This window comes from Haliotis asinina, chromosome 15 (assembly GCF_037392515.1).
Source record: "Haliotis asinina isolate JCU_RB_2024 chromosome 15, JCU_Hal_asi_v2, whole genome shotgun sequence".
NCBI classification, from domain to species: Eukaryota; Metazoa; Mollusca; class Gastropoda; order Lepetellida; family Haliotidae; genus Haliotis; species Haliotis asinina.
In genome coordinates this window covers 15,184,966-15,473,323 of record NC_090294.1, presented here as the reverse complement: position 1 = coordinate 15,473,323, position 288,358 = coordinate 15,184,966, and the positions used below count along the sequence as shown (strand labels likewise).

The following is a 288,358-nucleotide window of genomic DNA, read 5'->3' as shown; positions in this document are numbered from 1 at the left end:
TTATCAGGGTTTGATTTAAGAGATAATGACATTCTTGCACCTTGATGCACCAGCCAAAGTCCTGTTGCATTATTTTTATTGCAACATGTATAAGCAGTTATTTAGAGGTTTTATTCAGAAGTTTACCTACTCAAAAACTGAGTTGCACCCAATGCAAATGAGAATAATAACTATGTTGCACTTTATACTATTGGATTGCACCAGTGCAAGTAACAAAGCACTTAATTGAGCCCTGATTATGTATTCATTGTTATTAAATCACCATTCTTACACTATAATACCTTGACCTGTTTTCCTCAATGCAGGGATGGAAATTTTCGACTGATCCACAAATTTCCGATGGTATTATTTAATACTGATCAATTGTGAACCCCCATTTGATGACAAAATATAAAGCTTTTCAGCTGAAAGTAGATTTTCCAGTTGCCATCCCTGTCAGTAATTTTGTTTCAGAAGTGACATCATTGTCTATATAAGTTTTCAGTGTAGATTCTCTCTTGCGGATATTTTCTACACAGGCTAAAACCCTAAAATTCCAGAGCAGAATTGTTCGTCTATAACAGGAATTACTGGTCTGACTCCATAACTTGGTTGACACATATCATGGTATCACATTTGAGTAGATTGAAGCTCGTGCTGTTCATCACTGGATTGTCTGGGCCAGACTTGATTATTTAGCGACCATCACTATATAGCTGGAATATTGCTGAGTGTGGCGTAAAATTAAACTCACTCACTCACCCATTGAGGCTAAAATTAAATGGGCAAGGGCCGTTCTCCAAATAGAGTGGACATTTAATACACTAATGCTGAAGTGTATGAAATGAATGTGTTGTTTATTTTTCTCATGCATAATTTCATACAGAATTGCAAAAATAAGCAATGAAATGAGAAAATCTTCTCTTTACAATGTACCCCTATTAACTTTACTAGAATCCCAATTTATCATGTAGCTTTCTGTGTTATGAACATATTGTCAGAATATTTCAAATATTGTACCACTTTATTGATGTGATATTTTTATAAGTAGAAATTATTTTGTAGACTGCTGTTGACTATAACTGAATGTTGTTATGTTTATGATGATGTTAAACCACACCCTGGATACATGAGGACTTTGCTGGGTCACATAGCAACTGCAACCATGGCAACCACCGTGTTATAAAACTGACAGTATTTGTATGAATATATTTGAAAGTATCACTAGAACACTAACTTGGCATATGCTATTTCAAAACTAGCTTTGTTTTTTGTGAACCAAGTTTATGGCAATTTTCCATAATTATTAGGCTAAAGAGTGCAGTTCAAAACTTTTTGTTAAATACAGAATGTTCTACATAGGAGTTCAACAGGGGGCATTATTTCTGTTATTTCATGGGATTAATAGTTCACAACATCACACTTCTTTTAGTAATGCTCATAATAATTATCAGTAGTAATGGTAAAATTTGTATAGATTTGTGTTTTCAAATATTCATGTATTCGGGTCACATAACAGACGACCTGCTTTGGCAAAACCTCTGTTGCCATTACTCACTGTGCGGGTAGAGGGAACTTCTTCTTTTGCAGAAGCTGATTAGCTTATGTTTGCGCTAAAATTGTCCTACTATCTTTGGCATATGCATGATTTGAGTGAAAATCAGAAAAAAATTCTCTTCAGTGTTAATATTTTCTTGATTTCAAATTTTTGAAGGTTTTCTCTGTAATGAGGTGGGGAGGGCATCCAAAGGTAGCTGATGTTGTAAAGTCCTGCATGGGTCAGATGGACAAAGATTTCACTGATTGCTGTCCATGCTGTCAGCTCTAGGATTGTCTTTCATGTACAGATGGCCTTGACATAGCCGAATATTGTTGACTTGGGTATTGTGCAACTTTCACTCTCTTGAATGTTCTCTGTATATAATGTAGTAGAGATACTGTACAGATGAATTGAGGGAAGCTGTCTAGGTTGCTGGTGTTCTGGTGACCCACTTCAGTTCTCATATCCAGATTTTGTTAATGAGGCCCTCCTGCAAGCTGGTGGCACACCCCTCAGTGGCATAAATATATCTTTAATTATGATGATATCAGTATGCTGAAGATTACATGTCAGAACAAGCTATGTTCGTTTGTGTTCAAATTATAGTCCAAATATCAGTGAATTGCTGTTGATGAGTCCTTTTGTTTTTCAAAAGGAAAGAAGAATCTGATCTGATAACAAACACCATCCTGCCCACCCAAAACTGTTCAGCCCATCCCACCACCATCAAACCCACCTACCACCATCCGGTCCACCACTATCCATCCCACCTTGTCACCATTCAGGTCAACCCAACACCACCCGGCCCAGACAACACCATACAGCCCACCCCAACACCATAAAGCCCATCCCAACACTATCCACCCCAATGCAACACCATCAAGCCCATCCCAACATCATACAGCCCATCCCAACACCATCCACCTCACTTCAACTCCATACAGCCCACCGCATCACCATCAAGCCCACCCCGACACCATACAGCCCACCGAACACCATCCAGCCCACCCTGGCACCTTGCAGACTGTCTTCACTCTTTTGTACAAATGTCTCCAGTTCTCCAGTTCCACAGCACTGTCACACATGAATTTCAGCTTCACAGATACCTTTTAAAGTATTCCTCCATATAAACACAAGATGTTTCCAGCTTCCCAATATATCAACACAGACATGAACACCTGCAGCCGTATACCTTCCAAATTGTCATCACTCAGCTGTGTGACATGTCATCAGTTTTCCTACCCTACAACACTCCATCTTCACGCATCTCCTTCCCTCTACCTACCTTTGAAACTTTAGTAGACTTCCAAGATGTCTCTGGTTTTCCTGTCACACAACACAGGTACCTAGAGCAAGTACTGTCTTTACACACACTTTCAAAATTTTCCATCAGTTGTGCAAGATGTCCCCATTTTCCCTCCTGCCCCCAAACCTCCATCTGCTGAATGAGGTGTGCCTCCAGCAGCTGTGAGGAGCTGGCTGAATGATGAACCACAACCTTCTAGTCAATGTTGTTAGTCTTCACTCAATCCGTGCCATACCAACACAGTACCCTCCATGTTCCATTGCCAACACAACAGTTGATCATCGTGTGAATGTGGCAGATACGTGGCTACTTTGTGATACTTGTAGTGCTTTATCTTGTAGGGCAGTTGTAATATCCTCTCTGTAGACTGACCTTGTTGTCTAGGTTTTATACAATGTATATATACTTCTATTCACAGTGGGATTGTTAACATTCACCATCTTCATTCTTGGACATTTATTGTTTGTATCTTGTTCATGAATTTAAACAAAAAATCATTTTGTCTCCTACACTTGATTTTGTTTTGATGCTTGGATTTCAGCAATTCTGTGAAGAGATGAAGATAGTTATTGTGGAGGGTCACACTGTCTTCAGTTACTGAATCACAGACCTCATCTTTTTTATCAGTTTTCACGTTTTTAACAGCATTCTCAGTTGACGGGTGACTGACATCTTGAGCATGTGACTTCACAGTACAGATGAGATGCATCTACCAAGTCAGTTAACCTGACCACCCCACCCCGTAGGTCACCTCTTACACGACGCAGATTAAGATCAGTTCCCGGTTCTTATACAGCCCCACAGATGCCTTGGTGATTGTGATTTGAGTGAGTGAGTGAGTGAGTGAGTGAGCGAGTGAGCTTTTATGGTGCTTAGCAATTTTGCACTGGAGGGGTTTGCTAACAGTTATTTGCAGAATTGATGCTTGGTGGCAGAAAAGCTAATAATTTGAACATAGATGGCCTATAGTAGTCTAAACATAAAGTGATCAGGAGGCAGGCCATATTTACTCTAGAAATGTGCAAACTGAGACCAGGTCTTTGACGTGATGAGCAAACTCCTCAATCACTAGACTACTCCTCTGCCCTAACTGGACATGGAATGTTCTATGTATGTGTCCTGAGTCTGTCCTGCCATATAACTACACCAAACTGACATCTTATCTGTAGTGGGGCGGTGGGGGAGCCTAATGATTAAAGCGTCCAATCATCACAACCAAAATTGGGTTTGATTCCTCACATGAGTGAAATATGTTGTGCTCCCCCCAACTTGATATTGCTGGAATATTACCAAAGGCTGCGTAAAACTACACTTACTCACTCCTAGTTTGACTAAATACATTACCTGTTGCCAAGAAAAACCTGCAGTCCTGAAAGAGCAATACTCAAAGTTCCCTTACTAACAAGGGACACACGACTCCAGACAGACGTTCCATAAGCACTTCACTTTACTAGGATTCAGCACAATAGAAAATGGCAGTCAAAACATCATTCTGATTACTACCCAAAAGCACAAACAAAGACAATGTCATAAGAACTACTGTTTATTCATAAAGCACTGAAATTTTCAACCCAAGATGTTTCCGTGCTCCTGTGTCCTCTCCCCATGTATGATGTTTGGGTACTGGCATCTGATGAGTGGACAGCATGCTCCGATCTTCACCACGAAGTAGCAGTGTTTAGGGATATCGCGGACACACCTGCAGATGAAACGAGATGGAGGTGCTCAGATAAGGTGAAAAGATGTGTCTGGCTTCATGAACTAGTTGTGATTACTGACGACAGGTGAGGTACCATGTATATGTTACAGTCAGTGTCTGCAATCAGGCAATGTGTAAAATGACTGAAACAATCAATGCGTACATTGCCAGATTCACTCAACCAGTGTATACATCGTCTAAAATTTCCAGACATTGTGTATATTGCCTGATAATCAATCCAGTCATTGTCCAGATTGAATATAAGCACAAAGTTCCTTTTTGTATAGGCATGTGTGGTACCCTTGTGGTTCTGAAGACATGGTTCGATTCCCCACATGACCACCTTGTGTGAGTCCCATTTTAGGTGTCCCCAGCGGTGATATTGCTGGAATATTGCTACAAGTGGCATGAAACACAATTCACTTGCTCACTATTACATGGGTTAATGCATAAAGGGCTATTTCTGGTGTCCTCGGGGTGAGTGAGTTTAGTTTTACGCCGCACTCAGCAATATTACAGCTAAATGGCGGCGGTCTGTAAATAATCGAGTCTGGACCAGACAATCCAGTGATCAACAACATCCGCATCGATCTGCGCAATTGGGAACCGATGACATGTGTCAACCAAGTCAGCGAGCCTGACCACCCGATCCCGTTAGTCGCCTCTTACAACAAGCTGAGTCGCCTTTTATGGCAAGCATGGGTTGCTAAAGGCCTACTCTACCCCGGGACCTTCACGGGTCTCTGGTGTCCTCGCCGTGATATTGCTGGAATATTGCTATAAGCGGCATGAAACATCATTCACTCACTGCAGACCAATTCTTCTGCAGATTTTCCACAAGTAAATGTAAACTCTCTATGGTACATACCGCAATGGCTGGGATGTGATGTTATTAGACGCTGCATCCACACACTGGTAGGTGTTTGCACAGTCCAGGGAGTCCCATCTGTCACCTTCATGGTGATACACCCCGTCCTGGATGCAACCTGAGACCAGTGAAGTTAAAGATTGTCTGAGTTAAAGATCCTATCTGAAGAATACGAGCTTGAGCACGGTCTTGAACAACTGGTTATCATCCCGAATGGTGTGACAACAATGGTTGTTGAAGTAGTAGTAATGGTCAAGAAGAACAGAAGTCCATTTGTTTTTAGTGAATTCAAAGACAAAGTATGTGTAAATTAAGCAAAGACTGTTTTCAAGCATGCAATGACAGCACTCACTGTACTTAAAGTAACACTGCGAAATTTCTACATGGAATGTTGTATCATGTACTGAAATGTCAGACTCGCATTCAAGGACAAGGGCCAGAAGACTTAATTCAGTAACTATAGTGGTCTTGATTTGAAAAAAAACCCTTGATTTGAAAAACCGAAAAACTACCTCACAATCGTGTGAAACCTACAAGAGTTATCAATTTGTCACCAGGCTGAAAACAATCGTTGCAACAGGGCAAATTGAAGGACAACACAAGAAAAACTCCAGTGTAATATTCTAAACCAATTACACATGGTCACAGATACGAGGTTTATTGCATGGGTTCATATAAAAGTGCATGGGCTAATCACTTAAAGGTAATTGATATTTTTCTATAGAAGAATGTTCTACCCACCTTTCTCCATGGCCGCCGATGCGCTCACAGAGGCTGTGGAGTAAAAAGGAATATATTCCCTATGATATTAGAGCATTACAACAAATAATGCTGTAAGCTGCTGGGGGAATCAACCTTTACGAAGGTTAACCTTGACTCCCATTCTTTTACTTTGCACTAAGGTTATCGTAGTGACTTACGATCACCCCGATGCTTTGTGAAAGGAGGCACTGGACTAAATCAGCCTCCATTTCAATAACTGAACATGTCTGTACCCTTTGTCTGCCTCATCTTGAACTTTGTTATAATATACTCTTGTAAATTAGATGTGCAGAGGGCTTGTTTAACTGGGATAACTTGCGCTCAATCCGGTCCTGAATTGAATACAATATGTTTCAATCAATCCATTTCATTATATTGAGTGGGATAGATTGGTAAGGGTTTGTTATTGTGTTCAGTAATATACATGTACCATCAAGCCCTGGGTCTTGGATGTGACATATGACTGCTTTAACAACCAGGCTACCTCCTCATTGTAATATAATAAACAATAAAACAAAAGGAAGCAGCAATGTTTTATCCACGGATGAGGTGAATATGAAAAGTTTTGGTGATTTAAATAGGAAGAGAGACTGATCCCACTCAGTATGTTTTACCTACCGGGAGTTGTGGTTGTGTTTGCGTCAGCGGCACATGGTGGCTTATACTCGGGCACTGGAAACAGATCAGAAGGTAACAAGTAAAGTAGAGCTCATATGTTAGAATGACATTTTGAAAAACGTTTACCAAAAATATATATCTACCAAAGAATATAATAAACAAGCAACATCAAAAAGCTCCGAACATTATTGATTTCAACCTATCCAATCTAGACTTGGGCCCATTGTTTAAGGGGGCATCTACCACGGTGACATATACCGAGGAAACATCTACTGGTGGGTTACATGTACAAGGGAGGCATCTACCGGTGGGGTACATCTATAGTGGAGGCATCTACCGGTGGAGTACCTCAACAAGGGAGGCATCTACCGGTGGGGTACATCTACAGGGGAGGCATCTACCGGTGGGGTACATCTATAGTGGAGGCATTTACCGGTGGAGTACCTCAACAAGGGAGTCATCTACCGGTGGGGTACCTCTACAAGGGAGGCATCTACCGATAGGGCATATTTACAAGGGAGGCATCTGCCGGTGGGGTAAACCTACAAGGGAGGCATCTAGCGGTTTGGTACATCTACAAGGGAGGCATCTACCGATTGGGAACGTTTACAAGGGAGGCATCTCCGGTTGGAAACATCTACAAGGAAGGCATCTACCGATTGGGAACGTCTACAAGGGAGGCATCTCCGGTTGGGAACATCTACAAGGGAGGCATCTACCGGTGGGGAACATCTACAAGGGAGGTAGCTACCGGTGGGGAACATCTACAAGGGAGGCATCTACCGGTGGGGAACATCTACAAGGGAGGTAGCTACCGGTGGGGAACATCTACAAGGGAGGTAGCTACCGGTGGGGAACATCTACAAGGGAGGTAGCTAACGGTGGGGAACATCTACAAGGGAGGTGTCTACTGGTGGCGAACATCAACATGGTCGGCTTCTACCGCGGTGGCATCAAATATGCACGTCTACAAAGGGAACGCCTGCCAAGAAACCAAGTGAGTTTGACCCGTGAAGGCCCCGGGGTAGAATAGGCCTTCAGCAACCCATGCTTGCCATAAAAGGCGACTATGCTTGTCGAAAGAGGCGAGTAACTGGACCGGGTGGTCAGGCTCGCTGACTTGGTTGACACATGTCATCGGTTCCCATTGCGCAGATCGATGCTCATGCTGTCGATCACTGGATTGTCTGGTCCAGACTCAATTATTTACAGACCACCGCCATAAAGCGGGAATATTGCTGAGTGCGGCGTAAAACTAAACTCACTCACTCACTTAAATCATGCCAGAACTCTTCTCACTGTCATGCTACTACTTCAAAAGGAAGACTGTTGAAAGTGTGGTACAACTCCACTATTTCACTTGTTTTATGTGTAGACTACAAGGTACTATACGAACCAAGACAGATTTTACAGAAACCAGCACACTCGGTGGCGGCGAAATGGGAGTAGGTGGGGTTGGTGCAGAGGTCGCTGTTGTACTGACTGCAGATAGGGCTGTTGTCGGTGCACACACGTGGTGTGGTGTCCTTCCGTTCTGGAAATCATAGTGATCACTATATTAAGTCACTTTACACAAGACCTTATCCCAAAACCCAGTGTCTTAGCGTAGCACTGTGTTCGGTTCTTGAAATTACAAACATTGTCATACTATGTCCTGATCCCAAACCCACTGTCTTGGCGTACCACTGTGTTCTGTTCCGTAAATTACATACATTGTCATACTATGTCCTGATCCCAAACCCAGTGTCTTGGCGTACCACTGTGTTCTGTTCCGTAAATTACATACATTACTATACCCAGGCCTAATACCAAACCCAGTGTCTTAGCGTACCACTGTGTTCTGTTCCGTAAATTACATACATTACTATACCCAGGCCTAATACCAAACCCAGTGTCTTGGCGTACCACTGTGTTCTGTTCCGTAAATTACATACATTACTATACCCAGACCTAATACCAAACCCAGTGTCTTGGCGTACCACTGTGTTCTGTTCCGTAAATTACATACATTACTATACCCAGGCCTAATACCAAACCCAGTGTCTTGGCGTACCACTGTGTTCTGTTCCGTAAATTACATACATTACTATACCCAGGCCTAATAGCAAGCCCAGTGTCTTAGCGTACCACTGTGTTCTGTTCCGTAAATTACATACATTACTATACCCAGGCCTAATACCAAACCCAGTGTCTTGGCGTACCACTGTGTTCTGTTCCGTAAATTACATACATTACTATACCCAGACCTAATAGCAAACCCAGTGTCTTAGCGTACCACTGTGTTCTGTTCCGTAAATTACATACATTACTATACCCAGGCCTAATACCAAACCCAGTGTCTTGGCGTACCACTGTGTTCTGTTCCGTAAATTACATACATTACTATACCTAGGCCTAATACCAAACCCAGTGTCTTGGCGTACCACTGTGTTCTGTTCCGTAAATTACATACATTACTATACCCAGGCCTAATACCAAACCCAGTGTCTTGGCGTACCACTGTGTTCTGTTCCGTAAATTACATACATTACTATACCCAGGCCTAATACCAAACCCAGTGTCTTGGCGTACCACTGTGTTCTGTTCCGTAAATTACATACATTACTATACCCAGGCCTAATACCAAACCCAGTGTCTTGGCGTACCACTGTGTTCTGTTCCGTAAATTACATACATTACTATACCCAGGCCTAATACCAAACCCAGTGTCTTGGCGTACCACTGTGTTCTGTTCCGTAAATTACATACATTACTATACCCAGGCCTAATACCAAACCCAGTGTCTTGGCGTACCACTGTGTTCTGTTCCGTAAATTACATACATTACTATACCCAGGCCTAATACCAAACCCAGTGTCTTAGCGTACCACTGTGTTCTGTTCCGTAAATTACATACATTACTATACCCAGGCCTAATACCAAACCCAGTGTCTTGGCGTACCACTGTGTTCTGCTCCGTAAATTACATACATTACTATACCCAGACCTAATACCAAACCCAGTGTCTTGGCGTACCACTGTGTTCTGTTCCGTAAATTACATACATTACTATACCCAGGCCTAATACCAAACCCAGTGTCTTGGCGTACCACTGTGTTCTGTTCCGTAAATTACATACATTACTATACCCAGGCCTAATACCAAACCCAGTGTCTTGGCGTACCACTGTGTTCTGTTCCGTAAATTACATACATTACTATACCCAGGCCTAATACCAAACCCAGTGTCTTGGCGTACCACTGTGTTCTGCTCCGTAAATTACATACATTACTATACCCAGACCTAATACCAAACCCAGTGTCTTGGCGTACCACTGTGTTCTGTTCCGTAAATTACATACATTACTATACCCAGGCCTAATACCAAACCCAGTGTCTTGGCGTACCACTGTGTTCTGTTCCGTAAATTACATACATTACTATACCCAGACCTAATGCCAAACCCAGTGTCTTGGCGTACCACTGTGTTCTGTTCCGTAAATTACATACATTACTATACCCAGGCCTAATACCAAACCCAGTGTCTTAGCGTACCACTGTGTTCTGTTCCGTAAATTACATACATTACTATACCCAGGCCTAATACCAAACCCAGTGTCTTAGCGTACCACTGTGTTCTGTTCCGTAAATTACATACATTACTATACCCAGGCCTAATACCAAACCCAGTGTCTTGGCGTACCACTGTGTTCTGTTCCGTAAATTACATACATTACTATACCCAGACCTAATACCAAACCCAGTGTCTTGGCGTACCACTGTGTTCTGTTCCGTAAATTACATACATTACTATACCCAGGCCTAATACCAAACCCAGTGTCTTAGCGTACCACTGTGTTCTGTTCCGTAAATTACATACATTACTATACCCAGGCCTAATACCAAACCCAGTGTCTTGGCGTACCACTGTGTTCTGTTCCGTAAATTACATACTTTACTATACCCAGGCCTAGTACGAAACCCAGTGTCTTGGCGTACCACTGTGTTCTGTTCCGTAAATTACATACATTACTATACCCAGGCCTAATACCAAACCCAGTGTCTTGGCGTACCACTGTGTTCTGTTCCGTAAATTACATACATTACTATACCCAGGCCTAATACCAAACCCAGTGTCTTGGCGTACCACTGTGTTCTGTTCCGTAAATTACATACATTACTATACCCAGGCCTAATACCAAACCCAGTGTCTTGGCGTACCACTGTGTTCTGTTCCGTAAATTACAAACATTACTATACCCAGACCTAATACCAAACCCAGTGTCTTGGCGTACCACTGTGTTCTGTTCCGTAAATTACATACATTACTATACCCAGGCCTAATACCAAACCCAGTGTCTTGGCGTACCACTGTGTTCTGTTCCGTAAATTACATACATTACTATACCCAGGCCTAATACCAAACCCAGTGTCTTGGCGTACCACTGTGTTCTGTTCCGTAAATTACATACATTACTATACCCAGGCCTAATACCAAACCCAGTGTCTTGGCGTACCACTGTGTTCTGTTCCGTAAATTACATACATTACTATACCCAGGCCTAATACCAAACCCAGTGTCTTGGCGTACCACTGTGTTCTGTTCCGTAAATTACATACATTACTATACCCAGGCCTAATACCAAACCCAGTGTCTTGGCGTACCACTGTGTTCTGTTCCGTAAATTACATACATTACTATACCCAGGCCTAATACCAAACCCAGTGTCTTGGCGTACCACTGTGTTCTGTTCCGTAAATTACATACATTACTATACCCAGACCTAATACCAAACCCAGTGTCTTGGCGTACCACTGTGTTCTGTTCCGTAAATTACATACATTACTATACCCAGGCCTGATCCCAAACCCAGTGTCTTAGCGTACCACTGTGTTCTGTTCCGTAAATTACATACATTACTATACCCAGGCCTAATACCAAACCCAGTGTCTTGGCGTACCACTGTGTTCTGTTCCGTAAATTACATACATTACTATACCCAGGCCTAATACCAAACCCAGTGTCTTGGCGTACCACTGTGTTCTGTTCCGTAAATTACATACATTACTATACCCAGGCCTGATCCCAAACCCAGTGTCTTGGCGTATCACTGTGTTCTGTTCCGTAAATTACATACATTACTATACCCAGGCCTAATACCAAACCCAGTGTCTTGGCGTACCACTGTGTTCTGTTCCGTAAATTACATACATTACTATACCCAGGCCTAGTACGAAACCCAGTGTCTTAGCGTACCACTGTGTTCTGTTCCGTAAATTACATACATTACTATACCCAGACCTAATACCAAACCCAGTGTCTTGGCGTACCACTGTGTTCTGTTCCGTAAATTACATACATTACTATACCCAGGCCTAATACCAAACCCAGTGTCTTGGCGTACCACTGTGTTCTGTTCCGTAAATTACATACATTACTATACCCAGGCCTAATACCAAACCCAGTGTCTTGGCGTACCACTGTGTTCTGTTCCGTAAATTACATACATTACTATACCCAGGCCTAATACCAAACCCAGTGTCTTGGCGTACCACTGTGTTCTGTTCCGTAAATTACAAACATTACTATACCCAGGCCTAATACCAAACCCAGTGTCTTGGCGTACCACTGTGTTCTGTTCCGTAAATTACATACATTACTATACCCAGGCCTAATACCAAAGCCAGTGTCTTAGCGTACCACTGTGTTCTGTTCCGTAAATTACATACATTACTATACCCAGGCCTAATACCAAACCCAGTGTCTTGGCGTACCACTGTGTTCTGTTCCGTAAATTACATACATTACTATACCCAGGCCTAATACCAAACCCAGTGTCTTGGCGTACCACTGTGTTCTGTTCCGTAAATTACATACATTACTATACCCAGACCTAATACCAAACCCAGTGTCTTGGCGTACCACTGTGTTCTGTTCCGTAAATTACATACATTACTATACCCAGGCCTGATCCCAAACCCAGTGTCTTGGCGTATCACTGTGTTCTGTTCCGTAAATTACATACATTACTATACCCAGGCCTAGTACGAAACCCAGTGTCTTGGCGTACCACTGTGTTCTGTTCCGTAAATTACATACATTACTATACCCAGACCTAATACCAAACCCAGTGTCTTGGCGTACCACTGTGTTCTGTTCCGTAAATTACAAACATTACTATACCCAGGCCTAATACCAAACCCAGTGTCTTGGCGTACCACTGTGTTCTGTTCCGTAAATTACATACATTACTATACCCAGGCCTAATACCAAACCCAGTGTCTTGGCTTACCACTGTGTTCTGTTCCGTAAATTACATACATTACTATACCCAGGCCTAATACCAAACCCAGTGTCTTAGCGTACTTGTGTGTATCTGTCTTGTCATATATACTGCAAGGTCTAATTAATACAAGCCCGGATCATCAATATCATCAGTACTTCATCTATCTATCCATCATTACATGTTTTATTAACCAACATACATGCATATGTGGGTTCTCATCCATATGCTATGCATCTGATATACTCGTCAATCATTGTGTACCTGATATACATGAGCTTATTCATTAATTCATGACCTATGCGATAACCATCTTGTACTTGCCATTTTCTGAGGAAAACCTTACAAAGATGCAAACATCCTGGAAGCTCTCCCAACAGTTGCACGTAGTCCCATAACCACACACTTCACCTGTCTACTCACTGCAAAACTTGCACGTTGCGGCGCAGTTCCAGCGAGCCCAGCTCTCGTACGACCCACAGCAGCTTTTGTGGATATCGTAACCGCTGCAGTCGAGCCGATCGTAACAGTCACCTGAATAAGGAACGCTCCCTTTCTTTCATATCTGACAGTTACAAGAAGACTATACTGGAAACCTCACACGGTATGAAACATGTAGAGAATGAATACAATAAACAGTGAAAGCTGTCAAAACCGGTAACTGTCCAATCCGGCAAGTTATCACCACCGGCATTAAATTCAGCCCCGTCCGTGGATTGTATATTTACCATCAGCTCTATAATCCGTCACATTGTCTAAACCGGAATATTTCTTCAGTCCTGATGAAACGGCTTCCACTGTATCTGAATATCTTTAAGGGACATTTGATAGGATAAAAAGACATTGCGCAAATATATAATTACATAATGCGACAATACTCATGCAGTACAAGATTTAGCTACGTATATATACCATGCCTCCAAATTTCGACACTGTAATGCTGCTACGAGAAGTATAAACGACAAATTGTCATCCGTCGTCGATATTGAAAAACTGTGATCAAACTGTCCGTTTTTCCGATGGAACTACAAAAAAAAAATTCCTTCCACGGATGGCATTTCCATTAAGTTTGTGTTCACCGATCTCAGCTACTGGAACACCAACAGCTCCTACCTGGGGCGTGCGACGGAGTTGGAGCAGGTGTAGTCGTGGTCGACATCGGGTTTGTCTCTGGGAACAGACACACATAATTTGAAATGAACGCATCTCTTTGGGCTGTGAACTGAACTGAACATGTTTGAACTTAACTGTGTAGCTTCCGTGATGTATATCGTATAACTGGTCTTAGTTCGCACATGCTTGTCTTAAGAGGCGGCAAACGGGTCAGACTCGCTTATTTAGTTGATGCATGTCATTGTATCTCAGATCGATGCTCATGATATAAATCACTGGATTGTCAGGTCCTCAGTGGATTAGTTATAAACCGCCGTCATATTCATGGAGTGAGTGAGTTGAGTTTTCGGCCGCTATAATCCAGCTATATGGCGGCGGTCTGTAAAAATTCGAGTCTGGACCAGACAATCCAGTGATCAGCAGCAAGAACATCGATCTAAGCTATGGGGATACAATGACGTTTAAAACAAGTCAGCGAGTCTGACCTCCCCTTCCCGTTATAGCTGGAATATTGCTGAATGACGCGTTAAAGAAAATTAACTCTGACATTGCTGAAAGTTTTGGTGTTGACAACATAACTGATGCACGTGTATTGTTTCCAGATGACCAGTGTTTTGAACGGGGAGACTGTTCAGGATACAACAAACAAACGAACAAAGCATACCTTCTGTAGCGTTTGACGTGCAGAACTCGCAGTACTTCTGGCAGTAGATGTTTGACCATTCCGGGTAGTCAACACACGTTTTTCGCCCGAACTCACCACAGTTTTCAAAATCGTCATAGCAACCTACATCGGCAGAGAGAGCGAGTTAGTGACAAAGTGAGTCAGGAAAAGAGAATGAGTGAGGATTTCCCTGACTTTGATTCAACAAACAAAATTGTTTAATGCCAAGACGGGCAGAATCTTCCAGCTATGCTAACAGTTGGTCAACGCGAAACTGGGCCCATATTTTCGAAGCTCTCTTAGCACTAAGATAATCGTACGTCAGTGTTAATGTACGGCATTACGACTATCTTAGCGCTAAAGCATCATCGAAAATCTAGGTCCTGAATCTTATTTTGCCATGATACAATGCATATTTACTCTGTAGTCCGGGTGGTAAAAAATGATAATAATAATAATAATAAACCGGTATTGGAAACTGTTTCCCTGTGTCCAAGCACCATTACTTCACTGTTTCAATTCTCTTGTGGACACAGGTGATGTTCCTCCGTGGTTCTGCAAAGGTCGCACAATACTCCTCCCCAAAAAGGGAGACTTGACTGATCCCAAAAACTTCCGCCCCATCACGTGTTTGAATACTCAATATAAATTATTCACAGGGTGTTTGACAAACCTCGTGTCATCTTACTGCTCGTCCAATGAGATAATTTACAGAGAGCAGAAGGGGGCGAGAAAGGGATGTTGGGGGTGCAAGGATCAACTTCTTGTACAGAAAATGATTCTGGAAGAGGCTAAAACATACCACCGCAACCTCTCCATGTGCTGGATAAACTACAAAAAGGCATACGACTCTGTCCCTCACGAATGGATTCTGAAGTCTCTTCAGTGTATTGACCTCCCTGAGCGACTACTTGATTTACTCAAGTCTTTAATGAGTTGCTGGTCGACTCAACTTGAGATGTACTCGCAAGGAGAGGTGCAGACTTTGGAATCTATTCCAATCAAAAGGGGGTATTTCAGGGGGAGTCCTTCAGTCTCTTGCTTTTTTGTCTGTCTCTAAATCCTTTGAGTTTCCTGTTCAACGGGAAGGAAGGTTACCATCCCGGACCTCCTCAGCACAGATCCCCAACACCTCTTACTCATCTCCTCTATATGGATGACATCGAACTCCTTGCCAAAGGAGAGACCAATTTGAAAGAGCAGGTTCTCCTTGTCGAGTCCTTCTCTAATGATATTGGCACGACATTTGGACTCGACAAATGTAATACTCTTCATCTGAAACGTGGCAAGGTAACTAATGATGGATCGGTCAAGTTACAAGGGGGAGGAGTTATTGAGCATCTTGTGGAAGATCAGGCCTACACCTATCTCGGAATGCAAGTTCGAGACAAGCTCCAGAATGCCCTGATTCAAGATAAACTTCGGGCCGAGTATAAATCTCGTTTAAAGAAAATCTGGAGTTCAGAGCTAAATGCTCGAAACAAAGTCAAAGCCACCAATACTTTTGCTGTGCCAGTCCTCTCCTACTCCTTTGGAGTAGTTGATTGGACAAAACAAGACATCCAGAGTCTTGACCGCCTGACCAGAAGGATCATGTCTGATGACAGAGCCCACCACCCTCGTTCCTCTCTTAATCGTTTATATATGCCAATCAATTCTGGAGGTTGGGGTTTGATTAATGTGGAAGCTCTTCATGACAGAATTTTATTGTGTACTTTTGCACATATTTATATGTCAGATGATCCTCTGGTGATACACGTCAAGATTCATGATGAAAGCAAGGAATTCCACAGCTATTTTAAGCGTGCCAAGGTTGTTGGACACAATCTGAAATTTGACGTTGATTTTGTTGATGGCGATGTACTGCTGAACGGTACAGTGATGGGAGTAAACCAGGTGAAGTCCTTCACCAAGTCTGCCCAGAGTCGGTCCTTCGTGGAGAAGCTGTCTGAGAAGCCACTGCATCGTGTGTATATGCAGTGTGTGGAACAGAACAGCAATCCAACCGACTCCTTCGCCTGGATGAAGTCGGCTGGTCTCAAATGTGAAACTGAGGGCTTCCTTTTTGCTGCTCAGGACCAGTCACTTCCCATTCGCAATCACCAGAATGTGATTCTTAAAGAAAATATCAATATGAAATGTCGTCTTTGCAATCAATTTACAGAGACTGTCCAACACCGTGTCAGTGGATGCCCTTCCTTGGCACAAACAGCATATCTTAAAAGACATGATGGCATGGCTCGCTGCTTTTATTATCGTCTCCACCATGCCTGTGGCTTTGACTCCGAGGTCCATCCATGGTACGACCCTGAGCATGTCCAGGGCGTCCTGGAAAATGACAGCTATAAACTTCTCTGGAATAGGACAATATACATCCTGAGACGAATTCCAGCCAACAAACCTGATCTTGTCCTTTTTGATAAAACCAATGAAATTATTTATATCATAGAATTTTCTGTCCCTTTTGACAGCAACGTGATTGGCAAGATTCAGGAAAAGCATGATAAATATGCAGACCTCGCCTTTGAAATGTCTCACTTGCATCCCAAGTACACTTTCGTCAGGCTCCCCATTGTTCTCGGTGCCCTTGGTTTGGTACCTCCTGATCTCTTGGCGCAGATGAGGAGAGCACAGCCCTTCTGACAATCTGGGTAATGCAGAAGGCTGCAGTGTTGGGGAGCCTCCATATTCTCCGGAAAGTTCTTGGTGGGTTCGACTAGGCAGTGTTTCCTGGGAGAAGTCCCATTCGCTGTCTGGGCTGCGTGTAGAGGGGGCGAGGGCCCTGAGCTGATGATGAGCTTGACCAGCCTGACTGTGCCAGGATCACCCAAACCCTCTCTGCTGCATTTCTATCTCAATCTGTAAATAATAAAAAACAAAAAACAAAACCTTGAACAACGGATGTTCACTTAAGAATAACATTGGACAAAGACGTTAAGGAACAGTCGAATATTTCCCCATGACTATAGTTAAATATGTCATGACATGAGGAAATAAGCAGGCCATCTTTGTCTTCTGTTTAGCCGCGTCACAGTTTGTAATTTGGACACAAGCTACGCCCATCGAAGTTGGAACTGAAGCTTGGTTGTTCATGTCTGAACCGATTATTGTGTTATATACCCAAGTTCTTTGTGGCACACGATATATTGTTTTATTGTGTGTAATTAAGGATTTAAGGATTAAGAAATTGAGTAAGTGAGTATAAGGGGATAGGTGTAATATGACGGGGTTAATGGTACATTCCAAAGGATAAGTTTATACTCACCTGTTTTGGGTATCTTTGTCGTTGTAACACCACCTGAACAGAAAGTATTTCATGTCAAGTCAGCGAGACAGTATGTAAGTTCTCAGTTTCGCTGGACCACCCTCCCTCTCTCCCCAGGTACAGAAAATAACGCCCCCTTGTGTCCTAACATGTGCAGTGAGTGTGGTTAGTTATTACTGACTATACATAGAATCACGTGTCTAATTTCATTCCTCCATGTACAAAGTTAACCGACCTACATACAGCTTTAAAGATACGTGTACAACATTAATTTACCTCTGCCTATGCGATTATTGTTTTTGAACAGTGTGTATAATACTCGCCCCCTCACTGTTTCTCTCTGTTTCTCTCTCTCTCTCTCTCTGTCTCTGTCTCTCTCTCTCTCTCTCTCTCTCTCTCTCTCTCTCTCTCTCTCTCATTTGCTTCAGTTTGAGTTTGCAACTACCTGGGCACCAGTTGCAGAACTTCAGGCAGTTGTTTCTCACGAAACCTGTATAGATGGGATTGGTGCAGAGATCTGAGTTCATGCTGCTACAGAGAGGGCTTACGTCGACGCAATCAAACGGCGAGGTGATGGCTGTTAATATGATAAACATAATAAAAATTGTATTCTGCAAATACAACTGAATGCAGATACAAACTATACACACAGACCTCACTTAAACGCCCCCTGATATATCTAACGATTGAATGAGCCCCAACCGTAACCCTTTGGAAAGTTTGGAGCGTATATGGTACATTGGTCGTCGTGTGCAACAAAGGAATCTAGAATCTGGAAAACTTGGAAACTGCTGTACATTAGGAATGGCGTAGACTGGCCCTTCAGTGGGATCAGGAGGCTGACAGGGGTATGAGGAGGAGAGTGCTGGCTGTCATACAGCCACATGGAGGTTACACTCGGTATTGACATTTAATCGTGTTAGAGACGTACCATATCATTTTGAATGTTAGCATTCACCAATGAATTCAACATTAAGCATCACAGAGCCGTCTTGTACAGACATGATTTTGCATGAAGGTCAGTGGGTTTGTTTCTTTTTACAATAAACAATTATCACCATAAATCAACATGGATTCCAATCATTTTGTCGTTTTTTACTCCATCGTTCCATCATGGTTATCACGTGTTTTACGTACGTGATGAAAAGCTATCATTGCAAAAATAAACGGGGTACTTAAATAGGTTCTTTGGATATTCTTACACAAATGTGATAAAAATATAATTAATTTCAAAACATTATTGACAAGTAGCTAAAATAATTTGTTTGTAAACACACTGAGGAAAACCAAGAACCTACGTATGCAGAAGCCACATGATGCAGCACAGTGGACTCTCGCCCAGTCTTCGTACGGCCCCGTACAGGATGCATGCTCGTAGCTGGTGCAGGTTGTCAGGTTGTCCATGCAGTCTACAAGGGATGGTGGAGGTGGGTGGAGTAAGGGTCATGTAAGGTGGCGTTCGTGGATTAGGAGGTTGAAGTTTATGATGATTGTGGAGGTGAGATTGTAGCGTAGAGGGAAGTACGTTGCGGGTGAAGTGGTAGGAGAGAATATTCATTAGTGTTTCCATTTGTTAATATTTCTATAGCATGCATATAACATATTGTATGTGGCACTTATCCAACGTTACGTGAAAAAGTGTTCTAGTTCTTTCGTACGGATGACGTGTAAAACTGTTTCAACATACTTCAGTTTTACTACTGGTTCCAATGACAATTTGGCAAATGTTTCAATTTTCAGAAGTACCAAATCATAGTAACATGCATCTGTTTGAATAATAACGCAATCGTTGATGTCGGACCACACAAACCTCTAAGCCTATCGAACACACCATGCCCAAACCATGAAATCGCATATTTGACACTGAGCACTGAGCTTTTAAAACACAATACACCTGAAAGACGTAAGTGTTGATGGGTGTTAAAGCTCTCTGTGGCAATACTGCACGGTTGCCTCACGGAGTACACCCAGATGTACTCTTCTAAAAGAATCGAAACCGACTATCGTGCACATACTGACGGACTGTTTTAATACTTCAGGCATTTAGAATATACATATATATATTTCTGTAGTGCACTGCAGTAAGATATATAAATAGAGTATATTACTTACTAGGATCTCCGACCATTACTGATGTGGCAGGCATCGTTGCATCTAAAAACAAACATTGTCAGGGTTACATGACCACGTGACCAAGTTAAAACTAGCCAACACATCGCGTGACCCCCGCATTAATCACTCATATCATTTGTGTTCCAAAGTCAGGACAACTGAGTTCGTGTGAGTGGTTTTCTTCTGTCTTAAGAAAACACAAAAGGCAAATCTGAATCATCTGTCCTCAATTTTACGTTTGGGAAATGATTTAGAATAACAAGAACAACTGGTAAGAGTGAGCAAGTTTAGTTTTGAGCTGCTTTTTTTAGCAATATTCCATCAAAATCACAGCGTGGGACACCAGGCGTGGGCTTCACACGTTTTATCCATGTGGAGAGTCGAACCGGGGATTCGGTGTGACGAGCGAACGCTTTAACCACATGAGAGAAAAAGAGAGAAAATGTTTACATGGCTACCCCACCGCCTGTCAGTTGGTAAGAATAATACGCTGTGGTGACGAGAGGTTTAGGTTAAACATTGCTCCGTAAAGAACAATACGCTGAGGTGACGAGAGGTTTGCGTTAAACATTGCTCCGTAAAAGAAGAAGTTGCGGCATAAAACTTCAACAGAATTTAACCTACCACTGAGTCGTTTAATGATGTAACGCTTACCCAACGAGCTACGAGTCACGTGATGAGAACGTCGTTAAGTTGAGCTAAATTAACTGCTTAAATGTCCATCAAGAATCCACACAGGTCTAACCTGGACACCCCATTGATGTGTTTACATTTTAAAACTTACATGTTTCAGGACTCATGGATGCGGCATCGCCTAAAGAGAAAATAGATAATACGTGTGCAAATAAATAAACACATTCTTAAAACTGTGTCTCTATGCTTTTCTTTTTCTTTACTTTCTCGTTTCTCTTTGTTACTTCTTAACAGTTTCTCTTTGCTTACTTTCGTCTTCTTACTTGGCATCTCTTGTCTCCTTACTTTCATCCCTTACATTTCGTCTCTCCTTGTCACTTCTTGTTACTTTCATCCCTTACATTTCGTCTCTCCTTGTCACTTCTTGTTACTTTCATCCCTTATATTTCGTCTTTCCTTGTCACTTCTTGTTACTTTCATCCCTTACATTTCGTCTCTCCTTGTCACTTCTTGTTACTTTCATCCCTTATATTTCGTCTCTCCTTGTCACTTCTTGTTACTTTCATCCTCCCTACTGTCTGTATCTCCTTACTTGTCACCTCTTGTTACTTTCATCCTTCCTACTTTCTCTCTCTCCTTCTCTCTTTACTTGTCACTTCATGTTACTTTCATCTGTCCCTACTTTTTGTCTCTCTTTACTTGTCACTTCATGGTACTTACATCTATATCTACTGTCTGTCTCTCCTTACTTGTCACTTCTTGTTACTTTCATCCTCCCTACTTTCTGTCTCTCTTTACTGGTCACTTCTTGTTACTTTCATCTGTACCTACTTTTTGTCTCTCTTTACTGGTCACTTCTTGTTACTTTCATCTGTCCCTACATTTTGTCTCTCTTTACTTGTCACTTCATGTTACTTACATCTATATCTACTGTCTGTCTCTCCTTACTTGTCACTTCTTGTTACTTTCATCTCTCCTTACTTTCTGCCTCTCCTTGTCACTTCTTGTTACTTTTATCTCTCCCTACTTTCTGTCTCTCCTTACATGTCAACATGTTTCTTTACCTTAGTGCATTTGGTGGTTGACATAGACAAAAGGCATTTTAAAAAATGGAAGTTATTGTACTTACTTGTCGTTGGTGTTGTCGATGAAATAGCCAATCCTAGAAGAAGGAACCACAAATACACAGAAGGGAAAAAATCGGACTCGAGACCTTAGTTGATCACTAGTCGGTGAAATCGATTACAATATATACAATTTGATATGACAGCCTATGATGACTGATTCACTGGTGTAATATCATGTAATAACATGCTACCTGTGTAATGTCATGGGATGGCAGATTAACTGAGGTCATGACATAACAGGTTAACTGCAGTAAGATCATGACATGGCAGGTTAACTGCAGTAAGATCATGACATGACAAGTTAACTGCAGTAAGATCATGACATGACAAGTTAACTGCAGTAAGATCGTGAAATGGAGCACTGATTACTGTAAAATGAAAACAAAATAACTGTAAAACTATGAAAGAATCGGTTAATCCCAAGCGTGTACTACACAGAAGATGTCGTGATGTGGCGTAGGAGAAATCATAGTGCAGTGTAAACGCCCAGGTACAATGTACAGGTGTCAGTGCCCTGAATAAAACAAGCAGCCTAACACATCCGTGAACGTGATCTTTCATCTCATTTGACCTCACCCAAGCTGATATTTTGACAAAAGGAATTGGAGGTTTGTTCGTAGCTGGGAAAAAAAAGAAAAAAAAGAAAAACAAACCAAAAACAAAATAATAATAATAATAATAACCTGACTGTGCCAGGATAACCCGAACCCTCTCTGCTGCATTTCAATTTTTAATCTGTATGAAATAATAATAATAACTTTGGATATCAAACTGTCAGACAAAAGGCAATTTTCAGGAAAAATGCGAATGGGAATTTAAGCAAAAAATTAGAAATGATTCAAAACGTCACTAGGTTGAAAAACCCCGGAAGCGCAGCAAACGTAGGTATATATATATATACAACTGCGAGTTTCTTCTAGGTGCATCACTATCATATAATCATTTTTTGCTTGTCTCAAATTTAACCAATAATCAACACTGCTTTTATTTTTTTTTCAAACATCATATACCGTCTATCCCCAATGAAGGTAAAAGATCCACTTTGTTATTACAATCAGTAAATAAAAGCTACCTATACCCAACTGGCATTCACACTTTGTCTAACACCACCACCACCAGTAGCAGCAGCAGCAGCAGCAGCACCAACGATTATTGTAATAGCAGCAGCAAGAGGAGGAGGAGGTGGAGCAATAGCGACACTAATAGCAGCAACAACAACTATTCATTGATTGTATATGTTTTCACTTTAGATTTATACATACCTTCTGTTGGAGCATTTACGGTTTATAATTCCAATGCACTGTCTGCATGACACAGCCACACCTACATGCAGACTCACACATATTGCGAAGCCTCTACTGACATGACCCAGACTCGGGATGTGTGTCTACCTACCCACAATACCAAATAGGAGCAGGGTAGCCGTCAACATAGTTCTTGATGACAGGGGGGTTAAACAGCTTGTTGTCAGTGCTGGAGGACAAAGACGGCGCCTGTTAGTACAATATATATAGTAACAAAGAACAAAGGTTATCTGTCTGCTGTGATAGAGACTTTTGAAGACTTACCTAATATAAGTTAAATAATTCTCCGAGGTGAATCAGTAAGAAGGGATCGTAACATTTAAAAGATCTCATTCGTAGAATGGGTTGGGTTGTCGGAGGGGAATTTAGTGATACGAACGCGGAGAAGTGATACCAGAATGTGGGTCATGCATTGTACCTGTGCTGGGAATGGAACCGAGTCATCCGTTTGACCCTGTAAGCAAAAACGGACAACAATAGGTTACCTTAAACCAGCATAAATTTTCGTCCCTTAGCTCTGACAGGGTCCACTGATTTCGTGTTTTCATTCCACGAATGCTCGCCGTATACTGTAACACCCGCTGTAAGTGGTTTCTGCCTTGGTAGTGACAGGCTCAAAACAAAACGCAAAATATAACATACATATATTCTGAAAATCAGTGATGCTACCCCGTAGTCGAGAAAAGAGAAAGTACACCCTGTCCGAAGCCACAGTAGCTTAGTAACCGAGTGGTTAAAGTGTTTGCTTGTCACGTAAAACATCCGGGTTCGATACTCCACATGTTCACCGCCCTGATATTTCTGGAATATTCCTGAAAGCGGAGTAAGATCCAACTCACTCTTTCTGTCATCACCAATTTCCAGTGATCCCTTTTCATCCTACTTTTCATCACTATATTGCCTTCTCCGATAGATGATTCCCTCGCGGTTGTTTATGACAACAAGAGAGACGTATCGTCCGGTCCACAAATTGACCATATGCAAACTCATGCCCAAAGGTAAACCACAATCAGTAAAACAACCATGGCTGTCTTTATGCTTATCGGGGATTGGTCCAAGTATAATACATACTCATGGTGTCCAAAAAGATAGAACATTTGCTTGAATTATTGTAATCACCTTCGAAGAAGCAAGCTGATTAGAGAAATATAATAATAGTACTTAAACTCTGTACACAACTGCGACAGAATGTGTAGACAGGCCATTAGCCCGGGGCTGATAAAAAAATCATTAGGGCCCGAATTGTGAATCACTCTCTCCGACTTATTAAGTTAGGATACTTTTTTTAAATCATGCAAGTTTATGGCCTGATAATATGGGAGGGGGAAGGGGGAGGGGGTTACTGATACATGCTGATAACTGACTTCCCTGTTGATGACATCAAATGTGAGGATAATACAAACAAACCCATTTGTACATATCCCTGAACTCCTACTGGATTCGAAATGTAAGGAAACCTTCACAATATACCACAATGAGAGGATAGAATTCAACATACCATTAGTCACTACCTTTTCCTGGAAGTCAAGCAACACAGCAGAAGCTGTAGACTCGGATTTCGGCATTTGACATGCATGCTCGCTCTTCTAAAACGTTTTTGAAGACTTAAAATTACTCACGCCTAAAGTTTGTGGTTGATATGCGATGCTTATCGTAAGAGGCGACTAACGAGATGGAGTAGTCAGGCTCGTTGACTTTGTTATCACGAGGCGTCGTATCCCAATTGCGTAGATCGATTCTCATGCTGTTGATCACTGGATTGTCTGGTCCAGATTCGATTAATCACAGACCGCCCCCATACAGCTGGGAATTGTGCCAAGGATGGCGTAACTACTATCTGTCCTGATCTTTGGTGGTACTGACTTTAGAGTTGAGATTATCAGTGGTTTAATGCATGTACATTATGTCAGCTCATGCCTGTGTGCTGTGTTGTGTTGTGTTGTGTTGTGTTGTGTTGTGTTGTGTTGTGTTGTGTGATGCATGTACAATGTTATGCTATTGTCACTGTGTTAAGTTTACGCGGGCATGAGACACACACACTGTCTGCACTTCCTCCCCCACCTCTCTCTCTCTCTCCCTCGCTTTTTATCAAGTACAAGGCGTGAAATCAGTGAAACAATTTCTCAACATACTGTATATTGTGGAAACTTAAAGTTAACTTAGATAAAATCGAAATTGTAATTGTAATCCAAAGACTATGTAAAGAACAAATACAGGTTTAAACGTTTTGGTGAGGAAATAGAAGTTGTTTGAGAACATCTATACCTGGGGATTCTATTTAACGGCAATGGTAACAGAAACATGCAGGGCAAGCAACAAGGGCGATGTTTCTGTCTTTAAGAGCATTAGGGAACTTCAAATCCCAATTGACTGGTTTATGGGGAACTTTGTAGATACCCAATTGAAGTTATGATTAAAACAAGAATCATAAGCTACTGGTGAAAAGTCAGTACATCATCACATAAGGTACCCCGTAAAGTATATAATGTAATGGCTAATGTGTCCATCTGTATGGACATTCAATTCGATCTTTTAAATATGGTAAAAATATACTTCAAAATGTTGGATTGTCATGTATATGGCAGTCCCAAAGTTTTCCTTCCGCAGCCTAGCTGAAAAACTCTTCTAAATACACACTTATAGATCGGTTTAAGCAATCGCGGAATGCTGACCTTCAAAACTCATCCAAAGGTAAATATTACTCCTTATATAAGAATACCCTCCACCTAGAACCTTATTTAACGAGCCTCCCAATGAAACAACGTGTTTGGATAACAAAACTGAGAACGTGTAATCACAGATTACCGATTGAAACCGGCAGATGGTGTAATATCAACACAGAAAATAGGTCATGTACAATTGGTAACAACAACGCAATATGTGACGAATTTCATATTATCCTATCATGAAGAGTTGATGTAAGAAAACGTTTTTTGCAATAATCCCAATATCGATAAATTTATTTTTATTATGAAATCTGACTATTATCTTTTGGTAAAAATGTTGTCTTATTTAACGAAAATTGCATTTTCCCTGTTTTAGTTGAACATCTATATTATACTCATATGCATAGTAGCCATAATTGTACATTGTATCCATTCAAAACATGTATGTCTCTTTCTGTCTCTGTTTCGTTCTCTAGCGCAAGTGCAAGGCGTGAAATTAGTGAATACAAGGCAAACAGAAGGTGCAATATGAATGAGAAGGTGTTTATTGAGAACCGAGTGGGGTTTTTACTTCCTGCCAAGGAACGACCCGGGTCCGTGTATGGTCTGGAAGTAGTTGCACTTGAGGATAGGGCAACATGCCCCTTCCGGTAGAATCAGATCGCAGTTGTGGATCCACTTGGGACAACTGGAGACAGACGTTATTTAGGATCAAGCTTGTGATACAAATCATGATATGTGGTGGATCATTCCCATAAATTCCCATAGAGATCCATAAGTCAAGAGACTTCACAATAATAAGTGGATGGTGCAGCAGTGTCTCATAGAATGCCAAGTTGACTGTCATAAGGGCTGTTTCTCGTTTATTCTCAGATAAAATCATGCACCTATATCTTGACGTCCATTCTTTTATACGATGCCCCCAATAGACGATCTGCCCTATAATCTGAAACAAGCTGTTACTTTGCATTTAAGTGCAAATCTTAGCCATCAGGGACCCTGGGGTAGCCTGGAGTAGCCTGAGGCTCGATTTCCTACAAGAGTACTATGTGTGAAGTCAGTTTCTGCTGTTCCGCGCGCGTTACTGCTGTAATATTGGTAAAAGCGGCGTAAAACAATACTAACTCACTCTTAATCATTGTTCTGCTTCTGCTCCACGTACACAACTGAAACAATAAGGACCAAACTATCATACTGACTTCGGGGGGCCGCAGTCGTGGACGTCATTCACAGCATCCCTGCAAGTGCACTTTTGGCTGCAGTCCCTGCTGAACCAGGTCTCCCCTTCAGAGTAGTATTTATCTTCAAAGAAGCATTCTGCAAAGAAGACACACGGACAAACATGTACATCTTTTGTAAACATAGAGTGGCTCACATTTAATACATTACGTAGATTACGCCGATTTTACGTCGATTTTACGTTGATTTTACGTACTGTCTTCGGGAGGAGTTGTTGGAGCTGGTGTTGTAGTCGGTGTCGATTGTGGTGTTCTCTGGGGAGTCGTTTGACCTGCAAGATTAAACAATGTACTTCAGTAACGACGCTGATTTCAGGGCGTGTTACATTTATGCTGAGTGCTGTAACAACACATTTGCTGGTTCTCCCCACGCTCTCTTCAACAGACCACAAGCCCCCAAATAGATTATTTAGCCTTATCTTCAGAGAGAATCTTGAATTGAACCTTGAGGTTTTTTTTATCCCGACATCAAGAGGACAAGATTCGTGTCACACAATTTTTAAACATATACATTCGTTCCCGGTTTTTATCTGCACCTCAGACATCCGGAAAACTATCTTTCCGAACGAAAATTCTTAAAACGAATTCTACATGATTTGATATATTTTGATATTTAATTATATATGATGAAAAGCATATCACTGAGACTGTCCCGAATATTAATTTACAAAGAGTTTAATACTAACAAGAGCTGCGCGGGGAAATGAGGGTGCGCCCCCCTGCACCTCTCCTCTGGGTCCGTCCATATAATGACCAGGAATTCTGTTTTGTTCAATGGAGAACCACTTACCTGAGATATCCATATTGTTTGAGAGCTCGAATGATGCAGTTCTCATGATTTTTAAAACATAAGAATATAAATTATAAAAAATGTTTGTCAGTAACTGTATAACTTTGTTTTGGAAATTTCAAAATCATTGGGTAATTGTCGTATCAATTAATCTTGACGAAGAGCAAGTAGCTTGGTCTCTGGTGTAATTTTTAAAGAAAGAGTATTTTTAACCACAGTGTCCACAGTGGTAAGGAAAATTAAGAAAAGCAAACTTTTGTGATTTCAGGTGAAGGGAAACACAGAGCTGATACGAACCAGTTTATCACTGGTTGTCATCGTGGCATAATTACACTTCACCATGTTTTCAACTGTACATCTCACTGACACTTCATGATATAGATCAAATAAAACAAAACACCTTCACTTACTCAAGTTTTTTACTCACCGGGTTGGTCTGTGGAAGATCCGTTTGAAGATCCACGGGCGCAGTCAGGATAGTAGACGGGTCCTGTAGATAAAGATACGAATATTAGATGTGGAATAGTAGACGAGTCCTGTAGATAAAAATACGACTATAAGACAGTAACCTTCGAATTCATGTCAGGGAAAGAATATGCAAACTGAACTAATGACGATATCGCTGAAATGAACGAAACAATATTTTAATTCCATTGAGGCGTTAAAATCTTATCATCACATCCTACCGGGTACCCATGACTGCTAACTGAACAGAGGTAGATTTCAAACAAAGTCAGTTTCTTGAAAAGATGTCAATGCATGACATGTGATCCATATCGGCCAAACATGGTCACCCATCAACCTACTTTCTGTCATTCGTGATTTGTGTGTACACAGGTCTCCATGAAACCACAGAATTTTAGAATCGGACCGACCCGCTTACAAAATACAATAAATTGTGGGATTTTTACATCTTAAAATACGTCGAGGTCATTGCTTGAGAATAAAATACATTCTCTTACACAAACACAGTCACAAGACTCTGTAAAAATATAAAAACGTCGATGAAAGAGACAACCGGTCTTCAGACATATTCCATTTAACGTAAAGAACATGAATAACTGTAATGTAGTATGAATAGACATACAAAGCAGATCTAAGCAATGGCACCCGATGTTCGCCAAAAGTGTTAGCAAGGCTTGCACTATCGTTAGCACTCACTAATATATAATTTGCATAAAAAAGTAAGTAACTATTCATTTCCTAATGTAATGCGGATGCATGTAAGTCAGAAATGTTCCTTTGTTTGCTCAGCATAGTTGATTGGCACTGGTCTATGAAAAATATACAAATAGACCGGTGGTTTGTTTAGCGCCACACTCAGCAACATACTAAAGAGAATCTGGTTTTGCAACCGTACCTGATAAAATATCTAGTCTCAATATATAGCACTTACTGTCGCATATTCTGCAGAAGCCCGCACATTTGCTCTTCACAAAGCCGTCATACGATGGGTTTTGGCAAAGGTCTGAGTTATACTGTTTGCAGTTGGGAATGGTGTCGGTACATAGCGGTGCTGCAGTCACCTTGGGATCTGAAGGCACAAACTATTTCCATCTTCACTTCAACAGGAAGCGCACACCAAAATACAAGAAGCGGTGGGGTAGCCTAGCGGTTAAAGTGTTCGCTCGTCACGCCGAAGAACTGGATTCGATTGTAAATTGGAACATTGTGTGGTTCCAAATTCTGGTGTCCCCTGCCATGACATTGCTTGTAAAAGCATTGTAAACCCATACTCATTCCCTCAGTCACTCACCAATGTGAAAATGATCAGTGCTAACTTCATAATAGCGTTACTCGCATACTGTGACATAAAGCTACCCAAACAACAGTCACCTGCCCGTATTCCCGTAGTTTAAAAGAAACGTACATGTATATACGTGGCTAGGCGAAAAAACAAGCATATTTGTCATTTCGGCAGCAGAAATATGGTGAGGCGTTAGCTCAGAATCTGTCGTGACTAGAGTAGCGAGTGTGTGATTATAGTTTTACGCCGCTTTTAACAATATTCCAGCAACATCACGGCGGTATCATATGGGGAATCGAACCCGGTCCTTCTGCGGAGAGAACGTTTTACCAACACGGCTACCCCGTCGCCAAGAGCAGTTTTATGTAAACTTGTATTTAGATCCTAAGATTGTTTTTGTTTAGGTGGTTCATTGTTGTCAAACGCCGAAATCAGTTATGGCGGCGGTGTGTAAATAATCATGTCTCAAACAGACAATCTAGTGATTAACGACATGAGCATCAATCTACACAAATGGGACGCGGTGACAGACATCTGTCTACCAAAGCAGCAAGCCTGACCACCCGATCCCGTTAGCTGCTTCTTACAACAAGGACTGATTGCTGAAGAACATTTTTAACTCGGATCTTCAAGGGTCTTAAGATTCTGTTGATAATACATGACACTGTGGTCAAAGATTTGTCTGGCACAGTTACACAGTGCACTTGCTTATGGATCCCAGGACTGTGTTAAATATGTATGACAATAGTTTCACAGGTGAGGTGAGGTGAGGTGAGGTGAGGTGAGGTGAGGTGAGGTGAGGTGAGGTGAGGTGAGGTGAGGTGAGGTGAGGTGAGGTGAGGTGAGGTGAGGTGAGGTGAGGTGAGGTGAGGTGAGGTGAGGTGAGGTGAGGTGAGGTGAGGTGAGGTGAGGTGAGGTGAGGTTTTAGCGTCGCACTTGAGAATATTTCACTCATATGATGACGTGCATGAGTGTGTATGTGTGGCTGCTTGTACTAGCCAAGTCTTGCTGGTTTTATAGTGCTAGCTCACTGAGATACCATGCTGCAGGTCATCATGAATACCCCACACAGGCATATATACGACTCTGAGCTGACCAGTCCTTGCTGTACCCATTACTGCCGAGCGCCAGGCAGGGACCAACAAGTAACATATTTTAACGTGTTTTGGTATGAAGGGACCGGGGATCGAACCCGAGACTTTTCGCTCTCTGTGCGGACGCTCAAACCACTACACAACGGAGATGGTCTCACAGATCAAGGTCCACATGAATACGTTACCACAGAATCGGCAGTGTCTGGCGCAGTTGTATCTGGAGAAAGCCTCGTAAGAGCCACAACAAGATGTCTTGATGTCGTAGCCGGAACAGTCCCTCCGGTCAAAACACTGGTCATCTGGAAACACCAATGATGATGAAGAAAATGATGATGATGATGATGATGAAAGGATATTTATACCGCACATATCCTAGAAGTAGTACATGCTCGAGGCGCTTGTGTGTTCCCTTGATCAACAGATGCCTTTTTACTGGCATTTTTGTTAACAAACTCAACTCCCTTTGGAGTATTCAACCCGTGCACCCTGTCAGGCGCATCTCCAGTAGTTAGTAACACCAAAATCTCCTGTTATGTCAAAGATTTGTTTTGTCTCTTGTTTAAATATATCGCCACAATATTCCAGCTATATTGCGATGGTCTATATGCAGTTCAGTCTGGATCAGAGAATCCAGTGCTTATCATCATCAGCATCGACCTATGCAAATGAGATACGGTGTCAAGTGCTTATATCAAAGGTCCATGACATGCACAGGTCACGTGACACTGGTTTGTCTGACATGGCGGAGATTACGTAAAGTTTAATCACAGTTACAAAATCGTTTTAATACAACATCCGGGTAATTGTGATAGAGTACTCCGACACGTGACACTCTGCATGTGTAGTTTCGGAAAAATGTTAATTCAGATGATTTCAGTCGATAAAAATCTGCTTTGTTATAGCTTCTAACATTAAGTGACTATTTTTGTGCAATCGTGCAATCGTCTCTAAGATGTAAGTCATTGACGAACACATCAAGCAGTTTCTGTCCTTAAGACTCATATGTGTTTTCATGTTTTTAAATCATGAGAAAGATGTTGTTATTCAAGGCAAACGATTATGATTGCGATAGAGATAAACTATACTATCCAAAAATGAAACACATAGATGCATTTTTAAAAATCTGTTAATTATCTGTTGTGTTCAAACAATCGTCAAAATGCTTATCAAAAGTGTTGATAACATGATTTTAAACAACTGCACAAGTAAAAAAATCGATTTAACCTGAATATGTTGATTTTGATAAGATTTCGTACAAGGATTAGAAAGGCATCTCCTCAACGCAACATAAATCACTTTCCAGCTGAAACTGTACAATAAAGAGCATTCTCTGTCTGGTATCAATTATCCAGATTACGTTCAGAAATTGGCACTCGCTTTGAAGAAGTTTCAAGGTCAAAATCACCACGTAACGTCTTGACTCTGCGACAGGGAAGATCGCCGCTGAAAGAATGCATGCTGGAGATTACCTGTTGCCAGGCGTCTGAATATTTTAGTATTAGTCTGAGCCCGATATCTTTCCTTGCAGCTCGTTGCAACCAAACAGGTATAACAAATGACCGTTCCCATACAGGCAGACCCCGAGTTACCACTGGAGCCCAAGATCGGTACATCAGGGTACTACAGTTACACGATCGTGCCTGGACTATCCAGGATATCCGGTCAAACTGTACGGAACAAGTTAAAAGAAAGAAAGAAAGCAAGGAAACCCGACGTCGAGGTCTTGCTACGTCGTCACCATCGCGCTCAGCGTCTCTGTGATCTAAAAGTATCCACGTGGTTGTATAGACATTACCTTTTCTAAACTATTTGTGGAGTCTATTATGTTTGACAATGCAACATTTTCGCATCAAATTTCTCGTCTATGCGTTTCTTTTTTGGATAGTATATAAAGATTGCCATAGTAACAAACTAATGCCACATTAGAAATCTCCCGCAGTGATATAGAGTCACTTATCTAATGCATGCAAAGCATGATAAATGTTCTTAAACAAGGGTATGCGATGTATACATATTCTACATACCATGGGGAGTTGGTGCTGCCCAGATCGGGGATCCTGAAACAAGGGTGTAAGGAACCGTTGATAAACACAACTGGACTATGATCAATGACCGGTTACAAAACTACAGGGAGAGGGTACGCCCCTTTTAGCAATACTCCGGCAACATCACGCTGGGGGACACTATAAATGGGCTTCGCAAAATTGTACCCATACGGAGACTCGAACCCGGAGCTATGATGCGACGAGCGGACGTTGTAAGTATTAGGGTAGCTGAATATAATACAACCAAGATGATACGAAAGGTGATACGTTTGATTAGCGTTGTGCTTCTCGTGTTTTCAAATGTTTTTAGCTGAGTACAATCTGATAATATGCTCTACTTACTATGAGGAATATTATTCTCATGTGCATAGTTAAACATGATACTTTTTGCATAAATGCTTCTTTTTCTTTTAATTAGAATTAGCTCTGGAACATCGCGATAAGAATACTTCTTATTCGTCCAAGTTCTAATTGCCTTTCAAGAACTACATGCCAACATGTCGATTGGCTGGACCCATACCTGGCAAGCAGCACTGACATCACTTCGAACAGCCACAAGTGGTATATTACACATAGATGATATATTACCATAGAAAATATGAAGTAAGACTCACCGAAAACGACAACAAAGGCCAGGATTGAGCGTACAGGACCCATGGTATTTCAGTTTTCTTCTACAATGTAGTGGTATTCCTTCTGTTGGCGAAAGATAACGCCTACAACTATCTAGCCACGTCTATATGTCGTCATAAAAGACAGAACTAGCATAGCTGACTTTCTGTGTACTTAAACCAGATTCTCGTTCTATCGGCCATACGTTATTCTGATGACAATGGTATTTCGTGCCGCTGACACTCGGTTACAGAAATGTTTCATATAGTATTATTCTGTACATGTATTCATACACTTTGAAAGCTTTAGATCTGAGTTTGGGATTGTTTTTGGTGCAACCAGAGACCATGTAATAAATTTATTAGATGGTCTCTGGTGCAGCTGCACACGTGCATTTCCAAATGCATCATTGTCATAAATGATGTCTGATTCTTGATTTTCCGTTCTACTCTATGTTTAGGCATTTGTCAGACAAATAATTGAGTTGCCTTTGTACGTGGTGGATGTCTGTAAAGTGGCAAGACACGCTCACATGTGTATCACCTGGACCCCGTTTCACAAGACTCTCGTAAGCCTAAGATCTCGTAAGTTTTCTCGTAGCCATTGTGCCTCCTATACTGTAGCATAGGAGATGCGAATGCTACGAGAAAAGTTACGAGATCTTAGGCTTACGAGAGTTTTGTGAAACGGGGCCCTGGTATCATTTCTAGTTCATGGTGGTTCATAAACGTAATATAGTCGGATTCATGCAACAGAATGTTCAAAATGGTTTTCCCATGACCAAGGAAAGGGTTTCCCGCCTAAGTAAAGCTTTTATTAACAAATCGAAATTGTTAACATGTGTATACCAATTGAAGCGGTTTTTCATTATCGTTTCTACCTTGAAATCTGATGAATGAGAAATGTGTGAGCGTTATGCATATGCGTTGTACTTTTCAAGAGATTAGATAAAATAATCTATTTCATCCCGGACGTAGAGCTGGCTCTAGGCGAGACAGCTATAGATGAATTAACCGGTTCACGTTATGTCGAAGCTGACGTGGAAAAAATCCACCTGAATATCTGAGTGTTAAATGCCATTCCTTAAACTTTCGTAAGCAATTCTTGAATTAACGATAACATACCAGTTTGGAACATAACGGTTTGTCCGGATCTTTGGTAGTACTGACTTTGGAGTTTGGGATATCAGTGGTTTAATACACGTACATAATGTTAGCGCATGCCTATGTGTTGTGTTGTGTGATGCATGTGCAATTTATGTAACTATCACTGTGTTATTCTTACACGAGCATGAGGGCAAAACCCACACACACTGTCTGCAGCCCCCCCCCTCCCAAGACACACACACACCTCCCCCCCTCTCTCTCTGAAAAACTATAATCATCATAAGGTTTGTTCAATAATTCGTCACGATATGGCTGAGATATTGTCGATGTGACCTTATTTATACTAACTCGTTCAATAATCTTTACAGTTTTTAATTTATTCAACATGTTCACTGCGGTAGCCTAGTGGTTAAATCATTTGGTCGTCACACCGATGATTCGCCATATGGTACAATGTGTGAAGTCTATTTCATGTGACTTCCGCCAATATTGCTGGAATATTGCCAAACGCTCAACTCCTCTCTTTTTCTCTCTCACTCTCTCTCTGTGTGTATGTGTGTGTGTGTGCGAGCGTGCGCGTACATAGCTGGAGTTGCAGTCTATAAGCACCAGACAGCATCGTTGACTGTATCAGTTTATTACTGGTGTGACTAACTATTTCCCTATCACAGTTTGACCATCTTGAGTTCTCTCCCCGTGTACTGTATTGAAGTAGTTACACTTGAGCATAGGACAGCAGGCGCCGGGGACCAACACAACCTCGCAGTTCGACTCCCACTTAGGGCACCTGCAATAAAACAACTTGTTGTACAAGTGTGTGTTAGTCTGAACTTATGGATATAACGCTGGCCCAATGAGATACCATGCCTTAGTTTTACAAGTCTCCCTCACTTGGATACTTAACATTGCGAGTCAGTCACTTCTTGTTTTATATCTCATCGCCAAGCAGGTAAACAACGACTAGTCACATTGTGCAAATGCACCATCTATATGCAAAGAGTTCAAGCATGCCATATTTTACCAAATTTTAACAATAGAAATAAGATAACAATATTCTATGTATCAATGCAGTGGGGATTTGGGGTTTAATCGGGAAGAGGAAACGGAACGAAGAACTGGTCACCCAGCGGTAGATGGGTACCCGTTAGTATCGGATTGTAACAGATCCGTCAGGCGACACCACTTTCTCGCTTTCAGTGTCGCGTGTTATCACGTTCTTGCTTTCTCAAGACCGTAACTGAAAATTGAATGTAACAAGATAAAGTGATGTCCCTATCTGCTACCACACTTAAAACGACTTCATTTTAAAGTTGGTTAGAAACTTCGCAGAACATCATACAAGCGGGCGACTGGACGTCTCCTGGACACACGACAGCTGTGGGGCGGACGAGTCATGGAAGTAAAATACCGTAGCGTTAAGACACCAGCGTACCCTCCTCCTCACCTGAGGGGTCCACACTGAATGTCGTTGGTTTTCGGGTCGACGCAGGAGCAGCTCTTGTAGCAGTCTTCAGTGTACCAACTCTCACCCTGACTGTAGTACTTTCCGTCCAGGGTGCATCCTGATACATACAACAGAAGTACAGTTACAACCTGTACACAGGTGTTTTCACCAGTAATAGTAATAATGCGCCAAACCAAACACCAGGTGTACCCATGACGCTAACTATGGGTAGAGCATTAATATAGCCCACTGATATGGAACCTTTTGTAGAGAAAGGTTTTGAGATGACGCTTAAAGTTTTCAAATTTTCTACTTAAAGACAGCTGAAGTTCATTGGGGAGGGAATTCCATGTGACAAATATATGCGCACTCCCACATACCCAAACTTACCCAGTCGCGCCCACAGACAAGTCTGGCCATGTTGCCTGATTCCTACATTTTTGAGTAGGGTTCTTAACAACACTGTTTAAACACGCCATTAGACAAGTATTCTTTGCATTCTTTTGGCGTCATCCCCTTGTGAATAATTGGTCCATACAACGAACTGTCTTCACGACACAGGGCAAGGTAACGTGGTTTTGTGTACGTACTCGTTCCGGGCGCTGGGGTCGTCGTTGGTGTCGACTGTGGCGACGTCGGAGGCTCTGTGTGACCGGAAACTGACATACAAAGACAGGTGAGGCCAGTCAGAGACACCCAGGAGTATGTGACGAGTTTTCTACTGTACGGAATGCTAGAAATGACATTGTCGCTTTGTTGTATTGTCGCCCTTACCAAAACAAGCACATAGGGTCAAAATCGACCAAAGCACGACAACGCGACAGTGTAGCCATTCGTCGCGGTTCCAGCAATATCTTAAAGGTTACAAAAAGGTGACAATACCCAATGTGACAAAGTAACAATGTCCCATCTTGGATTCCATGAAAGAAGATCCACCCTACAGTTTTGGTTTCTGTATGGGCTGCTGACAGTTAATACTCTCACATACAGATACATGAATATTTGTTTTCAAGTATGTTTGGTCCTTTGTTGACTGTTGATCTGCACTTATCATATTTGGGACAACTTTATTATTTCACAATTATGCAAAAAGTATCATTCCGCTTCTGTGAATGGGAAATATAGTGGAGGTTAGGTATGTTCTCTACTCGAGTGTCTTGTACAAGCCTAATGTGTGATTGTCACAGTGTTCGAATTACTGGTGATTACCTATAACTGCACATAATCCATTCATATTATATCAACGACCAACAAAACAAAGTATGCTTCATTGTGTGATTGCGTTTAAGAATTAAACATTGCAGAAGATAAATGATTATTTGGCCGTGATTTATTTGACACGGGTAGCATGGTCGTGTTTTGGAATTTCTGTTTGTTTCGAAGGCTGATTTCAGCCTAGTAACGTTTTGAATGATCGTTTGTAATTTCTTAATCAAATCAAATTTTCAGGTGTATACTTTCTAGTGGTTTGCACCTCGTCATACCTGAGTTTGTGGTGGTGTTCCCCCTGGCGCATTCAGGTAGATACACCGGGCCTGCAAACAGTAAAATGGGGCTTCAGTTGTTTGCTAATATTTCATATATTCAACTTTATGTATATTTCAATCAATAAACTATAATGATGTTAATATCAGTATTTGAATGGGCAACCCGGGGATCAGTCCAAGGTGACCTGCTGCAGCCTGATATGCCAAGGTCATTTCATCGCCACTCAAAAAATGATTTGAGAAAACAAACACCCCCAACGCATGATTATGTCCCCTTGTTCATTATTCAATACAGTTTTAGATAAAGACCGCTTGTCACGTTGATGTCGTGAGTTCGATTTCCCTCACGGAAACAATTTGTGAAGTCCATTTCTGATGTTTCCCGCCGTGATATTGCTTGAATATTGCCATAAGCGGCGTAAAAATGTACCCATTCAGTCATATTTGCTGCAAATCTGTAGTGTTTGTACTAAGTTGGCGTCCCAAAGTACTCACGCTCGCAAATCTTGCAAAATCCTGCACAGTGTTGACGGGCGAAGCCGTCGTACTCGGGGTTGGTGCACATGTCGGAGTTATAGCTGCTGCATATAGGGTCAGTGTCCGTGCAGAGGGGCGCGGGGGTTACCTTGGGGGCTGATATCACAAAACATATGATTGATCTGGGTATGGAAAACGGAAATATGTGAATAGTATAGTTTACCTCTTGCTAAAGTAGCTATCAGAGTCCTTCAGAAGTGTTTTATATGCCAGAAAAAAACAAGAGATGGCTTAGCGCAGAAAATATCAGTGTAAATCGCACCATAGTGTGGAAGACTTAGCCATGATATACATTATATGAAATAGTACATATACAAATTCCCTGTACTGAAACATGTATTGTTCTGTTATAGGTACATGTGAACTTACAGGAATTATATGTGGCGATATCTGATACAATTGTAAGTAACATGAAAAAAACAGCAGTGTTTCCAAGTTACTGATGATGTCAGATATTGCTGTCGTACACAAGGATCTGTAACACTATGTATAACATTAACGTGACCATTACCTCACTATCTGGAACTACATGAACTGTCAGGTTGAGTCTGAAACTGAGGCACTACACTAAGTATCTGTCGTGCGAACGTTTGCATGTTGTTCAACATCCCTCTTAGCAGTTTTCCAGCTATATGGCAGCAGTGCGTAACTGAGTCCAGAAAATGGAAAATCCAGTGATCGATAATATGAGCACGCATCAGCGAAGTCAGCGAGCCTGAACACCCGTTAGTCTTCCCTTCCTGAAGGGTTTGCTGAAGGCTACGTCTAACTCAATCTAACTATTTAAATCCTGTTTCCGCTAATTTCATATAATTAGTGTGACACTAATTAGACATTAGAGATACATTACTACAGAATCGGCAGTGTCTGGCGCAGTTGTATCTGGAGAAAGCCTCGTAAGAGCCACAACAAGATGTCTTGATGTCGTAGCCGGAGCAGTCCCTCCGGTCAAAACACTGGTCATCTGGAAACACCAGTGATGATGATGATGATGATGATGATGATGATGAAACAATTATATTTATATACCGAACATATCCACGCAGCGAGTACATGCTCGAGGCGCTTGTGTGTTCCCTTGATCAACAGATGCTTTTTTTCTGGCATTTGTTGTAACCGACTCAACTCCCTGGGGAGTATTCAAGTGCACTTGTTACATAACAATTATTAATTGTCTCACACCTTTCCAGGATCGGCTAATGGTGGTTTGGAATCACAAACTATACAAGACTATGATCCTTGGAATGTCAATATTTTCTGTGCCTTTGGGTTTCATCAGTAAAAGAACATCTTTGACCCATGTTTGTCGATCTACAACTCACTCACTCACTCACTCACAAAGACTTATACCTGGAACTGTAGTTGAGGCCGGCGCAGTAGTCACGGCATCTGTCACACCTGAAGCCGACATCGCTGCATGATTACTCTATTAATATGATTTGTGTGGCGACTTTAACAGACATCTTTCACATAACTTAGTCTTAGCAAAGGGAGAACGGATATTCAGTATAATGTTATAATTAAGTAGTTATGTCTTACATAGATTCCGGGGTTAGTATCGTCATGGCTAATCAGAGGATTTAATAGTGTTTTAGTTCGAAGACTTTTTATAAATGAACACCTTCAAAGCTCAAACAATTTGGTGCTATTGTAATGGCAAATGTACATAAATTGTACACTTCACTAGGCCCTTTTGTGCGCTTATGTTTTATTTTTAAGTATTAGGCAATGGAGCCTTTCAGACCCCACAGCGAACTAAATTAACCAACCATCTGTCTCTCCCGTGGTCTTGCAGATGCCACAGTATTTGGAGCAGTATAATTTCGACCAGTTGGGGTACTTTGTACAGGTGCCCTTTCCAAACTCGTCACACCGCTCAAAGTCGTCAAAACACCCTGTGAGGAGTACATACACAGAGCCTTGACTACGGGTTGCCATTTATATCCTGATCAAATGAACACGTGTTATATTTGGGATTACATTTTCACAGTAAAGCTCAGATTCTAGTACTTTTGTAAGGTTGTGTCCCATCCGGGATTCGAACCCGCACCCTCAGAGTCAGGTCCCTAATCGCCAGCGCACAGAGCCTAACCCACTCAGCCACCGCGACTTAAGCAAACTGAAAGTCGGACAAAGGTGTATGAATGAAGCAATGAAAACACGCTGTCACAAGGTGTTCGTCAAGCACGAGTAGGTCTTCCCTGCCGACATCACCCACTATCTAGAAAATTTGCTGAAATAGAAGTTCTTTTCGCCTGACGCAACCTAGCAGCACTCCTGACATGCGACGGCGGCCAGACAATCAAGTGATGGTACAAAAACAAACAAACAAAAACAAAACCCCAAACAAATAAAGCAGATAAGATCAATAGTATAACTGTATGGTATACATTGAATATATAACTACCTTTGTGGTCTGCATATATTTGTTATAGTCGGTATTTTCCATTAAAAATGACGTTAGAATGCACTGTTTGAGAATAACTGTAATTCGGAACATCCAGCCTCCCTGACGTAGTTCTGATGTGTCGAAGTCCATCAGAAGTGTGCTCACCTGTTTTAGGAATCGGCGTCGTGGTGACATCCCCTGCAACATGGAACACGTGAGTGAGTTTAGATTTACACCGCCTTGAGCATTATTCCAGCAACATCACGACAGGAGACACCTAAAATGGACTTCATGCACAACACTGTATTCATAAGGGGAATCGAGCCCGGGCCTTCGGCGTGACTACGTAACACTTCAACTAGCCTACCCAACCGCCCTTCATGGCATACGACCTGGCTGTAATTAATGATATACTGGTACTTCTCAGACTTTGGAAAGGATATTTGATTGTTCCTAAATTCTTGTGCATGTTGCCATTCCACTGACACTGGAATTCATTTCGTAAAAACATACACGGGTCAAAATTCTTCTGCACATTATGCAACATTCATATACGAAAATACCATTGTTCACTTTTATTCATATAATTGAACTAATTCACGTACTGGTATCGAGTCTATCGACCACTTCGATGTCCTTTGATCTCACGACAGTTAGATGAATCTTACGTGCTTCAGTGTATTAGATCTAGATATGATGTAAAGTTTGTATTTATCATGTAGTGTGTTTGCTGATCTCACGAAAGGAATACACACGAAGATGAAGACAATGAGGAACGTGTGTTGGAACGTATCTGCGGAAGGTATTAATACTCAAAATCTCTAAGCTTGCTTTTACTATTTGTCTGGTGATGTGAATGCCTATTCAGACTAGCGTTAAACTCGCGGTACTAATTGAGCTTTACCTGGACACAGGTGGCAGTACTTGACGCAGTTCTTCTCCACGAAGCCGGTGTAGTCGGGGTTGGAACAGAGGTCAGCTCCATACTCTTTGCAGCGCACCTTGTCGGCACACACAAACGGAGAGGTGATGGCTGCAGATATTATAGAGACGACAGACACGTAAAGTCGTCAGTGAATCTCAGTGTGTTTTTTTCACAATGTTAACAGAATTTTTTAAAAGGTCGACATATGGTTTCAATTTAGGTAGCGTGTTACAGCGTTTGTTCTGAAGTGATGCGTAATACTAGATAGCATTAGAAACAGTGCTGTCACACATACAGAAATAATGCGAGGCACGTTGCTTGTGGACATACTGCACAAGGGCATCAATATTATTGTCATCGGCACTACAAGCTTGTAGAAAGAGTGCACTCACGTATGCAGAAGCCACAGAAGGCTTGACAGTGTGACTTAGCCCACGACTCGTAGGGACCAGTACAAGACGCATGGCCATATGAGTCACAGTTGGGGATACTGTCCTTGCAGTCTGTAAACACAACGAAAAGGAAGTGAGTCGGCAGCAGCGTTTATTCCAAGAGCCTGTATAAGACAAATAAAAGTAAACTCACATCTGAATATTGAAACAGATCCGTGGCAGTATTTTTATTACAAGGTAATTCATTAACTTTTTATTAATAATATCCCTATTACGATATGATTCATCCACTGTATCCCTGTCATAAAATGCTTTATTAATAATATCCCAATGACAATGTAATTCATCCGCAGTATCCCTATCAAGAAACATTTGTCAGTAGTATCCCTATAACAATGTCATCAATAGTGTCCTTATTACAACATAATTCATCCGCAGTATCCCTATCAAGAAACATTTGTCAGTAGTATCCCTATAACAATGTCATCAATAGTGTCCTTATTACAACATAATTCATCAGCAGTATCCCTATCAAGAAACATTTGTCAGTAGTATCCCTATAACAATGTCATCAATAGTATCCTTATTACAACATAATTCATCAGCAGTATCCCTATCAAGAAACATTTGTCAGTAGTATCCCTATAACAATGTCATCAATAGTGTCCTTATTACAACATAATTCATCAGCAGTATCCCTATCAAGAAACATTTGTCAGTAGTATCCCTATAACAATGTCATCAATAGTATCCTTATTACAACATAATTCATCAGCAGTATCCCTATCAAGAAACATTTGTCAGTATTATCCCTATAACAACGTCATTCATCAATAGTATCTGTATTACAATGTCATTCATTAACAGTATCCCTATCACGAAACATTTATCAAAAGTATCCTTATTACAATGTAATTCATCAACTGTATCCCTATCAAGAAACATTTATCAGTAGTATCCCTATAACAACGTCATTCATCAACAGTATCCTTATTACAATGTCATTCATTAACTGTATCCCTATCACGAAACATTTATCAATAGTATCCTTATTACAATGTAATTCATCAACTGTATCCCTATCAAGAAACATTTATCAGTAGTATCCCTATAACAACGTCATTCATCAACAGTATCCTTATTACAATGTCATTCATCAATAGTATCTGTATTACAATGTCATTCATCAATAGTATCTGTATTACAATGTCATTCATCAATAGTATCTGTATTACAATGTCCTTCATCAATAGCATCCTTATTACAACGTCATTCATCAATAGTATCTGTATTACAAGGTGTTTCATCTAGTCCCTTTATTCCCAGGTACTTCCCCTATAGTATTATTATTACATGGTACTTTATCTCACTGCTCCTCTAAACATAGTGTCCGCACGAGGAGATAATAAGTGGTTAGTGAACACATAAAACGGCTACACAACCTTGATTTAAATACATGTCATAAACCAAATACCATCGTGTATCCTTAACAACGATTACAGTAATGTTAATGTTCATCAACTCACTTGGGTCCCCGACTGCTACTGAAGATGCCGCGACAGTGGAATCTGGAGCAGATATGAGATAGGAGAACACAAATGTGAAGTTGAGTGTAACTTGCTAGATGAAAATATCTCAAAATGCCAGTTAGGTGTTTACTGGCTATGACCCGTTATCAAGAATGATGTACCAAAGCAGAGAAATGAAACCGATCTTTGCACCAGGTTACTCGTAGCGCCCATGGTGGAGAATAAACCGTACACTCTCCTGGATTTCCAAGCGGGTAATTGGTGCAGAGACAGTTGGACCTAGTGACAAGGACAGATTACATAAGCATGATAAAGTGTATGCTCACCTGTGTTTCCAGCGGCAACCGTTGGTGCAGGGGCAGTTGGACCTAGTGACAAGGACAGATTACATAAGCATGATCAACTGTATGTTTACTTGTGTTTCCAGCGGCAACCGTTGGTGCAGGGGGCAGTTGGACCTAGTGACAAGGACAGATTACACAAGCATGATCAACTGTATGTTTACTTGTGTTTCCAGCGGCAACCGTTGGGACATGGAGAGTAGGACCTAGTGACAAGGACAGATTACATAAGCATGATCAACTGTATGTTTACTTGTGTTTCCAGCGGCAACCGTTGGGACATGGAGAGTAGGACCTAGTGACAAGGACAGATTACATAAGCATGATAAAGTGTATGCTCACCTGTGTTTCCAGCGGCAACCGTTGGTGCAGGGGCAGTTGGACCTAGTGACAAGGACAGATTACATAAGCATGATCAACTGTATGTTTACTTGTGTTTCCAGCGGCAACCGTTGGTGCAGGGGCAGTTGGACCTAGTGACAAGGACAGATTACATAAGCATGATAAAGTGTATGCTCACCTGTGTTTCCAGCGGCAACCGTTGGTGCAGGGGCAGTTGGACCTAGTGACAAGGACAGATTACATAAGCATGATCAACTGTATGTTTACTTGTGTTTCCAGCGGCAACCGTTGGTGCAGGGGCAGTTGGACCTAGTGACAAGGACAGATTACATAAGCATGATAAAGTGTATGCTCACCTGTGTTTCCAGCGGCAACCGTTGGTGCAGGGGCAGTTGGACCTAGTGACAAGGACAGATTACATAAGCATGATCAACTGTATGTTTACTTGTGTTTCCAGCGGCAACCGTTGGTGCAGGGGGCAGTTGGACCTAGTGACAAGGACAGATTACATAAGCATGATCAACTGTATGTTTACTTGTGTTTCCAGCGGCAACCGTTGGTGCAGGGGGCAGTTGGACCTAGTGACAAGGACAGATTACACAAGCATGATCAACTGTATGTTTACTTGTGTTTCCAGCGGCAACCGTTGGGACATGGAGAGTAGGACCTAGTGACAAGGACAGATTACATAAGCATGATCAACTGTATGTTTACTTGTGTTTCCAGCGGCAACCGTTGGGACATGGAGAGTAGGACCTAGTGACAAGGATAGATAATAAAACAGAAATAAAGATATATGAACAATTTTGTTTTTCCATGATAACACGTTTTTCACATTTGTCTTTTTTAAATTGCTATGATGTTTCTTCACATCGTTGTTTATCTACTTCTTGTGGTTTCCCCTCCCTTGTTTACCTACTTCTTGTGGTTTCCCCTCCCTTGTTTACCTACTTCTTGTGGTTTCCCCTCCCTTGTTTACCTACTTCTTGTGGTTTCCCCTCCCTTGTTTACCTACTTCTTGTGGTTTCCCCTCCCTTGTTTACCTACTTCTTGTGGTTTCCCCTCCCTTGTTTACCTACTTCTTGTGGTTTCCCCTCCCTTGTTTACCTACTTCTTGTGGTTTCCCCTCCCTTGTTTACCTACTTCTTGTGGTTTCCCCTCCCTTGTTTACCTACTTCTTGTGGTTTCCCCTCCCTTGTTTACCTACTTCTTGTGGTTTCCCCTCCCTTGTTTACCTACTTCTTGTGGTTTCCCCTCCCTTGTTTACCTACTTCTTGTGGTTTCCCCTCCCTTGTTTACCTACACCCGATCGGTAGATGAATGAACATGCCAGTATGTGAATCAACAGCAGGCATTTGCATCAAGCGTTAATGTGCATTAGTAGAACTACCGTGTGTGAACCGTATGAAAACAAAGCAAACAAGCAAACACACTAACAAAAAGCCAATCCCGCCCATCGCCTTATTTTGCTGGAACACTTCTAACAAGCTAAACCCACTCACTCACCTCAAAACGATTACAGGTCTCCCATTTTCCATTTATTCTAGTGTTGTTCAACACAGATAAATGGCTAATGAAGGTGTATTTGGCCAAAAGAGGTCGCAGGGCTACATGCCATTCGGTGAAAGAAATTTGCCTTTTGCGCTAAGAATAGTTTCATTGATATTAATGTTGCGTTTAAATTCAAAATACATTTGTAACCACCGATATTCATTTTTCTTTACATGGTAAGGGATGTTCGAGATTTACTCCTTAACCAGATACCAAGAAGTCGTCTTCATTGAAATACCGTGCATGTATTTATGTAACATTCTTACCACTGCAAATATAATATATTAGTTGAACACTGTGTGGACATATAACCAGGAGTCTTTGGTTTTTCACAATCTGGGATTTAAAATCTGAAACGGTCATTGTGTATAAGGATATTTTCCATTGCTGTATTATTGCGGCAATGCCAAGCCGGTGGTCATTTACAAGGCGCCTATGATAACAATTTCTGGACCAGACAAACAAGTGATCATCATCATGAACATCGTTCTACGCAGTTGGGAGACGATGACATGGGCCAACCAAATCACCGAGCCTGACCACCCGGTCTCTTAATACAAGCATTGGTTACTGAAGACCAGTTCTAACCCGAATCTTCACGGGCCTTCTACGGGGTAGTAGACGAAGGACGAATTTTTATCACACACATACCTTGTTTCGTTGGAACACTCGCAGCGTGGATGGTATCTGGGTATAAAAATATGGCTGAAATATATTGCTCTAAAACAAACTAAAGTGTTTATGTATTGTTTTGACCAATGAAATAAAACTGTGACATGTTGATATGAACATTTTGCTGATCATAATGATCACAATTGTTTATCTTATTCAGGTGAAAATGACATGAAAATATAAAAAAGTCAAATGTCATCATGAACACTCTATTAAAAAAGTCGCTAAACCACTTACGTAACAATGCCGTGATAATTAAGAGCAGATTTCGAGTCATTTTAAGCCTTCACACCAGCTGATGTCCTACACAGAGATAAGTTCCACACGTGGAGGGTAAAAGCCTCGCAGGTTTGTCCAAACCCTAGAAAGATAAGATAGGACCATTTAATGGTGTCAAAGTTTACATGTCTACAGCCAAAAGGTCAACACCAGCAGTGGATCCGGAATTAAGCAAAAACTTTGTCACTTATGATATTCACGCAAGCGTTCACACGAGAGGCCGTGGTAGCCCACTGCTTAATGCATTCAAGCCAATGGCTGGTTCGATTCACAAAATGAGTACCTCATGTGAAGCTCATGTTTATCATGCCTGTAGTGGCATTACTGGAAAGTGTCTAAAACAAGCGCTCACATGTCGCTAGAAGGTTTTGTCTGAGTTAATTTGATCTGAGTAACTCTGATTGAAACACTGTCCCGGTCTTTATTTAATCGGCGCTGGGAGGATGCGGCCGCACTGTTTTCAGCGACTGTTAGCATTTTAGAATATTTGTTTACTGTTTGTGGTAATACTTTTGTCGTAACGCCATATTTTTGTTTTGCTTATGTTTAACGCCGAACTCAGCCACATTCTAGCTATATTACAGCAGTCAGTTATTGAGTCTGGACCAGATAATCCAGTGACAGCCATCATGAGTTTCGACGCACACAAATATGTACTGTGCTACTATGACATCCATTAATACGACCGCCCAAACCCGCGTATTGGTGTTGTAGACAGTTATCACCACGGCTCCTGTTATCGTAGAACATGATATATATTTTTCTGGTTACTACATGGCTCCTGTTTATTGCAGAACATGATATATACGTTTCTAGTTACTCCACGGCTCCTGTTATCGTAGAACATGATATATACTTTTCTGGTTACTCCATGGCTCCTGTTTATTGCAGAACATGATATATACGTTTCTAGTTACTCCACGGCTCCTGTTATCGTAGAACATGATATATACTTTTCTGGTTACGCCATGGCTCCTGTTTATTGCAGAACATGATATATAATTTTCTGGTTACCTGAAAATAACTATTTTACGACTACGGGTGGTGTTTTTTAGCTAAAGGGAGATGGGATAGCCTAGGGGCTCAATCGGTAGCTCGTCATGTCACGTCACGTGATGGACACAGCTGTTTCACTGGACGTTACATGAAATATTTACTGCTTGTTTTTTTCAAGTGTAATATCCTATAATTAGTAAGATTATTTCGTTATTTCATCAAAAATTAATCACCCACACAGCTATGGATAACTACATGATATGTCACAAAATATGATAGAATTTTCCAGTTTCCGCTTTTATATATTAATCCGGCATTTGTTTAAAAATAACTATAATCATTATAGCGCCACCAGGAAGACGGGTACACAGGCTTTAATTGTTGATAAATGCTCCTGTCTACGGATCAGTCCACTGCTGTTTAGAACTGATAAGGACATGATGGCGTCCAGACTTGTTATACAGGCGCTGCTAGGGGTCGGTATGTATTTGTCTAATTTCATCATTCTCAGTTGCTAGGAAACTATCATCATATCAATACCACGAAAGCGTCATCTCAACCTCATCAACTATGTGATATTAACGTGTCGTCCGAGTTAAGAGGAATCGGAAAAGGGCTAGACAGACAACTAATTCTGTACTCCGGATTATACAATGTTTGTTTTGGTCAGCAAAATAGGAACTGCTGATAGTTTATTCGATTGGGTAAGAACGGATTAAGAGGAAAATAAAACCAAGCTTAATTGATACGCAGTTTGTTACAAAACTGGAAAGATATTTTTTATAAATATTGAAACTTACCATCACGACTTGAATACATAAGACTCCTCCACACAATCGTGGATAAGGGCTCAGTCGTGCTTTAAGCTGATTTGCACACAGGGACTTTGGAGAAACATGATGCATTGTCAGCATCACACTGTTCTACTAGCAACTTTAACAGCGGTAAACTGATTTGGAATCGAAAGTACACCTCCCCAGCCTAGGTAATGTTCATAACACCCATTTTGTTCTGGGGTTGTAGGTGTGTGTGTGTGTTGAGGGGTGGGGTGGGGGATGGGGGCAATATCAATTTTGTACACTTGAAGGATGTGAGGGGAGGAGGGTGTCACACATTTTATACTTAGTACTATAAAATAAAATATCCTTAAAATTTATGGGAGTTGGGGGTAAGGTACATACCATCTAGAGGGTCACTTACCTTGATCTTAAACTTTAGATGTAGGGGTAGTCATTCACATTACATACTTCTCCATAAAAATCATTATCATCCCGTTTCGAGCTTAAGTCTATTAGTTCGAGTACACCTTGTGATGATCCGGGGTAGAAGTTAGGTATAGCCTGCTAGTGGTTAAGGTGTTCACTCGTCACACCGAAGATCCGGGTTCGATTCCACACATAGGGGCAATATTTGAAACCCATTTTCGGTGTCCCTTGTCGTGATATTAGTGGAATATTGCTATAGGCGGGATAAGACTAAACTCACAGACGCGTTTCTGCTGCCAGTGTGCCTTGCTGTCGTCCACTGTGTCAAGCAGGAACGGCCGATTCCCTTGAAGAAAAGATATGGTAAGTAAGTACACAAAGTAAACATTAGTTTATTTGATATATTTATAAAAAAGTTCACAAAGGTGGTTACTGCGTTTAAGGGTTTTCAAGGTGTAATGCAAGTTGTGGTGTAGGGATGCTTTGAGGTCTGTGGAGGATGCGCTAGATAACTACCCAACGTATCATTAGTATTTTATTATTGTCAAAGGTTAACACTCGTAGAGCATCTTGATTCGAACCTATGATCAGTGACAAAGCGACGCACTCATTTCATCTGATCCCAGTTGCGTAGATTGTTGCTCATGCTGTTGATCACTGGATTGTATGTCGTGACTCGATTAATTACAGAATTCCACCATATAACGGTAATATTGCTGACTGCGGCGTTAAATAACAAACAACGACAACGACAAAGCAATGCAACGATCATGTATCCGAGTGGAAATCAAGCGTGCTTTTGTTCTGTTTTTTTTTCAATATTTCAGTCGTATTGTGCATGCTATGGATTTCAGTGCCAACAGAAACGCCGCAGGTATGCGGTGACAATGCCCCAAACTGCCACGAATACGGCCTCGAAGACGTCTGCCACAACCCCATCTACGCCGACTGGGTCTACAAAAACTGCCGCCAGTCATGTGGAATGTGCGATCGTGAGTGTGTATGGCTGTCCGTTATTCACCTTACTATTCTGTCTCACAGTTCCTGAACCGCATTATCTTAAAGTATGGGAGTTACGACAGTCGTAGGTCTATCTTAAGCTATTGGAGGTACGACAGTCGTAAGTCTATCTTAAACTATGGGAGTTACGACAGTCGTAAGTCTATCTTAAACTATGGGAGTTACGACAGTCGTAGCGCAACGATCGCCTCGAGGAACGGGCTCAGACCGGGCGTTTGTCCAAAGCAGATTGTGTGAAGGTCCAGCGTGTGCCAACATTGCCAACATTGCCAACATCACGGGATCATCATTGGTCTTTTCATGACTAATCTGTGGCAGCCGTTCTCTCGAAAACGATCCATGAAGATCGGTTAGAATTGTTCCTTAGCAACTCATGCTTGCCCTAAAAAGCGACTAACGGGATCGAGAGGTCAGGCCCGCTTACTTGGTTGACACGTCATCGTTTTCCATTTGCGCAGATATATGCTCGCGATGTTGATAACTGGACGCAGCCATATAGCTGGAATACTGCTGAGTGCGGCATTAAACAAGAACCAACCAGAGAGTTCTTGAAGACGATAGTGAGATGACAGGTTCTCCAGCCGTCTGGCTATGTCAAGAGGTCTTCATTTTTATGAAGAGGTCTTCATTTTTATGAAGACCACTTGACCATCTCGCTATAGCAAATTGAACAGCCGCTGCGTATTTCATCTGTTTGTATTTCTTCCAGAAACACCTGGACTTAGAACGACCACGACAGCTGCACCAACGATCCAAACAAGTATGATAAATGTCCTTATTATTTAAGTCCTTCCTTTTCATATCCTCTTTGTCCACTTCTTACTCACTGACCTCTTCTATATTCACTTCTAGTGTATGCTGTGTTAACATCCCCATCTGACCCATAGTCACCACCGCAATATTCCTCTGTAACTCCTCTGTGATTCACATATGTTTCACTGACCTCCTCTATATTCAATTCTGGTGTCTTTCATAGTCACTTCCTCTTGTGCAGCGTCTTGTTCCTTCTTCATATTCAACTCATCTGTATTTCCTCCCCCATACGTTATCTCATATTTAATTATTTCCTCTTCGTTGACCTCATTTGCATTCATTCATCTTCTTTTGATCTTTTGCTCACATCTTACATTTTCTAATCGTTCCCAGTTAGGGTCGGTGGGATAGCCTAGAGGCTCGTCACGCCGAAAACCCGGGTTCGACTCCCCACCTGGGCACAATGTGTGAAGCCAAGTTCTGGTGTTCCGAGCTGTGCAATTGCCGGGATATTGCTAAAAGCGGCATAAACCTAACTCTCTCGGTTGCAATTACCTCATCTATGTTCATCCCCTATCCCCCTTGTTTACCTCCTTTCATCGCCTCTTTACAAATAGCATCTTCAACATCTACCTCCTATACGGACCCGTGAATAGAAAAGGCCTTCAACAAGCCATGCTGGCCATAAAAGGCGACTATGCTTGACTATGACTATTATAGTAGACGGTGGTCAGACTCGCTGACTTGGTTGACACATGTCATCGGTTCCGAATTGCGCATGTTGTTGATCAGTGGATTGTCTGGTCCAGACTCGACTATTTACAGATCCCCGCCATATAGCTGGGATATTCTTGAGTGCTTTATATAACGAAACTCACACACCTCCTATACATCCCACAGCGACAGCGGTGGACGATTGCAAGGACAAGATATCGAACTGTGACGAGTACCAGGACGACATGTGCACCAATCCAAGCTATCACAGTTGGGCTCATGAGAACTGTCGACACTTCTGTGGATTCTGTGAAGGTAGCTCGCCATTTGTTTGAACAATCATTATCTCCGCTTGCTGTGGTCACGACATGACGTCTTTACTGTTACAGGGGCCTATTCTAATCCAGAATTAGGAAATCGACGTAGGTCTTAGATTTGAAAAGTGATTTATCACCTAATTTCAGACTCACACTGAATCTAATAAAATACCTGCACATGATACACCTTTGCTCATTTCCATACGTGTTCAGCGTGAGTGCGGAGAAACAATACAGTGCACTCTAACCTTTGAATGTTGTCTGCACTATAATTGTGTGAACCCTTCCTAATATCATTCACATCCGATCCCAGTTTCCATTTACTTATGAACACTGCCGTCAAACAATTATCGTTTTGAGCGATGGAGGTCACTGTAAAGCAGGTACCCGGATGAAATTTGTCTCAGACGTTCACACTTCCTGTTTGAGAGATGGAGGTAAAGGAAGAGCAGCTATGAAGGAAGGATAATTGTAAAGGACGTTGCGAATTTTTACTAGATCCATTTCACTGCTGGTGTGAATACAGAGGATGATGGGAAATCTTTATTTACGTTTCCCTCGCAGAGACGCAAGTATTTGCACAGGGGTGTTTAGAACACCTTCAGCAATGGAAAACGATTCAGCAAATGAGGACTGCAAACATATCCATTTGCATTTGAGCGATGAAGGTCAGTTGTAAGAAGAGTTCAGACCTTTAAACTAAACAGAGACCCTTAGCGTTGATATTGATTGATGAAGATCAAGAAAAAGAAACTTCACCCTTTCATCACTGGACAGTGGCTTACCATGTATAGAAGTGCTGCAAACCATTAATTATCGAACTTCCATCTACATCTATTTTTGCAGCAGGTTCAGTGACATCACAAACACCACCGCTGACGAATACATCAACAACGCAAGGTCCCACCGAGAGTATGTACAAACTGTAAACCCCCTCAACCCACCCCCACCCCAACTTAACACTCTCTCTCTTGCCCCGCCCCACACCACCTCCTCTATCAGATGACACTGAGCTCCTCCAGTTCAGTGCCTGTTTCGAAGAGATAGTCCCTACCTCATTTGCTCCCTCCTATCCCTAGTGCTGGCCCTGGGGTAGTCTGTGACAGATGAGTAGGCTCCTCTCACCCCACCCCATCCCCTCCACCCCATGCCCCCACCCCCTGTCTATTCCTCGAACCTCATCCCCACCCCGCCAGCCCCAGATGAAAAGCCCACGGAAAGTATTACCCACCGTAACATTAACACCACCACACACGTTGCCACCCCTTCCACCTCTCTGTTTCTCCCTCCCACCTCATCCCACCCCATCCACCCCCGATGAAGATCCCACTGAAAGTATGTACCCACTGTAACATTAACACCACCACCACACAACTCCCCACCCCCCGTCTATTCCTCCCACCTCACCCCCACCCCACCAGCACCCGATGAAGATCCCACTGAAAGTATGTACCCACTGTAACATTAACACCACCACCACAAAACTCCCCACCCCCGTCTATTCCTCCCACCTCACCCCCACCCCACCAGCACCCGATGGAGATCCCACTGAAAGTATGTACCCACTGTAACATTAACACCACCACCACACAACTCCCCACCCCCCGTCTATTCCTCCCACCTCACCCCACCCCACCAGCACCCGATGAAGATCCCACAGAAAGTATGTACCCTCTGTAATATTAACACCACCACCACACAACTCCCCACCCCCCGTCTATTCCTCCCACCTCACCCCACCCCACCAGCACCCGATGAAGATCCCACAGAAAGTATGTACCCACTGTAACATTAACACCACCACCACAAAACTCCCCACCCCCCGTCTATTCCTCCCACCTCACCCCACCCCACCAGCACCCGATGAAGATCCCACAGAAAGTATGTACCCACTGTAACATTAACACCACCACCGCACAACTCCCCACCCCCCGTCTATTCCTCCCACCTCACCCCACCCCACCAGCACCCGATGAAGATCCCACAGAAAGTATGTACCCACTGTAACATTAACACCACTATACCTTCAACCTCTCTGTCTCTTCCCTCACCCTTCTAGCAGCTAACACTGTAATCCTCCAGTTCAGAACATGTTTATAATTGATATTCATCATTGATATTCCCTCCTACCCTATCACGTTTTGTAGGACCTGGGCAATTCTGTATGAGAAAACAAACCTGTGAACCCTTATTCTTATCGTTCACATCCCATCACTGTTTTCATTTGTTCTTCTAAACACTGCTGTCGTGTTATGGTGTCAAAGCAGATAACCAGACATGTGCTTTTGCCATTGAGTAATTTAAAGTAGCGTTGCGGGCTTCACTATTAGCATTGGAAGTCATGGATGTGTGTAAAAAAGCATGATAAAGCTTTGCGCTTATCAGTGAAAGATGAATATGCCCGTAAAGCTGTGCCGAGAAGATTAATATTACTATTGGTTGTGATTTTACATGCTTTAGTGATTTAGTGATGAACTTTGGAAGAGGTTGAAGTATTCTATCCTGTTCTTGAGAACAATGATGTACAGACAAGTTGAGGGATGAAAGTAAATGTGAAGCAAGACTGGTGGAATTTCGCCATTGAAAATGGGAGGCCCAAGCACAACTGCCTGCAAAATCTGTAATCACTTTCCAGCCTGAACTAAGGAGTATCAGATAATGGTAAAAGGGTTGACTGTCGCCGTGTTCGTCTACTATTAAAGTTCACTATCAATGTCAAATGCGCATGGTGCCTTTACTCTTATGAATCAGCGATCGACGAAAAGAACCTTCACCCTTTCGTCACTGAACAGTGGCTGCCAATGTAAGGAGTGTTGGAAACAATTGATCGTCCAAACTTCCTTCTACATCTATCTTGCAGCAGGTTCAGTGACATCACAAACACCACCGCTGACGAATACAGCATCAACAACGCAAGGTTCCACCGAGAGTATGTACACACTGTAACAACCCCCAACCCCCCAACTCCCCCAACCCCCCTCTCTCACTCACTCTCCTGTCAGGCCACACCGAGGTCTTCCACTTCAATGCCTGTTATAAAACAATATTCACCCCATGATACACTTCCTCCCTTCCCCATCACCTACTGTTGGCTCTGGGCAATTTTCTGATAGATGAGTAGGCTCAAATTTGTAAGAGAAATTTGTGAACCCTTCCTCTTATTCGCATCTGATTAGAGTTTTCATTTTTCGCTTCTTAACGCTGCTGCCGTGTCATTGTCAAACAGATAACTGTTTTTACACTTGCCATTGAGTGACGACCAATTTAAAGTAGCCTCACAGGCTTCACTATTAGCATTGGAAGTCATTGATAATACAGATTGACGTATATCACTGAAAGTTATGGCGACAACATAAATGTTAATACTTGTAGTGACCTTACATGCGTTTGTCATGTAAATCAGTGTAGTGAAGTTAGGAAGAGGATGAGGTATTTTATTTTGTTCTTGAGAACACTGATGTACAAGCACGTGCACGTTGAGGGATAAAGGTAGAAGCAAAGCAAGACTTGTGGAATTTCAACCTTGAAAAAGGGAGCTATCTGCATGCAAACCTTTCAATCACTTTCCAACATGAGTAATGTAGTATCTAAAAATGGTAGAAGGGTTGACTGACAACGTTTTCTTATACTATTAAAGTTAACTACCAAAATGAAATGCGCATCAATTATCCGAAAAAATCCGAAATATTTGGTCTTTCTAGAGAAGATGTGCAGCAAAAGAAAATGTTGATACTGTCAAGAATAAAAGGAGCATTACACTCCATCCACCAATGGAGGGAATTAAATATATATTTGTACCCTTGGCAGAGTGTAGTGTAACCTTTACTCGTCACTTTTGGTTATAGAAGTGGATTGACAGAACCTTTACTCCTGCAATTTAACAATTGGGATCAAAATCAGATTTGTCTCAAACATTCGCCCTTCCTTGTAGAGAGATGGAGTTAAAGACATATGAGCTATGAAAGAAAGATAAATAAATACAATTGAGGAGTGAAGATAAATGCTGAGGATGATAGGCCTTCTTTACAATTCCCACTCGTAGAGATTCTGTGCATGGAAGCGTTGAGAACGCCTTAAGGAATGGAGGCCAATGTAAAGATGGCTGTGAATATATCCTCTTGCATTTAAGTGATGAAGGTCTGTGATAAGAAGAGTGCAAACCTTTACTCGTAAAACAAGATAGTTGGGCAAAACTTATCTTTTGATTGATGAAGATCAACGAAAAGGACCTTCACCTCATCGTCACTGGACAGTGGCTGCAAATGTATTGCACACCTTTATTCATCCACACTTCCATTTATATCTGTCTTGCAGCAGGTTCAGTGACATCAAAAACACCGCCACGGATGAATACAACATCAACAACGCGAGATCCCAATGAGAGTATGTACCCACTATAACATTACTCCCCCTTTTCTCTCCCCTCCACCCCTCCACCCCCTTCCCCGCGTGAGTATGTACCCAATGTAACATTACCCACCCTTATCAGATGGCACCATGCTCTTCCAGTTCAAAACCTGTTCCGAAGTGACATTCATTACTTCATTCACTTCCTTCCCGATCACTTGTCGCAGGTCGTGAGCAGTTTTCGTTTTGTTCTTCTGAACACTACTGCCAGATCACTCTTTTGGAGCAATGGTATATTCTTGTCATTGAGTTACTTCAATCAGTGGTATGTAGTGTCCCAACCGTTCCTACATTGAAAGCCGCGGACGAATGAAAGAAGACTTTGATATAGATTGATTTAGATGGAAGAAGTTAACCTTCACCTATTTGCACTGAGAAGTTTCTGCCAATGTATAAGAGTGTTCCACACCATTACCCATCCAAATCCTCGCTCCAAGATCCCACCGAATGTACCCAGAAATGTCTTGGCGAGTGTTGACAAGGAATATAAAGACTCTGTGTTCTATGTATACATTCTCAGAATGTGAATTCAAGACTTTTTAGTATTAGAGACGAAACAGTGATACTGAAAGACCAAGAACTTGAATGCACCGCATCCAGAGCGCAGCGTCATCTCAAGAGGCATTGACATTACACCAAGTAGGTACTTAGGAAACATCCTCAGAAATCACTGCGGTAAAGTGTCTCAAAATGTTCTAATACGATACCTTAACTTCTTGCCATGGCAATCCTTTCAAACCAGGGTTAGAAAGTCAAGGCAGTTGACTAGCTCGTGTCTAGGAACACAACACTACATATTTATATTTGTACAGACGGGTTGTTTCATGCATTACATGAGAACTTATTTACCAAACCCTGGTCAACCCCAATGCAGATACACAGCAAACCTCACCCTTGCATTTATGTGGCAATGTTCATTTTGACATCAGTCGTGCATTTGTTTCTTACAGTGTGTTTTTTCTGGTGAAATGTGTTTTAATTTTTCAGGAATAATTTCCAGGAATCACAGAAATGGCTGGTCCCTAGGCAGGACATTGTTTAGTACGTGTACAAGGGGAGTTTTTTATATATCATGTTTTGGTTTTCTGCAGTGTGTTTCGACCGCGTAGAATGTGATAAATACGACATCCGTGAATCATGTTGTGGGGTGTACGAGCCGTGGGCAAGAGAAAACTGTGCCAGATACTGCAAGTTCTGTAGTAAGTACAAGACAAGCAAACAAACAAACAAATAAGACTCAACCAGTCATATCCTCTGAAGACACGAACCTTTTAGTGATATAAATAACTTTATTGCTTTATTCATGGGTACTTATTAACCCTTCATCAAGTAAGTAATGGTAAGGTTTAATTCCCAAGTCGTGACAGCAACAAACAAAGGCCTTATGTCACGAATAGCCAGCGTTTGTCCCACATGAGTGATCCGTTCTTGAATCAAGAAGACTGTGTTGGAGGCAGGCAAGGCGTTGATGTTAGGGGCTGTACACCGTCCACTCAGGCGAGTAGATCTCGCTTCTATGAAGATAGGTACACTGACTGAGCATGGTTTTGTGGGGCTTTTAGTAATATTCCAGCAATATCATGGCGAGTGTTTAAGAGAAAGGAGATAGGCTGTAGATAGAGCTTACTTTCTGGAAACTACCAAGCACCTGTTGAAATTACCAAGCACCATGAATCAACAACTGCTCCTAATGGAGAAACTCTCAATACAGGGAAGGTAACAAAAATACGTGTTCGTGCTGTAAGTATTTAAGGGGGTTATCGTGTCATGCCAAAAACTAAGGACAAAACAAACAACCGCTTGCCAAGTTCAGTGAGTTTATAATTTGCCATAACTGACACCAGTCAGATATGAGTGACTGAGTAAGTTTAGTTTTTACGAAGAACTCAGCAGTATTCCTGCTATATGGCGGCGGTCTGTAAATAATCGAATCTGGACCAGACAATCCAGTGACCAACAACATGAGCATCGATCTGCGTCCAAGTGGGAACCGATGACATGTGTCAACCAAGTCAACGAGCATGACCACTCGATCCCGTTAGTCGCCTCTTGCGCAGTCAGATATGACCTCACGATGTTGTCTTCATGGCATGGCAAAACACGGTGTTTCGACAATCTCCATTGAAGAGACGGGATTATGACGTTATTCAAAGCAGCAACATTCGACTCATCTGGACAATTTACCACCTGTTGATTATGTGTCTATATTTTATTTAAAGATGGCGGTGTTACTGCTTTGTAATTCTGCTTCTTCAGCTCCTTTGGTAACGCCGGCTCCAGTTTGCCATGACAACGACGCCAACTGTCTCAGCTACGGCGATGACCTCTGCACCAACCCTCTCTATGATAAATTCGTCAAGGAAAACTGTGCGGGTACCTGCAAAGTTTGCGATGGTAAGAATATTATACATGGAAAGGCGCAGGGATCAAACAGGTCAAATATAACTATATGTGTAATAGTATTTGTTGGGCTTCAGCACAGAGATCGATAATCTTTCAACAAATTATCGATCGATTACGGATAAACATCAGAAACCTTACTTTCAGCCAAAATGCAAAAACTGTCTGCAAGAAATAAATATATTTGACATCAGTGGTCAGTTGTGACGTTTCCACATGAAGTATTAACAAAACAGCGTCCTGAAATTAGTTTAGAATCAGGCCATGAATAAAGTCCTAAATGTATATAATCCGTAAAATACCCTTTTTCTATCACTAAAGTTAATGTACGACATTCGATAACACAATTTTCATAACAATAATCATAAGTATGTTTTTCTGTCGGTGATATTTCCTATTATCGATCATTTTAGGGAGACCTTGTAATTTGTATAATGGTTAATGCCCATGTCTTCCAGTGCCCGAATATATTCCAAGCTGTGCTCTGGGATCGACAGCGGGTGAGTCAAATCCAGTGATATACGCAACGCAGATAGTCAAGCGTGAAAGAACATGTTTACATAATCAGTATAAATAACTTGATTACACAGATTCCACTGGTGTAAAATGTTAATTTGTGGTGAAAAGTATAATATATATTTATGAATGAATGAAAATCAACGATGAGGCAAGGTACGGTATCACCCACCACGCACATAAATTGCATGAGTGACTGAGTTTAGTTTTACACCGCACTCAGAAATATCTATATGGCAGCGGTCCATACGCAATCGAGTCTGGACCAAGCAATCCAGTGATCAGCATCATGAGCATCGATCTACGCAATCAGGATGCGATGACATGTGTGAACCAAGACCGCAAGCGTAATCATCCAATCCCGTTAGTCTCCTCTTACGGCAAGCATGGGTTAATGAAGATCAATTCCAACTCGGACCTTCACGGGCGTAACCTGCATGAGAAGTTATTTGCTCCCTCATGTTTTCATTCCCAAAATGAATCTGTCCTGTTTCAGCAACGGCTCAGCCAACAACAGCACCAATCACCACAGCGGCACCAGGCATGTATACTAATTACAACCAAGTTTGCCAACTGTCACCTAAATCGATTTATTTATCACCTGTTTTATATTCAGTCTTAACATTTTAAGGTATCATAAATCCCAAAACGTAAATTCAAGGGTGTTTATTCAATACTCACATAATGTGAGTGTTAACATGGATAAATTTGTTTAACATAAAATACTTAGAAAATAAAAGAGCAAATTCGTTTAAGACACAACTGGAATTTTAGATAATTATATTAGATATCAATAAATATTACATAACTCCTAAAGCCATTGCAATATGCATATGAGGTCTTCAGGTTGCATACTAATTTCCTTCTCCAGTGTTAAATAATTTCTCTCAGTTTCAGTTTCAAGAAAAAAAACAACAGAAATTACATTTTGAAACTCTTGTAGAAATTTGTAATGGTGAAGTAGACATGCTAAAATTCAACAACTTTTCTTTTGGTTCTCAGTCACTGAAAAAAACCTCCACGTTTCAAGTATCCTAACAAACCAGCGGGAACAATCGTTCATGAATGTGTATAGTGTATATTTGACTGACAAGACTTCCTTCACATATTCGATGTTTTATTAACTAAAACCTGTTTCAGGTGTCTCCTCCAAGACTTTTAATTACATTATTTAATTATTACTCAACCATACAGAGAATGTGGGTCTGTTGGGGATATGTGGTCAGTGTGAAGGGCACATGCGCAGTGTATACTTCCTGCTCATGGTTACTGAATGTTTCCAAACATATTCAGGTGTTTGCGCGGACCTCATCGACTGTGGCGGATATGACGTCATGACAGCCTGCTGTAGCCCGTACGAAGCCTGGGCTCGAAGACACTGCCCAAAAACTTGCAAATTTTGTGGTAGGCAACATCCCGTTTTCTTGATCAGATTAAGAACTGTGATTTTACGCTGTAATGCCACAGACAATGTGTATTCTTTCGGTGGTTTGACACCTTTTGCATCTGAGACACTAGTCGCATGTTGGGGTGACGACTGACTTTGACAACCCCCACCCCTTGCCTCCCCCATGAGTGTCAAACCTGATTTTCTTTTTTTGTCAATGAACAGAATTAATGACCCCCATTGTTCACGTGCACAAAACTGATGAATCACCACCTACCCACTCAAATTCATCGTGTCACACACACACTCACTCTCTCTCACACACACACACACACACCAAAACCCTGCACACGCGCACGCACCCATTTACTCTCTCACTCTCTCTCCCTCGCACACACACGCTCACTCACGCACACACCACTCACGCGCGCACAGACACACACAGACACACACACACGCCATCAGTATGATGAATGTTCGTCGGTTTCGGCATGTTGGTTAAGTCTAAGACATGTATTAGCCTGCTTCGGCTGGGATAGTGTAACTGAGCTCAGCGTGAACAGCCACTTATCTTTATTTCATCAAAATATATATGAATGTATCAGTGTACGTTATCATATGCATATTGGCATCATTCGCAGTTCCTGCAGTACCCGACGTCCCCACATGTCACGACACTGACCCCTTCTGTAGCCAGTACGGACACGACCTCTGCACCAACCCCGCCTACGACCGCTTCATCCGCGAAAACTGTGCAGGCACCTGCAGCGTCTGTGACAGTGGGTACACCGATAGAAACGCAATGTGAAATTCATGTTGTTCACTCGGGACATATATATAACCAAGCTGGTCAAATTATCCAAATGGGAGACTACTCGTGCAATAGACTTTAAACTAAGACAGATATCATTCGGAAATGTATGTAAAATGATATCTATACAATGTGCAATTGTCCTGACTTTAAACTTTCCTTAACCATAGAAAAATTGTTAAATTGGAAGATATAACAATTCTTTCTTTCACCGGAAGTGTCAAAGGAAGACCTTTTTCGACTAACGGCGTGAAACACATTTCTAGTGCCACCAGCTGTGATATTATTGTCATCTTGGTCGCGTAAACAGATACTAACCTATACACTATTGCATCTTTTGGTCATCAGGGCCCGAGACCATCCCTTCATGTGTCAACAACACAGTGCCTACAGGGGATACTGGAAGTAAGCATTTCTTAATTTCTTAAGTGTGTGTGTGGGGGGGTGGGGGGTGGGGGGTGGGGGTGGGGGTGGGGTGGGGTGTCACTCACTCTCACTTGTGTTGTTTACCATTGCGCATGCTTATCGTTCGTTTCATGATATGGCAGCCTTATGCTTAATTGTTCGCTCATCTCGCCGAAGACCTGGGGTCGATTCCCAACATGGATATAACGATATGAATCCGATTTCTGGTGTCCGACGATATTATATCACTCTTGTGATGAAGATATTGTCTTTGACACACTCAGAAGGTATTGTCTTTGACACACTCATCTTGTGATGAAAGTATTATCTTTGACACACTCATCTTGTGATGAAAGTATTGTCTTTGACACACTCATCTTGTGATGAAGGTATTGTGTTTGACACACTCATCTTGTGATGAAGGTATTGTCTCTGACACACTCATCTTGTGATGAAAGTATTATCTTTGACACACTCACCTTGTGATGATAATGTTGTCGTTGACACATTCATCCTGTGATGAAAGAATTGTTGACACACTCATCTTGTGATGAAAATGTCGTTGACACACTCATCTTGTGATGAAAGTATTATCTTTGACACACTCATCTTGTGATGAATGTATTATCTTTGACACACTCACCTTGTGATGAAAATGTTGTCGTTGACACATTCATCCTGTGATGAAAGAATTGTTGACACAGTCATATTGTGATGAAAGAATTGTTGACACACTCATTTCTGGTATCCCCCTCCGTGACATGGCTGGAATATCGCTAAAAGCAGCGTTAAACGCTCAAGAACAGCTTCGGGCTTCCTTTCTACACTATCTGACAGGCCGTAAAATAACTGTTCTACAATATACTGGTCAAACCGACGTTGAACTTTATGGACAACATTGTAAAATTGATGTAACAGCGTAAGAAACTACACCGAAAACATCGCTCTAGGCAATTAACAAGAAATTGTTGTCCATACGGTTGTATGTTTCATGATTGACGCAAGAATTTCTATAATGCTGAACAAGCATTTAACAATCTGTGTTAAACTCAATTCACTCACTTACTAACTCATTTAGTTATGATATAATTTTGATAATTTATGAATACGATAGCATTGTGTTAACAATCGAATAGTGTTTTAAAAACATAATTCACGTCAAATTTCATGCATATTTGTTTCAAAAGATATTCAGTAACATATTACTCACTAAGTGATCGTGGAACATCTAAAGTGTACAAAGGGTATTTGAATCCCACCCACCAGTCCTCTTATATATGCGATGACTGATCTCTCTGTGGCAGCGTGCGTCATGGACGGCAAACACTACCCCCAAGGAAGCTCGTGGGACACCGCCGACTGCAAGAATCACTGTCGCTGTGTCAACAGCCTCACCAACAACATCCAGTGTGACCTCATCGTGTTTGTATACAGCTCCTGTGTCTTATTCTACTTCTGTACGACTGGAGGTGGAGCTGAAGCCGGCTCATTGACTGAATGCGGAGTTACTCCCCTTACAGAAACCTATAATAATGTTTTCGAAACCCAGACATAGTCTCATTATGTTTCTATGTTAAAAGCACATTGACAGAGCTTATTGGTTTCACTGATACGAAAGGGGTGGTGGCGTAGCCTAGTGGGTGCAGCCTTCTCTGGTTACGCCGAAAACCTGGGTTCGATTCTTCACTTTGAAGCAGCCCATTTCTAGCCTCCCGCCATGATATGGCTGGAATAAGCGGCCTAAAACAAAACTCACTTATTCGCTCTAATATGGTACACGTCTAAGGTCTGCTTCAGTTCGGACTTTCCCCCGACATTAGGCAGACACGCTCTGATGTAACAGGACCACTGTTGAAACGGCGTTCAAATAAAAATAACAACACAGAATCGTACGAATCGTCATTGTGTGAGCGACATCGGGTGAACTATATTTTCCCCGAGTGATTATTCGTGCCCCTGAACCTTCCCCCCTTGTGTTGCAGGTGCCCCTCGCCGGTTCCAAACTGTGACCTAGTGCACATTCCCGGTCATTGCTGCCCGCTACTCCACAACTGTAAACCCGCCCCGGGAGGATTTAAAATGGTGGGATAACTTGGAGACATGACGAGGAAGGTCCTTGACGGAATAAACATGTACAGAGAATGACTCGAGAGATGTTTTCCTTATTTTGCCTTTTGTTTGTTGTTGAACGCGACACTCGCTCACATCCCAGCTATACAGCAGTTGTCTGTAAATAATCGCGTCTTCACCGAACAACCCAGTTATCAACAGCATGACCATCGATATACACATTTTGAATACGATGACAACCAAATCAGCAAGCCTAACCACCCGGTCCGGTTAGTCGCCTCTCACGACAAGCATGGGTTGTTGAAGACCAGTGCTAACCGGCTCTATCTCCAGTGCTACTGACAACTCTTAAAATAGATACATCCCGAGTACTTCAACTCACGATATTGATTCAATAGTAATTCAAATGCTGGTTTTGAAACGCCTCATCAAACTCTGGCACTGATTCATCTCATCGACAAAACAGAAAAACAACAACACACAAATGCTCGGAGGTTTAATTCATACTTGAATCAAGAAGGTAACAATCTGTCATCCAATCCATCTTTGTATCCACCCTGAAAATAGATACATGTTTAATCATATACAAACCATGTGAGGAAAGTCCAAACTTCATATTATGTGATTACCATCTACGAATAAACATGATTTACCCTCAATGAAATTTTGAACAAGACTTACTTATAACTGCCTATTGTCATGTACAACTGGGCAACACTTACTAAGGGCTGTATGTTGCACTTTATCGTTGGGCAACAGTACTAGTTATCCAGGACTGCATGTTGCAGTGTTTAGTTGGGCAACAGTTACCCAGGACTGCATGTTACAGTGTTTAGTTGGGCAACAGTTACCCAGGACTGCATGTTACAGTGTATAGTTGGGCAACAGTTACCCAGGACTGCATGTTGCAGTGTATAGTTGGGCAACAGTTACCCAAGACTGCATGTTGCAGTGTATAGTTTGGCAACAGTTACCCAAGACTGCATGTTGCAGTGTATAGTTGGGCATCAGTTACCCAGGACTGCATGTTGCAGTGTACAGTTGAGCAACAGTTACCTAGCACTGCATATTTTGCAACACTTACGTAGAACTGCATGTTGCAGTGTATAGTCTGGGGAGCAGTTACCCTACGACTGTATGTTGAAATATGTAGTTGGGCAAGAGTTATCAGGACTGCATGTTACAGTGTATGGTTGGGCAACAGTTACTTTGGACTGCATGTTGAAGTGTATAGTTGGACAACAGATACTTTGGACTGCATGTTGAAGTGTATAGTTGGGGAGCAGTTACCTAGGAGTGCAGGCTGCAGTGTATAGATGGGCAACAGTTACTTTGGACTGCATGTTGAAGTGTATAGTTTGGCAACACTTATCCAGGAGTAAAGGTTGCAGTGTATAGGTGGGCAGCACTTACATAGGACTGCATGTTGCAGCGTATTGTTGGGCAACACGTATCTAGGACTGCATGTTGCAATGAATAGTTGGGCAACACTTGCCGGGAACTGTTATTTCCTGACAAGTGGGAGGCAGATTCCAGTGAGGACATCTGAAAAAATCGACAAGAACTGGCATGTTGGACAAATGACATGTTGTGGTTATAGCTGCCCCCGTTCCCCCGTGTCTCAATGTTTATTGGAGCTTCAAAAAATGCTTCAAATATACTACAAGTGCTTGTACAATGTGTTAAAAAAGTATAAGATTTCCCTGTTCCTCGTAGTATGTTTCCTTGAAGAATATTCGTAATAAAGATAAAAAACACTTACTTGTCAGCACAGCTGACATCGTTGAACTCTGCGTCCTCACAGGAGCACTCCAGCTGACAGCCATCGTCCCACGTCTCCCCTTCCTTGTATTGCTTGCCATTGTACACGCAAACTGGGGATGTCGTACAACATTGTATACCAGAGTGATCTTGTACACGCAAACTGGGGATGTCGTACAACATTGTATACCAGAGTGATCTTGTACACGAAAACTGGGGATGTCGTACACCATTGTATACCAGAGTGCCATGACACATGTACAGTGAAGATATTGTACATCATGTATACCAGAGTGCCATGACACATGTACAATGAAGATATTGTACAGCATTGTATACCAGAGTGATATTGTACACTCAAACTGGAGCTGTAGTACAACATTGTATACCAGAGTGATATTGTACACGCAAAGTGGAGCTGTAGTACAACACTATATACCAGAGTGATAATGTACACTCAAACTGGGGATGTAATGCAACACTGTAAGCAAGACTGATATTGTAGTCGTAAACTAGGGATACAGCGCAAGACGGGAAAACAGACTGATATTGCAGTCGTAAACTAGGGATATAGTGCAAGGCTGGAAAACAGACTGATATTGCAGTCGTAAACTAGGGATATAGTGCACGACTGGAAAACAGACTGATATTGCAGTCGTAAACTAATGATATAATGCACGACTGGAAAACAGACTGATACTGTAGTCGTAAACTAGGGATATAGTGGAAGACTGGAAAACAGACTGATACTGTAGTCGTAAACTAGGGATATAGTGCAAGACTGGAAAACAGACTGATATTGCAGTCGTAAACTAGGGATATAGTGCACGACTGGAAAACAGACTGATATTGTAGTCGTAAACTAGGGATATAGTGGAAGACTGGAAAACAGACTGATATTGTAGTCGTAAACTAGGGATATAGTGCACGACTGGAAAACAGACTGATATTGCAGTCGTAAACTAGGGATATAGTGCAAGGCTGGAAAACAGACTGATATTGCAGTCGTAAACTAGGGATATAGTGCACGACTGGAAAACAGACTGATACTGTAGTCGTAAACTAGGGATATAGTGGAAGACTGGAAAACAGACTGATATTGTAGTCGTAAACTAGGGATATAGTGGAAGACTGGAAAACAGATTGATATTGCAGTCGTAAACTAGGGATATAGTGCACGACTGGAAAACAGACTGATATTGCAGTCGTAAACTAGGGATATAGTGGAAGACTGGAAAACAGACTGATATTGCAGTCGTAAACTAGGGATATAGTGCAAGGCTGGAAAACAGACTGATATTGCAGTCGTAAACTAGGGATATAGTGCACGACTGGAAAACAGACTGATATTGCAGTCGTAAACTAGGGATATAGTGGAAGACTGGAAAACAGACTGATATTGCAGTCGTAAACTAGGGATATAGTGCAAGACTGGAAAACAGACTGATATTGCAGTCGTAAACTAGGGATATAGTGCACGACTGGAAAACAGACTGATATTGTAGTCGTAAACTAGGGATATAGTGCAAGGCTGGAAAACAGACTGATATTGTAGTCGTAAACTAGGGATATAGTGCAAGGCTGGAAAACAGACTGATATTGTAGTCGTAAACTAGGGATACAGCGCAAGACTGGAAAACAGACTGATATTGCAGTCGTAAACTAGGGATACAGCGCAAGACTGGAAAACAGACTGATATTGTAGTCGTAAACTAGGGATACAGCGCAAGACTGGAAAACAGACTGATATTGCAGTCGTAAACTAGGGATATAGTGCAAGACTGGAAAACAGACTGATGTTGCAGTCGTAAACTAGGGATATAGTGCAAGACTGGAAAACAGACTGATATTGTAGTAGTAAACTAGGGATACAGCGCAAGACGGGAAAACAGACTGATATTGCAGTCGTAAACTAGGGATATAGTGCAAGACTGGAAAACAGACTGATATTGTAGTCGTAAACTAGGGATATAGTGCAAGACTGGAAAACAGACTGATATTGCAGTCGTAAACTAGGGATATAGTGGAAGACTGGAAAACAGACTGATATTGTAGTCGTAAACTAGGGATACAGCGCAAGACTGGAAAACAGACTGATATTGTAGTCGTAAACTAGGGATATAGTGCAAGACTGGAAAACAGACTGATTTTGCAGTCGTAAACTAGGGATACAGCGCAAGACTGGAAAACAGACTGATATTGCAGTCGTAAACTAGGGATACAGCGCAAGACTGGAAAACAGACTGATATTGCAGTCGTAAACTAGGGATACAGCGCAAGACTGGAAAACAGACTGATATTGCAGTCGTAAAATAGGGATATAGTACAGCATAGTATGCCACAATGATGTTGTTGTACAAGTAGAAAAGGGATATAGTGCAAAATTGTTTAACAAACTGATTTTGTACACTGTCAGGTAAAATGAGGATATAGCGCAAGATTACATATCAGAGTGGTATTGCACAAGTAAAATAGGGACACAACACATCATTATATAACAGAGGCCTATTGTACCTGTAAACAAAGTGAAACACTATGTAACAGAGTGCCAATGTGCACTCTCACTGAGGTATAGTACAACATAGTACTGACTGCCTGCAATGTGAATCATAGGCCCAGTAGGCTGTACTAGAATGTGGTACAGTGTATCGAAACAGTGTGACATGTACTATGCATACTACTGTATCACACACACGCTGAACAAATATACCCAGTTCTGCCCAGTCTAGTCTCGTCTCCATGTATGACAAGTCGAGATTTCCCATGTTCAGAAATGAAGGAAGCGTTTCAGGTCCTTGTTTCATACTTTATGGAGATAATGTAGAACATGCTATTGTTCCTGTTAAATGCAAGTGTATGCCCATTTCAGAGACCAAATTCCAGGCAATATGCATACACGCACTTACGTACATTTCTTACCATAGAACCAAGGAAAAGCTAGTGCTAACGTGAAGATAAAGAACAAGAATGAGTGACTTTAGTGTCACGCCGCTCATTAGCAATAATCCAGCAATATGATAGCGGGGGACACAAAAAATGGACATTGCACCTTGTACCTATGTAAGGAATCGAACCCAAGGCTTTCGAGTGTCGAGGGAACCCATTAACCTCTAGGCTACCCCGCAGCAGTGCATAAAGTCTAACAATATAGGTGCACAAAAACATTTTCAGAAAACAAATAGGGTATAGTTTCCGACAATGTTGGTGATTACTTATGACTTCATACTTACAGAACTCCCCGAATGTTCCGGTAGCCCCGTGGCCTTCATAGGGGGACAAGGTCTTTCGCTCAGTCGTGGTGGGTGTGGCTGTCTCGAGCGTTGTGCCTGTCTCCAGAGTTGTGCCTGTCTCCAGAGTTGTGCCCTTCTCGACAGTCGTGGCAGTCTCGAGAGCTGTGGTTAGTGTAGTGCTGATAGTGGTTGTTGTTGACGCTGGTGTTGTTGCTGTGGTCACTAGATGGTAAAAAGGTCAAGGTGTGACATCGTTGTTTCTGAAAACCTTATTTCCTGACACGAGGATAATAACGTCTATAACGTAGAACGTTTCTAACACATTGACGTAAATAACGAACTGTTGCTGGGGTTTTGTTGCTCCTCCCACGTGTTGTATATGTTTAACCAGTGAAGATTCGAACTGGCCTTTCCTATGAACTGTGGCAAGCTTAAATTGTACACAACTGACCATAACACATCGTCAAGAACGTTTTGATGAGAGGCATCGACAAAGTGTCGACCTTTCGAATCCATGAAAATATGTGTTAACCAACTAAACGCCAGAAACTAATATTCGCTCATTCATTCAGAGCATGTTCTACTCCTACCCTATTCAAAACACCCAACAACCAGTATGATTTTCCTATATTCTTGCCAGTAGAACATAACATTTTTTTTTTTTAGAACAGCTTTTTCGGAACTTGAAAGCTAACGCTCCCCCTCCCCCTCCCCGAACTTGAAAGCTATCCTGCTACATGCCGACCTGCTATATCCCGAAAGTGCCTTCTGTGTGCAGTTCTTTCTGTTTTTAACTGTATATTTCGAACAGTAAAATGGCATCAGTCATCAGCTTTTTCTGGACTTGACGTTAAAGTAATCGAACCCTTTCAACCTTCCAAAATAATCCGTTCATGCTAATGTTCATGTAATCTTTAACTGATTTTTCTTTCAGATGTATCTTTATCTGTTCCTGAAAACCCAACAATTCTGATTTTTATGTTTGTTTACCAACAGGACATAACCTTTCGGAACTCAAAGTAAGTTAACACTCACAGCTTCCCCAAATCACCCCTTCATGTTATTGGTAGTGCAATCCCAACTGTACATACTGTACTACCGACATGGGTGCTGTTGTACAGAACAACCTTGGCGCTAAGGCTACCTTAAGTCTATGTTAAGCTGTGGAAGTTACGGTCACCTTAGTGTTAAGGTCGCTTTGTACAACGGCACCTTGGGCCCAGATTTTCGAAGCTTTCTTAGCGCTAAGATTGCCGTGAGTAAATGTGAATGTATGGCACTTAACGCTGTCTTAACGCTCAAAGAGCTTCGAAAATCTAGGCCCTGGGTGACCCGTTGTACAAAACAAACCTTCACGCTAAGACTGCCTTAAGTCTATGTTAGGTGCGGGAGCTAAGATGACCTCAGCGCTTAGGTTGCTGTTTTGTAACGGCACCCTGCTGCATCCCCACAGTGCCTGGTGTGCGCAGTTCCCTCCATTTCTTGCTCAATGTTTTCTATTAGTAAGCATACCGTTGCAGAACTTGCAGAAGGCTCTGCAGTTTTTCTCCGCCCACGACCTAAAGAAAGGATCAGTGCAGGTGGTTTTCTCATACTGGAAGCAGTTCTTCACGACATCCACACATGGGGCGGCAGTGGTCGGTGGTGGACCTGGACACAGACAGAAATATAAATTATTGATAGTAGTAGTAGTAGCAGCAACAGTAGCAGCAGTAGTATTAGTAGTATTTGTGGTAGTCGTCGTGGGGCTGTGGGGTAGCCTGTTGGTTAAAGCGTTCGCTCGTCACTCCGAAGACCCAGGTTCAATTCCCCACTTGGGCACAAGTGTGAATCCTATGTGCGGTGTCCCTCTCCGTGATATTGCTGGAATAATGACAAATGCGGCGTAAAACCAAGCTCATTCAGTCACTCAACATCATCATCGCCGTCGTCGCCAGCCGTTGCCGTCAAAATCGGCGTTGATAAAATTGTATGGTTTAATTGTCAGTTCTACGCAAAATGTTCACCTGCAACTACTTCGTACAAGGTCTAAACTGAATACTGGGTAGGTAAGGTTGTTTTATTACAGGAAACTGCTTGTTTCAGAACATTAAGCGTGGTATATTTGCATTTTATAACTTAACTCAAACTGAATTCTTCAAGAATTTATGGTCGATTGTTGTAGGCAGAAACAAGATACCTACATGAGATCACAATGGGATGATTCAGGTACCACATGAAGATGCACGTATATACCCGTTGAGTTGTCGGCAGTTATAATACTAGGTGAAGTTAAAAGCTAACCGTTTGATCCTGTCTAACTCAAGAAGTTGGAAACCAATTAGAATACTCCCCTTATCTTTGAGAAGACATATTGAGTTTTGAAGGTGGTGGCTGTATAGAAGGTAGTAGTTCCTTACTTGTACCACAGAAACTGCAGAAGGCCCTGCACCTGACACCGGCCCAGTCTTTGTAGCTGCCGGTACACACGCCTCTGCCGTAGCTGGCGCAGTTTGAGATGAGGTCGTGGCACGCTGTGGTGGGAGGGAACTGTCTGTAAACACTTCAGGCTGTCTGTTTAAAACTCGTTCATACAACCTGATTGGTCATCCTCAACTGGTAAGAAGTTTTAAGTTAGCTGCTGTTGAAAAGCGTAACTGTACCACTACACAGAAATGAGATCAGCAAACAAGACGGAGCCAAAGGCTACCGGGTTTTAACTAATATAATCACTTAATGACTATTATTTTTCGCTGTACGGTTATGAATAACGAATGAAATGGATGTCAGTTATTTACAAAGGATGCATTCAGTAGAATCCGTATGGTATATTTTAATGTCTACCTATATATTCATTGAGTATACCAATGTCATCAATAATACAGGCCGATATGTTCCACTTGTCATCAGTCATCATGAACATATAAACTGTATTCAAAGATATGTATCACCATAAGGAGTAATATGTCCACTGTGTACGAATGATTGTTAAAACATTACATATTGATATTAAATGAATTCCTACTTTAACAGACTTTGGGCTTTCTGGTTTTGATGCAAGTAATGTTTAAGGAAATAGTCTGTAATGACTCACCGGCGTCAGTGGTCGTTTTCACCGTCGTTGTGGGCGTGGTCGTTTTGTAGTGTGGGTGGTGTGTTTCTGGAGATACAGGTAGGCATTATACATGTTTTGTCAACAGGGTGATACTGTAGATAAATAAACAATACTTGCAACACTCTGGCTAAGATTTCTGCGAACCTGTTACGATCCTGGTGAGAATTCTTGCCGTGTGAGGCGTCCAACGGTATCTGGTGGTCAGACTTGCTGACTTGGTTGACACATATCATCACAAAGGACGATGGTCGTGATGTAAATCACTGGATTGTCTGGTCCAGATTCCATTATTTACAGACGGCTGCCATGTAGCTGGTATATTGCTGGAGTACGGACAACCAACCAGGCAACCAACCAACCATCATACTCATCCTTTCCATCCGGACAGGTCCATACCTTCATCCCGCTCACTAAGCCCTCTCCATCACCTCCCAGTCCGGCCTCCTAAACCCCATCCACCTTCTTATATCACCATTACATCACCTCAGCCATTCTGTCATACCTCCATTACCAGTCAAGGTCCTTGATAGAATATTGGCCTTCAGTAACCCATGCTTGTCGTAAGAGGCGACTAACAGGATCGGGTGGTCAGGCTCGCTGACTTGGGTGACATGTCATCGGTTCCCATTGCGCAGATCGAGGCTCATGCTGTTGATCACTGGATTGTCTGGTCCAGACTCAATTATTTACAGACCGCCGCCACATAGCTGGAATATTGCTGACTGTAGCGTAAAACTAAACTAACTCACTCACTTATACCTCCATTGTGTCTGCTCCCGTCTCACCATGACAGAAGTTGCAGTAGCTTCTGCAGTGCTTGTGAGCCCATTCGCTGTAGTTGGGGTTGGTGCAAGTGTCTTTGTTGAACTCATCACAGTTGGGGAGGGTGTCGTTGCACGGTGGAGCCGGCGTTGTGAATTTAGCTACAGTGCAGAACAATACATAGACATAGCAGCTTTACAACCTGTATTCAGGACAGATTTGGGACATCGGCCATTGTTGCATCTAGTACTGCAACTCAGTGCCATTTCATAATAGCCGTATGAAAAGACGTGTTTCCTTTGCAGCACAACCAGCTCTAGATACTAAGTGTCAATAAACACTCATCGGGTAAACCTTGTTGGAACTGATGTTCAGTAAACCATGCTTGTCGAAAGAGAAGACTAAAGGGATCGGGTGGTCAGGCTCGATGACTTGGTTGACACATGTCATCGGTTCCCAATTGGGTAGATCGATTGTCATAATGTTGATCACTGGATTGGATGGTGAAGACTCGATGCTTTGTAGCCCACCGCCATAACTACAGTATTGCTGAGTGCGGTGTAAAACTCAGTCATTCATCGAACATAGATCACGGGTAAATGCACTAGCACTAGACTATAGTGACTACTGACGGTCAATGGTACAGAATTCACAGTAGGCAGCACAACGTTGAAGCGCCCAGGGTTGGTAGTCGTAACACACTTGGTAGTCGTATTTGTGGCAGTCAGTGTCGTTATCGTCCCGGCATTCCGTGACTAGAAACAAAACAGGATTTTAAAAGACATGACACAGGAATTACGACACACAAAGTCGTATCATGCACAGGTTCAAAAGAGATTATCATATGGATTTGTGTGTGAGTATGTCATGCTGAGCTCTCGCTAGGAAAATGCAAAAATTCTAAAACTCTATCAAATAATAGCCATTTATGGTACCCGTGAAGGTCAGGACTAGAATTTGTCTTCAGCAACTCATGATTGTTGCAAGAGGCTACTAAAGGGATCAGATGGTCAGACTCATTGACTTGTATGTCATCGTTTCCAAACTGCGTAGATCGATGGTCATGGTGTCAATCACTTAATTGTCAATCACTCACTGGTCCAGACCAGATTATTTACAGAAAACCGTTGATGGCAGGGATGTTGTTGAGTGGGGCATCAATAAATCCCAGAAACTGTACCAGATTTAAAGTATTTTAGGAGAGGACACCATCACATGCTTAGAGAATTATCTTAAAACAGACAAGACTTGAACCTCACAGTCTCATTAAAGATGGCGATGCAGGAATATGTCGTCGTTTACGGTAGACGTTTATACCTTGACTCTTACGTCTTAAACATATTCCATTTGTAATTATGTATTACTGTTCATATCAGTATTTTAAGATCTTGATAATATTGTGCTAAACGTGAGAGATGTTTTGTGAGGTTTTACACACCAGGTTATATTCGTACCATAATTGTATCAACATCTTAACATCTTGATAATGTTGCTCCTCAACTTATGAGAGGTTTGGTGAGGTTTTACACACCAGGTTTTGTTCGTACCGTGATTGTATCAACATCTTAACATCTTGATAATGTTGCTCCTCAACTTATGAGAAGTTCGTTGAGGTTTTGATATGTCAAGCCTTCGTCGTAACATTATTATGTCAGCATGTTAACATATTGAGAATATTGTTCCTAAACTTGTCATGTTCTTTGTGGTTGTGAGATGTCAGGCTTGGTCAGAATTATGGCCCACTGAGGTGCAGATGTATCTGTGAAGATAAACTGTTGTTCTGAGACAACCTTCGTTGGTGTTCTAAGACAACCTTCGTTGGTGGTCTGAGACAGCCTTCGTTAAACATCCATGTATGGAATCCCAGAGGGGACGTTGTTGCGTTGTCGAGGTTTGCTCGACTCTTGTTCCCATTGCGAACCACTGCATTTTGGACCAAAAACGAACGAACGAACGAACAAACAAACAAATAATAAAAAACAATAAAAAAAAACATGCATTTGGCATGCGTTGTATATAGGACCAGGAGCCCTTAGCTGTAAAGTGGTTTTCTTTACTGTTAGATTGTGAGTGAGTGAGTGACTTTCGTTTTACGCCGCTTGATCAGTATTCTTGCAATATCACACCAGGAGATACCAGAAATAGGCTTCACGCATTGTACCCATGAGTGAAATCGAACTCGGGTCTCCGGCGAGACGAGCGAACGCTTTAACCACTAAGTTACCCCACCGCCCCACTTCCTGTGATATAGCTGAAATGCTATTCAAAGCGTCGTTAAAGCAAACTCACTCACTGACTTCCCGACCAAGAGGACTACTCACTGTTGAAGATCTTGTCAATATGGTGGGTAGGGCCATTGTCTGACGGGTTACTGAGAAGAAATCGTCGACCAAGTTCTGGAGACCGATGTAGCTAATATTATACATGGAATTCGGCTGTATTAAACGTAACATACAAATTGCTATATACGGTAACAAGATCAGTGTTGTATGGTGGATACGTCAGCCTAAACCTATATAGTATATAGTATTGTTTCTCTGCTGTATAGTTAGCATGGGGAAACCACATTTAAGATAAATAGAGTTAACATTATTGTGGCACAACGTGGAACTGGCATGGTCGAGTAAAGTCTGAATGTGTAAAGTCTGAAACTGTCACATGTGACGTCCAGCTCTTTTACTTGACGCTGTTTGTAAGCAAAATTTATATCTAGGTTTTCCCAAATCAGTATTTTTGCCCCCGTTGCCGTAATGACATTTTGATCAAAACGTCACGATACAAGCATACAAATAAAATAAAATAACAATAAAATATAAATAAGATTCATACGAATAAAAATTTCATACGAAATAGAAGAAGCTGTCACCTATAAAAAGATTAGATAGCCTGTCCTTTGTTACCATTGATAGTAACTATATATAACCTGTTAAGTTTTTATTTAGACACATGTGACTGTCATAGAAGATAAAGACTACAATAAACGAGGCAGTACAAAGAGATTTATATTGTTCCACATGTACTTATACTGACTCTCTCTCTCACTCCCTCACTCTCTCTTTCTCTCTCTCTCTCTCTCTCTCTCTCTCTCTCTCACATACACACACACACACGCATATATAAATATGTGAGACAAGATTGTTGTCTTATAATATATAATATTTTTATTGCAAATAAGTGTTAAGATACGTCAATATATGACATTTAGTAACTGACATTACCTCTCAGAGATTGTAGCATGTGGGTCGGCCACAAGCTGAAGCCGGATGCTGCTTGCACCAGCGTTACTGAAACGTACAGAACGTCGATATACCTTGCATTTTCTAAAGGTTTTGTTGCGACCAGACTTCAGTGGTGTGTAGTTTCATTTTATTTGTTTGTTGTTTTACGCCGCACGCGGCAATATTCCAGCCATATGGCGGCGGTTTGTAAATAATCGGATCAGGACCAGACAATCCAGTGATCAACAGCATGAGCAAATGTCGCCAGAAAGAGCATCGACCCACGCCGTCGGGCACGGAGACATGCAGCCATTCAAGTCACATAGGCACATTGTCGATACATTTGGCCTCCTCTGAAGGCGAGCAAAATGACACGTCTAGTGTATCTTGGAAACTCACAGGGACCTTTAGATAAGACAGCAGGTGACAGGGGTTCCAGCGTATGACACATCGAAGTGAGCGTCTGAGGACTGTAAGCAGGCGTGTTCTGATAGCCATAAAAATGCAATTCATTCTTCTGTTGTATATTCACCGACCATGGCAATAGATATCCAATGAAAAACACGACAGTTGATTACTGTTCAGCACATGTATGTGGTCTCTTTAAATCACACGTATGCATATCACATTCCTTGACATAACAAGTCATGCTTTTTGTAAAGTGTCCCCTTTAAACACGATCCTGTACAGAGCGATCGGTGTGCAGAGCGAGACTCGCTTACCCTCGAAAACGCTTGGTGCCATTTGTGTATTGATATGATTTTCACAGCTATTTTGCCTATCTATAAATATGCTCAAGCCTGGATATCGTTTTCTACTGACCTTTCATCAATTTATATCATGACATGCACGATGTCCAACATATTCACTGGCAACTACAATTGACAAATCTGCCCTTTTTGACATAGACAAAAGGAATTGTGTTTGACATGAATACTTTATAATGACAATAATAGATAAAACAAGATTTAGGACATAATCCTGGATTTAAAAAAACGGTTTTACTTACCTGCAATAAAACACAAACACAACGTCCCTCTCATATTTGCCCAATAATTTCTACTCCTATGACATAACAATGTGTCTATTCCGTTTTATCTTATCTCAGTCAATTGCGACATACTGCTGTAAATTTTTATAAAAATGAGCTTGAATTTCTTGAACAATTTTGAAGCTTAGAAGAGTATTTCAAGATCACGAAATACCGGATCAACTATACCACATTCTCTTTCAACCTGGTGTGCCTCTTAAGGGGCTGCTGAAAGACCTCGTTAACGGCTTCTCTGAGCTGAATTGTGAGCTGATCTTTGAACAGTATTTACATACATGCATGGATTCGAACCTCGGTTTTCGGCGTGACGAGCAAACGCGTTAACCACTAGCCTATCACGAACAGCTATATATTCTGGAAGAAACATACACTTAGAATATGGTTATGATGTTTAACATACCCCTTTTCTTTGGAAATGTTTCCTCTGTGTGGATTTATGTTACTTTTTTCTCATATGCATTGGCAATGGCTAGTAGTACGCTCGCAAAATGGACTATCCCCTACCATTTTAATGGTACATATATAATTGTTTCACGCAAACAGTCCACAAACCTGTATGGCAAGAGGGATGGCATCAACATTAATATAGTCAGTTTCAAAGTTGCTCTGTTACAAAATTATTGGAACCCTACTTCCGATTGTCTGGTAACGTATTCTAAATATCATATGCAGGAAACATTTCAGGAAATTAACTAAACATGACAATCTGCTTGTCAGCATGCTGCGCCGGTGCTTTTTCATGCGTGTCCCAGATTGTTCACATTCAGTATGGGGCGGTGGGTCAGCCCAATAGTTAAGTGTTCGCTCGTCACGCCGAAGACCCGAGTTCGATTCCGATGCCGACATCTGGTGTCTCTCACTGAGATATTGAGGGAATATTGCTGAAAGTAGCGTAAAACCAACACGCTCACTCACATACATATCATATGGTAGTAGATGTGCAACAATAAGACAATTTTCTTATGCATGCTGTGTAGGTGTGTGACTGTATTCGTAATATCCTTCAAAGAGGTGAACTTGAACATGGAGATAGGTATGACCCCCCGATCGTCTGATGGTTTCTTCTTATAACCCACTTCACTGATGACAAACATTAATTGCTGAAGGGCGAAATAATGAAGATCTTCACTGAAGAATACAATGGGGTGATGAAGATCAGTTCTGCACCAGATCTTTCTGAAGATCAATTCTAAGACTGAAGATAAGTGTGGCTGAAGACCAGTTCTAACCCCGGATCTTCACTGAGGCCAAACATGGTTTGCTGAAGACCAATTCTATGGTAGCTTCTCTGGGGACAAGCATGTGGTTTGCTGAAGACCAATTCTATGGTAGTTTCTCTGGGCACAAGCATATGGTTTGCTGAAGACCAATTCGATGGTACCTTTCCTGGGGGCAAGCATATGGTTTGCGGAGGAGCAGTCAGATGGTAGCTTCTCTGGGGACAAGCATGGGTTGCTGAAGCTCAGCTCCAACCCGGATGTTCATAGAAACAAGAAGACACAGTAGTAGTGTGAATGTTTGTTTTATCTATGTATGCTACAATGTACTAATGGCCCTGGCAGTCATGATGTGCACCACAATATAAGAACACCTTGGACACGTGGAACACCTTGGACATGTGGAACGCCTGGGACATCGATATCTTGCAACAATGGGAAGTCACGGACACACTGAGACAGGGCTTGGCAATACCTACATACCATATAGCTTCATATTCCTTATCTTACCAGTTGCTGTATCAAGGTAGCTTCAAATTAATCCAATATAATAACATAATGGCAAATATCCCAACTGTACATGTAAGAATGAAAGCATATCTACCAATTACAGGATAACATGCCCAGATGAGTTAATATAAGGGGTCACATCTGGTTCAAGTTATCAAAGTCTGCTTTATAAATAATTGATCATGTGTACCATTAAATGTCTATGATCTGCGTAAAAAAGGTTACAGTTCGTTTCTCATACACACTGAGCTACAATTGTGAAATATCAGACCATAACATAAGGTATGAAGATCCATACCTTTTATCAAGAGGAACATCACATTCTTATATCGTAGCTCCATCATTGTGTTTAAAAGTATCCTCAGATAAATTGTAGCGTAGGACAGGTAGGTTCCATAATAATCTATCTAGTTGTAAGAAAGCTAAAATTCTGGACTGATATTTATCAATGTAACTACAAACTGAAAATATCTTAAGTAGAGCAATGAAAGATGAAATCAATAAAACCTATTATTTTAGAACTTATTAACAGCATAATATACCAAATAAAGTACTTTTAGTGTTTGATTCCAAAATCATGTTTTCTTAACTGGCATAATCAAAATACAAGAGTGCTGTTGCTGTTATTCCACTAAACTATGTATATAAACATGAATGACTGCAGAATATAGAGACAACAAAGCTATACAATTGAATAAAAAACACTTAACTGAATATATAAGTTCTTCCTGTGTGCTTTGCAATGAGAAACTCAAAGGTGATTTTTCTGTCTAAGTTTCTGACCTAGCATTCTTAAAATGCTTGATTGGTATTTTTCAAAGAAAATCTTTGCAAAAATGAGAACAGGCTAATGTATCAAGGATGGGGGCATGGCTGAAGAATGGTTGCCTAAAAATAATTATCTGAAAGGTGTTGATGAAATATTCCTTTAGCATGTACGTGAAGCATATCAAAGATGAAGCTATGGCAAAGGAAAGTCACCCAAACAAAAAATCTCATTAAATAATTCCTTTGTAATATACTCTGCTTTTCATATATTCAGTTCTTTTTCAAATAAACATCTGGAATGTTATTTGCCATGGAAATACACAAATACGTGACAGAAAGCACCCCAGCATGTCAATCACGTAGTCACCCAAATAAAATAATTAGTTTTTAGTTTTAGGATCCTATATGTTATAACACTCTTAATATAAACTTACTGCATACAAATTACATAAAAATGTTACACTGAAAAATACTTATATCTGAATTGTACATCATAAAGGCAAAACCTTACATTAAATAAATGAATATGTTACTATTTCTTATCATTGTCAATGACGATTTATTGTCAACAATTTATTTTTCAATGTTGTAATATTTCTCTACTTTCACTTTTTAACTTTTTCTTTAACACAAACACTAATGCAAGACCCTCTTATGGTAGCTTCCTCATACGCCCAGGGCAAGGTCCTGTTCATTTCAGGCTATAGGGTCTCAACAAACTACTTCATTTACCTATAAACATCCATCATACTCTTTACAACTTCTGTCAAGAAGTGCTTACATCATACGAAATAATAGTAATGATAATATTTTGGAACATTAGTAATTTTGGACTGTTACGAAATGCACTTTTTTCTGTAAATGTCATGCAGAGAATTGCCAAGTCCTGCCTATGGGAATATATTCAAGGTTTTTGAGGGGACACATGTATATAATTTGGGGAGAGGCATAATACTTATAGTAGACGTATCTACCAAATACATTACTGTGGTCATCATAGGCCAGCTGTGTTTTAACAACAAATAAATCAGATCACCACCGTTCTAATAATAATACAACAATGTATTACGTTAAAAGCTAAATTTAAAACAGATACATAGTAACTGGTGTTTTAAACTGGTTCAGATGCATTTTTCTGGTGACAATGGTTTGTAAATACATATTTGTATATTGCAAATAAGATTGTAAACAATTATGACAGTCACTATAGTAATTAGTTTAAAGTGGACAAATTACTGAGGTCGTAGTATTAATATTATACACACATTGATAATGAATTTTCATAAAACAAATATTGTTACCTAAAACTATATAAGGGCACTGTAACCTAGAAGTATCAATTAGAACAAAATAGAATTTAAATAAATAAGAGATAAAAAATGAAATATTAAGCTTTTGGTTTCTCTGCCAAAATGTTTTCATTTACGGAATAACTAACTGACCATATGGAATAATGAAGTAGGTGTAATGTATGAATTCATGCTAAAATTCCCGTGTTTTGGTTAGAGAAGGAAATTAGAACATTAATTCATAGGGAGAGAACAGTTAATCCATAATTCAAGTTATCAGTTAATTATTCTAATATATAAAAATATCATGAATCGCTAACAAAATAAAATAATTTTTCACATATTTTGTTTCCTTTGTTATATATGGAAAAATATTATTATTTTCATTGAGACCAAAATCATATGTCCTTATGGAATTAGACAAAAATTGTTTGGAGAATTTGTCAGATCAGAGTCCATTAAAACTATAGAGCTCAGAATATATATAGCCTTTGTTATCTCCTATGTGCAATTAATATTTCATGCTTGTCAATATTGCTTTAATCTGAATGAAACTACAATTACTTACTCTCCTTTTCTATTGTTGAGACTGTCAGTTAGCCAGCTGTAGAATCTAGGCATGAACACTTTAAGAGTAACAGTGTCAAACTACAAACCAATGTTTGTAAAGTAGAGGTTTACACTGCAGAACACAGCACAGAACTTATAAACAGGGATGTTAACCTTGTGTCCAATAAGACACATTGTAATAATCTATTATGATGTATACACTAACAATGTTAATAATCATCATACATAGTGTATATGATCATGAACAATGAACATACAACAAATATAACTTGTAAACATGAACGATGCTTAAACACTAAAGAAATTTAACAAGCAACACATTGTAAATGCATGAACACTGCATGAAGTCGAGAAACATAAGTGCAAAATTATATTATGTGAAAAGATACATTATTTTGACATGTTAAAATTGTGTAAATTTGAAATTCGGTTGTCATGGCAGATATACATTTCATAATGACATTGTCAAAGAAATAACATATAACAAATACACATTTTATAAATACATTTCAAAAGACATTTTTTTAAATCACAAGCATCAGATTTTCAGCAAAGTGTGTGCAACACAGGTCATACAAAATATTCAACAAACATTTACCAAAACACCAACAACAGATATGTTTTTGTTTTTTTCAATATTTTTTCATGATTCTTCAAAACCAGATATAATGTCACATATCAAATTATTTGTTGAGTGAGTCAGTATTGAAGCAGTCAAACACTTTGGTACCAGTGTAGTAATTAAAGACTTCTTTAATCGCAATCGGTACAACCTTTCAAGAAAAACATGTCAGATATCATGTGACATCCCTTCAAGAACTGATGAAGATGGCAAGGATTTCCCACACTGGGTGTCAGTGTTCGTCATCTCACAGTGCCACATACATCTCCAATGTGACCTCCTGGTTCTGAGGTCATCAATGTTCGTCATCTCACAGTACCACACACATCTCCATTGTGACCTCCTGGTTCTGAGGTCATCAATATTGATGTCCAACATCTCAAACCACACACATCTTCATCATGACCTCCTGGTTCTGAGGTCATCTATGTCCATCATTTTACAGTACCTACACATATCTTCATCATGACCTCCTGGTTCTGAGGTCATCAATGTCCATCATCTCACAGTACCTACACACATCTTCATTATGACCTCCTGGTTCTGAGGTCATCAATGTCCATCATCTCACAGTACCTCCACACATCTCCATTGTGACCTCCTGGTTCTGAGGTCATCAATATCAATGTCCATCATCTCAAACCACACACATCTTCATTGTGACCTCCTGGTCATTAATATCAATGTTCATATAGGTTACACAAATACACCAACACACTAAAACCTCTTGTGAGATTCATTTTATCATCCAAGAATACATAGATCATAGAGATGCACATCATTTCATCAGAAACATGTATCATCATAAATATACAATGCAGGTACAGGACAATTTTTTTGCTTTTTTTATGTTTTCACAGGAAAAGAAACATTTGATAAATAGCATCAATGCAAGAGAAAGAAAACATTTTCCTCTAGATGAGAGGTAAAAATAAATAGAACATTTCATTTGGTCATGTTTCATTCTGCGTCCTACTTCATCTAGGTTCATGGACAAAAACTGTAATACCTGCCCAAATTGTCCATAGCCTTGTCATTGATATCAGTCAGTAAATACATCATTGTAAGTACAATGTGTCAAGTGCATGTCTATGTGTGTGTCTACTTTTGTGCCATGATATCGCATAGGGCAATGGTCATGTGCCAGACAACCAGTTCTGGGGAAATATGTTAAGTAAGAACAATCAAGCTATTGTCAGATCAGTACCCTATCATTCTTCTCCTCCATCTATCAGCCCCTTAACTTCTCTTCAAAAGCAAGTCCTCCAAAAATGCTCAAATTCGTTAGCCTATCGATAAGTCTGTATATGAGGTCAATGGTTGTGTGATACAAATCTGACCATCTTCTTCAGGATGCTTACGTCTCACCAGTTTGGTTCACTGCATCTGTGTTGGTCAATGTCCAGAGACAGGTCAAGAATCATTGCTTACTTAGTGAATACTGAGGAGGTCAAAGTTGAAACTGAACTTGATTGCCTCAAGACAAAAACCAAGTAACCAAACCAAAAGGAACTGAATCAAATAGAGAAGAAGAAAACCAGACCCGGTTGAGCACAATCCCAAAAGGATCCCATGTTAGAATCCTTCCTATGCATGCAGATATCATGTTGGTTCTTCATGCTATCCTGTGCTATCATGCAAAATTTGTGTGGTGCTGATGGGTGCAAGTGCCAAAGTGCAGACTATATGAACATGGTACTGTTTTATCATGAAAGTTATGAAAAAAGTGAATCTGATCAAATCCAATGCAGACTAACATAATACAAATACCTTTTCGAGATCAAAATCAAACACGCTATAATTTTTTACAACAGGGTCCCCAAATCCCAATTTCATTGAATTGAATGTCATGCTGAAATATTCAAGCAACAAATCAGATAGCTTGACATTTTAATAGACTATTTATTTCCATATAAAATATTTTTGTCATTTGCTTCACATGTATTTTTTGCCAAAATTTGTGTTAAAATGTGAAACATAATCAGAGCTGTAGCCAACATTATTTTCATGGTAAGGGAGGTTACTCCATGACAGAATGATAAGAAATCGGTCATAGTGACACTCCGAAAGAGCAAGTGTAGTCCCCATGTTAGCTACAGCCATGAGAATAGCGGTCAGGTCACAACTTCACACTATGGATATCTCCACCTGACAAGCAGTGTTCATGCATATACTCATATATTTAAAACATTTCACAGGAACAATGACAATATACTGTTTAACATGAACAATGTGAAACAATCAGGATTATGACTTACAGGTAAATACAAAAACACCATGGGAAGTGATACAGTTGCCTTAAAATATATTCTATGGGTTTGCTCCACATTCACATGCAGGAGATAAAAAATTCAAAAACAATATTTCGACCAAGTCAGAAACCTTATTCACGGGATTGGACTGTGATTAAATCTGGACAAAAGGTATTTTAGTTCTCAGCAATGGTCTCAGTATTTGCTGATTTCATTCCCATGAAAATTAAGCACATTTTATGAAGCCAAAAAGCAAACCAGATCCGACAATCACACAAAATTACTTAAGTATTAGGAAAGATTCCATTCAATAACAAGAATTTATCTTTATTATGGTCTTTAAGAATCTCAAGTTCTGATATTCGTGATGCTGATACAGAACCGAAGTCTTTAATTCCTTTCAGATGTCATGAAAATTACCTGATCTGGTGTCCTGATCTAGGTGTCCAGAAGTTTTTAAAAACAGGAGCCTACAGCCCTGATATTATGAATCATGCACTCGGTGTGTAGAGAACTCCATCCTTAAAGAGGAGGCTAAGATAGGGTGGCCTTGGACAGTAAGAATAATAAGTAAGTAATAAAAATAATGATACCTAGGAGCCTTCTTATATTCTTCCTGGATGAGGGTGTGCTATATTTGATCCGAAACATTATCACACCCAATCACAGGTTGCATCTTTCTGAGATGCTCACACACCTTCAGCTTATACCCTTGATGATCATGTTGGACATTCTCTGTTTGATCATATTTGGACATTATTCCTTTGACCATGTTTGGACATTCTTCATTTGACCATATCCTACTGGGCATGAGAACCAGCTTCCATCTTTGGACTGTACTACAAGTAATCCTCATAGCAGAGTAATCCTTCGCAGATCTTCCACCTGTGTCATGTGTGATAACTTCCTTTATCAGCTGTCAGACCTCCCACTTGTGTCACATGTGTGATCCCTTCCCTTGTCAAAGCATACACACCTTCCACCTGTGTCACATAAGTTATCAAATCTGATATCAGAACATAGACCTTTCATCTGCAGCACATGTGTGATCCCTTCCTTTATCAGCACAAATACTTTCCACCTGTGTCACATGTGTGATCCAATCCTATATGAGCATATAGCCCTTTCAGCTGCCACACATGTGATCTCTTCCTTTACTGACACACACACCTTCAAATTATATCAAATGTGTGATCCCTTCCTTTATGAGCAAACAGATCTCTCACCTGTGTCACATGTGTGATCCGTTCCTTTTCAACACATAAACCTTCTACTTGTATCACACTTGTGATCCGTTCCTTTATCAACACATAGACCTTCCATCCACGTCACATGTCATACCTTCCTTTATCAACACACAGACCTTCCATCCGTGTCACATGTCATCCCTTCCTTTATCAGCACAAAGATCTTCTACCAGTCAAATGTGTGACCTCTTCCTCTTCAGCAAAAGTACCGTCCACCTGTCACCTTATCAACACAAATACCTTCCACCCACATCACATATGTGATCCCTCTATTCATAAGCAAACAGACCGTTCACCTGTGTCACATGTGTGATCTCTTCCTCAATCAGCACAAATACCTTCCACCCACATCACATATGTGATCCCTTTATAAGCGAACAGACCTTTTACCTGTGTCACATGTGTGATCCCTTCCTTTATCAGCATAAGAACATTCTTTGTTCACTGTGACATTCATCATTCACCATATCCTGTGACTTAGATTTCATAAAGACAGACATCAGCCAATGACATTCTCCTCAGTTGCAATCGGCATTGGTTTGAAGTCATTATGTCCAGCTGGTCAATCACTTGCTTGCTCAGAACTTCTTATCATGACAGAGCAACAAAGTTGGGGACATGAATACATTTGTGGCTGTTTTCCTCTTTACGTCCTCCAGAACACTTCACTACGTCTGTCAACCTGTCTATGTTCCACACAATACACCTTTTCCATGACTCTTGACGTCTTTGGAGCCATAAGCATGGTTCAGGTTCCTGAAAATCCATATTTCCATCATCTCTTGACCATCATCAATGTTGGTTTATAAACATTGACTCATGGTATATCATATTCAATCCATTCTTCTATAAAGTTAAAAACTGTACCTCTGCTCCAAGAGCCAGTTAGTCATGATTCATGCCAATCCTAATCATGATTCATGATACTGCAATTCAAAATTTCACACCATCATATCCTTCACATCAAACTACAATAGCACTTGGCCTTCTTGTTAACCTTCTGTAAAGTCAGTTTCTGTCAGTCCAACACCATTCCTCCTGCAATTTCTGACAATAACAATGTCACACGTGCATCATCTCACACTGATACCTTCATAGATTATTTCAGTTCCCTCTGGTCCAAATCCATAACAGGTCTCATGGTTCTTCAACACCATTCTTCATATCAGTCCCAAGCCAAGAACTGTGCCCCCTTGGAGGTATATTTCATGGTACTTGTAGTTCTTATTTCATTCAAGGTGGGATCGATGTGTTTCATGTTTCAAACATTTCTTGTCAGAGCCAATTTCACATCAGTTGAAGATCATCACATCACTTTTACATTGCCTCATGAACCTTACACATTTCATGGTACCAAAAGTCCTTTAATCTGGTCATTTCTAAACCATATTCTTCCTCATTTCATCTCACTACCTGTGCCAGTTCGCAATCTTCATCACACCATAATCACCAGTCATTTCAATATGAGAATGCCGTCTGAAAACATTTTCATATCACTTCTAAACCATGTGGTGGCCTTCTCCTCAGCAATTCATTACAATGTCATACATAAATGACAGCTCTAGCCCGTTTAGCTCCATTCTTGAGTCCCATGGCCTCCCTTACTCAAATACTCATCGTCAAGGTTTCACACTTTGCCACAAAAAAAACTTTTAAATGTTATTCATCGGAAAAGAGCTCTTATCTAATATTCCCTTGGATAATGAAATCATGCCTGTTCAGAAACATCGGATTAATTCCAGTGAAGTGTTTCACCTTTCCCTGTTTCTGACTTTTGTGTAGGATTTTAAACAACAAAATTGCACCATGGCAGGGTTAACAGTAACATGTGAAACGTACTAACAATATTCAAGTGTCATATGGGTGAATTGCGCCATCTAGGTTTTGCAGTGAAACACTTCATATTTCTTTCCTTTTAAACAATACTTACTGACACAAGGGAGGAGCTGTCTCAGATTTGATGTACAAATGGTTGACATCTAAAAGCTAAAACGGGTTAAGATACTAAAGGTGTTTGAAAGCTAGCTGTAAGTTTTTTGATGAGAACCAAAAAATTAAGAAACAGGTCCTTCTGACTGAATTAAATTAACAGAAACCATTTTATATTGGAATAAACCTCTGCCTTCTTTTGTGATGGTGAAATTAGAATCCACATCTCTGCATAACAATCTCATTTCATTTTATCTCTAATGACGTAATATCCATTGAGATAATGACAGACATCCTCTCCATCAATCAAAAGTTGCCAGCTTTGCGGAGGTTGAGCTCAACGATGATATCTACGACATTGGAGAGGATGTCCTTCATCATCTGGACGTCAATGGCACAGGAGACGTGGATGTAGACTTGCTTGTGTCCAGGCTTGTGCTGCAGGAACTGCTCCCTGATGTACTTGAGGCAGGTATCTGGCTCGTTATCACCTGCGGATAGCAATATTAACCAGTCAATGCTGAGAATCACTAAATTGCACACTGTGCAAATATCAGAAAGATATTACATGGGATCTCTTCGCCCGCATAGGTAATAACAAATATTGAAGCATTCTGTCTCTAACTGATCTGGAGCTGATACTCCATTATTGTAATCAAACTGTCTCTATTTTTCTTCCACAATCCCACCCACTCAATGCCACTAACTAAACATGGCCCTATAATTACTGAAGCACTCGTAAAATCTCACTCCTTGTACCAGACGTGAGTGACATTATTCACTGAACACTGCTGCTTTTGTTTTCATTTCAGATGCCTGTGTTCTAAGTGATGAGGGGCAGTCAGGTAGCCAGTATCCAATATGGTCTTCCAAAAACTGTAAATACAATGTCGAAGGTCCTGAAATTGTATACTTTCCACATTGGATAGGAAATTTTATTGTGTACATCTGCTTGATGTTGTTTTGGTAAATATGTATGTAAAATATCTCTAATCGACATTAGAAGGTATCTAAGACAAAACTGCGATTTCATTCACATCCTCTTAATGTCCATTAATGCCACATAAACAAACGGCAGAAAGAAAGATCGCACCTATGTATAATGGGTGCTATATATGAAACAGACAAAACCTTATGGTTAGACAGTAATGATGTACTTGATAATGGTACGACAGCTGTGGTAGACTCTGCAGTGATTAGGGGACTATTTTGCCTCAGATAATGTCAGCTAACTTTTCGGGTCAAATCCAGATCCAGTATATCTCAGTGGTCTGTGTTAGAATTGGTCTTCAGCAACCAATGCTTGTCATAAGAAGCAATTAATATGATCACATGGTCAGACATGCTGACCTGGTGAACACATGTCATCGTATCACAGCTGCATCTACAGATGTCATGCTGTTGATCACAGGATTGTCTGGTCCAGTTTCAATCATTTACATCGCCGGAATATTGCTCAGTGCAGCACTAAGTGCACTAATTCTAAGTGTGACTTCTGTACCTCTGCCATTAAGATATCATCACTGTACCAACTTTCTGAAGATGCGACCCGTGAATGTCCCGGGGTAGAATAGGCCTCCAGCAACCCATTCTTGCCATGAAAGGTGACTATGGATGTCATAAGAGGCGACTAATGGGATCAGGTAGTCGGTTGGTTGACACATGTCATCAGTTCCCAATTGCGCACATCGATGCTCATGTTGTTGATCACTGGATTGTCTGGTCCAGGCTCGATTTTGTACAGACTGCTGCCATATAGCTGAAACATTGCTGAGTGTGGCGTAAAACTAAACTCACTCACTCACTCTCTGAAGATGACCTACACCTAAACAACATCAATCCCCCTACTTGATCCAGTCACCCCCCCCCACCCATCTCCAACCACCACACATACTACTGACCATCAAATGTGGGGAAACACTTCCTGATGCTGGCCTTGCGGACTTTCTCCATAAACAGGTCTCGCTTGTTGAGGAACAAGATGAAGTCGGTCTTCTCCAGGAAGTGGTTGTGGGACACCTCATGGAAGGCCTGGAGGCTGTCCTGGAGATTGTTCTGGAACAGTGTTGATACAGAGGGCTCAAACACTGTTCATACAGCATCCATACATTGCTTGGATATATGGTTTAATCTGGACCTTGCAATATAATGGGTAAGAGTTGGTCTACATCAACCCACGTTGTCAGACGAGGCAGTTAACTGGATTACCAAGGCTGGTCACTTTTGCTGACCTGTTAAATACATGTCATACACAAATTATGTATATCGATGTTCCCAATCATTGAACTAGGTTAATTATGAGATTGCTATGTATCTTCGTGCAGCTGGAATATCGTTTGGTGTGAAGAAAGACACCAACATGTAGCCACCCCTGTATTAATGATAGCAAAGTGACATAAGGTGTTAAAATAATGTAATTAATGAATTTACTTGTAGTGAGGAAAACATAAACATCTGCAAACGCAAAATGAAAAAATAACAACCAAAAACATACAATTTGGAGATCACTGTTGATACATTTTAGTGTCACTGTCACTGCCTTTTCCTAGATGATGCGTGATTTATACATACTATTAGAAAATAGCAACATTATTCATTGGCTGTATTAGCATTGTCTAGACCAATCACATTTAGCGTTAGATAAATGGGTAGGCTGATCTGGTATGGTTTGGTTGGTCATGACTGTTGTCTAGCTACCACAATTGTAAATCTGTTTCACAATATTTCCGATACTGCATAGTGATGGTGAAATATATACCCCTGGGAGATGTTTTGGCCCACTGGGCTGGCTATAAAATAAAGTTGTAAGCCTGCCATGTAAGTAGCAAGCAGCGGGCCACAGGGCAGATCATCACTCACAATGCTGGTGTCTTCCTCAAGGACCTCATCATACCCACTAAGGGATGCAAAGAAAATAACCGCAGTCACACCCTCGAAGAAGTGTATCCATTTCTTACGTAGACTCTTCTGTCCCGCCACATCTATCACCCTGGAAGATAGGACATGGGCAACACATAAGCAACATATGGAAACAAATATCTAACAGGCAGGATATTTTTCATATCTTAGTTGAAAGATTACTATAGATTAAAGGATCACTGTATATCCAATATCACACTGTTTGTCTGCCTTACTCTTCAATGGGTACTGGATCAGTATTGCCGTGATGCTCTACTGCTTGATCTTCACTATTATCATACACAGCTGGTTTCTGTGGTGTATTACAGTTTTAACTAGCTGTCTCACCCACCTGTAGGTCAAGTTGTCTATGTTGAAAACATGTTCCTGCACGCCTAGGGTTGGGTTCCGGATGTACATGATGTCCTGTATGTTGGGGATAAAGTTCTTTCGACATATCCTGTCCATATTTTCCAGAAAACTGAAAAAGGAATGAGAGTGTGATTTTAGTGCATGCTGCACTATGCATTATTCCAGCTATATGGCGGCCATTTATATATAATCAAGTCTGGACCAGACAATCCAATGATCAACAACATGCGCAATTGGGAACCGATGACATGTATCAACCAAGTCAGTGAAACTAACCACCTGATCCTGTCAGTCGCCTCTTACCACAAGCATAGTGGCCTTTTATGGCAAGCATGGGTTCCTGTTGTTGATCACTGGATTGTCTGGTCCAGACTGAATCATTTACAGACCGCAACCATATAGTTGGAATATTGCTGAGCATGGTGTTAAAAATTTAAACACCAATCAACAAAACAATAAAAAATATTTTTGAAAAGTTATCAAAATTATACAAAGTTTGTGATTTGACAAAAAAATATTAATTCAAACAATAAAATAACAATACATACTATTCTTCTCCATTTGAGAGGCTGTCGGAGAACTTTTTCCTCTGAGCATAACAGCACTGTACACCACCATCACTCCACACAGCTTGCAGGAGGTTGACGTCTGGTTTATCAGGGTTCAGGATGTTCAGCGTGGACAGCCTCTTTGTGATCTCGATGTGAGATCTCAGCGTGGCTGACTCCTCATTGGCTGCATCTTCCTGATCCTCGGTAAACTTCTTCAGAATCACCTGCAGGGATATCCGTGGGTATTTCTTCCGGAAATCAGCCGAGGTTCTCTGAAACCACAACACTGGGAAATTAGGACTGGTACAGGTTCAAATTTTCTAACCCACACCTTATTACCTTACCCTACCTGGATAGCTATTGCATTAATTCCTGGCATCAAATTTGCGAGGGATGGCAATATATTCATAAAGTGGGAGGCTAAATTTTCAAGTTTTCAGTATCTTAACCATGCATTATATTTAAAAGAAACGATTGTAAATGATGTCTAGATCTTCATAAACAATACAACGCTGTAATCATAAAAGAGTCACATATTACATTGTTTAATGTAATAGTGACATGATGATAATGTGTATTGAGACGGGTACCCGGCATCCAACTTAATACCCACCTGTCCCAGGTATCTGGGTTACCCATCCCAGCCCTATGGGAAATCTTAAGAAAACGTGCTGCTACCCCTCAAGTACCTCTTGACACATATTATAACTACATTAGTAATATCTTGACAAATATGCTTGACAAATATGCTTGACAAATATGCTTGACAAAATAGTGAGGGATATATGTTAATTTTGAGTGAGTGAGTGTGTTTAGTTTTACGCCGCACTCAGCAATATACCAGCTATATGGCGGCGGTCTGTAAATAATTGAGTCGGGACCAGACAATCCAGTGATCAACAACATGAGCATCGATGTGCGCAATTGAGAACCGATGACATGTGTCAACCAAGTCAGCGAGCCTGACCACCCAATCCCATTAGTTGCCTCTTACGACAAGCATAGTCGACCTTCACGGGTATGTTAATTTTGAAATTAAGAATAATGATCTAATGATCAAATGTAAAACTGAACTGTAAAAAGTCTTCATGTTTATGATCCTAAAAGCTATCACATTTTGTTAATACTATAAAACAAAACTTTTCATGTTTCATCAGAATGACTGTGAATTGCTTCAGACTGTGGCCTGTGTTTCAGGGTTTCAGTCACCAAGATAAATCCCAGTTCAGATAAAATCACCACTGTTGACATTCAAAGATCTCTTATGTATGTGTAAACTATCTGGGAGATGGTTATTGCTGACTGTCATCTTAAAAAATGTTTACCCACTAGCTCCAAATATGGTCTCTTTTATACTTCAAAACTCCATATCACTATGTGCTCAAGTGAGTGAGTTTAGTTTAATGCTGCACTCAGCAATATTCCAGCTATATGGCAGTGGTGCGTAAATAAACAAGTCAGTCCAGTGATCAACAGCATGAACATCAATCTGGGCAATTGGGAACTGATGAATTGTCAACCCAGTCTGTGAGCCTGACTACCTGACCACCTGACCCCATTAGTCACCTCTTACGACATGCTCAGTTATATTTTGAGGAAAGCATAGGTTGGTGAAGATCTATTCTACCCTGGATCTTCACGTGTCTCTGTGTGCTCAAAGCATGCAACCATTATTAATGGATTAGTGAAGCAGTGGACCAATGTATCAGTGTCCACTGTATGTATCAATGTAAAATTTTTCTTCTCAGCTCCTTAGGAAGTATACAACCTCAGCGGTCTGTGAGAAGCAAGGAAGGTCCCAGCCTTATCCCTATCTCATAACACAGAGTGTCCATTCATCGCTGAGTGAAGACAGGCATCTCCTGAACCAAGTCACTTGTTGAAGGAAGCACCACGTTTAATGTGTTTCCTTGTGAGGCAGGACTGAAGCCCTATAAACACTCAGAAGTCAAGTGGACATTTATGGCCAGCTGTCCCCTACTCTCACTGACCAATGATGTTTAGGCAATTAATGTTTGGCGGGTCATCTATGGATTCACCAACACAGAAAATAGAAACATAATTACAATGAGTTCTCTGACATTTGTCAAATCATGCTTCAACTGATATAAACTTTACATGTAAAATAGCTGAAATAAGTGTGTTGAAAAATTTATTTACTGACAGATATGAAATACATTGCAAAGAGCATACCATGTCTCAAGTGATGCTGTCTGATTAGAGTTATGGCTCTTTAAATAACATTTTTTTTTACATATCTGGTAGTGAACAAGAATTACATTCTAGGATTTTATTTCTTTTACCACTGATTATGTCCCCACAAAATAAAATTTCATATATCATTAACAATAATCAATAAATTATAATTCATAGCCGTAGTGATAGCCAAATGACCAGCATTTGTGACTTGTACACTGTTTAAAGATTCAAGTCCAACCCAAAATATACTGAACGGCAAAGGAAACACAACTCTGTTTTTTTGGCAAGATTTTAAACAGATTTTTAAGAGATTTCATTTTCTTAAAACTTGCATTTCTTTTGCTGTACAGTATACTACTGTTGAGCTAAACTGTATAGTAACATTATTACGCCAAATTTTTTTCAAATCATGTATTTTTTACAGCCCTCCCTTGACTCCACCGTGCTTCTTATGGACATCTTCAGGCATCCCTAATTCTTCTCAGGAGTGCACCCTACAATAAACAACATGTTCCTAATGACTTCTCAGAGACGGTGCCATTGGCCTTGACGTTGGCTCACTGTGCTGTGATAGCCAGCTAGTCAACAAAGGAATTACAATGAAGCCTTGTAGCAATCTCAAGTCTCCGCGCCGACACATGCTTCCTCAAAACAGGTTTCTTGGTCAGACATTTTTACACAGTTTGATTAACTGGTGCTCTTAGCTACACAGGAAAAAAATTTAAAAAATTAATAGTAATTTTCGTATGGTGCTTGTTTCTTCATGAAATATTTCATTTGATGTTTAGACCAGGCCAATTTTATATCTTGTTTTACAGATCTGCCGGTCATATTTTTCCAAGAATAAGAAAAATATAACAATTCATTTTCCCTGCTCCAAATATAAAACCCTTATGTTTTCTCAAGGCCAAAAATGAAAACCTTACAAGAAATATTTTTTTTGGTTTTTTCTCCATGTACACTTCATGAAATGCCAGGATTAAAATACTGTCAGTATTTAGAAAGAATATTACTTTGACTGCTCATTTTATGTTTATTTTTTCCCTTCTGCCCATAGATTTTCTGAGGAGAAAAATCCATAAAACAATCCATGCTCCAACATATCTGAAATTCAAAAGTTGACACTGTCAAATCTCTTGGTATTGGTGCATGATGCAAAATCGAAATGCACCTGCATTTCTTTCAGATGTTGATGGTGATCATGAGAAAAGCATTTTTCCTGTGTCACACAGAACAAAACCATCCAATGGTCGAAGCTTTAATGCACACACCTTAATTCATTCACCAGAACATCAAAAACGTTTACACATTTGAAGCATTCAGCATGGGCTGTAGAAGAGGCATGCCTGAAAATCAGCAACACGAAGCCATTGGGAGACTGCAGGCTGGTCAAACCTTTCAGGAAGTAATGTGTCATTTCAATGTGCACAAGACCACGATTTCATGTTTCTGGTCACGTGTGCAAGAAACTGGCCAGGTCATAAATCGTCCACACTCAGGTAGGTCCCATAAAACAATGCCCAGAGAAGATCGATATTTAGTGACGTCACCAGTGCACCACAGTTGGCCCGCAAATTGCAACATGCTACAGGCACTATTGTTCACCCTCAAACTGTCATGAATTGCCTACATGCCGCCAGACAGCGTTCCCGACATCCAGTGGTTGGGGTATCCTTGACTCAAGGTCACAGACAGGCACGTTACAATGGGCACACATTCATCAGTGATGGCGTCGTGCACAGTGGAACAGGACATTATGCACGGACGAATCACCATTCTGCCTCGATTTTGCTGACAGGAGACGTCGGGTATGGCATTGAGCAGGTGAACGTTATGATGTGAATAACGTCATTGAACATGACCAGTATGGTGGAGGGAGCATTATGGTTTGGGCTGGGATCCATGGCATGGGTAAAACAGACTTGATTGCTGTCCGGGGAAACCTCAATGAACAACGATATTGTGATGAAATCATCAGACCAGTTGTTATCCCGTTTTTGCACCAAAATCATGGCTTTACGTTTCAGCAGGATAACGCTAGGCCACACACTGCCTTGCTAACCAGGAACCTTCTTCAACAGCACAATGTTCAACCTCTGCAGTGGCCAGCAAGATCTCCAGACCTCTCTCATAGAGCATGTTTGGGATATTCTTGGCACAAGAGTCCAAGAATTTCGCCCCCATATTGATAACCTCCGTGACCTTGAACTTGCACTCAAACAGGAATGGGGTAACATTAACGTTGGTGAGCTCAGAGCAGTTGTTGACAGCATGCGACGTTGATGCACATCTGTGATTCAGGCCAATGGAGGTCACACACGATACTGACATTTGTGGCCTCAGACCCCTTCTCGAGTTTGAGAGTGTGGAGACATTGGGAACACTGAACACAGCTTTTGGTGATTTTCTAGCCAATAAATGAAATGCGACAATAGTATGATTTGCAAATACACACTATTTTTGGTAAAATATGATTTATGCCATCTTGCATACGAACGAGCATGCTAAACTTTTTTGGTTGGGTAAAGTAACACTTCATTTTGTAATTGGTAATTAGCAGATGCATTGTTTGTGGTGGCTACAGATAACATCATTATAAGGAAACAGTCTTTGAGAGGTAAATATGCAGAAAACAAAACAAGGGATCATTAATATTCTTAGTGATAATCTTTTTTAAAATAGTGTTTTTTTGTTAAAATTGTTGAGTCTTTAATACAAAAAATTGGCTTAAAACTTTATTTATAACAGTTGAAATTCTCATACATCCTGCACTATCAATAGATTTCACTTCCTTTCTTAAATCTCAACAATTAACCAACCCACACCACTTCACACCAGGTAAGACAATGAGCTTTACAAACATAAAACATATTCTCATTTGTCTCCCTACTGATCTAGCTTATTGGTAACACATGACAAAGGATCTGGATCAATTGTGTAACTGCTCTTTGATAGTGCTTATGACAAAGTCACAGAATTTTACAGAGCTTCCCTTAAATTGTTTTTAGATCTTACATTTTTGTATAAATGTTTTTAAATCAATAATCAAATTATAGGTATTTTGAAACTATTACAAAATCAACTGTGACCCTAGTTTTTATTTTGCCTACTTTTTGTCCAGCCAGCACAACTAGAAAGACACCTGCAACACCAGCAATAATAAACAGTCAGTGGAGATCATCGAGGTTTGCCAATAAGGTCAAACAAACATTTTGTCAGAACAACCTGGTGCCTATCTGTGCTCCCTGATTACCATAAGTCTTGAGTGCTAAACTTGAACCAGTGACGACAACTCAAGTACCGGTACCAGCTCCTTGTACACCCTTGAGCCTCATGTGCAACACATTTCCAGAAAGGTTTTCATGTGTGTGGAATGTGTCTTGGAGCATATAAGACATGTCCTTGCCCACCTTTAGCTTCATCTGAAGGAGGTATTAAGGAGAAAGACTAATGAGAGAAATGAACTGCAGGGAGCCTCTTGGGAGCGAAGGCTGAAGTCAACTCCATACCTCATGCTTTGCAGGAAATTACAACTCTCTTCGCAATCTATATTGCGGTTTGTTAATGGACTATACATTCTAGCATACCTCAAGTGTTCTCATGAATATTCTCATGTGAATATAGACATAATTTCAAAACATAAAGGCCTGCCAAATACGAGGCAGATTACTGCCACACACTTTAGAAGCATGCTGTAATACTGAAGGTTCAATGGTAAGTATCCAAAGAGGCCAAGCCTCATTTAGTTTTTAATAAACCCTTTCAGGTGTAGATTAAGCGAGTTAGTTTACACTCCCTCTCGACGGATTTTGAACACAGTTCAGGTCATGCTCTGACTCTTTAGTCTTGGCAGATCGTGGAACGTCTACTCAAAATTATTCGGAAAAGTTTCATGGAAAAAATGCAGAGATCTAAGCACAGTTTGCAGACAAAATGCAGAATGTCTTCTCATGTCACCACCTTACCCCTTACATCCTTGATGTGGCCTACAGTGGAGTACCCACTGTTTTTTTGTTGTTTTTTGTAAAGGCTTACATGAATGAATGTGCAGAAACTTGAAAACATTTTGCAGAAGAACTGCAGAGTATGCCTATTTATGATGTCCCCACATTTTCCAAATTCTTTCCTAATGTCACTCTCTTTCTCCTGTGTTGCTAAATTGGTGGCATGACTACTTATAAACTCCCTGATTATTAATGCTCCTGTGATGTACTCTGGGCCATGAGGCCATAAATCCTTATTACATTAAATGCACCACCAGTTCCCTCTATTACCACCCCTAAACACAACGCATGATATGCACAGGCACAATGAAGTAGCCACATACACATGCATGGGGTCCCATTCTTGATTTTCACAATTTTTCAAGAATGTCGAGAAATCACTTAGAACATTATTTTTGACACTCATCTTGCATCACACATTTGTTAGTGTTTGTTTCTAGTCGCTTCTTTTAAAATGAAAATTGTACACATGCAAATTACACACCATACACCAGTCATCTTTCAAAAGCAACTACATACCAAATAGCTATGGTTGTAAGGAAGTACAAATGGTGATGCACTCTCAAACATTCAATATTATCACATCAACACTGATTGACTCTTATAAATCTCCTAAATATGTTTTAATCGTAAATAAAAAAACTGAAGTCCCCTTCTTTTTTTTGAAGAGTATATATTGTTTGAATCATGCATAAATTTGGAAGAATATTCAGAAAAAAATGAGGAAATAAATTGCCCCTGAATGCTTTAGGGACAGATTAATGAGCAAATATATAAAACAAAACAAACATGGCTTGAAAATTTTCACCTCAGTCTTGTCATCCAATGGAGTCATGTGAGTCACATAATGTACAATGGTGATAATTTGCAACAGCAGCACATATCCCTTTCCTGCCTGTATCTACTGACTTACCTTGGTGTCCTCTTTCTCAAAGACCACGTTCATCTCATTCATCATGTCAAGGATGACATTGAGGGCGTTGCAGCAGTTCTGGAGGATGCTAGACACGAACTGACCTCTGTCACTCTCTGGGAAGCCGTCGCCGTAGTGGAGTCGAAGCTGCTTGATGAACGTGCTCTTCCCAGACCCTGCCCCACCTGCACAGAAACAAGCACCTGTTGGACAATGGTGGACATCCTCAGTCTTAACATTTAGAGAATCATCGGAGCTGTCACGTTACTTCTGATCAAGGGGGACTCCAGTTCAGTCAGGGTGCCGAAAGACACACATCTTTTTGAAAGGATTCACAAAACTGAGAAAATCCATGATGATCTTTGGGTCTTCAGAAACGGCAGTGGGCGGTCAGGATGACTGACTTGGTTGACTTTGTATCCCTGTTGGACAGATTAATGTTCATGATGTTTATCGCTGGATTGTCTGGTCTAGCCCACACACCCCTCTTCTCTTCCTATTCAACCCCTCATCAATCATTCTCTTCCAATTCAACCCCTCATCAATCATTCTCTTTCCACTCAACTCAACCTCCCTCATCCCTAATGTTTAACTCACCCAGAATGAGAAGTTCCTTACTGGAAGAAAAGCTTCCTACTCTTCCTCTTCACAGCCATCACCTTATCCCTATTCCTGTTGGCTGCCCAAACTCACCTGTAACTCATTCAGGATAAGAAGCTCTGCCTCCAGTCCACCCATCTGAGATGAAAAACTCCTCCAGCCTCAGCTTGACTTCTTGGATCAGATGCTACCACACACTCACCTTCAACTCATTAACTTTAAGAAACTTACATTCCCATTCCCTTCCTTCCACCCAGAATGAAAAGCACACCAAACCTCAACTAGTCCACGTCTCACACTTACTCCCAACTAATTCAGGATAAAAAGTTCTGCCACCCCTCCACCTCCACTTACCCATGAAAAAGCTCCCCAACCTCAACTTGTCCACGTCTCACACTTACTCCCAACTAATTCAGGATGAGAAGCTCCCCAACCTCAACTTGTCCATGCCTCACACTTACTCCCAACTAATTCAGGATAAGAAGCTCTGCCATCCCTCCACCTCCACTTACCCATGACAAAGCTCCCCAACCTCAACTTGTCCACGTCTCACACTTACTCCCAACTAATTCAAGATGAGAAGCTCTGCCACCCCTCCCCTTCTACCCACCCATGATAAAGCTCCCCAACCTCAACTTGTCCACGTCTCACACTTACTCCCAACTAATTCAGGATAAGAAGCTCTGCCACCCCTCCACCTCCACTTACCCATGATAAAGCTCCCCAACCTCAACTTGTCCATGTCTCACACTTACTCCCAACTAATTCAGGATGAGAAGCTCTGCCATCCCTCCCCTTCTACTTACCCATGATAAAGCTCCCCAACCTCAACTTGTCCACGTCTCACACTTACTCCCAACTAATTCGGGATAAGAAGCTCTGCTACCCCTCCCCCCTTCTACCCACCCATGATAAAGCTCCTCAACCTCAACTTGTCCACGTCTCACACTTACTCCCAACTAATTCGGGATAAGAATCTCTGCCACCCCTCCTCTTCTACTTACCCATGATAAAGCTCCCCAACCTCAACTTATCCACGTCTCACACTCCCACCTAATTCAGGATAAGAAGCTCTGCCCCCTCCCCTTCTACTTACCCAGGATGAGAAGCTGCACCTCCTTCTGCCTCCGCTCCCTCTCCTCATCAATCTGGTGGTCGATACTCCGACTCCTCGCCAGCGCGGCCCTCCCACTCTTTTGCATGTTGGACAGGGAAAAGGTCTGCAAAGTCAAGCAATAATATACAGAACACACTCACACAAACATAATCCGCTGTTCGACCTGCCATATTCACAGAAATGACCACGAAGTGTGCCTAATCAACCAAGCAACTCAGACATGTCTGTGCAATGAATACCAACAGGGTCTTGTCAAAGATCACAGACACCGACATTCATGAATTCTACAGTTATGGATGCTTTCGAAAATACACCTCAGTGTACAAGAGGTGATCATGTCTGCTTCAGCTGCAGAGCCTTTTCCTGATTCAATAACATCACAGGGCAAGTGTTATGTAAGGAAAGACATTAATAAATTCATTGATCCAAACTTGCTTCTCTCACAAGTTTTGAAGATGTCTTGAGAAAATTTACCTAGAAGGATTTCACAGAAAGCAGAAATGTGCACCCAGCTTCCTCAAATGTAACAGATCAATGCAATTCTGACGATACACAGGAATGTTCACTTATCTAAAGTATTGACAAGAAATATACACCATTCAAAATGGTAGGGGATATTCCATTTTGTGAGCATACAATTAACTAATGCCAGGAAAATGTAATCTATATCCATATAGATGCAACATTTTCAAAGGAATGGAATAAATTGTCACATTTTCCCATAATTTTTCTTCAGCGTCTCCTTCCTCCTTGGCTTCCTCATTTGCCTTTACCTTGTAAATCCAATATCCTGTACTATATTTTAATGGCATATATGCTCTGTTATTGAATTCATTATCAAATCTAATCCGTTCATTGCAGTGATCACTAATTCATTTCTCAAAATATTGCTTGTTTTTTTTTGTTGTTTAATGCTGCATTCAGCAATATTCTAGCCTTATGGGGTCTATTTCTCTCAAGAACCCTCCCCGCACCCTCGAAATATATTTTGGAGTTTCCAAGTTTTGAGGGTCAAGCTACAGATCTGACACATCTGAAAAAGAGTAGACATATTTTAAGGACAGACAATTTCTCAAGTCACTTAAGATAAAGATGATAGCATCTACGCCGAAATATCACATCCACTGCTAAAAAATGTTGTCTGTCCATTAAAAATTTATTCCTGTTAATCATGTAAGGAGTGTCTGAATACCACTCAGAGAAGATGTACATCTGTTTTGCTTTTGAGAGAGGGTAGGTGAAAGGCATATCACTCAAACGCCTCACGTAGTATTGGTGAGTGAGTGAGTTTAGTTTTACGCTGCACTCAGCAATATTTTCGCTATATGGCAGCGGTCTGTAAATAATCAAGCCTGGACCAGACAATCCAGTGATCAACAACATGAGCACTGATCAACACAAATGGGAACCAATGACATGTGCAAACCAAGTCAGCGAGTCTGACCATCCAATCCCATTAGTCGTCTCTTACCACAAGGCCTATTCTACCCTGTACCTTCACGGGTTCATATTATTGGGAACCATATCTCTGCAGTTCTCCCCATAAACATTTTTGATTTTGCACAGCTACAGGCTGTTCCACTGTATCTACTAGTATACTAAGATATCTAGTCATGTAGTAATGTCATGCCTTCTCTGCAGCGCTAAAGCCTTAAGTGACGCAAGTCTAGATTTCCTTGGGTTCAGGTTCTGGTCTCCCTGCATCTACTTTTCAATTAAAATGGGTTTGTTTGTTTGTTACTATCAAAATTATATACATTCAGAGACCAAGCCTCAGTCTATAAGATATCATTTCGATGTCAGGTGTGCCCAAGTAAACTGCATCTTGTCTGCTGTCAAAGTTTGGCATAATTTCATATTTTTGACATATAATTGTCATGGTGAAAGGACAGGGCTAGGACAAGGATGTGTCTGGGTTGTATTGCTACTTGAAGTAGAACATGAACAAAGGTTTGAACTCTACAGTGAAAGCTTCTACAACCATGACCATGTTAATTTGTAAACCGATTTTCTGGACAATTACCGGTGCACAAAGTCACTTGCCTCCATTTGCATGGTGTGTTCGCCTAGACATTTGTAAATCTGAGTAATTAATTTCAGTGAGGAGGTTGAAATCAAGTTTCCATGTATTTGAACATTTTCCCATGACAAGAAATGAAAGCTGAAAGGCTTGTCCTTCTTTATGAGAACAGAAAAACTATTAATGGCATTGTCGAATATCTTTTGACATGATACAACAAAATGGACAAACAATGTTGTTTTCACCTCCTTATCTACTCCATCTTGACTATAGATAATAAAAATGAAAAAAAAAAAGAAATTACTGAGCGTAGTAGGAATTTATATCTTTGTCCCTTAAATTAAAAGGTACATTTCTCTGTATTACAGTTTTAACAAACAGTTGTTTAGGTGGGTATGCATGTAATGCAGTGTGTTTTATTTAATTGTTCCTAAAGCAAAGACATTTACTCAACTCAGGATATAGTACGACAACAAACCCATAGTAAAGTGTACAAGCACAGGGGTACAATGTTTGAAGCCCATTTCTGATGTACCATATATTACCATGTATAACCCAGCCCTATAGATAAGCCGACCCCCTAACTTAACCCCTAAAATCAGTGTCAAAATGTTTCGTACACTAAGTACGTGATATAGAATTCCATTTATGTGGAAGCTCTGGTGGCTGAGTGGGTTAGATGGCTGACTTTGAGAGTGAGAGTTTTAATCCCAGATACGCTTATTTACCTACAAAAGTACTAGGTTCTATACTTTCCTGGGAAAGTGTTTGAAACAATAAAACATTTGTCACAGAGCTATATTTAACACTGAGCTGATTATATCAGACTTTCCTTTAAAAAATGGGAACCATAATTACAAATGCTTCATTCCAACATAAATAAAATATTTGTTCTGTTAAAATTCAATCCAATATAATAAAGCAAAGTTTATTTATGATCCTCTGTTAATACTTCTGTCTGCGTTTAAAGTGTATTACATAAACAATTGTCAAGCAATTCAACATAAATTCAGAGGAAATTAAAACGGATACATTTTGAAAATTATATTCATACAAATATTATAAACAGACACGATTTCATTTCAAACTGTGTTAATATCCAAGGTCACAAGTCATTGTGTCCCAAATGTATAGTCAATGCTCATGCTGTTGATCACTGGATTGGCTGGTCCAGGATGGATTTTTTTTTCATACCACTGCCATAGCTGGAATATTGCTGAGGGTAATGTTAAAGAAACAAACAAACAAACACATTGCATTGTCACTTACTGCTACACAGAGAGTTTAAATGAGATACCTACAGACTTCAAAAGAGTTTCCCTAATTCTGCACATTCAGTGAAAACATGGTTAGTAATTTAAGGCCTTTCATGATTTTACAAGTAATCATTGCAAATGTAGATATATGCTGTATTGATTCACATAAACAATGCTTTAAACAATGTCAAATTCTTTCTGCTGCTTTTTAGATAATAGTCACCATGTACAATAATAAAAAAAATACTCATGACGGAGAGCAATTTTTAAATTGAACAGCATCTTTTTGGTTTGTCCCTTTAAAATTCATATTTTAGATTTGGGTGGGAGTTTGTAAAATGAAAAGATAAATCAAAATAAGCACTGCATCACAGCACTGGTGGGAAAGTTTTCTAGAATGTTGTTCTTGGTGTTTTTGGTCTGTTAGAACCACAATTCATAGCTGTATAAGTTGATCTGTATATGTTAAGAGTTGGTCAGACTGTACATTTGCTGCAAATTTCTGATTGTTTTGAGATAATACAAGTTGTATATAGAAATGAAGTGAGTCAGTGTGAGAGAGTTGAAAGGGTGCACTCTTTTTTGTCCAAAAATACAGCTGTGGAGAACACAGTTACCCATCTTACACACATTCAATGAATTTTGCTATTTCCTCAAAGCTATCCATTACCTTGTACAGTAAGAAAAGCTTGTCAGTTAATATGCATTCATTCAAACATGCTTTTAACTCAATCATTACACTATGTTGACAAAAAGTAAACATCTTTCAAATTTGAAATTTCATTCAGTATAATAATTTCAGTGAAATGAGTTTAGTTTTTGAAGGTGCACAATACATGAAATAGTAAGTTTAAAAATATTGTACCCATGAAGAAAAATAAAAAAATATTTTAAACATTAAATATGGAAGATATGTTTCTCATATACTTCTAAATACACACTGTGGCCTACCTGTTGCAGGTAACGCTGCAAGTTCATGCATAATCACAAGTCCTTAAAGATTGAGTGAATGGGTGAGTTTAGTTTTATGTTGTTTTTACTAAATATTCGAGCAATATCACAATGGAGGACACAAAAAATGGGCCTCATACACTGTACCCATATGGGAAATCGAACCAGGCATCTTCGACATGATGAGTGAATTCTAAAACAACAAGGACACCTCACCGCCCTGACTTCATGACAAACAAAACAATCCAAATCTTTTTTCCTTCCCTTTAAAGATTAGCAGGTGAAGCACAAAAAGACTGACATGAGAAGAACATGTTAATTATTATCTGGAAACAAATCCCTTGTCAATGAGTGCTTTTTTTAAAAAAACCATAGCAACACTTTTGTAGAAAATTGCAGACATCATTGTTAACATGTGATATCAGTGCCTGAGAATCAGCTGATGTCGAATACCTGAAGAAGACGATTCCATTCATTAAAAACCAAAATAGTTATGAATTTTTGTGAATTATTCATTCAGCAAAGCAATGACTGTAGCCTTAAAATGTTGTTCTGTTATAATGTGCATGAACAATGCTGCTTTTCATGACATATAAGAGAGTGAGTATACTTATACATTGCTTTTAGCAATATTCCAGCAATATCATGATGGTGGACATCAGAAAATACACATCAAACATTGTACCAATTAGGGAAATCAATCCCTGGACATTGGGTTTGAGAGGACACATTAACCATTAGGCTACCCTGCCACGTTAATAAATTATTAAACTTGCATCTACAAAAGGCAACAAGTTGAACAGAAATTTGTCACAGAAAGCGCTGTTCCATGTAACAGGGACTCATCCAGGTATAGCAATGATATATGGAGGGAGGGAGGGAGTTTGGTTTTACGCCGCTTTTAGCAATATTCCAGCTATATCACGGCAGGGGACACCAGAAAATGGGCCTTACACATTGTACCCACGTGGGGAATCGAACTCGGGTCTTCGGCGTGATGAGCGAACGCTTTAACCACTAGGCTACCCCACCACCCCCAATGATATATGGAGATATGGAACAAACACCAAATTTAGAAGAAGCTATTAAAGAATCACTCATAGCAGAATTAGAAATTCAATTTTACTGATATCAAGAGAACACTCTGGTTGTAAAAATAGCACGTTGTTGATGAAAGCTTGCTACTCAAGAGCAGTATAGCCTATATATATCCAAACTCAAGAAGTTCCGTCAATGCCAAGTTTGGAATCCATGGAATAGTCTACAAGTATAGTGCTATAGGGTTGAGAATAAATATCTGCCTCAGACTTAAAGTCTTTACTCTAGTCCTTCCAAACCACAGATCTGTCAATATCTATTGACTTTCTTTTCATGTAGTCTTTTAAGATTTTCAGGGATTTTGTGTGAAACTTTTTTCTTCGCAAAGATTAATATGTGCATATGTCTGTGTGACAGTTTCTATAAGTGTCTTCTTTTCAGTGGCTGCCCAGTCTCCCCACTCCCTATGGGATTATGCAAAGAAGGAAGACTCAGCTGAGTTCATAGAATATGGATTAAAGGCTTTCCAAAATGTGGGGATAACTTTGCATATTTGTTGGCAATGACAGCCTTGATGCGTGATAAATGAGATGGTTATCACCCTAAATTTCTGAAAATATTACAAATTTGTTTCAGGAAAAAACAGGTAAGAGTGTTAAAAATTTAATTGCTTTATCAGAAACATACTGCATAGAGAAAATACTACTTTTCGTTCTTGCCATCATCATCATCATCATCATCATCATCATCATCATCATCATCAACAACTGTCTGTATTGTAATAATCCTCTTCACCTGGGCTTATCATTATGTTCACACGCTTGGTGTATGTTGCAGTATATTCCATGATTTGAAATCCTTTGCCAGGATATATCTCATAAGTGATTCAATCATCCAGACAGTACTAATTCCCCAGGAAAGTAACAAGTACTTGGACTTGGAACATTGTAGAGCTCAGACACAGAGAATACACTTGTACTGCACCAGATCAACAGGACAAGATTACATACAATTCTCTAATTAAAAAATAAAAAACAAAGAAATCTCCTTACATGCTGCTATGGCTACCAGGAAACAGGATATTCTAAAGGCAAAGAAACCACATAAAATAAATTTTATAAGCATTTTTCCTAATCTTACTCTATGAAAAGTCAAACTGTTATTACAATATCTATATATACTCCTGCCAAGAAATAAGGGAACACATGAAACTACCAGTGTTCCCATATTTATTCCAAGAATTTCATCCACAGTGCAATACAGACCTTGTGAAGAAACCTGGAAAAGAATAAAGGAACACATGCACTTTTGTGTGTTCCCTTATTTGTTTCCATGAGTATATATGGCATAGCTCTAATGACACTAGGCTTGCAAATTCATATAACAAAAATATCACAAAGAACAGAAAGCTGAAAATATTCACAACAAAATAAACATGTTTAAGTTCATAATGTCACATTACCTTACTTGTCTGTTAATGCCTGAACAGAAATATCAATTTAGACCAGGTGGCTTCAACAATAAACATTTAAATACATTACTCAGTCCCTGAAGATATTCTCATTTCCAACAATCTCTTTCGTAATAGCCCGATTAACCTGTTAGCATCACCCCCCCTCATATTATTACCCAAGAAATAAATCCATTCCTCCTATATCAAACTGAATAAAATATCCATTGAAAGTTTTAGAGATATTGTCAAGAATGAATTTCAGTTGCAAAAACCATTGTACGTAAGAATAACACACTGCCTTTATCTAAACTGAAATGAATAGACTGGAAAAAACAGAAAATACACATACTCACCATCATCAACTGACATATACAACTGGATAGTCAACGGCAAAATGTTTGTGACACAGTGTATACTAAGACAACTGGATAGTTGGTATACTGACAAAACGTAACAGTATAACAGATATTCACAAGACAGTAGGCATAGTTTTATGAGTGTGTATCCCTCTCCCCTGTCCAACTGGCCAACACAGCAACTCCTGTCTTCACATCAGATAGTCTGATGGTCAGTAAGATTCTATACCCCTAAACTATACCATATTATACAGAAAAACAGTGTATCTTAGAAATATTGCTATTATTTTTATGAATTATATGTGGATCAATTTTAGTTGTTTTGGTACAGACTTTTTTGGTACTTTTTGTTTTTGTTTCCTTTGGTACTGAACAACACACTCAGCCACATTTCAGCTGTATGGTGGTGGTCTGTAAATTATCAAGTCTGGATCAAACAATCCAGTCATCAGGTCTAAGTTTAAGTAAGCTGGTAGTTTGTGGTTGGTTTGTTTAATGCCTCACTTAGCAACATTCCCGCTGCATGGCAATGGTCTGTTTATTATCAAGCCTGGACCAGACAATCCACTGATCAGAAGAGGCATTGGCTGAGAAGACATATTACTGAGACACAGGGACACTGTAGCTCACCTACGTTATCAACTGTATAAAAATCAAAAGCAACTTAGTATAAGCATTTTCTGCAAACATTGGAATGACTGATTGATAACTAAAACAATTTTGGTTTACTTGTATTCTTCAATGCTGTAAGTAGAACTCTATGAAAGAGGTGAACCCTATCAGTGTTTAGAAGGATATCTGAACAAAACATCTTCCAGTACATTGACTGTAATATGCACTATTGAACATCATGAAGCAATATTCATCATTCTACTCTGAGTTGTATATGCAATTCAAGGGTTCTTGCTAGATTCACCTTTCCAAGGCATGCACAGGCTAGATAAGAGGGCGATGACAGCATAAACATCTAGCCTCATATTATCAATCACAGCTGAAGAGTATTCAGTTAGTGGGTGTGGCTTAATTTTTTTCAATTGATCGAAACCTAGCTTCTTTATTGCAATGAGTGTGATGTTTTGGTGTAGGTGTTAATAGTATTATCATACAAGTGAAACCAAAACAAAAATAAATAAAAAACAATGAAGCTTTATTGAATCAAGTGCTACAGAATCACTTGTATATATTGGAAAAGGTGGTATAAAACCATTTTCACACAAATTAAGTAAGATAAGACCTGATCACTTTAAATCTTTATAACAACACCCAATTAGTACATATAGAATACACACAATACGCTAAATAATACAGACACCTGTTTGAATTGGATGCCTTGCACTACTGCTAAAGGTCCAAACTTGCAACAGAGTGACTACGGTAAATGTAGGATAACCATACAATATGCAGGAAATGTTGACAGCAAGGAGGACAGAGATGTGAAGGAGGTCGCAGTAACATTGAAATAGGTTTGTCTGCTGACAGCTCGTACTTCCTGACAGCTCACACAGGCAGAATACACTTGCTTGTTTCAACTGTTTATGATAAAGTGCACGAATTCAAATGTGATGCTATCCTTTCATCATACACAAGGTACAGGAAAATACTGAATGCACATCATAGTTTTATAAAGAATCGATGAAGTTACATGGGTGTTTTATGCAGTTAGAGCTAATTGGATATTTTCTGTATCTATTTGATGTGTCTAGTTTGTTTGTAGTCAGAATGTTTGTGGTTACCTTTGTGAATCACCCTTTTCAAACCTTGTACATTGGAACACAGTTTACAGGCACAGTGACTATACACTGGTGGGTGAGACTGGAGGTGAATGAGTGGGTGAGTTTGCAGTTGAAAGAGTGGGTTGGATTAGCGAAGAGAGTGAGTGGGTTGAGTTTGGAGGTGAGTGAGTGGGTTGAGTTTGGAGGTGGATGAGTGGGTGAGTTTGAAGGTGAATGAGTGGGTGAGTTTGGAGGTGAGTGAGTGGTGGGGTGAGTTTGGAGGTGAGTGAGTGGGTTGAGTTTGGAGGTGGATGAGTGGGTGAGTTTGGAGGTGGATGAGTGGGTGAGTTTGAAGGTGAATGAGTGGGTGAGTTTGGAGGTGAGTGAGTGGGTGGAGTTTGGAGGTGAGTGAGTGGGTTGAGTTTGGAGGTGAGTGAGTGGGTGAGTTTGGAGGTGAGTGGATGAGTTTGGAGGTGAGTGAGTGGGTGAGTTTGGAAGTGAGTGAGTGGGTGAGTTTGGAGGTGAGTGAGTGGGGTGAGTTTGGAAGAGAGTGAGTGGGTTGAGTTTGGAGGTGAGTGAGTGGGTGAGTTTGGAAGTGAGTGAGTGGGGTGAGTTTGGAAGAGAGTGAGTGGGTTGAGTTTGGAGGTGAGTGGGTGGGTTGAGTTTGGAGGTGAGTGAGTGGGTTGAGTTTGGAGGTGAGTGAGTGGGTGAGTTTGGAGGTGAGTGAGTGGGTGAGTTTGAAGGTGAATGAGTGGGTGAGATTAAAGATGAGTTTGGAGGAGGTCGAGTGGGTCAGATTGGAAGTGTATGAGGGGGTGAAATTGTAGGTGTACGAGAGGATGAGTTTGCAGTGAATATGTGGGTGAGTTTGGACGTAAATGAGTGTGGTGAGTGAGTGAGTAAGTGGGTTAGTTTGCAGGTGAGTGTGTGTTGTGAGATGGCTGGTGAATGAGTGGGTTGGATTGGAGTAAGTTGATAAATGAGTGGGTAAGTGAGTGAGTCAGCTCACAGCACATTTCAATAACAGGTGCGGAGTGTGACTGACATGCACATTTACACCCAAATGGATTAAACAGACTAACTAGGATCCCGTCAAAATAGCTGCAATACAGGCCATAAATCAAATGAAGTATGTACTTAAGATTTCAAAATTTCACCTTAAGAACATCATCAAGCATCAGTATTAATGGTATCACACCCAGGTACATTTCATACGCAATTAACTTCCGAACAGAACTAAAACATATCTCAAAACTTTCTAAGGTCTTTTTTCAAGTCACCTGGTTTAAAGATATTTTGAAAAATGCCTAAGGTTTAAATACTAAGACTGAACACCATGACATAAGATGAAACATACCTGACACTCGCAAGAGGGTCTTAAAAACATGAGTGAAGCATCCCATAGAAAACTGATTACGAGCTAAGCAGAAATTGCTCTGTAGAGATGGGGAACTATAGAGCCAAGGCAACATGAGTCAGATAAGCTGATGTGTTTTACACATGTTCTGTATCTCTTCACCTGTAACCTCCCAGGGGATAAATACAATATACTGCTTGTATTTCACTCGGTATAACACTGTATGTAGTACTGTGAGGTGTGATTTCTTACTTGCAGTTTAAAATGAGCCTCCATAACAGTGTGCTCAATCCAGACCCTAAACCATGCTCAATGGTCCATTATTACTTAAGGTCAATTGATTAGCATGCACTCAATTTTCATTGTCAACTCCTTGGGGAGAGTCCAATCTATGATGCCTGTGAAGTGATACAAGGTTAAAAGTTATATTGTGATCTCATCAGAAATTTGAAACTCTATCCAATAACAATATCAACTACTATAACTGTATAATAATACAGAAAAATCTATTTATTGCTTATGGTGATTGTTCTTACAGAAATATTGAACAATATGGGATATATATCCCGGAAATGCATCCTCTTATAAATACAGGGAAAGAAAGAATATTGTGTGAATAGCTACTTTTCCATGTTAGACAAATCTACACAACTCAAAAGAAGTTAAGGAAAATCCAGAATTGGAGAGATGTATGCTAAAATACCAGCACGATCATCTAAACAAATTATGTTCTTTAATTATTTTTTTAAAAAATGATGGACACAATTGGTGGTCTTCCACTTTCAACAATGGAAGCAAGTCCATCTTCTCGACTTTGATATAATAGAATGTATCAGCATAACATGCTTCTAACACACAGATGAATGTTTTTGTTAGATTTAAACAAGAGTCATCAGAAGATGACATATCCGCCAGGCGCAGACATAATTGAAAGAACATATCATCTGACAGTTATTTACAGTTGAACCCTGTTTATCCAGACGTTTTGGTTTCACTCTAAAATCGTCCGGATAGCGAGACATCCGGGTAACTGGATCAAACAAGCAAAATGTGAATATTTTAATGAAAGCAAAAAATTTTCATGCATGTATATCAATAAATGAACAGTCAATAGTAATAACAGCGAATCATCATAACATTTGTTAGATGAAAAACGTAAATCGATGAAAAAAGTCTCTATTTTTTTTATTTTAAATGCCCTAAACACATATGACATGGCGTCAAACTTACGCTGTTTGCAGAAATTAAAATTCCAGGCAGGATTACATGACTTAGATCATGTGGCAGGCTATTTTTAACTTGTATCGCGACAGATGCGGGGTCGATTTATAAGTGTTATATACACTACAATTACGGTGTAGTTTACCTTAATTCTACTTAACATGTGTTTTCGCTACTAATGAGATGTTCCCACACCCGCCAAATCCTAATGAACAACCCGAGTGACATGTGTCCCTAGTGTTTTGATGGCTAATTAATCAATTCACACCACATGCCTTCCGATGCAATAGATTAAGAGTGAAATTGTGCGGTACACGATGGTGATGTTACACATACACATGCACCTTGCACATATCTGGAGTGTGCCACACATATCTATCAAGTTGTTCATTATTGCCTTATCATACAAACTGCTGATGCTGGCTTACATACAACTAATCAACTACAAAACCAACTGAACATATATACTCTTAAAAAAAAATAAGGGAACATGAACTTTGAAGTCCGGCAGAAAAAGAAAACCCATTAAGGAATGTTACAATGACATTCATCTTGTGTATACAGCACCATTTCACATTATCACCACAAGCACACAATGTATGGGAAGCACGTGCACAACGTGGGAGCCTCCTACACCTGCATGGGGTGTCATTATGCATCTTGACGTTTTTCAGGCAGGTCGATAAATCACTGTAGACCATTTTTTTCCGAGATATAATTTTCTTGAAATGTGCATGGTCAGGGTTTTCAGGGTCAAATCACACACTACTGACTGAAAATTGTAAACCTGAAATTTTCATTTTCTAGTCACCTAACAAGGGTGATAACTGTCAAGGAACAGCTTTGCTTTGAATGAAATCCATGTGGAGATGGATTCTATAAACATCCATTATTACTGTATCAGCATTGATTCAATCCCATATATCTCCAAATTTCGACAATGGTACATTGAAAGTACAGTTCCCCAACTTTTTTTAAGAGTATAAATGAAACCATCAAATTTATCCATTTATATTAACTCTCTATCTCCCCGCTATCCTAACATTTTATGACTTGAAAAATGGCTTTCATGCGACGTTCAGAGACCATTTGGATGCTTTCACAGTCTTAGATTTTGTTAATAAAGGTTGGCATTTCAAATTTTTAAACTTGAGTGGTTTGATTGCAAAAATATAAAAAACCCAAACCATCTTGCAATATATTTGTGATGCCTACCTTCCTCAAAGTTGGTTAAGTAGGAAACAGTTGAAACACCTCTGAAGGGGGATAAAAATAATCAGTGCAAAAACCAATGACCTGTCATTGACTCTGGACACATGATAGAGTGCACTGTTAAGGAAATAATTACACTCATCCATTTTAACATTATCTTCCATGCGACGCTAGCAACAGCATCACATTCTTGAAGCTTGATGGTGTGGACAAGTCAGAGTGGAATTGAGTGGTTTTGTGAGTGGTTGAATGGCGGAGTTGATGATTGGTTCAGTGAGTGAGTGAGTGCTTTAGTGAGTGGTTGAGTTGTTCAGAGGTGTAGTGAGTGGTTGAGTGAGTGGTTGAATGGTTGAGTGAGTGGTTGAATGGTTGAGAGGTGGAGTGAGTGGTTGAGTAGTTGGTTGAATGTGTGAGTGAGCAGTTGAGTGAATGGTTGAGTGAGTGAGTTTAGTTTTACGCAACACTCAGCAATACTCCAGCTATAAGGCGGCGGTCTGTAAATAATAGAGTTTGGACCAGACAATCCAGCGACCAACAACATGAACATTGATCTGCGCAATTGGGAACCCATGACATGTGTCAAACAAGTCAGCGAGCCTGACCACCCGAACCTGTTAGTCGCCTCTTACGACAAGCATAGTCGCCTTTTATGGCAAGCATGGGTAGCTGAATGCCTATTCTACCCCGGGACCTTCACAGATCTGAATGGTTGAGTCAGTGGTTGAATGGTTGAGTGAGTAAGCAAGCGAAAGTGATTTGAGAGGGTGACAAGTATATGAGTGAAGGAGAGAGAGAAGGTATGAGCTTCTGGGTGGGTGGATGAGTAGTTGAGTGAGTGAGCGAAAGTGATTTGAGTGAGTGAGTGAGTGAGAAAGTGAAGGTATGAGTGGCTGGTTGCGTTCAGAAGGATTCTTGCAATTTGGCAAATGATCATGAGTGTGTGGGTTTCAAGTATGAGCTTTCACCAGTATGTTTAAGTCCTTTCACAGAGAACACTGAAATATGATCAACTGGGAAGAGGTGATCACATTCCTCAGTCACTTTGCAAAACTATTGCACTTATATATGGGTACTTATGTCAAATTACTTTGAAAGATATGGTTTTGTTTTACAATTCCACTCATACGAACTTGGTCAGTCTGGACATGACAATCTAGTGCCTGACATCATGAGCATCAATCTGCACAACCAAAAAACAGCTATATGCCTCAATGGTGGGTACATAAACCCATTGGTTAATCTACATGAATTTCTTCCATATAAGAAAAATCTATATATAGACTCAGTTCTAATGATTCAGAGGTGTTAATGAATTGTTATAATTGGTTAAATACTGATAACACCAGGTGTTCCGGAAAGGATGAGCATATCCTGCCAGTGACACCTGCCACGTTAAAAAATAGGTCAATGACTCACCTGATACAGGAGTGAACGTGTGAGCTTAGTTTTCACTGCTTTTAGCAATACTTCAGCAACATCAGAGCGGGAGACACCAGGGCTTCAGGCTTTGTGCGAGCCTGTCTTCAGTATGCCAGATGTATGCTTTAATCCCTTGGCTTAATAGTAACCCCTACCATGATACAGGAACATAAGTTACATAACGAGATAGGAACTGCATGTGACATCAGTGTTGGCACTGATGAATCATAAATGGACATGCCCTACACATCTTCCATAAAAAGGAGGCGAGATAGCCAGATGGTTAAAGTCTCTGATTATCATGCTGAAGAAATGCAATGAGTTTCATTTCCCATCCGGGTACAGTGTGTGAAGCCCTTGTTTCCGGGTTGGGTCCCATGCCGTGATACTGCTGGAATATTGTTACAAGTGACGTTCAAGCACTATCACAGCTAACTCATTAAAGGATGTGATCAATACTACGAGTATTGTGAAACTGATTCAGTATTATCGCAATGATCAATAATCTGATCAATTATACCACAAACTGACCACCAATCATGTCCCAATACTACTAAGCTGATTTACACATGAGTACACATACCTGTATGTACATATTACACCTTAAGTAGTATATCAAAAAAGATAAAATATATATCACTAATAGAGTTGTGACGATTAATCGATACGCAAGTTATCACGATTCAAGAGCTGCACGATACGGTACATCGATACAATTGTCGTGTATCGATTCAACACGATACTCACATACCTAGCAGTCTACGAAAACACCGTCTCCCCTTCTATTTAGATTTTCGTGGAAAATATTGCCATGGACATGCTCCGACTGAGATAATTTTCACAAATTTAATTTGTTATCTGTGCAAAAAAGCCAGTTGTGCCAATGTTGATCCCTTCTGTTCCATTTTTTTGGAAAACACTACTTTACTGACATATGCATAACATTTTTAATAAAATGTCTTTCATGATGACGTGTTTTATTTTTCTTGGGAGAAGAATACCTTCCCTGAAATGATAACATAACAGCACATTATTTCCAGTACTTTTTTTTTTCTGTACACAAGGACAAAATATTGTGATACGCATTGCATCATATGTATCGGATTACTAGTATGTTGATACGTATCGTATCGTGGCATGGGCACAACTCTAATCACTAACATGCAATTGTTACCTAGTTTGTTATTACAACTTGTAACATGTGACCTGTAGTTTGAAAAAAATGTGCAAATAAAAATAAATAAATAAATAAATAAATAAATAAATAAATAAATAAATAAATAAATAAATAAATAAATAAATAAATAAATAAATAAACCACAAAACAAAAAATGTCTCTATACTACCTGGCTCATTTACACCTGCGTACACACACTTATATGTACATATTACGACCTATGTAGTACGTAAGCATATTCCATATTTTCATGAAATTATCCAAGAAAATTGAGCCCATCATGTTGTTACCCTTTAGATCTGTCACAATGCCTCTGCTAATTATCAGTGACCATTAAATGTCAAAGCTAAGGGCTGCTGGATGAGAATGGCGCCTATGTGGGCCACCAGCCAGTGGACAGCAGCGCCGCAGTGTCACCGATGTGATCCCATACAGGGAAGGTTACCGAGATCTCATGAATACAGAGGGGTGGGTGTCACTAAGGCTTCATAGACTAATGTCCCATGCTGCCAGACCATATCTCTGGCATTTAACCAGAGGAAGAATGGAATAATCATTACAGTTAAATGTTCACTATGCGGAACTCTGTATTCCGCAAAGTTCTAGTATACTCATTCTTCGCCAGAAATGAGACTTCCTGGGGAATGGTCTAAATAAATAGCATAATACAAATAGCACATAATGCAGAACTTTTCAAAATGTAAATTGAGTATTGGCAAATGAATAATCAAAATTATATGTAAATCTTTACTATTAACTGTACCACTGGCCTATGTTGGAGAGGAATATTACTGTTCTCATCAAAGGTAAGAACAGTTTTCACTGTAAAGCAAGTTTGTCTCATTTTTTGTTTTACTCAGCAATATACCAGCTATGATAATGGATATATATATTGCAGGTAATAAATAATTGTTCATGGATATATATCTATGTCGTAGGTCATAAATAATTGTTCAAGGATATATATCTATATCGTAGGTAATAAATAATTGTTCATGTGTGTGTATACATACATACATACATACATACATACATACATACATACATACATACATACATACATACATACATACATACATACATACATACATACATACATACATAATTGTTCATGGATATATATCATAGGTAATAAATAATTGTCCATATCATTGTTTCAAAATGGTTCAAACTTGTTTTGTCCTGATTGAATTATGGATTTATGAAGGTAGTATACCTTATTTTAATCAATGTTAAATCACAGTTACATATTAATCGCAATCTTCATTTTATCAAGTTGGCTCAGTGAGGATCCAGGGGGTGTTGTCGGGGTTGCAACACCCCCTTTTTCAAAAGACTGGATCTGCCCATGTGGTTGGTTTGTTGGTTAGCACCACACTCAGCAATATTGCAGCTATATGGAGGCTGTCTGTGAAAAGTCAAGTCTGGACCACACAATCCAGTGATGAAAAGCATGAGCAGCATCTAACAACTGGGTTACGATGACATGTGTCAACCAAGTCAGCAAACTTGATCACCCAGTCCTGGAGTCGCCTTTCACGACAAGCATGGATTGCTTTGAAGACTGCTCTTAGCTTAGATGTTCCAAGTTTGTTTCATCAAGGACATATCCCATTGATGTATATCATGGTCATATCACTGTTTGATCATGAACGTCATTGTTATATCTTCAGTCTGCATCATGACTGTCATGGTTATATCTTCCGTCTGCATCATAGTGCAGCAGCTTAATGTTGGAGGAAAACCTGACAGTGATAAAACATGTTGTAAACAAAGCTACTCTACTTAAACTGCCTGTACAAGATTTATGTCCTGATTAAAGAGTGAGGAAAACTTGTAAACCTCACCAAAAAACTAACATAATACCCACTCCACAATATCAGTTACTCATGAGTAAAAAAATATCCTGAAAACTAAACCATTTCAGTGATTACCAGCTTCAACAAGCTACTAAACAACTTAATTCTGTATGTTGTTACGACAATTATGCACTTCCTTCTACAAAAAGCCAACTTGTACTAGTCCCTTAAAGAACTGCATAAACATTGAGAAGGAAATAACAGTATAAAACGAAATATTTATTACAGGCACTGGGCAATCAAAGTCTTTTGATCATTTACCTTCAATGCATGTACTGAATGGCACCATTTAGGCTCATAACTAGCATGGCATCATCTTAACTTTAAGCAAAGTTTATTTTTCGGCAAATGTCTTAAGCATCCTGCCAGGCAATGTGTATTCTGACTGACCGATTTCTCCAGCACCACTGATAGAGGATCACAGAATGGGATTTCCCAGTGGCAGCTAGCATTATCCGGGCATACAGATAGGCAATTACCTTCTCAATTTCACCGTAGTTAGAGATAAGTAAACTTTCCCCAAATCTAAACTGTCATGCCATCATTTTTGTGGATAGCATTGTCTTTCTACCAAGAGAATCTCATCACCAAAGATGAATTTGGAGATACGTTCTCATCAGTATTTGATAATACAATGTTAAATCACAGCATCAAGAGTCTATGTCAAAGTCATTGTAAGAGCAAAGATCGGCATGAGCAAACAGCGTGCTCTGTCTTAATTAGTTCTCATGATGGCATGATGTACTAAGATCCGTGTCCAGAAAATATTTTACGATTCCTTGATTAGCAGATTTGGCACAGTGACGTTAATTATAGGCAGTATCTCAGCATTTCATCGACCAGACACTGGTCTGTTCAGTGTAATCCTTTCAGAATCAAGCAAACTGATTGCCGATGTTGATGTCGATGTTGATGTGATCAAGATATTTGTGTGTTGTCTTCAGCAGCAATTAACAAACATTTTATTGTATGATGGCAGTTTATTTTTTTCTGAGTTTTTAACACCTTATTTTTGTTTGACAAAGTTCCTGGAACATTTAAAAAAATTCATCTTAACAACAAGATGATCATTAGTCCCATACTTTATGAATGATAAAATTAATTATAAAACTCACAATAAGATTAAGGCAGCCTATTTGTGAATTGTGTTCCCTGATAATTTGACACCTTATTCAGCAATATTTCTGTTTGACAGAGTTCCTGGTACAGAACAGAATCAACAGAATTATAAGCGTATTATCGCAAGTCAGAAGTGCAATATTTTGTACTTGGGCTTACCTCCCTTGAAATGAAGCAGCCGTGATACCGAACCCTGTCAGAGTTGCTGGGTGTGCAGTCATGTGTAATGGGCTTTTCCTTTGGCCGATACTCTTACCCAGCTTTTTGTTTATGGCTTAGAAGCCTGGTAGGTGTTAATTCCAAACTGCAAATGGTCAGTAACTGAAGTTGTGAACTGCATATTGTCATCAGCAGACATGCAGGCAGACATATAGGTGTCAATAAACCAGACATTGAGTTTTCTCTGTGACAGAGTCTGCTTGTCACAATCAGCATGTTTTTTTATGTAATGAGTAGATTATTTACTTGCTTATCTACACAACCAAGATATAATGACTGCTCACGACCCCATACTGGCAGACGTACTGTTCCAAGCTACGCGAACCTACTCGTTATGAGCGCAGCGCAGCATAGCTGGTTGAAACCAAATTTTCATACAGTGCTGGTTGAAAATTAGTGAATCATTTGCACTCCAACTTCAAGGTCTTGTTTTCATCACGTTTTTATTTTATGATTTGTTTAAGTGCAAACCAAAAGGTATCAGAATCTGCAAAGTTGTGTTTTATGTTGCATGTTACCTTTAATGTTTCATAATTAACAAGCTCACAATAAATGATAAGGAAACTGGCATAAGTGAGTGACTGAGTTTAGTTTTACGCCACACCTAGCAATATTCCAGCTATATGACGGCAGTCTGTAAATAATCGAGTCTGGACCAGACAATCCAGTGACCAACAACATGAGCATTGACCTGCGCAATTGGGAACCGATGACATGTGTCAACCAAGTCAGCGATCCCGTTAGTCGCCTCCTACCACAAGCATAGTCGCCTTTTATGGCAAGCATGGGTAGCTGAAGGCCTATTCTACCCCAGGACCTTCACGGGTCACCGGCATAAGTCAGGTGCTAGTTGGACAGCTGAACGGTCATCATAGTTGTCCTGACACTGTTCATTATTTGTAATATTTGTTTTGAAGTTTATCTGTTGACAAACCTAATCATATAGACATCATTCATAAAGATATCACATGAAGAGCTGCAAGATTCTCACATGAAGAGCTGCAAGGTTCTCACATGAAGCACTACAAGATTCTCACATGAAGAGCTGCAAGGTTCTCACATGAAGCACTACAAGATTCTCACATGAAGAGCTGCAAGGTTCTCACATGAAGCACTACAAGATTCTCACATGAAGAGCTGCAAGGTTCTCACATGAAGCACTACAAGATTCTCACATGAAGAGCTGCAAGGTTCTCACATGAAGCACTACAAGAGGGAGTGAGTATGGTTTTACAATGCTTTTAGCAATATTCCAGCAATATCACAACAGGGGTCACTAGAAATGGCTTGTACGAGTATGGGGAGTCACATCCGGGTCTTCAGCATCATGAGACAACATTTTAATCACTAGGCTACTCCACTATAAGGATCTCACAAGAAGCACTGCAACTGTCTCTAATGAAGCATTACCAGGTTATGTAATGAAGTATTGCAGGGGTAGCTTCGAAAGAACAGTGAGGCATAGCATCAAGCCCTGCAAAGGCATCTAGTCATGATGAGGATTTATAACGAGGAGATTCAAAACTCATAAAGCTTAAACAATAATGAAATTTCATTTACTACCAGAGAAAAGCTGCAACACGGTTTATCAGTCATATCTCACATCAAAGCTAATGCTACTATCTCCTACTACTCAGAGAGTAAATATACCAGGACTGAAAGTCAAGGCAACCTTGTTTTAACCCTAAATGTTGTAGAATGAAGATTAAGATTAACATATAAATCTCCCCACACTACAACTATCAAAGATTCCATTTAAAATTTGAGGAAACAAGAAAATTCGGATAACATGAAGTTAAAGTTAAGATCATAGTCTATTCAGAAATAAATGGTATGATTGGATTTGTTTTCAGTATGTTCTTGAGGACATATCACCACCATAAACCAGTGTAATTCTTCTTAGTTCCTCAGAGGAATGTAACTAGTAAATCAGGAGTTCTGCAACAGCTATTCTATTAACGCAGTAGTTCTTAAAGTTAGATTTATGACGTTATCGCACATGAGACACATTCAGTGAGGTAAAAATGGCAGCAAAAGACATCCATGTTGGGGATGACAGAATCTTGACTCCGCCATGACACGGTGTGTGTTAGTGTTCTGATGTAGTCATGGCTTCATTCAGCTCACTATTATTTCTCCTGGATAAGTCACTCTGACCAATGTTGAATGTTAAAGTTTAAAAGATTATAAAAATTTGATTGGCAAGGAATTAGCTTTTAGCAACTTGAAGGAACTGATTACAACATAAAGTTGTAACACAAAGTTGTAATCACCACAGCTTCGGGTTTGATTTAATTTTACATTTGTCACAACTTGATTGCTCATTAGCAAATAAAACTGATTTAGTAAATGTCACTCTTTTTGTGATTTATTTTTAAGCTTAATGTTACAAAACGACATTTTCAACAAAAAATCCTTTTTGCCAGGTCACTTTGTAGCCAGCAAGTGACAATGCTTTTAAGATGTTTGGGAACCTGTAGTTCGGTGGATAGGCATGCACTCTATCTACTGGACTATAGACACAATCCTTATATAAGCAGTGATATATCAGTCAACAGGTTTTCACCATTAACCTACATCATGTATTCAAATATAGACGTACTGGTATGTCTCGAGTCATTACACTACATTGTAAATGTAATGACTGATAAAAATGTCTCGAATTTAATCTTATGTGTAATCTATAAACTGAGGTTTGGATGGCAACATGTCTCGTTAACATTCTGGCATAACTTCAGATGAATGTTATTTTAATGTTTGTGTGGAATTGGTTCAGAGACTCTGTAGGAGTAGGGTGTAGAAATATTTCTATGAACACACTGCCTCCTTTCATGCCATCAGTCGTTGAAATGAAACAACATGGTAAGATTCGTCTAGACAGTCACCTTATTCAGCTGCTTTTACCTAATTAGATCAAAACGAAGTTTTAATTTTGGGGGTTAATTACATTCGACATTAACACAGTTTTATGAAGCTTGTCTCAAGGTGGACTCTGAAACTGGACTTTTTATAGTTCTTTTAAACACAAGACAGGAAATCTGTTTACTGAAAACAAGAAGAATGACTTGATGGACAGATTTTAATTGTTTTTGACACACAGTATTAGTTGAATGTTTGTGTCAGTTGATTGTCTTATGTGGGTTGAATGTCTGTGCCAGTTGATTGTCTGTGCGGGTTGAATATCTGTATGAGATGAATGTCTGTGTGGACTGAATGTCTTTATGAGTTGAATGTCTGTAAGCTGATTGTCTATGTGGGTTCAACGTCTGTAGGTTGAATGTTCACTTTGGTTAAATGTCTATATGAGTTGAATATCTATGTGGAATGTCTATATGAGTTGAATGTCTGTTTCAGTTGATTGTCTATGTGGGTTGAATATCTGTATGAGTTGAATGTCTGTGTGGGTTGAATGTCTTTATGAGTTGAAAGTCTGCGTGGGTTGCATGTCTGAGTGGGCTGAATGTTTATGTGGGTTGAATGTCTGTGCCAGTTGATTCTCTATGTGGGTTGAATGTCTGTGTGGGTTGAATGCCTTTACGAGTTGAATGTCTGTGTCAGTTGAATGTCTGAGTGGGCTGAATGTTTATGTGGGTTGAATGTCTGTGGGTTGAATGTTCACTTTGGTTAAATGTATATATGAGCTGAATGCCTGTGTGGAACGTCTATTTGAGCTGAATGTCTGTGTTGGTTGAAGACCTGTATGAGTCAGATATCTGAGATCCATATGATATGAAGGTCAGTATAGAGCAAAGAACTGAGCAAGTTGAAGGCTGATATAGAATCTCATTACACGGTGTATTTGTGCAACCTCTGATAAGAGCAACACTGGCCAAGGTTTGTCCCCAGAGCTAAGATCTGTAGCAGCACCTGGGGTGACGCCAGAAATACAAACATGAAAAGTCAGCATGTCTCCTCAGGTTCTGTGGTCAAGATACCATTCAGAGATCAATATTCCCTTTGTCTTGGATTACAGCATAACTGGGAGATAATATGTTTATACCATGGAAAGTCCATATCAGACCTTTCCTGAATATATCATAACAGAAAGATGAGGATTTGAATGTCTTCAACCCTAACAGACTTCATCACCCAAGGCAAGTGTATGACAATAACGCTGCCTAAAATAGGAAATAAAATTTTAGCTACCATATATTAAATAACTGAAGCTCCATCGTCAACGAGTTTGTGACACCTGGGCTAAAAGAGTCACAAAAGGAAGATGAGAAGAGCGTTGTATTCATACCTGCCGTTACGAGTTAGACACTTTCAGTAGGGAACTTACTATACCCGTACTTAACATTGTTCAGAGGCCTAATTGGGGAATTATCGTAACAATAGATTGTGTGCCAGTTTAATCCACTAATTCCCCACTAATAAACAGAAAAATACTCTTTAAATTCATTTCACTGACACTAAATAACTTCTTTATGACAGAGGCAGCAACATCTCAGGGTGGTAGGGTAGCCTAGTGGTTAAAGTATATGCTTGTCATGCTGAAGACTTGGGTTTTGTGATTCCTCATATGGATGCAGTGTGTATATCCCATTTTGAATGTCCTCTGCCGTGACATTGCTGGAATATTGCTAAAAGTGGTGTAAAACCCATCTCACTCACTTTGGCTCTCAAAGAATGAGGCATCGCTCCCACTGTAATTAAGAATTTGTTCATCTATTGTTATCCTTCATTTAGTGCCTGTGCTTCAGACTCTCAAGGGGGCGGTTGGTTAGCCTGTTGGTTAATGTGTTCACTCATCACACAGAAGAACTGGGTTCAATTCTCCACATGGGTACATGGTGTGAAGCCCATTCCTGGTGTCCCCCCTGCTGTGATATTCACAGAATATTGCTAAAAGTGAAAACCCAACACACTCACTCACCCTCACTCTCCAAGAAACTATTGGAGATGGTTATCTGGAACTAGCCTCTATCATTCACAGTTGATAACAGTCATAACTCATAATCTTGTGCAAATACACACCACTGAAACAGTCAAACTGCACAGCAGGGATCCATAATACTAATCATGACACATATCTCCCATGACTGAGATACCAAGAGAAAAGAAAACAACATGAACAACTGGTATGATAATTCCAATTTGCAGTATGAAGTAGACCATATTTTAACTCGGTTGCGTCGGTAGTTTATTCTCATCAGGTAATTACAAAATAATTTTCTGAATTTTGAGGTAATAATTATTACTTTGAAGCATTCATTTACTTGAAGTCACAAGGAGTGCTTCCTGAACATGGCTCAATGTCCTGGAGGATGAAAAAAAACCAGTACACTAAAATTTTAGATTTGAACTCAATAAGGAGAAACTCACATAGCATTTGGGGTTGTAGAACCTGTATGTATAATAATGCGATTAAGTTTTACGATGAAAAACAGTATGTATCAGGGTTGGATACAGCTTTTGGAGAAGAGAGGTGACAGATTTTGGAGAAGAGAGGTGACAGATTTTGGAGAAGAGAGGTGACAGATTTTGCACAAATTGTATAACTGTACTGGTATATATAAATACATGTGATAATGTAACAATCATCAAATTTTGGTCGCAACTTATGTAAAATCAAAACAAATTTTTTTTTCATTTATTTACTGTTTACCTAATTATATGAAGGGGGATTGATGGGGTGGGGGATACTTTCATATATACAAATGAAACATCATGACATCCATCTAATTTAGAGGCATTATAGAGGCTTTATAGAGGCATTTTGAGAGGCATTCTACTAAAAAAGTAGATTCTTGTAGTGTATTGGAAATATTTTCAAACTTCCACAATCACTGGCACCAGTAAGATATATTCTACCTGATTTTAAAATTAAAATCTCATATAAATCAAATACAGCAGTGTCCCATTCATGAACTAAATAACTAAACATGTTATGCATTCAATCCTAAGAAAGTTTCACAAGGTATATTTACACAGACTATAATTTTTTACCGATTACCTTAAGTCTGAATTTATGTAAGAGTAAAGAATTAAGGGATTGTGAGATTAAAAGTTTGCAAACATATATGAAGAGTAAGCATTTCAGGGAATAAATCATCAAATTCTATAATGGATTATGTTAAAAAATACGTTATCAAAAGGAAATTCAGAACAATATGCGGCAATGAAATTTGTTGTCGAAATTAAAGCAATGTCTTGACAAAGATGGTATATAATCAATAAAATGTATCAACCAATAAAACTGCTTGGTATTTCTGACTCTCAGAAATAGATAAAATATGATCATTTATATAAAAAGTAAAACAGGGTTATTTATTGACTATTTGTCTCACCTTTCTGACCCTCTTCATTTTGTGCTTCTCTTCGGATCCCATAGCGACAGACATTATACTTAGCCACACAGACAGGTGAATCTAAGATACGGCATATCAAAACACAATCTTCAGCTTCCTTCACCCAAATGCATCCATCCTAACATCCCTCATTCCACAGTAATCAGAATACCACACAATAATCCACACACTTCATGCACTGATTCTTGGAGTTACCAAACTGTTGGCGCCAATGGTCAAACCATGCTGAAGTATCACAGCATTATGAAAACTCCTGACAGTGTTAAAGAGTGATAAGGCACTGCATTCAGCGATATGCGAGACAGTCATAGCAAGTCAATACTTGCAGCACACATCCTCTGTCCCTACCAAACAGTGGTAATGGGTTATCGGCTGGACCTTCCTCTCATTATCCAGGCACAAACCATTAGCTATCTCTGCCTGCTTGACTAAACTCTCCGAAAGGATCAAGTATTAGTCAGGGCTTAGTATTAAGACGATACAACCGTAACTCTCCTCTCAGTGAGGTAAACATCTCCCTGAACTCTCTCTCGCTTTGCTGGGATTGTTTTTTTACTACCTCTCTTAAAAACAATTTGCCTTTAATTTAGAACGGATCTTTAGCGGCTTCTCTTAAAAGTAATATGTCTTCACTCCCTGAATGACTGCCAGGGAAGCCGGATCTGGTTACCAAACTGAAAATACTTGCATAGTTGGTTGTCAACGAGAGACCGTGTTCGCATTATACATTCTGTGGCAAGTCCAAGATTGTAAATAAGACGTAGCAAAGGAAAGCCTGGTTCTGTGGCAAGTCATCAGTTGCACGTGATTTATTGTCCTTATCCTTTAATCTAACCAACAACCCAGGCAGGGATTGTAGATTCAAATTGATTTATTTTGTAGACATAGAAAGAAATATCATGGAAAGTTCATGATTAACCATCTAGCACTACTATTCAAACATACTGTATTTAATCAGTTCATTTGATTCATCTTAAAGATGAAATATTACTGAATGGCACATCTAAGCTCAATACAGGTTTTAATCAATACCCACCAGCCATTCTTGGGGGTAGGGGATGTAGGGGGTCTGAGATTTTGTATGGAGACTAGAAATTTTGTCAGCAACGGAAACAAAAATGCAGGATACTATTTTCTGAATACATTTACAAGTCAAAATATCGTTAAAATGTCTTGCATCAATGTAAAAAGTATTTTCTGGAACGATGTATATTTTTCAACTTACTCCCCCTCTAGAATGGTTGGTCTCTGAGAATCTGTACTGTTTCCCAAAGCTTCTGAGCTTGGCAAGAACAGTACTGTTGCATGTCCTAGGGAAATAGCTTGGACCACATTCCTATAAAGTACATTAACTATGGACGTTAGTTAAAAGATGAAGCCTTTTGACTGAACTGGTTGATTGAAAGTGTCCATGTGTCATAGAAGCGACTGATTAGTTCAATTAGGCAGAAGTAGACAACTGTAAATGACCCTGTGAAATTGATGTCATTTTGACACAGTATATATGAACTTATAATGCAGCTAACTAGCAGCCTATCAGTGCAGTGATCAAATTAAATGCCCTCCAAGTCATCTAAATATCACTGGCCTGTGGACCAAGATCAATAGTTCCACTTGATTCATGTTCCAAGACCTCAATGCTCAGCCTTCTTAAATGATAGTCGGCAATGTCATTAACATGGGCAGAGATTCATGACTTTTGTGAATTTTAGTGATCAAGATGAATACTGGTCCTCAGTCTGACTTACAGCTCATAGCCCAGAACATGACAAAGATGTTGATATTTTCTTGAAGAAGCTGAACATTATTGAAAGATTGGTGGTTACAGTTAATGATCAGATTCTCCTTGTGCATACTTATAATGATATGCAGGAATTGTTCTACTCCTCATGGGCACTTTAAGTCAGGATAGATCCCCAGTCCACACTTGTTTGTTACAGCCAGGAAGAAGGTAGCATCATCATGCACTCAAATTATGGATAGGTTTCACTCTTTTTTTTAAATTCTCCTATTGCCATAGTTTGAATGAATTTTCATGCTCTCATGGAGATATCTGGTTCCATTGTGTCCACTGGTGGCCATATTGGATTTCCAATGAAATTTATTATCAGCATTGTTTTTTGATCTAGACATGGCATATAAATATACATGGACCTGTTCTTTCTACTAGAGTGTTATTAAAGCCATCACAGCCAAAATATATAATTGAAATTCCAGGCTTTGTACACAGTTAGCTCCCTTTCTTTGGGAGGAGAATGTTTAAGTAAGCATACTATGTATAACCTGGCACAGTTTCTTGGTATGTATAAGAAGGGTCCTCGTACCCTGGTAAGCTAATTCTTAATGGGTTCATAAAGCAGGCTATAGCAACATTACTAAACTTCAATACTGCCAACTGTGCATAAAGCAATCATTCACTCACTCACTAAGACACTGTCTTAACATGTGGAAAAATTGGTATCAAATATATATAAAGCCATGTTCAAGATTACGTGTATGCATGTGTTTATTTGCTGTTTGAACTAGTGAGTGAGTTAAGTTTTACAGTGCTTTTAGCGACATTCCAGCAATATCATGACACCAGAAATGGGTCTGAAATCGAAACCAAGCCTTTGAAGTTACAAGTGAATGCTTTTATGACTAGGCTATCCTACTGCCCCTTATAGTACCAGTTGGGTCTATTTAGTCAGAATGCTATATTTGTAAGATGCTAGAGTGAGTTTAGATTATGCCGACCTCGGCAATATTCCAGCTATATGGTGGAAGTGTGTAAATAATCAAGTGTGGACAAGACAATCCAGTGACAAACAGCATGAGCATTGATCTACGCAACTGGGATATGATGACATGTGTCATCAAGTCGGCAAGTCTGACTACCCGATCACGTTACTTGCATAATACGACAAGCATGGGTTGCTGAAGATCATTTCTAGCCCACATCATGGGTTCGATCTCCAACTCTGAAGACTCAGTGAAACATTACAAATACATCCTAAAATTATCAATTTGAAATAATCCGGTGTTATTTTGTCTTTGCTATTTTCAAATAGTTATTCACTTAAATTCATTTCAAATTGAACTCACTTTTATTCAGTATTGAAGTTTGTGAAACTATCACCTGTTTGTCGGTACACCTTTTTGAAAGGCAACTTAAAACAACCTCTTTGGGCTTAATCCTGATGTTACACCAATGGAAGATCAGGTCTTAATGATTCCCTATGAGACTTAAAAGTAAAATAAACATTTTATAAAAATATCAATAAATATTGAACTTTTTCAGACAGTTTCCTTCTTTAGCAAGCTCTCCTAAAAGACACTAGAATGAAAAACACAGAATGTGTCTTATCTCAAAACTAAAGGAAAAGCAAAAAGGAAAGAACAAGTGTATTGGATGACTAAATTCGTCAAAAAGTCAACCAAAACAATGGTGAATGTTGTACCACGCTTCCTGTACTGACACACCAAACCAAACACACACCAACAAATCTAACATCTCCGTAAATCTAATCAGTGCTGACTTGTGGGAGGCCTTAGCAATCACATCAGACCTGATCTGAATCCCTCATCTTGTGACCTTGATAAATGGCCTGAGAGATAGCTCCACACCGACATCCACGTGTGCATTTAAACAAGCTATTACTTCCTCCTGTGCAGCTGTCACCAGCTGATTGAAGGCAAGGGGTCTTTTGTCACGGTCTTACATTTGTATGGCACTGTTAATGCCTGTCTTGGTATCATTATTATGACTTATGGTCTGGACTTGTTGATGGCAGAATCGGCATTCTTCATTGAGAATGGGATTCTTTACAGGCTGTATGATTAATGAGATATGGCTGTGTTATTATTTCCTGTGATAAGAAGTCATGAATGTTGCTGGTTTCGTTTGATCAATGTAGGTTTTTGTCAATATGTTAACAGTCATACTGGAGACCTAGCATAAAAAAATTACCACAAGTTGACTTCTGAGGTCAATTTCCTGAAACAAATCCTTGCAACAAATCAATAGCTTGATATGTTTGAAATTTATGTTCAAGATATTTTCTGGTGAGACGAAATGAAAACTAGTCTGCTGACGTATGCAGCAAATGCTGCTCTTTTCCTCTTAAGGTCAGCTTGACATTTCTTGGGATCACCTTAATGGTCTTGTATTTTTTCAGGTCATCTTTACAGTTACATGTTTCTTGAGGTCATCTTGATAGTCTTGTTTCTTCAGGTCATCTTGACGGTCCTTTGTTTCCTGAGGTCATTTTGATAGTCCTTTGTTTCTAGAGGTCATTTTGATAGTCCTGTGTTTCTTGTGGTCATCTTGACAGTCTTGCATTTCTTGAGGTCATTTTGACAGTCCTGTGTTTCCTGAAGGTTATGTTGATAGGCATGTGTTTCTTGAAATCGCCTTGGTAGGCTTGAGTTTCTTGAGGTCAACTGGATAGTCTTGTGTTTCTTGAGGTCTGAATAACCTCACCTCGCTTATGAATACTCATAACAGGAAATGAAACTTTTTTTCAAATCAGCAGGTTTTGATATGTTTTTTTTATAAACATTAGGGGTTAATGGTCAAAATAACACCCCCAAAATGTTTCAATTTAAAAAATTTACTTATTCCAAGTTTTGCAAACTTTGTATTTCCATAAAACAAAATTCTAAATTGTGACTGAATAAACATGCATGTCCACTTGACTGAAAAATGGTTCTGAAAATGCACCTCTCAGAACAGAAATGTTTCCCATGCTGCTTAATGAGAGTTTCTAGCATTTAGCCCTCAGCAATGTATTGCCTATTCACCCAAAGTCACATTTTAAAGGATGTTTAAAATTAAAATTGATTAAGACTGTCAGAATCTTCAATCAACATTTGTTTACATTTGTCTGTTCTTAAGTATTGGCTGGAAGGAAGTGGACAGGTTTGAATTGTTTATACGGTTTCCTGTTTACTGCATCAAGTGTGTGAATATTGATAATATCATCTTTGGCTGGGTTCTTGTTCCGGTGATACATATTCATGTATGTAGACGGGGAAGCAAGCAGCAACTATCAGCATCTTTGAACCACTGGGGAAGCCAGTGAACTCACTTTAAACTGTTCCAAGCTTATGTATTGCACTAGCTTTGCACTAGCTTTGCACTAGCTTGACACTACAGATATTGGTTATTATACTGCATACTCAGCTAGTTTCCTCTGTAATATCACATGCTGTACTAGTTTCCTACTACAAATCTTGGTAATTACATTGCACACACTGTATCATAGCTTCCTACTACAGATGATAGTAACAACATAACTAGATTATATTAACTGCCTATCTAATAAACTGCCTTCAATCTTAATAGGATTGTTAAATTGAATTAAATTATTTTTCAGTTGTGAGTTGCCTCCCTCGTGTTGTTGCAAAAATATAACTCTATGGACGTTTTGGAATTTTTAAGAGACATCTCCAACAATCTGTCCTTTTATATGAAGTCAAGTGATACGTATGAACTTTCTGAAAAAATGTGTTCAAAGTGAATCTGAAGATTGATATCTTGTTTTGTATTATAGTGCTTTGAAATTTAAAACTATTACTTTTAGTTTGTGTGTTCTTGTTTTGAACGGGGCAATTTTATGTCAGGCTATTGACCCAAGGTGATCTTTATGGACTGGTAGGAATTGTTGCGGAGCCTCTTGGACTAGTTTATACTTCGTAAGCCTAAGCTTCACAAACTTGTTTGTATTTCAGGGGATCTTCATAAACATGTTTGTACTAAAGGTGAGCCTCATATACTAGTTTGTATTTCAAGTGATCTTCATATACATATTTGTACTGAAGGTGAGACTCATGGACTAGATTGTATTTCAAGTGAGCTTCATAAACATGTGGGCTCTGAAGGTGAGTCTCATAAACTAATTTCTGTTTCAGGTGTACTTCATGAGCTGGTGTATATGACAAATAAGCTTCACTAACTGGTAATGTATGTCAGGTGAGCTTCACAAAGTTGCTTGTCTCCACCAGGTAAGCTACACAGACAGATACGTACAACAGGTGACAGGTGCCACAGGTGAACATCATTGGTATGTCATTGAGATAATGTTCAAGTGTTCCCTGAGCAGCGTACTACCTCCACCTAATGCTGCCAGCTTCAGCATCAAGTCCATATCTCTACAATTCTCCTTAACTCACAAAACCCTGATATCTACATCTGTGTTGAATTCCATCTTGCCTACTTCTGCTGGCAACTCATCAGACAAGATAGATCTCGGTCATGCACTTCACATACTGTTTCCCAGCTGATTCTCTCATGTCACTTCACTCAAATCTGTGTTATCTCAGATGTATATTTCATTATTTGAACCTGGGTTCAATTCCCCACATGGGTACAATGATATTGCTGGAATATTGCAAAAGTGGCATAAAACAAAACTCACTCACTCACTCATTAGTTTCAAATCTTTCCAAATTCAATGGAGGCAGCTGTACAAATTATCAAAATAATCTAGGATTAGCACTGCTGATAATAAATGAAAAATAAACAACTTCAAACATACAGTATAGAGAAAGATGATGGATCATATGTATTCATTTTCTTTCTCTTTTGTTAGAGTAAAGATTCAGACACAAGTTATCTGAAGATGACAAATCCCCAAAGCTAACACAAATTCAAAAGAACAAGTCTGATTTGATTCTTACAAGTCCTAAAGGAGTGATTAGTTTAATGATTTAATCAACTCTAATCTGTCTGTGTAGAAGTCTCATTGACAAAATTGACAAAGTATACAAAGTGCATATAAAAATATACTGAACAGAAAAATAAATGCAACTCTGGCTTTTTGTCAATTTTTTAAGCAGAAGACATAAACATAAACACTTCCTCTTATGAGAATTAATTTTTTGGAAACTCGTGTTTCTTTTGCTGTTCAGTATATGTAAGCAGGTGATTACATGGCTGATACAACCAGGTTCTCCAGTAAATACAGGGACCAGTAAAATACCTTATGTTGGCAGTAGTCATCAGGTTCGATCACTGGGAATAACCGTGAGACAGCACCATATGGAACTGGAACTTATCTATTTACACAACATATTCTTTGTAGTGAAGAGATGAGTTTCTGGAGGTCTACCAATAACTGAAATTCTGTCAAAGATCAAATGCACTTAAATGAAAAGCATTTGGTAAATATTTTCAAACAAAACATCTGAGTGAACATCAAAATTACTGTCATGCAGATGGACAAAAAAAATCAATTCCAAATATGCGTTTATAACAAGAGGCACGAAACTGACAACCTAGACTTTCTGTGTGAGGGAGTTTTAAGGAAGAATACCACTTATTTTTTTTCTCATAAATCATATACATATGAACATATTGGAATTTTTCCATCCCATCGAAGAACACTTCATTAGAACCAGCCTGACCATGCCTATTGCATGAGGTGATATGTGAATATCTGAGCTAGAATTTAGAATTTACAATCCACTGCCATATAGTTGGACTAGTGCTGAGTGCGGCGTTGACTATCTCAATGTCTGTCATTGTATCACAATTATTTGGACACTGCTATAATATAACTGGAACATTGCCAGGTATACCATGAAAAACCAATCAATCAATAACTTCTTTCAAAGGCATTTTAGAAGTTGAGAACTACACTGTAGAGAAACTTTGTGGATTTATAATTCAGTTCCTCAAAACTTCATTTTCAAAGCCTGACATTAACATTAAATAAGTCTAATCATGAATTACTTGATTAGGTCAGACCAATTATATTTCCTGTTTTACGGATTTTTGTCCTCTGAAAACCTAAAGGCAGGCAGGAAACAAAAAATAAAAATAAAATTCCTAAAGTAATATTCCTTTTAAATACTTCAAGTATTTATGAAGTAAATATGGGTCAAAAAACAACCTGAAAAGCATTTTCTTGTGAGTTTACATTTTCAGTCACGCCTCCGAAAACATTAGGATTTTATTTTTTGACCAGGAAAAATTAAGTTCTATTTTTTTTCTTATTCTTGAAAAATATGGCAGGCGGATCCGTAAAAGAAGAAATAAAATTTGTTTGGCCTTAAATGAAATTGTTAGAATTCTTTACAAGAGAAACTGCATCCCATGCCTAGTGTGTTCACTCACAGTTGAAAAACTTCAGCAAAATTCCAACAAAGGCATCTAACCATTTATAATGCAGAATATCACAAGAACATCATGTGATTCAAAATCATTTTCCATACCTTGGATGGTTGTGATTGAAGTTTTTAGATCATTAATCAATATTAAGACACAAAAGAATTCATCAAGGGTTTCTTAATGATCTGCAATCTTCCTTAACTGAACGACAGGGGACCCTAAGGATTTCCCAGATGCAAATTCTTGCACCCCATATTCCTAAAAATTTAAAACAGATGCATCAAAATGCAGAATGCATCCACAGGGACGAAGAAAATTTGCAAGTTTTATTCAAACTGAATCTGCTATTTGATCATTTTACTTCACATAAAATCCATTAATGTATGAAAAATTTAAAAATACAATATGAAGTCAAACGTTTCACAATCTTCTAATGCTTGCACTGGTAGCATCATTGTTGTACTATTATTTGAGATGTTCCAGTACAGATTCAACTGACACTTGATACAATTGTGACATCTGAGTCGGTATGGAAACATTCCCTGGCAAGAATAATACAAGAAATGACATCTATTACCATCTTACTCAATAACCTGACTGTGTCTTCATCTTTGTAATAACCAAATTGCACTTACATAATACCGAAAGCATGTAAATGCACCAGAGAAGATTTATGATAATTTGCCAATTCCAAGTGAGTCCTATAGAGCAACGGAGCCAGTGTCAGTGCACAGCCCGATCACCTAGTCCACCAGACATGTACTGCTAATCTCTGCTTTAATGTTCTCGGGACAAATGCAATTGCTTCATATAACCAGTCTTTGATTGATAGGTAGACTAATGGTAAAATCTGCAGTCATGTAGATATCTGACCAAAATGTCTGGTTGGAAGAGCCATCATGGTGCATCAAGCTTAATCAGTTTAGTTGAGGACATTGTACGACAGCGCTCTCTCAGTTGTCATGGAGAAAATATCCTCCATACCATGAAGATTTGGGGTTGTCAAGAGTCTTGAATCTCAAAGCAATGAAACTAGACCTTGGAACATTGATTTAACGACACAACCACCCCTTTCCTATTCTCATTACCTTCTTTTGGACTGTATACTTTCAGGGAACTCAGGAACTAAAACTTAAAACACTAACTATTATGGTATTAAAATCAGAATAATTTTATTTCTTGTTTTATGGATTTTTTGGGGGGGTTGAAGCACTTGGTTGACACACGACATTGTTTCTCAATTGTGAGTGTGGCATTAAACAACGAACAATTAACAATCAGTCCACAACAAAAGATTTTATTATTACCCAATCTCTTCTGCTTCAGGCTTAGAATACATCAAACTACCCTTGCAGAAGATTCTTCAGAATAAATGCAGACATTTTGTACTCTTTTAACTATTACATATGAAAGACTTGTCATTAGGCTTAAGCGGAACACCAATTTTTTATTTTAAAAACATGTGGTTAATCAATACCGAGCCACGAAAACCTGCCAAAACGTCGCCTCCTTCCCTCTTGCCCACCAATCTAACCCACAGATGGGCTAGAACCCTGCAGGGGCGTCATGTGAGGAAGGATTTTCAGTTAGTTCTGTATAAAATGTGTAACAAGCTCATCAATTTGCTGATTTCTTGACGTCAACAAAACCATGCAGAATCATTAGGTTGCCGTCAAATGCTCCCAGGTGTCGGGTGATGGTGTCACCATGCACAGATTTCCGCGGGACCCCTTAGTTCATGCTAAATATGTTGTTTGTGAGTGTGAAGCGAGCGTTGTGGAAGTCTGTACACATTAAATCAGGTGGTTGGACACCTACCTCGCTTCCAAGATAAAAGATGCTATTTAGATTTGTTTCCATCAAGTTACAAAACTTAAAACTAGTTACCAGTAAATGATTGATAACTAAGAGGATTTTATGTGACATAACTTGTAACATATGGACTTCATTCTTGGAAGTGATTGAGGTTTTGGTCAAAGTGACAGCAATATTGTAAGTATTATATTGACACCCACCCCACCTTCCAAGAGTGTAATTTTTATGTTATAAGCAATTTCATGCAAAATCCTATTGTCCATCAATCAAATGCATATTTTACTGCTTCTAGCAAGTAGTTTGGATTTTGTAACTTTGTGTAAACAATCCTAAATAGCATTTATTCTCAGACTGGCGGATGTTTGCGACAGGGCCCCGCCATTTTTATAAATTGTGGCGTCATGGCCTAAGGTCGTTTTGAGAATCAATTAGATTATGGTTTGTTTTCATCAAGTTATTATATAAAGATCAAAACTACTTCCTACTCGTAGTTATATGTTTTTGAATCATGATCAGAAACACTTTGCATGACAGCACTTGTAACAGAACGATTCATAGCCATTACAACAACAAGCGATTTTGATAGAATTGCCTCTGAAAGTTGAATCTTCAAAAATAGCTAAGCAGGGGACAAAACTAAATGGCAGTAGATTGTGCAAACATAAAGCTTTCATTTTTCAAAAATGTTGTCACGATTGCAGGTTTAGAAATAATCCAACTCCTGAAAGGTACATGAATACTACAACAGCCCACATGGGTATACCTCATATCATGAAATATAGGTTGGTTGAGTGAGAATTATGCCAAAGTGCATGCGATCTTTAATCTAACCACATTTAAAACTATATTCCATTAAATATATGTTAGCTTGCACACCAGTCTAAATCTATTTGTCATAAACAGTACACTGAAAGCCTCCATCATAAAAAAATATTCAAATAAAAAATGACTTTAACTGGTTTATGTATTAAGCCTGGTAATTTTCGAAGTTAAAACCAGCCCAGCCCAGTCACATGCATGAACCCTAAGCATCTAAGTGAAAGTCTCGGACACAAAAATAACACATAATTTGACTTACATTACTGCAAAAACAAATTCTGATGGACATCCCCTCAGTCCTTTCATATTAGCAGTAAATTGTCTCTTACCCAATGCCCTGACTCTCAAGAAGGTGTTGCTGATGTAAGATCCCAAAAATAACCCACCTCCTGGATGAATGTCCGATAGCTGTCAGTTCTACCACCGTCTGACCATTACCTGGTCCAATCTACTTCCTCTTTAGACACATCTCTGGAGGGCAGCATCTCTGTATAACCTCAAGGGTCTTGTAGATTTTGTCAGCAACATACACGTGTATTATATTCCTCTTGATATGCATCCAACTGTGCTAGGTACCATGAAGATCAGGCTCCGATTTCTCGAAACAAACTTAAGTCTGAGTTTTGACTTAAGTCTGAGATTTTACTTAAATTTGAGAAAAAGCATTTCACAGAATGAACTGAAATCAGCACAAAACTCAAACAATAGGAAACAATTTGAGTTTCGTGGATAGATTACTTATGATGTTTGGGCTTTTATATTTCAAATCTGCAGTTGAGTTAAAAATTCAGCTGTTATAAATTGTGAAACTTTGAGTAAAAACTTAAGTTTCAAGAAATCGGGGCCTGGACTTGCAATTGGACTTTAAGCTGATGCTATTGTTTTACTAGTCTACATAGATACACATATTGGGTATAATTTACTTTACATGATTGATACATGTCGTTACATGGAGTGCCGGTGTTTCTCCACAACCATTAGTATGGTATGTTGGGTGAGTAGTGAGTAGTTGAGTGGCTGAGAGGTGGAGTGAGTGGTTGAATGGTTGAGTGGATGAGTGGTTGATTGATTGAGTGAGTGTGTCTTGGGTGAGTGAGTGCTGAGTGTAGTGAGCGGGTGAGTTTGTAGTGTTGAGTGCATGATTCCATGGTTGCTTAAGAGCATGAGTAAGTGAGTGAGTGAGTATGAGTGAGCGAGTGAGTTCGTACTGCTGAATGCGCAGGTGCATGAGCCTGTGAGTGAGTGAATGAGCCTGGAATGGGTGCATGGTTGGGTGAGTGGTTGAGTACATGGTTGTATGGTTGGTTGAGTGGATGAGTGGTAGAGTACATGGTTGGGTAAGTGGTTGAGTACATGGTTGTATGGTTGGTTGAGTGGATGAGTGGTTGAGTACATGGTTGGGTGAGTGGTTGAGTACATGATTGTATGGTTGGTTGAGTGGATGAGTGGTTGAGTGCATGGTTGTATGGTTGGTTGAGTGGATGAGTGGTAGAGTACATGGTTGGGTGAGTGGTTGAGTACATGGTTGTATGGTTGGTTGAGTGGATGAGTGGTTGAGTACATGGTTGGGTGAGTGGTTGAGTACATGATTGTATGGTTGGTTGAGTGGATGAGTGGTTGAGTGCATGGTTGTATGGTTGGTTGAGTGGATGAGTGGTAGAGTACATGGTTGGGTGAGTGGTTGAGTACATGGTTGTATGGTTGGTTGAGTGGATGAGTGGTTGAGTACATGGTTGGGTGAGTGGTTGAGTACATGATTGTATGGTTGGTTGAGTGGATGAGTGGTTGAGTGCATGGTTGAGTGAGTGGTTGAGTGCATGGTTGGGTGAGGGATTGAGTGAGTTTATTACCGTTGTGAAGAGTTTTCTTATCACAACATATCAGCTTAATCTACAAGGACAGCCCTTTAACTCTTAAAGGTCACATGTAACCAAAAATTCAAACATATTTAACACGCAATTATCACTTATTCATAACATATAATATACATTGTTGATTGTGAAAAAACAAATAAACAATATTATAAGTGTATAATGGCAAATCAAAAAGTGCAATATTTGTGTTCTCCAGCTTCCCCTAAAACAAAGTAGACAGGAGACTCAACCGAACTTGGTCAGAGCAGGTGAGTGTGCACTCAAGTGTAATGAAGAGTTTTCATTGGTTGATACTCAGAAATCTCAATGTGTGTATATAGAGGTGATCTGTTTGACTTTTTATCAATAACAACTTCTTTTATTGTGTACAATGCGACGTTTCAGTGAGGATTCATGTACCGTTGTCAAGCATGAGTGATAATGGTATAAAAATCCACATTGAAACATTGCATCATATCCATTAGAAGAAGTTGCTATCCATAAATAATGTATAAACAGATGTTCGATTTTGTAAATACATGCTCTCTGCATTTCTTTCAATCCAATCAACAAATACTGAGATGACGAACTCTGCGTGGCTGGAAACTGTCGCTTATGCAAGTACAAAGCAGAACTTGTAACTGACAATCTGAGTTTGCACCAGTTTCCGTCTGATCCAGTCAGAAAAACAGATGCACGTTGTTTGCAACTAGCAGACATAATAACATGTCGTGGACAAGTATCAGACCTGCCCGTCTATGTAATTACATAATGTGACAGAGACATAACTCAGGTGCACAAGCCCGTATAGCCTGATAGTTGTTAATTTCAAATTGCATGTGGTCAATGATTGAAGTTGTGCATTGCATATTGTCCTTAGTAGACAGGCAGACAGACACTAATGTGTCAATAAAACAGACACTGAGTTTTTTTCAGTGACAGAGATAGCTTGCCACAATCAACATATCCTTATATGTTTCCTATATGTTTCCATAGACATGTATTAAAACATTTCAGTTTTCAAGCTGAGCATTTTAGCAATGAAATTAGTATTTCTAATGCTATACTGTCTTGAAAACCTGGTTTGCAAATCTGCATGTATGGGACCAGTGAATATTTGTTATTGCAGACACAAGATGATTATAATCACAAGAAACATCTCTGTTCTCCAACATCGAAAGTAGTGATAATCCTCGCACACATCACCTGCCGTGATTGTACAAGTCACCTTTCCATTTAACCTAATCACTGCGCATGCACTATGGGCACAGCGCAGCACACCTGGTGAAACCACTTTTTGCCCCAGAGCTGGGTGAAAATTGGTGGATCGTTGAGCGCATCACTTCCTGTGTTTGTACGAGTTGCCTTCCCGTTTAACCTAATTGCTGTGCATACACATTTGGTGCAGCGCTGCGCAGCACACCAGGTGAAACCACTTTTTGCCCCAGTGCTTTGAATGGTGAATTCGCTGGCTTTTTTTTCATCAAGGTATTTTTCAACTTTTTAAGTTGAATTTGCATTTTTGATAATTTGTTTCTGTAAGTCCATATTGAAAGGTATCAGTATCTGCAAAGTTGTGTTTTGCATTGCACATGACCTTTAAATTCTTCTTTAAGCACAGTAAGAGTATAGCTGTATACTATTCTAAGGAATACAGCTGCAATTATATATATTTGCATAACATGGACTCTGCTTAAACTGAGTATAACAAAAAAATCTAACAAAAGCAACTTTGAAAATACATTTGCCATAATTCACATTTACATAATTTTAAAAGTAGTAATGCATGTACTCTTCCTTTCATTGAGACACAAAAAATAGTCATTATATATACATGGCCATTCTAATCTCATTCAAACTGCATGCATTAAATGCCATTATTTACCCTGCTTGGTGCCGATGTTCAGCCAAGCTTTAGCTGACTATCTCTAGTGAGTTGGATCCCATAGCTGTAAAAGCAAAATGACGTCATGTCTCTCTATAGTTACCAGGTTTACTCAAGATCTTGCACCATCATGACTGCAGGAAAACTTTGTAGTTTCAGCCTCAAGACAAGATATTAGCAAAAATCCCTATAGAATAAACTCATTAGTGTTCCAGCTGTCAATCTCACTTGTAAAGATATTGCATCAGCGTTACATGTTCTTTTGTGCATTACTTTCAAGTTGCATTGAAGGACTATTTATTACATCAACCTGTTAATCAGCTCTTGTGATAGCTGAAAAATTATTTTTACCAAATGCTGGCAATGTTTTTTGTTAGAAATCCATATTTATACTATTGATGAATATTGCTTTGGTCTCACATAGACAAATCACAAATGATAGGAGACAATTTTAGTTAGTATCTCTATACTTACAGATCACTGTACCTACTGTGTTTAGTTTCATGTCACTTTTAGCAACATTCCAGCAATACCACAGCGGGGACACCTCAAATGGGCCTCACATGTTGTACCCATGTGGGAAATCAAACCTGGGTCTTCAGTGTGAGGAGCAAACACTTTAACCATCAGGCTACATGACCAAAATGCAATGCGACCGGTAGTAACATGTGCAGAAACATCCCTTGTCATACATCATAGCAACATGTTTTATATACATGTAATGCTAGAAAAGTAGATTTCTTTTTTGATATATTTCCAGTATTTCAAAACATTCCATAATTCACATTGATCATAATAACCAGCTGCATTTTTCTCCTTGAGAATGTTTCATTACATACTTAGCAGGAAACTTTATGAAATTAAAAAGACAAACAAGATGGATGAGTTCTTAATTAACTGAAAATTGAACTTTATACAAATGAATACATCAATATTCACAGAAGGAGGATAGTGTCATTGCTGAATTTTCAATTGGTGAGCCAAATATATGAAATATATATATTATTTGGAAAAGTGCTTCATAATGAAGATGTAACACTTTTTGTTCAGGTTTTACAAATGTTTTATAGTGAATGAATTTTAGTTTTACACCACTTTTAGCAATAGTCCAGCAATATCACCAGAAATGGGCTTCACGTCTTGCACCCATGTATGAAATTGAACCCAAGTCTTTGGTGTGACAAGCAATTGCTCTAACTGTTAGGCCACCATACCGAACCAATTTTTTATAACAGACGTATTTAAATGTGTAGAACTGGAACTGTGTATCATTACATTGCTTCAATAAACTGACACATAGAGTGAGTGAGTGAGTGAGTGAGTGAGTGAGTGAGTGAGTGAGTGAGTGAGTGAGTGAGTGAGTGAGTGAGTGAGCGAGCGAGTCTTAGTTTTACAACCCACTCAGCAACATTCCAATTATATGGCAGCAGTCTATATATAATCAAGTCTGGATGAGACAATCAAATTCATCACATACTCCCAAGAATGTGATAATACGGATTTATGTATAGGAGAAAACACATCTCCGAGGTTTGGGTAAAAATGTAAACCCAGAGGGAGAGGCATTTCCAGACCCCAGTGGTGTTACATTGTCTACCAAAACCTCGGAGAAGTGTTTTCTCTGACATATATACCTTCAATGATGGATGATTACAATGTAGATGATCATTTAATGAAGCTACATAACAATAACTGAAACATGTGTACAATCAATTTAATGACAGTTACTAATAATTTAACAACAACAACTTCGTAAAAAATGGCCCAGTGGCCGTGTGGTAGAGCATCTGCCTACGAATCTGAGATTTCAGGTTTCAAACTCGCTTGGGAAAAACTTTGTAATATGAGCTTAAACTTGAATGATATTTTTCTGTTCATTTCAAACACTCATGAATCATTTGAATGTTGATGATCATATAAACTAATGAAAAGTAAAACCTAGAAAGTGGTCTTATAATTACTAGCAAAAAGTAAAACCTAGGAAGAGGTCTTTCTAGGGAAACCTCAAAGACGGTTATTCTGGGAAAACAAGAGATGACCTAGCATATACTGAGAAGCACCCTTCAGGTTTACATATTCTTGGATCACAATCTACAACAATACTGACACCTAATGTGTAAAATATATAACACACAAACATTGCCTTCTTTCACTCACCAAGTACAGTCTGATGTGAAACTGTTTAAGATACATATGAATGATGTTTAGAAAATGAGCTTTGTAATAATAATATTTCCTTTTTACAGAAAAACAAAATGAAAGCCCTCTTGGTATCAAAGATATTCACAGCACTGCAGAATGATAAGTGTCATTGTAATGACTGTTGTCATTGAAATACAGAACACACGTGAAATATTGGCTTTCTGGCCCGTGAATATTAAATGTCAAACATGTTCATGTCCAATGTTAATCTACACTAAAAGATAATCCCTAAATACTAGTATTTGTATGCTACTTTTTATGTATACATATGTCGACAGTGCTGCTTCTCAGTTTTATTTAGGTGACCACCATTTCTAGAGACAATACTTTAGAATGCATTATTCTCTAATTTCCATTTATTACAAGTCAAACTATGGGCATCCTACTTTCTTTCAAACCAATAACACAATCATCAATAACACATATATCCTCTGCAAGTGATCAATATCCAGCAAAACAAAGATACCTCTATTTCCTAGCAAAATGGGAATTGAAGCTTCATTCATGAAAAAGATAAAAAAAACTAGACTGAGCACACAACCTTGATGAACTCCACATGATGCACAGAATGAACCTGACTTGCAATTTTCATCTTCCGTACAAGCTTTACTACACAAAGTACTTAGTGCATTGCACATTTTATCATTCACACCAAAGAATCATCCTCGATATCTCCAGGCGATATGTTATACTATAGTGCAGAATTATCAGAGTATGATACAGCCTGGAGATTTTGAGGATGACCCTAAAATGTGCAATGTAAAAATTATTTATGTCTACCAACCAAATCAAATACTATGCAATACTCTGTAAAAGTCACATAAACACAGTGTTCTGAATTACATAGATATTTCTGCCTGTAAAACAAGATATTATCAAATGATCAGTTAATTTTCTACCGCTTCCTCAATAACCTTATTTATAATTCTAGCCCCTTGCTTACACTTGTTTGTAATACATGTGCTGACGGAATATCTTAAAATAATACATACTGGGTTTTGACACTGACCCTTTCTAAAACAAAGGCTTTACCAAACCAAGATGCAGAAATAGACTTTTGGCAAAAGCACAATTAAACCAGTAATTCCTAAATATGAAAATATACCAAAAATATGTTTTTGTACAGTCATTATCAAGGAATGCTTCTTTAGTTCTTGTACAATCATTTTGGTGTTCTTCCTGTCCAAGGGATGAAAGGCATTAACAGTTATTCTGTGTCAAGAGAATAGCAAATCAGTTTTACATCTTTAAAACATGCATGTATGAATGTATTTCAGCATTTTACAACACATACTGCAGAATATGTGTTTAGGTTGAAATTAAATTTTCACCAGTTCATTTACCAGAAAATCACCTCAAAGAACATAACTTTAGATTGTTTTAGTTGAAAACATGGGATGGGGACATTAATATCCTGTGTAAAAATCTGGGGAAATTACCTGTCAGATGCCCAATATCTACCAACAGAAACAGGAAATACAGTCCAGTACAAACTACTGTTACCTTCACAATGAAGGTGATAACCACATACATATAGTCTGACAGAGTCTGAATGCCACCACTGGTTGAGTTGGCAGAGTGCCTTCTTAGACAGATGAAAGTGGGATTGATCTGCTGTCAGTTCAAACCAAAATACAGTGGAAGCTGTCAAAACCGGCACTCATTGGGACTGAAGGAATAATCTGGTTTAGACAATGTGCCGGATTGTAGAGCTGATGATAAATGTACAAGACACGGATGGGGCTGAGATTTTGTGCTGGTGTTGACAACTTGCTGGATTGGACAGATGCTGGTTTTGACAGCCTCCACTGTACATTATAAGTTGTTGACTGGTCACAAGGGAGGCATGGGTTGCTGTAAACAAACACCATTGACCCAGGGGCTCCGAGGGTGCAGTGAACAATGTAGTAATCATACTGAACACTTTCAATGTTAATTTTGAACTGTTTGAAGCATGGGTATTGGATCATCCACTTCAGACAACCTGTGTAAATCAAACGATTCAAATCTTACATCTTGCAGTTTTTCTCGCAGATATTGTCTTAGTCAAATCGCTGTGGTGTAATTCCCCTTCCCAATATTCACAGCAACTACATTTGAACATTTTGTCAAAATTTATTAATTGTAATGTGAGGGATATTTTTTTCATAGCCATCGCTAGATTTTGCAGACGACACAAGAAAATCAAGTTTAGAGTTATCTCCCTTCCATTGATTTGCATTCGGAATACATCAGTAATTTCCATGCATAAAGCATGCTTCAATGTTATGTGACATAAATAAGTACTACCACAAAGTACAAAATGGCCTGCCATTGGCAGAGAGGGGGACACCAAAAATGGGCTTCACACATTGTGCCCATGTGGGAAATCAAACCTAGGTCTTCAGTTTGACGAGTGAACACTTTTACCACTAGGCTACCTCACTGCCCCTTTACTAATCAGAAAACAAGATTTCTGTGTGAGGTAAGAAAATACATGTGGGCACATGTTGTTACCCTACTGGAGCTAGGAATTAAACACCAAGGACTAGTCATCCTAGAAGCAATATTGATGATGGCTGGGTTGGTTTAAAAAGGTTAAGGCACACACTTGTCATGCCCAAAACCCAGGTTTGATTCCACACATAAGCACAATGTGTAAAGACCCTTTCTGGTATTCCCACCATCATAATACAGGAATATTGCTTAAAGCAGCATAAAACTATACTCAGTCACTCACTATGGTGGGAGTTTGACCACTTGAGCATCTATCAAATGCATTACTTCCTGAAAAGGAAGAAGGATTGACAATTTCTTTATTACAATAGATGCACGTTTCACAGTAGACGCATGCAACAGAGTCAAGCAAGTGTGTTCAGTATTCTTTTCTGCATGCTCACTGAAAAAACATATATAGCAATAAAGTTGTCCATCCATAATAACTGTTCCTCTTTATCATACAAGTTTCTAAATGCCACTTAGAAAAGAAGAGTGACGTTTCTGTACATTCCTGTACTGTTGTCAAGTTTGACACTTCATGAGAGTGACATTTCGGTACAGATTCTTGTACCGTTGTCAAACTTGACAACGGTACAAGAATCTGTAATGAAATGTTGCTCTCATGAATGAAAGAAGTTGTTATCCATTAAATTTCTGTTCCATATCCAGGGGCAATGGTGTAGCCCAATAGTTCAAGTGAAACTGAAGACCTTGATTCCATTCTCACACATGGGTACAATCTGTGAAGTCCTTATCTTGTGTCCCCGACAATATTATTGCGATAATATTGCTAAAAGCAATGTAAAACCACCCTTACTCAAACACTGTGACACCTGTTGTTACAAATTTGTAATTATAAAACAAAATATTCCACATCAATCATAACATGTAAAACTTTCCACATTAGGTGACCTGTGGAGGTCCGGGTTAGATTTTTGGACTTCAGTAAATACATGCTTGGTGTAAGAGTTGACTATTGGGATCGGGTGGTCAGACACACTGACTTGGTTGACACATCATCAGTTCCCAGTTGTGCAAATTGATGCATATGCTGTTCATCACTGTATTGTCTGGTTCAGACCTGATAATCTACAGACTGCTGCAATATAGCTGGAATGTTGCTGGGTGCAGCATAAAACTAAACTCACTCACACCATACTAGGTCAAGTAATAGGTTCTGGAATTTGTGACAAACATTTAATCTCAGCTTAAATGCATCCTTAAAAACTTGACCTCAAACTTCTTCATGATGCTAATGAGGTTTAATTGATTAGATGATGAATCAAGCATTCCACGTTCTCAAGTACAAACCAGAGATTCCCTTTTATCATCTTCTGTGGCCTGTTTATGTTTTTTTCTGAGAATGTTCTTAAAAAATTAGCTACACTTTTTTATTTCCATGTCAAGAAACACAAAGAGATGGATTTTCTTTTCAATCCTTTGAACCATGCAAATCTCCACATACTTGAAGGGCTGGTAATCCAGCGAGCCTTAGAAGAAATATTGCAGTAATTAGTATTCAAAACAGTAAACATATAACATTGATCTTATAAACATTAATAGAATTTTCTCATTCCCCTGCAAAGAAAACGACCTCATAAAATACTTTATGTTTGATAATAAATTTTATGAAAAAATAGGATGACAAATCATAGAATGACAGCAAAACAGTCCATATCATTAAAGACAAATGACTTTCCTTCCTGTAAAGTTCACATGAAGAAGACATGTTTGTAAAAGAACTTCATTACTAAACATTCTTTAATTTTTTTGTTTCTTGTGCTTAACATGTACATGGTGGGTGTTATGCAAAATTATAGCAAACAAGCTAATTTTGTATATTCTAAAGGAAATCATATTTGATGAGAAAAAAAATAAATATTAAACATAATATTTCTGTTTGGTAAAGGGAATTCCCAGCTAAATATTGCTTAAATAGTATAGATAACAGCCTGCAGAGAGAACATGTCTCCACATAAACAAGATTCTGCAGCTTAAAGATTGCCAGGAACCAGACTAAATGAGAAATTATACACATTCGTTCCACTTTTTCTTGGTAGGGAATGACATGTAACCACTTATGAGCACTGGGAAATTTGAAGGCATATAAATTAGTTGGACAAAGAATTGAAAGTAGGTGTGATTAGCATTAAATCAAGCACTGTGTGAGAGGAAAATAACTCAGTTTGCATTGAGACAAAAACTGTTCTGTACAAGTCTAGAATGATGTAATTATCATTCTCGTGGTAATTCTGATTTTGCGTAATAGCATGTGAAATTACTTGGACTGATTCAGTTGGGACTCAGCAGACAGCAGTAAGCAATTATTTTAGTCATATTACCTATAAATACAACCAATAAATTGTCTGTTCTCCATGCAAGGAGACATGCAAGCATGGAGTGACAGAAATGTTCTGTAATGAGCTGAAACATTTCAGTTAACAGCTTCAATCTAGTATAAACTGCACTCACTGTGGGCAAGCTGGCTAAATCACCAGGCTTGTGACCCAGCAAGGTTGAGGGGTCTGGATCGAGCCCAACTGTGACTGGGTGTAAAAACCTTGGAGTCAACTTTGTGTGCAGACTCTTTCCATGTTGTCACAAAATTTTAGTGTGCAGTACACAACCCCGTGCACTTAAAATTACCCACAAATCCATTGGTGTGTGACCAGATGGTGGCCACATGAATACGTGCATACACCTAGTTGTGGGTACAGCAACGTGCAGTAAACATAGACAAAGTACTGTGACTATGTGTCCCAGTCTACCCAGCTGTGAATTGGGTACCTTGTTAAGATGAGAGAGCCACAATAAAAAACCCCTTGGTGCGCCTAGTGGCAGCAAGAGTTGTATGATCCCCAGGAAGTTGAAATTGATAATGCAATGTGACACTGAGACAGTCATCCAATGATCGAGGGCAACAAGACTACCTTCAGAAAGCAATACAATAATAAATAATAATAATATCCTCCTCTTGACCGTTCTTGCTCTGTGATGAGTTGAAGTACCTCAGTTAACAGATCAGATCTTGTATAAACCAGGCAATATCCCCCACTTTACCAACTGTTGCTCTGATCTAGTATAAACAAGGCAATATAACCTACTATACCAACTGCTCTCCTGTAATGCACTGAAGCACTTCAGTTAGCTGAGCCTGATTGCATGTCTACAGTGAGATTACTAAGCTAATGGGAACTCAAAAAGACCATAGTACTGCCAGACACATTACAAAGGCTCTTTCAATACTGCCATTGTGCTATCCCATGATCAAGCCACTGATTTGCTATCACGTATACAAGCCATTAATGAGCCATCAGAGTCTGTGCATTTGGTAATTCTATGTCTGGATATCACATGTTGAAAAATCAAACAAGCTCTTAATAAAAAGTTACTTTCATAATATCTCTGAAATCAGCCTTTTGAACACCGTATAGGTTTTCAGTTAGTGTGGTAAGAGCAGTAGGAAAATGCATGTGTTGGAATAGAGATGTGAGTGAGTGAGTGAGTGCATGAGTGAGTGCATGAGATACCAGAAGATCTTATATCAAGAAAATTGCTTCTAGAGCATGAACAACAAAACAAATATTCTAAGACATCAATGACTCCTGCAGAAAAATATGGCAGGAGTTCATATATAACTGCTATTAACATTTCTGAATACCTCATCCTCTCCACATACAGATACTTGGGGCAAAATGTGTTTTAAAACTTTCACACCTGCTTTCATAAAGGTGTGAATATGGTGTCATGAAATTGTTACTGTTTCACTCATGCTCCAAACCAAAATGTTGTCAGAAGAGGAACATATGTCTTTTCATACATTGATATATACCATTTAGATAGAGTGTAAGGTATTACGCTGCTTTTAGAAATATTCCAGCAATGTCTAGGTATGAGACGCCAGAAATGGGTTCCACACATTGTACCCATGTGGGGAATCGAACCCAGTTATTTGTCGTTACAAGGAGACGCTTTAATTGTTAGGTTCAAGTTAAGGAGCCCCTTTTTCACATGACTATGGTAAATCCTTCATTATAAATTATAAATAGTCAACAGATAAATCAGATCTTCTTTTACATGACACATTTACTGAAGGCAATAAAAAACATATTCAATAGTCTATACATGAACACTTACATATCGTGAATAATTTGGGGCGTATCGTTCTTGTCAACAGGAAATTACTCCCAAACAGTGAGTGAGTGAGTGTGGTTCTACATTGCTTTTAGCTATATTCCAGCAATATCACACAGGGTGGATACTAGAAATGGGTTTTTACACACTGTACCCATGAGGGGAATCAAACCCAGGTCTTCAGTGTGATGAGTGAACACTTTAACCACTAGGCTACCTGGTTGCCATTCACACCCAAACATATTCATGATCTGAATGTATTGTTCTGAAAATACCAATGTTTCCAATACATATTTCAACATGGACAACTTCATAAACCTGAAACAGTAATTCAGTAGCACTAGGGCATGCTGGTATCATTGTAAGATTCTGTAATTAACAATAAGAGAAACAGGACTTATATTTTATCATACTCAACATATGCTGAAAGATATCTGATGCATGTGAATAAATACTGCTTACACTAGCAAGCCATGTTGCTGACAGTATGATAGCACCACCAACTCATGGCCAATGGTTAAACTAGTATGCTTTCTTGCTCAACATTGTTTACATTTAAAACAAAATCAGAAGTAATATTTGATTTCATATCCAGGGCTGTAGCAAATTATCTCCTATCAAAATCCAAACCTTCAACTAACAAAAATCAAATGTAATTTAGCAAAGATTGAAATAGGCAGTTCTGTTGACAACTAACGTCACTGAAACCTCAATCAGACTTCTTCTGTTGAAAGAAATGTCACTGAAACCTCAATCAAGCATCAGGTTTTCAAACCCATCAGGGCCAAGAATATGAACTGTGTGAGAGGGTTTATTTTACACTAGAGATAGTTTCCACTAGAGATATATGACGTAGGTCTGTAACTAAGTGAGTCTGGACCAGACAATCCAGTGATCATCAGCATGAGCATCGATCTACACAAATGGGACATGATGATATGTATCAACCAAGTCAGCAAGTTTGACCACCAAAACCCACCCAAAAAAATCGTCTCTTACAACAAGCATGAGTTACTGAAGACAAATTCTGACCCTGGCCTTGACAAGAATATGAAATGTGCATTTATAGATAATGACTGTTGCGTCTGTGTTTCTTTGTTGTTAATGGCCATCTTAAGAAATACTGACATAACATATCTGGTTGACATTTACTCCAAACTTCACCAGATATTCGAGAGTCAGTTTGTATATAACTGAGGCTAGACCAGATAATGTCGTGATTGTCATCATGTGCACCAACGTACGCAATTGGCTGATGAACCTGAGCATACAAACATGTGCCATTTACAATGAGTGTCTGGATTGCTGCAGAACTGTTCTAATCTGGATCTTAATAAAGTTCCATTGTCTCTCCTTCACAATGTCAGTATGATAACTTGGTCCGCTAATTATGACCGAAGAGGAAGGAGACACATCAAGGTTCTCAACAGCATGAATAAAGAATAAAATTTCATGACAAACAGCCTTGATATCATCAGGTGACTTATCTAACAACTTAGATTCATTGGAGTTCATACAGTATCTAATGAATCATGTTTTTTTTCCATCTTCAAGGCACTTGGTCCCATAGCTCACCTGGCAAAATGTCGCCATTGCTGGGATTTCTGCTTTTGCGCCTAAATGGCTGCAAGAGTTGCATGTTCCTGAAGGAGTTGAGATTGAAAATATGACCTGCAGTTGAGATTTCCATCCAATGATTGAGGGAAAACAAGGCAGCAGTGCCTAAATGGCTGCAAGAGTTGCATGTTCCTGAGGGAGTTGAGATTGAAAATATGACCTGCAGTTGAGATTTCCATCCAATGATCAAGGGAAAACAAGGCAGCTGAGCTGGAAATTGGTGCCATAAAAACATTAGTTGTATGATTTGTATGTATATACATTACCTCATTTAAAAAGAATTCTGAATATTAGTTTTCATCAAGCAATACCATGAAATATTCAGTATTTAGTAATTATTTATCTACATATAAAGTGTTTCATTCATTTGAATTTGGCATTTATACAATATTTAAATGAATTAGGAAAAAGAAAAACTTGAGATTGCATACATATCAACAATCATTAAAGCAGATGAACATCTGGCACTGTCTTAGTACTGGGACTTATCCAAGACAAGTATTTTTCCCCTCATTTTGCTTCTAATGAAATAAAATTTTCTTATATCTATACATGATTTGATATGATAGGCCTATTCTTAAAACCACTCACTTAATTTAACCAACTAATTCAATTTATCATTCTGTTATACATACTGACCTAATGATTTGTTCCATAAACTCATTCACTCACATGTTCACTCACTCACTAACTCACACGTTCACTCTCATTTCACTCACTCACATGTTCACTCACTCACTCACATGTTCACTCACTCACTAACTCACACGTTCACTCACATTTCACTCACTCACATGTTCACTCACCCACTCACATGTTCACTCACATGTTCACTAACGTTTACTCACTCACATGTTCACTTACTTGCATGTTAATTCACATGTTTACTCACTCACATGATCACTCATATGTTCACTCATTCACTCACATGTTCAGGCAGTCACTCACTCACTCAATCTCTCATCCACTCACTCGTCCACTCACTCATTCAAAATGGAATCCTTCTGTGCTATCAGAAATCTATGGCAATGCAAGCTGGGCAATTCTACAATTTGAGGTGGCCTGTGAAGATCCGGTGTTGAATAGCTGTCCTTGCTTGCTTAGTTGCCACAACTGGCAACTATGCTTGTCGTAATAGGCAACTAATGGGATCCAGTGGTCAGGCTCACTGACTTGCTTGACACGTCATCAGTTCCCTATTGTGTAGATCGATGCTCCAGCTGTTGATCGCTGGATTGTCTGGTTCAGACTCATTCATTTAGAGACCGCCGCCATATAGTTGGAATATTGCTCAGTACGCAATAAAACATCTAACCCACAATTTGATCGAGATCCATTAATCTCTTGACAAGGAAATATGTTAAGAAGAAAGAACAATTTTCCTGAGATCCTGAAGAGGCAGACACACACTTCCTGTACCCAGTTGTGCAAACAGAACCATGGCAACATGATCAGGTGAGCTAGGAAAGGAGCACAGTACTCAATAGAACAGCTGTCCCAATCACCATATATTAAATGGCAATTTTACTCGTAACAGAAGCTTAAAAGACTCTCAGAACATTCATCTCCCAAACATGTAGGTCCTTGAAGCAAATAAATCTCCTCAAAGCATGACATGCTTGTAAATGGCAGCCATATAATTATTCTTAGACCTCGCTGTATTTCATCACTAATTAAACCTTGTTATCTGAGGTTCAAATCTTCACCGAGGAAAAGATAAATGCTTAAGGCCATAACATACTTATTTTGTGTTTCAAACTCAGGTTTCCACTGAATACATGAGGTGTTGTCACGCCAACACCTGAGTTCGATTCCCCGTGTGGATCCATTTTTAGACCTCGCTGTATTTCATCACTAATTAAACCTTGTTATCTGAGGTTCAAATCTTCACCGAGGAAAAGATAAATGCTTAAGGCCATAACATACTTATTTTGTGTTTCAAACTCAGGTTTCCACTGAATACATGAGGTGTTGTCACGCCAACACCTGAGTTCGATTCCACGTGTGGATCCATTTTTAGACCTCGCTGTATTTCATCACTAATTAAACCTTGTTATCTGAGGTTCAAATCTTCACCGAGGAAAAGATAAATGCTTAAGGCCATAAGATACTTATTTTGTGTTTCAAACTCAGGTTTCCACTGAATACATGAGGTGTTGTCACGCCAACACCTGGGTTCAATTCCCCATGTGGATCCATTTTTGGTGCCCCCGCCATAATATTGCTTAAAGCGACTTAAAAGCAAACTCACTCACTCACCTGATGCATTGCTAAAACAGGTATATTCAACACATTATATCAACAGCTTTGTTTGTATGAAGACAGGACATGGAACAAGTGAAATGCCATCAAACCTTCTTCGTTCAAAATGGGAACTGTCAATGGTATGTATATTAAACAGTGTTGGAAACATTTAACATTGACCTCATGTGCTGATATTTAATCCTTTTGCTAAAATGAGAAAACTGTGTGTCAGTGTTGGGCACTAGTGTTGATATCATTCTATTAAATCTATATTTGACCACTGTGTTGACATTAGATAGTTTTGATATATGTGGGAGCCAGTATAATGATTCTATAAGGTTGACAACAGACCACTGAGCTAGGCTGAATCATAGAGCAGATTTTAGTCCAAAGTTTTGATATTAGTGCACTGGGTGGGTGGGTGAGTGAGTGAGTGAGTGAGTGAGAGTGAGTGAGTGAGTGAGTGAGTGAGTGAGTGAGTGAGTGAGTGAGTGAGTGAGTGAGTGAGTGAGTGAGTGAGTGTGGTTTTACAGTGCTTGTAACAATATTGTAACTATTAATATATCAGGGAAGGTAATTAGTAAGGTTATTACGATTTACTCAAGTATTCAGAGAATAAAATCATACTCCTTCATGAATTAATTTGTTATTTGTGATCAATTGAATCAAATGTTCATGAACATTTCTTAAAAGGAGTTTAATTTCTGACTCACACTTGTCACATGTACCTGTGCCATTATGCACTTTCTTGCCATTGCCAGCCATAACATTTGTACCATAAATTACAATATACAGCTATGCAAACAGAACTCTAATGTTGTGAAGCATCAAAAACAAGGTGGCCAATAGTATGGGCAAAGGTCAAGGTCGAATGTCATCACTCGCAATAGTTACATCACCTGTTTTATTCTATGATGTTTCCATATTTGTTAAAAGTGTCAGTGAAATCTGTCAGTTGTTGTCAGCAGTAAATGCTCCAAAGTCAATGCCATTGTTTTTGTTCTTATTTTATGAGAAATACTATCCATTTTAGCCATATAACGGTCCTTCATCAAGCAGATCTCGGGCTTCTGCAAATGATAATGCCCTGCCTTATAATAATTCATGTCAGTCAGATTAATAGTCAATACTCTTACATATTTAATTTGACAGCAATGTGATCACTAGTCATTATCACAGAAAACATGGTAAACACATGTCAAATTATGTATTTTGTTACTGTTTCACTGAATAGACTGAATAAAACATCAGCTGTTGACATGTTACTGCAATCAATAGCCAATATTCGTATTTGTTACACAACAGTCTTAAAATCTATCATATTATGCCAATAATCGACTATTTGTGCCCATTGCACCAATTCTAGATCACTCTGCCAATATCAAACGATCATGTCAGTATTTAACATGTTGATTGCTGCTATATGTTTACTCGTAGTATCAGTGTCTCCTCATATTTGCCACTGTGAGTTAACTCGTGGCTATATCAATTGGATTTTAAAATAAGTTTCAAATGCTGGCAAACCAGGCACATTCATTCAACGGTAACAAAGAACACCTAGAAATGTTTGTGTCTTGTGCTATTTTGTCAACAAGTGAAACTTTTTTTAGAATTGATACTTCTCATGAGAGGCAGTCAACATGTTAATCCATAAAGCTGTTGGATCCTGGTGTCATTATCACACCATAACAACACACCATAGTGCCGATATCTTGGACCTCACAAAATCTTAATGTTCAGTCACTGAAACTGAGTCATTTCCATCAACTGTACACTCCAAGTAAGATTTCATGCCAAATAATTTGACACAAAAGCAAACACTAAGTATGCACAGTGCATTCACATTTCCTTTATCCATGATAAAAATTTTGTAAAACTTTATTAATAAATGACAAATCAACATGTTGCCTATGCATTTTGAAAAACAATCTGGAATGTATTCAAGGAAAGAGTACAGATTGTTTTTGCACTTAGTTCAAGTGTAAACATTATATGAAGGCCAGAATAACAATTTTGCAAAGGACTGGTTTGAACACCAAACATACACCAACTATTCTTTCCTGAATTCTAGAAAAAGAATCAGCACTTGAAAAGTTAAGGCTTGAACTCATAGAGCAATGATCTCTTTGCCAAATAATCAAAATGCAGGTGGTCAAAACTCAAATCCTTCACAATGACATACTAATATTTTACCACACTTCCTGTGAAAATTAATACTGATCAGGTGTCTTAAGAAATACCCCAAATTAGAACACAAGTCAAGGTCCTTCTTGTAAAAAAAGACATAAACACTAATTCTGTGTCTTTTTGAGGGGCTTTGACTGGTTTAGTTCTATGACAAACATTATTCTGTCTGAATGTTGAAGCCAATTACTTGTGTTTCACAACAAAGTTAAATTCCAAGAATGATATTTGTTCCCTTAAAGGACCATTAAACTCAATTTTTTTGGTACTCTTTTTATCACTGCATATGAAAGACTTCTGGTTAGTCATAAACGAAACACCATTTTTTTTAAAAAACACCTTGTGGTTAATTAATACCAAGCGCTTAAAAGTTGCTAAAAAGCCGTCTGCTTCTCTCTTGCCCGCAAACGAAACCACAGACACTGTTACGTAACACTGTCACCAGAGAACCGGATGTGATGTAACAGAAGGAGCGATTTCCAATTAATTGTATAGAAAATGTGTAGCAAGCTTGTCGTTTTGCTGATTTCTTGACGTCACCAAAGACATGCCAAATTGTTGTGTTGTCGTCAGTTGCTCCTTGGAGTCGGGTGATGGTGTCACTATGCACAGATTTCCACCGGACCCCGTAGTTTGTGCTTAAATTGGTTGTTTGTGTGTGCGAAGCGAGCGTGTGGAAGCCTGTGGTATATACTAAATCGGATGGTTCGCCCCCTACCACGCTTCAAGGACAGAAAATGGGAGTTCAAGTTTCATCAAGTTTATAAAATAAAGACTGCTTACCACACACTGCTGACCAAAGGATTTTGCATGAATATAATGCTTTCTTCCTCGGATGCGAGGTTGTGGTCGAAGTGCCAATATTATTGTAAATAATATTATATTGCTCCCCGCCTTGATTCACTTGAAGAGTGAAATTGTTATGTTATAAGCAGTGTCATGTAAAATCCTAATGTCCATCAATAAAATACATATTTTACTACCAGTGAAAAGTAATTTTGATTTTGTAAGTTGGTGAAAAGAAACTTAAATAGCATTTATCTTCAGACAGGGTGCCACCATTTTTTAAAATGGCAGGGGCTAAAAGTCGGTTAGAATTATTGAGATTATGGTTTCTTTTCATCAAGTTAGAAAATCCAAACTAATTTTTACCAGTAGTTAAATGTGTATTTGAATCATGGCCAAAAGGATTTTGCATGACACAACTTATAACATAACGATTTCTTCCAAGGAAGCAAGGTGGGGGTCGAAGTGACAATAATATTGCTAATTATCTTGCCCTCCACCTCGCTTCCAAGAGTGAAATTGTTACGTTATAAGCAATGTCATGCAAAATCCTATTGTCCATCAATAAAACACATATTTTACTACCAGTAGAAAGTAATTTTGATTTTGTAAGTCTATGAAAACTTAAATAGCATTCATTCTCAGACCGGGCGCCGCCATTTTTGGAAATCGTGACGTCGGGGACTAAAGACCATTTGAATTAATGAGATTATGGTTTGTATTCATAAAGTGAGAAAATCCAAACTACTTTCTACTAGTAGTTAAATATGTATTGGAATCATGGCCAAAAGGAGTTTGCATGACATAACTTGTAATGTAACATAAGCGAAGTCGGGGTCGAAGTGAAAATACTGCGCGATAAATTTCTACGTTTGAAAACATTCACTCACCAGTATGTAGACACTTGTCAATATACGTCTTTATATTTGGTCTCATGATCCTAATTACTTTATAATCATACTTGTATGGATTTTGAAACTTAACAAAAAGAAGCGATCTGTGAACGTATACCAGGAATGTAATTTTTAGACATTTTATAGTTTGCCTAGATGAATCATAATTCGCACGCATGCCCTAGTGTATGCAGTCTGTATCATAACAACTTCACGACGAAAACAATGATTCTGTTGAAAGCTACGACAACTTAATAAAAACAAAATGCAAATATTAAAATTAAACCAAATTAAAGTTATAGGAGCAATGTCAGGCTCTTACCTTGTTCAAGGAATGTATCCATCAATAACCACAAAAACGAGAGATATGTAAATCATCTGCAGATTTCCCAAGTGATGTGTCTTTCAACAATCGAATATACGAAATGTATCGTTTCTGGTTTTTCACATTGCTGTATAGTCTCATTGGTCACCCAAGGTAACACACCTGGCAACTAATTGCATAATGTGCACCATTCTTTTAAAAAAGTAATTAGTTAGCCAATAGTCAATCAATGTAAAGGCGGTTAATCCTTTTAAAGAAGGGTGTTGTTTTTACATAGACACAGACAGGACAGAGTGTATTCAGTATAGATTAGTAAATGTACATACATAAACACTACCTTTTGACAAATCCCCCATTTAAATCCGCATAAAACTAATTAATCAATCAGCGTGTTATCGGTTAATCCTTTGATCGATCCAGACACAAGAAATGCCAAATGGGGGCCTTTGTTGGGTAATCTAAGTGGCGTTACCACTAATTATACCTGTTATAAATTCATTAACTCAGCATCAAGTGAATGATGACAAATAACGTGTAGGTTTATACCACCAAACACAGATTACAACCTAGAGACACCAAGTGATTTTGACAGAATCGTCTATGAAAAGAAGGGTTGCAACTCGAAAACTAGGCAAAGCAGGAGACAAAACTAAGTCATAGTAGATTGTTAGAACATATAGCTTTCATTTTTCACAACAGCCTTTGCGATTTCAGGTTTGTACCCCCTGAAATGTAGATGAATTCTGCACAGACCCTCATTTCTATACCCTCTATTATGTCACGGAGACGCGCTGCTCTGATTGGTTGAAATTTCGTTTGTGGCTGAGAATTGTGCACTGTTGATGAAAAGGTTGATTTAAGATAATTAAAGATCGAAATGAGCAGTTTTAATGGCGGGGTTTCATTTATAATGATGTCAGCAAGTGATTTTGCATCTGTACCCTATTAGAGTATATGTGACCTTTAAGTTATAATCTTGAAGTCAATCATTTCTTCTTGAAAATTCCTCCCCCCTTCAATCATTCATCATTACATAAACAATCTCAATATGCACACCCACTGTAATGAGAACAGATTCAACAATTTATAACATTAAACAGAATACATGCCACGATTTTATGAAAAACAACTTCATCATTCTTTGAAATGGCATTTCAGGCCTTTTTAAATGCATGGGGATGAAAAATCATGGTAATACTTACATATTTAAATACATACATGTTGCTTATGCTGTTGATCACTGGATTGTCTGGTCATATAGGTGGAATATTGGTGAGTATGGTGTTTAACAACAAACCAACCAACAAAATTCAGTATCTTATTCAGTAATACTGACTTCGTCTGTTAACGCCATTAAACACATTAATATATTGATATGTAACTACTTTCACTATGATTATTTCCAGAAGAAAACACATCCTGTGATGGCTTAATGTCCTTCAGCCACCTGTGGGTTTCCTATTCTGTTTAATTTGCCAGAACTCTGGGAGTCATATATCTGAATTCAACACAGCAGCCTCTGATGAAGAACACTGACAATAACTTATTTATTCCATCCTTGCAACACTGAAACCTATTTGTCACTGAGTAACAAAGATGCTCCAACAGCAGGCCTGTCGTCATAATTGTCTGACAAAAGCAATCAAACGTGCAGATGAAAATTTTTTTTTTGCAAAGTTAGGAGATACATCAATTATCTCCTGTTAATGTTCACACCCGAGACAGACATTTAGAATAGTTTATATATTTACATGCTAGTCTTATAATGGTCTGGTGCTTAAATGAAGAATATATGACTATTTGTGTCACAGGACCTGTCATTTTTAACTGATTGTATAACTAATGAAGCATTCATAAAATCCTCTCAAGGTTCTTGCAAACCTCATTATATTCTTCTTTCGTGTTTCTCATGACTAATTTTCATCTCTTTACACATGACAGATTCTTTGGATTCTGATCAAAAATGAATACATCTAATGAAAAAAATTCTTCAGATTAATGTCAGCAGAATGTTCTCATGAAAAATAATTTTATTACAGTTCTAACAGAATCCATTAGTTGTAATGCAAGAAAATCCCAATGCTTTGATTATTTGTTGTAGAAACAGTTCATGTCATCATTGGTACAGTATTAGCCAAGGATTCATTTTTCTGTTGCATGTAAACTTTGAAACTTAAAACTCCCCTTTAGATTTAATCTGCAGCTCAACAGTATGAATTCATTAAGTATTAAACCAACCCAGCTGTACGGAGTTACCTCCCATTCTGAATTGAGTTTTGAGTCTTATAATTCTGTGACAGGAGCTATCCAGCACAAATGTTCATCTCCAAACCCTGTCACATGGTCGGAAGGTATCTGTGACTGGTCTTGTGGGTATTTCTGTGACCTAACCTGCATACTGAGGAATTCCCTGATTTTTCACGTCCGTACATAACTGTTAGTTCTGTGTAGGATGTTGGAGGGTAAGATATTATATCTCATTGCCCAACTGACTGTAATGCAGGGATTAGCTGGAAATCAGGGAACTGATATGGTGACATGCATGCATGTGGGTCTGAGTGAGTGAGTGTGTGAAAGAGAGAGAGAGAAGATAAAGACTTACTTGGAACAGACTATTGCTTCATGCAAAATAGTGTGTGATGATATTGTATCACAAAGATCACTTTTTAAATGCCCATTTTGAAATTGAAATTTGACATAGCTTCATTATAAACAATAGCTGACATAAAATATAATAATGTTCATGCTGAGACTATTAAGAAAGTAGCTACCATGGAGTCTCACTGTCACTATTAAAGGACACATGAAGGAGGGGTCATCTAAAAATCAAAACCAGGATGGGTGTAGCAGATGATGGTTGGGGTCTGGCTGGGGGACAGAGATATCAACTAATATATGATAATCCCTTAGGGGGATTAAACTGTGGAAGTACATGGCATGTCGTAATTCACAAATAATATCCAGTCCTGTCGACCGTCGGGTGGTCGTGCCGCTTATATATTTTGAGACATTTAATACAATGTTTTTCTATGTGTATCAGGTATCATACCCTTTTACTTTTTTCAAAATAGACTGCATGAAAGAAAGAAACATAAGGTGTTCATCAATAGGTGAGACACATTCAACATATATGTAAAACCACAAAATATCTTTGAGATGACCCATTGTGCCAGTAGGCAGTGCATGCATTTCATGCCAGTGACAGTCGGTTGCCATACCTGGCCGAGTGACCTCATTGCCATCGATTATCTGATCTATTGTTTTTAGCAGCCATACATATTTTTTCTAAGTTTTGCCCAAATTTACAAGTAAACATGCTCTTCTGGATAACCTCTTACACATACCACTGAATGCCCTGTTACGCCAAAGTGGGTAGTTTCAACGTATCCTATTTGCAGCTGTGTAAAATCAAAACCTAAGTTGTGTAAAAGCACAAAATATCTTTGAGATGACCCATTGTGCCAGTAGGCATTGTTTTATGCATGCATTTCATGCCAGGTGAGTCGACAGTCGGTTGTCATGCCTGGTCGAGTGACCTAAATGCCATCTATAATCTTATCTGTTGATTTTAGCAGCTATACACATCTAAGTTTTGCCCGATTTTACAAGTAAACATGCTCTCCTGGATAACCTCTTACGCATGCCATGGAATAATCTGTTAGGCCAAAGTGGGTAGTTTCGATGTATCCTATTTGCAGTTGTGTAAATTTTAGAGATACAGAGCAACAACCTATTACCATTAATACGTGAATGTACTCTACCAATGTGGGGAATCAAACCTGGGCCTTTGGTGTGACGAGCAAACACTTTAACCACTTACTGGTGTAAGAAATGGTCCCTTAGGAAGTAATGTAATTCATATTAATTGCAAAACAGATATGTTTTGTAAGTGTTCTTTAACTGCTGTAACAAACATGAAACAAAATTAAACACTATAGTCAAAAGGAATTCAAAGGGACCATAACTTTCAATTTCTTATACTGACAGTTTCTTTATAAACATTTCAACCAACATAAACTGCTAAAAACAATTCATAATATCTGTCAGTACATTTAAGTATGTCTGTCATAAACGCAGTTTACTGTAAAAATAAATGTTAAGTTCAAAAGCTGCATCAGGACTCAATAGGCAGAGAGCATGATACGAAGGCAACAGTGACAAAGCATGTAAAACTGAGGGCATTAGACCAAGGTAATACTCGCAAGGACATTGCTGCCCTAAGGAAACATGTTTGATCCTTTACGTCCAGACTTTGCTCCTGACCTGTCCTTCCATACTTCCTTGGTTCCAAATCAATCAGTTTATTGTAAGAGTACCTAACTTACCATGCAAGATCGATTCCCTTCATTTTAAAGGCTGGGCTCAAAGCAAATATTCAAGGCGAGGATTTACTGAAGCTAACAATTTATGACGTTTACCTATTGGAAATCAATGCAGATGCAGAAATCTTGCATTTACAACTAACAATTTCTGCATTGATGTGAAATGACTGTTTTTATGACACAAAAGAAACATCAGGACTCTTCCTTTTTGAATACCATATCAGAATGATAATAGTGACGATGTTGACAATTTTATCCAGGATGTGAGATGAGGTGATACGGGGTTTAACGTCACGCTGGAAATTATTGAACTGACATAGCAACATGCATGCTTGTGGAAGAGTGGGTCTGGTTAGGTTTAGAGGTGACTGTTAGAGTGTCTCTGCATGTCTGAGTGTGTGATTGTCAGGCTTGCTGACTTGGCTGACACATGTCATGATATCCCAGTCGTGTAGATCAATGCTCAGTGGATTGTGTCCAGACACATCTGAAATATCGCTAACAAACAATTTACAAAACACTGCTCATAGAATCATCAACCCCACTGAGAATTCATTTTGTCAAAATGAATATAAGTATTCAACAAATAAAAACAACAAAGAAAGCATAAATTATCATTAAAAACTTTGAAATATTTAATTTCCACACTGTAAGCTTGAACTGGCTAAATGAAAATGCCATGATCAATTCATAATATAACCATCAGTTTTCTAATCTGATAAAGAAATGAGATTTAGGAGCAGCACATAAATAATTTTACAAAGACTTTTAATTGGCTCTAGTCTTCCTAGTCATAAGCATATAGATCTATATGAGAACATTCCCTATAGATGATGCTGACAAAATGCAGAGCTCCCTCTGGTACTGACATTTTTTATATTCATATTATTTTGATTACTGTGGAACTGTAGTCCCCAGATACTGAAACATCACATAGAGTGTTAAGCTACCTTGCAAGTGAACATTTTTGACATGAGATATTTTGGTAACATATTGAAGAAAATTACAGTATAACAATACACATCCATTTTCCTTCCTGTCTGTTGTAAATGATTACAGTTTTATAAAAAACTTCAAAGCATGACACTTTGGGAAGATGCTTGACCTTTAAAACAAATATTTCATCAGACTTATAATGCCATTATTAAATACGGTTGACAAAAATCCTAACTTTCAAAATGCTACTTCAACTTTCATTTTGACTATCTACCCTATATATATTGTACTGTGCAAAATGTGTACCAGAAATAAGAAATAAAAATAAAGATTTTTCTTGATCCATACTCAGACTTTGACTTCCTTGAAGGAAAATGTTATGATTGTTTCCTTTTGTTTTTCAACAATATTCCAGGTGCATGATGGGAGTCTAAATAATCTAGACAATTCTGTGATTGACATCGTGCGAACAATACTGGGATGATATTATTTTATCATTTTATATATTATAGGACATTTATATAGCGAACATTTCCATCCAACTAGTACATGCTCAAGGCACTGGTATTTTTGCCCCTCAATTATTGGATGTCAGTCTCAACTCACCCGACTGGGGATCACACAAATCTTCAGCCACTAGGCGAGCTACCGATTTATAGCTGAACAAAGTGGTACACATAGTCACAGTACTTTGTCCCAGTTTGCTGCAGGTTGCTGTACCTGCAACTTGGTGTTTTCACACACAGTGGAAGCTGTCAAAACCGGCCTCTGTCCAACACCAGCATAAAATCTAAGTCCCATCTGAGGCTTGTACATTTATCATCAGCTCAACAATGCAGCACATTCTCTAAACTGGAAATATTTCTTCAGTCCCAATGAGTACCGATTTAGACACTTCCACTGTATTCATGGATTCGTGGGTTCTTTTATATGCACAGTGTTGTGTGGTTTTAACATTCAGTCACAGGTGGTGTCAATCCCAACACCTCAACCTTGCTGGATCACTAGCCTGGCACCATAGAAAGCTGACCCACCATCGTATCAGGCTTGATCATCCTATCCTGTTAGTCAAATTTCCCCACAGGCCTAGGTTGATGGTGGTCAAATTCTGAACCAACAGAACAGCAAACGCAGCATGCCATTGCTTAACTCAAATAATTGGCAACTACCAGTAACCAAATTCCCCATATCGACATGAATTGTTAGAAAAGGAAGAGGCTCCAAGAAGGTACAGAAATCCACAAGAAGAAGACAGTCATCAACAGTGTCATCCAGCCATTAACAATGATCTCCTTCTACCCAGCATGTACTCCTTGATCCCCGTCATTACCCACAAATTGACATCTTGATTGTCTTTCATGCTGTATTGTTACCATGGACAGCTCTCAGTTAACACCACCAGACATTTTGCTGGACCTTCTGTGGACTCAATTGGCTTCTCTCACGTTAATGTGACTATGGTTTCCAGGATATAATGCTTTATCACTTGAGATCAAGCAATATAATACTTCCTGTGGGATATCGTATCAATGAAATTATATCGTATCAATGAAATTATACCCCAATGCTCTTTAGGCTATTGTGACATCACGGATTGATTGATGTCAGTGATATTACATCACTGGTTGAATGATGTCACATGCAAATGACATTAGTAATGTCTCAACAAGAAACTCTGGTTGTTGTTGTTGCTCAAAGCTGTTTTGTAATGTGGTCCAGTTCAGAGGTTCAAATACTGAGTGAGTGAGTTTACTCTTTATGTCGCATTCAGCAATATTCCAGCTATATAGCAGAGGTTTGCAGATAATATCAAATCTGGATGAGACAATCCAGAGATCAACAGCATAAGAAGATCAATTCTAAATCAGACCTTTGAGGGTAAGAGTATTACTTTAAATGCTCCCTGGATTATCCAACCGCTGAACTTTAGTGCCTTGTTAAAAGTGCCTTGGTTAATCCACCCGCTAAACTACAAATGGTCTGTTAAAAGCCTTGGTGAATTCACGTTTTGTATTTGTCTGTACTCATGTATAGGCCCTGTTAAACAAAAGTCCTGGTTGATTCACCTCCTGAACTACAAGTGTCACTTAAAACAAACCCTGTTTCTAATAAACAAAATTTATTACAGACATATATTTGAAACACTTGGGAAGCATGCTGACATAAAAAATTTCATTCGAACTTGCTATGATTAAAAAACAAAAAAACAAAATATATGCTAACCATCAACTAGTTCCTGTTTTTCTGAATCTAATAGTCCGATTAGTTCTATCATGGCATATACCTAATAGCTAATGCCTATTCACATGGGAATCAAATATTTCTTTGAACTGGGTGTTAATGGTGGTATGAAAAACACCTTCAAGCCTATCACATCCAAGACTGTGCAACCAAGTCTACCATAGCAGGTATATGATGACATTCCCCAGAGTCTATTCCCTAATCTGGCATGGAACACAGAAGAAAACAAGCCCCCCTAGCAGACATGAGGCTGCAATCCAGCCCCAAATCAATCCAATAACAACCAGTGTCATATATCCCCCCTTCCACACCTACAGCATTACTGAGAATAAGACCACATAATGGGTCTCCTCACTCAATCAATGCCTTGTCTGCCTGAGCATACAGACACTGCTATGGAAGGGGACATTACCAGAAAATCCCTTCCAGTGCAACTGGCTTTGGTTCTGTCCACAGATGGATATGACACATTGTGTTAATGATATGAGTTGCCTTCATATTCATCCCTGAAAAGAATTCTGGACATTCATTTGGCATATTAAAACAACCAAGTAAGTTTGCCTAGTGATTTTTGTTGACCAACTTGACAGATTGTTAGCTTTGTGTGAAATGTGCTTACAAAATCAGATTTCATTTTTGAAATAAGGTATGTTTAACCATTCAGTGTAAGAAATTACATCTGGTGTTTGACTGTTATATTATGAGATCTGAAAAATAATCCTCTCTCCATTTTCTGAGATCCACTCAGTAACCTAAAAAATGTTTCAGTTTCTATGCGAATACATGTTAAAGTAAAATGCAAAAATCCATTTATGAATGCAAAAATCCATTTATGGATGCAAGTGCGTTGTCAGATCTGACAAATCATTCGTTTAGGGGAAACGCATGTCTCTTTCAATAATATAAAAAGCCGGACGTTTTCACTGCAAAATGTGTGGAAGAGCTTTCAGCGTAAAGACTCACATACGCGTGAAATAGTGTTAGCTGTTTGATCTGACGAACCCCCTGATTAATATTTTTAAAGTAAAACATAAAAGACAACTACAATCAACAGAGAGACCAATGAAAGCACTAAATTAACACAATCCACCTTCACATTCACTACAATCTGCTGACACTCCGCGTTTGCGAAATCAGGGAATGGTCACTGAACACACTTTGAAAACGAATCTGTAATATCATGGAACAATGTACAAGACCACGTGACTTACCTGACTGCACGTGCTATCCTTTCCCCTGCCGCAGACACCCCCGGCTAGCTCACTCGTCGCGTCCCCAGCGCTCTAAGAGGGACCTCAGTCATTGGGGGACACACCTGTAACGGCAGACATGTCCATCAGCATCTTCACAACACCTGCGCCATGGAGGTCTGGCTCCTACTGAAGAATATGTGCTAGCATTTGTCAATTTGGTCAAAGGGAGATAACTCGGTTAGATGCTATTTCAGAACGGATTCTTAATGCGACCGCTTGTATTAGTGGTTTGGTTTGGTTTGACCATCTTTTGCAGTTTGAATGATAATTATTAGTTGACCAGACGGTTTCCTTAAGGACAGGTATATATGCAAGGCTAACCCATTTATGAATCTCTTACATCCAGATTGAATGCATGTTATTGTCAGTTCATTAAACATAAAAGAATACACCCCCATCAGATATGCTTCTTGTAAGGGGCGACTTAATGGAGTTCACTTGGTGATTGAGCTGCTTACATGTCATTGTAGTCTAGTCAATGCTGTTTAACGATGCACTCGAGTCTGGATCAAATAATCCTGTGATCAACATCATGAACATCAATATATGCAGTTTGGATACGATGACACGTGCTAACCGAGTCTGACCACTCCATTTAAGTAGACCGGTCGATATTCATGATGTAAATCACCCGATTTTCTCGTCAATAATGATATTCAAACTGCATGACGATGGTCAGCTAGCAATCGAATCTGGACCAGACAATCCTGTGATCAACAGCATGAGCATCAATCTACGCCTTCTGAATTAGACATAGTGATTATCACTATGCGCATCTTTCTATGAATTGGAATACAATGACATGTATCAACCAAGTCAGCATGCGTTTCGCCTCTTACAACACATATGGTTGCTGAGGACCAAGTGTGTCTGGGCTCATGTCTTAAAACTGCACTTTATAAACCACGTATTTCCACGTACTTGTACATGCTGAAGACGCCTAAGGATTATTAGCCGGTTAACTCAAGCTGCCTGTGAGGCGCGAGAAGATTGACAGCCATGACATAGTCTTCATCCCACCGGGTACCCATTCACGACTTGGTGAACAATGGCAACGTCACTCGTCTAGGGTGAGACCACGTGTCACGTGTGCCTCGTTGTGCGGCAGGACGTACGTCCTTGAACCTCTCAGGAGTGAAGAGCCAAATACGGATGATTTGTGACCTGAACACTATGCAAAGGACCACACGCTGCCATACTACAGATGCACATATCTAAATATCGGTACAGATCACATACAAAGTAACAGCTGAAATGCTGTAATCTTCTCATTCTCAGAATTTCGAATAAGCAAGGGTTTACAAAACACATACAACACAACTAATTTAATTTCCGCAAAATCTATAAATGCAAACGAAACAGCCTCAACATTGTACCCTGAATTGATCTTCCGGCGAAACACATTGGCTATGTATTTACAACTACACGCTCATATTTACATACAGAATTGATTACGTGATGGCATTGTTAGAATTCTTTGGAAAATGGTATTTCACGTCCATTATGATTGCCTTATCTTCGTAAACTTAACATATGATTTGACCCAGTCCATGAAAAAGTAGTGTTTATAGACCAGGGCCCAGTTTCGCAAAACTCTTGAAAGCCCAAGGTCTCGTAACTTTTCTTGAAGCAGTCGTGTTTCCTATGTACTCTAACATTGACTTACGGTAGGCGTAACGTTACGACAGCTTTGTGAAACGGGTCTCAGCTTTCCATATGTTATTGATGACATAAGACACATATCAACCTGACGATATCGACAATATAATGCATCGGTTTTCAAAAGAGACAATGACATATGAAAATTAGTATGAAAGGTGAGGGTGCGTATTTACTAAGCGATCGCATGGGTAAGGTGATCGCAACGTCTATACCTTCTAACGCTGACTTCAGGTAGACGTAACCCTAACGTTGTCTTGTACAACGGCGCCATTTCATTTACTGTCTCTTTCTCTCTAGAGACGTATAGCCTAAAGTCCTTAAATCCTCTGGACAAAATTCGGATTTTTATTCGCACTATACAATTCAGGTTCATGAATGTTTGAATAGCTTGAAATGTCATCCGAATGCATTGCCGCGCTTCTGTCAGTTTTAAGGTAGTTCAAAGGCACTTCTGTTGGGTAATCATTTTTTCAAACTAAATTCTACGAAATTGCCTTAAAGTGCTGCAGTATTAGATGCCCACTACTTCACTTAAACACACGAGCAGAAACACATCTAGGGCGACCAAGGAGGGCGAAACCCGATCATAGTTTATTGGCACGGCTGAGGGTGCACAGCAAATTTGTGGCGATGTAGACAAATGGGCCGCTCACGCTACATAAGTATATACACGTTCCTGGGCTGAAAACCAAAATATTTCTTAACCCTCACACAATTTAACAAATATTACCATTCCTTGTTGATTTATGAGGGAATATTTTTGATGGCTATTAATATGACCACCAGGTTCCGGTTAGTCTTTGTGTTCATGTTCATAGATACGTCCGCATACGGTACATGACACCAGGTGTCTGCGTATGGCCATTTCCAGTCCAACACACTTGTAGTTGTAGCTGTGTAGTTGTGAAGACCGGAGACCTAATTGGATGCCCCGAGGACGGAGTCTTCAAACGTCAATGTCGCCATTAACAGATTCACGTTCACCACATACTGTAGAGTACAGGTGGCGTGGAATGGGGTTTAAGGTCGAGATCAAGGTTGCTTCAATTTATATGTACAGTAAACTTACCCTTATAACGAACTAACGGATATGTCGAAATGGTGGTTATAACTGAAAATCATCATATTCAGAAGATTGTAGGAGAGGTTTAATAGGGTCGAGTAGAGTTGAGTCTGAGATCTTATGACACTTAAGACGAACTGATGAATTGCATCAAGCACGTTCACAAGAGTAGGGGTGAAGTGAAATTGAGCTTAACAGTTGAGTCTGAGATTGGGTTTCTTCACATGCATATACCGTAAAGTACGTTTATGCACCATACCCTGTATGCACCTACGGCTCGGCCCGATGAATGTATTTCCTCCTAAGAGCACATGGGTACAAGATCTGAAACCCATTCCTATAGTCCCCCGCCGTGACATGGCTCGGATATTGAAAAAATACCTCACTCACTCATGGATATTTTCTGAGTGGGTAATATCGTTTAGGGAAGAGACATGGTATTTAGTACTGGTGATCCTTAGTTTCTCCCTAGACCTGGTCATGTGCAAGAACCTTCAGTCACATTACCTGATCATCTCCAACGTCTTCAGTTGGATTTCTCGTGATGATCTCCTCCTTCAGTCAGAATACTCGTAAATATCCTCATTCCTCTGTCACATTATTTCAGACCCGGTGTATCAAATTTTTCCTCAACTGAAAGTCCTCCACCGTTTTTCTCCTCAAAGAAGACCCACCCACCAAAAGGTTGACTCTCACATGTGGAGACGATACCTTTCAAAAGGTGCTAATTATAGTTCTAGTCTAACATTCTCCCAGCTTTATGCTTTGTGAGCTCTCGCCCTGACTTGCCCCACTTAAGGATTTGTGCCAACACTAAGCTGACGTGATGTCAAAGCACCCATTCCATTTCAGCACCTGTATATAAGCATGACATAGCGCATATTCTGCGAAGAACCAGTCTGAGTAGGATGGCCTTCATTCCTGCCCATGTTATCCTCCTCATCATGCTTTATCAGCTTTATCCTGTATTGTGTTACCTGACAGGAATGAGCAAACGAGTAGAAAAACAATTTGTGGATATACATGTATGAGAGGCCCACGCAGTGTTTGCAATACTTTAATTTGACAGTTGGCCATCGGGGCCTGCTGCTACCTGCAGACTTTATAATCTACAGACCCTGAATGAAATCTGCAGGCCCCGAATGTAATCTGCAGGCCCATTTTGCTAAAGGCAAACCAGCATAGAAACAAAGTAGACTACATCGTACACAGTTTCAATTTGATTCTACAGAATCAAGTGAAGTCTATGGCACACGGAGGAGTTTTCATCTGTTAGACTGGTATTGACAATCCTACGCCTAAGCGTTGAAGTACCAGGAAGTGAAACTGTAGATTATGGTAACATGATGGGTCACGGTGATAAAGAAAACAAAGGGGAAACATTCCACTTGACAGATAATTTACTGCGGGCCATAAAGGCCTGCACTTATTTGAAAATGCCGGTCCGATACATTACCAACGGGTGCTGGGTCTTATAACATAAATAAGCTGATTACAACACACACGCACACGTACGCACGCATGCACAGACACTCGCTCCTGCACACTCACACACATCTTGAAATGATGGAATGACAAAGAGTCTGGGAACATGCACTCGTACACCGGACACAAGGGGTCTGAGGTCAGAATGTTGACAAGGGCTGATCTCACCAAAGGAAGTGCATGTATTGAGACGGAAACACGGTGCAGCCATGTAACCAGATCTGACGATGTCGTAGAAACGTGGAAACGGTCTCTACCGATATTGATCTAACGGAAACAGGCAGAGAGTAGTCGACAGGAAGCGGGAAGTTTTAACACAGCAGACAAAAGCAGAGAAAAACGATACAAAATAACAAGCAATGAGAATCGGACATGACGTTTAAACGCAGCAACCGGTTCATCAAAAGGACAGCCAATAATGCATAAGTGTTACTTGTGCTCCAGGCTTGAGATCTGGTTTCCTTCACATGGCGTTTGTATCTCATGTTCTTAATGCCCTTTGTTAAATGGAGTTCATTCAGACAAGTTTTACGTCAAAGCCCGAATACAGTTTTTAATTGTTTTATTGTCGTAATGTGGGGAAAAGAATCAAAAGGCAAAATTGATGTATGGGACAATTCCCTTGAGTTGTACTGTAAGTCTCCGTGTCTTTAAGGTTAACAATTGACTTGACTTGCATGTGTTTGTGACGGGTATTTCCGTATGACAGGATGCGCTCACTCTTGGTCTCAGTACCATACTTACTGTTAACAAATGTTCTAAATGCATTTCTAATCATATACTCGACCTTTTCGTAGACATGTGTTATGAGAATGGATTTTTGCCGTTTTTTTTATATCCTCTCGGTAGCAATTACGACCTCTTTACAAATTTACGTCCATGCATCCATAGTCCGCGTGATAAACAATCCACGGGCAGACAGACAGTACACATGAACGCTCAGCCTCGTGTCCTCCAAGTACCAGTCCGGACCATATTGATTTTCGAATCGCAAAACAGTGTCTGAAGCATGGACCTTCGGCTTGGGAAAGGGCTTACATTAAAATAAGTTAACAAGAGATTATATCTCTAAGCCTGGTCTGAAAAACACTTGCTTTGGGTCACCTTCCAATTAGACGACGTATTTGCTTATCGTTCGCCAACTTCACCAAATCTGGTTTTTCTGTCAATCAGACCCATTCTATTACTGTCCTCCAGTAATCCCTTTCAACAAATAACATCGTCGAGTGGACAAAGTTACTTACCGGTGGACTGTCGGTGGTTCGATTCCGCCCAAGATCAGATGAAACTGTTGTTACCTTGCCTTGCCCTCTCATCATCATATTGATAGATATTGACTTGGAGACAATACGAATGGGATGTGTACTGCATAATGGTACCTCAGTGGTCACGCACTATCAGTATGGTATTAGTCCAGACTGGCAAGCACACATACGCGTGCAATGATCGTGAACTAGGCACAAAACTTCATTTCACCTGATCAGTGGATTGTCTGGTCCAGACTGGATTATTTACAGACCTCCACCATATAGCTGGAATATTGCTGAGCGCGGCGTAAAACCAAACTCACTCACTTACTCATTTCACCTAACAAAGTATTCGGTACGTATGGTATTACCCTGAAGTTTTAAACTTTCCTCATCGTCCGTAAACTAGCCCCATAACATTGCATTGTTTGCAATCCTACCTACCAAGACAGTAAACTGTCACCAGTCCTTCGAAAAATATACGCATTTTATTTTATCACCATCCCGTCCTTTTCTATTATCATTCATTTGTCGGCATGCAATATGTTATCCTCTTGCATGTTTTACGGTATCCATTATCGTCTGTCACCCTTACTTCACCATAATTGTGTCCCCCACCTCCCTACGTCTTCATCCTCTGCAACGATGCACCCACAATATCCCGTTACCCACCCTTTATCCCATCTCGTCAACTTCCTATCACGCATACCTAAATCCACAATCATGTCGCCCATCCTTTCCTTAACCTACAATCTTCTCTCATCATCCTTTACTCAACCTACAATCTTCTCTCATCCTCCTTTACTCAGTCTACAATCTCCTCTCATCCTCCTTTACTCAGCCTACTATCTTCTCTCACCCATCATTCTCACCAATAAACATTTCACAGCCACACCCACCTTGCTACGTCATCATCTGCCACAGTACGGTCGGGTAGCCTAGTGCTCAGTGCGTTCGCTCGTCATGACAAAGACCCGGGTTCGATTCCCCATATGGGTATAACGTGTGACGCTCCTTTCCGGTGTCCCCTGTCGTTGTGATATTGCTAGAATATTGATAAAAGCCGCGTAATACTCTCCTGTCATGGTACGCCCATCCTTTACTCTCTCAGTTGTGTTCTTTCACCCCATCCCGCATTTCGCACCCTTCACTCTCTCCCGATAACCTTCTGTCCCCATCCCTCCCTCGTTCATTCCCATTACCCGCTCGTTTCACCAAAGTAACCAGTCAACCGTGATGACTTGTTACTGAGGTAAATCTCTCCTTCTGGTAGCCGGCACAGCCAAGCCTCGTTTTGATAAGATAATGCAAAGAAGTGCCTTGAAATATTCTGTCATTATCTGAGTAATTACGCTTTCGATCGCTTTCTGTTTGAAGGTGATCTTTGTAAGCTGATTTAAGATTCTTCAAGCCTGTTCGCTGCGATCAAGACTCCCGCACTTACCACCAAAGTAGTCCTTCCTCGAGAGCAGTTGTCCTTTAATGTCCATACAGCGACAGCGGACAAATTCAGGACCAGTCATGCGGTGGGACCTAATGTCACATTCCGGATTTATGTTGAAAACCTCCGCGCTACTTTAATGTGTGCTGACAATCTGCAGCGAAGACGGACCCTGGAGCAAGACGCCAAAATGGAAAGCGCAACCAGGCTTACGAAGGTCTTAATCAAATTGGCAACTACCTGTTCAGAGTGACATGACCATGAGTTGCAGGATGTCACGAATATCATATTTTGTCTTAACTGCACATTAAGATAAGAAAGATACTAATTTATTCGAAAGGGTTCTTTCTGAATTTCTGAAGTATGAGGTAAGTGATGCTTAAGGTCATGGGTAAATATGTTTTGTCAACATTTTAGCAATATCTCTGTCAGGGCGGGATACAAGAAATGGGTCTTACAAACTGAACCCTATTTTTAAAACGAACGCTATTACCACTAAGCTACACCAAACGCGACCTCGGCTTTTATGACAATAATGAACCGAACCTAATGAATATACTTCCACGCTATGGAGGCTCGTGATATTTATGGTTTTCACGGTTACAAGGTCCGCTTGCACAAAGCAATTTCAACGGAGCGACTACTGTGAACCCATGTTTTTAAACCTTGGAATTGGGATCATGGTAGCGCTCAGGGCTTTGTGGAAGAGGTGGCTTGATTGGCCGGAGGTCCGGTGATCTGGGTCCACTTGCCCAAAGTGATGTTAGCACTGCGACCATCTTAAGCGTATGTTGGAGAATGAGACAGAACGTTGAGCGTGTCACTGACCAGCGGGATGTTCTGGTCGAAATCGTCGGGATATTGCTTTTATGCGGCCTCAACACTACTTGATGGAGTCGTGACACACCGGTAGCTTCTAGGTGGAAGGTGTGCACTCGCGTGTGAGGTCTTACGGTCCGACATTTGAGAGTCAATTAAAAGTTCCACCTCCGTTAGGAATTAGGTTTCAGCCCCACCTGGAACGCTGGGTCACAGGTGCCTCCGTGAATCTCTTCATTATACATTCACTTCCAGCACCAACACTCTGGAAGGATCACACCTGTGCTTGATCGCTACGTGATAAGTGGTACTAGGGCGCTGTGAAGGTTTCACGACCCTGCTCCCAACGTTCTCGAAGAGTTTGCGAATCACCTGGAAGTATTGTTGGAATATTGCTGAAAGCGACGTAAAGCCGACTCACCCACTCGAAAATACAGCCAGCCATTCCTTCTGCCATATAGTGAGAGACGCTATTACGAATTGACTGTGTAAATATATTACAACTCCTCTTGGAAATTGATGTCATATCACGGTGTATTAGGAATAAAAATAAACGTGTTTTTCACTCCTCCCGTCGAAGCACTTTAGGCATCGGGGTTATCTAGGCGAGTAAAATATATGAGCGCGGTTTTGCAACATGGCTCTAATCCTACACAAACTCAGGTCGGGGAAATTTACAGCTAATCAAAATTTAGGTTCGGTATTCAAAACAATCAGGAACGTATGCTAACTTATCTCCGGCATGCAACGTGGGGTTTATGGTCCCTCAAGGTCGGTCACGTAAAGGATCATAATCGGGTCGAAACTGCTTTCAACCGGAAACACCCGGACCATTTAAGTGCCCGGATATTCTGTGTGAAAATAGGAAGCTTCGGTGTATTAGTCGTCCAAGGTGGTTTACAGTGATGGGCGTCTTTGCATGCCAAATATCTATGATTATGGGTTCGAATCCTGTTCTAGGGTTCGTGGGTTCGTGGGTTTCCCCTCTGAATAACTTATCTGTGTGGCATTTTAGAAGTTGGGAAGTACAATATAGAACATACTATATGGATAACGACTTCTTTTATTCGCGAGGGTGACGCTTAGGTTCTTGTACGGCTGTCAATGATATAACTGGAATGCTGTTAGATTCGCTTAAGACACTTCACTCACTTACCTAGTCCCTCCGTCAGTCGGTTGCTTACTCACTCAATCAATCAGTGAGTTGCTCACTCACTCATTCACACGCGTCTTAAAACTAAACAGGAGAATGTTGTAAGCGCAGGTGGCAAGTTCCTTAATTAACAAAGGCTGATTACAGTACGATCAGGTCAGGTCAACATCTTTCAGAGTTTCGTTAGCACTTCACCCCGGGAGCGCAAACCGTCATACAACGCAACGTTATTTGGACACGAGATTAATCAGTTTCCTAAACGTGGCTCCGTGAGATTTGGAATCTATTTCAGTCCATCCAGAACTCCGCTGAGTTGCAAGACATGTCAAGCCGGGCATGGCTGAACGCCGAGCGGGATGTTGAACACGAATTACAACGTGCGGAGTCAACCCCGCAACACCGTGTACAACGACTAAGTACCGACTCGGGAGAGTTGTAACTCACTATTGCAAATGGCAATTCTAGAATGGAAGTAAAGCTCTATTAATTCTGATAGTAAATTATCGGAAACGATTGCCTTGACGAGAGTGGATGACGCCTCGGGCCCTTTGGAGCAGCAACCAAACCCTGGCTGGTTGTCAGGGAGGGACATCGAAGCTGATGCGGAGAGCGGGGGCCTGGTTTAAGAGAGGGCGGTGGATCAAAGGGGGAATGAGAGACTATCCCCTTATTGGATCCAATCAGTTGATTATGGCGTACCTGTACGCGATTAAATGCACGATGTTGATTTAACCATTTTCCTGGTTTGATAGTGCGGACGGCGATGTCTCGTAAAACGCTTCCAATCTGATGGTATAAATGGGCATGTAGGACATGTAAAACTATATTGGTAATCTGCGACACTGAAGACGAAGGTGCGTGCGTGCGTGCGTGCGTGCGTGCGTGTGTGCGTGCGTGCGTGGTATGTGTGTGTGGGGGGGAGGTGTTTGGAGGTATTGGCGTCACGTTCCTGAGTGGAATCTCTGAGTTCATCCAGTCAGTCGACATGGATTCTATATATAATATTAATAATTGTTGAATGCATCACGTCTAACTGATGAATGGATCATTTCATCCCCAAACAAGTACAAAATAAGCTACTAAGAAAGTTAAGGATCATCCGATTCTTTTTATAAACTATTCCAAAAAGCGAAATGGGATTTGTATTTTTACAAATCTATTAATTACTTGTTGTGTTCAAACAATCGTCAAAATATGTAACAAAAGTTTTGATAATACACAATTACAGAAGTAACAAAATGGATTTTACCTGAATGTTGATTTTGATGAGATGTCTTACAAGGATTAGAAAGGCATCTCCTCAACGCAACAGAAATCACCTTCCAGCTGCAATTGTGCAGCAAAGAGCATTCTCTGTCTGGCAATAAAAATCCAGATTACTTTCAGAAATTGGAATTCGTTTTGAAGGAGTTTCAAGATCAAATCACTACGTCACGTCTTGATTCTGAGACACGGAACATCGCCATTGAAAGAATGCATGCAGGAGATTAGCAATCTTCTGTTGCCAGGCATCTGAATGTCAGCCTGTGGAAGATATCATGGTTTGTAGTTCGTTGCAACCAAACAGGTATAACACATGACCGTCCCCGTACAGGAGACCCTGGGTTACTACTGCAGCCCGAGATCGGTACATCCGGGTACTGCAGTTGCGTGATCGTACTGCCACGGGTGACAGCACTGCAGCCAAGGTGTCTGGACCTCAGAGGATATCCGGTCAAACTGCACGGAACAGGTTGAAAGTGATTGGTCTGAGAGCCAGGAAACCCGACGTCGGGTCGTGCTACGTCGTCACTATCGCGCTCAGCGTCTCTGTGATCTAAAAGTATCCACTTGGTTGTATAGACATTACCTTCTTCTAAACTATTGTGTGTCGTTTTGTGGACGAGTTATACGTTTAAATTTATAACATTTTTGCAACATATTTCTCGTTTCTCTTTTTGGATATTTCAATTATCATACTTAAGATAATTTCCCGTGAAAGAGTCTTGTGATTCTTAACTTCACCTGAGTGGTTAATGAATTGAGGGATTAATGTTTTGCACTCTAATGACTTGCAGTTTTCATTCATCCCCGGGGTACTTGTACCCATTAAAGACGCAGTGCAGGACCAGCTTGAATCAAATTATTCTTTGAAACGGTCCTTTTGAAGATCCGGGTTAGAATTGGTCTTCTGTAACCCACGCTTGCCTTTTTAACACGAGCGGTTGGTCAGGCTCGCTGACATGGTTAACACATGCCATTGCATCCCAATTCCGTAGTTCATGCTGTTGATCACTGGATTGCATGGTCCAGACTCGATTATTTACAGACCGCAGCCATAGAGGTTGAATATTGCTGAGTGCAACGTTAAACACCAATCCAACCAACCCTTTAAAATGCATATAAATGGCACTTTACCAATTGAATAAAAGAGTTAAGGATCATCAGGGTCTTCATACGTCATCACTGTACTTTGCATGTCAGGCCATACCGAAAATGGAGACACTATGGTGGACCGTAACCGCTGAGTAGTATATAAAGTCCTGTCTTATTTAGCCCTGATAAGATAATATTTCCAATTTCAGATATGTTTTTATATGGCACGGTCTGTTTCGCGCACTGTTCTGCGCAGAACATCCACGATGTCTCTGTTGTAACGGCTTACGATTTTCCTTAATGAAAACCACATTTTAAAAAAAATATTAAAAATATTTCAAAAGATGCCAAAATGTCAGTAATGCCACGCTGTCCATCTCTCACAGAGCTCTCAAACACGATCAAGGATGAGCAGTGACAGCAGGAGAGTTGCGTTGTCACGCTCTGGAAGCTGACGGGATTACAGGAGTAGTTACGGTACATGTATGACAAGAGTTCTATTCCTCTGATAATATCCCTGTTGTCCTTATCACGAGACATATCCTCCCAGATATCAAACATCAATCAGCAGACGTGGATCCACCTTCAGAAACTTGACTCGAATACAACGTTGTCTACAGCTGTTAAGACGCGTGCATGTGGTCGCACATTGATCATGAGATGATATTGATGACGTTGCGTGACACACAGGTGCGTGCAATCTTGTGGATCGTTTATAATAGGACAGTGTAGCTGCACAGTATGTTTATTGCTGATGTATCGTACACCATGACATCATCATGTTTGTGATCAACAACACAAGCAGTACACATAATAAACTTCATACAAATGCCAGGGATGCAATAATTGATAGAACAGTCAGGCAATACCAAGTCATGTTTGTATCTTTATTCACGAACCTTTAGAACAAGTCGTTGAGAAAAAAGACAGTGTCATGTTTGTTTGTTGTCAGAAATGGTCCGGTAAATGTGTCGGCCTGTAAAAATCGAGTTTTGACCACGAGGTCAAGTCGTTCGGAAATAAAACAGTGTCATATGTGTTTGTTATCAGAAATGTTCCAGTAAATGTGTCGGCCTGTAAAAATCGAGTTTTAACCACGAGGTCAAGTCGTTGAGAAAACACAAACCCTGTGTCATGTTTGTTTGTTATCAGAAATGTTCCAGTAAATGTGTCGGCCTGTAAAAATCGAGTTTTAACCACGAGGTCAAGTCGTTGAGAAAAAAAAACAGTGTCATATGTGTTTGTTATCAGAAATGTTCCAGTAAATGTGTCGGCCTGTAAAAATCGAGTTTTGACCACGAGGTCAAGTCGTTGAGAAAAAAACCCAGTGTCATATGTGTTTGTTGTCAGAAATGTTCCAGTAAATGTGTCGGCCTGTAAAAATCGAGTTTTGACCACGAGGTCAAGTCGTTCAGAAAAAAAACAACCCAGTGTCATGTTTGTTTGTTATCAGAAATGTTCCAGTAAATGTGTCGGCCTGTAAAAATCGAGTTTTGACCACGAGGTCAAGTCGCTGAGAAAAAAAACAGTGTCACGTGTGTTTGTTATCAGAAATGTTCCAGTAAATGTGTCGGCCTGTAAAAATCGAGTTTTGACCACGAGGTCAAGTCGTTGAGAAAAAAAACAGTGTCATGTGTGTTTGTTGTCAGAAATGTTCCAGTAAATGTGTCGGCCTGTAAAAATCGAGTTTTGACCACGAGGTCAAGTCGTTGAGAAAAAAAACAGTGTCATGTGTGTTTGTCGTCAGAAATATTCCAGTAAATGTGTCGGCCTGTAAAAATCGAGTTTTGACCACGCGGTCAAGTCGTTGAGAAAAAAAACAGTGTCATGTGTGTTTGTTGTCAGAAATGTTCCAGTAAATGTGTCGGCCTGTAAAAATCGAGTTTTGACCACGAGGTCAAGTCGTTCAGAAAAAAACAGTGTCATGTGTGTTTGTCGTCAGAAATGTTCCAGTAAATGTGTCGGCCTGTAAAAATCGAGTTTTGACCACGCGGTCAAGTCGTTGAGAAAAAACAGTGTCATGTGTGTTTGTTGTCAGAAATGTTCCAGTAAATGTGTCGGCCTGTAAAAATCGAGTTTTGACCACGAGGTCAAGTCGTTGAGAAAAAAAACAGTGTCATGTGTGTTTGTTGTCAGAAATGTTCCAGTAAATGTGTCGGCCTGTAAAAATCGAGTTTTGACCACGAGGTCTATGCAGTAGGAATACGACAACATGCATGAATCCTATCAGCGAGCCTCCCTACCCGACCCGGTAAGTATCATCTTATGACAAGTATGGGTTTATAACCCGGAAACTCAAGACGTGCCCAGTGGATCACCTCTTACCACCAGCATCGGGATGCTTGAGACCCTTTCTATTCACATTCCCCATGGGGTAAATTAACATGTATCACACATGTCCTTTATACTGGAGTATGGGATGCTCCGGAGTAATCGGTCACATCACGACGCCATGCACACTGCTCACGCTAGTGATTGATAGTAAGAGCTAGTGTAGGAAATAAGGCCCGTCCGACCGCCCGAGTCGGGCTAGACTTCAGACGGAGGTCCAAATTCACAGCTGACCAGCCCGATAGGCAAATTCTAGATGTTCCATACATCTGAGTGAAATGTTGGTGTCTGGTTTGGTTAAATCCATGTGGGGCTGGTAACGTTTTGAAGTTTAATGTCAGACTGGGTTTGGGCTTATTTGATACTCTGTAAGGGCACTTATCAATTGAAACCAGAAACCATGAAAGTGTAAGCCAGGCCAACTGTGAAATAGGCGAGATAAATGTCATTGAGCATATGCACTATCGCTTTCCTGTTTTAAGACCATGCTTAAGACCATGTAGGAGTGCATCTTTGGGAGAATCGATAGTTTACGTGTAGTCAATGCCGTATCCGTGATATTGTACATCCTGAAGTATGGACATAGACAGAGGTGACGAACGCTGTCCATCATAATAATAGCATGTGATCTTTGTTTTACCGATTGCATGTTTCTTCGAGTTTAGCATGATATTGTGCTTATGAATGCCATGTTCGCGGAAAGACAAACACATTGTGTCATGTTGCAACCGTCCCCAAACAGTGAGGCAAGTAATGACAGGTATTCATCTGAAAACAAGGAAAAACGACAACATAGGTACACACGGCACGAATCAAAAAGTGCATTGGAAATGTAAGCAAGGAAAATTCCATTGATATCTTTAAACATATTTATAATCTCGATCGGGTTATAACGATTTATAAACCTAAAGAACGCTGCCAAGTGGTTCTTGGACCACACAGCCATGAATAAGTGATAGCATTTGTCATTGTCAGACAGGCCGATCTGCAAATAGCATCATATTTTCCTCAATTTTATACGCTGCAGTGTTCAAACAGAAATGTTTCCTGACATGCCACTAGAAGATTATGGACCAAGTCGGCGAATACGAATGTTATCCACAGCTAAAACTATCTTCTTGTTGATCGGGCTTAATAGACGGCCTTGGTCCGCACGCTGGTCACCGTGGTGCCAGTCTTCAGCCGTGGTGTTTGTACAGCTAATCACAAATGACGCACACGTAGGGATAGAAGCGTCGATTTGATGAGAAAAGCCAATATTCCGCCTTCGTACGGTTTTGATTACTTAGCGGTGGATTAACCGGAAACGGAAGTCTTTAGTGGCGGAAGTTCAAATTGGACATCCGGGCGTTATGCAGACGTAAATGGAAGACATAATATCCTCATTCAGTGGCTAGTTTTTCTGGTGAATTAATCTACTTAAGACTTAAGGGCGATATTTCGGTTCTTTTGTCAAAGTTTGGATAGGGAAAAAAGTCTAGAGAGTCAAGGACACATTAGCTAGAAGAGACTAAAATAAACGTGGTTCAGTTGCCATCTTCTGCATCTTTACATTAAATCGGAGACCCTGGTGTCCCAGTCGTATATAGCTCTGTAGTTGGCGGAGCAGTGACGTCACTCTGAAGCGCGCGTTGAGGATGGGTTCAAATCACGTTTTGTCCACATTATTTTTAGTTCTTTGACCCATGACCCGGGGATTTCGAACATCTGTGACCTGCATCATGTGGGGCTTTCTTCCAAGGAACGGCGGGGTAGCCTAGTGGTTAAAGCGTTCGCTCGTCCCGCCGAAGGCCCGGGCACAATGTATGAAGCCCATTTCAGTGTCCCCTGACTTGGTATTGCTGTAATATTGCTGAAAGTGGCGTAAAACTCGTTCACTTTATTCCAAAATTACCCTGACATGTCGTGATACAACCAATATTCTATTCAAATCGGAATTAAACCCAATTCACTCACTCACTCATTCTTGTATAGCTGATACTATACTGACGGGCAAAAGAAACTTTCTGTTGAAAAATGTATCACAAATTCAACATATAAAATCATGATCAAATGCAAATTGTTCCATCGTTATTGCCTCAAACATGAGTTTCATTACCACAAACAACAGCGCCCCTCTTGACCACACTGGGCGAAAAACAAATGCACGTGTTGTGCATGTAAGGCTACAAGGCACGTGCATATACGGTATAAAACCACCCCACAGTGCCGAGCAGATCGCACTTAAACTGAAAAAACAGTTAACAATGCCAATTCCGCCGGAACGCTGCAGGTGGGCGCCACTACGGGTGGCGTTGTAAGAACGTTCCACTGTTCTGACGTTACCGTCAGGAACCTTAGTCAGCGTTATCATCAGACTGGCCAGACCTCCGACAGACCCAGGACAGGCAGGCCAAGGCTGACAACTGCGCAGAAAGATCGCACCGGACAAACCGCTTCCTGACGGTGACGTCATCAGCGGCAAGGGCTCTCGGTCACCCAGTCAGTCGATGGACGGTAACAAGAAAACTACGTGCCCATGGTATCAGGGCCTACCGACCGTACCGCGGAAAGCTGCTGACTGACAGACATCGTCATCTGAGGGTACAATGGGCGACAAGAGTTAGACGTTGGCAACGAGGTCTGTTTTCTGACGAAAGCAGATTCTGTACATCTAGAGGTGTTGGAAGGGACATTTCGCTGCTACGTCCAGGAAGCAGAGCCGTTTGATGAGGACAGCGTTATGATAATTGGGTGGAATTTGCGGTGAGCCAAAGACAGAATTCGTGGTCATCAACGGTAATCTGACCAGCCAGCGATACATTGACCAGGTTCTTCGACCGGCAGTTCTACCATTCCTTCAACAACAACGACAGGACAATGGTCGACCGCACGTTGCTATAGTTGTGCAGAACTTCTTTCACGTCAACAACGTTAACATCCTTCCATGGCATGCACGCTCTCCTGACACGAGACAGAACCCGCCACTTACAGTTCAACAAACAGCTCAAGCACTTGTCTAAGAAAGGAGGCGTATATCAGCTGACGTCATCAGACGCCTCACCACTTCAATGAGAAAACGCGTGTTTGCGTGTATTCAAGCCAGAGGTGGACATACTCGCTGTTAGTGACTTCAAAACCCAGATTGACGTATTTCACGTTTGGACCGTCTGACGGTGAAATCTCTGTTTTGACCTCATTTTGAACAAAATGTGTTTAATAAGTCTCAAAGTCTCAATTAAAGCTGAATTTTGTTTAGTCAACATGTGCCTATGTCATTGTTTAACAAATGACAACATTTAAATTTCACTTTGTGCTTGTCGTTGTTTAAAGGTGTCAAATTGTACCAGGGGAAAGTTTCTTTTGCCCGTCTGTTTATTTGTTGCAGGTTAAGCATTTTAAACTGTGTTTTACAGCACACTCTATTACTCTTCTGTCAGGCAGAGTGAGTTTACTCCCATATTACGTTTACTTCAGTTCAATAACCAATGTTAATCAAAGGAAAACACAATTTAACTGGTATATAAACGCACGCATGCGGAAACAGTCTTACTGCATGACAAAGCGTGAAACACGTGTTATTCAAAATAAAGAACATCTGAAATGGCTCAGAATACCATAAAAATAGAACTGTGCGTACTGCATAATGTAATTAGCAATCAGCGAAGTGCGAACACGTGGAATATAATCAAAACAAGAGGCACTTTTTAACATTCACAGGTGCGCCAGTAAAACAACCTGAGTCAGCATTTTTAAAACACACGTCTGGGGAAGAAGCATCTTAGCTTTGAAGACTTCTTTGATACAAAACACTGCAGACTTACAAACTTAATATATCTGTAAAAGGATTTTTTAACACACACACAGCTTAAAATCGTTTGGTGTTATTGTCTGTTTGACTTGATTCATTGTGTGTCATGGCTGATTGTGTGTCATGACTGATTGTGTCTCGTGGCTAATTGTGTGTCATAACTGATTGTGTGTCTTGGTTGATAGTGTGAAGTGACTGATATTGTTTCTACATGACTGTGTGGCTCGATCGGCTGTGTGTCAATAGCGTGATTTGACTGCTCGTGTGTCTTGGGGATTGCTTGTTTTGACTGATTGTGTCACAGTGACTTTGTTAGTTATGTGTCTTGTGCTGATTGTGTGTCTAGGCTTATTGTATATCTTGACTGATTGTGTGACCTGGTTGATTGTTTAAGCGTCTTGTACGTCTTGATTGACTGTGTGTCTTGGTCGATTGCGTGTCTTCATTGATTGTGTTTCTTGAGTGATTTTGTGCCATGGTTAATTGTGTGACCTGACTGATTGTAGTACTTGACTAATACCCGAGTGATTCTAATATTTTACTGACTTGTAACCTGATTTAACGCCACCCGGAATAGAACAGACGGATAGATTTTGCACAACTTGTTATAATATTTCTGAAACGTTGCCGGAAGCGCCTTCAGCCAACATTCCTTCCAACTAACTGTCCACTAGTAAAGACACAAACGACTCGCCCACGCTGCTATCATGGTATAACGTTGTTAGGGAAACATTATTAAGGCTATCGTCTTCTCTTGTTATACAGCCTCTATACAAGCCAACACAACTGTGTTTTATAGATTCGAGTTGAGCTCGGAATATAGAATAAACGATATAATGACTCCCATTTTGCACGGCGCATTCGTATACCCATCGTATCTCTCTTCAGCTTTAAATTTGCTTTGGTTAAAGTCCGTGTAATTCTTCTGTGTTCAGTGTGGGGCTAAGTGACCAATATGTATAAGACTACCAGAGGGAAACATGCAGCGCTGTTATTTCTGTAAACATGATCATATAGTTGATCTTTCAGGCTCAGAGACGTATCGGTAACGGTTGCAAGGATTTGTTTAAACAGCAGCTATTTATATTTATCTTGCCCCTTGCTTTAGAAAATCAATTAAGCCCGTTATGTTTTCAACAGAAACATGTCTGTTGAGTGGCAGAATAAGCGTTAGGCCGTACAGTGGTGTCATGTCGTGTCGTGACATGACATTGCTGTGGAGTTGTAGGCCTATAGCATAGTCGATTGCCCTTTGTTGGTGAGTGAGCGATTTGGGTTTTACGGCGTTTTGAGTGAATGAGTTTTGTTTTACGCCGCTTTTAGCAATATCCCTGCAATATCACAGTGGGAGATACGAGAAATGGGCCCCACATATTGTACAAGTGTGGAGAATCTAACCCGGGTCTTCGGCGTTACGAGGGAACGCTTTAACCACTAGGCTACCCCAGCGGCGTTTTTTCTCTTTTTTTACAGTTGGGGTTGGGGGTGGGGGTGGGGTGGCAAGCTTCATATTTGTCATTTTGACGAAACCCATGTAAATGGGTATATTGGTGACCATGAACAGGGTGAACGGGATACGAAAGCACGATCGTTGGTTCCTGGTGCGCCAAGGGGACGCAACAATAAAAGTTGTGTCTTTGATCCCCACTCCCCCACTCATTCACAAATGAACGTATAGAGTAACCATCCACCTTCCGCTGAAAATGGGACAATTGCGATATCTCTTCCTAACGGATGAAGCTGATAAGGATTGACCGAGTCGTAACTGTCTCTGGCACCTGTTCAGACAATATTTTATTCTATTCTAAACTTCACCACCTCAACAACCACGTTGAAATGCTATTTTTGTCCTTTATTCACGTGGCTTATCTGTCAGCTAATATGAGACTCTTCTGACTCTTTCGTCAGTAAATGTGCAAAATCAATCCTACTCTCTGGCCACGTTTTCCAGCGTATTACACATGGTTCCATCATTTATGTATATTTAAGTTCCTGCTTCAAGAGACCCGTGAAGATCCCGGGGTAGAATAGGCCTTCAGCAACCCATGCTTGCCATAAAAGGTGACTGTGCTTGTCGTAAGAGGCAACTAACGGGATCGGGTGGTCAGGCTCGCTGACTTGGTTGACACATGTCATCGGTTCGATGCTCATGTTTTAGATCACTGGATTGTCTGGTCCAGACTCGATTATTTACAGACCGCCGCCATATAGCTGGAATATTGCTGAGTGCGGCGTAAAACTAAACTCACTCACTCATGCTTCGTGATTCCTAGCACCGACGTACTAACGGTACTGCCTAGCATGCTAACCCTTGTCGCGAATACCTTGAGTCATCCGTGATCCATTCATGAAGTTTTCAGCTGTTACTATGCTTTTAATGCCCACTGAAACCTGTTTCGTGACATATCCGGGAATGGTTAGGTTCTGGCGTCGATGTTTATAAATACTAGTGTAAACGATAATCGTGCTTCATACAAAGTCCAGCAAATACATCTACACTGACATGACGCACTGAAACCTTAAGGTCGAGGACCTAATGGCTAAAGCGCTCGCTCGTCACGCCGAAAACCCGGGGTTCGATTCCCCAGATGTCAGTCTAAATAAACGTAGGCTCAGTATTATTCGTTATAGCAGTGTAAAGAATAATACTGACCCTAAGTTTACTTAGGCTGCTCCACAATGTGTGAAGCCCATTTCCTGTGTCCTTTGCTATATGCGGCGTAAAATCATACTCATTCACTGATTCCTCAAGACAGTTGATGTAGACATCTTGACTTTACAACGCACAATTAGGATGTTTACGTGAATGTTGGGAGCATGACACAGCACGTGGTTAATGAATGTGACGAAAGATTGTATAACTCTCAGATGCTCAAAACACCTTTGTTTAGCCGTAAATCGCACATACGCAATCCCACGGCTAGCTGCAAGTCAACGCCCACGTGCAGCAGTCAGAAACTGTGCAAAAATAGTTCATGGGCATTCTAAAGTTCATTGGAGGTGTTATCAAGAGCAGGGGAACATTTCTCACTTGACATGGGCCAGCCGTCCACGGCTGATGTTACGTGATGAAGACAGGTATGTTCGGTTGGTGCGCCCACATATAATGAAAGCACCACATCAACAGCTTGGACAATTCATGACTGGAGCCCATCTACTGACAGAACAGTATGCAACGGTTTGTGGAGCATAACATCCCCCCCCCCCCGATGTCTCGTTATGGCCCATGGGAGTTCAGGATGATGTTCAAGTAACACCAAGTCGTCAGTGTGGAGGTGGATGCGTAATGCTATGGGAAAACATCACAATTCAAACTTGTTCATGTCACTTTAATGTGGAAGTCGCAGCGGCTTCGTGTGCTGGCGATCAGGTGCCTGGCTCCGAGGATGTGGGTTCGAGTCCCGTAGTAGTCCAGTACTAGAATGTATCCTTTAATATGAAAGTGCAATCCTAAATATACCATACGTAACCCTTTGTATGAAGCACACCTTTTGTCCCCGAACAAAATAAACAGACATTATATTTGTACATATCCTTTGTGGTATAATATCTAAAGTCCATCGGTGCTAACATCAAAATGAGTTAAAATGAACTCACTAGCAAGACAAATACCAAAGGTGACCTGATTTTTTAGATCACCACTAAAACTCATCACTGATTACACCCTCACGCACCAACCGCTCACGGGCGGTTAACAATCCCTCTACGTTACCTCATGTGTATAAGCTGACACCAAATATCACGACAGTAATGTACACCTCTATAAATATTTCGATAATAACATGATTCCATTGTCCTCGTTGGGGCAGGCTGTTCCCCTCACTTTCGCGCTCAGTTACATATGATACTCGAAGTGTTGTGCAATGTGCGTGTGTGTGTCTGTCTCTCTCTCTCTCTCTCTCTCGCTCTCTCTCTCTCTCTCTCATACTCTCTCTCTCTCTCTCTCTCTCTCTCTCTCTGTGTGTGTGTGTGTGTGTGTCTGATGCAGGTACCAGACCTTTACCACCGCAATGTGACTCCCTGAGCACGGTGAAACCTCACAAACCTAGAAATAAGTAGAAACACAGTCGTCGAGCACCGAGATTCGAACCGCACTCATATGTTTCTGACGTGCCCAAGGACATTTGCAGCTTTGCTAGACAGAAACAAATTGGCAAATTTCTCTAAATCAAAATGTAAAATGGTGTCTCCATTCTCTACCAAAGCCATTTAAGTGTTGAATATCCTGAAGAAAAACGTGTTCCTCATTTGAAGCACTAATCGATCATGTATCCAGTTTCTAAAAAAACTGCCAACAAAACCACACGCTTAAGGATACTGGGTCTGTAAAAATCAGCCGTAACGGGTGGTCTCAGGTTGAGTTCTTGATACAGACTGTAAGCACCCCAGATTCTCCAGACAACCCTCAAGAGTGTTCATGTATTGGTTACAGAAATGTGTTCCAAAGTATTTACGAGCATGGACGTTACACCAGATCACATCAGGAAGGGTCCTAGTTGCTTGTGTTGTTTACTTACACAGTGTGTTGTACAGCAATAATATATACAGACAGAAACACAATTATTCAACAACCAGTTTTGGCAGGCTGATTGAAAGAACGTAAATCCTCTTTCAAAGTTTGACATAAGCTGGTATATTCAGTTTGTAGGAATGTGGGATCGTTAGGTGTTCTGTGTAAAGTTGAAACAGAAATCTGCTATTGTTCCTCAAAATCTTAAGACAACGCATTAAAACAATGTTATACCATTTTTATGAATATACAAAACAGACATAACTTTCGGAAGTAAAAAATACTATTCTCAAAACATCTGTTTGAAGTAGGGGCTTGTTTTCAAATTTGCTTCGTCAGATATCAAGTGCAGATCTTTGAAGGGCCTCAAGTGCAGATCATATACTCATCTCACTTCCCTAGGGCCTAATGATAAAGTAATAATCGACGTAACAAAAATCATTACAAATTGTCTTAATATTAGAAGATTAGTCAAACCCTAGACGTCCCTGGCTGTCTGTTTGCATGCGTCGACATGATCTATGCGAATGTAACTTGTATTTTCAGGCGTATGAAGGTTTATTAGGTGATTGTTCTTTGTTACTTGGCCTCATCAGAGATCTGCTTAACCGTATTGTTAGACCAAACGTATTGCCTTGGCACTATTGGTTTCAGCTTGGAGACTACAAAGACTTCATCCACCTTACAAAGACTCGGACAAAACAATTGCAGACTCGCAGACAATGTATTAAGAAAGATGGAAGAACAGGAAGTCCCTCGGAGAGTTTCTGCCATCCATTGTCTGCACAAACTCGGCTGTCATGTGACCGTCTACGTCTGTCACTAACTCTCATTTGAATCTCATTAAATGTCTTGTTCTCTCGTTATAACCGGAAGTGGCAAATGCACTCGTGTAGCACACCGGAGATGCACGTAGCGAATCAGTAAGCTAGATGACTGAAATGTATAGCATAACAAGCGTTAATAACAACTAAACCGTCTTCACTGCCGACTCCAGAGTGGGAGACGTGTTCAGGTCCTAAAGCTTTCCATTTTAGAAACACGGTGAGGGCTTCAATAAAATTAGTGTCGGCGTCAGCGTCTATTTAAGTAACGCTAGTGATGTCCTTATCCCCCTTACGCTACCTCCGTCATTGATGATGCCAGGACACAGGCAGACTTAACGAGGACGCCGCCTTAGAATAGTAAAGAACCATTGATCAAATTCGCATGAGTCAATTTCTCCATGATAAACTGCGTTTGACTAGCTTGACCTTCTCGAGTATGACCTCGAGAGATTTCCACGTGTTGTCAATTCGAGCACAATGTGACCTGTGAGAAATTTACGTGTTATGAGTCCGGACATAATATGGCCGTAGAAGCTCCACGCGTTATGATCCTCATCACAATATGACCCAAGGAACCTGCGCGTCTTGTGATCCTCGCAATGTGAGCCCAGGGAACTGCACATGTTGTCATCCCAACCACAACATGACCCCAGGAAATGCACGTGTTGCAATCCTGACCACAATGTGACCTCGGGAAACTGCTCGTGTTGTGATCACAAGCACAATATCACCAGTTGGAGCTACAAGTGTTGTCATTCCGAGCACAACAGGGCAGGTGGGTTCTGAAAGTGTTGTGATATGGCCAAGTGTTAATGATACACCAGTGATATGACATTGTCTATATCAAATGTTTGGTTAAGTCTTGAATCCTAAATCAGGATTGAGAAAAGAAAAAAGAGTTTTTAGACTGTAACATTACCACAAGGCATCAATAGATGTCCATGCGTCACATATAGGAACCGAAACTTAATCCATCATAAACTGACAGTGACTGGTGTTGTGCCTGTGTAACGCAGTTAGGATTGACACATTTGTTCTGGATGTCAGGAGAGAGTGATTGAGCTTAATCTTTGTCTGCTTTTAGCCATGCTCCATCAAAATCTCGGCAGGGAACAACAATAATGGTCTTGTCACGTGATATGTCTGATAGCGAATGAACACTGACGCTACCTGAACGACTTGAAAATGTATTTTTGAGGAAGATCGACCACAATGGTAAATTATGATTTTCAGGAATATTATTATTCTGAGATGCGCTGGTTTTAGCGAAAAAGTACAGACGAATAAGTTAATCGTTTTTGTCACAATATATTAAAAAAAACAAACATACTATACAACGTCCTCGTGTCTACCTTCATATATACATCGTACTAATCAGATGGGTCTGTAAGCATTTTGCCAAAGCTCCTGGATTTCACCACTGCGGTAAATACATTCCAGTGAACTGTGTCATCCTCAGCTGACCCATGTCGTGAGAACCTACTGAACAGATAAAATGGTCAGGCTCGCTAAATTGGTTGATTGAAGCATGTCATCATATCCCAAGTACACGGATGGGTGCTCATGATGTCAATCACTAAATGTTCTTGCCCGGGTAATTTGCAGGCGTTCCTCATATACCTAGACTATTGTTGAGGTTATCGTAAAGCAACGAACACACGTTATAGTGACAAGAATTTCTGATATAGATTTCGTTTGGATGTTGTTTTACGTGCTCTCAAGAACATCCCTGCTATATAGCGTTAGTCTGTAAATATCGAGTCTGCACCAGACAATCGAGTGATCAACAGGATGAGCATCGATCTACGCAACTGGGATACAGTGACATGTGTCAAACATTATCCCGATAAGCATGGATCACAGTCTGAATCTTCAAAGGTTCTGATATATACTCACACGCAAAAGAAACACGCAAGTTTCTTACTCAAAGGAGGAATTAAAGTCAGACCCTGAAATTATAACAACGTTGATAAATAACGATGGATGATAGTGTTGTTAACAATTTATGTTGCGTTTTGCAAAGCAGTGTGGGAACACAAGGAAAAAACCAAATCGCCAGAACGCACCGTTTCAATGTGAGCATCATGCACACTTTCCTCATGCAATCAAACATGCATGAGTTGTCACCTCTTCATAGGGTATGAAACTGAGCCAAAATCTTTGGCTAGTCGCTCTTTGTCCAACGATGCCACGTTTAAATCAACTTGAAAGGAACCAAACCATCGGACGGTTGGAAGCTGTCCAAGATGTTGCCCGTCATCAACAAATAAAATCAACAAAACCACGATCTACCGTCTCCAGCATCGATACAACACAACGCAGACTACAGATGACCTTCCCCGAAACGGCCGTCTTAGGGTCACCACCACCCCTCGACAAGATCGACACATTACACGAGATCTTCTGCTGACTGCAAGCCAGACTGCTCGAGACACCATAGGAATGCATAATCGACGCATCAGCCTTGACACTGTCATCCGACGTCTACGTTCCAACATCCTACGATGTCCCCGACCAGCACGACAACCACGGCATCGACAAGCACGACTTCAGATGACAAAGGGTCTTTAATACTGGCGTCATGGTGAATGGAGACGTGTCATATTCTCTGATGAGAGTTGATTTCGAGTGCTACATGCATATGGAAAGGTCAGAATTTGGCGACGTCAAGGAGATCGTATTATGACAGAATTGTTTTGGAAAGGGATGCATGGTGTGCACCCAGCGTCATGATTTGGGCTGGATTTGGGCTTTTTGGCGAGACTTGGACCAATGTGCTTCCAGAATGTGGGTCAGCGTCGAAGACATGGGGTCACAGCTCAGCGAACTTCGCACAGCTGTTATGAATGAGTGCATGAGGATCCCCAGGGCCTTTACGAATCTTCTGAATCGCTCCATGTACAGAAGATACTAATGCTAATGTTGGCAACACCAGATGACGTCATGGCAGTTGAATCTGTACAACTCTTTTGCGGTCTCAAAAGGTAATGACGTCATCTGATTTTGTTGCCAGTGAACTGTTCTTCCTTACATTTCTGTATATCTGACGCTGTTGGTATTTGTATTCTATACTGTTAACAATAAGTACCGTGTATACCAGACTTGCGTTTCTTTTGCGTGTGAGTCTAGATATAGCTGTGTGAAGCACGTCGTCAAGTATGAGTGAGTAATGAAGGGCGTCAAATTCATTTTGCTTAATCAGCCAGTGCAGTATAGATGAAAATATACGTTGTGTGTCCCGTGCATGTGATACCATAATGCATCACACATTCTCTCAACGTCAACATGTATAATGTCAAACTTATTCAACACGCATTCGTCAGGGATTGTTTGCTTTCGATTCGAGAAAGTCAGAAACGTGGCCATTTAGATCATAACTCACCACCCTGATAACTATATACAACAACGACACGCTTGTTTCAACAATGCTGAAACAGACATGCTTTGTGGGTAAATGTTTATTTATGGGAACAGGTTGAGGTGTAACTGAACACCTCGGAATCCGTTTGCGTCATGTATTTTCAACTATACAACTTAAAATATCAAATCCAAATCTCCATATTCTGCCGAAATTTCTGGCAAAATGGAGTGATGATTTGTTTAGACAGCGAGCCTGACCACCCGATCCAGATTGTCGCCTCTAATGACAGCATGGACTGCAGATGACCATTTCTAACCCGGATCTTGAACGGTGGATACTGATATGTATGGGTCATAGAAAATCGATGATGACACCAGGTGTTTGCAAAAGTGGTAATCCGCGTAACTAAGTCTTTAAAAATCCGTTTCACCTTTTGACATTATCTTTGCACGTTCTTGGGCATGCGCATTGGCGAACTGCCGCAAGTATCATTGAAAATCGTGCAATCGACTCGGCCCTTGACCGATACTTCCAGTGGACAATTTGTTGCTTTTGACAAATATCGCTCCATGTTGAAAAGAGCAAATTGTTTGTTGCTATTGGACTATTCCGGTATATTACTGTGGGTCTCCAGTCACAGAAGTAGCGTAAATGCTGTTGGACATTCATCTGTGGAGGCTTCGCTGCACTAACGCATAGACACATATTTAATTTTGATAGAAACAAATTACTCCATTTAAATTTAAAAGGAGCCCTAGGTGGATGAATCCTACCCCGAAGAAAACGCCTAGACCTGCTTCATTTAGGAACTTTACATTGCTGCAAAGGCTTGGCGGGTGGGAAATATTATAGCTCAGGGACAGTCAATAGTTCCACTAGGCCCTAACTAGGCTCGTGGCTACAAGAGAGTTCCATGAAAAACTACTGGCTGCCCTGAGCCACACATTTTATTTTTTCAGTTCTCTAAGCAGTTAAAGGAACACAGGGAAATCAATTCAACCCTTGTAGTATTACGGCCACCATGGACTCCTTAAGCCCATCCACAAACTTAAATTTGTAAAACAGACACTAAAACAATTTTCTGAGATAAATGGCGATGGTTGTAGCTGTACGCAAAGAGAGCCCGCCGGTTGTGCTTGATTATCTTCATGGCGTTTCATTATTGAAAGCGAAAAAGAAAACGTTAATGAAAACAAAGAGAACCTTTCATTTTCTTTAGCTGAATATTAAAATGCATGTTCAAGAATAATCTACAATACTGCTTTAGATCTTATCAATTGTGGAATGAATTGCGGAAACTAAATCTCGTTGTCATGACAACCATACAGGTGCGACGTAGTTTTACATGAAACTCGATCAAGAAAGAACAGCGGTATTATCAGGGTTCATTTTAAGGTGCTTTGAAGTCTAAATTGCTTGCAGTGACTACAAAGGACAGCATGTCAGAGCCAATGACTAAATGTCATCGCTATTACAAAATCTAGTGTCTTGGATAAGAGACTGTAGAGTAGATTCACTGAGCACAGGTGGAAAATAAACAAGACTGGGTGATTAATGCCTAATAAACGCTCGACCAGGGAGGAGAAGCACACCAGTGTATTTGACACCGGCGTGCTGTACGTGTAGCATTCAAAGAACTTCTAATTTCACTGAGACCAATCAGTCATTGGGCACAGAAAGGCCATAAGACCATAGCCCTTGTCAAGGAACGTGTGATGAATCTTAGACGACTGTGGAGCAATACCTGAATCAATCCATTGATTTTTGCTCTGTAAATGGCTATTCCAATCACCATGTTATTTCACATGTCAAAACCTAAAGTGGTCGCCGGAAAGCAGCGCCCATAATTGAAGTAACTTGCACCAAGATTGTCGTCCATGTCAGGGAGGTGGAATTGGACGGATTTCCATCCAAGCTATAGCAATATTGTTGACAATATTTAAAGGCATATATCTGCCTCTCAACTGTCTCCAAAAGTGACGGGTTTGTTGAGACATATAGGGTACTGAAGTACCTTATGTGGATGCACTTTAACTTTGAACTTAAGGACCATTGCGTATCAAAATTAACCAGGGTCGATGCATTATCTTTATTGGCATGTTTTTGCTTGTAACTCACATGTGCTCAAAGAACATGGCCAAGTTAACTCAGTTCCCGCGGTAATTGAGTGAGTTTAACTTAACCATGCTTTGAGCGGTTTACTGTTATATAACGGATGATTGATCATTAACAGTGTAGTAAGTGCTCGGGCAACTTGGCCCATTTACATCATGCCCGTCGTATAAGACTGATAAGTTTCCAAAATTCCATAAAGCAGCAAAGCCATTCTGAACATTAAGGTGAATGATATTCCTTGAACATATCGGTGTTATACTATAAGGATGTAAGAAAGCCTTGAGTCGGGATGGTGATGAGCGCCAACCACAATGGCCATATCTTTAAGCTCTGGCAAGGTGAACACAAACCTAGAGTTACCTTCCTTGGAGGCGCAAAACTTTTGTTTCTGACTTTACTATCACCATACTCTTTTACAATCACAGCTTTTCCGTTTAATGTTTAAAGTGATCAAATGAAGCATACCGGTATGGAACGAAAAAGTTTCAGTTTATGAAGATCATGATTGTCGAAAGAGTCGACTAACGGGATCCGGTGGTCAGGCTCGCTGACTTGGTTGACACATGTCATCGGTTCCCATTTGCGCAGATCGATGCTCATGTTGCTGATCACTAGATTGTCTGCTCCAGACTCGATTATTTACAGACCGCCGCCATATAGCTGGAATATTGCTGAGTGCGGTGTAAAACTAAACTCACTCACTCATGCTTCGTGATTCCTAGCACCGTCGTATTATTATAACTAGCTTTTAAATTGGCCGAGTATACTATTAATCAAGCAATCAAAATCTTCACGAGGACACAAGGTGGGAACTTTATACGATGAATTAATGAATACACCAATAAATAGACACTTGACAAACGCGGCTTATGCAGCTTCATGTGATGCTAATTCATTCACAGAAAGTGACATTGCAACATATCTCCATATGAAGCTGACACTCAAATTATAATCAACATTATTTAAATAATCCTCTGGCATTCTTGATGCTTTAACTCTACAAGCTTAAGCTGGAATCCGTTGCTGGTTTTCGCATTTCTTTCTCCTCACACAGAACGCCGGATGAGGGTTACGTAAGAGGATGGCTTGAGTCTAACGTGTCGATATTCCCCAGCAAATTGAGGGGAGCCATAACGAAACGGACTTCCGTCTCCAGAAAGAAGTGAACTTCCCCCTTGATCACTTCAATATCGACCAGGCTCAACCCAGTGTTGCAGATGGAATGAAATTAGTAAATGTTTTTAACTTCATTGTGCAGGCACGAACGTTATAGACAGAATTCTCAGTTGGAACTGAGATCTTTTCTGTTTATCATTCTGCTTACTTTCAGAATGAAACAGCACCAAGACGAGGGCAGAAGGCCATTATAGCTTGACCTAGGTTAAAATATGGTTATCTCAGATTCGTGACTTATATTAAGTGAATACATGTCAGTCTTGGAGGGAATATCCTTCAGTCAGTCTAAATCAAACTCTACTCTGATGTGAAACCGCCACTGCTGTCATGTAGATAGAGGGTCGGCTCTGAGGGCTGGAGGTCAGTGGTTCGATATCTGGGACCATCAAAGCCTAAAAAAGTAATTGATTGTTTTATTGTTGCCCGAGCTAGGCACTGGATTAAGAGGATAAAACCAAGACTGGTCAATATACCGTATCTGAGTTGGGTATGTCTGGTAGAATAACACTACGTAAGTTATGGTATAGGTACACAGGCAGACGTCACTACGTTCGTGGAATAAAGATTAGAGACAATTAAAATCAATGACCGTAAGGATGTGCTCTAAAATGAACATAGTTTACATGATATGGGCACTTCTCTCTATTATTCGGGTCAGGGATCTCTGTTAGATTATATCTTTTCAATTTATAAGAAAACGTACTTCAATTACATTAAGGAACAGAATGTGGTATATACTAAGGAACTAAACTAGCGTCCAAAAGAAACGCCTCCAAATATTTTTTATTGTCTAAAACAAAACTTAAGCTAAATATGGTAACATTAAATGTTTTATTGCAAAAATCAATCAATCAGCAAGAGTATTTAAAGGATACCAAGAAGATAAACGACACAGCTCATGATCTAAGATCACATGAATGACACTGGGGTGAATTATCCAGTATTCGATCACCAATGCAGAATCGAGCAGCACATATTATTCAAGCACTGACGCAGGCCCGAACCAGCGTCGAACTGGGTTGTTGAGTCTTCTGACGTCTTGATTAAGGATCCGACGCCATTCCTTTAGCAGAGGTGCCAAAGCGTGAAGAGTTGGAACTTGCTTTCGTCACCAAAGTTCACTCTTCGCCAGTTTCGCTGCTGCTAGTGTGGCACAGTCCTGGTTCATCTCAATCTGGCACGTCGATGTTGGCACGTCAACGTCGTGCCCTTTAAAGGTCGATCGGCATGAGACCACGAATGCAGAGTCGTCTGGTCACACTATGCTGACTGTATGTCCAATACTGTTGGCGCTTGATGACGTCACAGTGACCTATCGGTTCCTCAAACGCAACGCCCGTAAATACTGGTCGCCATGTAAGGTAGGGACCTTCGGTCTATCACACTTTGGGGTGTCTGCAATACTGCCAGTTTGTCGTAGACGTGTGACGAGTCTTCCGATGGTGGATTTACAGCATCCTATGGTCGTCGCCACATGCTCGTGTGTCTGTTCCATCTTTTACATTCCTATTGCTAGCTACCTCTGCTCTGGTGTTAAATAAGGCATGTTACTGATTGTCAATCGATTAAATGAGGTGAGAGAATAAACCTGGTTAGTTTTTATACCCTAATTTCATACGGGTAGCTTTGTGCACAGTTTGCGTTTTATTCGTCACGGTGTAAATTCAATTTATTATTTTTTTCACAAAATACGAAATACAAGTGCAAATGTTCACTGGAAATAGATATGTTGTGTGTCTAGATATATGTGTTTAGTTATTTTCAATCAGACTGACAATTATTTTGACAATTTACAGTCGTTTTTATTTTGGTGGCGTTTCTTTTGGCCGCTTGTTTACCTCTATTTTGCTTTGCATGCAAGGAACATTGTTTCAGTTACATTTGGGATGGACAGCGCTTAAGCTCAGTAGTTAAAGCGTTCACTCGTCACACCGAAGACCCTGGGTCCATTATACATGAGTACAATGTGTGAACCCATTTCTGGTGTCTCCCGAATATTGCTGAAAGCGGCTAAATTCACTCACTGACTGCATTTAGGAAGAACGTTTCAGTCATATTCACAGAGGTAGTATATAAGGTGCACGTGCATTTAAAACGATCTAATTCACTCACTGCATTTAGGAAGAACGTTTCAGTCATAATCACAGAGGTAGTATGTCAGGTGCACTTGCATTTAAAACTCTTTGTGTTATGAAACATGAGGAGTACCCATTTACATCAGTCAGGGGACAGTATCAATTACAGTAAGGAGCATATTTATAACGACATCAAGGAACAACTGAAACCGTTTTACTTTCTCTGAATGTTCACTTCATCACAACCTTACTTTTCTTTACCTTTAAACCAGCTTCTAATTTGAAAAGTATTTTGTAAAGAGAAGCCATCAAACAGCCTTGATTTGCCTTGGGTGGTGGGGAATGTTGAAGTAAAACGTGGGAATTTTCTTTTTAGCATGGCTAATTACTGTTTGATAACACTGTGCTTCGTTCCAAGGACAATGCGCCGAGTCTCACAACGCATGAAATATTTGACGTCGTTTCGAGACCCTAATCTTTGTGTTGGAGTTTTTGCAGTAAGAAAGAGCTCACAAATAGCCCGATTTCATGTTTATATGAGGACGAAGATTTGTTGTCCACGCCTAAAGGTTGAAATATTTCAAGTCATATTTATTTTGTGACGTCAGTAGTTCTATAAAGAAATCGATGAAACTGAATTAAATGTAACTCTTGTACTACTTTCTCATACCTTCATTCTGAAGGGGCCTAGTAAAAAAAAATCCATATGTCAAAATGGCCACACGTCAAAATGGTCAGAAATCTTCCAAGTCAAAATGGCCACAAAAAAAGTCAAAATGGCCACAAACCCGTAGTCAAAATGGCCTTACCGAAAAGTTAAAATTTCCACACACAAAAGTCAAATGACCATGCATTATTTCATTTATTTATGTTTTAATACTCATAACATTTATATGATTTGATATTAAAGTCTTAAAATGAAGTTATATCAGTGTCATTATGCTTTACTATTATAATGATGGACAGGTATGAACTAGATATCACTTATCTCTATCATGGCTGTCAAGTTTGTCAACATATACACAAGACTTCTCCAGGACGGCAAACTTAGAAAGTTCTCAAGCAGGACAGCTATGATCTACATTATACAACAGACTCATGCAATTGGTAACTGCTAAACTTAATATAATAGACTGACATGGACTGTACAAATTGGAAGCACTTCGTCTTGCTCACGATGATATTGCTCTTACCACTGCCCGCAGTCTTGGCAATATTCCCCCGTCACGCAACTATCTGTATTCGGAGCCCAGCATGGAACATTGTCACAGAGTTGTACTATTGGAAAGTCATTCTCCAGGAATCGTGATGGTTGTTTTTGAAAAAGACTTACTGGTTTATTTGTTTGCTATCATGCAGATGTTAACACAGGAGGATCTAAATGGTGAAGGGTTCACGTTTCTGAAAAGTTGTTTGTTCTTTAACGACGCACTCAGCAATATTTCAGCTATATGACGGCGGTCTGTAAATAATCGCGTCTGGACCAGACAATCAACTGTGCCAAATGCAAGCCTGGCCTCACTTGCAACAAGAATGCATTGCTGAAGACCAGTTCTAGCACGGATCTACACAGGTTAAGAATCAATCATTGTACATTAAGCTCACCCCAGAGGACGACTATATTCAAATGTTTATTCATATAGTAATATCAATGACAATGCTCCTTTTTCTAATTAGCATCATATTGAAAACATTTTGCCCTCTTTGTATTTATATGGTTAACACCGCACTCTGCAATATTCCTGCAGGATGACTGCTATCTGTAGATAATTGGTTCTGGACCAGATAATCACGTGATTGTTAACACGGACATCGCTCTATGCAATTACGAAAAAAATGACGTTTCAACAAATTCGGCGAGGGTAGCTAGCAATACCGTTGACCCTTGGATATGTAATAGATAAAAATAGTAAGGGAAAGATGTAAATTTTAAAATTACGAATAATGACGCATTTATTCATTGACACACTGGTAAAATATCAGTCACAGATCTACCAATATCCCTAAGTTGTTTTGCCCATTATATATACTGTACTGGATTTTCAGTGGTAGAATTCTTAAGAACAAAAACATAAATTCCAGATATTCTAACTGCACCTTTAATTATTCTGCTATTGCCCTTGCGAGGTCGTTTGATACACCTTGTACCGTTATTCTGATATGAAAACAAACAACCCCATAAACACCAAATATTGCAATTGCCCCGTTATCTAATTATTCTGCCATTACCCTCGTAAGTTCGTTTGGTACACCTTTTACCGTTTTTCTGATCTGAGGCAAATTTTCTGACATCGTATAAGAAGACAATTGCTCTGATCATTAGATGGCGGATCTAATTAGACAGCTAATAGCCAAATATTTTGGGAAGGGCGATAACACTAATCTACGTTGTGTGGTACACTCGTATTCCACACTCGTTCACGCCTTTTAATGAGAAGCTAACGTGCAATGGGCTTCACCTCTAGACTGATTCAATATACGCGTTTCAGTACAGCGCTGCTCCCCAGGCCACTGCGTTAAATCCATCATTTATTTTTAACAATTAAGTAATCGTGGCTTTTATGGCCGAGATTTCTCACTATGCCTTCTGGTTCCGACTTGGGAATATGCACGTTAGATATGTTGATTTCATCTCGTATGAAATTCTCTCCCCGTTAGCATCAAGCCAGAGCGATCTATCAACGTTCCCGGGTTGAACGCAGTGCTCGTATTCAATGGAAATAGAACTTACTGTGAATTACATGAGGTGTATAAGTGTGATTTATGAATATACAACTGCCATCATTGGCAAAAGTAAATTTGTTTTCTTTCAACTGCATCAATTGCTCATGTAACAACCTTCGCCAGGGAGAAGTAGATTTTTCAAGGGTTTTGACATTTGTGGGATCATGAGTTTGTGATCGCCAATCGCCTTTCACCATCGGAGAGTAGATTTATCAAGGGTTTAGACATTTGCTCTCTCTAAAAAGAAACACATATGTATATTTTCACAAATATAACGAATCTGTGAATTTTGAAGTGACATAACACATGCAATTCTGGATCAGGTGAAGCCAGTGTGAAAAATAAAATGTTATTACCATCTATGGCTAATACGTGGAGGGGTCTTGAATGTGTATTGTGACAACCATGAGCCCTAAGCATGCTAAGCACCGTCTCGGCGTGGACTGAATATAAAGTCTTTGAATTCGACCTCGTAGAATACTGGCCCATTCCTCTTGCAATGACTGTGGCCCCAAAAAAGCAACTGACGTAAAAAAGGAAAGGGCCTATACTAATCAATGTCCCTGCACACGATCCCCACGTACATATTGCAAACCACTTTTTCCCTATGAAATGTTCATGCAAGTTTACACTTCGGACGTAAACGTGTATTAAAGTTTCCAAAATTTTTGCATTATGACATAACAATAGTAAAATATAAAAAATAATAAAACAAAAGAAAAAAAACACATGTTATTCACAATAAAAAGGTTGACTTCCATAAACCTTGCTTTTCTTATGCTTTCCACTTCTTCTAAGATTTTATCAAATACAGTGACTAATTTTTAAAACCGATTTGAAATTTAGTAGATCAGCCGCACATATACGTCTCTTGTTTTGGAAGAGAATACTTGTGATCCTGTGTTTGTGATCCTGTGTTTGTGATCCTGTGTTTGTGATCCTGTGTTTGTGATCCTGTGTTTGTGATCCTGTGTTTGTGATCCTTTGTTTGTGATCCTGTGTTTGTGATCCTGTGTTTGTGATCCTTTGTTTGTGATCCTGTGTCTGTGTTCCTGTGTTTGTGATCCTGTGTTTGTGATCCTGTGTTTGTGATCGCTGCATATGGCTTTCACCATTCTGAAGTAGACTAAAGATGGGTTTTGACATGTATGTCATCGTGCGTTTGACATCGCCACATATCGCTTTCACCACAGAGAAGTAGATTTATCAAGGGTTTTGACATGTAATTGATTATGCGTTTGTGATGGCCATGTATGCCTTTCACAACCGACAAGTAGATTTATTCAAGCGTTTTCACATATACGATATCAAGTGTTTATCATTGATAAAGAAATAAATACTTCGAATATTTCATTTTCTGCTTTATATCTCCCACAACGCGTTTTGCGGGGTGTATTAAAATGTGCTCCGTCAGTGCACATTTGTGTTTTCTGGAACAGAAACGTAGACTTGTGTTATTGTGATCCTTTCAAAACCGTTCAAAATGTCTTCACCAAACGTTGCACATAGATAGGTCTGGTGGTGTACTGGTGCCGATTGGTAGTCTTGGAATTCTAAATGAAATATTTTTGTGTTTCGATGGTATCAAGTTTGACCTCGATCTCGATTGAATTGGTGCTCTTTTCAACAGCAGAAGTTAAAAACCTTTCAATATGCCTTAACTATCTTGGCAGATAGATAGGTCTGGTAGTGTACTGATGCCCTTTCGTAGTTTGGGAATTCTGATTAAAATATTCTTTTGCGTTTCCATGGCAACATGTTGACTTTGAATGTGATGGTAGTGCTTCCTTCTGAAGAAGAGGTTAAAACCCTTCAATATTCTTCTTCCACTTTGCTATATGTCTAAAACATTGGACATAATCAGATATATCCATGAACATTATTTTGCGGCTTTTGGCATTGCGGGGGTTCTCGATGACTTTGTCTTTTTGTTAAAAATTTCTTCTGCTCTCTTCGTTTGATGTGTTGCTTGATTTGAACGCTCTGTTGTTGGTAGCGGGATATTAGGGGAATTAGCGATGCTACTTTGTCTGCGTTCAGGGAGGTTTGTACTAAACGAAACAGGACATTCGGTGTACCGTTCTCAGCTTCCCATGATAATATTCATCAACGGATTTCACGATTACACGAGTTCATATTACACACTCATGCACACGCGATTTACACAATCATTGGTACTGAGGCGGACGAGCAAAAACAAGAGAATGTATTAAGGCGGTCAGCAGTGGTCTACTTTTATGATGGAATTTGTACATATTCCAACCCTGGATAGAAAAACAGGAGGTTGACATGATGAGTACCGATTACACAAGCAGAATCAGTGAGACGAGAGACTTTCGAAACATCAAGAAACACTTTTCGAGTGAGTGAGTGAGTGAGTGAGTGAGTGAGATTGAGCGAGAGTGAGTCACTATCAACCGTTGATATCTTAATGTTCAATTAGGTTTTATAAAGGCATGTGACTATGATGATTATCGTAATCAATGTTAAAATATGTACATATTGTCATCAATTTTTGGCTGATCTCCATCTTTGTCAGTTCACTGGGGATAGCTTCATACCAACACCAGTCTAGAACCAACTCAGTCATCTTGCTCTTCCCTGTTTAACAACGACTCGAGAAGATCCGGGTAAGACCTTGTAACCCATGTTTGTCATAAGAGGCGACATACGGGATTGGGTGTCCGACTCGCTGACTTGGTTGATATGTCAGTACATGTATCCTAATTGCGTAGATCGATGATCACAGGATTGTCTAGTCCAGACTCGGTTATTTATAGACAGACGTCATATAGCCGGAATATCGCTGAGTGCGACGTAAAACTAACCTCGCTTAGTCACTTTTTAACAATAGAAACAGAAATCGACATGACAGCCATAGTGAAGTCTGTAACCTCTAAAATTCTGTTTACGACACGGCCATTGTCTAAGTTATTACAAAATGTGTCGACAATAGATATCTGATTCTTCACCTGTGTCAACGTCTTCGAGGACAGGATTGTATTGTATTAAGGTGTCTCTCAACAGACTCTGCTGCATTGCCTTCGGTTCTACATTAAACCTACAAGTAGATATCTTATTAGAGCGGATATTATCTTCGGTGATCGAACTGTGGAAAAAGTTTTTAAAGCGTCTTTCGTTTGACGTATTGCCGTGTTATTTTAAAAATAGTTAAAAACACACATTTCTGTTGTCCCCCGAGGTGATATTGCTGGAATATTGCCAACACGCGGCGTAAAACCATATTCACTCACTCACTCACTCACTCACTCACTGAGACTAACACCCCATTGTCAAGCACTTATCGGATTGATGACTCTTATATTTTGTTTTCTTTCAGCAAACATTCATGTGATGCATGTAAGTATAAAACTACAAGGCAGGACAACACTAGTCTCGATTGTCCTACATAAATGATGCTATTGCCCTTTAAAGGCAAACTAGTGGATATGGCATCAGTTTCACCGAGAAAATGGCAAGGATAATTTGATTGTGTTTTATGCCGCTTTTAGCAATATTCCAGCAATACCACGGCAGGGAACACCAGAAATAGTCTTCACACATGGTGTCCACATGTGGTGAATCGAACCCGCAACTTCGGCATGACGAGCGAACGCTTTAATCACTGTACCACTGTCACAGGAACGTAAGAAATCTACCTATTTTTAGTTACTGACGCTGCAATGGAGGTAATCGAAGAAAAAGAAAGTGTAGAAGCAACGATTGAAAAAAAGTAATTCAGACTGCTGGAAAAGAGATTATATGCGACAATATTTGCCGTTATCGTTCTACAAAATATCTTGTCGTGCAGGTGGGGATGTAAATAATTAAACACAATTCCTAAGATAACCACCCACCGACCCCGCCCTAATATCAAGTGGCCTAGCCCTGGTATTAGTTGATAAAAGAGATCTGTTACACTGTCACTTTGTTCTAAAATGGTACATCTTGATGGAGAAGTGTTGTTCATGTTCTCTCTGAAATCCCTTTCTGCCTGCTCAGCAGATTTCGCTCTGACGTCAATACAAAAGATCCCGCATCAGTACCTTGTAAATATGTAGATAGTTACATATTTTTAGCCTCCAACCGTGAGAAAGTCGTACTATCTATGTATGGATAGTTACCTAACCTATTCATACGTAATTTACAAACCGTTCCTCATGTGCTTGGTGTGTGTAAGACCAGTCTCTAACTGTCTGATTGTATCGGAAACAATACGAGATACTTAACGTTCTTGTGTGTCTGTTATTATTGAGAAAGAAAAGAAGAATGTCGTTTCATACTCTATTAAAGAGAAGGACCACAACCTTTTTATAACGTCCCATGTGACTTAATTGTATTTGAACTGGAAAGTTGAGGACATCAGTGAACCCTTTCTGGAATTAAAGGCCACATTTGATCCTTTGTAACTAAGATTGACGCACGTTTAGATGACGGAGAAGAAACATTATTCATTCGGGAACATGCTCCAAAATAATCATTCCAATAGGTCTTATTCCAGTAATTACTCTCCAACAACTGCACCCTCCATCACTGGGTTGAAGTATCTATAAATCTTGATGAATTAAGGTAAGACCATTTACTTTGGATGTGTCAAGCTTCCATCGCTACATCTCAGTATTGTCAACATCGTGTCTTGGATATGGGAGGGAGAAAGAAGGAAGAGCCGATCTATCTAGCTTGCCATTCACGGTCATCAGATGCCTAATTTATGAATTCTATTACCAGCCGCCATGTTACCATCCTATTGGCTGATTCCAGTAATGACACCCATCGAATGAGTTTGAGGCAGTGATTTTCTTGTTGTTTGGTTCAACCCAATTCCGCTAATGGCGAGTCTACAGGCAGGGCCAGTCGAGCGGGGTAAGGGTTCTTGAACGAATTAGGTAGTGTTCTATTCACTGTTAATTCGTATGAGGCTTGTGTCACGCGAGGTGATGAAGTGCTGCGAAGCTGCACCTGGAGACGTCCTTATCGACGTAGTATGCAGCTAAAATTGTTTCACTGGTTAATGCAATTACTACAGGAAGACGTGGTCAATTGCCGTTCCATGTAAATCGAGCTACAAAAACAATCATTAATTTTATGAGAAAATTTAAATTGTCTGGCCAAGGGAGACGACTTGTAAATTGGTTTTCAAGGGACTGTCACTGACTGAAATTTAGTCGTCATAGGCTAAAAACAGACATGTATAATGAATTTCTTTTCATCATCGGTGTGTTTTGATTATGAAAGGGTTTTTTCGTATTTATCATCGTTCTCCCATGAACGTGTGTAGGAAATACTAATTAGGTTAATCGTTTTTTGTAATAGGTATTTGTTTAATCTCAGATTTACAAATATATTTTTGCTGTGGTGTTTAGGAACAACATCGACAAGCCTTTCTATGGGAACAAGAAATTTCTCCCAAAATCAAACCAGTCATATCCCAATTCATACTGACACGTCTGATATACCCCCAGATTAACAACCTGTACAGACGTAACATTTCGGCACATTATATTTAAACAGAAGTGGGTGAGTTTGTTTTACACCGCTGTTAGCAATATTCCAGCGACTTCACGGCGGGGGGCACCAGAAGTGGGCTTCACATTTTATACCCGTGTGTGGAATCGAACCCGGGTTTTGGAAGCCAGCGTTTGGGCCATGTGGCCCTTTAAAAAGAATTAAACTTACCAAAATATTGTGTGGGTGATTTGTGATTAACGTCTTCTGTAGCAGAATTTAGGACCGATGCATGTATCATACATTTCCACTTTTTGTGAAACAAAGGGGTCCTGGTGTGGGTCTCACAAAGCTAAAAACATAATCGGGGTAACCGGAACTTGAAACCCAGCATCACAGGTTCCTGTTGTGGCAAAGGGAAGCAACTCAGTGCAGCTAAATGATACGTTCTCTTGTGCCCACTTCACCAAATATCGTCATTTTAGACTAGTTATTTGTGTAATCAGTCCTCAGGGACACGTGTGAAAGACCCTATATGACACCACTCAGAAACATGTCAAATGTCAAGGGTTATATATCACATGTGTTTATATCCGTCCACGGAAGTAAATTCTGATCTTTGTGTTTAGGGGTAGGGGTAGACTGATCTATTAGCAGGCTCGTCATAAGAGCAGTGGGCCGCCCTCTGTCTAATTGGTTGTGAAACATGACACCTTGGACTTTGATGTAGCATATCCGGAATTTTCAATGCAAACTATTACTGCAATGTAATATTTTGTCAAAGGCAGTAGGGCATTGGGTCCGCAAAAAAATCACGCGAATGTACTAAGTCAGTTGCTCTTACAAAATATTTTTTTTATTAAATAACAAAACCGCGTTTTTAGTATTTTCTTAGTAAACAGTCATAATACTTTATTCAGTTAGGAGAGTAGTTGTAGCATCTTTGATAGCCAATGCCGGATCACACATTAATGGATCTGTCCAGAAACCATAACAACTTTTGGGAAACTCGACTGTCTCCCCTGTTTTTCATTTGGGCTGGGCTTTGCCAATGTATTTTCTAACCCCAAGGATACAGTTATCCGAGCTTATTGTTTGTGTATTGTTGACAGAAGTAGTAGAGTACAAGCAGGACAGTGTTAGAATCCCTGACTCAGATGTCAGGTTCGTATAACAAACCCAAATACTGCCATAATTGATCTGTATCATCATAATTGAAACAAGGACATTACTAAGTGAAGATCCATGTTGGAATTTTTCTTCATCATCCCATGGATCGGTAGCCATACTCGTTGAGATGGAAGATGTCATCTCATCGTATGCCAGTTGCACACAACGATGCTCTTGGTGTCAATGGGTGGGGTTGTCTTGTTAAGAAGGAATCATACTCCTTCATTTAAGTGGAGTATTGCCCTGTGTTGTGCTAAAGAACAAAAGGGAGATCGCGAAAAGGAGATACATGCAAAAGACATAGAGAATCCCATCCACATGTCTTTTGACATCAAGTATATCACCACGGGATGATAAAGTTACATACATCTGAGGCTTGCCGATGGTATTTATACTTTTATCAAAAAGTATTGATGAATTTGATGTCAGAAGACACGAGGGTGAGATTCTGTTTATCATAAAAAGTCACTCTTCTTTAGTTTACAAAGAAAATGTACATCTGTGAGCACGGTATCGTGATTAGACTTGCAGAGTGACGTCACCAAGTTCATTGACGTCATAGCATTGTAAGGGCATTGTTCAAATTCTTCTAGGAGGGAGATCATTCTTTGATCTCACACAGGCAATATCGCCTGGAAGACTGTTTTGGGTGATTCCAGATAAAATACACCCACACATATGGCGCAAGTAATAATCAAAATACTTTTGTCGATTTGCAATATCCCCCAAATGTTTTCCTTGAACAATGAGGCCTTGAATAATGTAATCCTGATCAAGACTTGCACGATTCTCTTTAAAATCTTCCTTGAAGGAGCATGTTCTATTGTGCTTCCAAAGTTCTGAAAAGCCACCAGCTAACGCTGGCGTTTTCCAAAGTAAAGACCAAAAGGTTCACTGTAGACCTGTTGTAAATTTAAAGGCAAGAATGTATCTATTTTGAGTAGCATGAGGCTTCGGAGTTTAATCTCACACCTTGACTATCATTCACCTGACGAAAGGAGTAAGAAAGTATTCAGAAACGTCGCGCTCCTCATAATCCTGTTGACTTCCACACACTCTCGTCTATATGTGAATCACTTCTGAAAGCCATTCAAAGACTGCTGTATATTGGTGCACAGGCACAAGCTGGAGCCGTTACCAGTAACGTGCAGCTGCCGGAGATCGTTAATCGCGCCATTGTATGTTAGATCAGGCATAACGCAATCTATACGATTACTTCATGGATAGTTGTGTTTGATTGGATGGTTATCAGAGGTAGTGACATTTCACTTGACAGAAATGAAGAAAATGACCAGTGTCGCACATTCCTTTCAATTCAAAGACTTCTTGGGAGAAATGTACATCACCTGGGTATTGACCTGGGTGACACGAAAATATGACATTAAAATAATGATTATTGTACATGAAGCTTCAGACGCAACTACTACGTCCTGGGAATATTATTAGAAAACATTAATAGAAAGATCGACATGCCAAGAAAAGTAATTTATAGTCAGTGTCAATACAATGTACAAAGAAATAGGAAATACGGACGTTTTATCGGGTCTTTGGTTAAACCATCTTAATTTTAATTGTACATGAAGCTTCAGACGCAACTACTACGTCCTGGGAATATTATTAGAAAACATTAATAGAAAGATCGACATGCCAAGAAAAGTAATTTATAGTCAGTGTCAATACAATGTACAAAGAAATAGGAAATACGGACGTTTTATCGGGTCTTTGGTTAAACCATCTTAATTTTTTTTAAAATCAGGTCTCCCATTTTCTTAGACTTCAAAATATGTTATATTTCAGACAACACTTTCTCATAAAAAACACGATTTCTGTAATTTTGTCGAACCCACACTGTCAGAGTGAGACACAAAATCTGCCGTCAAACCCAATCAGCCATCGCGTCATCCTTATGTGGCTGTCAAATTATAACACAATGATGCATTTGACCACTTTCTAAATGACATCGCGTATTCATTTCTTAAAGTGAGTGCAAACAAAACAACTTGAATCAAATATTCAACCATGAAGCAGAAACGTAATACATTAGAAAATATTATTTTGACAGGTGAAAATAGCCTAGGTCAGACATGTGATGAGATTGTGTCGCAGCTGTTTTCAGTTGCCCCCGTCTGTTGGAATCGTCGTTAGATCAGAGATATATTTGACAGGCAACAGCCGGTTTGTTCCGGTTAGCATGTGGTTCCGTTTGTCTCCGGTAGTGTCCGCGACGGTCCACAGGAGTCTCAAGGAGTTGAACTAACAGATACTCCTGTATTTCCGTCTGCTAATCAAGACTGCCTGGACGTAACCGAGTGAGCAGGTGATGGCGAAACTCGTGTTATCGTCAACATGTATCCAGCCGTCTGGTGACTTTGACGGATCTAAATCTGACAGTCTCAGTCTGCTACTCAATCTTCGCATTGGCATGTTTGTGCAGCATCCTAGCTCACCGGTACGTGTCTCTTTAACCAGATTATCCACATGGCACACTTGGAGCTCGCAGGCGCGGGACAAATATTGAAGAGCAATGATTAATTTGGGTGGAGGAACAAGCTTCCATGGCGACCAAAAGGCTGAAGAATTGCGTCATTGCTGCCATGATTAAGTCTCAGTAACACATGCCAGCATCAGTTTAATATGTCATATATATCGTGCCATTCACTGCTTGGTGCCACAGTGAGTTGCCTCAGTTTAGACTATTTCAAAGTTCAAGATTGCTTTGTTTTAATCTCAAATCTTAGACAATTTCAAGTGTTTCGTTTAACTTGAGAAATGAACGTGTCAGTTTACACATTCATTGAACCTGTACAACAGGCTGTTCCTTGACAAAAAAATATAAGGAACAAAGAGAAACAAATCACACACTACGTTTTTGCCAGTGAAATATATTTTCTATTTAGCCAGAATATCCAGACTGATTATTCTCCAACTTTGACATTTGGAATTTTGTGCCGCTGCTAATGACGCAATACGCGTCTCGGGGTAATTATTTATACCTCAGAGTAATCCCATGAACTATTTTCACACAAAGCCCATGTCTGTTTCATCCTTGACGAAACAAACGTTCCATAGTTGCCAACGCTTATCATGGTTGCAAGTGGTTTGGCGTAAAGGTCATGTTTCTGATTTTTCGACACGAAAAAGACAAACAAACACGGACGAGGACATGTTGAACAGGTTTTGTGTTATTTGTGTTGTTGTGAAGAGAACGTTTCATATATACGGTCTTTGACGGTATAATATGCATTGGAATGCCTGAATATACAGCTTGTGGAATTTACGCTGAACCATGTATTCACAAGTATACAAATAGCCATGCATATCCATATCCATATCCCTATCCATATCCATATCCCTATCATCCTTATACATGTAACGCGTGTTTGTATGATTTTTTTACGCTTTCAGGGACGTCGTACACCTATTTAGATATACACGTGCAACACACGTACCCGTCCTTGAGCAAATTAATTCATTTAGTTGTTGGTAAGCAAATATGTGGGGGCTTCCTTAACAGACAGCTGCTCAAAAATACCTACGGTGCCATTGGTACGCGGAACTCTGCTGTTGATGTCGGTTGTCATCCATCGACTATAACCTGATTGACCAGAAAACACCAGCAACACATCACGTATATACCTAGTAATCTTTAGGGAGTAATGCGCTCCTCGACAAAGAGCAAAGTCGATTCCCATTAAAACTCGAACTAAAATCCAAACCTATGAAAATACCTAAAATAAGACGTAATGAGAAGACCCAAGTTCAAACAAAACTCTTTAAGAAAACTTAAATCAGATCGTATCCTTTGTGAACTATCTGAATTCTAAACGCTATGACAAAAGCCATTCATACTTCCATACAAAAGGTGAATGCCGATGAAATTCGTTCCCCAAACGGTTTACACAATGCAATAGGACCAATATACCAACAGGAGCACGAGTTACTGATCTTGCCCCATATATTCTTGTGCAAGTGAGTAGGTAAGGTTTTACGCCGCTTTTAGCAATGTTCCAGCAATACCACGTTGGAGGATACTATAAATGGGCCTCACGCATTTTAGTGCAGAATCAAACTACATTTGTGTAATTGAACCAGGTCTTCGGCGTCACGAGCAAACGCTTTTACCACTAAGCTACCTCATCGTGCCCTTTATCAGTGTGACTTGTGACGAAGTTATTTAAATCTCATCACCTGGGTCTTTCTATGTCTGTTTTAATATATCTAGAGAGTCCGTGATACAACACCGTATTATGGAAGATAACACGCCTGTTATCACTGTATTGTCAGGCAAGTAGTTGCTAAACATGTTAGTTATCTTTGTTAGCCAACGCTGCAGAGAGCAATGTTTTTTATACGACGGCACTGGCGTTTATGTGCGCGTTCCCCAATCATCTTGCTTATCGCCTATTTCCTACATCCTAAAATAGAAAGTAAATCCGGCCGACTAATACTTAAGCCCATCAAACCTTGCAAAAAACACGATCAAGAAACATATCCTAAGAAGTAACAGTACCACGAGTTCAATCAATTTTCCGTGGATTTTTTTTACGTTTTATTTTTTATTGCAAAGGCTAACAAGTGTTAAAAGCCCTTAGGAACTCGGTGGGAGTTCTTGGGGACTGCGTGAGCAACGTGCTGCCAACGTTAATTGCATAATAAGTAGACAAGCTGGCAGGATACTCGAAGAGTAGATTACATATGTCTAGGGTGACCATGTACAGGGCGTCTGGGGTATTCCGGCAGCTTACTTACTCCAACGCTGATTCTCCTCATCAGTAATAGTGTGGAACAACATTTGATTTAGATGTGTACAGACCCAACGACAGGAATTTTGCATTAGAAGCATGGAGCAGCACTTGCATCTGACTTGGTTATATCTTGTATTGATGGACTGGTTTAAGCAAATCGTCGGCGTGGGAGACAGATTAGATGATATTTGTGTTGTGATATTTCTAGCTGGATGAACGTGTGGGTGCAGATGTTGTGCCATATTAGCCGTGTAATGTAAATGAATGTATTTTTAACCGGAAACTGTCTGTAATTTGGACAATGCTGAAAACACAGCTTGTACAATTTAGCAATCGCTCCATCCTTGTACAAGACAAGTTTAACCATTTGTCGTCGAAGTTGTTTAAGAGTAGCACGAGAATGCTTGTCGTTCTCCAACCATGTTTAACCATCGCAACCTTGTGTATTCTGACAGTGGTCGGGGAGAGTTAGTGAAAACTGATGCTCACTAGGATGTAAGAAGTGAATAGGTATCAGAAAATTTAACTGCCTCGACGAAAAGACCTTAGAAAAAGTTTCAGTGTTGAATCAGCTAGACTTAGAGAGAGCTGGCAGACTCAGAACTGGATGACTTCCGTCTGACTGCAATGGAAGAGCCGACAGGTTCCGTCAGGTCTGTTTGACGTCTAACTGACCCTAATGGAAGAGCAGACAGATAGATCCATTTAGAACTGTTTGACTTCCGTCTGATCTTTAAAAGCTGACAGATAGTTTCGGGGTCTAGAACTGTTTGACTTCAAGTGATCAACAGCATGAGCATCGATCTGCGAAAATCGATGACACGCGTCAACTCGGGCACGTTTCTTTTTCACAAGTGGCGAGCGCGGTAGGACATTTTTTAAAATTGTTGATAGAAAAAAAGCGACGAGGGAGGAACACATTTTAACTTTTTCCCCCCTTCAGAAATATAGCTTAGCACATGTTAATGAATTGTAGATTCAATAACACTGGTTCTTACAGACACTGATTCTTATAGTGGACAAAGGAATGGTAGGACCAAGTCAAAACTATTTTGTTCAATGCAATAAAAACTTGTTACGATCACTAATAAAAGTGACGAACCAATGCCCGAGAAACATTTCACTTTTTTATTTAGCCTAAGATATGATATTAGCGAGGAGCATGCCGTGGGAAAGATGACTGATTCTATCAAACTGGAGCACAACAGCAAGCACCACGTGTTTGTTTAGTAAGTGGGACATGGAGTGTGGACAAGTGAGACCAGGATTTAACATTGATAATCATCATCATGATCAATTTTGTTTTTGTCAAAGAGGTAATGCGGATTTACTTCCTGGACAGAACGTTTACCTGTTAATGGGGAAGTGTATATTGACAATTGGAATAACAGTGGACCTGCAGTTCTATATATATTTCCATATGGTAAAATGTTACTTGTAACATCTTGATTTATCCCTCCCAATATTTGAATCATATAAAAAAAAACTCAGGATATTGTTTTTTGTGGTTTCATCCGGGCGAGGGTATCAGATTTTATCGATCTATCAGCCACATCATTGTCCTCATTAGCGTCTCCTCCGGGTGAAGCAACATTTTTTATTACACGTAAATTGACTGCTATTTTTAAGAAGGTGTATAGAATTGAATTTGATGGTTCTCCACAAGCTGATAATCAATAATAGTAAATAGACTTGTCTGCAGCCTCCGCCGGGCCGCCTAGGACGTCGTCGATAGACCGCTCAGAAAATGCTTTTAAACTCTGTGATTGTGTCTTAACACCGTTCACAGGTAAGTTATTGGCCGTAACGATGAATGTTCCCCGAGGTGAAACTAAACGCCTATTTCAGGATTGTTGAAAGGGCAGTTGTTTTGTGTGAACATAAGAGTAAAGTTTAAAACAAACACATTTTGCCGAAACATATATTAAATGTCTATATATGCATATTAACCTTTGCTACTGTAAGTGTAAATAATGTGTATGTTTGATCATACATCTTGTAAACTGAATACTTACCTGTGTTTGTGAGGCAGTCAGAGATTATAAGCAACAAAACCCATGTAATTATTATTAATTATTATACCGAGGGGCAATTAGTCAAAGCGCCCGCACGTCACGCTGAGGATCCTGGGTCGATTCCCCACATGTGAACATTCCACCGGGCACATGTTTTCACATACGCTGTCCCAATTAACGTCAGGTAACTATTGTTCCAAATATTCGTGAGGTCTTGTAGACACACCTCTTTTCCAAGGTTTGTTTTTCCAAGTAATAAGAAACCTATCATATACATTTCTCTCACATCTAGATCAGCATGTCTTACCTGTCATTCAAACCAAGACAAACATCATATCTAACCTCCAGTTGTATCATATCTCACCTGTCATTTACATCTAGCCAAACATCACGTCCTAGGTATGTCATATCTCACCTGTCATTTACATCTAGCCAAACATCACGTCCTAGGTATGTCATATCTCACCTGTCATTTACATCAAGCCAAACATCACGTCCTAGGTATGTCATATCTCACCTGTCATTTACATCAAGCCAAACATCAAGTCCTAGGTATGTCATATCTCACCTGTCATTTACATCAAGCCAAACATCACGTCCTAGGTATGTCATATCTCACCTGTCATTTACATCAAGCCAAACATCACGTCCTAGGTATGTCATATCTCACCTGTCATTTACATCAAGCCAAACATCACGTCCTAGGTATGTCATATCTCACCTGTCATTTACATCAAGCCAAACATCACGTCCTAGGTATGTCATATCTCACCTGTCATTTACATCAAGCCAAACATCACGTCCTAGGTATGTCATATCTCACCTGTCATTTACATCAAGCCAAACATCACGTCCTAGGTATGTCATATCTCACCTGCCATTTACATCAAGCCAAACATCACGTCCTAGGTATGTCATATCTCACCTGTCATTTACATCAAGCCAAACATCACGTCCTAGATATATCATATCTCACCTGTCATTTACATCAAGCCAAACATCACGTCCTAGGTATGTCATATCTCACCTGTCATTTACATCAAGCCAAACATCACGTCCTAGGTATGTCATATCTCACCTGTCATTTACATCAAGCCAAACATCACGTCCTAGGTATGTCATATCTCACCTGTCATTTACATCAAGCCAAACATCACGTCCTAGATATATCATATCTCACCTGCCATTTACATCAAACCAAACATCACGTCCTAGGTATGTCATATCTCACCTGTCATTTACATCAAGCCAAACATCACGTCCTAGGTATGTCATATCTCACCTGTCATTTACATCAAGCCAAACATCACGTCCTAGGTATGTCATATCTCACCTGTCATTTACATCAAGCCAAACATCACGTCCTAGGTATGTCATATCTCACCTGTCAATTACATCAAGCCAAACATCACGTCCTAGGTATGTCATATCTCACCTGTCATTTACATCAAGCCAAACATCACGTCCTAGGTATGTCATATCTCACCTGTCATTTACATCAAGCCAAACATCACGTCCTAGGTATGTCATATCTCACCTGTCATTTACATCAAGCCAAACATCACGTTCTAGGTATGTCATATCTCACCTGCCATTTACATCAAGCCAAACATCACGTCCTAGATATATCATATCTCACCTGCCATTCAATAAAAAATCAAGACACGAATCACATCCAAATTCCAGTAGACTCATGTCTCACCTGTCTTTCACACCATCATACCCAACCTTCAGTTAAAATACATTTCATGCTTCTTTTAAATCAAAACATTCATTATATTCATAACCGTGAAGGTTCGGGTTAGCATATTGGCCTCCAGTAACCCAATAACGCTCATACGAGGCGACTAACGGAATCGGGTGGTCGTGCTCGTTTTGACTGACACATGTCATCGCTTCCAAGTTATGCTGTTGATCACTGGATTGTCTGGTCCAAACTCGATTACCTCAAGACCGTCTTTATATAGCTGGAAAATTGCTTAGTGTGGCGTAAAACTAAACTCACTCATTGACTCATCCAGTTATGTTAAATCTCTCTGTTCATTCACTTTATTACTCCATATTATCCAGTCTCAGTTCGTGTCAAATGTCACATCACAATATTCAACATGTATGTATGCAACCTGCCGTCATATTTTTGCACGTTCAACACTTTTTTTGAAATCCTAAAATGTTCTGCAGCAAGAGCTCAAAGTGTCTTGTGATTGTGCCATCGCACCTTATGAGGACCTTCTTTCTTTCATGTCATTGACAAGACGGTACTCAATGTCCCCTTGCCCCTAAAGTCACTCAGTTACCATGGAAGTATCTGTGACGTCAGATGGCCGAGAAATCCGCCATAATGCACTCCGTGAGGAAGACCAATGGAGGAATGCTGCAGGAAGAGGGCTGTTCCTGAATCAAAGAATTACGCCGTGCACAATTTGGAAACAGTTTGGAATCTGAAGACATGATCAAGTCAGATGTAAGAGATGCCTGCAGGATATGGACGGAACTGTAGCTTCGTGAGATAAGGGGCTCCGATCGATTGCGTCTGATGTTTTTAACAGGAGAACATTGCGGGTTTTCGAAGGACCTTGCCCCCAAACGCGGCATTTTCTTGTGCAAAAATACTGGTACTTCTGGAGAATGCAGACAGTTGATTATACAACATGTAAAATCCCTGGTAATTATTGACACTGAGTTCTCCAGTCTGACTAACCTCGGAACGGTTATCCTCTTGTTTGATGAACTGAAATTCTAGTGGATAAATATGTATGTTTCTTCCTGTCACAAACTCACCCTTACCAACAGCCACCTTCTTCCTCTCTGTCTCCCTCCCCAACTCAATCTCTCTTCTCTCCCACTATCTTTCTCAAACTCAAACTACCTGTCTCTCAAACTCAAAGAATATGATTCGACATAATATGTCATGAGCTGACACATAACGAATCTTCTATGTCGTCTACAAGGTTGAGAATGGTTTGCCAAGTGTACTTACCAGATATATTCAGATTATCGGGAAATCGGCAAACGCTTCTGAGCAAGGAGAAGACCCATGTATTACATGTGTTGAACTTCTATTGATTAGAACCAGACGGAGGAGAAAGTAATGAAGTAAGTTGTCAAAGGGTTGGGTCGCTTTGACTGAGTGTATTGCTTTCTGAATGTGTTACATAAATGCCAAATGGTGATATTTTGTTTTCTGATAAGTCATGTCAAAGGATGATACATTTAGAATGACAGCTTTATAAGAACTATATATAATTTTCTTCTTTAAGAAAAAAATAACAACCAATCTCATCTAGCCCAATGAACAGACATACCGAGTTATTGCAATTGGGATATTGTTGGCGATCCTTTAACGATGACTGACCATGGCTACCTAAAAGGCAGCAGAATTATATAAAAGCACGGAAATCAATCAGTTATGACCCGTGTATGTTTAGAAACCTTAGACTGCTGACTGCAATGACTAGAGATGTCCATGCTTGTACCGGTTAAAGATAAAATACTGAGCGAGCGTTTAACTTATGGCATCGTTTCCGCTTTATCGCTATAATATTATTTATTTGTTGCCTAAACAACGCACTTGTGTATTTTCCAGATACGACAGTGGCAATCTGTCAATGCTCAAGTCAGGACCACACAAACCAGTGATTGATATCATGCATATCGTTCCACGTATTTAGGACACGATGACTTGCATCACCCAGGCCATCGAGTCTGACCACCTGAACCCGGGACTTAAGATCAACCCTTAACCGGTTCTACACAGGTGCCGCTATGTCAGAGTGAAATGCTGATGCTAAAGAATGATTCCGACAATGCAAGTGGTTGATATCGTGAGTAATATGACAATGGAACGTTCTTTGAACGACAGCTGTATTGGATTTAAATGCATTTTGATCCTGTATACCAGCACGTAATTCTCTGTTTGGATGAAGTCGAAGGGTATGGAAAGTGAAACCTTCTGTTTGATGCTTAGGACCGGTCACATCTCACTCGAAACTGCCAATGTATAATTTTGCATCATAACGTAAATATGGAACGTAGATTATGCAATGTATTATACGAGGCTGTCCAACTCTGTCATTGACTGCCCACCGCTGCTGCACAGTACGGTATACGACATAGCTGAGGTGTCGGGTCATTCACGTTAAGTGCAAGAATATGTACGGGGTGACTTGAAAATGACCATACCACTGTCTGAAAGGGCCATATACAGCTTCTGACGTCACTGGATTTTCTGGTCCTGGCTTGACTGTTCAGAGATCACCCGCTTATATCTAGACTTGATGCTGTACCTTTTGATATTAAATTCTCTGTCCCTTTGGGCAGTAATGTGATGGACAAGGCTTATAAAGCCTGGTAATTGTACAGATATCGCTTACGAAATGTCATCCCATTGTTCTTGTTACCGTTACTTTCACGCACTGTCACTGTAATGAGTCTTCGCTTGGAACTCCATCCTTCTGACACATGGGGAAAGGCAGAATGCTTCTGTGGCGGACAGGGTTTATGCACTCATAAACGGTGGTGGGTGGAAACAGACAGTCCATTTTTGTCCTCAGCTGTTAATGAGCCCAAAGATTAAAGAGGACATGAACACCAATTTGTAGTAGTAGTCCGTAAATGCTGACAATGATATTTTTCTATGCGTCATATTCAAGATCAAAAGAACACTTAAAGTAATGCATTGTTACCCAAGTCAATGGATCAGGGCACAAGCCAGTTCATATTCTCAACTCCCTCAGTAGTGTACAACCGAGACAGCATGTGTGAGGCTAGAAGGTTAATAATAACTATCTAATGAAACTGTTACACAAGAAGCATTCGAACCCCTGTCGATACTTAAGGCAGAGACACAGTATTAGGAACTGATCGTTCCTTTTATTCACTCACGTTACAACAGAAACACAAAAATAACCATTGTTGGGCTAAAGGACGAAACTGAGTCACGTTCAACGAACGACCTTATCTGACATCGGCCATCAGACAAACTCAGCTTTGTGAAACGAGTCTCTGGTCAAAGGACAGAGGTTAATTTCAAGTATAGCCTAAAAAATATCGTGTTATAATGTCATACACGCTGAGTGACGTCACAAATTCTGACACAGTGCAATCAAAATGGAACCACAACGTAAAGCTGCTATGGGTCTTTCAAGACCAGCCAGCCTGAACTCCAGAAAAAACATCCAATCATATTGTACAGAAGGCCCACGGTGATCAATAGCCTCCCAGTAGAGTGATATTTTCTTGCTGAGTGAATTCAGAAAACAACATTGCTTTGGACCTTTGTTCTGGGAGGAAACTATTAGAGGCGTATGAATGAACGCCTGGCGACACAACAGGGGTTGGTTTCGCTTTGGCCATTAGTATGATAATAATAGTAGCAGTCATTGTAGCTTAGACGTTTGGTCCTGGCATAAAGCTGTGGAATGTCTATGCAGACATATACATCAAAGACAGTGATATGTACACAATGCAGGCTGGGGCATAAACCTAATACTTTCAAGTCAGAGGACGGCAGAGGTGACAGGAGGCCAGACAAGAGAGCAGTATGACAGACTGACCAGAACAAACTGGGACTTGTTCATTGAAGCGTTTTTCATTATGAAGGAAATGAAGGAGATTGTTTCGACATCGTCGCGTCAACGCTGACACGCATTACATGAGTTATCTAATATACTGAGTTGGTCAGTTTAATTTTACGTTGCACTAAGCAGTATTCCAGCTCTATTGCAACGGTCTATGGGTAATCTATTATGGACCAGACAATCCAATGATCAATAGCATCAGTGTCGATCTACGAAATTATGATAAGATGACATGTGTCAACCAAGTCAGAGAGCCCGTTAGCTGCCTCTTACGACAATCATAGGTTACCGAAAGACCAATTCTAACCCGGTTCTACACATTAACGTTGAATCGTGGAAGTTCGCTTTAACATACACGTGACGTCAATATCTTTGCGTTGATGGAGGTACAGGCATAAAAGAATTATTTGTACACCATGTGAATATATGTGGCTGCTCCAAAAAGGTACAACGTTAAACCCTAAACAAACAACAACAGAATATATAGTAGCTCCAATAAATTCACAGTTAGTCAAAAGATCTGAAACTTTTTCACCTGTGTAAGACCTTGTTAATGGTCATGACAGAATCCTTATATCTATTGTAGTTTAAAGTAGTTTGTCTCACTCGAATTGAAGATAACTAACCTGACCTGTTTTCGAGAATCATTATGTCTTCGAGTCTCCCTCTTTGTATTCCATAGTGATTCGGACATGGAGCCATTGGAGTGTGTTACAAATTGAATTTGGTATTTAGAATCTCCATGACAAGCATGAATATTGGTTTGACATACCAATGAAATGAATAGAGGAACTGTCCTATCCAGTCTAAGTAAACTTAGCCTCTGTACTTTTCGTTACACTCCACTACTGAGTCTAACGAAACCTTATTGGATGTCACGTCAGGTAACCTTTAAGATTGACCAATCAGAACACAGCTTACCAAATCACGAAAGTGGACATTCGCACATTACTTTTGAACTCTTTGTCTCGAAAAGGTTCGTACTCGAACGATTCCGAATGCTATTTGGCGTACTCTCGCTTCCGGGCGATGCACACGGCACACGTTACAACCACACACGGCACACGCTTACGGTGAGTAAACAGTCGCTGAAAATAGTGTTTTTGGCAATATTCAAGGATGTCATCTTGCGGAAATATTATCTAATGGTAAACATGTCAACAGAGACCCCAAAGCGTTTATACTGCAGGTCATTTAACTGTGTTATATGGAGAGATCTGTGTCAGTGACCTGAACATTTTGTAAGCCCCTCTAATCTCTAAGTAGTAGCCGTTGTCTCATTGGTTCAAACTATTTAAACCTCTCGCGTTTGAATGGACGGTCATAGGTCCGAGAGACCTATGACCGTCCATTCAAACAAATGGACGGTCATAGGTCTCTCAAAGGTTACCTGATGCGACCTTCTACTAGGGTTTGTTAGACTCAGTGGTGGAGTGTAACGAATAACACTGAGGCTAAGTTTACTTGGACTGTGTCCTATCAGTAGCAGTTGCACGTGTGAAGGTCAAAGTCATGCGCATTACAGGGAAACGTTTCCCATCATCTACATGTATATGTGTCATTGGCCAGTTCGAGGTTTCAAAGCAAATGTAACACCCCTGACCGAGTCAGCGCATTACATATTCCAAAGACGAAACAAGACCCAGGACTGTTTTCATTACTAAACGGGGCAGTGTCTTAGCCTAGTGGTTAAGGCGTTCGCTCATCAAGCAATGTGTTAAGCCGATTTCCACAGAGTCATACTGTCGGAATGTTGCTGATAAACCTAAACTCATTCACATTACTGTCTTATACTTTGGGCTAATTACTTTAGAGGTTGGTTTGTGCCCTAGATATTTCAATATCATCAATAAACAAACATGGTACCTACCATAAACACACACTGACAAAGCTTAGAAATGGTTATTTTGCGTTTATTTTGTTTGAATCTTGCCTGGCAGGTAGCTGATTACACGATATTCAAACGCAAAGAGCATAATCGTGTCGAAAAAGAAATAAATGCCAACGAAAAATAATGAAATAATGAAGAGCCGACCAATGTTTTAATGATCATGTTTTTTGTCAGATACTATTTAATTAGTAACGGACGTTTTGGAGTTTTCTTCAGAAAAGGAAAGAAACATCCTCGCCTTGCCTTCTTTTTCAAAATTGATTTCGTTTCTTCAATTTTTCCCGGATACAAACGGATTTTCCAAACTTCCGTTAAAAGGTTAATAAGCGTTACATCAAAAGCACATTTCGTTGCCATGGTAACAAAATTGAAGCTGAAACTGAAATCCCGTCGTGAAATCTAGATGTTATAATGCCCAGACAAACGTGATCAGGTCGCCACTTCTGTGTTGATATCGAATACAGAACTGTCACGTTGTGTGTTTATGTGACTTGCACACGAAATGGCAAGCGAAAGAAAGTTTCTTGGTGAAAGGAAGAGCGATCTTATCAATTCAAATACATCTTACACAAGCAACTTCCGTCGTGAATAGTTTCATGATATAGTTAATGTATCCAGCAAACATAATAAGTAAAGAGAAAAAGGATGAGTCCGTTGTTTTAAGAGGGGTGTCAGCTACAAATACGTGCAACGAAACATACAGGAAAATGAGCTCGACCTTTTTGATGAAAAGCGGATGAAAAGCGCTAAAAAAGCGCTAAAAACATACGCAAGAATATTGTGACATGATGTGATGTCGGCGCATTGCATTTATCTATAATGACATCAGAATAAGACACTCCATTTACTATCGTTAATCATCACATGGCGTCACAGTGGTATCGGGAGAATGTCATGCATCAAGTTTTCTGGTATCAGTTATACTTAAACTACATTATCTTCATCGATTCCAGTCTTGCTTTAAGCACAGAGTGTATTGCCACACATCCTATGAATGCTGTAGTTACCGCTCTGCATGCTCTGTAACCTTTGATTGGACACATAATCATTTAGTAATGTCAATCGACAGTGACTGAAAGGTACTCATGTAATTGTTGGCTTCCACGGTGATGTGGCTGTCAAATCGGCTCTTTCAATCACGAACTGTCCTTGCAATTTGATAACTCTCTTTGACCAATCAGAATCGAGTTATTACCACTTTCACGGTAGAACTGCTTTCTGGGCCCGGTGGAACATAAGAAACGGGATAATTTGGTCGTCTCCTTTAATATCTATAAGAGATCTGAGAAACCTTTTCAGAAACGACAAATCCTTTCCATATACGCAGAAATCTCTGCCACGAGTACCCCGTTGACCCGTAAAGGGAGAACTGTACACGACCTGGTGTTCACACTGACACAATGCAAACTTTGTCAGCAATGCAATACGGGAACCTAAATGTGTTGTCACAGGGGTCATAGGGTGTTATTAATAATGGAATTCGTATTGCTATAAGCAATAAGAAGTGTTTGACATCGAGAAAGCATGTAGCTCCACGCAGCAACAGCTATTCGTGGTGAGGACTTGCATGAAAGCCACTGGAACTGGTAGCTGTATGCAGACTTCTACAGGTGAAAAACGCTAGTTTAATATTTGTATGACGTTCCCTGAATGCCAACCCTGTATGAAGCTTGACATGCTGTTGTTAGTTAGAGGAGGAAGAACTAACTATTCGTATGGATATACAACTGCATTATTCCATATAGGTGACGTTTCCACATAGATTCTAATGTCGTTGTCAAGCAACTGATCACTTGCTCTATGTCGAAGTTCTATATAAAAATAGTCCTCATTCTACATTGTATCCTATGCGTGGAGAATCGAACACAGGTCATCTGCTTACTTCACGACCTCTATGGAAGCAGACTACCAAACCTTTCCTCCACACTGTGCAATGTCCTCAGAGATTAGGAGGTCGAAACAAGGTCTTCTTAATACATGCATCTCAATTTCATCCAAACAAAAACAAAACACTGACATGGAAGCCACAGAGACGAATAGGGGAGTCTTAGGGACTGCTCAAACGTTCAGTCATGGATGGACTTCGTTGGCAGACATGGTTTCATCATTTCTCAACGTAAGTTCCTCATGAGGTCCTTACACTTCTGTCAACGATGCTGGAGTGTCTGGTTCCCACTGATATAGAAAGTTGCCTCAGTTTGTGTGCGACGTTTCTGCAGCAGGATCAACGTCCTTTGTAAGTGCTTGCAAGGCTGTTGTTTCATTACGTTTGGGAACCGTTTGAATCCGTCAGTGCTAAATGTGGTGAAAACGGAGGATTTTCACAGGGTTCAAAGCCACAACCATTCATTGCAGCAAGAGCAGCAACGGACTTGATACCAGGTGCAGGAGCAACAACAACAACGACGACGTTATCGTTTAGCATTCCCAACACTTGTCTAAACATACCACCGCAATACCGGTCGTTTGTGGTGTGACTTGGTTCCCGCTGATGTATATAGTTGGTGTAGAAGGTCTGTTCTCATGCTGTTTATCCATTGATTGTCTGTCCACGAAACTCAGTTGTTCACAGACCGCCGTTTTGTTGGTTGGTTGATTTGTTGTTCAACATCTCACTCTGCCATATGGCGGTGGTCTGTATATAGAGGAATCTAGACCAGACAATCCAGTGATCAACAGCATGAACATCAGTCTACGTAACTGGGATGCAATGATGTATGGCAATCAGGTCAGCAAGCCTGACGACCCGAACACAATATGCTATGCACTTTCTGACCACCATCAGCAATCATTTACACCAATAACATAAGAAAAAGACGTTTGGGTGTTTTCCGCAAAACACCTATTTTTGTCATTACCGCCAGCAAATTGTCCATCATAAGCACATACTTTTCATTGTCCCCAAAAGAAATCAAATACTTGCATCCTAGGCATTTTAACAGTTGTTAGATGCCACGATTTGGCATTTGTACTAGAGGAACATCTGCCGTGGCATCCAACTAATCAATTTTGTGCTTTACTGACGTTATGTAAAAGATGGTTCAATAATTGAATATGAAACCCAATATACCAGAACAGTTTAAGTTAATCAAAGCCACCCACTTGCAGCGGCAGCTTTATTATAAGAGAGAAGATTACACCAGAAAGTGATGAACACAAATACGTTAAATGCTTAGTGGTTGCTTTACTTGTGTTAACGCATGGGTTGATGGTACACTATTTTTCACATGTGGAGGATTTGCACAGATAGTCTGAGTGCAGTAGACCATTTGGGGATATAAGCGGTTTGAGTGGGGAAGGGGGTAATCATGGGTAACTGCGGTGGGTCATGACTTAAACAATCCAGAAGCATACTGCCAGGATGTTGTGTTGTCGGTAGGCAAACTGCCAACGGGGCTTAGAAACCGATACTATTTTTCAGCCATAGGAAGAAAAATCTAGAACTCTCAACATTCATTATTTTTTAAAACGTAATACTTCAATACAGTTATAAATAAAACGTTATAAATGTCAAGACATTTTTCATGTTTCTATATTTCTTACTGATTTTGGCGTCAACGGTTATGTTGTTTGCATGAGAGAAGTTTGATGTTATTGAATTGATGTAACCATAAACTCGATCCAAAATCAGAGATCTGTGCAAATCGGTTTACATTGAGATATATGTGTCATGTTATTCATTTATTGTTACATTGTCTACTGACCTTCACCAACAAATCAAGTGACAGCTACTTCAGGATCTTCACGCAATATGAGACGCCATCAAATCACGGGGCTATGTGTGAGGGCATACATGAAGGCATACGGACGCTGGATGAAGCGTTCTCATCCTATCTTCAAATGAGGTTTGTTATTTTGCCAAATCTTATGTTTCTTCAGCTCTGTGTAAAAATGGGCTAGATATTCAAGTGACTGACATAGTCAGCATCTATCAGTTCTGTTGATGCGATGATTTGTCAAAAAAAAAGTCAGCGAACCTGACCGGCTGATCCATTTCGTCGCATCTTGATGCTGAAGATGAATTCTAACCCGGAACTTCCTCAATCGAGATGTAGTTACATTTATGTCCACCATGTGTAGAGATAATCGTCAAACTGTTCATGGAAATTTGCTTCCTCATTTCTGTTGTATTGGATTACCAAGTTGAGAAGTAAATTCTTTTGACATATTCGACCTTTCCTTAGATTTTTCCTGAAACCAATAACTTGATTCCGAATATGTGCTAGAGGTCATTGCAGAACCTTTCTAATTGGTTATGTAGCCATGGCCATCATTTCAAACTCTGCTTATCTTCATGGATACTGTATGTGTGTTTTGGAAATACTCCTGCGATATTCTCAATATCAAAAGACAGGAATTTCGTCAGCAAAGTATGACTTAACTTTCAGCTAAACTGATTATTTTTTATTGTTCACATAGGTGTTAAATATTTCCACTTTATGGAAACCCACGTGGGTCCCGATCCACAAAGGATTCGTAACGCTGCGATATCCGTAAGCCTTTGGTAAACTAGGTCGCAAACTTACGGACGCTTTGTATATCGGGAACCTGAACTTGACCCAAGGGAGAGCATTGAAACCACCGCAACTGTTTCATGTTTAGATGCATTAGTTCAAATTCCGGGCGACCAAAAGCATCAACAAGGCTGTATGACATGAGGGATGGCTTCATCTTTTCAACAGCTTTTATTTCCTTTTTCGTCTTCGTTGTTTGTGTCGACGGTTCACACCTTTTGAGGTGCACTTGAGCACGCTCCTTTTCTCAAGGTTTCAAAAAGCGGAATGCGAGTTTTCAAAGGGTATTTGATCACGGTTACAGCATTCAAGGAAAGGAACACATATGGTGGACATTTGGTACATCACATTGATTCCTAAACACATTCATAGTCTCAGAATCGTTGATTGGACGCTTTACCATAGACTTCATGTGATTATAAAATTCGTTTTGACGCTTGCATTAACTGTCTCCTCTCCAGCTCTTAAAATAGCATTCTTACATTGTACATATGAACTTTTATTATAACATACCTTTATAAGTATGTTTATGCTCTCCAGTGTCTTAATGTTCAAGAAACCTTCTTCTTGCATGCAAAGTTTACTGGGATATATTTGTAGAGGCTAAGTCTTTATTCACAATTATTTCAGACTTCGGTTATAATCATTAAGGCTCAATGCTTGTTATCGCCACTGAGGTATAATCTTGGATTAAAAACCAAACCTTATTAAGCAGTGAGTGTGTGAGGGAAATGGATTTAACGGCACATTTGAACATGATTTCCATTACGTCAGTTTTAATAGGGGAGAAATTCCAAATTGACTGTAGAGGTACACGTTATTAGTGGAGAGGTCTTTGATGAATGTCACAGGTCTTGGCACGTAACATTGATTGACAGAGTGAGGAATGAGGTTGGTTATTCCACATCTCAGGACGTTGCACATTTTTGGGCTCGCATGGTAGCCAGGTCTCGCCTCGGAGTGAATGGATGAATATGTTTTCATGCCGCTGTTAGCAATATACCAGCAACATCACGGTGGGGGATACCAGAAACTGACTTCACACATTGTACCATGTGGGGAATCGAACCCGGGTCTTCTGCGTAACGAGCGGACGCTTTAACAATTAGATAATCCTACCGCCTCATCAGCAGTTTGTAGCAATGGTGATAACGCAATTGATAATGATGCTTATGGTTGATATCAAAATATATTCTCAGCTTCTTTGGGAATTGCATTACGGGTTCCCATTCACTCTTTACTGAAGAGGGGAAAAGAGGGAAAACCAATAATTGACGTATTTAAAGTTCTCGGGTCGTAACTAAAACATATGTATAAAATCCGGTATCAAATCAGATCTAACCTGTCAAATGACCTTTCACTATAGTAAACGTTCGTTGAAACGTTATCTAAATGTCATGAAGCTGAAAGATATTTAAATATTTCTTTCAAGATACACGACATAAATGTAATTTTACTCTTAATTTGATATATTTTCCGTGAGGTCCATTTTCATTTGTCTGTGGGAAACTGGCAATATGATGTTACTGCTCATTACGTCATACTGTCAAGCGTTTGTCGTCACACCGAAGGTCCTGGTTCGATTCCCGAAATGGGTACACGTGTACATAGTGTACACTATATATGAAGCCCAACTCAGATGCTCTCTCCTGATAGTGTCCAAATACTGCTAAATGTGGCGTAAAACCAAGCGGCGGTGGGACAGCCCAGTGATCTCGCTGAAGGCACAGGTTCGATTACCCACATGGGTGCAGTGTACGAAGCCCATGTCTGGAATGTTGCTAAAAGCGGCGTAAAGCTAAACTCATTTACTCAGCCCTCCTTCACTCACTCTGATCAACACCACGTAAATCTATGACATGGATAACATGGATGGACGCGTACTTTCATGCGTTCCCTTATTTATTTCTATGAGTATATATGCACTAGAAGACTGGGAGAAGACAAATACTTCGCCATATCGTTCATTTCGCATGGGCGTGATTGCTGTATACGAAATAATAAATGCATAGGTGACCTACATTCGCTCAAACGTTCTCACCCTAAAGACATGAGCACTGAAATCGTTTCTCGACAAAATTAGATAACACTTCGTCACCATTATGCCTCAATCGATATTCTTTCGGCCTCCCACATTCTGACGAAATGACATGACAACGTCATTATAATGGATACAAGGCATTTAACACCTTTAGAGCCAGAGATGTACATATTTCAGTTAGACGTGTTAGTTTTGGGTTTATTCAAACTTGCCTCTGTTCACCAGGCAGAAAATGGGTACCCGGTTGGATAAAGTCATGTGACTTTAACATCTAGCGCCTAAGAGACATCTTGGGTTATCCGGGGAAATAATAATCAGATTCTCATTACAGCGCGTCCAGTGAGCAACTATTCAGATGGATTCCAGGAGCTATACAAGTGAATTATTATCATTATCACGATTAAGTGATTGACCTCTTTAGGATCGATATATTGGGAAACGATGACATGCATAAACAAAGTCAGCGAGCCACGGGCACCAGCTCAGTCCATTGCCTCTTATGACCAAAAGTTTGCTGATTTTCAAAACATTTTCATTATCCAACACATTATTGATTCGAATATTAGTTTATCAAGGATGACGTTATTTTAGAGCATTTGAACAGTACATGACGTCGAATCATCTGCTTACAAAGGCTTACTATGGAGTCCCAATGGGGACACTGGCATGTTGTCGCACCAGCGCAGTGACGAATGGTAACCTTCACACTTAGTGCTTGTTTCCGTTAGGCAAATGACGAGAAATTGCCCCTTCCGAGCTTCCATACAGGGGGAAACAAATAAACATGAATAATATCCATTATCTTGGTATGAAAATTATATCATGCAATGCATCAAAATATTGCCTTTTGTTTTTGTAAATCTGGGTTAACAATTAATTTATTGATCGCATACGGTGTATTCAACCAGTATGACATTAGGCCCGGATATAACCACGTACCCATGGTGACCACGTTCATCTGACCAAGTGATGAACTGTTTCCGGTGTTATCCACGTGACTGAGCAAATATCATCCAGTCTCTCTTCCTGTTGACAAGCTGCTGTTCGCGCTTGATACTGGGAACACGCCTGAGTTGAAATATGAAAACTATCGAATTGACGAAAGCAATGACCTGAAATGGATGGATTATAGTCATGTAGTTCCCGATGCGGCCGCTAGGGCTTTGTAATTGCTTCTGATTATCTGTGGATTATTATATGAACCCGATCTAGATTCCATTGCATCAAGCGGCATTAAATTAGAGAGTTTGATCAAACGACAGGCAGCCATCGACGGGATGGAATTGTATCGAGACCTCTACGATGGAATGATCGAGTTATTTGCATTAATTGAAACCGTCATAAGACATTACTGATTGACCGCTGATCGCTGTCGTCAACACGCATGCTCAGTGCGTGCCAGCTGATGTACTAGTGGCATACGGCTGTTTCACAATACTGTACCGTGAGGTCAATGACTATTGGGTATTCATAACACGGCTTAACATCAGAACATCGTCGCTTATTATTCATGGAAGGGCAAACACAAACTGACAAGATAAACATGCAGGATGATTACTAAGCGAATGAGTGGATGAGAAGGTTATTTTAAGAAAGATTTTTTATCGCCTCTGCAAACCCTGCTGCGAAAGCACTGGACATTTTTAGAATGTAGTCTTTGTAGCTTCAATTTTCCAACGTATTATATCACCATCTCATTTTGATCGACACCAGTGATCCATTCGCAAAGCTTCGTTTTGGGGGTCATTCGTCATTTATGGTTTTAACACTAGTATTGCAAGGTATTTCGGTACCGGAATTTCTGCCTAGGATTAACTTCATGTTTATTAAGAACAGGCTTAAAACGAAGCCATTATATGGAACTTCACTGAAGTATTTTTAACAAAAAAATAGTATTACTGAGATTTACCTTGATAATCTTGGAAGTCTTCGGTAAAGATATCTCGACTAAGTGAGTCATATTCATATGCATAAATGAGTCAGTCGCTGTATAGGTGGGTGAGTGAGTGAGTGAGTGAGTGTGTCATCAAGTGAATGTGTTTTAACGTAGATCTGGACAGTATCTGACAAATTTCACGCATTGAATACATATACAGCAACACTATGATTGAGCCAGCTGACTCCATATTGTCAGGGAGGAAGAGTCACCGTACACCACTAACAGCACGCGTTTTCGTCTCGTTAGAGAGTCAAGTCGGTCGACCTCACGATCGTGCTCATAGTGCACAAATCGTCAATGACTATCTTCATGTACACGGGATCCACAGTATGTCATGGTCAGCAATTAACCTTTATGCACGCCTCTCATATAATATGGAGGCTTACGCGTTGCAGCCACAGACTGCAGACCACGCATAAACTGAACTTGTCAACGCTCTGTAAGAGGAGTGAGCACACCCCCCTCAGTTGTCACTGGAAGACTCATACGCATGGTCCCTCGACGAGTGAATGAATGTGTGACACATCGACTAACATCAAGACTGAAATTTCTCATCTTACCTCTATGGTTCTTCAAGACAGTAGGTGACAGGGTGGCCTTATGGTTAAAGTGTTCGCTCGTCATGCCGAAGGCCCGGTTTCGATTCACCACATGGGTACAACGTGTGAAGTCTGGTGTCCTTCGCCGTGATATTGGTGGGATGTTGCTTAAAGACTCGTGAAACCCAACTCACACACTCACTTTAAGATAGCAGGAGGTCATAACTCACTGTCATATTCACTGTTGTATTCCTACTCCGTTCGTTATGATCATGCTGCCATTACAGGAAAACAAATATCTTCACAAATTTAGAAACTATTTCAGAGTATCCACTACTTTTAGAGACACGAGAACAGATGTGGCACAGCTGGTTCCCTTAACACCTGAAACTGATTGGTTTCGGACCAAGTATTATTTTGAGGATAACTCACAATACCTATTTCCGTGATGACAGGTCGTTCATTATTTAAATGTAATCTAAATGTGGCGAAAGCAGATCTTCTACAATTAATCCATATAACGTATCTCGGGGACCGATAATTAACAGAGGTGAAAATAGTCGGACAACGTGCTGAAATACTCTGTAATCTATAGGATCTCAGTAGGACGAAAGGTCCAGGACTATAGACATAGCTCTGAATTAATGCACCTGAACAAACCTGGACGTGTGCACGCAATTTCAGTTATTACGCCCCACGAAATTGTCTAGAATAGGTCATGAAATCTAAAGCCATATTTGTCTGTAATATCGACCTGTTCTCCGCGGGTGGTTGATAGCGCGAACATAGGTCAACTCAGGCACACTAAATCAGCTAGGTCGTGACTGACGGGGACCAGTTTGTATACAGATACGGTCTGAGAGGTCATCATTGATGACATTATTTTAATGAATGTCTGTTGTCACCAATATTGCTGTTATATAATGGAGATCAAACTTATATCATGCTGTAGTCAGCAATGTTACAGTTATATAATGGAGATCAAACTTATATCATGCTGTAGTCAGCAATGTTACAGTTATATAATGGATATCAAACTTATATCATGCTGTAGTCAGCAATATTGCTGTTATATAATGGATATCAAACTTATATCATGCTGTAGTCAGCAATGTTACAGTTATATAATGGATATCAAACTTATATCATGCTGTAGTCAGCAATATTGCTGTTATATAATGGAGATCAAACTTATATCATGCTGTAGTCAGCAATGTTACAGTTATATAATGGATATCAAACTTATATCATGCTGTAGTCAGCAATATTGCTGTTATATAATGGATATCAAACTTATATCATGCTGTAGTCAGCAATGTTACAGTTATATAATGGATATCAAACTTATATCATGCTGTAGTCAGCAATATTGCTGTTATATAATGGAGATCAAACTTATATCATGCTGTAGTCAGCAATGTTACAGTTATATAATGGATATCAAACTTATATCATGCTGTAGTCAGCAATATTGCTGTTATATAATGGATATCAAACTTATATCATGCTGTAGTCAGCAATGTTACAGTTATATAATGGATATCAAACTTATATCATGCTGTAGTCAGCAATGTTACAGTTATATAATGGAGATCAAACTTATATCATGCTGTAGTCAGCAATGTTACAGTTATATAATGGATATCAAGCATATATCATGGTTGTCTGTAATATTATCACGTAATAAGCATATTTTTAGTGCTATCTGACCGAATAGCATACTGACTCCAACCCAGGTCCAACCAAAAGTCATACTGACTTGCGTTACTATGACGTCAAGCTATGACGTCATTCTATTGTTTACATGTCACAGTATTGTTGACAAAATATAATTACTTTTCTTGACTAAACAGACATGTGTTTGTAAGAAGCTTACATAATAAAACAATTATGAATTATTGGATACCTGTGAATACCTGTCTTTATTTAATTCGTCGTCGGTCAAAATTACTTTTCGCGTGTCCATAGAAACAGGTATTGATCTCATCACAACTCTGCCGTTGTATAATATCACAGTTGTGTCATATCTGTCTTTAAACAGTAATAGCAAACTGTCCATGACCAGTAGTATGGGAGATTTAAGTAGTGAGTAATATTACTATTAAACACATGGTAATATCACGGTTATATCATGCCTATCCGTAAGCAGTAATACCAAAGCTTTTTGTAGTCAGTAATTTCGCAGCTGTCTGTACTAAGTTGTATCACAGACATCTGAAGTCAGTAATATTATAGATATACGAACACAATATCACCTTTATATCATGTCTACCTATCCGTAATCTCAGTAATAGCACTGCTTTCTGTTAGTAAGTCAGTTATGTCTCAGCTGTCTGTACATCACAGACAGTTACATCACAGACATCTTAAATCGGTAATAATATTATTTCCGATATACGTACACAGTAATATCAGAGTTATGGCATAAACATCTGTAATCGGTAAAAGCACAGCTGTCTGTAGTCAGTGATATCGCACTTGTCTGTAGTGAATCATACCACAGGTTAGTATTACCACAGTCTTTTCGCGATAGTCGGTTGGCATTATATTTGTTTACCAAACGGGCCTATATATATATTATAGTTATATTATAGTTATTATTATCAGTTATATTCCATCTTCCCAAACAATCAGTTCGTGAAACAGAGCTGTATGCAGCACCTTCAAGACAGAGCTTATAAACCAGCGGTGGGTACCAGAACATCACGGCATCGACCAATTTCAGTAATATCTCCGATGGAGGTCAGTGACCTTCATATACATTCCTTTCCTTTTGGCGTCTATGCATACTATTACTCCTAGCGTGGTTTTGAGCTGTTATAAGACACGTGGTTGGCATATAATCTTGGATTACACGCCATCTTTAACTATCGTAACACGCCAATTGAAACGTCGAAAGAGTTCCTGGTTAGGGACAACAGACAGTCGTTAAATTAGTAAAACCCGTGGTCATGACACATGTAGTACTATCGGAACATGGGCATTATCTAGATATTACCCTGTTACGGCGTGTGTGTGATTGTCTGCCTACTGTCCACCCACAGCCTTCAGGACATATGAGAGCAGAGTCCAATGATATCTGTACTTCCGGTACTGGTCTAAGCAGCATCTACACAACGACGTGGATAATTACCCCAAATATAACCTTAACGCAGACATCTTTGATAATACCCGTGACGAAACCTTACAGAAAACGCCACTGTTGTGTCCAGGAAGCCTTATCCGGCGTCTGTCAACGACATCAGCACTTCCACCGGTGTCCATTTGTGGCTAGCGCGTAAACTGGGCTCGTGAGGAAACCAATTAGCGCCAACGGGTCTAATACATAACGTTCTCGTAACCGTGTTTGGCGGATTTCATCAATAAAGTATGTTCCGATGTTTTACTGGATTTGTATAACGATCCCATTACATAATGAATCCCTTCTACAATGTACTGATTTGACTGAAGTTGCACGGGAGTTGATTAACTAAATGTGATTGAAGGCCCTTGCAATTCCAGTTTGCTGTGCCATTAATCTGCAGGGATATAGGGCAATATACTTGGTGGTCTCAGCGTCAATGCCCAGAAAGAACCTCCTCCAACAGGGTCAACTTAGGGATTTTATAAACTGTCACACTAACACTTTGTTTTATACCGTGGATGCAGAAGTTATATTCACAGTAAGCCTATACAATCTCTCCCACAAAGACACTACCTTGTCAAAATCACAGATAAACCACGTTATGGAAACTTGACGCTACAGAGGGTATATTTATACGGTGACATTACTTTCTCCACAATATCTGGATCCATGAAAGTGTAGAATGTAATTAAACAGTAACCCTACGCTATATATACTCAATGCAACCACGGCGGTATAGAGAGTATACCGCTTTCTACAACGTAAAGCAACAAGGCCCTCCTTTCACAAAGCACTAAGGTGATCGTAAGTCACTAAGGTAGCCATAGCGCAATTATAAAGAGCAGGAATTGACCTTAGTAAAGATTGCTTCGTTAAGGAGCTCCAGGATAATAGCTAGTGTATATTGTAACACTACTCTACGTATGATCCGGGTTGATGTAGAGGGTAACACTACTCTACGTATGATCTGGGTTGATGTAGAGGGTAACACTACTCTACGTATGATCCGGGTTGATGTAGAGGGTAACACTACTCTACGTATGATCTGGGTTGATGTAGAGGGTAACACTACGTTCTATGGAATATTTGCAACAATAACGATATTCAGGTTTTACTTAAATAGTACCATTAGATGTAGGCTGTATATAACTATGCAAGCAAGATGATGTGGAGCGCATCCTTGACCTGAAACACGTTTTATATGATCTTTACAACCAGGGTGATGTACAGCGTACACTTAAACTGCATTACCACAAACCATGTTCTTAACCGCAACACTAAACACTATGAGATCTCTGCAACCAGGATGACATAGAAGGTATACTAAAACGGCAACACTACACACTATATGATCTCTGCAACCAGGATGACATAAAAGGTATACTAAAAGAGCAACACTACACACTATATATGATCTCTGCAACCAGGATGACATAAAAGGTATACTAAAAGAGCAACACTACACACTATATGATCTCTGCAACCAGGATGACATAAAAGGTATACTAAAAGAGCAACACTACACACTATATGATCTCTGCAACCAGGATGTCGTAAAGGTTAGTTACACAGAAACAGTAACAGTATGGTCTTAAGCATTACCGTTACCGTAGAAAAATAAGAACTAAACTGTCAAAGTAAGACTTCTTTTCCGGTGAGAAATTACCTATATTCAGTTCAGACACGACAACATAGACACCGTATTGTAAACAATCATCACAAAAATCCATGCAATAATACATTTCCGTGACTGTTTTAGAAGACGAGTTGCTTGAGCTACAAGTGACGGGAGTTACATGTCGAATCTATAGCTGTGAGATGTCGTCCAGCACTAAGCGTGTTTGAGCTGTTGTGTTGTAACGTTCTTGTTATATTCATATCAACAACGCACTACTGACAGTGAGCTGACAAAGCGTCTAGTGTGTCACTGTATGTCACATTCCGAATTTGTTCACAGCTGAAAAATAAGGAATTGTCCAAACGAAGATATACCGACTCCAAGAACACGCTGTCAGTGTTTGTGGGTTTGTTTATTTGCTGTTTAGCAATAATCTTGCTATACCGCGGTCTACAAGTAATCGAGTCCGGAACAGACAATCCAGTGATCAATAACATAAGCATCGATTTATGCATTTGAGATACCAAGTCAGCGACCCTGACCAATTGATCGTGTTTGACGTACGAAAGACCAATTCTTCACGGGTAAAACACTATGTGACATTTCCATTACGTATTTACATATCCGTCTTGTGCTGCTTCGAATTCAACTGTTTCCATGATCTCCCGCATGTCTCGCCGCACATAAGGAAGGATGGTAAATACTTCAAAAGTATTATACAACTCTATGTCATGAAACCTGTCACACTAAACCCAATACCGCATTTCTTATTACCTCGTACCTAAAAAAATATCATGTGTGAAATGTATGGTTTTGCTTTAAAACAACAACCGGAAAAAATTAAATATAAGAGTTATCAATATTTTCTGGTCTTAATCATACCTTACAAAGAATCGTCGAATCTTTCTTCATATTTTGAAGTAACGGTTGATGATTCTTTTTAAGGTAGCTTAGAGTGAGCTAGATAGGGTTTAGGTATATGGCGGATGTTGCTCAGCTGTTAAGCGTTTAATATAACAGTGGTAAAACCATAAAAATTGACAAGTGACCATGTAATGTAGTTCAAGGTTTCCTGAGTGCTAACCAAGGTTTTGTTTATGTGTTTAAAACTCCCCTACACATCCTCCGGGACCCGTCATGCAGTGCGCGGGGAATGTCCCACACTGATGACGTCACAGTGTCACAAACACTCAACTTAGCAACATCCAGCTATTTCCTAACAAAAGTAAAACAATAGGCTGTGCCATGTGCTAAACATACCACCTGACATGTCAACACCAGCCCCTGATGGCAACCAATAGCACCTACCTTTCTCGGCTGATTTCGAATAAAATTCCTCCACCAACACCGAGGCGTCCGAATACTATCCTCGCCGCCTATAGTCCGCAAGGCCAGAGGGAAGAGTAAGTTAATTTATACACCCAAGTTTGTGCAAGTATCGGCATTACTTGGATCCGTCAGTGTGGCGTAGATGCGGTCTGTACTCCGCCAATCAATAGCTGCCATCGGGCGTCCTTCACCTTTCCCAACAGCAGCAGAAGTTGGCGGGTCCATGCATGTCCACCTAAAACAGACACTGTAGAGCTATGTCAATCCTATTAACATCGTCTGAACGTCTTTGGCCCATCTAAAACCCTCTAATGCAATCTGTAGGACATCCGTCACTGCCTGCCGCGCCAACATCGGCGACAGTGAGGACAACGACATTGGTAACACATTGGTGTCACTTCAGCTGCTAACGACAGGGACTTGCAAGCACGCATGTCCATTTTGCGGCTAACAGACAAGAGGATTTCTTAATTTTCTTGTCTGGTAAACCGATTAAAACCAGGAAAAACAAATCACTGTCGGAGCTAAGCTATTTGGGCTGATAAATTGTTACAAGTAATTAAGTGTATGGGTTTGAGTAATGTACCCGTGTAAGCTTATTAACGCATATTGTCCGTCAGAGGCGTCCACTGACACTCTACTGAATAAAGGGACAATCTCAAGCTCGCAGGATTTATGTAAAAATCCGATTTTGCATTTAATTTCTCACGCTCGTAGAAAAAGTATTGAGCACCGAACTCATGTCTCCTACAATATATTGTCTCGCAGTTCGTGGAAGAGTTCTTCTGCGGCTAAAGATAGCGATGTAGCTCCTCGTTCATGTCGGTCTGAGCAGGCGGTGATCGTTAATCTGATATTAAGTGTAATATATATCTTCTGGTAAAGTTTAAATAACTGCCTTATCTCTCGCTTTCAAAATATATAATAGTTTATCGTTTATAATAAGTTTAGCTGTTTGAGATTTTAATTTGCCTCATGTATGTGAATATAATGTGTAAAGTGTAACCCGCACCGTTTTTACAGCAGTAACACGGACGTATATTGTGTAAGGAAACGGCGCGGGAAAGTCGCAACATGCAAGAACGCAGTGCATATGGGGGAGTAAGGGCCTCTGTCACGTGACTGAAGTGGCCACCTCTGTTGTTCAATGGGTGAACTGTTTTCCTCGCGAACGAACATATGATCAAACACAGAATTTTCATAGACACAAATGAACCTGGGGAAAATCAAAACTTTTTTTGATTCTGTGATTTTGGTATTTCTGTAAATAGAAACCAAACAGAAACTACGGTCAGGGGTTTCTTGTCGGTTTCAATATCTGGAATTTGCAAATGAAGATTTCATTGAATGGAAACCAACATAAATCTGAAAATGTAGTTTCATATTGGTTTCCATTGCACTGTTTTGAACTAAGTAACATAAAATGTGTTATTGTTTGCCATCCTAACATCCAGCTGGTATCCATTCAGTGAAACTGGAAACGAACTGGAACGAACTAGAAACCAACCTGAAATGGTGCAAAAGTCAGTTTCAGTTTTCATGGAAACCAACAGTAAATTAATAACATGGAAACCAGCTGAATCCCGCTTGGAGGAGTGGGTAATGAAACGAACTGGAAACCATCCTGAAATGGCGCAGTTTCAGTTTCATGAAAAACACAATGAAACAATAGGAAACTCACTGGATACCAACTGGAAATGTTGGTTTCCGTGACGTTTCTTCTCAGTTTCAGTATTCAGGAAACCAGCTTATTTTTGTAGTGCATCAACGTTCAAATAAAACGACGGCAGTCTGTAAATAATTGAGTCTGGACCAAACAATCCGGAGATTCATATTGCCAACATTGATCCAGACGGTCATGACAGGATAACACGCTATCACCAAAGTGACCGACACTGACCTCCTTATCCATTTTATGACCTGTTTCGGCTACCACAGATTGCTGCTGACCCACATAATTATCAAATATTCCCAAAGGGTTGAATGATTATTCGCCCATTTAGCTTGTTATAAGAATCTATTATGTACATGTCTACAAGGCATATTGACTTACACATAAAAATCTTTGAACAAGAAATGTATTTAAATACTGACTGTATGTCTGAAAAAGAATATCTAGAGACGTAAGTGTGTGTGTTTTACTGTTCCACGTGCCTTTGTGATTGACAAAGTAACGGATACCGTCATTTTCTTGTGCTTTATCGTTTATTTGACTTCTGGGTGGATCTGTTCCGATTTAGGTAGCGTTCCTGTTGCGATATCTTCAAGTAAATTATTTGTGGTTGTCCGAGTTATTAACGTATTTTGAACGTCAGGTTGGCTAGTGCTTAAAGCGTTCGCTGAAAAACCGGTTCGATTCTATACACAGGTGACGCTTATGCAAAGCAGGTGAAGCACATTTCCGTTGTCCCCCACCATGATATTGCTCAATCTCTATTAACCTGTTATTGTTGGCCGTGATAACCGTAGTTGTCCGAAATCGAGATATATTTTTGGTGGTTCGATTCGATTCCCCACATGGGTGAAGAAATGTGAAGCAAATTTCTGGTGTCCCCCTCCATGATATTGCTGGCATAGTGCTAACAGCGCCGTAAAACGATACTCATTTACACACTCACCGTTTCGACATGCCGACTTTTCTGGACCCCTGTTAGTCCCCAGTGTCTTTACCTTCCTGGGATTCTCTTGGTTTATCATTAGGACGAAGGAACTTTCGTAACGTTGCGTTATCACTCACTCACTTACAAACTGCCTCGCGCTCTTACTCTATTCTACCCCCATTCACTCACCAATCCACCACATCAAATAACACTACTGGAGATCCGGACGAGAACTTGAGGTTCTTGAAAGGCATTTGAAGTTGGTATTCTATTATAAGACAAGATGTCAACTTCTTCTTTATTATTTACACAACGTGTCTGGGCTATTCCTTGTCCCTTCGTCAGGTGGATGCTAGCTAGCGGTCAGACAGGATATATACAGCAGGTGAAAGAGAATTAAAATGTACAGAAACCGATATGGTGTTGTTACAGTGGATTAAGCAATAGAATCCAATGTGTCTGATTGTGTACGAAAGTAGGGGCTGATAGGTTAACGATATACAAAAGCTGGGATAAGATACTAAGGGTTGGGATGAAGCTATAACAGTGGATTAAGAGGTGATTGGTGAAGCCTTGAGTCTAATTAATTTCCCAGGCAATGGGTAGGTAAACCCCTTGGTCTTTGTCCATCTGTGGTTCTAATGTCTTGATGTTGATAGCTTCTGAAATTCGCCAATCATGGATGTTCGATGCTGTGATGGTTCTTGCTTGGAGTATGACGGATTGTTCACAATGTGTTCAGAAAGGGCTGACTTTAGATCTGAGTTTTCTACTTAAGTTTTGTGTTCTTTCAGCCTAATGGCAATGGGGCGGGATGTCACTCCTACATAGCTGCTGCCACAGCCACACAAAAGCTTCTAGATGCAGCCCCTGGGCTTGTGAGTGGTCTTGGTTGATGTACATCTGCCATTGGCCTTCAGAATGGTCTTTAGCTTTTTGTCAGACCCGAAGGTCACATCTATACAGGCAGTTTTCTTGAGCAGTCGGCTGCTGTGGTGGCTGATCTGACCTTGGTAGGGAACGTCACAAAGCACTAAGGTGATCATAAGTCACTAAAGTAACCTTTAGTGCAGTGTTAAAGAATGGGGGTTAAGGTTAACCTTAGTAATGGCTGCTTCGTGAAATGATCCCCTGGTTGACAAATTATTGTATCCCATCTGCCTATCGCTACAAGCTGGTCGATGCGGAGTCCATCAGTGGATTGTCTGGTATATCCTCGATTTCATGCAGGCCGAAGTCATATAGCTGTATTATTGTTGAATCAGCTGAACTGAACAGAAAACAAGCATGAAATAACCTTAATTGAGATACATTTCGCCACTTGTACATAAAAAATCCATATAAGACAAAACCTTATTTTGACAGATTAAACAATATCGTGCGAATAATGATGTAATTTGACATGTTTTCAAAATGGAGTTTGGTTATAAAGGCGATTTGTTTTCCTTTTATTCTTTCTTCTATCTGACTCACAAAGACAACTCTCTCGATACTGATATGATTCAAGTCCACACAAGCAGTCCTTGTCGCTACAAAAGGCCGACCTCAACATGTGTGAGGAGACAATTACACAAATACAATATTCCAATTTGCATATGACGGCGGATGTGTAATTAATCATCAGTGTCGACCTTACCTCTTATCTCAGAGAGTCTTATCCATCACTCGACTGAGCAGGCTCTTTAATCAAAGTCCTACGTTTCAAAGTTAGCACTTTGTTGCTGTGGACTAATGATTTATTAGTGGTTTCTTCGCCATTGATTTCTTCAGAATTAGCCAACAAAGCTAGATTTAGATCATCTTTACGTTTCTATCATTCGTCGACTTCAATTCAAAGGAGTATCGAATACTTCCTGCCTTGATGCAATGGTGACAGTATTCACCTGCTCCTTTTGTGGAACATTGAGACGAAAAAGCAATTATTCTTTTTGAGTTTAGCAAACCCTTTCTTCAGTTAAAACTGTTCAAAGTTGTTTACAACATTTTCACAAACGCGATCCGGGCCACGTGGGTTCGAATCTCACTTTCGTCCGGATTATGAAACTTATGAGAGTGCAGGAAAAGAGTGATGACTTAAGTGTTCTAATACTCAACGGCCCCATCATATCGCGCATTCTTTCAAACGGTGCCATTCGACTCAACAGGGTAACATCATTCAAGAAACACTGAAATGTTTTATGCTGGACCTCATGAGGACATATGCATCCCTAAAAGTTTAACACATAAATAACACGTATGCCTTATGCAATCCCTTTTCTCTTGCATCAAGTGTTCATGTACTCTTGTTTTAGATGTGCATGTACGCCTTCCTGATCCACTGGTTCGAGTGAGTGAGTGAGTTAGTGTAGGTTCTTGCTGTTTGTAGCAATATTCTACCAATATCACGGCGCTGGACATCAGAAATGGACTTCACAAACTGTACCCATGTTTGAAATCGAACCCAGGTCTTCCATCAGCGAGACAAGCGGACGCTTTAATGCCAAGGCTATCCCACCGTCCCTACGGTGGTAAAGAGCGTCTGCATGAAGAGTGAGTGAGTGAGTGAGTGAGTGAGCTTAGTTTTGCGCCGCGCTCAGCAATATTACAGCTATGTCCGTAAATAATCCAGTCTGGACCAGGCAATCTAGTGATCAACAACATGAGCATCGATCTGCGCAATTGGGAACAGATGACATGTGTCAACCAAGTCAGCGAGCGTGACCACCCGATCCCGTTAGTCGCCTCATACGACAAGCATAGTCGCCTTTTATTGCAAGCATGGGTGTCTGCATGAAGAACTGAAGTTCGATCCAAAAGATGATACGATGATGTTCTTACCCTGCCTGGCTTCATATCAAGGAACTGCTAAAAGACTTGGTGGATACACAACTGTATCAGAGTGGGATATTCATCTTAAAACTGCGGAGTGGTAGCACAGCTTGCTAGGACTTCAAATTAATCCTAAATAATTACACACTTGCATTGTGGTAGTAAAATACTCTCTGACACGAAGTTAAACAACTGTCATCTATGTCATGTGCATAGATTACTTGATGAACAAAACCAAGGCTGATGTCAGTGGCTACATGTTGGCGTGAGTCATGACCGTGGTTGCTTTGTCTGGCTGCAACAAGGATTACTCTGAGCTGAAGACGGATATAATATGTATGTATAATGGACTTTGTGGCAGAGACAAATAGATTGCTGTGCTGTTTCACAGACCAGTATAGAAACTGCTAATGAACAGGGCAAGAGTTGATTGACTGAATAACATAAAGGAAACCACCGATAGGTTGGACTAACTTATACGTCTCAAATATACTTGGACATTAATGAGAAACTGATCTAACAATGTAAGGCATCTGTAGACAATGAGACGTATGTTTAATTTCTTAATAGGTTTTGTCGCTAATATATCCTTAGTTTCATCTGACGAAAATTGTGACCGGTGTTGATATAGTCTTGCTATATGTGGTCTCGGCTCCTTAAAGTTATATTTCAGTATCTTAACAATATTACCGTAGCCATACATTCAATTACAACCGTTTTCTTTAAATCATTGTCGTGGGTAGGTGTCAAGGGTGGGAGATGGTCAGTAGATTGTCAGTGCTATGTATCTGGCATGTGTAAGAGATGGCCCACTCCATCAGTGTCCTACCCATCCTCGGGGCGTTTTGTAGCTTGGTGGTTTGCCTTTGCATGTGTTTGGCAATTGAACCCACAATCAGTAATAATCTGTGTTTGAGCTCCAAATTGTCCTGAATGTGTTTCTGTGTTTGTTTGGAACACTCGTTTTCGTGGATTTTGTGACACTATACGGTGATACAAAGCGACCTAATTGACTCACTCACTCAGTCACGCACCCATCCACACTATCAGCCGCTCACCCAATCCACCAACTTAACCACCTACTTAACCACCCACTTAACCACCTACTCAACCACCCACTTAACCACCTACTCAACCACCCACTTAACCACCTACTCAACCACTCACTCAGTCACGCACCCACCCACGCTATCAGCCACTCACCCAATCCACCAACTTAATCACCTACTTAACCACCCACTTAACCACCTACTTAACCACTCACTTAACCTCCTACTCAACCACCCACTTAACCACCTACTCAACCCCCCACTTAACCACATACTCAACCACTCACTCAGTCACGCACCCATCCACGCTATCAGCCACTCACCCAATCCACCAACTTAACCACCTATTCAACCACCCACTTAACCACCTACTCAACCACCCACTTAACCACCTACTCAACCACCCACTCGACCACCTACTCAACCACTCACTCACTGACTTACTCCAAAAACCACAACAACTGCTGAGCCCATTGAAACCCAGTCCCCCAATCGTACACAAACTAACCAATCAGATTTGTTTTCTTTACTCTTCAAAGGAGACGCAACACTGTTTTTGAGTTTTTTGCTCATTCTCTGTGAAAGCAATTTTAAGTAAATAATGCACAATCCTTTTTTTCAAATGACATTTTCTAAAATGTGGCCATTCAATGTGTATCTGTATGTCTTTTTTTCACAAAAGTTAAGTACATCATATATCTGGTGTAAAAGTACGTCTTCTATCGATTCTCAGCAAATTATTTTAGACATTGGCATTGGGCATTGTTTTAGGAATTTGTCTATTCTAGATTGTTTGATGATATTCCTATTTGAAGACAAAGTACTAACTGTACTGTAAATACCCAAATCCCGAGTACTCTGACTGATCTGGTGCTTTCTGGATTATTGAATATCTACCGCAGCTAAAGTACGCTTGATGTACTGCATGGCACTTTAAGATCTGTCATCAAGTCTGTGTGCACAGTTAATGGCCAGTGAGAATACTTCAATAAAGAGGGCTCACCCAAACCCTCCTAACACAGATACCTCAACCTCATAGTGATGTCTCCCTCAGCTCGGAAAGCAGGCCATTAACGATGTGGTTTATTGGCTTTATGTCATTCACTGCTCAAATTCTAGGTCTGATTCCTGAAGCTTCATGCACTGTCTCTCTGTGTTATATCAGTTTTATTGTGCGGCTCTTCTTGCACAGTGTTGTGAAGAGATGACCATTGGCAATGAGAAGGTATCGGTGGCGCTTGAGACTCACATGGTGGCATTGTGTTTGGTTTAGACTGTAGTTGTGCTGTAAGTGGTGGTTGTGGTGTTGAATGATACTGTTGCAGTGATGATTATCGTTGTCGGTTATTCAGTGGTCGTTTTAGTATATAGTTCTGTTTGAACAATGATAGATGTGGTTTTGTGTGCTTGCTGTTGGTGGTAATGGTGATCGTGGTAGTTGTGATTGTGAGTGATGGTCGAGGTAGTTGTGGTTGTAAGTGGTGGTCGTGGTAGTTGTGGTTGTAAGTTGTGGTTGTGGTAGTTGTGGTTGTAAGTGGTAGTCGTGGTAGTTGTGGTTGTAAGTGGTGGTTGTGGTAGTTGTGGTAGTGGTATTTTTGAGTGGTGGTGGTGGTTGCAGTGGCTAGCATGGTGTTTGGTTCAGGTTTTAGTGATGACGAACGTGCATGGATGTGCTGGTTGTGTTAGCTGTGGTTGTGGTTTTGGGGTCAGTGATATTGTTGCAGTACTTTTAGGCTCAGTTGTAGGAATGATGACTTTGGGTGTAAACGTAGTTATAACGGCGATGGCTTATGCTATCTCAGTGAGAGCAGTGATGATGTACATAAGAGACACGGGTGTGGTTGTGATAGTTGTTGTAGCTGTTGAGGATGTAGTGTTCAATACGATTGTTCTTGAAAAAGTAGTGGAGATATTTGAAGAGTCTTTTGTTTGTGGACCCGTGAAGACGTGGGTTAGAATTGATCTTCAGTAACCCATGCTTGTGGTAAAAGGCGGCTATCGGGATCGGGTGGACAGACTTGCTGACTTGGTTGACACATGTCATCATATCCCACCTGTGTAGGCTTGAAGCTCATGTTGGTGTTCACTAGATTTTCTCGTCCGGACTTAAGAAAACTAAGTTGAAATATTCACCTTTGCAGTGGTGGCAGTGGTGCTTGTAGCATATGGTGATGATGACTGTAAACTGTAGGAAGGGACCTGTGTTAACACATTTACATTATTCATGTTACCTTTTAGAGTGAGTGAGTGAGTTTTGCGCCGTTCTACCAATATTCCACAAAATATCACGAAAGGGTATACCAGAAAAAGGGCTTCAAACACTGTACCCACGTGGGGAATCGAACCCGGGGCTTCGGCGTGACGAGCGAACGCCTTAAACACTAGGCTACCCCACCGTCCGTTACCTTTTAGACTTCAAATGTCAACGTACGTTGCCTTAATGAGAACCCCTACATACATCGACATTATCATCATCTTTCAGAAGGGGCGGTTGGGTAGCCTAGTGGACAAGGTGTTCGTTCGTAAAGACGAAGACTCGAGTTCGATTTTCCACATGGCACAATGTGTGAAGCCCATTTCTGGTGCCAACCGTCGTGGTATTGGTGGAATGTTGCTAAAAGCGGCGTAAAACTTAACTAATCTCACGTGTCTGTCAGTTACCTGTACAAGTTGATAGGCTTGATGGCGCATTCAAGTAGTGGGCTGATGATATCGGGAAAGGAAGATAGGGGTCATGGAACAAGACTAGGTTCACCTGGACATGGGCAACAGGTTGTGACTAATTAGCAATGGATAAAAGAACACATACGCCGTTGTCTGGACGATTGATCAGGAGAACAATACAACCAATAAATGGTGGAGCGTTGTTGTGATATGAGATTTGGACTGAACATGCTGACACTGACTTCAATATCATTAGGTACTGGCTTACCGAAGGAGAACTGAACAAGGAAAACTGTATATCGATCATTATTATTGGATTAGACCTGAAGCAATTTTACCATGTACTTATTAGTGTGATAGACCTGAGGGTGCAACTGACTCTAAGGCAGTTCACATCTGGTTCATAGAGTGATTGAGACCAAACATACATGACTAGTACTTGTTACAGAAGAGAATTTTTCTCATTGCATTTGGCATTTCAGGACTACACTAAGTATCAAAAGTGCCTTCCCTTGTATCGTGAAAACGTTTTGCTTTTCGATACATTGAGAGAATGAAACTTAAAATGTGTACAGTCTTTGGTTTAATACGTCGTTGATTGTGCAGAGTTATATCCCTTTCCGATAAAGGATCCGCAACTGATGGGGTCGAATCTATGATTCTCTATAAAACATGATCATGTTGTATAACTTTTTATAAACATACATGAACCTGCGGTTTGTACCATGATAGTACCACATGCCACCGTGAGGTAGTTTGATCTGAAGTGCTATAATTCAACCCAGTTCACCAGCCATTCCATTTAGCTGACACATCCTGACATAATATACAATTCCTAAATGAGGTGACAAGTCGTACTTAGCCAAGAATTTAGAACACAAAATTCAACATACACTCGGTGCACTAACAGCTGAACATAGCAACATTTCAACCACCGTTGAACTGAACATTAAGCTAACCCAATTCAGCAAGAAGTGGAGCAAAGGCATTGATAAAGAACCTCGTTTACACTGTAATTATCACTCTGACGACTTTAATTGTGTACAGTCTATTCACATGTAGCGCTCATTCAAACAGACGATAGCGCCCTGATCCTTCAGTCTGCTAGATTGTATGTGAACGCTGGAAAGGTTGGTCAGGAACCTCTTGCAGCAACGTCCTGAAGTCCTTGTGTAGTCTCAACGCCGACAACGACCTTCTTACAGGGCTACTAGGTGCCTGGGTCATTCACAGGTGATGCACCCTCGCCACTCTTATAGTGGTTAAGTAACGGTAGTTGGGTCGTTGGGACGAAGTAATTGCACTAGTTGAGGTGAAAATAGTAATTGGAGCCTGTGGTATCGATGTTGTTGTTGTAATTGGAAATATAGTGGTCGGGATTGCAGCAATTGGGTTGGTTGTAGTAGTTGTAATGTCACTAGAGAACAGTAACAGTTTAGTATTAATGGAATATATGGATCAGTTCATACATATATTAGTACATATTAATATGGAAGATGTAGCTGAAGCAGAAAGGGTGGAAGTAGTAGTAGAAGTAGTAGTGGTGGTGTTGGTAGTAATGGTGGTAGTAGTAGTAGCAGAAAAAGTAGTAGTAGCTGTGGTGATGGTGGTGGTAGTAGTAGTAGTAGCGGTGGTAATGATGGTGGTGGTGATGGTAGTGGTAGTTGTAGTAGTGGTAGTAGTAGCGGTAGTGGTGATGGTGGTGGTGGTAGTAGTGGTGGTAGTAGCAGTAGCAGTACAATAGCAGCAGCAGCAGTGGTAGTAGTAGTAGCGGTGGTAGTAGTAACAGCGATTATTAGTAGCAAGTAGTAGTAGTAGTAGTAGTAGTAGTAGTAGCAGCAGCAGCGGCAGCAGCAACTGATGCAGTAAATGTCATGGTATCAAATGGTAGCTGCATCAGCCGATGTACTTGAACCAATAGTAGCAGTGGTTAGATCAAAAGAAGTGGTAGTTGTAATAGTAGTCGTCGTCGTCGTATAAGTAATAGTAGTCGTAGTAGTAGTAGTAGTCGTCGTTGTCGTTGTCGTCGTCGTAGTAGTAGTAGTAACGATGGTTTGGTAGTAGTAATAGTGGTGATAGTGGTAGTAGTAGCAGCAGCAGCAGCAGCAGCAGCAGTAGTAGTAGTAGTAGTAGTAGTAGTAGTAGTGGCATCAACCGATGTACTTGAACCAATACTAGCAGCGGTTACTATTTTGTGGTGGTGCTGACTTGTCGCAAAAGTAGTAGTAATAGCACCTGCATGCTTTCAGACCCAACAGTAGCGACGGTAACATTACCTGTCGTGAGTTGGGACACCAACAGCTGGCACAACGTCGACAAAAGGAGTAGCTGATTTGATGACCGGTCCAAAACGTTTGAAAAGTACACATCGAAAGGGCAAACTAATAGTCATATTTTCACCTATGACGCACACCAATCCACATCAATGTAAGTACATATACACTATTCAGGTGTAACAGTGAACCCCATTATTTACCCTCATCAAATATGTATTGAGTGCCACGTGTTATGTAATGTACGTACAACGGTACATGTCCAGGAAGTTGTACTTGATCGGCCACCCGGATAACAAAGTTATTGCAGGAACACAACACGACGTAGCACACAATAGCTGGCGTTCCATTCTGCTCGGTGTCAATAGCAGATCGATCTGTGATTGCTTTGTGTATCGATACAAGGGGTCAGATGCGCTTTGATTTTCGATGCCGAGTGACCGGTGCTAGGTGGCGATGGATGAACTAGAACCATGTTTTCTGTCCGATATATTGTACTATTTGAGGAAATGGCATGAGACTTTCTGAAAATATTGTAGCAGGGATCAACTCGATGGTACCGGAAATTCTCGAATTTTACATGCGAACACTTTGACCACATGGTCTCAAATAACGTAGCTCTCAATAGAGGGCAGCATAACATAGCACTTTCTAAAAGGCGTCATAAAATCACAGCTACATGTCATGACAAAGTGAATAAAGAAAACGAAAAAAGCATTCATACCTGTCAGAAGTAGGGTAGTATACAATAACTCACACTAATTATTTGCCAGTCATATGCTCACAAAAAACTACACTTTTGTAACATTTAACAACGCCTTCTTAATGTCTTCAGTAGCTCAAAGGTCCGGAAATCATGGCGTTTATTGCAACTATCTGAGCGAAATGAAGTTCTTCGAAACATAAAATAAATTCAACAAAATGGCAACACACTGGCTGATCCTTCACCTGTCACGTCACGTCATCAAGGCAACTTTATTCGGTTTGTGCACTTTCTGAACATGGATAACTAATGAAGGTTCGGGTTAGAGTTCGACTTGACTGACAATGGTCATCGGTTCACAGTTGCACGAATCGATGTTGACGCCGTTGAGCACTGGAATTGTCTGGTCTAGACTCAAGTTGGTACAGACCGCAGCCATGCAACTGGAATATTGTTGAGTGCGGCGTAAAACTAAACTTATACACTCGCTGAACATTGATTACAAAAAAACTCCCTATCACATCCCATGAGACCAAAGACCGACAGAAACCTTGGAAAGGTGTAGGGTTGGGCGAGCAGCAGATCCGTCGATCTTAATTTCACCTCATCGTCATTCACGCCAAGCCTGGTGTAAACAGCATTTAAATTCAGAAAACAATACACCGTTCCCAGATGGTTGACCCTTCATTTCATACAAAGAGGCGAAAGAGGACGCCTTGACTCAACGTTGTCACTTTGGTTTGAAAGTGTAATGATATGGGATCAATCTGTCTGGAACCAATCATGTGTGTGCTGAGCGTTACAATCATAAATGTTCTAACAAAATGTCGGCAACATGTAAATAATCACGTCTGGACCAGACTATCCACTGATTCCTATTGCAAGCACTGGCCTAGGCGGAAAGGATAACACGCCATCACCTATGTGATCCCCGGACCTGCTGATCCATTTTATGGCCCTTTTGGGCCCCCATAGTTTTCTGATGGCTCACTTATTTACCAACATGCCCAAACGTTTGAAGCGACCGTTTGCCTATTTAGCTGTTCCATTGCCTTCGAATCCTTTACGTCTACAAGGCATATTGAATTACATAGTGTATGTAAATACGTGTAAAAAGGGATCGATTGAAATACTGACCGTATGTCTCAAAAATAATCTCTAGAGAAGTACGTGCGTATGTGTATTGTGTAACTTGACTTTGTCATTAACTGCTGACTTTCTGCATATTAACTTCTGGCTGGGTTTGTGGAGCGTTCGGTAACGTTCTTGTTGCGATATCTTTAATATAATTTAGTTTATTTCAAGTGATGAAGTGCATTTGTGTGTCGTCTCAAGTGCGTATTAAGTAGCTGGGGAATATAAAGATACATTGTCGGCCGTGATAACCGTAAATAGAAATATTAACGTATTTTGACCGGCCGGTGCACTAGTGGTTCCAATCGATTCGATTCGGTTCTATTCCCTACACGGGTGAAGAAATGTGAAGCACATTTCTGGTGTACTCCGCCATGATGTTGTTGGAATAAAAAGCGACGTAAAACGATACTCATTCACCCTTTCGGCAGATTCAACAATATTATGTGACTAATCATGTAATTTGAGATGTTTTCAAAATGGAGATTCTTTGTATAGGCGATATGTTTTTCCTTTCATTCTTTCTTGCATTTGACGCACGAAACAACTCTCTCGATATTGACATGATTTCAAGTCCACACAAACCACCCTTGTCTCTACACAGAGTCGTCCTCAACATGTGTAAGGAGACAATTACACATATACAATATTCCAATTTGCATATGACGTCGGATGTGTAATTAATCATCAGTGTCGACCTTGTCCCACGTTTCAAAGTTAGCACTTTGTTGTTGTGGACTAATGATTTATTAGTTCTTCTTATTATTTCTTCGCCATTGATTTCTTCAGAATTAGCCAACAAAGCTAGATTTAGATCATCTTTACGTTTCGATCATTCGTCAACTTCAGTTCAAAGGAGTATCGAATACTTCCTGCCTTGATGCCATGATAGCAGTATTCAACTGCTCCTATTGTGGAGTATTAAGAAGAAAAAGCAATTATTCTTTCTGAATTTAGTAAACCCTTTCTTCAGTTAAAAATGGTCAAGTTGTTTCCAACTTTCTCAGAAACGCGATTCGGGCCACGTGTTGTGGGTTTCTATTCACTTTCGTCCGGATTATGATAGTTATGAGAGTGCAGGACAAGAGTGGTCCCTTCAGACGGTGTCATTCGACTCAACAGTTATTTGATCAGAGGAATACTAGTATCACCCAAGACTTTAGAAAACTTTAGTGTTCCAATACTCAACGTTTCCTTCATACCGCACGTTCTTTCAAACGGTGTCATTCGACTCAACAGTTGTTTGATCAGGGTAACATCATTCAAGAAACATTGAAATGCTTTATATTGGACCTCATGAGGAGATCCCTAAAATTAACACATAAATAACACGCATGTCTTATGCAATCCCTTTTCACTTGTATCATATGTTCATGTGCTCTTATTTCTTGACTACTAGCTTACCTTTGCATGTGTACGTGGTCCACAAAAGAGCTAGACGTCCTTTCCAAGATCTAAACGTTTAGAGTAGACTTTGTATGTCCCCTCGCAAATATATATTGCTGGAACTTCTATTATGTTTTACCCTAATAAGCATTTTTCGAGAATATTCTGAATCTAATTAAACCATTTGGAATCGAATGATGTGAGTTAACGTCACTCCAAACAGTTCACTGAATATCCGTTACCTAACGGCTTGTAGAGATGTGCATGTACACCTTCCTGATCCAGTGAGTGAGTGAGTGAGTGAGTGAGTGAGTGAGTGAGTGAGTGAGTGAGTGAGTGAGTGAGTGAGTGAGTGAGTGAGTGAGTGAGTGAGTGAGTGAGTGAGTGAGTGAGTGAGTGAGTGAGTGAGTGAGTGAGTGAGTGAGTGAGTGAGTGAGTGAGTGAGTGAGTGAGTGAGTGAGTGAGTGAGTGAGTGAGTGAGTGAGTGAGTGAGTGAGTGAGTGAGTGAGTGAGCGAGCGAGTGAGTGAGTGAATGAGTGAGGACAGGCATACCCAAGAATCTGTGCCATTTACGGGCAATCACATAATGGTATCTTAGTTGTCCGTGGGCTACTAGATAATTTCTGCAAATAAACTTGGATTTCATTTCATATCTGCTCAAAACACAGCTATTAAATTTCACAGCATTAATAAAGTAGAGTTCTTTTTCTTTGCTATTTATCACTTGTCAATAAATAGTCCACTAAACATTAACATCAAGTACCATGTTGATTTATTCTTTCATAATTACATCACCATGATTATGTCATAAAAATCAGGACAAATGGAAAACTAGACAGGTCATGATACTTTCTTGAAGACAATTGCTTTTTGGCAAGTGGCTTTTAATAAACTGTGGACTTTGTGGTCGTTTCAGTTACATTTGAAACCTATCCATGTTGTTATATATAACTGAATAATGAGATTTTCAAACATATTCAAAATGAACCGGTAAACCTCTACACGACATAGGGAATGACTTTGAAGTGAGCAAAATGTATGTGTGTATGCTAATTTGTGCAGATAATTAAGAAAATACAATACAGTAACAAATACTGCAGTATGTCTAAATACAGCGCTTTGTCGAACAGAAATATCAAGGAACTTGTTGATTGAAAAAGAGATAAAATGCATCTTTAAAAGCACCTTAAACATTTTTTTTTGTCTCTTCTGCTATTATCAAGTTATATCATAGTATGAACTTACCTGACGAGACTTGCGCTTCCAAATCACTGTACTGGACAGACTCCAACTGAGACACGGATGCTAACAGATTTGCTCAGGGCAAAGCATTGTCCTTCATGGAGCTGTCTGTAGTTTGTCACTGTTCGCGGTCGAAGTTCCATTTTTAACATATGTCTAACTGATTACACCAATGGCATTCTACGAGCTTTTAGAGCTTATGCTTTCAATCCAATTTAAACACAACGTAAATAGCCGTCCATTGCTCTCATTGTTCCAAGTGTCATATTGAGGTATTGTACAAACAATGTTGTTACAGAAATTAGAATCGGGCAGGTGTAACTGTAATAGGCTTAGTGATGTTTTCATATCAATCAAGGATCAGAAATGGCACACACAATCTGGTAGAGACAGAATACACGATTATCAACATTTCCTGATTGACTTAACTTTGTTGAGAAAACAGCATTGTTCTGTTTTTACCGATGTGTTTCCGTACCACCTATGGAAACTGATTGTCATGAAACAGATAAATAAATTCATAAACTGCCGTTACCACCAGCAAAATGTGTTAAGTTAAGCATTGACATTTGATGTATGAAGTTGGTAGCACGTGTGGTCGTGTTTATGTGTCTGTGTGCGTGTGTGTGTGGTGTGTATATGCAAGTAGACACTGTTGTAATTTGGTTTAGTCGAGTAATGGAACATGTTTTAATTCTCATAGTTATGACACACCTCATATGTATGATCAAAACCTGATATTCAGAATTGATACATTCTTACTTTCACCATCAAGCATGCGTTGTCAAGAACTAAAGCTAAATATTATGAGCGCCCGTGGTGTGACACTGTGGGGTGCCATGCAAAGGCTTTTGGTCCAAAGGCGATCCACATGTGTTGTTATCTCTGTAATGAAGGGCATTAAAACATTCAGAAGATAGAACTGAAAGTCATGTGACATGACGAGTAGCATGCCCTTGTTTGCACGGTTGGTTGCACATGAATGTGCATGAAGCGCCAACTGGGCCATGGCACAAATAGTTGGACATGTTCTTGCGGCTTTTAGCAATATTCCAACAAATTCACGCCTCGGGACATCAGAAGTGGACTTCACAAATTGTGACCATGTTTGGAATCGAACCCAGGTCTTCGATCAGCGGGACAAGTGGACGCTTCAAGGCTACCTCATCGTCCCTACATTGGTAAGGTCTTTCTGAAAGAAAAGAACGGAGGTTCGATCCAAAAGATGACATATGTTCTCACCCTGCCTGGCCATATATCAAAGAACTGCAAAAAAGCTTGGTGGACACAGAACTGTGTCTAAGTGGGATATTCATCTTAAAATTGCGGAGTGGTAGCACAATATGCTAGGACCCCAATATCGGAATTAATCCGAATAAATCACACCCTTGCATTTTAGTAGTGAAATATGCTCTGACACAAAGTTAAGGAACGGTCATCTCTTCTCCTCAAATGTACATAGATTACTTGATGAACAAAAACCCAGGCTGATGTCAGTGGCTACATGTTGGCGTGAGTCATGACCGTGGTTGCTTTGTCTGGCTGTAACAAGGATTACTCTGAGCTGAAGACGGATATAATATGTATGTATAATGGACTTTGTGGCGGAGAGAAATAGATTGTTGTGCTGCTTCAGAGACCAGTATAGAAACTGCTAATGAACAGGGCAAGAGTTGATTGGCTGAATAACAGAAAGGAAACCACCGATAGGTTGGACTAACTTACACGTCTCAAATATACTTGGACATTAATGAGAAACTGATCTAACATCGTATGGCATCTGTAGACAATGAGACCGTTGTTAATATAGTCTTGCCATATGTGGTCTTGGCTCCTTAAAGGTTTATTCAGTAATGTTAACAATATTATCGTAGCCATACATTCAGTTACAACCATTATACTTTAAACCATTGTCGTGTGCTGGTGTTAAGGGTGGGAGATGGTCAGTAGATGGCCAGTAATGCATCTGGACATCCTCGCATGTGTAACAGATGGCCCACCTCACCAGTGTCATGGCCCACCCTCGGGGCGATTTGTAGCTTTAAGAGTTCTCTCGTCAGTACGAAGACTCAGGAGCAATCCCCTAAACGGGTGCTATATGTCCAGTCCATTTCTGGTGTCCCCAAAGTGATATTCATTGAATACTATTAAAAGCGTTGTAAAATGTAACTAACTCACTCACCGTCCGCAACCTCACTCACTCATCGTACTTTTTGGCCAACATCGTGGAGATTACGGTTGTATTCCTCTGCTTTGCATAACACTTGTGGCTCAATCTAGGATGCCCTTTCTACACGGAAACGTGGGTCTTATAATAGCTGAAAAGATGCTTGATCGGCGTTACATCTTTCCAGGCATAATGCTTTAAAATCAGGTTTTCACAGGTGAAAGGCACCTATGTGTTTGGTGGATCAAAACAAAACAAAGCGATGTAAATGACTCACTCACATAATCACTCACCCACCCAAGCAATCTAGCCCCCACAAATGCTGACTTCATTGAAACCCAATCAGATTTATTTTGATTAATCTTCCAAAAAGAGACGCAACAAAATATACTTAGTTTTCCGCATTCTCTGTGAAAGCAAGTAAATAATGCAAAATCCTATTTCAAATGACATTTTCTAAAATGTCGTAATTCAATGTGTATCTGTGTATCTTTTTTTCACAAAAGTTAAGTACATCATATATCTGGTGTAAAAGTACGTCTTCTATCGACTGTCAGCAAATTATTTTAGACATTGGCATTGGGCATTGTTCCGGAACCTCGTTTGTCTATTCTAGATTGTTTGATGATATTCCTATTTGAAGACAAAGCACTAACTGTACTGTAAATTCCCAAATCCCGAGTACTCTGACTGATCTGGTGCTCTCTGGATTATTGAATATCTACCGCAGCTAAAGTACGCTTGATGTACTGCATGGCACTTTAAGATCTGTCATCAAGTCTGTGTGCACAGTTAATGGCCAGTGAGAATACTTCAATAAAGAGGGCTCACCCAAACCCTCCTAACACAGATACCTCAGCCTCATAGTGATGTCTCCCTCAGCTCGGAAAGCGGGCCATTAACGATGTGGTTTATTGGCTTTATGTCATTCCCTGCTCAAATTCTAGGTCTCATTCCTGAAGCTTCATGCACTGTCTCTCTGTGTTATATCAGTTTTATTGTGCGGCTCTTCTTGCACAGCGTTGTGAAGAGATGACCATTGGCAATGGGAAGGTATCGGTGGCGCTTGAGACTCACATGGTGGCATTGTGTTTGGTTTAGACTGTAGTTGTGATTGTTGGGATGTAAGTGGTGGTTGTGGTGTTGGATGATACTGTTGCAGTGGTGATTATCCTTATCGGTTATTCAGTGGTCGTTTTAGTATTTAGTTATGTTTGAACAGTGATGGATGTGGTTTTGTGTGCTTGCTGTTGGTGGTAATGGTGATCGTGGTAGTTGTGATTGTGAGTGATGGTCGAGGTAGTTGTGGTTGTAAGTGGTGGTCGTGGTAGTTGTGGTTGTGGTAGTTGTGGTTGTGGTAGTTGTGGTCGTGGTAGTTGTGGTTGTAAGTGGTGGTTGTGGTAGTTGTGATTGTGAGTGATGGTCGAGGTAGTTGTGGTTGTAAGTGGTGGTCGTGGTAGTTGTGGTCGTGGTAGTTGTGGTTGTGGTAGTTGTGGTTGTAAGTGGTGGTTGTGGTAGTTGTGGTTGTAAGTGGTGGTCGTGGTAATTGTGGTTGTGAGTGGTGGTCGTTGTAGTTGTGGTTGTAAGTGGTGGTTTTGATAGTTGTGGTTGTGAGTGGTAGTTGTGGTAGTGGTATTTTTGAGTAGTGGTGGTGGTTGCAGTGGCTAGCATGGTGTTTGGTTCAGGTTTTAGTGGTGACGAACGTGCAAGGATGTGCTGGCTGTGTTAGCTGTGGTTGTGGTTTTGGGGTCAGTGATATTGTTGCAGTACTTTTAGGCTCAGTTGTAGGAATGATGACTTTGGGTGTAGACGTAGTTATAACGGCGATGGCATGTGCTATCTCAGTGAGAGCAGTGATGATGATGTACATAAGAGACACGGGTGTGGTTGTGATAGTTGTTGTAGCTGTTGAGGATGTAGTGTTCAGTACAATTGTTCTTGAAAAAGTAGTGGAGATATTTGAAGAGTCTTTTGTTTGTGGACCCGTGAAGACGTTAGTTAGAATTGATCTTCAGTAACCCAAGCATCTTTTAGAGTGTGTGAGTGAGTTTTGCGCCATTTTACCAATATTCCACAAAATATCACGAAAGGGGACACCAGAAAAAGGGCTTCACACACTGCATCCACGAGGGGAATCGAACCCGGGGCTTGGGCGTGACGAGCGAACGCCTTAACCACTAGGCTACCCCACCGTCCATTACCTTTCAGATTTCAAATGTCAACGTACGTTGTCTTCATGAGAACCCCTACATACATCGACATTATCATCATCTTTCAGAAGGGGCGGTTGGGTAGCCTAGTGGACAAGGCGTTCGTTCGTAAAGACGAAGACTCGAGTTCGATTTTCCACATGGCACAATGTGTGAAGCCCATTTCTGGTGCCAACCGTCGTGGTATTGGTGGAATATTGCTAAAAGCGGCGTAAAACTTAACTAATCTCACGTGTCTGTCAGTTACCTGTACAAGTTGTTAGGCTTGATGGCGCATTCAAGTAGTGGGCTGACGATATCGGGAACGGAAGATAGGAGTCACGGAACAAGACTAGGTTCACCTGGACATTGGCTGCGACTAATTAGCAATGGATGAAAGAACACAAACAACGCCGTTGTCTGGACGATTGATCAGGAGAATAATACAACCAATAAATGGTGGAGCGTTGTTGTGATATGAGATTTGGACTGAACATGCTGACACTGACTTCAATATCATTAAGTACTGGTTTACTGAAGGAGAACTGAAGAAGGAAAACTGTATATCGATCATTATTATTGGATTAGACCAGAAGCAATTTTACCATGTACTTATTAGTGTGATAGACCTGAGGGTGCAACTGACTCTAAGGCAGTTCACATCTGGTTCATGGAGTAATTGAGACCAAAGACTCAAATATTAATGACTAGTGCTTGTTACAGAAGAGAATTTTTCTCATTGCATTTGGCATTTCAGGACTTCACTAAGTATCAAAAGTGTCTTCCCTTGTATCGAGAAAACGTTTTGCTTTTCGATACATTGAGAGAAAGTGACTTTAAATGTGTACGGTCTTTGGTTTAATACGTCGTTGATTGTGCAGAGTTATATCCCTTTCCGATAAAAGATCCGCAACTGATGGGGTCGAATCTATGATTCTCTATAAATCATGATCATGTTGTATAACTTTTTATAAACATACATGAACCTGTGGTTTGTACCATGATAGTACCACATGCCACCGTGAGGTAGTTTGATCTGAAGAGCTATAATTCAACCCAGTTCACCAGCCATTCCATTTAGCTGACACGTCCTGACATAATATACAATTCCTAAATGAGGTGACAAGTCTTACTGAGCCAAGCATTTAGAACACAAAATTCAACATGCACTCGGTGCACTAACAGCTGAACATAGCAACATTTCAACCACCGTTGAACTGAACATTAAGCTAACCCAATTCAGCAAGAAGTGGAGCAAAGGCACTGATAAAGAATCTCGTTTACACTGTAATTATCACTCTGACGACTTTAATTGATCCTGCCAAAGGACCTGTGTACATGTGCAGCTATTCACATGTAGCGCTCATTCAAACAGACGATAACACCCTGATCCTCCAGTCTGCTACATTGTATGTGAACGCTGGAAAGGTTGGTCAGGAACCTCTTGCAGCAACATCCTGAAGTCCTTGTGTAGTCTCAAGACCGACAACGATCTTCTTACAGGGCTACTAGGTGCCTGGGTCATTCACAGGTGATGCACCCTCGCCACGCTTATAGTGGTTAAGTAACGGTAGTTGGGTCGTTGGGACGAAGTAATTGCGGTAACATTACCTGTCGTGAGTTGGGACACCAACAGCTGGCACAACGTCCACAAAAGGAGTAACTGATTTGATGACCGGTTCAAAACGATTGAAACGTACACATCGAAAGGGCAAACTAATAGTCATATTTTCACCCATGACGCACACCAATCCAATCTATTCATCAGTATCCATTTATCTCACAAAACTCTATTATGAAATAACTTCATCCATTCCATCCCATTAATCAGTGATTAAATTCTCCACATCAGTGTAAGTACATATACACTATTCAGGTGTAACAGTGAACCCCATGATTTACCCTTATCAAATATGTATTGAGTGCCACGTGTTATGAAATGCACGTACAACGGTACATGTCCAGGAAGTTGTACTTGATCGGCCAGCAGGATGAGGAAATTATTACAGGAACACAACACGACGTAGCACACAATAGCTGGCGTTCCATTCTGCTCGGTGTCAATAGCAGATCGATCTGTGATTGCTTTGTGTATCGATACAAGGGGTCAGATGCGCTTTGATTTTCGATGCCGAGTGACCGGTGCTAGGTGGCGATGGATGAACTAGAACCATGTTTTCTGTCCGATATATTGTACTATTTGAGGAAATGGCATGAGACTTTCTGAAAGTATTGTAGCAGGGATCAACTCGATGGTACCGGAAATTCTCGAAATTTGCATGCGAACACTTTGACCACATGGTCTCAAACAACGTAGCTCTCAATAGAGGGCAGCATAACATAGCACTTTCTAAAAGGCGTCATAAAATCACAGCTACATGTCATGACAAAGTGAATAAAGAAAACGAAAACGACATACATACCTGTCAGAAGTAGGGTAGTATACAATAACTCACAATAATTATTTGCCAGTCATATGCTCACAAAAAAACTACACTTTTTTGTAACATTTAACAACGCCTTCTTAATGTCTTGGGTAGCTCAAAGGTCCGGAAATCATGGCGTTTGTTGCTATCTAAAATGAAGTTCCAAGACGATTAAACCTTCTTCGAAACATAAAATAAATTCAACAAAATGTCAACACACTGGCTGATCGTTCACCTGTCACGTCACGTCATCAAGGCAACTTTATTCGGTTTGTGCACATTCTGAACATAGATAACTAATGAAGGTTCGAGTTAGAGTTCCACTTGACTGACAATGGTCATCGGTTCACAGTTGTACGAATCGATGTTGATGCTGTTGAGCACTGGATTACAAAAAAAAACCGCCTTCAGATCCCATGAGACCAATGAACGAGAGAAAAGATGGAAAGGTGTGGGGTTGGGCGAGCAGCAGATCCGTCGATTCTAATTTCACCTCATCGTCATGCACGCCAAGCCTGGTGTAAACAACATCTTAGGTTCAGAAAACAATACACCGTTCCCAGATGGTTGACCCTTCATTTCACACAAAGAGGCGAAAGAGGACGCATTGACTCAACGTTGTCAGGTTGGTTTGAAAGTGTAATGATATGGGATCAATCTGTCTGGAACCAATCATGTGTGTGCTGAACGCTACAATCATGTTCTAACAAAATGTCGGCAACATGTAAATAATCACGTCTGGACCAGACAATCCACTGATTCATTTTGCAAACACTGGCCTAGGCGGAAAGGATAACACGCCATCACCTATGTGATCCCCGGACCTGCTGATCCATTTTATGGACCTTTTGGGCCCCCATAGTTTGCTGATGGCACACGTATTTACCAACATGCCCAAACGTTTGAAGCGACCGTTCGCCTATTTAGCTGTTCCATTGCCTTTGAATCCTTTACGTCTACAAGGCATATTGAATTACATAGTGTATGTAAATACGTGTGAAAACAGATCGATTGAAATACTGACCGTATGTCTCAAAAATAATCTCAAGAGAAGTACGTGCGTATGTGTATTGTTTAACTTGACTTTGTCTTTAACTGCTGACTTTCTGCATATTAACTTCTGGCTGGGTTTGTGGAGCGTTCGGTAACGTTCTTGTTGCGATATATTATATAATTTAGTTTATTTCAAGTGATGAAGTGCATTTGTGTGTCGTCTCAAGTGCGTATTAAGTAGCTGGGGGATATAAAGATATATTGTCGGCCGTGATAACCGTAGTTGTCCGAAACAGAAATATTAACGTATTTTGAGCGGCAGGTACACTAGTGGTTCCAATCGATTCGATTCGGTTCTATTCCCTACACGGGTGAAGAAATGTGAAGCACATTTCTGGTGAACTCCGCCATGATATTGTTGGAATGAAAAGCGACGTAAAACGATACTCATTCACCCTTTCGGCAGATTCAACAATATTATATGACTAATCATGTAATTTGATATGTTTTCAAAATGGAGATTCTTTGTATAGGCGATATGTTTTTCCTTTCATTCTTTCTTGCATTTGACGCACGAAACAACTCTCTCGATATTGACATGATTTCAAGTCCACACAAACCACCCTTGTCTCTACACAGAGTCGTCCTCAACATGTGTAAGGAGACAATTACACAAATACAATATTCCAATTTGCATATGACGTCGGATGTGTAATTAATCATCAGTGTCGACCTTGTCCGAAGTTTCAAAGTTAGCACTTTGTTGTTGTGGACTAATGATTTAGTAGTCGTTTCTTCGCCATTGATTTCTTCAGAATTAGCCAACAAAGCTAGATTTAGATCATCTTTACGTTTCGATCATTCGTCAACTTCAGTTCAAAGGAGTATCGAATACTTCCTGCATTGATGTCATTGTGACAGTATTCAACTGCTCCTATTGTGGAGTATTAAGAAGAAAAAGCAATTATTCTTTCTGAGTTTAGTAAACCCTTTCTTCAGTTAAAATTGTTCAAAGTTATTTGCAACTTTTTCAGAAACGCGATCCGGGCCACATGTTGTGGGTTCGAATTCACTTTCGTCCGGATTCTGATACTTACGAGAGTGCAAGAAAAGAGAGGTCACTTCAAACGGTGTCATTCGACTTAACAGTTATTTGATCAGGGTAACATCATACAAGAAAATTGAAATGTTTTGTGCTGCATGAGGAGATCCCTAAAATTTAACACATAAATAACACGCATGTTTTATGCAATCCCTTTTCACTTGTATCATATGTTCATGTGCTCTTATTTCTTGACTACTGACTTACCTTTGCATGTGTTCGTGGTCCACAAAAGAGCTAGACCTCCTATTAAGGATCTAAACGTTTAGAGTAGACTTTGTATGTCCCCTCGCAAATATATATTACTGAAAATAATGTTTCACCCTAATAAGCATTTTTCGAGAATATCCTGAATCTAATTAAACCATTTAGGGTCGAATGATGTGAGTTAACGTCACTCCAAACAGTTCACTGAATATCCGTTACCTAGCGGCTTGTAGAGATGTGCATGTACACCTTCCTGATCCATTGGTTAGAGTGAGTGAGTGAGTGAGTGAGTGAGTGAATGAGTGAGTGCAGGTTCTTGCGGCTTTTAGTAATATTCCAACAAATTCACGGCTCGGGACATCAGAAGTGGACTTCACAAATTGTACTCATGTTTGGAATCGAACCCAGGTCTTCGATCAGCGGGACAAGCGGGCCTTTAAGGCTACCTCACTGTCCCTACATTGGTAAGATCTTTCTGAAAGAAAAGAACGGAATTTCGATCCAAAAGATGACACATGTTCTCACCCTGTCTGACTACATATCAAGGAACTGCAAAACGTTTTGGTGGACACAGAACTGTGTCTAAGTGGGATATTCATCTTAAAATTGCGGAGTGGTAGCACAATATGCTAGGACCCCAATATCGGAATTAATCCGAATAAATCACACCCTTGCATTTTAGTAGTGAAATATGCTCTGACACAAAGTTAAACAACTGTCATCTCTTCTCCCCAAATGTACATAGATTACTTGATGAACAAAAACCCAGGCTGATGTCAGTGGCTACATGTTGGCGTGAGTCATGACCGTGGTTGCTTTGTCTGGCTGTAACAAGGATTACTCTGAGCTGAAGACGGATATAATATGTATGTATAATGGACTTTGTGGCGGAGAGAAATAGATTGTTGTGCTGCTTCAGAGACCAGTATAGAAACTGCTAATGAACAGGGCAAGAGTTGATTGGCTGAATAACATAAAGGAAATCACCGATAAGTTAGACCAACTTACACGTCTCAAATATACTTGGACATTAATGAGAAACTGATCTATCATTGTAAGGCATCTGTAGACAATGAGACCGTTGTTGATACAGTCTTGCCATATGTGGTCTTGGCTCCTTAAAGGTTTATTCAGTAATGTTAACAATATTACCATAGCCATACATTCAATTACAACCATTTTACTTTAAACCATTGTCGTGTGCTGGTTTTAAGGGTGGTAGATGGTCGGTAGATGGCCAGTAATGCATCTGGACATCCTCGCATGTGTAAGAGATGGCCCACCTCACCAGTGTCATGGCCCATCCTCGGGGCGTTTTGTAGTTTAGTGGTTTAAGCGTTCTCTCGTCAGTACGAAGGCTCGGGAGCAATTCCCCACACGTGTACTATATGTCCAGTCCATTTCCGGTGTCCCCCAAAGTGATATTCATTGAATACTATTAAAAGCGTCGTAAAATGTAACTCACTTATTTACCGTCTTTCATCTCACTCATCGTTCTTTTTGGCCAACCCCGTACAGTTTACGGTTGTTTTCCTCTGCTTTACATAACACTTGTGGCACAATCTAGGATGCCCTTTCTACACGCAAACGTGGGTCTTATAATAGCTGAAAAGATGCTTGATCAGCGTTACATCTTTCAAGGCATAATGCTTTAAAATCAGTTGAAAGGCACCTATGTGTTTGATGGGTCAGTGATGATTCCTACAAATGCCAAAGATGTTTGCTATTGAGCTATTGTCATGAATGCGTTTCTGTGTTTGTTTGGAACGCTCCACCAATGTTCGTGGATTTCGTGACACTGCAGTGTGATACAAAGCGATGTAAATGACTCACTCACATAATCAGGCACCCACCCACGCAACTCAGCCACCACAAATGCTAACTTCATTGAAACCCAATCAGATTTATTTTCTTTAATCTTCCAAACAGAGACGCAACAAAATTTTCTTAGTTTTCAGCATTCTCTGTGAAAGCAAGTAAATAATGCAAAATCCTATTTCAAATGACATTTTCTAAAATGTCGTAATTCAGTGTGTATCTGTATATCATTTTTTTTTCACAAAAGTTAAGTACATCATATATCTGGTGTAAAAATATGGATTGGATCTATGGATTGTCAGCAAATTATATCACACTGTTTCAGCCCCGAGACTGAGCATTGTTCCGGAAGCTCGTTTGTCTATTCTAGATTGTTTGATGATATTCCTATTTGGAGAGAAAGCACTAACTGTACTGTAAATACCCAAATCCCGAGTACTCTGACTGATCTGGTGCTTTTGAACAGTTAAAGTACGCTCGATGTTGTACTGCGTGGCACTTTAAGATCTGTCATCAAGTCTGTGTGCACAGTTAATGGCCAGTGAGAATACTTCAATAAAGAGGGTTCACCCAAACCCTCCTAACACAGATACCTCAGCCTCATAGTGATGTCTCCCTCAGCTCGGGAAGCAGGCCATTAACGATGTGGTTTATTGGTTTTATGTCATTCCCTGCTCAAATTCTAGGTCTGATTCCTGAAGCTTCATGCACTGTCTCTCTGTATTATATCAGTTTTATTGTGCAGTTGCTCTTGCATAGCGTTGTAAAGGGATGACTGTTGACAATGAGAAGGTATAGGTGGTGTGTGAGACTCACATGGTGGCATTGTGTTTGGTTTAGACTGTAGTTGTGATTGTTGGGCTGTAAGTGGTGGTTGTGGTGTTGGATGATACTGTTGCAGTGATAATTATCGTTGTCGTTGATTCAGTCGTTTTAGTATTTAGTTCTGTTTGAACAGTGATGGATGTGGTTTTGTGTGCTTGCTGTTAGTGGTAGTGGTGATCGTGGTAGTTGTGATTGTGAGTGATGGTCGAGGTAATTGTGGTTGCGAGTGGTGGTAGTTGTGGTTGTGGGCTTAAGTGGTGGTCGTGGTAGTTGTGGGCTTAAGTGGTGGTCGTTGTAGTTGTGGTTGTAAGTGGTGGTTGTGGTAGTTGTGGTTGTAAGTGGTGGTTGTGGTAGTTGTGGTTGTAAGTGGTGGTTGTTGCAGTTGTTGGTGTAAGTGGTGGCCGTGGTAGTTGTGGGTGTAAGTGGTGGTCGTGATTGTAGTGACTGCCATGGTGTTTGGTTCAGGTTTTAGTGGTGACGAAAGTGGCTGGATATGAGTGCTGGCAGTTCTGGCTGTGGATGTGTTTTTGCTGTCAGTCACGTTTTTGCAGGACTTTTTGGCCACGTTGTAGCAATGATGACGATGGGTGTACATGTAATTATAGGTGTGACGGGATGTGCTGTCTCTGGATGAAGTTGTAGCGGTGATGGAGGGGAAATCGAAATGACAGACGTGATGATGGTGGTGGTTGGGTGAAATAGTAATGGCGATTCTACTGGATGTACATAAGAGACAGGGGAGTCATCGATATTGTAGCTGTTGAGGATGTAGTGTTCAATACAATTGTTGCCGAGTGGAGATATCTTTGTTTGTGGACCCGTGAAGACGTGGGTTAGAACTGATCTTCATTAACCCATGCTTGCGGTAAAAGGCGGCTACCGAGATCGGGTGGTGGGACCCGCTGACTTGGTTGACACATTTCATCATATCCCACTTGTGTAGGATTGAAGCTCGTCTTGGTGATCACTAGATTTTCTCGTCCGGACTTAACAAAACTAAGTTGAAATAGTCACGTTTGCAGTGGTGGCTGTGCTGCTCGTAGCATATGGTGATGGTGACTGTAAACAGTAGAAAGGAACCTTTGATAACAAATTTGAATTATTTATGTTACCCTTTCGAGTTCAAATGTCAACTTAGGTTGCATTAACAAGAACCCCTACATACATCGATATTATCATCATCTGTCAGAAGGTGCGGTTGGGTAGCCTAGTGGGTAAGGCGTTCGTTCGTCAAGACGAAGAACCAGGTTCGATTCCCCACATGGGCACAACGAGTAAAGCACATTTCTGGTGGTATTGGTGGGATATTGCTAAAAGCAGCGTAAAACTTAACTAACCTCACTCATCTGTCACATATTTGTAAATGTTGAGAGCCTTGATGGCACATTCAGGTAGTGGACTGATATTGTGTTATACAACGCCGTTGTCTGGACGATTGATCAGGAGAATGATACAACCAATAAATGGTGGAGCGTTGTTGCGATATGATGAGGCCTAGGAGAGATTATGGGACGGCACACTGAGATAGTCCGTGTATTTGGACTGAACATCCCGACACTGATTTACAATATCATTAAGTACTGGTTTACCGAAGGAGAACAGAACAAGTAAAACTGTATATCGATCATTATTATTGGATTAGACCAGAAGCAATTTTACCATGTACTTATTAGTGTGAAAGACCTGAGGGTGCAACTGACTCTAAGGCAGTTCACATCTGGTTCAGAGAGTGATTGAGACCAAAGACTCAAATATACATGACTAGTGCTTGTTACAAAAGAGAATTTTTCTCATTGCATTTGGCATTTCAGGACTTCACTAAGTATCAAAAGTTTCTTCCCTTGTATGGAGAGAACATTTTGCTATACGATACATTGAGAGAAAGTGACTTAAAATGTTTACGGTCTTTGGTTTAATACGTCGTTGATTGAGCAGAGTTATATCCCTTTCCGATAAAGGATCCGCAACTGATGGGGTCGAATCTATGATTCTCTATAAATCATGATCATGTTGTATAAGTTTGCATAAACATACATGAACCTGTGGTTTGTACCATAGTACCACATGCCACCGTGGGGCTAGTTTGATCTGAAGTGCTATAATTCAACCCAGTCCACCAGTCACTCCATTTAGCTGACATGTCCTGACATAATATAAATCCTAAATGAGGTGACAAGTCGTACTAAGCCAAGCATTTAGAACACAAAATTCAACATGCACTCGGTGCACTAACAGCTGAACATAGCAACTTTTCAACCACTGTGGAATTGAACATTAAGCTAACCCAATTCAGCAAGAAGTGGAGCAAAGGCATTGATAAAGAATCTCGTTTACACTGTAATTATCACTCTGACGACTTTAATTGGTCCTACCAAAGGACCTATGTACATGTGCAGCTATTCACATGTAGCGCTCATTCAAACAGGCGATAACACCCTGATCCTCCAGTCTGCTACATTGTATGTGAACGCTGGAAAGGTTGGTCAGGAACCTCTTGCAGCAACGTCCTGAAGTCCTTGTGTAGTCTCAAGACCGACAACGATCTTCTTACAGTCCTACTAGGTGCCTGGGTCATTCACAGGTGATGCACCCTCGCCACGCTTATAGTGGTTAAGTAACGGTAGTTGGGTCGTTGGGACGAAGTAATTGCACTAGTTGAGGTGAAAATAGTAATTGGAGCCTGTGGTAACGATGTTGTTGTTGTAATTGGAGATATAGTGGTCGGGATTGCACAGATAATTGTGTTGGTTGTAGTAGTTGTGGTGTCACTAGAGAACAGTAACAGTTTATATTTAATGGAATATCTGGATCAGTTTATCCATATGTTAGTACACATTAATATGGAAGATGTAGCTGAAGCAGAAAGGGTGGAAGTAGTAGTAGTAGTGGTACTGGTAGTAGTAGTGGTAGTAGTAGTAGTAGCGGTGGTGGTGATAGTAGTAGTAGTAGTAGTAGTAGTGGTAGAAGCGGTGGTGGTGGTGGTGATGGTGGTGGTGGTGATAGTAGTAGTAGTGGTAGTAGTAGTAGTAGCGGTGGTGGTGGTGGCAGTAGAACTACTACTACTACTACTACTAGTAGTAGTAGTAGTAGTAGTGGTAGTGGTAGTAGCGGTGGTGGTGGTGGTGGTGGTGGTAGTAGTAGTAGTAGTAGTAGTAGTAGTAGTAGTAGTAGTAGTAGTAGTAGTAGTGATGTAGTAGTAGTAGTAGTAGTAGTAGTAGTGATGTAGTAATAGTAGTAGTAGTGATGGTGGTGGTAGTAGTAGCAGCAGCAGCAGCAGCGACTGATGCGGTAAATGTCATGGTAGGAAATGGTATCGGCATCAGCTGATGTACTTGAACCAATACTAGCAGCGGTTACTATTTTGTGGTGGTGCTGACTTGTCGCAAAAGTAGTAGTAATCGCACCTGCATGCTTCCAGACCCAACAGTAGCGACGGTAACATTACCTGTCGTGAGTTGGGCCACCAGCAGCTGGCACAACGTTGACAAAAGGAGTAACTGATTTGATGACCGGTTCAAAACGTTTGAAAAGTACACATCGAAAGGGCAAACTAATAGTCATATTTTCACCTATGACACACCAATCCAATCTATTCCTCAAGATTCATTCATCTCACAAAACTCTATTATGAAATAACTTCATCCATTCCATCCCATTAATCAGTAATTAAATTCTCCACATCAATGTACATATACACTATTCAGGTGTAACAGTGAACCCCATGATTTACCCTCATCAAATATGTATTGAGTGCCACGTGTTATGAAATGCACGTACAACGGTACATGTCCAGGAAGTTGTACTTGATCGGCCAGCAGGATGAGGAAATTATTACAGGAACACAACACGACGTAGCACACGAATGGTGAGGTTCCATTCTGCTCGGTGTTAATAGCAGATCGATCTTTGATTGCTTCGTGTATCGATCTAAGCGGTCAGATGCAATTTGATTTTTGATGCCGAGTGGTCGGTGCTAGGAGGCGATTGGTGAACTAGAGCTATATTTTCTGTCCGATGTATTGTACTCTTTGGGATTTGCTGGGGTGTTGCAGTAGGGATCAAAGCGATACTCTTGAACATTACATGCAATATGATAAAGTGGGCATTATATCAAGTAGTGCTAATGTGTTCATATTACAGAGACAACTGGAATTGTTTGTCAACCCAACAGTCTATAGACTGTGGAGGGCCATATCAATATGGACCATTTACCTTCCAAAGAGAAGGTTATATAGAAACACGTTTGGGCCCCTTGCAGTTTGTATTTCTTTAGAGTCAAATATGACAGTCAAGTTTGAATTCACTTGTTTCAGAGCACGCGGTATCACCTCTCTTGTGTCTTGACTGTATGGGATACCTCTAGTTTTAGCTCACATCAAAGTGATATGATACGCTATAATGCTCAGTAGAAGAATTACCAAGAGAAGTGTCATCTTTTTTGCACAGTCAAGACGACTCTCAATATCATTTACAAATGGAATGAATATGAAAGGTCTAAGGACCGAGCCTTGAGGAACGCCAGTGGCCAAATAATGAAAAAAGGACAATGCCCTACTTTATCTTACGTTTTGATGTCTCTAGGGCAAATATCTTGCCAGTCAGTTTAATAAGTTACCTTCTATGCCGTATGTTTGTAGTTACAGAACAAACCCATCTGCCGTACACGATCAAAAGCCCTTGACACATCACAGAATATCATAAATAATCTTCTCATTTATCTAAAGCATTGCAAACATAATGATAAAGTCAAATCAGCTGGTGAACAGTGGAATGTCCGAGCTTGATATTTAAACAATATATTATTATCAAGAAAATACTCAGACATATACTGAGGAATCGGTCCGTCAAATAACTCACCAAGACAGGTAATTAGCGATAATGGACAGCCGCGAGACGCAAATATTGTTTCCATGTGAAGCGGCATGACAATTACCTCTTTTCACACGGAGGGATAGAGACCAGTTGACAGTGATTCTTAAACAATGGTTTTCAGAATGAATCAGTGCACAATATTGTCAAAAACAGTCCCACAGCCCTTGTTGACACGGAGGCTTTATTTAAATCAGATATATTTATTTCAGTAATTGTGGTTAAGAGACTAGGAGGTGACTGATTTTGGTTTTACGCCGCTTTAGCAATATTCAACCAGTATTACTGCTGGAGACGCCAGAAAATGGCTTCACACATTGCACCCATGTGGGTAATCGAACCTGGATCTTCGGTGTGACAGGTAAACGCTTTAACCAATGGGCTAGGTGTGCATGCCTTCATGTATTGCTCTAAGCAAAGATATAATCATTGCCATCATCGGTATTTTTGTTTAACTGGTTTTCCAATCATTTATGAGCACATCCAGGTGTTTATAATCTTCTTTATCATGCATCTTTGATGTGTAAAACCATAAAATGACGATGATAACATGCTGTCAATTAAATAATACCAGTTTACAATAACAACTATACCTGTGAAGATCCGAGTTAGAATTAGTTTTCAGTCACACATGCTGACCGTGATCTGGTGACAAGGCATGACTTGATTCACACATGCTGACCGTGATCTGGTGACAAGGCATGACTTGATTCACACATGCTGACCGTGATCTGGTGACAAGGCATGACTTGATTCACACATGCTGACCGTGATCTGGTGACAAGGCATGACTTGATTCACACATGTCATCGTATCCCAGTTACGCAGATCCATGCTGTCAATCACTGGATTGTCTGGTCAAGAGTCGAGTATTCGCAGCGTATTTTCATATTGCTGGAACATAACTCAATTGGATGTTAAATCTGAGGAAAACGTACATGTAGCTAATGAAATGTAACACCTGAAGCAATTTTCACAGCAATATCGAAACGATCCCCAAACCTAAATTATTCCATAGGTGCCGAGAACCCAGTAACTTAGTCAAAGTTATTTTACAATGGCATACCTTTGAATCCATGTATAAGTCGAGATGATATATCGGCCAACTAAGGAGAAGTTACCTTTACAATAGCACAATAACATGTATTCCACGTTCCGTAGAGGGGTGAGTTAGTGGAGTTGAACACTGCACTAACAATAAAACAAAATATGTACCTGGTGGGCATTCTCCCGGAGAGTGCACGATCACGGGTTCGATACCAAGTCGCGTTAAATTATTTAAATATATACTTCAAAAGGTGATACATCTTGTTAGCGTGGCATGCCAGCAACTGCAGATTCGGGGTCAGTATAGTGTTTCTGAATTGGGTGTCTCAGTATGTCAGTGCTATAAGAATGGTATTATCCCACGCGCACAAGCTGCCCCACGCGAATTGGCGAACGCCTGACCATATAAAAGTGGCAGTAATATTGATTGTGACGTTGAATCCGACCTCCTTTCACCTAAACTTTCCATATTGCAACACTGTGTACATATCAAGCTGTGATCAAACGCTATTCGATTTAAAATAAACACTTTTCTCAAAGTTAGTACCGTTCCCTTGACACTGGGAAATGTATGAAGGTAGTATTTCCCTCTAGTGTAACGTCATAGGTGCCAATCAGGTTCGTCCTCCCTCACGAAGTACCCCGACTTCCTGAGTAGAGATCTGTATCCTGTACATGGAGTTATTACCTAATCTGGCACTTCCGAGTAACAATATTGTCATCTGAGGTGCATTTTGGTGTTTTATTTCAATCGCAATCGGTCGTCTAGACGTCTTCTACGACCACTGACATAGCATTACACGAACGTTTTCGGGGGTAGATCTGTCCACGGGATTTATGTCCAGAATTGATGATGAAGCCAATTCCTGGATGACAAGTTTCACACGTTTTGTGTGAAGGAATAAGCAAAGATCAGCACGACCAACTGTGCCCTTGAAATACGTACACTTCCACTAAACGACATGACCAGCCTCGGAGTATCATATGTGATAATATCACATATATCTTTGCTTTCAGACTCTCTTTTGTGTTCTTAAATATTTGTTCAGCTAATTCGACAGCAATGTAATCTGTTCACTTTTATCTTAGTCATTTAATTCTAAATATCTACACAGATACCTTTAAACCTATACACATCCACTATAACTTGTCTATGGCAACGTTAAACTTACATATGTAGACACCTGGTGTTATTACTATTATGAAAGATTCATAAACATATGCTCCTGTGAATGTCGAAAGGGTTTTGGTTCTTTTGAATGTATGTCATTCTAAAGTTATGCCTAAATGTGCTCCAAAGAGCAAGCAACTAATAACCCAAAGAATCATTTCTTGATTAAGCTTTGAAATTTTTTGGCGAGAGATTTTTAACCTATAACAACAAATAGTGGAGGACGATACAGCCTGAACCCACACTTCTCCAACATACAAAACTCAAACAGAGACATGTGCACACGCGTAGGCAGACACAAACACACACGCGCGCGCATACAAACACACACAAACACCTTGTTGGAAGAAGGATCTGAGCATTCTGGACTTTAGGATAGCATAGTGGTTAAGGCGTTCGCTTCTCACACCGACGAGCCGGGTTCGATTCCCAATATCTATGTGAAACCCATTTCTGGTGCCCCAGACCGTGATATTGCTGGAATATTGCTGAATTCGGTGTAAAACTCACTTACTCTCTTTGAGCCTGCAAACGCAGCATGTACAGTAAGTGCATCCGTAACGTTGTTTCTGTTAAACAAATTCCGGAATTAAAGACTGTATGTGGTTTTCACCACCATTGAAATCCAACAGTTCCAGCATCGTTGACAGGAGTGTATAGACCCTAGGGTGAGTATGTTTGAAACCAACATGAAAACAACTACCCCAAAGCATTTCATCAAAGGTAAGTTTAAACCACAGAACTTTTCAAACACTCCACGTGATATCAAGTATTCTGTGTCTCACAACAATTTTGTTTAAAGAAGGAAATTAAATTGATACGATAGACTGATTTCAGATCAGGTTTCATTACAAATCTGCAGGAAAACAAATATCCAATTGAGCGTTTTCCGTCTGACTTACATAAAGAAATGCTTTTACCATTTCAGTTTGCTTTCTTTGCGCATTGCTTTCTTTGCGCATTAAGTGTTGAAACTCAGTTTTGCTCACACAGAATAAGTACAGTGACTGTAGTTATCATACAAAGGTTAAGCAAACTTTTACCAAAACACATTGTCAAACAAGAAGAAGTTTCTAATATGGAATACCCAGAAGCAATCTACGTGGAAACTGTTGTTGTTTTCATCTTCAGTTTGTATTGATTTTAGCCAAATATGAACAGTGTGGAGACAGCAGTCTGTGGACACGATGAAGTGCGAACAGTGATAAATTGGAGGAATTAATTGGTTTGATTAAACGGGCGATAAGGTCTGTGTAGCGTGGCCTTGGGCAAGTGGTGGTAGACATATGCATTGAATTGAGAGAGTCTGCTAGAGCCATGGTATGTTGCTGCTTGTGGCTGCCTGCTCACAGATCGAACATACGGACAGTTGCATCAACGTGAAGCCATGTCAATGTGCTTCAACGGTGTCGGCAACTTGCAGACAGTTCAGTGTGGTCAAATGCTCGAATCACAAAGTGGAAGGTTCAGTGTGCTCAAACGGACTCGCTACGTAGGCACCTTGGGAGTAGCCAGGTAGCTTTATAGACCTGTTTGCAGTTCAGACTGTTCTGAACAGATGAACTAATATAACATGTCGACAGTCGGTTGAACTGTTTACATACCCGAGAACTTTGTATATGCATCTTTGCAGAACGGCGGAATATAGACGGATCTGTATTAAGTGTTTAAGGCTGTTATAGACATGTGGAGGTTTGAAGTTGGTATCGATGTATATGTGCTTCTGTCTCTTCCTTTCTTGACTAATTGTTGCAAGAGGCGTAAAATTTCACTGATCCTATTATTCCAGAGCGCAACTAAGACTTATTTGGGCTTGGTACATTCTTTAACGCCGCACATATCAATCATTTAGAAGCTGATAGTCAACCATCGAGCCTGCATCAGTGCCTCAACCAAACGAGCAAGCCTTCACATCGATTTTAACCCAGATCAAAAATCTTTCCGGCTATTTGTAATAGTTTGTTGGATCACCATATCAGACTTCATACCTGAAGGAAAAAATATGAAATTACTCATCGAACTGAATTCTTTCATTTTTTCCATCTGCCAAATGTTTTCTGGCATGTTTTAGACATTAAATTGCAGCTATTTATCAGTAATTTAGACAAAACAATAGTCACTTAACATTTACTAAAGACAGTTCCCGAACCAAGACGTCGGTAAGAAAAATTGTCATTTTGATTACTGTGAGGCTCAAACTGTGAAAACTAAGCTTGTCTGCAGTGTTGCGCAGTAACTAGCGTGTTCTTTGATGACCGTCTCAATCTCAGTTCCACAAGAGACACAAATACAACAAAGAAAGGATACATTACGCACCCGTCATGGCTACGTACTCTCATGTTTGAGAGATATTTCTGTTCTATGGTTTGACCCGAGCAGACGTCAGTAGTCACGTGACAGACTCAGTGGTTGCTGCCGACATGCAGACGTCAACCTTAACCATCACGAAGGCCTTCGAAACATACTCCGTCAACGTCGACAGCTGTCAAGCTTTTATATCAGATATATTCAGACACTCAAATCTGGCGAGACTACGTCAATAGTACCATTGTAGTTGTCCTGAGATGGCACTCCTCTGTTTAACTGACTAAGGTATGCTGTGAGCTTAATCAAGGTAAAGGCACATATGAGACACAGACACGTACAAACAGACTAATTTCCTGCCTATTTGACCAACCCTTGGCTATAATCCCTTATCTCCTGCCCAGTTCAAGTGTCCAGTGTGTGGCGGAAGGGCATGGCTCTCCCACCAACCTCACCCATCGCTTAATAAGGTCACTTTAATTCTGAGAGGATTATAGGCTGTCCGGTATTGACACTAATTCCCTCAAAGAAAACAGTTGTCATACCCAAGTCAACGGTCAAATCTGGGAAGTTACTGTGAAGGGTATTTCGCCATAATATAGCGTCTTACTGACAGCAAAGGAGAATGAGTGGAGCGCCTCAGGGTTCTATCAGTTATTACTTCACTTCCTTGTAATCCGTCTGCGCGACATCATGCATACTATTGTAATAAAGGAATGCTTTAAATGAAGTAGTTATACAGCATCCGATAGCAGCACCGTGTTTCAGTAATGCATACACTTTGTCCCCAATATATAATATGGTAGAGAGACATAGGCGACTTTGTCAGATTGTCTTCTGATACAAACTAGCAAAGGCAGCAGACGGGCAAAATATAACAGGTGTTACTAAATATGTTGATCAATATCTGTGGTCATACCTTGTTTAGTTCGACGTCAAAGTATGTATGTATGTATGTATGTATGTATGTATGTATGTATGTATGTATGTATGTATGTATGTATGTATGTATGTATGTATGTGTGTGTGTGTGCCTGCGTGCGTGCGTGTATGTATGTTTGTGTGTGGATATATATATAGTCATAGTCATTATTGGTTTTATGAGTCATTATTCACAATGTAAATCGATGTACGACTTGAAAAATATATCAGTGTTCTTCATTATGTCTCTTTTAATAAAAGTTTGTAAATATAGAATCTCTTAGAATGCCTTAAAAATGCAGCGTTTTAGAAAAGATAATATTGCACCGGAAGATTTATGACGTTCTTACTGTTCTTCTGACAAAACTGCATATGAACGTCCTTTATTGCTGATCTGTGATGCTTTCTCTGAGTGCCCTAATGATGCCCCATAAATGATATATCATGCACTCAATTCTAATAATGCTGATAGTATTAAATCTGTTGCCAATTTCATAAAACATTTAATGTCCATCCGTAAACTACGTCACGTGATTAATAGTTGTTATTGAGTAAGTCAAATTGTAGTCTGGGCCAATGGACTGTCTGTCTGTCTGTCTGTCTGGACTTCAAGGGAAGTTTCGTTTCATCGTTGCAATTTGAGGATGTTATTGGTAGTGACTTTCACTTCAGTGTACACTCTTCACAATATTTTGGTGTTCTTGACGTTGGCTTGGCCTATCATTGGAATAATTCCTGATAAATTCGATTGCGTCCAGTACAAGTGATTACGTTATGGTCGAGATCGAATCTCTTATCGTGAATTTGCCTGTGAAACAGATCTTAACTGAAGCCCAGAGACGGCCCTTGTCGTCAACGAACAAATAAACCTGCTTCCAATGTTACGAAGGAGAACGTGTCACCATTGTATGTTTGACTGATACAACTATAAGCACGGGCATTCCAAATAGCTGGGAGAAAACGTGAAAAGTGGCCTTTATTGTATCTAGTGTTAAGACTATGTCTCAAGAGAACTGTGGTGTCAGTATTGACGCCATCAGTGATAACGGCCTGACGCCATCGAGCAGCAGGCGTAATTTCAAATGATATCTGAAGAGACTATGTCTCTTTCTCTGTCAGCAAATATTTACATGTAGGTTAGTAATCATTTTTTAAGTCACGAGTCATCTATGATTTTCATAGTGACATAGCTTCCTGAGGCTCTTCTGTCTCGCTGAGTCTGATAAAATATCTTTTCGTTTGGAAATGTTGATTAAGACCTCAAATGTTTTAAATTTGTCTTCAAGCTGACAGTAGATACTCTTCCTTCGAAATGATAAATTGTTATCGATAAGGTTTCCTTTCATTTAAAATCGCCAATGGTTTGATGAAAGAGTACATAGATTGGTGGCTGGATCTGTGTACGGAACATTTATCCGTAACGGTTCTCATGCATTTGCTCATGTATACATATGGAAATTAATTAAGCAACACCAAATTCAAAGACACATAAAAACTTAACAAAGTTTAACGAAGTAATTTTGATGATTGATTATTCAATTTTGATGTATTGACATACAGCATGAGCTTTTCATGGGTTGATATGACGCGCGTGAAGCTTGCACAGCGCACGTGCATTGCTTTAACCTCAAATTTCGAAAAATGCACTTTTTCCCTGGGGTGTTTACAAGCGCAGGTTGTCGATTGCATTCGGTTTTTCATTCATTTCAATGTCATGGCACGTAGGAAATTATCAGAGGCCACTCGTTGGCAAATAATCGGCATGAGGAATGCTGGTATGTCTCTAAGACAAATCGGGACTCAAATCGGACGACATCATTCCATAATTTAAAAACTTTTGAAAAAATACCGGGCCACTAATGAAGTTAAAGACCTGCCTAGACCAGGAAGACCCAGGAAGACCACAGTCCGGGAGGACAGAGCTTTACTGAGACTTGTACGGCGCAGGTCCTTCGACTCGAGCTCTCGGTTGAGACAGGAGTGGCTTCCAGGGAGACCCATCTCGAACAGGACTGTTCGGAATCGTCTGAAAGCTGCAGGATACCGGGCAAGGAGGCCAATCAAGCGACCCAGACTGTCTCCAGCCCATAAGGCAGCCCGACTGGCCTGGTGTAATGACCGTTTGCACTGGAACATTGCCTCTTGGAGGAAGGTCCATTTCTCAGATGAGAGCCGGTTCTTGCTGCACATGGTGGACGGTCGTACTCGGGTCTGGAGGCAGAGGAACACAGCAATGGCTCCACGGAACATCCAGGAGACTGTGGCCTTTGGGGGAGGTTCCGTTATGGTATGGGGGTGCATTTCCATGAACTGCAAGTTGGATATCATTACCATCCGTGGCAACCTTAACGGTGTTCGTTACCAACAGGAGGTTCTTGACAGGGCTGTGGTACCTCATTTTGAGAACCATCCTCTGGCAACGAGACCCATATTTATGGACGACAATGCTAGACCTCACAGGGCGCATGCTGTAAATGATTTTTTGCGGCAAAATGCAATTGACAGAATTCCATGGCCTGCCATGAGCCCTGACCTCAACCCCATTGAACATTTGTGGGACTTTATTGGCCGTCGTGTGAGGCAGAGAGACCCACCAGTCCATAATCTCAACGAATTGACGGCTGCCCTGCATGAGGAGTGGAACAGGATCCCCCAGAATCAGATCCGGAGACTCATCCAAGGAATGAGGAGGCGTCTGGAATCGGTGGTGCGTGCGCAGGGAGGACACACTAGATATTGATGAAAGTCGGTGTGCAGACTCTCAGATGACTGTTCTTTCTTTCCATGTGACATTTGTGTTAATACACCTGACAACAACGTCTGTGGATGAATAGTAAATTGTGTCCATTTTTTCATGAATTTAAGACAGTTTTAAGAATTTGGATTTCGTTGCAATAAAGCAAAGACTTGATACTTTTTCCCTTTAAGTTGTTTGTCAGAGATCGTCTGTTGAATAAAAAAGTGTCAAACTATATCAACCCGGCATATTTTGATTGTCAGAACACTTCAAAGTTGCTCCAATAGAAAAAATTGGGGTGTTGCTTGATTAATTTCCAGGTGTATATATAGAGATAACTAAACGGGTGTCATTTTATAAATAGTATCTGACAGATACGACTACAGTAATCTATTACTTGCACACCACATATCGAATAGATTCAAATGTCATATTTTCTCATCGTAGCTGCGTAATAATACCGAACACAACGTTATGGATGAGTGACGTCACTTAGCTTCCTAATCACTACTCATCCCCAAGGTGACCCTCCACAGAAACATTTCTGCGATATCTCCACGTCATCAAGGCCAAAGTGATATTGCAAATAGACAAGATCACAGGGAATTAATTAAACACTCTAAAACGATGATGTTACTGTGTAAATGTGGATGATTTTAATTCTTGCAAGCATAAAATATATGAGCGTGTGACGTCATCGTTATCGCTTGCTGGTTGTCGTCATCAGAAGATTATTTTGGATGTCTCTGCACACTGGGGATATGCATTTGTGTACCAAATTACGTTTAGTGTTATCCCATCTACAGGAGTCAAAACTACTGAGTGTGTGTAATTAGGCGTAACCCTTGTGTTTGAATGTGACATTTCTAAGGTTACGTTCACTATCAATGGGGGACTACTTTTCTTCACGTATGTGCAGCCTCCTCGCTTTCCGAGCCAGATGTTACGGAATTTACTGTGTTGTCAGTATGAAATGTGAGTTGATTACATCCTGTATGGCAGGAATTCGAAGACATGAGCATTATTATGCGTCGCAGGAATCTTAAAAGCAATGACTTGTATGTAGATTAACCGTTAATGTGCTGAACCTGTACACAAAGTGGGCTTGACCAAAGACACAATTCGTCTCGTGATAGACGTAGTGAGTGAGTGAGTGAGTTTTACGCCGCACTCAGCAATATTCTAGCTATATGGTGGCGGTCTGTAAATAATCGAGTCTGGACCAGACAATCCAGTGATCAAAAACATGAGCATCGATCTGCGCAATTGGGAACAGATGACATGTGTCAACCATGTCAGAAAGCCTGACCACCCGATCCCGTTAGTCGCCTCTTACGACAAGCATAGTCGCCTGTTATGGCAAGCATGGGTTGGTTGCTGAAGGCCTATTCTACCCCGGGACCATCGCGGGTCGCAAGGACTTGTATGCAGATTAACCGTCCCTGTACATTTTCGATTGTTCTCATGAACCCTTGTTAACGTCCCATGCTGTACACGGCTTCAACGAGTGTGTATTGCTTCTGATTGTCATGAGTGAATTTGATCACACTGGATTCGCAAAGCAGGTTGGAGCGGGAAGTGAGTCTTTATCGAAAGAATCATATTTGTTGTCATATTATCTTCATCAATTCATCAAAGAAGCTGTCATGTTTCCGATGCATTACCGATCTCCCAAAGGACATGCGCTGACGTTACGTGTCACGTATTTTTGCTAGTCGATACACATGACACTTTGTCACATCTCATCAGTAACATTTTGCACAAGTATCACTGATTATTCGACCCATTTAGAATTCATGATTAAAATGAAAGTTTAAATAAAAAGGAATTAGAAAATAACCAGATTCGTGATATATTTATTCTATTGCATAATTGTATAAAGACGTGTTTATTTTGCAATCGCGAGAATAGCAGTTGTAAAGGCTTTTTTGGGGTGGATGAGTAACATCTTTCCGTGAGATTGAAGCAACTTATCTGTGAATTTTGATCAGGAAAGTAGTCAGTCATGACTTGACCTGAGGTCATCACCATGGAGTAGCCAATCACGGGATTAGAAATCGATCTCACATATGTGTGTGAAACCATATTTTTCACATGGGTTGCTCACACGGGTGTGTAAGAAAGTACAATCCGCGATATCAGAGCAACCACAGTTATCAGGTCAGGTGAACATGTGGCTAACCAACAATGTGGCTAACTACAAACATTGTCCCACTTTTAAAGTTTAAAATTCCTTTGTCTGGTTCTTGCAGGCAAATGCCATCTTTTACGACACTGGTGACCTACAAGCAATTCTCCTAACCGTCCAATTCTAATCCTACATATACAGATGTCTGCCAAACTCCGAAATGATCTAAAAGACGTATATGTTTTCAGGGAGCAGTAATTTGTATAGTTGTGTCAAGAGGTAAAGTTATGTCTGTCAAATCAAAAGCAGTAAACCTAATTTCCTAGAATTTATGTCCAACGAGCTTGTTATCAAAATAATATATAAAATAATAATAATGTTTATTCACCGAACTCAAATTCAAAAGTATACGCTTACGTGTTTATCGCTGTGCTTTAAATAGATATGTATCTGCCGTCAGAGTCATATCCCCATATGATACTGCACCGTCACAGTTTTCGATCTTTTCCTCAGAACTATTCGGTCATCAGTCATCAGAAATCAGTCATAGCTTTTTGCACTGGCTGTGTAGAAAAGCGAGAGGACTTTCAATAACAGTTCGAGGTTTAGACTGTGGCCTGCACACTCGTAGTAGCTAATCAGCTGATCAAGGCGAACACAAGCTTCCTTGTGAGACACGGGTGGAGGAGGTGGCACCTGCTCAAATTCGTCATCATCATCAACCACGCTGTCAGAAACCAAAGCATAAAACCAAAAAAAACAAAAAACAAAACAAAAAACAAAAAAACAAACAAAAAAAACAAAACAAATTAAAAAACAATCGCCAACTTGGTTGCTCATTTTTTTTCAATATTAATATTTCCCCCAATCATGTTTACGTGTTGAGTGTCAACAAGGGTCATCATTCATGCAGATTACTGCCTTAAATCTAAAACCAAAAGAAAATTTAAGATACTGTCTTTAAAAAGAGAGATAATTGGCTGACTAACTTTTCGAATCACAAATAGCTTCTGTCCTAAAGTAGAGAAAATTGTATGCAAACCTTTCGCAAACACATTACGCTTTTACTGTCCTTATACTTGATAGCGTATGTTTACGAAACTTGCAAGTGTAATACTACATGAAGCCATCGCGTTATGACATGCTTAATTGTTAAGATAAGTTGAATTATTCCATATATCCCACTTGAGAGTGAAGCATGTTGTACATGATGCATTACATTGTATGATCAATGGCCATGTTTGATATGAATGCTTGTTCTAATTCGAGATGCATTTAAGTCTGGACCGAGCGCAGTTTAGAGGACAATACTGCGTTCGTGACAAACACCATTATCTAGCCTCATGTAAGAATGTCGAGTTTTGATTGGTCCACGTGACTCTGATAAAATACCATGTACATCCATCACGATCCGCCAGCGGGAGTATACGACTTTTATACTCCCGCTGCGAAAGTCATATCACCCCGCTACGCCTCGGTGACGACGCGAGAAGTGAGAAAAGCGTGCATCGACAAGCCTTTAGTAACGTGCGGTGCATTGAGGTCAAACGATCAGCTGGTGTCAACATGGCAGCAAGTCGATTCGATGCGTGTTGTCTTGTTTTGATTTAGTGAAAACATTCAGCTAGATAAATGCGTTATCACATCGTGTCGAGGGAAATACGCAGTTTTATCAGTCCGGCTCGGGGAATACAACCTTACTCGGGACTGATAAAACCCCGTATTTCCCTCGACACGATGTGATAACTTATCTTGTGAATGTTATAATCCAATAGCTGACATTTGGAGTTTACAATTGTTTCTGCTAGAAAAGTGTCCACTTGCGCAGTGGAAATATCTAGAAACTGAATGAAAACAAATTAAAAGAAGCCTCTCAGCTTGGAACGCAACATATAATGAAATATGTATATTAACAGAGAGAGGTGTTCAAACATATCACCGACTGGTTTCTTTTCAAGTTGGCATCATGTTCGGGTGATATAGAAGCAACACATGAAATGATATGTAAATATCCGTGTGTCAGTGCATGGAATCAGCACTGGAAAAAAATGTTCACCTTTACAAGCTTGTAAATCTTTTGTAAAGATGATGTTTACACGACATTTACAATTTTGGAAAGATGATGTTTACAAGACATTTACAATTTGTGAAGATCCACAAGGGGAGATAACTGGTGGGTGATGGTAAAACGGTCTGCAAGGCCTAATAAAACCCAAAGGCTAATTACAGTTTGACCCCTCGACATAATTAATGAGGTAATTGGGGCGTGAAATAAGAGTGGGACAGACCACTGTTCGGTGGACAGTGGTCACTCTGTTAGGGGTAGGATGCTGATGCAAAAGAAATAATAAATTAGTAGGTTTACAGAGTCATGGGGATTCTTGAGAAATGGCAAAATTGAAAGAAATAGTGGTAAAATCCTTCCTAGATTTACAAAAATTTACAAGCCTTATAAACATCACCTTTACAATCGTTGCAAATGCTTGTAAATATGACATTTAAATTATGTAAATTTTTGTAAATCACCATTTTTTTTCTTGTGCAGTGTTTGCACTTTATCATAGTAACCGACCGCTCCTTTCATACATTTCAAATCTGGCCACAATCATTGAACACTATGATAGACTGAAGCAATAATTTCAGCGTAATTTTCTTTCAGAAATACTTTGTTAGACTATGTGTCTTGGAACAGGTAGCATGGCCTTTACATGATAATATACTGATTGCGTGCCAGCAAAAGGCATTTCTTCATCAATGAATGAACATAGGAAACAATTTAGAACACATGACAGCATGTGTTCGAAAAAACGTATAAGCATTGTTCTTCTGTCCTTCAGAAAAGAAATTATGATTTATTGTTTCCTTGCATATGTGTTATGAAATCTGATCTAAAACCATTATCTGATATCTAGCGTATGTCTTTTCCACGTCCACTAATGGTACGCTTGATATTACGAGGGTTGTTTGAAAGGTTCTTGGCCTACCTATGATGAAATGTATCGATGTACACGTAGTTTGTTTCTTATTGTACATCAACATAACCGTTTCACACAAAATCATTCTGAAGTTAGTGGCGTGGACGTCTTGGCATCCTGTGAGTGTAAACGGCCTCCACAGCATCATATCGTTGGATAAAGCTTGTCACACAGTCCTTTTTGGTAAGACGTTTCCTTTCTCACTCCTTCGGTGTAGCCATAACGACAACACACGTTTCCACTTATTAACTGTGCTAAAGAATAACATTTCTTTAGGCTCTTGTTACCAGCATAATATAATATAACAATAAATTTCAATGATGATTGTTTCACCTTGAAGCTAAAGGAGCGACAGCTTTCCAAACGTATCTGCAGTATTGGATTAAGGTGTTTGTCATTAACTGGCTCAAATGGAGAATCACAGGCGATGAATAAATACCCCAAAGAAAGGATACATGTATACAAATCCATTTTGGCCAAACTGTCAAGATGGCACCTCTGAAAGATATTTTTGCTCACGTGTGGGTTGACCTGAGCAGGCGTCAGTATTCACGTGACAGTGACAAGAGATTGCTTCCTAACGTCAGACGTCACCCTCGATCGTCACGAAGGCCATTAAAACATAGTATTCGTTCTCACACTTTTCTTTCAAATATTTATGCTCAAATCTGGCGACACTGCCTCAGAAGTAACACTCTAGTTTTCCTCAGATGACAAGCTGCTTCGAGCGAACAGACTTAACTTCGCTATGGACTTAATTAACGTAAGAGCACTTGTGAGATACAGACAGGTACAAACCAATTAATTTCCAACCACTGCACATATAATCCGTTATCTCCTGTCCAGTGCTTCGGTCTAGTGAGTGACCAGTAACCGTGACTACGACTCTCCTGCCAACATCATCGAGCGTTCAATAAAGTCACCCCAGTATTACTATCATTTAATTCTGAGAGGATCAATTTGGAGTCCGGTATTGACCCGAATTCTTCCAGAGACACCAGTCGTCATATCTAACTTAAAAGTCAGATCTGAAAAGTTTAAAATGAAAGGAAATAATTCACCTTTTACAAACATACATTGTTGAATGGAACAACTGCTCATGTCAGAGATTTACTCGTGGATGAAATATACCAAATTGAAAGTTATTCTCATGGGCAGTTTGCTGTTTTACATCACGGAAAGCTTTGTTTCATCTTTGAAAAAGAGGATGTTATAAGCAGTGATTTTCACTTCAATCTAAACTATGAAGATTATTTTGGTGTTCGTGACGTGCGTTTTGCCTATCATTTTAGTACTCCCTGATAACTTTGAGTGCGTCAATACAACTGATTACATTATGGTCAAGATCAATTTCTGTTTTCGGAAATTCGCCTGTGTAATAGATTATATATGAAAGATGGGCCTATGTCGTCAACGGACAAATACCCGTATTCCCAAAGGTTTCGATTGAGAACATGTCACCTTTGTCTGCTTGATTAACAGACATATTGTAACTCGGGCATTTACAAATAGCGTAAAGAAAATGAGAAAATTATTGTTCACTGATTCTTGTTACGAATGTGTCTCATGAGTATTGTGTTGCCAATATTGATGCCTTTAGTAATAATAGTTTCACGGTATCATAAGGCGCACGCTACGGTGTCATAATAAGCAATCATTTCTGAAAAAAGAACGCCAGTTTCTAATATATTCTTGGACGTCATTAGTTGTACATAATGCCACGAGGCATATATATATATATATATATATATATATATATATATATATATATATATATATATATATATATATATATATATATATATATATATATATATATATATATATATATATATATATATATATATATAATACTACACACACACATTTATATATATATATATATGTGTGTGTGTGTGTGTGTGTGTGTGTGTGTTTTCATCGTGACGTTCTACCCAACCTTGTTCCATCCATCTACATTGCAAAACTGCGTAAGTATAAAGCTGTATTCAAATACTATAATTCGATTTACAATAAACAATTGAAAAACACATAATCTTCCTCTTCAGGGAGCTGCCAGGTACGGGTCAGTGTAATGTTAATGAGTGGTAAGGGCACAGTTTCTCAGTATGCCGGCACGATTTGAAAAGTGGCAGTAGTGATTGAAAAGTCCACAGGACAAGTTGCCGCACACAAACATACGAACGTATAACAAAGTGAAAGTGCAGTAACTCAACATCTTTCCTCCTCAGTTTCCCATATTACAACACTCTGTGTGTATCAAGCTCACATCAGACGCTGTTCTCTTTAAAGTTAACACTTTTCTCAAAGTTAGTACCTTTCCCTTCGCGTTGGGAAATGCATGATGGTGTTATTTCATAGGTGCCAATCAGGTTCGTCCTCCCTCACGAAGTAACCAGACTTCCTGAGTAGAGATCTGTATCCTGTACATGGAGTTATTATCTAACCTAGCACTTCCGAGTAATAATATTTCGATCTGAGAAGCTATTTGATGTTTGATTTCTATCGCACTCGGTTGTCTAGACAACTTCTACCGATACTGACTATGTATTACGTGAGTGTTTTCGGGTATAGATCTGTCCAGGGTATTTATGTCCAGAATTAATGGTGAAGCTATGGTAGATGATGTGTAAGGGCAGCTTCCCAGCTATTGCATGAAGGAATTACAAACTATTAGCACCACCAATAGGGAGTACTGTGCCTTTGAAATAAGTACATTATCTGTGAACCACATTACTTGGCACAGCCTTGGAAAATGATCATGGCGTGCGTGAGATGATACCATATGTAATTTTGCTTTTTCATGTTTTAAATATTTATTCGACTACAATTTGTTGAGTCGTCTTTGATGTTCGATGGTTATCTTACGTTGTCTTTATACGGAGTCACACGATTCAAAATATCTACAATTCAAATTCACAGGCAATCTTAAACTTATATATGTCGACCATATGCATATGTCGTCCATAACTTTAAACCTACACATGTCCGCTAAATCTGCGCATGTTCATGGGGCTAACATTAAGTCTATCATCACTAATTAGTAAAACTAGAGCAACATGTATTCCTGTGCATGTGGAAAAGGATTGTTGCTTTTAAATATATTTTAATTATTAAATTATAGTTTGTTATGACTTCATGTATGCGGTGTTAAATAACAAATGGATTCTTCATTCAGCTCTAATGTTGTTGGGTAGGAGATTTTACACTTATTCCAGAAATTAGTGGCGGGGTATACGGCCTAAACCTACACCTATCCTGCATAAGAGCCATAATAATGCCCTGTGCTCACGTGTGGCTTGACTGGAGCAGACGTCTTTATTCGCTCAACAGTCCCAAAATGTTGCTGCCGAGCCAGCAGGCGTCACCCTCAGTCGCCACGAAAGCCACTAAAACACACCCTGTCAATGTCTACAGGTGTCAAGCTATTCTTTCAGATATTGATGATTACATCAACACCAGCGCTATAGTTGTCCTCAGATGACACAGCTCTGGTGAACTAACTCAGCTTCGCTGTAACTGACGAGGATCTGACAAAACCTGTAAGACATAAGGACAGGAGATAAATTGATCAGAAGCATTTTTCTTGAATGGCAAAAGGCTATTTTATTGACGTCTCATGGGCAGTTTGTTGGTGGACTTCCATGGACTTTTCGTTTCATCGTTGAAACTGAGGATGTTATTGGTAGTGACCTTTATATCAGTCTACATTCTTCACATTATTTTGGTGTTCTTGACGTGGGTTTGGCCTATCATTGGAGTAATTCCTGATAAATTAGATTGCGTCCATACAAGTGATTACGTTATGGTCGAGATCGAATCTGTTATCGTGAATTTGCCTGTGAAACAGATCTTAACTGAAGCCCAGAGACGGCCCTCGTCGTCAACGGACAAATAAACCTGCTTCCAAAGGTTACGAGGGAGAACATGTCACCATTGTCTGCCTGATTAATATACCTAAAAGCTCGGGCATTCCAAAATAGCTGAGAGGAAATGAGAAAAAGTATCCTTCATTGGATCTTGTGAAGACTGTGTCTCAAGAGAACTGTGCTGTCAGTATCGACGCCATCTGTGATAACGGTCCGACGCCATCGTGCAGCAGACGCCATCGTGCAGCAGACGCCATAGAGTCATCATAACCAGTGATAGCTGAAGAGAATATGTCAGTTTCTCTGTCAGCTAATATTTACATGGAAGTTACTAATCGTACATACAGTCACGAGTCATCTATGGCGGTCATAATGGCATAGATGTATGAATGGAGTACGGATAGAAGATTATCAACCTTACAGAAACGTTTATCCGATTTTAGAAAGTCGCCAAATCGTCCATTCGAAAGGAGATCAAATATTATTTCTATTTGTGTGGCTCGTTATTGCTTGTGCATACCGATATGTTTATGCTTTTACAAATCTGAATTTTTACTTTTACAGATCTTTTTTAAGACTACACGTTTGCGAATACACTCAAGTAAATGCAAGTGTACCCATATCCATCTTTGACGTGACGAACGAACACTTTAATCCCTACACTACCCGACCTGGTTGGGCTAGTTATTGATGCATAGTGAGCATTTACACTAACGGAAGTAGTAACTTTGCTTCAAATAATGAAAATGCACGGGGTGGGGGTGGACTGTTGTTTTGGGTTATATTTTGCTTGTCTGTTTCTTCAGAAGTTGTGGCAAGACTGTACTTTTTCAACATAAGTAATTCGTTGTAGCCATGACAAGACATGTTTTCATAGAATCACTGTCCTGGAAGGGTAGCATTTCGTTGGGGTCTTCTTTACGTCGTAATGTGTTATTTTTGTTTCAAAAGTACACGCTCACATGTTTACAGCCTTTGCTATGTATCTCTGTTTAAGTGTGTTCCCCATTTGCACATTGTAGCCATCCAACAGCCATCGAGTATCAACCAAGAGAGCAAATGGGATAAAGATAGCTAAGACTTTCCGGTGTTATATTGCAAATGTGTATAATCAGGAATAGTACCAAAAGAAATCTGACACATAAAACAGGAAAATCATAATGTAATTCTTTCGTGCGACAGTGCATTGCAAAATTCATCTCTCCCTCTGCCAATTGCATTTTCTGACATTCCAGCCATGTAATTGCAACTAGTAATCAGTAATTTGGGCCTATCAGTAGTCACTTAACATTTACTGAAGACATTCCCCGAAACAGGACGTGGGTAATTTAAAATTGTGATTTTGATTAAATCTGATTGATTTTCTTGCGCCGTGAGCAAAAGCTAATAAAACGATCATAAATTCAAAGAAATTGTTTGAGATTATGGATGTAGAGTAATTTGCTCTGCTTTCCAGCCATATGTTGACAAATGTTATCGCATTTAGCAGCAGTCTCATACATCACGTTCTGCATCCCGAAGGAAAATTATTTTCATGTCTGTTGTAATATTCATGGATTTGAATTCTCTTTATCGCCATGATTTGAAAAAGTACCAACATTGTCTCTTGACAGAAAGGAACATGACACCCAAAAAGACTAATGGCTGAATCAGCCGTTACCCAGTCTCAGAACTGACAATAGTGAATTGGCACTGTTCAGATTTAACACAAACATATACAGTGCCTCGAAAGAAATTTCCAGTTTCTCATTATGTTTATTAGTCATTTGCATTTAAAGGCTACGAATAGATTAACAGCATATATTTTGGTGACAGTCAAATCACAATGTGGACACAACATCGCAAATGTGCCATGGACATAATTTGACGTGAACCGTCTGCTTAAAATGATTTTCTCCGACTGGAATTAATTAGATAAAATGGTGGCCGTGCTGAGTTGCCAGGTTACAACATTGAGCACCATTCCTCATACATTCGTGTTTTACAACCATTGTTAAATTTCCACTTAAATTCACTATGATATCTGACACACTGATTTGTATTTTATCGATTTCCTGTAGACTGTATTTCTAGATATTCATCACGGACATATGATCTTGTGAATATTTTTGTCTCTCTGAATACATCCATGTTTAATAACGATTGTCTTTCAACAGCTAACGCTTCTCAGGAATGAGTCTCACCCTTTGTTACTTATGATAGCAGAGTAATATCTGACAGCCAACAAGTCATTAATGCCTTCATCTTGCCCGGATACAGGCAAGCACGGTGACAAAAGAGAGTAAGTTGTGAAGGTTGCAATGAGAAAAAGAACATGACGTCTCCTGAAAGTGATCCTGAATTGGCAACTGAGACGCGCCTTGTGCAATATGAGAAAATTTGTTAAGGAGTCTCTTTCCGAACACACCCCGAACTGTAGCTGGTAGTTTTGACGTGACCTACTTTGATTCCTGACGACACATCAGTGCAAATTTCCATACAAACGTAGAGACATCTCATTTTCGAGATCATGAATGTTTGCCAGGACTACTAGAAGCCACTTTGACAGGGTTTACTATCCCACTCAAATTCTAATTTGTCCCCACTGTTCTCAGCACAGGTCCCTACTTAAGTTCAAATAATTGCTTCAAGTGCTTGACAAAAGCATGTAATCATATAAATGCTTTAGAGACAAATTTTCTCCCCACGAGAAGGAGTTTGCTCTTGTACCTGGATGCGGAAATTCTACTCCCTGTTGGAAAAAATAATAAGAAAAAGCTATTGATTGGCAGATGCTTGCGTGTTGTGAAATGGAATTGTTTTAAAAAATAATCACTTCCTGTTTACGGCGTTTTCGATCGATCACAAAACGTTACCGAGAACTATATTGAATATTTTTTACTGTAACTACATCTCGAGATATGTCTCTGGAATATGTGACATACGCATACCCATGTCCATGCCTGTTTGTCATATTCCACCTTTTGTCGGTTGAGATGGAAATGTGAGATATAATGCAATAAAAATTCTGAGTTCACAATCTCACAATCACAAACGGAACACCTGCTTTATGTTCTCTAACAGGTCATTATTTGTTCATATGACCACCCAGCCCTCATCGACCAGCATTCGTCCAAGCTCGCCCCTTTCCGTACAATGCTCCTAGGCTTGTATCGGATTAACACGAGTTGGCCCTGAATGATCACCCAATGCTCTGTCATCATGTTCCTAGGTAACTGTACATGTTTCCTGAATTCATTTTCAAACTAGAGCACTTGGAATCTAGAGCAATGATCTGCATACAGTATCCCATTGCTGGTCGTACAAGTCGACTGCACTGGAACAGTTGGTTTGCATTCGTGACCATACTTGATGACAAGTGAAACTTTACATTGCGGCTAAGCGATAGGTTTGACCATCACCAAATATGTAAAGTCTCGAGCGAGGAATCTGTGATCTCTCCATGTTATTTTATGTTCCCCTCTTCAAAATCTACCGCAAACCTAATTCTATTGTTCATATGGCCTGTGTATGAATGTTTTTGTCCAAATCTTAAATACAAATTAGCTCTGACATCATGTGTCATTAATCATAGATATATGACTGCGGTTATTTTGTTTTTAATGAAACGACAACAATTCCGCAATTATTGACAGAAAGACATTCTATTTTAATAAATTAAGAATAGGCCATGGTGGGTGAGTTAAAATGTAACGTTACATCGGCTATATTGCAGCCATATCGTGACTAGGATTTGAATAATACATGAAGTCGTAAGACATAATGTCAAATTATTAAACCCTGTCAACGACAGTAATATAACTGTCAAGGACAGTAACATAACTTGAGGATCAGAGATATAGATATAATAGCGCTTAACAAGTGGGCAGGACGTTTATCGTGTAAGCCTGATACTGTGCAAAGCTTTATGCGTAAATAGTACTGAGGACTTGCCTATCCTTCATAGCACAAATCATGTGCAACCCCGAGCGTTTTCATAATGGTAACTTCACCCCTGCATAATAAAACAAAATGCAAAATTACTATAAATAATACTTGCATCCTAAGTGTCGGATAACGATTGAAATTGGTTGCCATGGTGGGTTTACTTCCTAGTTTTGATACAGTGGAGAGGAATTACTTAATGCATTTTTATATAATTAACGTCCTTATAGCTAATCAAACGCACACAAAATTTCAATTGTTGGGGGATGGTGTTTTGGGTCGTGAAACACTCCTTTCTTATATCAAAATATTTACCACAGATAAGTAGGGCATGGAGCTCGATTTTAACATACTTTCAATCAACAGAGTAGG

General features: G+C 40.1%; 6 protein-coding genes across 8 annotated transcripts; 1 reads left to right on the top strand and 5 right to left on the bottom strand.

Annotated features, from left to right (window-relative positions):
• Positions 1-4,352: 4,352 nt before the first annotated feature.
• On the bottom strand, positions 4,353-23,490 carry LOC137265174 (uncharacterized). The gene is made up of 15 exons (XM_067800508.1): positions 23,344-23,490; positions 21,951-21,983; positions 20,973-21,002; positions 20,189-20,230; positions 19,375-19,485; positions 18,522-18,653; positions 18,077-18,109; positions 14,812-14,934; positions 14,148-14,204; positions 13,458-13,568; positions 8,169-8,306; positions 6,773-6,826; positions 6,134-6,166; positions 5,393-5,510; positions 4,353-4,524 (listed from the first exon to the last, which is right to left on the bottom strand). The coding sequence occupies exons 1-15, from the start codon at positions 23,378-23,380 to the stop codon at positions 4,392-4,394; spliced, it is 1,185 nt and encodes a 394-aa protein (XP_067656609.1). The 5' UTR covers positions 23,381-23,490; the 3' UTR covers positions 4,353-4,391.
• A 2,955-nt stretch (positions 23,491-26,445) lies between these two features.
• Positions 26,446-33,757, bottom strand: LOC137265627 (kielin/chordin-like protein). Its single transcript, XM_067801060.1, has 8 exons — positions 33,447-33,757; positions 32,812-32,844; positions 30,973-31,086; positions 29,343-29,480; positions 28,374-28,436; positions 27,354-27,428; positions 27,118-27,235; positions 26,446-26,606 (listed from the first exon to the last, which is right to left on the bottom strand). The coding sequence occupies exons 1-8, from the start codon at positions 33,487-33,489 to the stop codon at positions 26,486-26,488; spliced, it is 705 nt and encodes a 234-aa protein (XP_067657161.1). The 5' UTR covers positions 33,490-33,757; the 3' UTR covers positions 26,446-26,485.
• A 1,414-nt stretch (positions 33,758-35,171) lies between these two features.
• On the bottom strand, positions 35,172-46,686 carry LOC137265799 (uncharacterized). 2 transcript variants are annotated; one of them, XM_067801259.1, is made up of 18 exons: positions 46,397-46,686; positions 46,139-46,174; positions 44,293-44,334; positions 44,115-44,156; positions 43,937-43,978; positions 43,580-43,621; positions 43,251-43,292; positions 41,725-41,835; positions 41,312-41,440; positions 40,573-40,605; positions 39,788-39,913; positions 39,369-39,416; positions 38,869-38,982; positions 37,977-38,114; positions 37,479-37,529; positions 36,585-36,653; positions 35,995-36,112; positions 35,172-35,337 (listed from the first exon to the last, which is right to left on the bottom strand). In XM_067801259.1, exons 1-18 carry the CDS (start codon positions 46,434-46,436, stop codon positions 35,205-35,207), a joined length of 1,356 nt encoding a protein of 451 aa, XP_067657360.1. In that variant the 5' UTR covers positions 46,437-46,686; the 3' UTR covers positions 35,172-35,204. The 2 variants fall into 2 exon arrangements, with proteins under 2 accessions (XP_067657360.1, XP_067657361.1); XM_067801260.1 differs by lacking the exons at positions 43,937-43,978; positions 44,115-44,156; positions 44,293-44,334 and having other exon boundaries at positions 46,397-46,530.
• A 1,087-nt stretch (positions 46,687-47,773) lies between these two features.
• Positions 47,774-64,098, top strand: LOC137265652 (uncharacterized). Of its 2 annotated transcripts, XM_067801084.1 has the most exons (15): positions 47,853-47,914; positions 48,940-49,002; positions 49,494-49,631; positions 50,369-50,419; positions 51,313-51,441; positions 52,290-52,355; positions 56,942-57,049; positions 58,107-58,244; positions 58,709-58,750; positions 59,263-59,307; positions 60,060-60,170; positions 60,795-60,932; positions 61,313-61,369; positions 62,674-62,791; positions 63,352-63,527. In XM_067801084.1, exons 1-15 carry the CDS (start codon positions 47,872-47,874, stop codon positions 63,458-63,460), a joined length of 1,356 nt encoding a protein of 451 aa, XP_067657185.1. In that variant the 5' UTR covers positions 47,853-47,871; the 3' UTR covers positions 63,461-63,527. The 2 variants fall into 2 exon arrangements, with proteins under 2 accessions (XP_067657186.1, XP_067657185.1); XM_067801085.1 differs by lacking the exon at positions 52,290-52,355 and having other exon boundaries at positions 47,774-47,914; positions 63,352-64,098.
• On the bottom strand, positions 63,923-76,620 carry LOC137265653 (uncharacterized). The gene is made up of 12 exons (XM_067801086.1): positions 76,514-76,620; positions 75,505-75,570; positions 74,608-74,682; positions 72,919-73,041; positions 72,310-72,447; positions 71,504-71,569; positions 70,830-70,943; positions 69,943-70,080; positions 68,431-68,652; positions 65,202-65,313; positions 64,853-64,984; positions 63,923-63,996 (listed from the first exon to the last, which is right to left on the bottom strand). Exons 1-11 carry the CDS (start codon positions 76,545-76,547, stop codon positions 64,894-64,896), a joined length of 1,179 nt encoding a protein of 392 aa, XP_067657187.1. The 5' UTR covers positions 76,548-76,620; the 3' UTR covers positions 63,923-63,996; positions 64,853-64,893.
• An 8,365-nt stretch (positions 76,621-84,985) lies between these two features.
• Positions 84,986-234,504, bottom strand: LOC137265282 (guanine nucleotide-binding protein G(t) subunit alpha-2-like). Its single transcript, XM_067800640.1, has 9 exons — positions 234,435-234,504; positions 164,331-164,434; positions 99,593-99,716; positions 97,897-98,081; positions 90,778-91,052; positions 90,210-90,338; positions 89,819-89,948; positions 88,861-89,014; positions 84,986-87,450 (listed from the first exon to the last, which is right to left on the bottom strand). The coding sequence occupies exons 3-9, from the start codon at positions 99,696-99,698 to the stop codon at positions 87,266-87,268; spliced, it is 1,164 nt and encodes a 387-aa protein (XP_067656741.1). The 5' UTR covers positions 99,699-99,716; positions 164,331-164,434; positions 234,435-234,504; the 3' UTR covers positions 84,986-87,265.
• Positions 234,505-288,358: the final 53,854 nt, after the last annotated feature.

Coding starts and splice junctions, on each gene's coding strand:
- LOC137265174 (XM_067800508.1), bottom strand. CDS start 23,380: ATGTTGACGGCTACCCTGCTCCTATTTGGTATTGTGG. Junction 20,231..20,972: donor ATCCATGAGTCCTGAAACAT/GTAAGTTTTAAA, acceptor GTTTGTTTTTAG/ATGCAACGATGCCTGCCACA. Junction 5,511..6,133: donor ATCGGCGGCCATGGAGAAAG/GTGGGTAGAACA, acceptor CACTGGTCTCAG/GTTGCATCCAGGACGGGGTG.
- LOC137265627 (XM_067801060.1), bottom strand. CDS start 33,489: ATGGGTCCTGTACGCTCAATCCTGGCCTTTGTTGTCGTTTTCG. Junction 31,087..32,811: donor GGCAGCACCAACTCCCCATG/GTATGTAGAATA, acceptor TGGTGTTTCCAG/ATGACCAGTGTTTTGACCGG. Junction 27,236..27,353: donor AACAACTCCTCCCGAAGACA/GTACGTAAAATC, acceptor TCTTCTTTGCAG/AATGCTTCTTTGAAGATAAA.
- LOC137265799 (XM_067801259.1), bottom strand. CDS start 46,436: ATGACTCGAAATCTGCTCTTAATTATCACGGCATTGTTAC. Junction 44,157..44,292: donor GGTTGCCGCTGGAAACACAG/GTGAGCATACAC, acceptor CCTTGTCACTAG/GTCCAACTGCCCCTGCACCA. Junction 40,606..41,311: donor GTACTGCCACCTGTGTCCAG/GTAAAGCTCAAT, acceptor TCCATGTTGCAG/GGGATGTCACCACGACGCCG.
- LOC137265652 (XM_067801084.1), top strand. CDS start 47,872: ATGATGGCGTCCAGACTTGTTATACAGGCGCTGCTAGGGGTCG. Junction 58,751..59,262: donor TGCTCTGGGATCGACAGCGG/GTGAGTCAAATC, acceptor GTCCTGTTTCAG/CAACGGCTCAGCCAACAACA. Junction 60,933..61,312: donor CACCTGCAGCGTCTGTGACA/GTGGGTACACCG, acceptor TTTGGTCATCAG/GGCCCGAGACCATCCCTTCA.
- LOC137265653 (XM_067801086.1), bottom strand. CDS start 76,547: ATGAGAGGGACGTTGTGTTTGTGTTTTATTGCAG. Junction 70,944..71,503: donor GAAAACGACCACTGACGCCG/GTGAGTCATTAC, acceptor CTCCCACCACAG/CGTGCCACGACCTCATCTCA. Junction 64,985..65,201: donor GATGTCAGCTGTGCTGACAA/GTAAGTGTTTTT, acceptor CGATTTTTTCAG/ATGTCCTCACTGGAATCTGC.
- LOC137265282 (XM_067800640.1), bottom strand. CDS start 99,698: ATGCAAAAGAGTGGGAGGGCCGCGCTGGCGAGGAGTCGGAGTATCGAC. Junction 91,053..97,896: donor TTGAGAAAGAGGACACCAAG/GTAAGTCAGTAG, acceptor TTGTGGTTTCAG/AGAACCTCGGCTGATTTCCG. Junction 90,339..90,777: donor CTCTCAAATGGAGAAGAATA/GTATGTATTGTT, acceptor TTCCTTTTTCAG/TTTTCTGGAAAATATGGACA.